Here is a 214,507-nt window from a genome sequence, read left to right as displayed (position 1 = left end):
GTCCCCGTGCCCCTTGGGGACAGCGGGGACGCGGCGGCCACCCCGCAGCAGCTCACGCAGCATTTGATGTGCAGCCGGCGCGGCGCTGGCAGCCGGTGAGCCGCGCGTGCCGCCCGGCGATTAGATCCTATCGCCTTATCAGCCGCAGCAGTGAGGAGGGCTCGGGGCGAGGGAGGAGGAAATAACAAGCAAAAACATAAAAAAAAAAATAAAAAAATAAAAAAAAAAAGAATGGAAGAAGTGATTTGTCTCTCCCCTCCTCCTTCCAGAGGTCTGATTTGAAGTCAAGCAGCCGCCGAGGATCCTCTGCCGCAGGCTCCCTCCGGCAGTGCCAGCTCGCCGCGCGTGCTGGGGAGCTGCTTGTGGCAGGGTGCTCCGTCAAAGCTGTGTTTACTCACACAAGGGCAGCCGTGTTTTTATTAGGCATAATTACGCCATCCTTAATGTAGCTGCAAACCATTTTTCCCGGAGCTGCTGTGCGGGTGGGGAGGGTGCCGCTTGGCGAGCCGTGGGGCTGTCCTGCCTGTGCCAATGCTCGCTGTGGCTCCGGGTGTCCCTGCAGCCACTCTTGGTGTCACTGCTGGTCCCCGGGGTCTGATTCTGTGTCCCCAGCTCCAAGCATCCCACTGGGAGCAGAACACCTTCTATTTTCACATCCCTGCTGCAGGGATGGGGGCACCCTGCCAGGGGGAGCTCGCTTTGTATCCAAAACCATACCCACATCTGCACCCACATCCATACCCACACCCACATCCACATCCACATCTACATCCACACCAACACCCACATCCACATCCTGCAGCTGCTGAGCCCCAGGGCACGGTGCCCTGGCTGCAGTTGGCCCAAGGGGAGCGTGCCAGAGGTGTGCACGGCTGAGATGTGCGAGCCCGAGGTGTGCTGTGCCGAGGTGCGCGTGGCCGAGACGTGCACGGTGAGATGCCCAAACTCAATGTGTGCACAGCTGAGACGTGCGAGGCTGGGATCTGGGATGTGCCTGGCTGGGGTCTGCAAGCTCCAGCCCCTGGATGTTGGTCACCGTGCCCCCCGTGTCCCCACGCAGCCGGGTGCGGAGCTCAGCCCTCTCCCACGCAGCCCCGGTTTTGTTCTTTGAGTCCTGGGCTCCGCTTTGCTGTGCAAACGTGTTTGTCCTGGCAGGCAGCGCCGTGGCTGAGGTGGGAGCCTGGCAGAGCTGATAGGAGACATGAAAGGAGAGGTTGGAGGGAGATTCCCCCATTCAGGGAACAAACTGCGGCAGAAATTGTTTTTTTCCCCCTGTTTACTCGAGTTTCCTCCCCCCGGTGCCGAGCAGAAAGGCCTTGCGTCACGATTACCTGCTCCGAAGTGAGAGTGCGATTTGCTGAATGCGTTTATTATTATCAGGGACTGAAAACTATTCCCAATCACCCGGTATTTTCTTCCCTTTTATTTTTTTTCTTCCCCTTCATTCTCATTCTTTCTCCCTTTCTTGTTTCTTGAAGCGCGGGGCCCTGGCAGCGCGCTGCTGAGCGCCGATCAATTCCGTCCTAATGGCAGCTCCCCTGCCCCATCATTCATCAGCCGGCTTCTTAAAGAGCATCTGAAGCTTCATGGACGACTTGGGGAAAAAAAAAAAAAAAGCAAAAAAAAAAAAAAAAAGCCCATTTGGAGGCGAGATCATATTTTCTCTGTCTCTTCCCCTTTTGTTCTTTATTTGCCGAGGACAAAGGCAGGCTCAGGCTCTAGGTGGGGAAGAGGCAGCAGAGGCAGATGAAAATCCGGAGAAACAAAAGAGGCCGTTTTCATGCAAATGACCTGAAAGAGAGAGAAAATTTGGGGAGGGAGAGAGGGGAGGACAAAAACTGCCCCAGTTTGTGTTCTCCAGCAAGTGTCACCGGAGCAGGAGCCTCTCCTCCGCGCGATAAAAGGCGAAGGAAGGCGGCTGCTGAAAGTTTTCCCGCAGGCATCGGGAGCTGTTTGAAGAGCTGGAATATTTTTCTGAATTAGGGCCAGGCGGGGGGCTGGATCCTGCCTGTGGCAGGCGATGCTCAGCCCACGCTGCGCCCTAGGCCGGCTGGTGCAGGGCCTGGGCATCAGTGTCACGAGCTGCTCCGGTCTCAGCAGGGCTGGGGGTGGCGAGCATGGAGCCTGGGGGTCCGCAGGGGTCCCTTGGAGAGAGGTGGGGGTGAGGTTTGGCCACGGTGGTGACGCAGGGATGGGTCCTGGTGTGAGCACAGAGGGGCAGGTGGCATTTTGGGGGTGATGCTGGGGTTGTGGGGGGGTCTCCGTCGTCCCCCTGCAGCACCGTGCCATGAATTTTGGCCACGCGGGTGCAGGAGGTGGCACTGCTGGTGCCTGGTGAGGGGAAATTGGGGAAGGGGAGATTGGGGAAGGGGAAATTGGGGAAGGGACAAGCAGGGAAAGTCCCATTGGCACTGCCCGGGGTGGTGGCAGCCCCACAAGTCCCAGGCTGGGCCCTCGGGGCGGGCTGGCACCGGGGGACACGGGCAGGTGGCACCGCTGGTGGCACCGTCGGGGCAAGGGCAGAGCAGCTGCGGCGCCCGCCTGGCTCCCCGCCACCCCGCGCAGCTCAAGTCAAATTTGGTGTCATCCTGCAGAGGAAGATTATGGTAATTTTCCTTCCCCCCCCCCCCTCCCCCAGCTCCCCCTTATGCATAATTTTCAGACTCGGCTGCAGCAGAGGCTGTGCGGAGAGATTGGGTGATGGGAATGTCATCTGCGATTCGATTATCTCCTCCTGCCTTCCCCCTTTTTTTTCCTTTTTTTTTTTTTTTTCTTGTGAAACCTTCATCAAAACGTGTAGATCTAATTAGGACAATTACAGCGCCAGGACAGCTGAGAACCTGCCCAGCCCCACGCCGTGCCCTCGGCTCAGCCGAGCTTTGGCTGCTCGGCGAGCCGGCACCGGGGGCTGCCCGTGGGGCTGCGGTGGGTGGTGGGGTCCTGGGGTCCTGCAGGGGATGGGGACGGCCCCAGGGTTGTCCCCACGGCCACGCCAGCATCACCGGAGGAGGATCCTGCTGGGGGGACCTGGGGTGCAGCTGCTGGTGACATCTCCATGTCACCCTGCTGTGACGAGCCGCGGGGGTGCCGGCACCTTGGTGACAGGGGGAGATGCCCCGGGTCCTGGCACGGGGTGCACGTTGTCCCCGTCCCTGGAGGTGCCACCACGCATCTCCACGAGGAGCCCCCCCCCCCGTGAGCCTCCCTCCGTGTCCCTCATTGGTATTCTGTCCCCGCTCGGTGGCAGCTGGCTGGGTGGCAGCGGAGTGACAGCGGTGACAGGTAACACCGCCGCGGGGACGGCACCGAGGGGCCCCAGCCAGCACCGGGGGGGTGCAGCAGGATCGGCCCCCTCCGTGCAGGATTGTGCATCGCTGCTGGTGCACACGAGCGTGCAGGGCCCTCGTGTCAGCCCTCGGCTGCACAATCCTGCCCCCGCAGCCTTGCACACACGCGTGTGCTGAGCGCTCTGCTCCCTGCCCTGCGCGGGGTACCCCCGGGGACCCGTCCTCCTGCTGCCTGCCGTGACCGTGCAACACCCGAGGCTGCCCGGGGACCCCAAACACGTCCCCGAGCGTGGCAGGGACGAGGGCTGGCGGCCGGGCAGAGCCGCTGCACGGACAATTAAGGGAAGTGCAAATTGTCAGAGCCCGTGATTAACACTGCCTCCAAATCCGCATGAATATTAAAAGCCGACATTGCCCAGGCTCCCTGCACAATGAATTCTGTATGAATCTTAAGATAAATCGTTTGGATAACTTAGCGGCAGCTGTACTCCCTCGCCACCAACTGCCTCCAAAAATCATTTCAAGTCAGGCGCGAGGAGCGAGAGCAGAGGCCAGGCGAGCGCGGGTGATTACGATTCCAGGCTCAGCGGCGGTGGGATCAAGGCCAGGGAGCGCAGGGCGCCCGGGGCTCTCCGGAGGGGAACGAGGAGCCTCCTCCTGCTCCGTTTGTTCCCGGGAAGTGGTGACAAGTCCCCGTGCCTGCCGTGGGTGTCTCCGTGCTGCCGTGTTCGGCTGTTGGGATCGGTGGCTTTGCATCTGGTGGCTCCAGACCGGAGGGGAGCGAGGTACCTCCTGGGGCAGGACCCCGTGGGCGCACCTGGGGACGGAGGGGACACAGTGGGGGACCCAGCACGGGTGTGCAGCCCCATCCCAGCCCCATCCCAGCCCCATCACCACCAGTCAGAGGTGCGGTGCCCCAGCCCCAGCCCCTTCCCCTCTCCCAGACCGGCTTCTGCGCTGCCTGTGCTGAGCCAACTGCTCTTGCAGAGCTTATCCACGTTAATATTTCAGCCCTAAACCCCCATCCCGGCCCCAAAACCACCCCCATTTATCAGCCAGGGCTGAGGGTGCCCACGCAGCCCCATAGCAGCTCGGGGACGGATTGGGTCCGTTGGTGAGGGACAGCATTTGTCACGGCCCCATTACGTTAAGGTGGCTCCGTGCGTCCTCCAGAGCCTTCCCAGCACCACGTCCCCCCCCCATGAACAGGCACACAGAGCAGAAACCCGGCCGTCCTCCCTGCCCGGACCCCACCGTGCCCTCTGCAGCATCCCCGTGTCCCCATGTCCTCACGTCCCCCTCCCCGTGTCCCCGTGTCCCCGTGTCCCCATCCCGCATTGGCATGCGGCCGCGCGCTCCCGGTCAGGATGCAGCGGAGGAGACGCGGCGTCATCCTCCTCCTCGGAGCCCGGGGCCTTGATTGCCTCCGTGCAGGGCCATAAATCAGCCCGGGGGAGGTCTGGCAGCGGGGGAGGAATGGCAATGTCACGGCGGGCGCCTCTCAGCCGGGACCAGCAGCACCCGGCACCGTATGGGGGGGGGGACGGGGACACCGGCCCTGCACTCCTGGCATAATCCAGGTCATGAAATGGAAATCAGAGGTGATGCAAAGCACCCAGAGAGCCCTAGCCGTGCACGAGGGGGCTGCTCTCCCGCTGCCGGGATGGGGTTGGGACCTTCCCAGTTTGTGCGCCCTGTCCCCATCCTTCTCCATGTCCCCATTTTGGGGCAGCCCCAGGGCTTTCCGCCAGGCAAAGACCCGGCTCCGGGCTGCTCCGTGCTCGCTGCTGCCTCCTCCTCTTCCCCATCACCCTTCCACCGCCCCAGCGCCGTGCCCGGAGCTCTGAACCTGACCCCGAGCTACCAAAAGGCGCGGATAAATCAGCAGGTTGGGCGCAAACGGCGAAAGGATGTCAAGGCAGAGAGGAGCAGATCCAATCAGGGGCCATTAACGGATTAAATCATCGCGCTGAATCAGATTAAGCACAAATAACATGAGGCTAATGTGGATCAGAAACACCGGCTCGTGCTCCCAATTTCTTGGCACCGGGAGGTGACGGCTGGAGGCTGCCACCACCCGCGGACGGAGCCGTGCGGGGCCGTGCAGGCAGCGTGGAGAGGTTTGGGGACAGCCACAGCACCTGGGCTGGCCTTTCTTAATTGGGAGCTGTAATTAGCGGGAACACTTGACCTGGGCAGAGCCAGCTACCCAAAGCATCGCCCTTCACAGCCACGTTTTCTCCTTGGCCGTGCCGTTTCTGTTCCCAGAGCAGGCAGCATCGCTGCGGCTCTGCTCTGCCCGGCTCCCTCTGCTCCAGCACCGCACGAGGCAGTGAAGACGTAGCAATAAATGGCTGCAAACAAAGGGAAAATATCTTTTTTCCCTCCAATTTATTGCCATACCTCCCTCCAGAGCCTCCAAGGCCTGGCAGTGGAGCAGCACCAGCCCTGAGCCCTCCTTGCCCATGCATTTCCCACCAGCTCCCGAGGAGCCATGGGGGTTAACTCGCACCCCGGTGCCTCCCCGCGCTCTTTCTGCCAGCAAATCTTTCCTTCCCTAAATTCCTGCTCGCCCAGGAAGGCAGGACAAAGCCTGAGCTGCTGCAACAACACCCGGGAACAAGTATTATTATGTGGTGTGACAATGTTTGATGAATTCATATGTGCCTAGGGGAAGGGACTAAGTAGGTGAATAAAGTGAGAATATTCTCTGTGACAATCAATACCCCTTCAATTGAACCGTCTCCACAGATGTGACATTTTGATTTTTCTCCTTTGGACATACTAACTGGATTTATGTCCTCTTAAAGTGGAAACAGCAGGGAGCGGAGCGCCGGCAGCGGGTTGGTGCGGCGTGGGCACGGCAGTGGGATGGGGAGGGCGGGGGGGGGTGATGGGGCTGGGGTTAGGGGGCTGGGGTGGTGGGGTTGGGATTATGGGGTTGGGGTGAGAGGGTTGGGATTATGGGGTTGGGGTGATAAGGTTGGGATTATGGGGTTGGGGTGATGGGCTGGGGTTATGGATGGAGTCAGGGTGCTGGGGCTGAGGTTATGGGGCTGGGGTGGTGGGGTTGGGATTATAGGGTTGGGGTGACGGATGGGGTCAGGGTGATGGGGTCAGGGTGATGGGGTCAGGGTGATGGGATTGGGGTGATGGATGGGGTCAGGGTGATGGGGCTGGCGTTATGGGGCTGGGATTATGGATGGGGTCATGGTTATGGGGCCGGGGTGATAGGGTAGATGGGTTGGGGAGATGGCTCCAGGGCAATCAGCTGGGATGATGGGGTTGGGGTGGTGGAACCAACACCACCGGGCACGCAGGCAGGTCCATACCAAGGCGAGGAGGCAACTGGGCACATCTCAGAGCTGCCCCACAGCTGGGACCTGAGGGAAGAGGAGTCAGCAGCAGAAAGGGGGGCACGTGGAGGAGGCGCCTCCTGCTCCCCGGTGCGCCGAGCCGCAGCACCCACCGGTGGCACCCGCGCGGCTCCGGGATTCCCGTCACATCCCGGGGCCCCCGGAGCTAATGACTCATCCCCGGCACGGCCATTTGTTTGTGCTGGTTTCAGACAGACTAATGTTTTTAATGGCACATAATCATTTTTCAGAAGTCATTTGATGCTACTAATCATCGCTGTGATATGCCACGACGGGATGCGTAATGACATGCTGAACAGGAAAAATGGCACTCGGATCCCCGGTTCTTCCCGGTGTAATCTATATTTTACCACATCTCGCTGCCTAATGATACTTATAGCTGTTAATAAATGAGTACTTAGGCACTTTCTTTTTTATTTTTTTCTTCGGTGGGTGATAAAATAATTTGGGGTTAAAATACAGGAATGGGAAAGGAAGGTGGTGGCTCGAGCGTGGTGTGGGTTTCCCCGCAGCAAGAGGGAGCAGCGCTGGGCTCACCAGGCGGGAAATTCATAGAAGATTACTTTCCCTGCTCATAACTTTTTAGTCTCTTTGTTAAATTAACAAGTGTTAAAAAAAAAAAATTTAAACATTTTTTAATGAAATTTTATCACTGCAGTAAGAGGATCCTCCTGGCCCGGTGCCCAATGTCTTCAGGATGAATTAGCGCGCAGCTCCTCACGCTCTAACTCATTTTATCGCTTAATTAAAGGGATGCTGGCAATTCTGGTAAAATATACTTTTTTCTTAAACAACTCTTTTCCTTCCCTGGGCTCCTAAGAGCCAGGAAAGGGAATGAACTCAGAGCACCGAGCGTGCCCTTTGCGCCAGGATCTTGCTTCTTTGGCTGCTCTCTGAAGCCTGCTCGGTGCCAGCATGGGGGGAGAGGGTCCGGTGGCTCTGAGCAGCAGAGGAAGAGGAGGCTGAGGATGGAGGCGAGCAGCCCCAGCACCCCTCTGTGGATGCCAGGGTGCAGGGCTGTGGGGTGCAGCCTGCACGCAGCACCCAAAGTTTTCCATTCTGCGTGCCAGCTACAAGCTTGGCTCCGTCATCTCCGTAAGCATCAGGTCGCACGTCTCTGCCCAGACTTGTGAGGAAGAAAAATTGCTTTCGCTTACATTTTTAATTTCTCTGTAATTACCTGCTGGGCTCCTCGGGAGAATGCTAACCAGCAGGGCAGCTCCCTGCTGGGCAGCTGGGTGGCTGCAGCCCTCCGGCACGGCACAGCATGGCACGGCACGGTACTGCATGGCGAGGTACAGCACGGTGAGGCATGGCACGGTGAGATATGGCACGGTGAGGCATGGCGTGGCATGGTGTGGCATGGCACAGGATGCCAGCTCTGCCAGGCAGGTCCAACATATCACCCCTGAGCAGCAGCAAATTTCGGAGTGCAGCCTTGCGTCTCCTGATAGGCGCCAGTTCAGAAAGGTCTCGTTAGCGTCTCCGTCATTACCCAATGCGCATGCAGGTGGTTTGCTCGCCTCTGGAATTTCAGAGTTAAATGACTCATCATTATCTTATTAATGAAGTCAGGGGTTCATTAATAAGCCCAGCCCACAGCCCTGCAGTTACTCCCTTCCCAAGGGCACTGGTTTGGAGCCACGGCATGGAGATGGGCGTCTGCTGGTGAGGAGCAGGAGGTTGTGAGAAAAATCCATGAGTTCCCAGCAAACGGAGCACTTTTAGTTAATTTTATTAACGTGCTTGTGTCTGAAGCTCAGCGGGATGTGGCTGATGTGGGGGTGTGTCACTGCATTACCACTCAACAGCGAAGCAGGGGGTGAAGAAAGCGGCTCCATGCCATCCGCCGCCGCCGCTGCCCCTTTCCTTTTGTCCCTCACCTTATTACCGGCTGCTTTTCTGCAGGGTCCTGCTTAATGCGTGAGTCAGGGTTTGCAGAGCTATTGTACACAATGACTTCTAATGTCCTGTGAAAGTAAATGGAGGACGAGACCTAGAGAAAGCTGCCAATTACTTAAAGAATATAGACACGGCAACGCCATTAACGTAATGGCGAGGAGCGATTCCGGAGCCACTCGTGCCGTGCCGCTCGATACCACAATTAATGTTGCAGAGTTGACTTGAGCTCCAGCTTCCTCGAGACAGGCTCGCGCCATTAACCTTCCCCTAGTCAAGGTGTTCCAGCTCTCAGATTCGGCTTAATTAGTCTCCAAGGCGATGTAACAATAGCCACTTCCCGCGGACGCCGTGCCGGCACCGCCGCCACCTCGGGATGGAGCAGCTCGGGAGCGGGACGAGCGGCGGGGAGGAGAGCGGGGCAGGCAGGGAAAAGCACGTGTGCGTGTGTTTGCACGTGTGTGCGTGTGTTTGCACGTGTACTTGCACACGCACACACAATTTGCAACGCGCAGAATGAGGAGGGTTGAGGCTGGTGACCCTGGAGCAGGGCAGAGCCACGGCCGGCGGCACGCCGACCTCTGCAACCCCCCGCAGAAGGAGTCACGTCGCCTCCCATCAGGAGCAGCGCGCGGGACTGAGTAGATAAAGGTGCTAATAAGACAGAGCACTAATTAATTGCAGCCCTGGCTTGCAGAAGAGCCCTCAGCCGAGCGCTGGCTGTCACGCTGAGCAGCAGCAGCGACGCTGGCAGCTCCGCGAGGCGCCGTGCCGGGGTCCAGATCATTAGGAGCTTGTGCGTGAGCTCGCAAACGAACCAGGGGGCTGAGGTTTGCAAAGCCAAATCCCTCTGCCCCCGAAGCAGCTGCGGCTGCGCGGCCACCCTGGCTCAATGTCACCGTGCACCCCGGCCCCTGCTGGGTGCTGGTGCAGGGCAGGGGTAAGCGCCCAGCCGGGATGTCCCGGTGGGCAGGGGACCTGCAGCGGCGTGGTGGCACTTCCAGGGCTGCAGACGTCCTAACGTTCAGCTCCTTTTCTCCTTCTTCCCCTTTTTTTCCTCCAAACCAGCAAATCAATTTGATGGTGGCAGGAGCACGGCCCTTTACAGCTTGTGCGATTTGCGTGGAGTCACCCGCTCCCCTCCATCCATCATCCTTAATTAATTAGAATGTAATTACTTATGGATTCCTCTTCCATTACTCGCAGCCCCCAGCACCGGGATCGTGCTTTCCTGCCCCTCGGTGCTCTCGCTCTGCAGCAGGTTGCTCAGGAGCACCGAGCTGGCCCCGGGGCACGTTTGTCCCTGGCGCTGGGCAGAGAAGGAAATAAACCCTGCTGCTCCAGCTGCTGCTTGCTGCTCGCTGCTCCTGGTGCTGGGACTTTGCACCGGCTGTGATTTGGCTGAAAGGACGGGGACAGGGCTGGGGACAAGGCTGGGGTGGCACGGTGAGGACGCAGAGCTCACGCGCCCGGCTCCGGCTTGGCAGCCTGCAGCAGCCGCACCGACGGTGCAGGTGGAGGCAGGGAAAGGAAATTCGGGATTAGCTGAGACCTCAAAATGCGGGGAGAGTGCTGGGAGCAGGAGGTCAGCGCCTGGAGGGCCGGCACACGGCGGTGTGCGTGATGGGGAGGCAGCAGCACAGCCCCGGTGCCACCCGCAGGCACCGTGGGGACACCCGGCCCCGTGTCCTTGCCTTGCCCCGTGCTCGCCATCCGTGGCCACCGAGGGATCCTCTTTGCCCTGGCTCCCTGCCCACCCCGACACCTTTGCTTCCTGCTCTTTCTTCTTCCTGCGGGCAGCAGAAGGAAAAGGACAGCGTTAGCTCGGGGTCCTCTCTGCGGGTCACTGGGGTTTGAGCTGTGCCATCAATCACAGGCTGGGCTGAGAAGGGAAGGGAGGAATCCTGCCTCCCTCTGCTGCTGGGGGAGGGCAGGATGCGGCCCCAGCCTCCCCGGCAGCACCCCACAAAGGGGCACATTGCAGCCCAGAGCTCTCATCTCGGGGGCTGTGCTGCAGCCCCTTGTCCCCTGTCCTGTCCCCATCACCAGCCCCAGCCCGTGGTGGCCAAGAGGCGCACGGCACCATCCCGTGCAGCCCCCTGCAAAGGCTGGGAGCCGGGAAGAGCAAAAGGGGCCGGGGTCCTGCCTCCCCCCCCTCTGTCTCCCACAGCCACGCAGGGGGTGCAATCATCCCTCAGCAGCTCGGCGCCCGCCTCTCCACAGGGAAAACACCGATTCCCGAGGCTTTGTTCAGAAATGTATTCCCCATTGTTAAAAATGTAGAGACAAAATCAATTCAGGTCTGCGGTTTTATTTTTTTTTTTCTCCCCCTTTTATGAAACTGTTTGTAGTGGTGTGGTGATTGCCAGCAGAGGAGCGTCTGCGCTCCCCAGAGAGGGGGCTCTGCTGGGGGGGCTGCGCCGCAGCGGGGAGGGGGACCCCAAGGGACTGCAGGGATGGGATGGGATGGGATGAATGGGAGAGGATGATGGGGATGGGATGGGGTGGGATGGGATGGGATGGGATGGGATGGGATGGGATGGGATGGGATGGGATGGGATGGGATGAATGGGATGGGATGGGATGGGATGAATGGGATGGGATGGATGGGATGGGATGGGCACAATGGGATGGGCATAATAGGATGGGATGGGACAGGGATGGGACAGGGGTGCCCCCACTTCCCGCTGTGCTCCCCCCCGAGATCCTCATGCTCTCAGGAGTGACCCAAACTGAACCCGGTGACGCAGAGGGTGGAGGGAGCAGCAGTAACTCCGTTGAAGGGCCCTAATAAATCACCGTGATGTGATTACACGGGGCCGTGCCACATCTCAGCAGCCACCTAATTAAAAACTGGACTAAAACAAGGGAAGAAAATAACTTAATTTGGGTGCTATTTGCCTTGCTAATGTGGTGGCAGTTTTCTGCGCCGGGTGAGTGTTTATAAAATCTTAATTAGGTTTCCCGTTTGGAGCAGAGACCGAAGCAAGGCTCTGCCTCAATGGACCGGCACCTCGGGGATGCTGTGGCTCTGCCCGTGCCCTGCGGCTGGATGAGGTTAGGTGGGGAAAAGGGATGGGGAATTGGGGTGGGCAGAGGGATGGGAAGCAGCTGCAGAAGGACGGCTGCTGGCTTCCCATTGGCTTTTATTTTCCCCTTCTTATTTATTTATTTATTTATTTTCCCTCTGTTCTTTTTAATCAAAACTTCAAATTGGGCTCAAAGCAGCTATTTATAAACCTGTCAGGGGAGGCTGGCATTTCTCTATCAGGTTGCTATTGAGTGGTTGCTAACGGCTCTTCAACCGAGGCAATGAGCGCGTGGAGGAGCTGGGGATGCTGAATCCCCCCCCCCGAGCCCCACAAACACGAGGGGCCGTGGTTTTGGGACCCCTGGGACCTGCGGGACCCCCGTGTCCGCCCATTTCTCTCAGTGGGGCTGACACCCCGCTGTTACTGTCAGCCCACCCCATCGGTATCAGGTTTGGGGCACGAGGGCTGCGGGTTGCTGCTGAACAGCAGGGACCTGGCTCTTCCTCCCCACCGAGGTTTCCACCTGGGAAATGCACGGGAGGGAAGGGAAAGGCTCAGCCTGGGCATGGGGTGAGCTCCAGCCACGTTCAAGCACCCTGGGGGGCAGTGGAGGGACCCCAACCCTCTCCCCTCGCCCCTCCCGGCCACCACCACGTGCCGCAGAGGTGGCTGAAGTGTCCTGTCCGGCCCTACGTGGGGAAATGATTTAGACAGTTGTATTAAAATGCAAATTCCTGCCTGGCTTGCTAGTTTATCATCTGACTTGTTATACAATTTGCCAGTTATAGAAGAAAAATTACCATAATGGGCCCCCGGGGAATGGTTGTAAAAAGGATACCAAACATTACTTATCATCCCATTCCGCTACAATTATCTGGTGCTTTTCTTCTTTCCCCCCCCAACCCCAAGGAAAATTAAACCATCAATAGGAGCCGGGGAGACGCGGGGAGCGAGCGTGGCAGCCAGGCAGACGGCTGCGTGCGCCCGCCCCGGAGCCTGCCCGCCACCTCTCGCCGTGTGCCCCAAATAAACCTCGTTAATTGTCCAGGAAAACGGAGGTTAAACGCTCCCAGACCTCAAAGCGAGAGCGCAGAGAGAAGGGCGAGAGCGCAGGAGAGAGACGGGGAAAAAGGACTGCGTTCCTTCAGCAAGGAGAACAAGAAACCCTTTAATGTGGCTCTGTGTGGAGGGGATTAAAGATGCCTCGGTTATTCCAGGGAGACAATTTAGCTCTGCCCTCTGGGCCCCGTTTTGCTGGGGGCGCGTTCGCGTCGCGGGGGCACCTTTGGAGAAGGGAGAGCTGGAGATGGAGGCAGGGACCAGTGCCCTTGCTGAGGGGCTGGGGGCATCTCCTGGCACATCTCTGCTCATCCCAGGTTCTCCAGGCTTCTCCAGGCATCATCTCCCAGCATTTCCCAGCATCTCCCAGTATTTCCCATAATCTCCCAGCATCTCTTGGCCCCTCGCAGCATCCCCTGGGGTGCCAGGGACAGCGTTCCCTGCAGCCCAGCAATGGGATGGCCCCAAGGCGCCTCCACTCCTCATTTTGGAGGCTGTTTAAACACACGGTGCAGGGAGGTGGCTGCTTTTTGGGTGGCCGATGCCCCCCCTGCCTTTAGCAGCTCTCAGAGGGGTCGGTGCCGACCCCAGCCCCGGCACCGCGAGGGCGATGCCTGCAGGTCCCGGCCAGCCGATCCCTAAACCCCCCCCAGGAATCATCCTCCAGCTCGGCTGCTTTTCCGCCGGCTTGGAGACGAGCCACCAGCGCGAGATTCCAGGCAGCCGAACGCAAAATTTTCCATGCAGATCATTTCCTAATTAAACGGCTTCTGAAGCAGCCGCGTGCGAGCTGGGAGCGCTGGCGAAGGCGCCGGCTCCCAGGGGACCAAACTGGCGGGGGCTCGCGTGGAGCAGCACGCACGGGCAGCTCCCCCCTGCCCCCCCAGCTCCTCGCAGCCCCCCTGTAAATCCTGGACCCATCCCAGGCTGCGAGGGGAATCCTCCCTGCACCTTCCCGAGCTCATGCGAGCTGCAGCAGGAGGACACAGCCATCCCCGAGCTCTCCAGGAGCTCCAAAATTCCCTTTCCTCCACGCAGCCCAGCCCAGCAGAGCCAGGGAGGAGCAGCTGAGCCTCTGCTTGCCCCTTGCTGCTGGTGGCATCCCCCAGATGCTTGGGGTAGGATCTGGGCTCCCCAAACCCCAGGGTGCTCTCTCCGGGCAGGCAGTGGCGTGCAAATTACACCAGGATGAGCCCAGCCATGGATTAGCCCCTGCCAACCCCCGTGGGAGGCTGATCAGCTCTGCTAACCCTCTTTCATGCTCGGGGGGCTGCACTGATCCCCCTGTCCCTGCGGTACCGGAGGCTCGTGCCTCGGCGGCTGCACCGAGCAGGTGAAGCAAAGCGGGGGCTGCAGGCGGGGGGAGCAGAGCGAGGGGGCTTTGCCGGGCTGTGTGGGGTGAATTTGGGGCATGGGGGGCATGGAGGAGGGGGTGCTGTGATCTCCTGAGCCCTCCGTGCCAACTCAGGGCTCGCTGGTGTGTTTTGGGGGCGGATTGGGGCTGGTGCCGGCGCGGCGAGGAGAGGCGAGCAGCCCTGCGTGATGACACGGTGAGCAGGAGCTAAACATCCGGGGAGCAACGAGCCTCCGAGTCCCAATTTGATGGACTAATTATGGCTCTGTTTATTGCACTTTTAAGTAGAAGTTGGTTGCAGTGGCCGGGGAGGCTCTGGCGTGCCAATAAATAAACTCTGTGTCTCCCCAGCAGCCTCCCTGTGCGCCGAGGTCACGCCAGGCAGCAGGGCCAGGGAAGGGGGAGCGGGTTTGGGACCCCTCAAGGGGACTTCTGGCTTCTGTCCCTGGTTCTCCTGAATGGGATGGAGCCAGGACCCTCTCCTGAGCCAGTGGGGGCCACTCTGTCCCCAGCCACACGTCCCTGTCCCCTGCGCCACACGTTGCCAAGCCGGGGCGCTCAGACCCACTGCCCCGCGCACCCCATGGGGTCTCACCCTTGCTCCCCATCCCTGCCCGAGGCTGCTTGGGGGCTGTGGTGTGGCCAGGCCACCAAAATGTCACATCCCTGTCACCAGAGCAAGCAAAGGGGCAGGTGGGGACACCACGTCCCCGGGCTGGGCAGTTTGGCCCCTGGAGGAGGCGGCTGCAGCGCTGCCACCCAGGCGCTACGGGGCTGGGGCTGCGCAGGAGGAGTATTTTTAGCTTTCTCATTAACCGAGTGCTTTCAAATTAGCCTTCTATTAACCTCAAAGTAAAAATGAAAGCGGTGGAAAGAAAGCATTTTTCTCCCCCCCCCCCTTCCCTCGCAGGGTTTATGTCTCCCGCAGAACATCGAGGTTTCTGTGACGATCGCCCCGTTTGCCCCGCAGCCCCGAGGCGGTGCCATCCTGCAGCACCCCACTTCTGGGGGACAGCGGGGCGCAGAGGGGCCACGCACGGCACGGCCCCTGCTGGGACCTTGCTAAAATTGATGACTTTGTCCCCTTCGTGTGGTGTGGGACAGACGGACAGACAGACGGATGGACGGACAGACAGCAGCAGCCCCAAGCCCTGAGGCTCTGCTCTGGCTCCATCCAGCTCCACCCGAGGTGCTCAGCACCCAGCGGTGTTGCAGGGGCTGCTCCTGGCTCTCTCCATCCCCTTGATTTTTATTTTTATTTTTGCTGGGTTCCTGTGGCCGTGGGGCTGCTCCCTGCACCCCAAACCCAACAGCCTTGTGGTGCAAGGGGTGCCGAGCCCTCAGGGTGCCCCCTTCCCCGCCACCCACCCTGGTTTCCCGAGGTGCCGTGGATGGAGACCCAGGGCCCTGGGGTGCCACAGCTCCTGCCCAGCCCCATGGGGCTCCCCAAAATCATCCTGCCCCAAGCACCAAGCACGTCCCTGCACCCGAGCCACCTCCGATCAAAGGAGGCAGCCCCGTGTGTGTGCAGACCCCCTAAAACCCTGCGTGCGCGCGCACGGGGGTGATTTCCATTAAGAGGAAAGCCGAAATAACAGGGACATCAAAGCGAAATTGGAAAGACAGAAGGAAAAAAAAAATAAATCCGGGCGGGGGAGAAGGGGTGGGGGCGAGGAGGGAGAAGAAAGGGAAGAAGCTGCACAGAGCCCGCGTCCATCCTGCAAATTGGAAGTGCTGCTCGGAGGTGTCCACGGGCGACCTGCCAAATCAATTGATTTCATCTGTGGGCAGAGATGCCTTTTTTTTTTTTTTTTTTTTTTTTTTATTTCACACCAATTTTCACGGCCGGCGTTAGATAAAAATGGCAGAAACGCGGGGAAGAGAGCGCGGCGGGGAGGGGTGCAGGGGGGGTGGATGGCGGATGACAAAAAGGGGATGGAGAGGGGATGGGAGGGGAGTGGGGGCCGTGCTGGAGTGGGGCTGATTTTGGGGATGCTGCCCCCACCACCCCACCACCCACCAGTGGGCGATGGGCACCCACAGCCCCGTGCCCCCCGCCTGCCCCCTGGGATGCTCTGACACTGGGACCCAGCTCCCCTCCCTCCCAGGACACAGAAATGAGGGGGAAACCCCAAATTCTGGCAGTTTTCGGGAGGCACAGTGGGGTCACCCCTCTGCCACAGGCACCCGTGCTGAGCTGGAGAGCTCAGGCAGAGAAAAATAGCTGGTGACATCAAGGTTATGCAGTCCTGGGCTGCCAGGAAGGATTATCTCCTGCAATCCATCACTGGCCTGGATCCTATTGCCTTTTTCCTTTTGCTCTTTTTCTTCCCTCCGTTCTTTGCTCTCCATTTTTTTTTTTTTTTTTTTGAATGGAAAACGTTTTTAGCAACCTTAATAGCCACCGAGAGCCGCTGCAAAGCTGGCACAGAAATCTATCATTTTTATTTGGCTGCGTCTGATAATAAGTAAGCTCGGGCCGTAAATCCCACGACCTTGAGAATTAAATAATAACAATAATAATAATAATAATAATGAATTCCCACGGAACTGCCCGCCCGGGGCAGGCCCCTTGGCGCAGGCAGGTGGAAAGGGCTCTGGTTGTCCTGGCACGTGGGAGCAGGCGCTGGGGACTTGTTCGTGAAGGGGAGAGGGCACCGAGCCGCTGCTGTCTGAGCACCCCGATGGATTTGGGATGGGATGGGGTCAGGGCAGCTCCCCCAGCCCCCGCTGTGACCCCCGTGGGCACAGGAAAAGGCCATGGGGCTGGGCGGTGATGGGGACGCTGAGCATCGGCGGTGACGCACGGGGCTCTGGTGCGTGCAGTGCCACTGATGGGTGGCACTGGGGCACGGCCAGGCTGTGGGACCCGCGGCACATTTTGGGGACCACTTCTGGGTCCTCCCCATGGGCTGGGGGGGGTCAACGGGGGGTGCAGGTGCTGTGTCCGGGAGCCCCGCGGTCCCCAGCGCAGCCTCGGGGCAGGGATTTGGCTGATGAGACATCTCGCTTTGGAAGTGTTTCGTTTTGACATTTCCCGAAGAAAAATCTCTGACTTTTTTTTTTGTCACACGATGGCATTTTTTCTTTTAGAGCCAATGTATCAGAACAGTGACAAAAGCCCAGCAACTGGAAGTCAAAACATTTTCTTTGCACCGAGCGACGCGCTCCGGGCTCCTTCCAGGAGGTGCCTCCCTCCTGCCCCTCGCTGCTGCTGCTGCTTCGCCCCAATTTCCCTCTCTGTGCCCTGCTGGTCCTTGTGGCTCCTGGTCCTTGTGGCTCGTGGCCCTCGGGTTTTGCTGGCCATGGCTCCGTGCCGTTTGGCTGGGGTTGTGCGTCTCCGCGGGTGAGATCTCTGCCCCTGCGCCCTAGATCCAAGCCCCCAGCCCCTGGTGTGGGTAAATGCGCCCGAGCTGCCCAGATTTTGGGGCTATGATGGGGACAGGAGGGTGGGTGGCATGGGGATGGTGTGGGAGATGAGCACCAGCCCGTGACTCTGTGAGGATGGAATGAATTTTGGGGGATTTTTGCAAACTTTGGGCACCCAGGAGTTGTCTTTCTGTCTGAGAGCGGCACAGTCCTGTGGTCCGGTCCTGTGCTTTAAATCTCACCCCCAACAAATTATTTGGCTGGAAGAGGGTCCCCAGGGCTGGATTGTGGGGTTTTCAGGGCCACATCAACCCCGAGTCCCCTCCGGGAGGGCTGGGGGGGACCCGAGCAGCCCAGGGACCAGCAGGAGTCGCCTGCGACGATTCCACTCGCTCCTCATTCCTGATGCTGCAGCTATTAAAAATCTAACAAATGCGTTAAATTAAGCAGTACTTCTGCACATATTAAATGAACCTCCCTGCAGCAGGCCAGGAGCTCGCTGAAGCCCTGTGATGGAGGAGGTTTTTGGGGCTGTGGGGAAGAAGTGCACCCCGTGGAGCAGCCACTTCGGGGCCAAGCAGCTCCCGAGCCTGGCTCCCGACTTGGCGAGGGGCACAGAGCCCCACACCGGTGCCTGGGACCCCAAGAGCAGCTCCTGGGTGCTGCTTTGGGGCTGCCAGGCTGGGGATCCCACAGCTCCATGCGCCTCTGCTCCCTGGTGCATGGGTGCATGGGGAGCAGAGGGGTTCCCTGCAGGCCTTGGGGTGCCCAGAGGAGCCACCGGTGCTCCCCATTAACAATTCCCAGCTTCTAATGAGCTCCAAACACGCGGAGGGTCACAATTAGAAGTGAACCCTCCCGCTGGAGGCACCCTGGGGTCACCCCGCTCACCCAGCCCGGCCGGGAGCACGCGGGCTGTCCTCTGCCAGGACCCCGACTTAATTAATCTTCTGTCGAGTGCAGGAGCGCTAACGGTCCCGGAGGAAGCAGGCAAGATGATTGTGCTGGAGTGAGACAAAAGAGAACAGTTAGACTGTGACAGCCGGTATTAAAATGCCTACAACTCACTTCATACCCCGCGTCAGCGCGTTATATTCCGAATAAATAATGGGTTACTCCAGGTTAACTGTCTGTTGCTGCGTTCCAACTGTTGATATTTAATTAGCTCTAAAATTAAAGTGTTCTTTTATTGCCCTGCCATTAGAATTGCTTTATTTCTAATTGATTGAGATTAAAGTGTCTCCTTGAGATCCCAGCTCCCCGGTGCCGGGGGAGGGCGTGGGGACAGGTTCGAGGCTGGGGCTGGCACCGGGGGGTGACAGGAGCCTGGTGGTGCTGAGCGTCCCGGGGTGGCAGCTCCTGGCCCCCAAGGTCTCATCACCAGCTCTTGTATCTCACCCTTTTTGGTTGCCTTTTTTTGAAAATCGCCCTGAAATGCTAACGCCATGGCGAGGCGAGGTGGGGGACGGAGCTGCAGGAGCCCCGGCGATGGCACCGTGCTGCAGCCCACGTGCCAGCCCGGGTGCCACTTCCCACGTCTCAATAACCACCGGAATTATTACCCTAAACCCGATCAGCCTGAGATGAAATTTAACAGCCCGAGGTGGACATCAGGCACTGATAAAAAAAATAAAAAATAATAAAAAAAAGCACATCTTGCTTCCAGCTTAAACGGCTCTTTAAAAAGCTAATGCATAATTTAACCGAGCAATTTACAGCCGGCGCACTCGTGGGGATGGGAGGGGGGGCGCAGAGGGGCCGAGGGCTCACGGGCAGCTGTGGGACACGCTGAACCCCATCACCACGGGGCGATCCCTGCTCCCCTCATCCCCTGCACCCCTCTGTCCCCCCTGCACCCCTCTGCCCCTCAGCACCCTGAGCCTCTCCCCTAAAAAACGCAGCAGAGCGGCGCCCTGCCTGTTGCTCCAGCGCACCCGTGATCGCCGCGGGAGGCCAGGTTTATTGGCGGGGCTGTATTCTGCGCCCGAGGTGAAAGCAGCACCGAGCTGCAGCAGCAGCAGATTTGATGTAGTGCTGCTGTCAGCGGGGACACGGCCCCGCGGCCGCCGCAGGAGCTGTGCGCCAGCGGCTGCCCCCAGCATGAATTCGTGGCAGGCTGTCAGGAGCGTGTGATGCAGGGGGTGTCGGGCACCGAAGCTTTTGGGAAGGAGGGATGGGTGCCGGGGTTTTGATGCCCCTTCCTGCACGGATTTCCCATGGGTGCTGGAGGAGGGCAGCGTGTGCCCGCGTGGCTCCACGGTGAGCGCCGGTTGTGCCAGGGGAGCGCTCTGCAGCTCCTGGTGCTGTGGTTCCAGCCTGAGCACCCACAGCTCCACGCTGCCCCGTGCCAGGATGCCCTGGGACAGCAGCACCAGGGCAGGATGAGGCCCTGCAGGCAGCCAGGAGAAGCGCTGAGCATCGCCGGCTGCGCATCCTCCTGCCACACATCCCTGCTCCGTGCCACGTCCCCGTCCTGGTCCTGGGGAGGTGCAGGGATCCAGCAGGTCACGGCCCCCAGCAGAAATGAGCCCAGCTCAGCAGAAAAGCGGTGGAGGTTCCTGACAGGCTTGGAGGGAGGGGAGAGGAGGGGATAAAACCTGCGCAAAATGTAAAGAGCTGCCGGACCTGCTAAACGAATTAACTTGTTGGTGGAATGCATCTGCATAAATCTGAATAAATGACAACTCGAAGTCCGGGCCAGGTGCTTGGCAACGCCCTCATCCAGGGAAACGTGAAAGAGGAATAAACGTGATGGAAGAGGAGATTTTGGCCTGGATCTGTTTGCCTCTCCGAGCCCCGTGCTGCTCCCGTGGCCGCGCTCGGTGCGAGCCGAGCTCCCGGCGCCCCAAATCGCCGCGGTGCCGGGGGCAGGCACGAAGCCACCCCTCGGCAGAGCAGCAGCGAGCAATCGGCGTGACATTTCGGTAAATGCTACAGCCATTTGTAAGTGTTCGTTTCCGTGGGTGCCCCATCTATTACATGACAGCTATTTGCTGAACATCCTGACGCGCCTTCCTCCGTTTACAGATAAGCTCCCGAGCAGGGGGAGGCTCGGGGCATGGCTCAGGCAGGGGCTTGGCGCGGCAAAACTTCATCTCCAAAAGCCTCCCCGTGTGCAGGATGGCACAGGCAGCCGGTGGCACACGGTGCTGTGCCAGGAGGAGGCGAGAGGCAGCATCCAGACGGCTGCTGGGGGTGAGACCTCGGGCGTGCAGGAGGCAGCCACATTACGTGCAGAGCTGGGCTTTAATTTAGCTAAAAGACTTGGAAAACCACTGAAACAGCTCCGTGGAAAACAGCAGTAATGCAAAATAAATAAGGCCCAGGTGGCACAGGTGGGTGCTCAGCTTAATCCAACCGTGCCATCACCCAGAAAATGCTCAGCCCTCATCCTCCTGCCTGCCTTCTCCTTAGGGTGCTCCGAGGTGCTCTCCCGTGCTCTTGTGCTTCCCTGGGGTTGTTCCTGCTCTTCCTTTTTGCTGCCAGCACCCCTCGGCGTGGCTGTGCAAGTGGTGGTGGCCCCGCTGGTGGTCCTGAGCTGCTGGAGCCCAGCCCAGGGTCAAGGCAATGCTCCCAGCACACAGCACTGCCCTGCCTCGACCTGCCCAGGGCTCTGTGGGGTGTATCCTGACCCCACACACCGGCTGTGCCCTGTCTGGGGCCATCAGTCCCACACCCACCCTGGTCACAGCACAGGGATCAAAGCGAAATCCTGCAGCACCTTTTATGCCAGAGCACCACCGAAGCACTTGGGAGAGGTAACAACAGAAGAGCGGCGAATTAAATAAGGAATAATGGAAATAATAGAAATAATCCACCGTGTATTTACACATTCATGGTCCTGGCTCTGCCGGCCCCGAGGCTGGTGCTGGCAGGGCCCCCGCTGCTGCACCTCGGGGACGTTTCCAAAGCCAGCCCTTGCTCAGGACCCAACACCCCGCGGTGTCCCCAGTGCCAGGCGCTGGTGAATGGCACGAGGACGGTGCTGGGCAGCAGCACCATGCGCGGCGTGCTGTGCTCCCAACCACCACAAATTGCTGCTCCTGCACGGGGCTCGCCGACAGAAAGCCTCTTGCTGAGCCGTCTTTTCATGCTCCCTGCCTCCTAAACAACTTGATCGCGCTTGAGTGTAATCCTAAAATGTTTTAATGCCGGTTTATTTTCCAAGCAGTACATAATAGCAACGCCTGCTTTCCCTCGCCCCGGATGGCTGGCACGGGCTCAGCGCGGGCGGAGCGAGCGGGGTCCCTGGGGGTCCCCTGGATGAGGAGGGGGCTCGGGGCGGTGTGGGGGGGTGGCGATGGCCCGGACCCGCTCCCCACCGTGCCCAGTGCGCTCCCAATCTGCTCCTGCCGGCCGCCAGCTGCTGCCAAATTGATGGTGCTCAGCCAGGCTGGGCGATCGCCATCGATCTGCGGGGAGGAGCGGGGCCGTGCTGCGGCTGTCGCTGCCGGCACCGCGCTCCTCTAGGACGCAGGAGGGGAGCGGGAGCTGCCACGGCTCGCGGGGCTCTCCGTGCACGGGGAACTTAATGAATGTTCCCAGGAAAACAGACGGGCTCCGTGGGGCTGGGCTCGGTGCTGATATGGGGTCTGGGCTGTGGGGTGGGGAGCAGGGCACGCTGGTGGCAGTGGGGCTCTGCGGGGACTGTGGGGTGGTGATGGATGGGATCAGCGCGGGTGAGGAGCTCTGCTGGGTTTCAGCATCCACAGGAGCAGGAGCAATCCACAGATTTATTGCTCGCTGGGGTGGGTCTGTAGGATCCACATCTGAATGGATTCCACGGGGAGAATTTTCCTGGGGGAGCGTTTGGGCATCCAGCACACACCTGGGGCGCCGCATGCACTCCACACTGGGCACCCTGAGCTACTGGGGTCCCTCTCACTGAGGGTTTCCTGGCTCCTGGGAGCACCAGAGCTGAAAATATCTGGAATTTTCACAGCCTGGACACTTGCTTTGACCCCACAAATATCCCCCTGGCACCCCCGGGGCTGGCTGTGCCACATCCCGCCCGTGCCAGGCGCTGCGCTCCCCATCGCACCGCCAGCACCGGCTCTGCTCCTGCAAGCCCTGCCTGCCCTTCCCGCTGCTGCGCCGTGTCATTAATATATCTGTCACAGGGCAAGTTGCAGGCGAGATAATATTGATACAGCCATTAGAGTGCGCAGGGAAGGAGGTGTGCTGCGGGGAGCTGCAGCGCCGGGCCCTGCTCGCATGCAGCTGACGTCGGTGACACCTGGACCAAAATTGTCCCCCCCCTGTCCCCGCTCCTCTGGATGCTGCAGGCGTTTGCTTGCTTCCCTGCATCACCCCCCAGGACCAGAGCAAGGTGCTGATGTCCTCATCTTCCACCCCAAAGCAGGGGCTGTGCCATGAGGACCCCCTCCTGTATGGCCCCCGCTTTTTTTTTGGGGGGGTTCTGACATCTCCGCTGCCTGCTCCTGCGCTACCTGCGGGAGGGAGCAACGCCGGGAGCCCTTAAAATAACACACAACTGTTTAAGGATGTGAGATCCGTATTAAATCTCGGGGAAAAGGAGCAATTATCCTGTCAGGGAAGGTGATATAATTTGGGAGGGCTGGTTCCGCAGCTGTAATTTTTCCCCCTCCGTTCGCTGCGGCGCGCAGAGCTCTGCCCTGGGGCTGCGGCCACAGCGGCCACCGTGGGAGCTGGTGGCCCTCGGGGACACCTCCCCGGGGTGGCTATGACCCTGGGACAGGGGAATTTTTCCCCAAATTCCCCATGGATGAGGGGTGCACGGGGTGGTCCCCTGGGTCCTTGTCCCCAGGGGGAGCAGGGCGCTGCGGTGGCGGGGTGCAGGGGGTTAAGGCTTGCACCCGTCGGGCTGCTGGGGAACGTAATTAAGTGCTAACTTGTCATTTTTTTTAATGAAGTACCGGAGCTGGAGATTTATAATTGCTAATGAGCCAGAATAATAATTAGTTGTTTTTTAATGAGGCCGATGATCACTCGGAGGGAGAGAGAGCGCCGGGCCTTGCTTTGCCCTAATTTTTCTTCCGCGGTGGTGCCGTGTGTCCAGCCATGGGGTCGGCCCTGTCCCCATGTCCCACCAGCTCCGTGCCCACCCATGGGGGCTGTCCCCATGTCCCTGGGCTCAGGACCAGTGTCCCAGCCTGCGGTGTCACCCCGAGGGCCGTGGCATCCACCGGGAGGACGGCAGCTTTCCTCCAGCAGGAAACCTCTCACGTTGCCACCCTGGTGGCACCTGGGGACCCTGGGGACAGATCCTGCAGCGGGGCAGGGCGCAGGTTTGGCACTCAGGCAGCGTCCCGTCCCCATGCACAGGATGGTACCACGAGCATCAGCTGCTAATTAGGCAATTGCAGGTGATTATCTTGCATCAGAGAAAGAGCAGGCCAAGGCGCAGGGAGCCGCCTGGGGAGCCAAGCTCCCCGTTAGCCCCACCGCCGAGCCCTGGGGTCGCCAGAGACCCCCGGTCGCCTTCTGGCTCTGCACACCTGCCTTCCCCACTCCTGAATCCCCCCCCCCCCCTAATTGCGGCAGAAGCCTGGAGAGCCTCCGGTGATTGCGTCTGGAGGATTCATAAATCAGGCAGCAAAATAACGGGGGATCTCTGCGATATTGTTTCAAAGAAAATTAAAAAAAATACAAAAAAAAAAAAAAAAAAAAAAAAGCAGAGATGGAAGCGACTACACCCAGCAGGGTGCCTTCATGCCCCCCCCCCTTTTTTTTTCCCTATTGAGATGGATAATCAAGCCATGCCAGGCAATCTTCAACTTCCTGAGGGTACCCAGCACGGATCCCAAAAGATTTTGGTGATGTTTCTGCCTCCAGGCGCTGCCAGAGCCCTTGGCAAAGCGGCTGGGCCGTGGGGAATAACAGAGACCATGGCAGGGGGGCTGGTGGTCCCGTGGGGCAGGACGAGGCGGCTGATATTCACGCTGCCCTGGTTTCTGCTACTTCACAGGAGCTGAAATGTGACCTTTTTGAATATACCAGGCTGCCACTGCGGGGCCGGGAGCGACTCTGGGAGGAAGAGGTGGGAGAGGACGAGGAAGGGGGGGAGGAAGGAGCCGCGCAGCCTCCCCGCGGCACCGGGGTTTGGCAAGCCAAGGCTGGGCTGAGCTGGGGATGTTTGGACATGATCTGTGCTCCTCTGGGGGACAAAGGGGAACCGACACCTCCAACCCCTGCTGGCGCTTGGAAATCCCCGAATTTCCCGCAGGAAAGGGGTCTGCAGGGTGCTGGCCGTGGCTGTGGTGCGGGGGGAGGCAGAGGGCTGGAGGACGGGGCAGAGATGGGCTGAAAAATAAATTAAATTTAAAAATAAATTCAAGCTGTCACGTGCATGGTGCCGGGAGTGAGAGCGGGGCTGGGCGCAACGAGCCCGGGTTGGAATTGCAGCCCTGTGCGCGCCGCAGACGAGGCCCCGATAATTGCGCTTTCTTTTCTTCTTTTCTTTCTTTTTCCCCCCGCTGAGCTGCAATAATTGGGTGCTGTCGCCCGGGCTCATCCGCTGCTGGCTGCCTGAAAGGAGCTCTGCAATTAGTGAGTGTCACCCTGTAATAAAGGCTTTAATATCCACTGTCACGGCTCATGCTGCAGCCGCTCAGCCCCGTCCTGCTCTGCGCAGCCTGGTGAGACTCCCGCATGGCACATGGCTCCCTTCCCATCCCGTTGCATCCCTTCCGTATGATTGCATCCCCTCTGATTGCATCCCATCCCGTCCGATTTCATCCTGTCCCATCCCAACCCCATCCCCATTGTCCCCATCCCATCCCATTATGTCCATCCCATCCAATCCCATCCCATCCCATTATGCCCATCCCATTATGCCCATCCCATCCCATTGTGCCCATCCCATTATGCCCATCCCATCCCATACCATTGTGCCTATCCCATCCCATCCTATCCCATCCATCCCATCCCATTGTGCCCATCCCATCCCCATCCCATATCCCCATCTCCATCCCCATCCCCATCCCATCCCATCCCATCCCATCCCATCCCATCCCATTGTGCCCATCCCATTGTGTCCATCCCATTGTGTCCATCCCATTGTGCCCATCCCATCCCATCCCATTGTGCCCATCCCATTGTGCCCATCCCATCCCATCCCATCCCATCCCATCCCATCCATCCCATTGTGCCCATCCCATTGTGTCCATCCCATTGTGCCCATCCCATCCCATTGTGCCCATCCCATTGTGTCCATCCCATTGTGCCCATCCCATCCCATCCCATTGTGCCTCTCCCATCCCATCCCATCCCATCCCACCCCACTATTCCCTTCCCATGGACGATGGGCTGTGCCCCCACCCTGGAGGCCGGGGTTCCCTCCCTGACCCACTTTCCCAAGCCGAGATCTCCCCAGCAGAGCTTCAAAGCCAGCCCCCACCTGGGAGCCCTGCACGGGGCTGAGCTTCCCAGGGCGCCTGATAACAAACGCTCACAATAAGGTAATTATGGCAGAGATAATAAATGTGCCCGTCCTCCAAGAAGTATTTTTACTGGGAGCGAAGGGGGAGCCCTGCCGTTGTGCCGTGTGCGTGCACATTACCGTACATATTAATTAACCGGGTAAAAAGCTTCCCAGCCCCGTGCCCCATCCATTATTTATGTGTCTCGAGGCAGTGCTAACTTATAGGCTCTCCTGCTCCGCTCGCTGCGGAGCTCTCATTTTCCCTCGGTTCTGTCCCTGTACCGTGTTGGTGCTCACCCCGTGGCACACCCAGGGTTAGGGGCTCCCTTCCCCTAACCCCGTGCACAGCACCATCCTTCCCGGGCACCTTGGTGCAGCTCCGTGGGGGCAGGATGTGCTCCTGCTGCCCTGCACGGTGCCCCCCCTGCTACCCAAACCCCCAGCCAGGGCTCCTCACGCTTGCTTGCCTGCTTTGGGAGCAGGATGAGAGCGATGACTGCGGCACATCCCAGAGCTGGCAGCTGCATCCAGCTGTTCCCATCCATCCCCTCCCCTGGGTGCAGGGGGATGCCGCATGTCCCCCAACCCTGGGGGGTCCTCTGGGGTCTGGTTTTCCCCTGCCCTGCATCCCCACAGGATAACCACACAGCAGAGCAGGGCCGTGATTTAAAAAAAAGCACATCACAGAGGTGAGGGGACAACCAAACAGCCCTGCCTGTTCAAAAAACATCTCCTGCAGCTGCGAGCCCCCAGCGGGAGGGCAGGGATGGGGGCTCCCCGCCGCGTGCTGCTTGCCAGGGGCAGCTCCGCTTGTGCCTGGGGGCTGAGATGGGCAGCATCTGGGGCTGGGGGCTTGGGGCTGAGGGCTGGGGTTTGGGGGCTGGAAGCTGGAGCCTCGACCACACTCTGGGTCCTTTCCCTTGCCCCAACCTCCAGGTTGGGCTCTGGGCATCGCCGTGCGCGGGGGCAGCCGGGTGCGAGCGGCCCCAGCGCTGGCAGGCAGCAGCCCAGAGCCCTCGCAGCAGGGAAGAGGAGTTGGCTGCCACTTTATAAATCATCAGGCTCCCTTTAAAGATGGAGTTTTAACCTTCCCGGCTCCTGCCTGGGGATTTATTAGCAGTTTCATTTCCTGCAGTAATAACTCATCGCGCTCGCCGGGGCGGGCGGCAGGGCTCCGCTTCCAGCTGTGCCGTGTCCCTGGGTCCGGCCCTTCCCTGCTCATGGGGTGCACCCTGCTTTGGGGTGGGGGTCCTGGGGATGGCCCCCAGCCCCATGCAGGGGTTCCCGTGCCCCATGCAGTATTTCTGGCTCTCTGGGGTGATGCCAATGAGCACCACGTCCCCCACCTGCCCTCTGCAAGGGCTCTGATGGGGTGGGGACGGAGCTGGGGACAGGTTTGGGGACAGCGGTGGCATCGCAGGGGCTGCTCGTGCTGGCTGCCAGCCCCCCGTCCCCAAGGTCCTTGGCTCTGGCTGCTCACGTTCCCACGCCAACCTGACAGCCGAGGGGTTTTTGTTCCCCGAAGGATTTTTTGTTCCCCGAAGGATTTCCTTAATTAGGAGCCTTCATAAATCAGCAGTGCGCGCGCACCCGCGCTTATCCCCAGCTCTCCAAAGGCTCTGCCCACCCACCCTGCTGGGGCTCCGGGGGCCAGGACGGATGGGGCACAGCGGGGGCACCACGGGGGAGCCGGGCACGGACCCTGTCCCCAGCCCGGGGCGGGGGTCCTGTCCTCGCCGTGGTGCTGAGCGAGACAAAGGGAGCGCAGGGCACATCTCTGGCCCCTGGAGTTCTCTCCCCCATAATTAGGTCTGCGCTAAGACGATTAAGAAGAACTTTAATGATGGATTTTATAATCATGCCTGAAAGAGAAACGAGCCTCCGCTTTCCATCCCCCTGTCCTCTGCCCTGTCCCCCGCGTGGTGACCCCGTGCCCACGTCCTCCCCGGCACCTCCAGACGGGTTCTGCTCCTTTGTTGGCTTTCCCCAAACCCGGCGCATCACACAGACCCCAGTGTTGGAGTTTTGGGGTCACTGCGTGCTGCAAGCCTCCCTTCATCCCATCCGGGTGGGATTTTTGGGGCCAAACTGAGCCGGATTGGGACAGCCTGGTGGCAGTGCCTGCACGGGGCCGTCGGCATCGGGCGAGCAGCACGGAGCTGCCAGAGCTGCAGCAGCAAATCATCGCAGCGTAAGTTTCCCGCAGCCTGTTGAGCACGTTGCGAGGAGGGAATTGATCCCTGCTGTTTCATTTATTAGACGGTGTAATGCCACAGAAACCGTTTCCACCAGATCCCAAACTAAATCATTTATTCTCGACAAAAATCCAATAAAGAGCTCAGTCCTTCTCCATAGGCAGATAAAGCCCAGATTAGCAGGGCTGCCTAGATCAAGAAAAAAAAAAAAAGGTAAAAAAAAAAAAAAAAAAAGAGGAAATGCTGGGAAAATGAGAGTGGGATGTAAAGGAGACTTCTTCCACCTTCTCGCTTTCCCAAATCTGCTGCAGCTCAGGGTTTTATTACAAAAAGCCACCTAAGTATTACAGGCTAATCCGTAAATCCCAGCCTAGTAAAATATGTGATGGATTTTGTAAATTGTGCCCTTTACAAATCTGATTGAACTTCTTTCTCCCTGCTAGTTCACTTTTCTTCTCCGTCCCCCTCTCTCCCCCAGGGTTGTTTTATTTTCTCCCTCCGGGCCCTGGTGCCTCTTGGTGCCCCCGTTTTGCCTCCGCTCCCTGGTCCCTGTTTGTGGCTGGGCTTTGGTGGGAGATGAGGACACAGCCTGGACCCTGGAGGAGCTGGTGGGGTTGGGGACGGGAATGGGGATACGGGATGGGATGGGATGGGATGGGATGGGAATTGGGATGGGAATGGGGATGGGGTGGATGGGGACAGGGATGGGGATGGGGATGGGATGGGATGGGATGGGGATGGGTATATGAGATGGGATGGGATGGATGGGATGGGATGGGATGGATGGGATGGGACGGGACAAGACAGGATGGGATGAGACAGGACCAGACGGGCTGGGATGGGACAGGGAGCCCTCCCACAGCCCTGGGGCCGGAGCCAGCCGCCTGCGTTATTAATATCTCCTCTCCCCGTCCGTCCCCCGCAGCCTGCTGGCAGCCGGCTGAGCGGAGGCAGGGAGGCGGCGGCGAGAGCCAAGACCCGTGGGCGAAGCCCCCGTCCTTGCCCCGTCCTGATTTTAGGGTTTGCTGCCTTCCCCAGGCTGCCCCGGGTGTTTGGGGGCTGGCAGGGCGCAGAGGGTTGCGTGTCCCCATGGGGACAGACATCCCCTGGGTGCTCCGGTGCCAGCGAGGGCAGGGACACTGGAAGCAGGGTTTCATGTAGCTAACCATTTTGGGGAAAAAAAAAAACCATCCCAGCATCGCTGTGGCTGTTGCAGATCCTCCTCGAACGGAGCAGATTTCTGCACAGGAGGGGGACAAACTTGGGCGCATCTCCTTCCCCCAGCAACATTTCCTGTTTCTTTTTTTTTGAATTTTATTATTAAAGCAAGATGTTGCTGGCGGATCTCGTGCTCCCTTCCCTGTTTTTCCATCACATAATTCCGCAGAGGAACATCTGGCTGCAGCGAGCCAGGGGGACACCCCCCGCTTGCCAAATTCCCTGTTGTGGCTGGGGGGCAGCCGGTAAATGCCACCTGCCAGCGCCGTGCCCGTCACCCTGTGCCACGCGGGGACACGGCCGGCTGCGGGGCCGGGGACCCAACAGCACCGCACCCCCGTGGAGCAAACCAGGAGGGGGAGAGAGGAGGAGCAGCTGCCACGTCTCCAGTTTGACTGCGTTCCACCCCGAGCTGCTTTCTGCTGCTGGTTTAGCGCTGCGGCCGGCGGGGAGCCGGGATCAGACCCAGCGGAGCCGAGCCCAGGTCTCTGCCAAGGGGCTCGGACCCGTCTGAGGAGGCTGAGCAGCCATGGATTTTGGGGGGTGAGGGGTACCCACGGCAACCGGCAGCCTGGCCAGGCTGGTGCCTTCCCCCACTGATTGTGCCCTGTGAAAATAAACATCAGAACGAGCTCACCCTGCAAATCCGGGGTGTCGTGCCTTCCCTCAAAGGGATGAGGGCAGGATTAGTGCCCACTCATTCAGCAAAAGGCACCCAGGCTCCAGCTGGCACTGATGGAGGGGACAGCAGGGCAGGGCCGTGCCTCATTTTCCCCACCACCATCGTCCGTGGTGACCGGGGCCGCTCGGAGCCCCCCGGCCCTTCCTTCCCCCTACAAACCACCCCGGCAGCAAAGGACGGGCTTCACACGTGCTCCGAGCCAGCGCCAGTGGATGCTCTGCTGGTAACCATGGCAACTGCCAGGTTTCTCTCTCCTTGCCCTTGCCACTCACCTTGAGGTGCCACCGGGTCCCGGCCACCAGCCAGGTGCCCCCACGCAGCCACCTCACCCTGCAGGGACGCGGCACCCAAGGGTCCACGCCGGGACCCCCAGCACCCCGGGACGGATCCTGGCATCAAGCAGCACCCGCAGGACCCTGCCCTGGGCCGGGTGCCCACGGGGAGGAGTGGGGAGCCCTGCGCCAGGCGCACGCAGCAACATCTGCAAGCGTTTACCCAGGCAGCCCGGGCCAGGTCCTGCCAGAAATAGCTCTCGGCGAGCGCTCCCGTGCCAGCGAGTGATGTCATTTGCTTTTATTTCCCTCCCGCCCGCTCCTTCCTGCTGGAGCCACCATACACTTGTCAGCCCTGAGCCATTCCGGGGTTTTTGCTGCCCGTGCTGACGCAGCCTGGGCGCTGCCAGGCGGTGCCGGACCCGCGTGTGGATGCGCACGGCCGGTGCTGCCCGCAGAGGGCAAATGGGGGAAAATAGGGAAAATCCAGGCTGACGCCTCCTCCGTGGGGTCAGGGAGCACTGGAGGGGGATCCTGGGACCCCACAGAGCCCTATGGGGTGGGGGTACCCCGATCCCTGCAGGGTTTGATGGGGGTCCCGATGCCTTTGCAGCCTGGCTTGGTCCCGCAGCCCCGGCTGCTCTCAGCCCGGGGTTCACTTGGCCACCTCTGCGCGAGCGCAGGCACAGCCCGGGCTCGGAGGCAGCCAGCTGGCTGCGGCCCCTCGGCTCGCTCCAGCACAAGCACATGCCTCCGGAGCGACGTCTCCGCGCCGTGGCCTCTCAGGGCTCGTCTCCAGCCCTTTTTTTTCTGCCTCCCCGCCAGCTCCGGGCCGCCAGCCAGCACCGGCGGGTCCCGGGGCCAGGAAGCAGCAGCCTCATCCCCTGGGCTGGGGGCCGCGGGGGTGCAGGCGTCCCGAGGTGCCTCTGCTCGTGGCAAAGCTCCTGCAGAAGGCTCAACCTGGCCCCGCTGCGTGTGCAGGGCTCCAGCACCAAGGGGAGCAGCGGGCACCGCATCTCTCCGCTGTTCCACCAGGACCTCGTCCTCGTGCACAGCCCGCTGATGCCAGGGAAGGTGGAGGTGCATCCAGAAGGGCTGGGGGCACAGCAGAGCGCAGGATGAGCTCTGGGGGGCTCTGCCAAAAGAGGAGTGAGCAGGGGCTGAGCTCGGTCTGAGCACGGCGCCGGGCGTCTGCCAGCACAGCCGCCCCCGCTGCCGCTCGGAAGCGGAGCTTGGTGCGGAGGTTTGCTGCCATTTCGTGGAAAAATGGGTGGAGAGAAAGGAATCCTCCTCGCGCAGCTCATCTGGGCAGACCTGACTGTCTTCTTTTTCCCCAATTTCCAGCTCCTTTTCTCAGTGCTTCTTCCCCCAGCAGACCGGGGGTGCTTGGAGGTGCTGCGCACCCACACCCGCAGGACTCGGTGCCAGCCCTGTGCCCTGGCACGGGGTGACACCAGGGCCTCGGTGACAGCAGGACGTGATCAGAGCCACGCCATCTGTGCCAGAGCAGGATTTCTGCCCCACAGTAGCACGGCGGGGGGGGGACACACCAGGGAGCATCTCCTTGGATGCAGCTCCCCCCGGGACGTGCTGGCTGCATCCACCTCTCCCCTTGTCCTCTTCCCCTGCAGGAGCACATGGCTTCACGTCCTCAAATAATTGCACAATTACGGGCTAATGAGTGCAATTAGATGAGCAGAGCTCCTGTGAGTGCGTGCCAGACCCATGCCCAGGGCCGTGTCCCCTCCAGCCCCTCGCAGCCCTGCCTGGATGGACACGGGGGTGCTCTGAGTGGCACGGGGGCTGAGCTCAGCACCCCGAAGGGCTCTCACTCCCATGGGGACCCCAAAAAGAGCACAGGGCTGGATGTTTGAGCTTTCCAGCCCCTTATAGCTGCCTTGGCCAGCACACACCTCCCTGTCCCCATCCCTGTCCCAGTCCTGCATGGTTCCTGCAGGTCACCGTGGGACGGATGCGTGCCCACAGCACTGCCTGGCTCTGCTCCCCCGGCTCTGCAGTGGCACTGGTGACATTCACAGAGGGGCTGCCGTTCTCCACTGACCTTTCACGCCTTTGCTCACACACTGTGGCTCCTGGCACCCCGGCAGCACCCCTGGCAGCTCCGTGAGCGGGGCTGGGGATGTGCCAGCCAGGAGCAGGGCTACCGGAGGGCTACCCAAGGGCTACCCAAGGGCTACTCGAGGGCTACCCAAGGGCTACCCAAGGGCTACCCAAGGGCTATCCGTTTCAATTAGTGCAAGTGGAGAAGCGGCTATTAAGCGCCTGGCTATTACGGTAATGGATCTGCTCTGCATGCACGGGGAAGCCCCGCGCCCTCCCGCCAGTGTCCAATTTTTTATCTTTAATTCCTCCCCTGGGTCTCCTCCCGGACGTGGCCTGAAAGAAGAGAGCTGCGGATGGCTGCAGCCCGAGGGGACAGGCAGCTCCTCTCCTGCGCCCTTCAGCGCTCCCAGCCCAGGGGCAGGGTGATGGGCGCCCGTACCCCGCGCCTTGGGGCTCCCCTCAAAGCACCGGGCAGGGGACCCTGGGTGCACGGAGGCAGGATGTGGCCCATCGGGCACACGGGGCTCCAATCTGTGCCACCAGCGGGGTGTTTTGGGGGGAGGCTGCGGAGCCGTGGGGTCCTTTCATCTGCTGCCACGTGCTGTCACGACGGGTGCGTAATTGGGAACGTGCTGCAGCGGGGAGGCGGCACGAATCCCTCCCGCCCCGGTGCGCCGCTGCGCTGGCGGGGAGCCGGACGGGTGACAGGATATTTTCCCGTAATTGCCTTATTTGCTTTCCTTTGTAACCGTGTTGTTGATACAGGAATCGCTTATGGTGACACGGCCGTGGGCGGTGTGTGGCTGCTGAACGAGCCCCCCCCCCTCCCCGCTGCAGGCAGACCCAGATTTGCTGCTGGGGGTGCGCGCGTCCCCAACTGTCCCCAGCACAGGCAGTGAGCAATGAGTTTGGGTGACACGGGGTGGCCCCCAGGTGCACCCATCTTCCTTGTCACCCCCGTGCCAGCACCGTGGCGGTGCTGCCGTGCGGGCAGGGAGCTCTGGGCACAGCGCGTCCCGTGCCAGCGATGGGCTCAGCGCCGCTGTCAGCGCCGCTGCCTGAGCCACGGCGACGCTTATGAATAAATGAAGTGAGAGCAAAGCGTCTGCCTAATGGAATGATGACAAATGTGCACCGAAACCGAAGGGAAAAGGGAACGATTTGAGGAATTCAATTATTTAACAGAAGCTTGTTACTGGTATGCACTGGAGAGCTTGTGCCAAGCGCAGCCCCGCGTGCCAGTGGTGGGAGGCAGGGGGTGTCCTGAGGCGCCCCACGGGACACTGGGGACAGCATCGGGGACCACAGGGGACGGGAGCACCCCAGGGTGGGGACCTGGGGGAGGCTGGTGGCCTGGCAAAGTGGGCAGAGCAGGGGCAGCGTGGGGACAGCATGATCAGCACGGGGAGCGTGAGGGATTCATTCGCACCTCGCCTGGGCTGGCGGGGCCGGGGCAGCCTCGCTAGGGAGGTGCAAATGGATTCAGCGGGAGGCCGGTGCACGCTGCAAACCCCCCTTTGCTCGGCTGAATTGCAGGCAGCTGAAAGTGGCTCGGGGCCTGATCCTGCTCAGCGGGGACCCTGCATGCTGCGGTGCCCGTGGATGCTGATCCTGCGGCGCGTGGTGACCAGCCCAGCCCCAGGGACGCCGGGGTTTAACGCCACATTGCTCAGCGCCAGACCTGGTGCAAGGGACCGTGCATTTCAGAGTGACTTCAGCCACCAGCACCCAGCGATCTTGCGTCCCCACAGCCAGGCTGGGGTCACTTCTGCACAGCACAGGGGATTAGGGGCACAGATGGGGGCTCAGACGGGTCCGTCCTTCCCTTGGGGGCTCGCAGCGGTGACGGGGACCACTTCTTCCACCCCGCACCATCACAGAGAGCTGTGGATCGGCGCCCGTCCCCCTCCCTCGTGCAGCTGGCGGTGACAAAACCTGGCAGGGGACGAGAGCGTGTCAACACGGGCAGGCTGCTGGCAGGGGCCGCGGGCTGGCTCTGGCAGCCAGCTCCCCGCGCACGCCCGGCTGCTCGCCGCGCTGCCTGGGGACCGCACGCTCCCGGCTCGCATATGCTGCTCGGCGACTCGCTTTGTTCCCCTCCAGCCTCCTCTGGCTGCCAGCCACCAGCGCCCAGGACCGAGCCAGGGCAAGGACATCGCAGCATGGCCCCACTCCTTCTGATCCTGCAGGGAGGGGGCACGCGGTGTTGCGTGGAGCAGACCCCGGGTGGGTTCTGGGGGACGCGCCCCCCGTCCTGCCTGTGCCAGCGGGTGCTGGCAGCTCGGTTGTTAATGAGGTGAATGTGAGGCTTGCACAGGTGGCTGAGCGGTGACAGCCGGTCACCTTCAGGGGGACAAGCAGTGCTGGAAGGAGGGCCTGTCCCCTGCTGATGGAAAGAAGGGAGCAGCAGGAATGTCCCCACTCAGGAGTTTCAGCAGGAGCCATTGGGTGTTCAGGTACTGGCATCTCCTCAGCACAAACCTGGCGCTTCCAGGTGCCCGTGCACAAGTGGGTGCCGCCACCAAGCCCCACGGTGTCCCCGTGTCCCCTCCCCAGGCCCCTCCAGCAGAGCCCAGGGGGCTGGGCTCCCGTCTGGAGAGCATCAATCAGAGCCGGGAGCGGGAGTGCAGCCGGGTGATTTAGGTGACTGGTCACTGCTGTAACCGATGATGAGCTGCGAGTCGAGGAGAGAGAAATAAGGAAGCGACACAGCCCGGCGTCTGTTTGCATAAACTATCTTATCCGCGCAGAGGATACGGCACTGGGGGAGGTGATAAATCCCCCTCTCCGCGGCTGTGCGCGGAGATTAGATGGCTTTTGAAGCAAGGCAGCAGCTCAGCCAGGAGTTATTGGCGGGGAGAGCGCTCATGCAGACAGCAGGGAGGGGGTCCTGGGCTGGGGGGGCCCCGAGGATGCCGGGTTGTGGAAGAATGGCTGTGACCGAGACGTGCAGGGGACCCCCAGCCCCTCAGGGCCACACTGTGACGCCTTGCAGACCCCACGGCGCACCAGGCGGGCCCCCCGCCCCCATCCCTCCCGGCCCTTCCATCTTCTTTAGCTCTCATTTGCAGCCAAGCGAAGGCACGAGGAGGAACCACGAGCCAGCTTCTCCGGAGCTGGGTGTTTCATTACCTGCACACCTGTTCCCCGGCGCCATATGGGCAGAGGTAAATGGGAGGTAATTGTTTATCCAGCAGCAGCTCCACCACGCGCCGAGAGCCCTCTCCCAAGGAGTCACCTTCCCCTGCAGCGCTGGGGCAGGAGCCTAAGCACGGGCTGTGCCCTCCTCCTGCTCCTCTGCCCCCCTCCTCGGTGCTGCCTCCGGCACGGCCCCCGTGGGGCACCCCCGGTGGTGCCGTGGGGTGTGCGATGGGTGCTGCTGCTCGCCCCGGCTTTGGCACCTCTGTCTGCTTCGTGCCAGCTCTGCGGGCTCCCTGTGGCACCCAGGGCTGTCTCCTCGCCGGGGGGAGGCTGTGCAATCGGATCCGTGTGCCCTTGGCTAGGTCTTGGTGGCACAGGGTGACCGCTCCTGGTGACCAAAGCCTGTCCCGGCTCTCGGAGGCGGTGAGGACACACGATGCTGAGCCAAATGCAGAGAGGGAGGACGGGTGTCCTGGTGCCTCAACCCCACGCTCTGCTCCCAGGGTGGCAAGGAGGCCGTGCTGCTTTTGGAAATGATCAATCATGGGCGAAATAAAAGCATTTATTCGCACCAAGCAGCCCTTGGGCAGGCGGGGGGGCCACGTGCTGCGCTCCGCCTGCCTCCTTGGTGCCGTGTCGGGGAGTTGCTCCCCCCGCCGCTCCGCGTTCGCATTTCTCTCCTCTCCTCTCCCTCAGCTGTGTAAATTTCCCCTCTTTTTATTTAGGCGCACGAGCCGCTCTCCATCCCCGGGCCCTGGTGCTCACGTAGCCGAGCTCGGCAGGCGATTTGCGCAGGGATGATGTACGACCTGCTCGCCCATCGAAGTCGGTGGCTGAGGCTGTGGCTGCGATTTCTCTGCGGGGAGAAGGGGTGGCTTTGAGGGGGGGGGAGCCTCCTCGCACGCTCTCTCTCCTGGTTTTTTTGATCGTGCTGTTTGAGGAGGGGCTGGGGCACATCCTGGCACCGCTCACCTGCTGGAGGTTTCGTTTTTTTCCCTTTCCATCAGCTTTTCAAACGGCTCCGCAAATCGATCCCCAGTCACCCGTTGCCTGCTTCTGCCTCGGGTTAATGGCAAGCAAACGGGTCCCCCGCTCGCAGCCAGGAGCACAGGCTCTGCCCTGAGGCTGGTGCTGGTAGGGGGGGGCTGTGCAGCCTCTTTTAACCCCGGGGGGCACAGATCTGCCCCGTGTGAGTGTGTGAGCAACGCGTGTGTGCACGTGTGCCGGGCCTTGCCGTGCATGTGTCTCCACATCCATATTTCTGAGCGCGCGTCCTCGCTCTCTCTCCCCCTCTCTCTCTCTCTCTATATGGGTGTGCATAGCTTTATGACATCTGAAATAGAAAAGACAATTGGATGTCAAAACCTATCCGAGGAGCCCATTTATACCCGCCGACTTTTATGGGATTCCCACTGATTGATTCGGGCCCCATAAAACTTCCCGCGGCAGCTCCCACCCCTCGCAGCCTCCCCGCACGGCGGCGGCGTGATTGACTCCCGGGATGGGATCGGGGGGAACCCGGGGGCTGATTTCCAGCTCCCCCCCCCCCACAGCCGTGCCAGATAAGGGATGCGGCGCATGTGCCGCGGTGGCAGGGGCTGCGCCGCCGCCATCCATCACGCTGTCAAAGCATCAATCAGGACGGCGGCCACGGCTGGGCCCCCGCAGCCCCCTCGGCGGGGGGCTGCGCCTTGCCGTTCCCAGCCACTTTTGTCTCAGACAGAGGTGAAGCTCGCGCTCCGCTGACGGCCTCCAAGCGCTGCCCGTGTGTTCGAGGCAGGAGCTGGGCCCCCTGGTGCTGTCCCAGCAGGATTGTGGCTCTTGTCCCATGCTGGTGGCGCAGGGTGCAGGCTCCACAGGGTCCCCGCAGCCCCCCGGAGACCCCTGGTGTCCGAGGTCCAGGCAGGAGCTGCCGTGGAGATGCTGGCAGCGGGTGCAGGAGGGATGGGGATGCTCTCGCCTGAGGCTCGCCAGCATCCATCACGGCAGCTGCTGTCGGGTAACGGGCAGCAGGCAGATTGGGGCAGGCACCGAGTGGCCGCGTTGGCACAGCGCATCACTGTCAAACTCCAGGAGAGAGGAGGGCAGGAATTGGGATGGGGACAGGGAGCTCTGCTCCCCGTGCACCTGCAGAGCCGGTCCCCAGCCTTTGGGACGCACCAGGCTGTGTCCCCCCCCACCCAGGACAGGAGAAAAATTTGGGGCTCAGCCCTCTCCTGAATTTATCTGCATGAAAACCCAGCAAACCTCTTTACAAACGAATGCGCAGCTGCCCAGGTCCCCGTTATCCGTGCAGACAGCACACCGACGAGGAGCACACGGGATCGGTGGCTGTCCCTGGGGCGGGCATGGCCGGGGGGCGGGTGCAGGTCCCCCTGTGTCACCGGGAATCACGCACGCTGTGCAAAATCCCTGCGCAGGTCGGCGCAAAGCTGGACGCATCCCGCTGGCCTTGTTTGCTGGGTGCTGGCCCCGTGCCATCGCTCCCCGCTGGCTGGGGGGGTGGCCGTGGTGGTGACAGACCCTCCCCAGGCTGCTGGCACTTGAGAGAGCCCGGCAGCACTCTCCTTCCCCTGGCTGAGCACGCTGACCTTTCCCTCTCCCAGCATTTCGCTCCTGCCGGCTGCAGCGAGGGGCGGAGGGCTTGGGGGGGCTGCTGCAGACGGGCAGCCCGATCCCTTCCTCCCCCCCTCGCTCTCCTCACAGCCTTCTCCTCCCCAGCACTCATCCGGCACCTATGAATATTTATTTATACCTCCCGGTGTGCAGCGAGAGCTTGGACACAATCAGGACACTGAAATCGGCACGCGGGGGCTGCCCGGTGAGGGGGGCACCTGTGGCACCTGGGCGGCAGATGAGGGTGAAAAGCAGAGCCTGATCTATCCGTGAAGAGGACAGAGGACACCAGCCCCCGGGATTCCTGAAATTTGGGCCGAAAAAAAGCTCAGTGCAGCCTCCTTTACCGTGCAGGCCACCGGATTTCAAGAGCATGGGAGCGCCGCTGCTGCGTCGCCATCGCATTGCCGCCGTGCTGCCGCTAATCTGCAGCAGCACAAAGTCCCGGAGAAATCCCCCTGCCCCCTGCAGCCCCGAGCCCTGAGCCCTGGCCACATCCTGACGCCTCCTGAGCCCCCCGGCAGCACGGCCCTGGGGCTGGCACAGAGCCCCCGGGTGCCGCGGGAAGGGCAGGCACACGTCGGCTCCGCCGTGCACCGCGCGGGGCGACATCTTCCCACCCCCTTTTATAAAAGGCAACGCTCCTGTAATAAAGAATTTAATAACCCGCTGTGCCTGTGTGGATAGAAAACTCATTTGTTTAATAGGCAGCAGTTTGGCTTTGTCATGTTCATTTAGTTTTTAATGACGCACAGTTGTGCCAATATTGATTTTAGCTTATAGGGACTCAAAAAATTTACTATCTGGAATTATCTGAAATGTAGCCGTTTTATCTGGCAGTCAGGAAGACGGATCGCTCCCCCGCCTCGCTGCCGGGGCCGGCACGGCTGCACGAGCTGCTTGCGATGGGCTCCACGTGGTCCTGAGCCTGGCCCTGCCTCGCCGGGGCGCTGGGAACACGGGGCAGGGCTGGGCTGCAGCCCCCGACCCCGCGGAGGCACCGGGTCACCCGGCTGAGCGCCACCAAAAGCTGGTGCTGGCCGGCTCCCCGCATGGGGAAACTGAGGCAGGGGGCAGGGGGGTGGCCCTAGGCCAGCCTCTGCCTCCGGGGAGAGGATTGGGTGCGCGTCGGGCTCTCCGCCTGCCTTTTGTGAGGCTGTTTGGGGAGGGAAGAAACGTTTTGGTGGATCCGGCACCGGAGTGCCTGCTGGCTCCTGGGGGCTGCAGGCGGTGAGCCCCCACATAAGCAGGGGGTGCTGGGGGCAGAAGCAGCCCCGTGGTTCCCCCCCGCCAGCCCTCGCAGCACAGTCCTGCCTCGGCTGCTCCGGCACGGAGCCGTCTCCATTTCCTCGGCTCATTTTTAATGAGTCAGCAGTCGGTGCGCAGCCCGTCCCCCGTCCCCCCCCCGCCTGCCCCCACTCGGCTGCAGGCTGCGCGGGGTGACAATTGGCAGCAGATCGCATCGACAGGCTCTTATCGAGCGTAATTACTCGGCAGGAACCGGCCACGATCCATTTCCCACATGTCTGCGCTCATCCCTGCGCCCGGCCCCCGGGGGGAGCGCGGCGATGGCTCGGGGCGCAGCCCCCTGCCCAAAACCCAGCGGAGGGGAGAGCCGGAGGGGTGCAGAGCCCACCCGGCCATCCTGCTGGGTGCTGGGCACGGGGAGGGGGCTGCGCAGAGCCCCCCGTGCTCGGGTTCCCTCAGGGTCCTGATCCCAACCTGACTTTTCGCCAGTGCGCGCGGAGTAATTCACTTTGAGGTTTTGCTGATGTTAACAGGATGGATTGAGGAGCCGGTAATTGCATCTCCCTTAAACGCCCCTGGGGCTTTGTGGGCACACAGGCAGGGGTGAGGAATGGCTGGTATTTGGGGTGGGGAGGCTTTGGGAGCCCCGCAAAGCAGCCTGCTCCCCTCCCCAGCTCCCCGCTTGTGCCCGGTCCCCTTTGCCGGTTCAGCGGCGCTGCGGCAGCCAGCTCCGCCAGGCACGGCGATTCACGCTCAGCATTATTCATTATGCAAGCCTGTAAATATATTATTTACTATTTCTACTATTATTATCCATTATTTATGACCTAATCCTGTAGTGCTGGAAATCAGTGCAGCACCTGAAGTGCCCTGTGCTGGGAAAGCACCCACCAGGTGACGGAGAGAGCCCCCCGCACCGCGCCGGGCTGGAGCAGCGAGGCTGGGGCACGGTGAGGTTGGGGGACCCAGCGACGTCCCCAAACTTTGCTACTGCCTGTGACCCTGTCGGCGAGGGGACAGGGCTTCCCCTCCCCTCCGTATGAGCCAGGGCAGGAGGCTGGCACAGGTGGATGCTGAGGGGCTGAGCACACAGGTGAGTTACGTTGCCCTGCTGAAGGCAGATGTGTTAAGTGAGCCTGAGCTGGGGGGCTTGGAGGTGTCTGCAAAGCTGGGGCCAGGAGCCTGGGAAGGAGCAGGAGGAGGCTGAGCTCTGTATGGAGCTCGGTAAGGACCGGTAAGAGGGGTTTTGGCCCTCGTTTCTCTCTTTGTGCTGTTTCTGTGAATTGGAGAGCCCAGGGTTGCGGTGGGTCTGTGTGGCTCTGCGCACGCTTCAGGGTGATGTGGCAGTTCCGAGGCGCAGGGGTGCTGTAGAGAGCTTGGGTGGCTTTGATGTGTGCCCCTAAACAGGGAGCTGGCATCCTACTGAGTGCTTTGCATTTGGGTATGGTGCGTCCATCAAAAATCCTTCCTCTGATTGAGGAGCTGGGGGTCAGAAGTGCGGTTACTGCAGGTGCCCTGCCCAAGGGCATGGAGCTGGTGGGGCTCGGACCTGGCCAGCTTGTGGGGCTGCCAGCACACGATGCTCAGCACTGAGCACCTCTAAAACCTCACCTTGTGGCTGCTGGCACGTGAGAGCCTTGGATCCAGCCCCCAGCAAACCCCGCCGGTGCCCAGCTGCTGTTACCGAGAAGCACTCAGGAAGGCGGCCTTTAAATGTTAAGCAACCATTTAAAATGAGCCAAAGCCCTCGTTTAAATTTTTAATCTCTTGATTTAAAAGTCAGCCTTGCGGCTGGGGCTGCTGGTGGAGCCCAGTGCTGGCTCTTGGGTATTTCTGTGGCTGTGGCGCGGGGCCGCGGTTTCACCTCCACCCTGCCCACACGGAGCTTTCCCCAAGCCCACCCTGGGGGCTCCTCTGGGCTCTTTGCAGCCTGCAGGAAAAGCACAGCTCAGCTTTGGGGTGGTGGAGGAGCTGTTGGCGTGTCCAAGCCTCAGCAGTGACTTCGGGGTGGGGAGCCAACCCCACAAAGCCCGTGCGCAGGGTGCTCGTTAGCCCTAATAACAGGGGAGGGCTGCGGGGCTCGTGGTCCCTGGGCTGTGGTTTGGGGCCGTTTGCTTTAACGTGGCCATGTTCCGAAATGCTTCTGCTCCCCGGGGGCTGCTCCAGAGGAGCCTGGAGCTGTCAGAGCAGCATTTCCCAGCCGTGGGGCTCGAGGAGCCCCCTGCGTGCCGCGGTTCTGGGGTCCTGCTGGGCTCCCGGCCCCCCTGCTGCCCTCCCCATGGGGAGAGGGGCTGGAGGCTGCCCCTTGAGCTGTGGGGGAGCTGATAAAAAGCTCAGAGCCAGAGCGAAGGCTCCTGTTTGTGCCTGTTTCCCAGCAGAGGATGGCAGTGGGGATGAACGCTGCCTCCTCTCACATCTTCCAGCACGGTGGGGGCTGATGGTGTGAGGGTGGAGCGGGGCTGTGGAAATGTTTCCCTGCTCTGGGGACTTTCTGGCTCTCCCTGGCTCGTTCCCAAACCACTGCTGGCTGTGGGGAGAGAAGGATCCTGCTCGGAAATGGGGCAGGAAGATGTCCCTGCGTTATTTTGCCAGCTCAGGAGCCCCTCAGCTCTGCACCCCCTGCACCGAGCGTGGGGACGCGCGGCTCAGGCTGGCGGAGGGTTTGAAGGAAGGTCTTAATTGGGCTGAGACACCCCGAGCAGCTGATGCTGGGAGAGAGCTCCCGGCTGGGAAAGGGAGCAGAGCTGGCAGGTAGAAGCCGTTCACTCCTCTCGCTGTTCCTTCTCCTGGTATTTTATTTTAAAGCCATCAAATATTAAAGATGTTTCTGCACTGAGCCGGTTTGGAGGCCCCTCGCGCAGCATCCGGGGGCAGCGTGGAGCCCCGTTTGATGCCCTTCAAGGGGAGAGGCAGCTTCGGTCCTGCTGAGAGCAGAGCATCTGCTGCGTGCAGCCCTGCCTGGGGGCTGGGAAACCATCCCGCAGCCCGAGGTGCGCGGTGGCTGCTTCGCCCCACGCTGCCCGGGCTCTCCCGGGGAGCAGGGAAGTGCCCGAAGCCCAGCTTTAAAGAGAGGAGCTGGCAGATCAGAGCCTGCTCGTGGTCTATTGAACCACCTTGAGCTCGCCCCTCCAGGAGAGCAGATGCTTCTGGAGAAAAAGTAGGAAAAAAAAATAATAAAACAAAACACAACTTCCAATCTTAATTACAAAGGAGAAGTATCGGGGAGCCTGGCTGCAGCCAGCCGCTTCTCCTGGCTGCTAGGAACGTGCACCTTATTGCTAGTCTGGGTATGTCTGGCTTCAGCTTCTGCCGGTGGGAGCTTGTTATGCCTCTATCTGCGAGACTGCAGAGCCTCCATTATCCAATTTCTCTTCCCTGCGCCGGTGCCGACAGCCTGTGGTTACATCTGCTGCCTCTCCCCTCGGATGGCAGGAGAGGGCTGAGGGGCTCCCAGCCCTTTCCTGGGGCTCTGGGGGCACTGGGTTCCCCGTGGCACGCTGCTTCCCTGCTCGGGGAGCTGTGCCGAGAGAGCTGGGGCCTCATCCAAGGCAGACAAGGGGTGCTGAGGACAGCTGAAGGAAGCTCTTGGCTGTTGTCCTGTAGCCTTTGGATAGTGCTGACTCCTGGTCCCCAAAGCGCCTGACATCTGAGCGAAGACTTCTACATTTCAAACAGCCTTGATCTTTTTTTGGAACTTGCCTTGGTTTCAGACAAGAGTTTTTTTTTTTTTTTTTTTTTTTTTTTTTTTTTAATTCAAGCCTAGCGACGTATTTTTGGGCTTGACTTTGATGCGCCCTCTTCAAGCAGGAGGCAAAATAACAGCTTTCAGTTCTGCAAATAGGCCTGAGGCTGCCTTCTGCTGCCTGCGGGGCTGCGCAGGGCAAACCCCTCATTAGCAGAGGCCCCGAGCAGCAGCCGGCGGCCGTGGGGCTTCTGTTGGGGGCTGGAGCCCCTCGGTCTGGGAGATTTTTGGAGGAGAGCTCAGAAACTCACCCCCCCGATGTGCCCTTGGAGACCTGCTCCTTCAAACCCCTTCCAGAGCAGTCTTGGAGAGGCGAGAGTCATGCAAGCGGCTCGCAGCTGGTCTGTGTGCGAGCCTCATGGTAATTACAAGTGACACTGCCCCGAATCGTAGCTGGGATGCTGCACAGGAGGCTGGAGGATGGGGCCAAAGCTGATGAGAGATGGGGCGGGGGTGCACAGACATCACCCAGTTTGTGCCAGGGTCACGGGGAGCGGGGCTGGGTGCCCTCTCGGCGGCGTACCAGCATCGCCCAGGGAAGGTGTCAGCTTTTCCAGCCACCCCTGGAAGCAGCTGCGTGCGGAGACTTGCTCCTGCTCGGATAAATCTGGGCAGAGGAGAGCTGGCACGGAGCAGGCAGGGCTGGGTGGGAGCCTTGCTGCGAGATCAAAACTCTTCCAGTCCGCCCGGGTGGCTGTGGGGAGCCAGGTACCTCTGAGAGGAAGGTAATAAAGGGCTCACACCTTGGCGAGATTAATTGCAATAACCATAAATCAGCGCTGGCAGCAGGGGCAGGTGCTGAATTTACGGCCCTGGAGACAGGAATTCCTGTTCTTTCAGGAACAAAGCCCTGACCCCTGCGGGGGGCTGGGAGCGTGCTGAGAGCTATCGCGGCTGCTCCCCTGCTGCAGCACGTGTTAGTGCTGCGGGACCCGGCTCCAAGCTCACCGCGGGGTGCTGCGCTCGCCCCTGGCAGGGCAGCCTTCCCCCCTGCTGGATCCAGCCCGTGCTGGGGAACACCTCCTCGAGGGGCGAGCCAGGCTCGCAGCCTCCCACAGCACATCGATCCCCGCCGTCTCGGTTGAGAATGCCAGCCACGGAGCTGATTAATGCCGGGGTGGGCAAGCGCTGGGTTATTGTTCAGTCTCGCCTCGAGAGGTCGATGGGAAATTTGGCAGCAGCTCTCCAAATACGCAGCGCGCGCACACGGGCATTGTCCCCCTGAGCCCTGTGCGTGATTTACATGGGAGCTTGTATCACGTAGTGGAAACGCATGCTGGTGACCACGCAGTTGTACAAGGCTCGTGTGGGAATGCTCCCCTTGCCCCTGCCCTGATTTGACCCCCTGGCTTCATCCGAATCTCCTCGTGCTCTCACCCTGATCCTCTACAGGTCCCTTGGCTCCAAGGTGCTGCCTGTGCTCTGGGGGCTGATCCAGCATTCAGGGTGGATGTTTCCTTCCGTGCAAACATTTTGGGTCCTTTGGGTGTTACTGCTTGGTATCAGCCCTGACTGAGCTGCTGCCCCCAACCAAACGCGAGGCGCTGTGCTGGCGTAAAGCAGTCACTTCTGAAGGATGTGTGACCCAGGCCTGATCCTGCTGGGAGATCTGGGCTTGAGGAGTTGCAGGATTGGGCCTGACGAGGTGGTATGTTATCTGGGAGGTGCCGCTGGCTCGCCTCTGGGGTTAGAGCTGCTGTTTTTTTCCAGAACCCTATAATATGAGCATTGATAATCTTGTGGCAGCCAGTTCTGCTGCTGTGCTGCCTCGGGGTGCCCCTTCCCTCAAAAAAGGGAACTGGGTGCTGATGCTGTGAGCCCTATCAAGGAGGGGGAAACCAGCTGGGAGGGTGGGGGGCGGCTCCAAGCGCTGGGCGAGGCAAAACCCACAGAGGGGCACCTCCTGCTGCATCCCCATCGGGGGGCAGCGAGCTCGGCTGGACATTTTGGGGACGGTTGTGGGGGGGTGGAGACACCCACTCCTCGGCAGCCGGAGGGGGACGCGCCCGCTTTTTTTTTATTATTTATTTTTTTAATTTTTTTTTCCCCATTCCTTCTCCATCCGCGGCTGCCGTGCGCGCCCGGCCGCGGCCGCTGGGTAGCGCTCGGAGCCTCTCCGCCTCCCCGCCTCCCCTTGCTCGGGCTGCCCCCGGCTCCGCCGAGCTCCACCGCGGCTCATTCGGTCCGGGCTCGGCTCAAGGAGGAGCCCCCGGAGCGCCCGAAGGGGTCGGCGCCGCGCCGCCTGCCCGCCCGCCGCGCCCCGCCGCCGGCTGCGAGCGGGACCCCGAGCCGCTGCCCTCCGCCGCAGCACTTCCCTCGTCTTCCCCCGCCTGACCGGGGGGGGGGGGGTGCGACGGGTTTGGGGGTGGTGGGGGGGGTGTTTTGGGGAGAGACACCCCCCCCTAAAGCCCCCCCCGGAGCCGCCGAAGCGGGGATGTCCCCAGCAGGGAGCTGAGCGCTGGGGAGGGGCCGGCTGCCGCCCCCGGACCCCAAACTTTGTGGGTTTTGTGATTTTTTTTTCTTGGTTTTCTCTCTTTTTTTTTTTTTTTTTTTTTTTTTTCCTTCCCTGCGGTGTGCTCGGCTCCGGGAGCTGCGGGCACGGGGAGGGGAGGGGAGGGGGGGGGGGCCCGGCCCCGATGGTGCTTGAGGACGCAGAAAGGGCCGGGGGCGCACAGCCCAGCGCTTCCCACCCCTTCCCCTGACGGGGAGGGGCTCGGCTGCGGGCTCCCCACCGGATTTTGGGGATCCCGGCTCTGCACGACCCCGGGGAACTTGGACACGGCGGGGAGCTGCCTGCGGACCCCCCCACACCCAGCCGGGAGCCTTGCACATCGCCTTCGCCTCCCCCCCATCCCCGAGCAGCGCTGCTGCGGGGGTCCCTGCGCCGGCTGGGGGGGGGGGCCGGATTATAAAGTCGGGGAAGTTGCCCCCCCCTCCACGTCTCGGCGGAGCCATGGCCAGGCTCGGGAGCTGGGCGCTGCTGCGCTTCGTGGTGCTCGCCCTGCTCGGCCCCCCGGGAGCCGGAGCCCAAGGTAAGGGGACGCGCGGGGGTCCCGGCGCGGGGGGGCAGCTTCTTCACCCCCCCCAGTTTCCTCTTTGATGCTGGAGGTGAAGCAGGAATGAGGGGTGAGGGGGACCCCTTCAGCTGAGCCCACTGAGGGGGGAGCTCCGGGGAGCCCCCAGGCTGCCCTGGGAAGTTTGGGTGTCAGCGGGGGGGGCGGGGACCGAGGTAGCCTCGGGGTGAGGAGGGGGCACAGCACCGGCCGTGTTTAAGGAGCCCCCCAGGAGCTGGTGGCCAGGGCTGAAGGGCGCAGGGCACAGCTCTGCTCTGCCTCCTCCTCCTCCCCCCTGCCCCATAACAGCCCCAGCTCTTGGGGTGCGAGGGAAATTTTGCCCTGAGCATGGGGTAGAGACTGCACCGGCCCGTTCTGGGGGGGCTGAGCACCCTCCAGGGACGGTGTGGGGTGAGGGCACCCGTTTTCCCCCCTCCTGGGGGACCCCATTTGCGTGGCAGGACCTGGGGCACAAGTTTGGGAGCTCCCAGGGAGCAGCTCTGGTGCTGGTGTTGGTCCCACTGACCTCCAGCCGGCTGGTTGGGCTGGGCAGGGTGCTGGGACTGGAGGGGGGGCTGCGTCCCCAAGCCCCCATGGGTGTCCTGGGGCTCCCTGTGCACCCAGCCGGTCCCTGGGGCGAGTTGGTGTCGCTGGGCAGGGCGAGCCCTGTCTGCTCGTCATCCCCAGGGCTCTGGCGTGGCACAGTCTGGTTTTGGCTGTTCCGTTACCCCAGAGCGAAGCAGAAATAGCTCCTGGACCTTTGGGGTATGACTCGGGTTCGGGGGTGCAAGGGGGGGCCCTCTTGGGGTCCTGCCCCTCCCTAGCAGAGAGGATCCCCACAAGGATGAGGAGGAGGCTCCTGTCTGGCGAGGCTGCAGCGTGGCTACCTCCGTCCACACAGCTTGGACAGAGTGGATCCAGGCTGCAAAATGGGGGGGGGGCACGGCGGGGGGCAGCACTGTGGCTCGGGGGGTCCCTGCCCGTGACATTTCTTGCCCTTGCTCGCAGCAGCAAGTGGAGCCAGAAGTCCCCGTGCGCTCCCGTCCTCCCGCTCCCCCTGAGCCTCCCCTAGCACTGCTATAATTTCTCAGTAATTAAGTTCAGAACATAACATCTAAAGCGGCAGTATATTATCCGGGCAGGCCCTGTGTGGGGAGCTGTGAAGGTCTCTTTGATTGATTCACTCCCTCGCTGAGTTTCTCTCCTCCTGGCTGGCGTCTCCAACCCGCGAGTCCCCCACGGTCCGTTTGTTCCCGGCTGCGGGGTGGGCTCCTGGCGGCACCCCTTCCCCTCCTGTTTCTCCGGGGGAGCTACAGGGGCTCCTCGGGGGTCTGTCCGTGCTTCAGCCGTGCCTGGAAGCGAGGGGAAGGAGCTTCTGTGCCTCGATCCTGGAGCACACGGTCTGGGCTTTGCCTCTTCTCTCCCCGCAGCGGGCAGCGTGACATTGCGCTGCGTGGCGGCCGCGGGCGAGCAGCCGCTGCCTGCGACGGAGCAGCACGGGGAGCAGCTCGTGCCATCAGATGGGGACACGCGGGTCACCTCCCCGGCTGCTGCTGCTCCCCGGTGCACGAGGGTTGAGGACGAGCATCGCTGCAGCCCGTCGTGGCCAACTGGACACCGGGGTGGAGGTGCCAAAGGAGGAGCAGCCCCGCTGAGGGCACCCCCCCGAGGGCTGGTGACCCCAGAGCCAGGCCGGGAGCGGAGGCAGACGCAAGATCTGTGCGGGTTCTGTCGATTCCAGCAGCCGAGGAAAAAACGGGATCAATAGTGATGGAGAGCAGCGGGGGAGGAGGGCGCGAGACCTTCCCAACCGGGGCGCCGAGCTCCCCAGGCACCGGGATGAAAGGCTTTTAATACCTGCAGTTACTAAAACAAAGGGCTCCGTACCGCTGGGGAGAGATGGGATGGAAGTTTAATTACAGCCTGGCTGCGCTGCGTAATTATTAATTACCCGTGGCAAAAAATAACTTATTGATTAGGGCCCTCGCGCTAATTACCCGGAGGCGAACGCGGTGCTGGTGGAAGGCTAATCAGTCAGCGCCGCCCGGGCGGGAGCTGTGTCGCAGTGCGACCCTCCTGGGGGGGGTTACGGGTGGGTTTTGTGCCCCCCAGGAGCAGTTTTCCCTCCCCTGGGGCTGGGGGCACAGCCCAGGACCCCCCGCACGGGCACAGCGGCTGTAATGGGATTGAGGAGGCTGCGGCCAGTCCCAGGAGGGATTTGGCAGGCTTAAGGTTCCAGACGGGATTTGGGGCAGGGGCCTGAGAAGGCAGCCAAAGAGGCTTATTAGGGGGCTGGAGCGGAGGTGCGGCTCCTTCTGGCACCCACGCGTGGATCCTGGGCACGTCTGCACGCACGGAGCCTGCGGAGCTGGAGGGGACAACCCCCTGCCCCTTCCCGGGGATGTGACAGCGGTGACGGGCTGGTGCCACGCGTGACAGGTCTCAGGGCTCGTGTGAAGGTGCCTTTATCCACAAAAGGGTCCCCGTGGGGTTGGAAACACCCGGCTACGGGGTGGCAGTCACCAACACAGGGCTGGCCAGGATGGGGCTGGCACCCGCCCACCACCCTGCAGCACCAGGAGCACCGGGTGGCTTTTTTGGGGGGGCTTTCCTCCGGCCAAGCCCCTTGCAGTGGGGCAGGTCGGGGTGCGTGGGGCAGGGATGTCCGAGCGTGGCCGCTCCTGCGCCACCTCCCCTTCCCCGTGAGCTCGGCTGCTGCTTTAGCCGCCGGCCTCGTGCAAAGCTCCGGCTCAGGAAGGAAAGTGGCTTTTAGGGGAGAGGAAAGGGAGATTAAAATTTGATGCTTCTTTGGAAGCCATTAGTGGCCGGGCGCGGAGATGAAATTTTGATGACCCGATAACCGCGCGCAGGAGGGATGCGATCCGCTCGCGGGCAGCCCACATCCCTGTAGGATCAGGACGCAGGCACGGCTGTGGGCTTGTAACCCCATTCCTTTTGCAGGGTGACCCCAGTGCTGGCACGTTTGGGTGCAATTCGGGGGGCTGAGCTGCCCCTGCCCAGTGGTGCTGGCTGCTTGTGCCCCATCGAGCGCTGCCCCCGTCCCTGGATATTGGGGACGAGGCTGCGGGGACGTTTCTGCTCAGCAGGAGCAAGGGAAGGAGCTGGAGGAGAGAGGGGGGGAGGCAGGCAGGCGGCTGCAGGCTGCTTGTGATCCTGGGAAAACGCTGATAATTAAACCTGGGAGGAGGCAGGCTGGCTCACGGGGGCGGGTGCGATGAGGAATGACCCCGCGTCCGCCTTTGTGGGTTTTTATGGACCGTGTCCTTGTCCCCAGCCCGGCTGCTGTGACACTGGGGTGTCCTGTGCTGTGGATCCGCAGGGAATGGGGCAGCTCCAGCAGCTTCTTTTTTTCGGGGCTGTGAAGCCCGAGGTGCTGCTTTACCCCAGAGGGACACCCCCTTCCTTACCCAATGCGGGAGGGGTGCACCCGTCTTCCCCTTCCCCTGTCTGGAGCTGGTTGTGGTTCCCACCTCGGGACCAGCTCCAGACACAGCACATTATGTAGGTCCTACATAAATAGTGGCCGTGCTGCTGTTTGCAAACAGCAAAAAAAAACCACACACACACAAAAAAAAAAAAAAAAAAAAAAAACCACAAAAAAAACCCTTCGTGGTGCTGGGTCCCAGCTGGGTGGGTGCGCAGCGGGTGGCCTTGCCCGTGAGCCCTCGTTACCTCCCCGAGCTCGTTAGCAGGTTGCGTGTCGTTGGGTGAAAAATGGTCAGTGCTGGGCCCGGAATAAATATGCTGCTGTCAGACGGGATGGGATCGCGCTAACCAAGGGCGAGCCCAGCCCCACTGCGGTTTTGGGGCAGGGCGGAGGGGTTGGTGGTGCCCTGCTGGTGCCACACAGCTCCTGTGCGTGGTGCTGAGCCGTGGCTGTCTGAAGTGGGGTCACCCGTGGGGGTCTGGCACCCTTGTGGGGATCAGAGGGGTTGGTGCAGGGGGCAAAGGGGTGTCCCGGGAGCTCCTGGGGAAGGACAGATGGGGTGGGGGCTGCCCTGTGCAGGGGAGCATCGTGTGGAGCTGCTGGAGGGGGCACGGTGTCACCCAGGGGTTGGAGAGGTGGTGGCAAAGCAAGGCACCTCCCCCCCGAAAAATCCCTAGGCATGCTGCTGTCTGTTCTGGGGGTCCCACCCTTTGCTTCCCCAGAGCTGTGGGTCTGGATTTGGGGCAGGATTTTGTCAGCTCGCCCTGCCAGCAGGCAGGAATGTGCCGGCAGCAGCTCCCTGCTGCTCTGGTCCCTCCTGGCATCCCTCATACCCCGGGCACGCCGGCGATGCCGCCTGCAAGGGCAGGGCCCCGAGCACCCCTCCGGCCAGCTGCTGGGAGTGCATCCCCTCCCCTTGCTCCCAGAAATGTTTTTGGGGCGCATCCATCCCCTCCCCTTCCTCCCAGACATGGTTTTAGGGTGCATCCATATCCCCCTTGCTCCTGGCAATGCTTTGGGATTCATCCACCCCTCGCTCCCAGCAATGCTTTGGGTTGCATCCATCCCCTCCTTGCTCCCAGGGGTATTTTGGGGCGCATCCTGCCCCCCCAAATTGCCCCCAGGGATGCATCCTGCTGCTGCCACCTCCCTCCCCAAGCCCCCGCAGACCACCTGCCCGCTCCCCCTCGGTGGCCCCCCTCCCTTTACCCCCAGCCCCGTGGGGCGCAGGAATGCCTGCGCCTGGAAAAGCTGCGCCGGGGCTCGGGTTGCCTGGGAACTGGGTAACCTGATCCTTGGGAACGGGGCCGAGGGCAGGGGACATTCCCTCTGCAGCTGGTCCCCGGCCCCCTTTGTCTCCCCTGCTCCCGTGGGGCCGGTTGCGCCCTCGGGGCCCCCCCCTAGGAATGGGGAATGTGGGTGCAGGGGGGCTCCCAGCCCGTGCTGTCCCCTGGGGATGCTGTGAGTGGCAGCCACCGCCTGCTCCCCGTGCGGATCGCTGTCACCTCCTGGCTGGTGGCCACCACGGGCTGGGGAAGGCCCTGGGCACGGTGGCCAGCTGCCTCCACGTGCCAGCAGCTGGGAGCGGGGACAGCACGCTGACAATCCCAGGAATGCCAGAACCCGTCCCCGTGCCAAAGCCACCCTCGCTTCCCTCCCCTTTTGTGCTGTCGCTGTCCCCATCTCCCAGCGCGACAGCCGCGCTCTGCTGGGGAAACTGAGGCAGGGGGAGAGGCTGGGCGAGGTGGGGAGGGGGAATAGGGGCTCTCTGACCCCTGGGGCTGCTGGCCAGGCCGGTGTCCCCCTTACCGTGCCCCCTGGGGATGAGCTTTGCTGCCCGGTGCGCACACACGTGAGCGGCTCTGTCGGCTCTCATCCATCACCGCCCGCCCGCGCGGAGACGCCGAGGCCCCTGGTGTAGGGAAACCTTGATGGGTTTGACCATTAGCAGGAAGAAACCAGGGAGCTAATTTTAGCTGCCGTCGCTAATTGCTTTGTGTGCTGCTGGGCGAGGCGACAACCCGCCAGTCCTCGGCTCTAACCTTGAGCCCTCCTGCCCGTGGGCCGGGGGTCCTGCGGGACGTGGGGGGTGGTTTTGGGGGGCACCGATCCCTGCAGGGGGGTTCGCCGGGGTGCTGCAGGGCTGGGGTGCCCTGATTTGTGTGGGTAGGTGTCCCCTGAGTCCCTTGGGGAGCGGGGATGTGTGTGGTGTGGGGGAGAGACCCCTGCGTGTGGTCTGGGGTCGGTGGGAGATGTGGGCTGCGTGCCCCAGCTCTGCGCCATCGCTGCGTTCATGGCTCACAACAAGGTGATGAAGGCAAATGCTATTTTTAGAGCCCTTTAATTGATCAGGGTGTGCGTGCCCACTGCCGGGCACGTGAATCGCCCAAGCCAGCAGGAATTTTTCCGGGGGGAGCGTGGGGCTGAAGTAGGCTTGGGGTCCTGTGCCGCATCCCCAAGGCTGGGCTGCGTGCGCCAGGGAGCCTGGCCCCAGCGTGTCCCCGGGGCCAGGTCCTGGTTCTCTGGGGGGGCTGCTGGGATTAAGAAATGGGGTGAATGTAGGCCAAATTCATGTAGGCATTAACTGGGGTTTGGTGTCATCGACATCTCGTTCGCTGCCCTCCTTTGGGGACTGATCTTCCCGGCGGGGAGCGCCGAGCACTGGGATGTGCCGGTGGTGTCCTGGGGGTGTCCCTGAAACTGTGGGGTCAGCGTGGGGGGGGCACAGGGCTTCCTCCTCCTCCTCTTCATCTTCCTCCTCCTCACCTGGGCTTGGAGCACAGGGTCCTGGGGGAAGGGGACACGGGGAGCAGCTCCCAAAGGTGCCGGGGTGGGAGCGGGTGCGGGAATGCTGCCGGGTGCCTGCTGGTGGAGGGGGCTGGGGTGGTGCGGCCACAATAGCTCTGGTTTCAGCAACCCGCCCCCTGCGTGCCTGCAAAAACAGCTGATGGCCGTGGAGGGGGATGAAATGGGATTAGCTGCCGATTCCAAAGGGAGCACGTCCTGCCCAGCCGCTGACAATGCGCCCGCTGTCCCCCTGCTTCACGCCTCGGCGCTCCGGCCCCAGCAGGGAGAGGGGCTCGGTGTGGGCTGCCCGGGGTGGGTGCCTCCTGCCCTGGCTGTCCCCGATGTCCTTGGGGGCTGCTTGTGGATCACGGGGTGCTTGTGGGGTGCAGCAGGCTTGGCACAGCCTGGAGGGATCATGGTTCATCTTCTGCCCCCGCAGCAGCACCGAGTGGGTCCTGGGGACCAGGGGACCCCATCCTGCCTATGCCAGGAGCTGGGGCCATCCTGTCCCAGCAACCAGGAATGCTTTGTCCCCCCTCTGGAGCCCCCCAGCCAGGATGGAGAAGCAAACCTGGTGGTGTGAGGCGCTCTGCATGGTGCCTGGCTGCAGCTCCTGTGTTTCCCTGGGGTGCAGAGCCCTTGGGGGGTGCAGGGAGATGGGCACGGGGGGGCACCCGGAGCAGGAGCTGCGCCCGGTCCCAGCTGCAGTGCCGCCGGGGCGCGCGTGTGCGGCGCGGCGCGCTCAGTGGAGTGAATTGATGTTTATTTTGATAACGAGTTCTCAATGCATTCGCAAACTAATAAAATCAACTCATTAGGGTGGTATGTTTAATTCAAAGCTCCGCTGTGGGGAGAGCCCTTCCCCGGGGGGGGCTGCCGGCAGGCGCGGAGCACCCAGCCTCTGCCCGCGTGCTGGGTGCCAGAGGAGGAAGGTGACGGGCGCCTTCGTCTCCCCGTGCTCCCAATTTTGCTGGCTTGCACCTGGGGGGGAGAAGGGCTGGGAGGGTGGCGGCGGGGAGCCGAGCTGTGCAGTGGAGGGTGGAAATAAAGCACGCGCTCTGAGCAGGGGAAATAAACCGCCGAGCCCTTCACCTGGGGCGCTGGCAGAGCCTCGCTCGCTTGGCTTCTCCCCCCATAAGCCGCGCGTCAGGCTGGGCAGCGGCGCTGGCTCTGCTGCTGGGAGCGCTGGCTGCAAAAGCCCCTCTGGCTGAGAGCGAGCCACAAGTGTGTAAATAAGTGCAATAACCGGAGCTCGCTTCTCTGCCCTGGAAAGCCCGGGGTAGGGGGGGGGCTGCCAGGCCACGAGCTGTTCCCGTCCCTTGCCTGCAAACGAGGGCGGCTGGAGAGGAAAGCTTTGGAAAAGGTTTTTTCCGAGGAAAAAGTCTGCTTGCGCTCATGCTACAGCTATTTACGTTTGAAGTGAGCAATGCAATGATTAATTAATAGTCTGAATAAACGATATCTGGACGCACCCCCCCCATAAATCCCTGCCTGCATGTCCCAGCTGTGCGGTGCCTGCCGGCTCAGGGGACGGGGACACGCGCAGGGGACCTGGGCCACCGGTGGCTTTGTCCCCCTCAGCGCTTTGGGGGGGGATGTGGGGAGCTGGTACAGCCTTTTCCATCCCGCGGGGCTGGCGACTTAATTGCGTCAGCGCCCTGGGAAAGGCTGAGTGGGGTTTTTCTTGTGGTTTCTGCCTTCTGTTTTTCTTTCCCTGGCGTGTTTTTTCCGTTGGGAAACGCTGCCTTGTTGAGACTTCGCGGTGAGCCTGGAGAGCGGCTGGCTGGCTGGCTGCGAGGGCGGTTGCGGGGCTGGGGCTGTGCTGAGCATCCTGCACGGCCAGGGGGTGCGGGGGGCTTTGGGAGGGGATCCTGGGGACTCATCCTGATGGCCCAGGCACTGCCGAGGAGCTCACAGCAGGGGCTTGGCGGTGCCTTTGCTTTCCTGCCCCTCACCAGCCGCGGTGACCCTGGGTCTGCAATCAGGTTTCTGGGGCCAGGAGCCGCTGCTGCCCACCAGGAACACCTGGAGGATGTGCTCCATGTGCCCCGTGGGGCCAAATCCAGCCTGCAGCCGTGCTGGGCTGCACCAGGCTCGTGTGCCCTCCATCCCACGATGACATCCCCATCCTCGCCCTCTCGCTGTGCCGGGATCACTCCCGGGGAGCCAGCGGCGCGTAACGGCCCCTCTCCGGCAGAGCCCCGGCGGCGTTGAGTCACCCCCGGTGTCCGTGACTCACAGCCCTGACCCAGATTCGGAGGAGCTGCAATCGCAGCAGCAGCAGCAGGGTTTGTGGCCTCGCAAGGAGTTTGCTGGGGAAGGAGTTTTGGCCGGAGCCCGGCAGCTTGTGGAGTGGCCCCAGCTGGGGACAGGGCTGTGCCACGCGTGGGGACGTGCTGTGCTCGGAGGGGACAGGCTCGCTCCGGCTTGTGGGGACACCCAGCTGTGCCCCCCATGGCTGGGCAGCCCCCGTCCCCGTGCTGAGCCCTGTTCCTGTGCGTTGTCCCCAGCCTGGTGCTGATGGATGCAGGGGGACGTGTGGCTGGAGCAGGGAGGGGACTCTGGAGGTGGCTCCCGTGCTGATGCGGGCTGACAGGGGAGCAGGACAGGAGTGCTGACATGGCCTTGGGGACACGGGGACGCTGGCATGTGCTGGGCACCTTGGTTTGGGGTGTGCGGGGCACGGAGCCAGCTTGGGCAGGGGATTTGGGGCAGCGGCTGATGGGGACCTGCTTGGCCCTGCTGCGTGTAGGGGAGCTGATATAGGGCTGGTTCCGGGGGGCACTGGGGTCAGGGCCGGGCACCAGGGTTCACATTTGGAACCGAGCGACAGGGTCTGTGCTTTTGGGGCCGGGGTTTGTGGATTTGGGGCTGGGATCGGGGCCAGGCACCGGGGTCTGTGCGCACGGAGCTGCGCGGCGTTTCGGAGCACAAAGCTCTGCTTGTTGGCCCCCCCCCACCCCCCCAAATGGGCTCAGGGGCTGGGAGCGCACAGCGGTGCCGTGTGTGCGCGCCTTGTTGGGGCTTCCCGCAGGGGGAAATGTTGTTTTTTCCAGCCGGAGCTGCCGGTCCGGGCGGGCAGAGGGGCTGGGTGTGCGAGGCCAGGCAGGGCTGGGCACGCACACAGCCCCGCTCTGTTCCCTCGATGAGGTGCTTGCTGGTCCCTGGCCAGGGCTGGCGCCTCTCCCTCCTCTCCGCGGGGGTCTCGGGCTTCACCCGGCCCCCGTGGGCACCCGTTGGGTCCCTGCTGCCTCTGGGGCTGGGTGCTGGGGGCTCTCCCAAGCCCCAATCCTTGGGCAGGGGGCTGGGGGCTAAGAGGGGGCGATGCTGGCACGGCCTCAGCTCCGCAGCTGGGGGCACAGGGGGGGAGCTCCCCCGGTCTGGGACGTGCTGGGAGCTGCGAGGTGCTTGGGGAAGGGTCCTGGGAGAGGCTGCAAAGGGAGGTGGCTTTGGGAAGGGAGGTCCTGAGCGAGCACCGTGGTGCTGCGGGGCTCAGCACCACTTTTGCAAGTGTCTTTCATCCTGGGGGAGCCGTGCTGGCCTCTCCCCGTGCGCCCTGTCCCCCGTGGGGCTTTGGCCGGGCACGGCGAGGCCGCCAGCACCCTGCAGCCGATGGCCTGCTGAGCCCTCCGAGAGCCGGGGCTGCGGAAGAGGAGCTTGTTATGGAGCCATCCTGCTTTTAATTAACAAATTAAAATCCTAGTTAACAATCCAGCCCCAGGGCTGTTGGAGTCTGGGAGAAGCTGGAGCGTTTGTTATGGAAACAGCAGTTAATTAACAAATAAATAAATAAGTGTGGGCCTGGAGACAGAGATGCGGGAGGAGGGAGCGGGGCTGGCAGCGGTCTGGGGGGGGGTCCTGCCGGTGTGGGGAGAGGCAGTGCAGGAGGAGGGCGTCCGTCTGTCCATCTGTCCCTCTGTCTGTCTGTCCTGGGGGGTGCCACAGCCCTGCTGGGTGCGGGGGGGGCTGGATCCTGGCGGTGCCACGACGTGCCGGGGATCCGGGCAGCTCCGCGGGGCTGGGCGCAGCCGGGGGGGTGCCGAGACCACAGCCCCCAGCCCTCCCCATCCGTGCCCTGCAGCTCCCAGCTGGCATTAACCACAGGGAGCCGGTGCTGGCTGCCAGCTGGGGTTGTCACCACGGGGGGCTGTGGGGTCACCGTGCCACCCCACGGGTGTCACGTCGCCCACCCTGCCACCTGAAGGGTGCTGGAGCCGAGCGCAGGGTGGCAGCGTGGGGAGGTGACCCCCATGCAGGGCCCTACAGGGTTTTTGTGTGGGGAGAGGAGGCAGCAGAGCCCCCGTCCCTCCCGCAGCTTCTCCTTTCTGAAGGCTTAAGGGAAGGAATCAGTTGAAAAGGCAGCTCTGCAAATCCTGCCGGCGTCACACGGGCTGCAGCGGTGCTCCGCTTCGCAGCCGCTCCAGGTCTGCCTCTCTCCAAGCCTCCCACCTAATCCAGTTAACACACCTCTGCAATCAGCTTACGGCGTGTAAGAAAACCCCAAATCCACGGCGAGGGAGGCGCAGGATGCTCCACCGGGTCCCTGGGGACAGCGCCCAGCCTTGGCTGAGCCGTGCTTGTGCCACGGCAGCCTCGGGGCACTTTGGAGATGGGGGGGACCCCTCCTGCCCCTCGATTCCTCTGCCTTTCCCCCACTCCCTCCCTTTGTATGCGGTGTGGATGTTTTGTGCACACTTTCAGGCTCGCCATGAGGTTGGCCACATCCCCCGAGCACCCTCCCAGCACCCAGACCTACCCCGGGGGGGTGTTTGCGCCCCTCCGTGCTCATGGCCCAGCTGACAGCGATTCCCCACTGCCTCTGGGGCTGGCTCAGGGCTGTGCAGGGGCGTTTATTTGTGGTCAGGGTGCATTGGGAGGAGGCACCCCATGCGTGCATCCCCCCAGCTGGGCAGGAGACGAGGTGTGAGCCCCAAGGACTTTGCTCCCAGCCCTGTGCTCCCCGCACCTCTCCACAGCGCCGAGGGGCTCAGTGCTGGGCACCAGCAGAGACGGTGCCATTTCCAGGGGTGCCCCTGCAGCACCAGGAGCCTCTCGCTGCTCCGGGACCAACTCTGCCCCCGAGGGAGGCACCGGGCACAGGCTCGGAGGAGTCTCAGCGTGGCACAGCTCTGGGACCCTCCCGCGTGCTCTGGATGCTCTTTCCGTGCAACAAAGGTGGTTTTCTTCCTTAAAAACCACTCAGATCTCTGCGTGGCTGTGGCTGAGCGAGGGAGGCTCTCCAGGTTGTGCTGCCTCTGCTAAAAACCCTCCCAGCTGCGCTCTGCAACGGCTTTAGGAGAAGCCGCCTCTTTTTGGCACGGCTCAGCCCCTCCGTGCCTGCCCCTGCCACGGCCCAGTTGGGCTCTCAGCGGGGATGGGACCGGGTTTGGTGGTGATGTTCGTGGGGCAGGGCCAGGACACGGGGTCCTCACCTTCATCCTGTGCTCCTCTGGGGTCCCGGAGCTGGAGCAGCACCTTGGGGTGCGGTGGGAGGGTGGGGAGAAGGGAAACCCTGTGGATAAGGTGCATGGGGTCGGGGGTTTGGGAAACCCTATGGAGAAAGTGTGTAGGATCGGGGGCTTGGGCAGTTTTGGGGGGAGCGGAGCCGCAGCCTCTGCTGGAGCATTGGAAATTGCATTTCACGGCTGGGCGGGCTGGGATACCGACTCCAGCACCGGGCGCTCGGAGAGGAGATAAGATTTGATTAAGAAGGCCGCTATTAATTTATGGCAAGTACACTCATGATAGCAGAGAGGTTGCTTTTAATTAATAGCCAGAAGGAGATTTATAAAGCTCTCGGTCTCAGCGGGGGGGGGGGAAGAAGGGGAGGGAGGGGAAAAGCAGGAAAGGAGAGGAGCAAAGTAAGTTGCGAGGATTAGCGGACACATCTGCAATTATAAGTCTTTTTATGAATAAAAAGCAAAAAAAATGTTAAAAACACACCGAGGAGCTGTGCTAGGAGGGGGCAGGGTCACGCCAGGTTGCTTTTGGCACCTCTCCATGTGCCAGCGGGGACCGGAGCTGCTCCGTGCCACTGCACGGCCACCAGCCAGGCCTGGGGGGGGACAGGGTGTCCCCGTTTTTTTGGGTGTCCCCGGGCGGGTTAATCCTGGCACCAACCCCTGGTGCCACTCACCACGGGGAGAGCGGGGCTGGCACCGCCTGAAACGCTTCTCCCAGCAGCAGGAGATGAAATTTGGGCTGTGCTGAGAGCCCCGTGCTGGGGATGCTGTGGGTGGTGATGCCGGGGAGCGGTGCTGCGTGGCGGTGGGGTGCAACCCGTGGTCCCCACTGCTGCCTCGAGGTGCCTCTCCACTGCTCCTGCCCCGTGTTGGGAGCTGGTGCCGAGTCACTGCGGGGAAGCCGATGATCAGGGGTGGTTTTGGGGGTGAGCAGGGCTCGGCGAGGGTGCCCACCCCATCCCCACCTTCCCTCACAGCCCCTCGGTGCCGTGGCACGGGCGCGCCGAGCTCGGCGTCTCCCCAGGTGCCGGCGGCGCTCGGCATTTCAATTCTGTTTGCTTTTTATTAAGGGGAAGAGGCCTCGTCTCAGGAATACTAATGGCCCCGGCAGCGGCGGAGAGCGCCGCTAATCCTCCAGCACCTGCCGGCCACCGCGTGGCCACCGGCACCGGCACGGCCAGGGGGGGACATGGGGGGCGAGCGAGGAGAAAATGGAGCTTAGCCAGCACGAGGCTCCCCGGGGACCTCTTGGGGCAGGTCCCTGGGCACGGGGACACCGCGCTGGGGTGGCTGCAGAGGGGACGAGGCTCGTCCCTGGGGATGGGTGCTCTTTGGGTGCACCCTTGGGTGCTCGCTCTTTGGAGAAGCGAAGGGGTGGCCGGTGCCAGGGGGATGGCACGGACCCATCCCACGGCCAGGGGAGCCGGGTGGCACCGTGTGCCCACCGAGCAGGGCCGTGACCCCACGGGGGTCTCCCATGGGTGCCATGCCGGGCGGTTTTAACCCCTTCCTTGCCACGCTGCTGCCTGCCCGCCCGCCGCCCCCTGTCCCCCGGCTGCGGAGCGGCTGCTGCGGCGCCAGGGAACTGCGCGGCGAATATGTTCCACAAATGAATAATAAAAACAAAGGAAAATTACCCTCTTTATTGAAACTCGTTTTATGAATAAAACAATTATTCTGGTAATTGAAAAAATGTGTCGTTAAATTAAATGCAGTGGTTCCTATTAAAATTTTAGTGGATTTCTTCTTCTCTGCTCCTTTTTCTTTCCCCCCCCCCTTCTCCTTTTCTCCCTCCCTCCCCTGCCTCTGCTGGCGGCTAAAGGCTGGTAATTATAGCGGAGGGTTTCGCTTTCTCTTTATTGTTTTTTAATCTCCTCGTGCTGCGTAGTCTGATGCAGAAGAGATTTAGCTCCATCTCCCCTTGCTGGGGGGGCTCTGGGGGGCTGCACAGCGGGGCTGCCAGGCAGGGACACCCCAGGAGGATCCTCGGGGGCTCTGCTGGTGCCAGGGCCGGTGCTTGCAGCCCTACAAACCCTGGGGGAGCGGGGCTGTGGCTCTGTCACCCCCGTTGCGCACTCGGGGTGTCCCCCGGGGTCTGGCTGCGTGATGAGCAGGGATGGGTTTGGCGCATCCAGCTGCTCCTCGCCCTGATTAATGGCAATTAGCAGGAAGCAGGCGCAGGGCTGATCAGCTTCCGATTAATGAGCTGGGGAGGGGAGTGGCTGGGTGTCACCTCCCTGTCCCAAGGGTGGTGGCCCTGTGCTTGCGGTGCTCCTGCTGCTGTCCCTGGGGTCCCCGTGCTGGGCAGGGGGGGGACCCAAAACCTCTCCGTGCTCGTGCAAGGCATCCCCAGCAAAGACAGGGGAAGGATTTGGGCATCTCGTGAGCTGCTGGCCCTGCACGGAGGGCTGGGGGCAGGTGAGGATGGTGGCGGAGCTGTGGGGACCCCGTGCTGCCTGTGGGGCCGTGCCTTGCGCCCCCAGCCCCATCTCGGCTCTTCTCACTGGGGTGCATTGGGCACGGGGGGGCTGAACTCAGCCCCCGCTGCCAGCAGAGCCGTGCCCTTGGCAGGGCTTCAGGCTGGATTCCTCCGGGCTTAAAACTCCCCGTCTCTTCCCATCAGGAGGGATTTGAAGCTGGGGGGGGAGATGCTTAGATCCCAGCTCGCCCATTACGCCCGGGTATTAGGATCCATTACCGTGAGGCCGGGCCCCCCTGCCCTATATCCTCACGCCCTCCCCAGTGCTAATGCACCGGCCACAAGCTCAGCCCCAGCTCCCAGTGCCCATTATGTAAATAAAGGGTAAGGACCAAAGATTTTGATCCCATTAGGCTGGATTAGTGCCTCGCGAGGCCTTGGCATTAAAATGTCAGAGGCGGGGGAGTGAGAGAGCAGAGAGAAGGGACCTGGGGTCACCCCCTTTCCCCTTCCCATCCTCCTTCCCCATTACCAGCGCTGGGCACCCCACTGATCCCCTCCGTCACCGTGGCCACGGGGTGCGCCGCCGTTCCCCCTCCTCTGCATGGCAGGCTGGGGACGGAGAGGTTTAGGGGCACCTCTTGGCGTGGAGGGGACTGTGATGGGGTGGTGTAGGTGGCACAGCTTGGCACGGCACGGCACGGCACGGCACCCATGCGCCCACCCCGGGGAGCCCAGCGCCGCCAGCAGCCGTGCAGCTGTTCCCGGGGCCGCCTCTCCCTCTCGCCGCCGCCGCCTGTGTTTGGAAAGTGATGAATTTCTGCACCAACTAATTAGGCTCTAATTAGCAAGTGGAGTGTAAACAGTCACAACAGATGGGGGAGAGGCGGAATTAGCGGTAATGACCCTCCGTTTTGGGGGGGTGGGAGAGGGGGGATGTGGTTGGCACGCCCCAGGAATTCTCCTGTCGGGCTCAGGACCGAGGGTGGCGGTGTTGATGTGGGCACCCACCTGCACCCGGCGCTGGGATCCTGCCATGGCCCGTCCTTCCCTGGGCAGAGGGAGATTTTTTGGGGAAGAAAACGTAAATTTCTTGCAGAGGAACCTCCCGGCTGCAGCTCTGTGCTGGGCGATGCGTCCGCGAGGCTGGTGGGCAGGTGAAGGTCAGGAACAGCCCTGCCCCTGCTCGGAGCACCCTCTGTGGGACACAGCAGTAAATCGGGTGCCCTCCTCTCCCCTGGTTCCTCTGCTCCTCCTGCCACCCCTGCTCCCCGTGCCCTTGTCACAGGTTGGGAGGGCAGCGAGGATTTCACAGCCGGAGCTGCTCCAGCGCAGCCACTGCGGGGGGATGAGGAGGGAGCCCGGAGCTGCCCCCACCCCGTGGGAGCCCCGGCCTGGCCGTGCCCTTCTGGGGGGGATTTTGGCTTCCAGTGGGGAACGGAGGAGCAGCTCCAGGCGGGTGGGGGGGGACAGGGGAGCTGCTGCCGTGACCTTGGTGGGCGGATAACGATCGCATGATCAATAGCGGAATTAGGATGCGCCTCTCCTCCTCCTCGGCACCGCTTTCCACCCGTTAATGCAGAACAGATGGCTGGGGCGCTTCAAAGCGAGCTGAGACTTAGCTGCTTAAAATCAAATTAGGATGTGTGCAAACAGCGAGCTGCCCCCCGGGGGGTGGGGGGCGTGCGGCGGGGACACCCTCTGCTCCCAAACGCCTCCTGTGCCAGTGCCACGCTCGGCGTGGGGACGTGCCCCGGGCACGCGGCTCTCTCGGGGCCACCGCGGTGCCACTGCAGCACCTGGGGGCAGCGGGGGGCTCGTGGCAGCCCCCAGCCGGGCGTCCCCATGGGTACTGTGCCCGGGGATGGCCTTGAGCTACCCAAGGTCCCCAGGCGCATCGGCAGCGTCCGTCCAGTTGGGCTCCAAACTGGTCCGTGGCTCTTTTACTGGTTTGGGTATGGGGTCGGCGTCTGGCTGTGCCTCAGCCCCAGCGGGGCGGGCTGTGGTAATCCTGGGGGTCTCCATCCCCAGCGGGAACTCATCTGGTGTTTGAGGTCAGGCTTCTGTCTGCTGCTGCCCCTGGCACGCGTGCAGAGCAGCAGTGGACACAGCTCCTGCACCTGGGTGCGCACCCAAGCACGGCTCTGTGACCCCCTGCAGCATTTGGGGTTTACAGGGGGGGGCAGGAACCAAGCTGCTGGGGGGGTTCAGCCCTGATACCCACACCCAGGGGGCAGCAGGAAGAGGGCAGCCCCCGACAGCCCGCGTGCTGCTGGGGGGCTGCAAGGAAGGAGCCGTGAGCTGCTGCTTCCCCAGGCACTGGGAAGGATGGGGCTGTGAATTGGTGCAGGAAGGAGGCTGCGGCACCCTGGGGCTTGCCGGCAAGGAGGAGAGGGAACAAACAGCCCCCCATGGAGGGACTGGTGGTGTCTGGGTGCCTCTGAAGCTCCTGCACACCCCCAGCATCCCTCCCGGCCCCGGGCAGCTCGCGGTGCGCAGCGCCGGGGCTGGAATTCAGCAGGCGCACAGAAGAAAGCGAAGCCCGACCCCAAAGAAAAAACCCGAAGCCGTGATTGAAAGCGCACTTGAAAGCTGCTGGGGAATATGAATGTGTCTTTGAAGTAAAAGGGCTTCCATTTGTTAAGCAGAAAATGGAGCTGTGTGTTTCGATTTATAGTTTTACTTAGCAAATAAAACAGGAGCCGAGTAAGTGTTTATGTCTCACTCGGCTCCCAGCCCCTCCGCCCCATTTCACCCCCCGAGTTAAAAGCTCCGTGCTTCTGAAACGCTACAAAGGCAGCCAGGAATAAAGCAAAGAAAGCGGCTTAGAGAAACCCTGGATGGGCTAAGCTCCCGCCGATACGCTCGGGAAACGGCTGGGCTGGGGGGCGGCCAGGTGGAGGGGTCCCCAAGCTGGGCTGGGGGCTGTGACAGGGGGGACGGGGGAGGCAGAAGCTGGGATCCCACATCCCCGAGCCCTGCAGGGATAAAACCAGGCCCCAAAATGAAGTGATCAGGGCCCTGCTGTGCTCTCACCCCTCTCACCCCTCTCCCTTCTCTCCCCCAGACGACGTCTCCCCGTACTTTAAGACGGAGCCGGTGCGGAGCCAGGTGCACCTGGAGGGGAACCGCCTGGTGCTGACCTGCATGGCCGAGGGCAGCTGGCCCCTGGAGTTCAAGTGGCTGCACAACAGCCGGGAGCTGACCAAATTCTCCCTGGAGTACCGGTGAGTGCCCTCCTGGGGATGCGCAGGGGGGACACACCAAGCCCTGCCCGGCGTGCCAGTCCCCTCCTGGGATGCCTCGCGGGCACCGTGGCCGTGCCCGAGCCCGGAGCCAGGATTTAGCATGCCGGGAGCTGCCTCGCCGTGTTTGGAGAGCAAACGGCAGCGGAGCAGTGGATTTAAGCGGGTCAGCGGCGAGAGGAGGCGTTTGCACAGCGCAGGATTAGCAGCGGGCCACAGATCACGGCCAGGTTTGGCCAGCACCGCTCCCAGCCCCATGCCCCGAATAATCCTGCCGGCTCCCATCACTTCCAGCTCGCCTTGAAACCCAGCCGGGCACCTCTCGCCGTCTCCTCCGTGCGCTCCTGTGTCATCCTCTCCGTTGTAATCAATAATTCAGCCCGAGACGCGCCGTTCCCTGTTTAAAAGGCATTGCATCCCAAGGCTTCGTGTTGCTGTAGCAACGCGGGGCTGCTCCGGGATGCCAGGAATGCAGACAGCGGGGCTGGGGGACGGCCCTGTCCCTTCCCCTGCGCCAAATGGGGTGCTGGTCCCCTCCCCAGCACCGTGCCGTGGTGGCTGCGGGTCCTGGGGACCCTTGGGGTGCCCCTCGCCAAGCCCAGAGGTGCCCCGTGGCTGCAGCTCTGCGATGCTCCAGGCTCGGTACCGGGGTGCTCATCCCGGTGCTGGGTGCCCGGTGGCCCTGTGGGACGAGTCCCTTGTCCCTAAACCTGGTGGCAAAGCTCGGATGCCCTACAGCCCTCATCCCCGTCCCAAGGTGACTGCCTTCCCCACGAGCCCCCTGCCTCCGGCTCCAGCTCGCAGCCAGGAAAGGATTAAGGCAGGAAGCGAGAAAACAAACAAACACATGGGGAAAAAAAAAAAAACAAACAAAGCTCGCTGCCGAGCTCATGGAGCAGGCAGGATCCCTGCAAATCTCTGCCCGGCTCCCCCCGGCCCCACAACCTGTTGGCAGCGTTGGCACAGCCCGGCACACGCTGCCCGGCCCCGGCTCCCCGCGGGGATTTGGCGCGGCGAGAGGTGACTTTGGGCACCTCGGCTGCAAGCGGTGGCTGCCGGAGAGGAAGGCGAAGGGCCCAAATTAGTTATGATGGGCATAAATTGAATTTTAATAGAGATGTAGGTGGCTGGGAGCCAGCCCGCTCAGGCAGCGGGAAGGTAGTAATTAAAAGTTAACGAGTTTAGAAACAGAGTAATCCTTGGGGGGGGCAGGGGGGAGGGAGGAGAGGGCTGGGGCTGCTGGCCGGGAGCGCACAGGGATGCTGGGGCTGGGGGTGCCTTGGTGGGGTGTGGGGGGGATGTGGGGTGCAGACACCCCCTGCTTGGGGCCAGCCCGTACCCCCTGGCGTGCCCCCACTTTGAGGACCCCCCCAGGACCCTGCTGTGCCCCCCGTGCTGCCCACATGCCGGGTCCGTGCCCAGGGAGCCGCGGTTCCTGACCAGGGCACTGTGCCACGGGAGCCTTCGGCCTCAGCATCCTCCTCGCTGCTCCGCCCTCCCCTCTGGCATCTCCCAGCCCCACTCTTTTCGCCCTTTTTCCTCGCGCCCCCTCGGCCCCCCGAGCAGCTCCAGCCCGCCTGCACGGCTTCGCTCCCCGCGTTCCGAGGCGAGGAGCCGCTCTCCCAATTTTCCAGCGGGTTTCCATGGCAACTGCCCTTTTCCTTCCCGCAGCAAGCCGGCTCGCGGCGGGAGCCCCTCGCTGGCACGCGGCGAAGGGCAGGCGGGGAGCGGGCTCGGCGGGACCCCGGTGCTCATCCAGCAAAGGGCAGGGACATCCCCAAGGGGGGACAGGGGGGAGCTGTCCCCACCAGGAGCATCCCTGGGGACCTTGGGGACCGGGCACCATCCCCTGGCCGCTTGTTTCCTTCATCACCAGCTGCTGGCGTGGGGGTGGCTCTCCTGGGGGACCCCAGCTCGCCCCATAGTGTGGCACCCCGCAGCCCCCTGATGCCTGGTGTCACCTTGGGTAAGAGCAAGGTGGTGAGGAAGGCGGCGGTGGAGGCTTGCCCGGTGTGCCCCGTGCCCTGGCACCGAGCTCCCCGGGGCCAGCTCTGTTTTTTCCATGCGTGATCTCGCCAGTGCCGGGCTCTCCGGCGAGCTCTCCGGGGTCTGAGTTCTCCCCGTCGGAGGGATCACCAGATGCAAATCAGGCAGCTTGCTGCCTTTAATGAAACCCTCCGAAGGAAAGCGCTTCTCCGGTGGATTGAGGATATTTATTTCTCATACAAGAAATTTAACATGCAGATTAGTTGGGGCTGGTAATTCATCACATGAGATTGTCCTATTAAGGGGCTGCATCGAGTCCTGCTGCCTTCGGAAATTGCCTTACACATAGATTACCTCTGGACAGCCTCCCATCCACGGGGACGCATCTTCCATCCCTGCAGCCAGCCCCCTCTCCTCTCCCCACGCCCTCCGCAGCTGCTGGGGGAGCCCAGCAGCCCCTCACGGAGCCCCCGGCGCTTCCCAAGAGCCCGGACCCCCCGTGCCAGGAGCTGGGAGCCCAGGAAAATAAACCCACAGCTCCAACGTGTGCTGGATTTGCTCCTTTTTTTTTTTTTTTCTGGGGCTCCTTGGCTCCCCTCGCTGGGCTGTTTTGCTGGATTGGGGTATTTTGGGGTGCACGTCCCCCGGGGATGCAGCGTGCCACAAACACCAAGCCTTTATGGCCCTCCGGGGATCCCAGGTGTTTGAAGCAGGTACTTCACCCCCAAATTTTGTAAAAGACGTGGCAGAACCCCCTGAAAAGCAGTCCGGGGGCACGCTGGGTGGCTCACCCCACGCTCCCTGGTCGCACCCCGAGCTGGGATGGTGCCAGCCAGGAGCAGAGCCCAGGGCTGCCTGCGTGAGCTCTCTGCCAACCCAGGTGTGAAGCACAGCCTGGGGAGCTAATTGCCATTCATTAATGTAATTAACAAGCGTTGATGAGCATAAAAAGGGGGCTGCAGCCAGGCTAAGTGGGTGCTGTGCTGTCTCTGTGCTCAGCACCGTGGCGCGCTGCCACCACGGAGGCTGCGCCCAGCGGGTAAGGGCAGCGTGGGGTGGGCTGTACTGGTGCTACGGGTGGCACTGGTGGCACAAAACCTCCCCCCTGTCCCCTGGGGGCTCGTTTGGCTCGGGCAGCAGTGGGAGAGAAGCTCCACGGGGAGCTGCTGAGCCCAAAGCTGCCGCTGCTGGCACCGTGGATGAGTTCTCAGGGAGCGAAGCGCTGGGGACCCTTTGGGTGCCACGTCCTGGGCTGAGCCTGGTGCCTGGCTGCAGCCCCTTGCTCCCCTCCCAGCTCCACAGGAGGGGCAGTAGATTGATTTTGGGGCATTAATTATTAAAAAGCTCGTTGTCCGAGCAGGGCCAAGGGAGGCAGTGACTCACGGGGCTGGCGGTGCCCTGGTGATTCCCCTGACCAAAGGAAAACCCCGCTGGCAAGCGGCGAGGCGACGGCTCCGGCCACGTGTGTCAAAGCAGAGCCCTTTCCAATCAGGAGCTAATTGAGATTCGATAATAGAGCTAATGGGCGCTGATGAAATCCCGGGGGGAGGATTTAAAAACATATTGAGCCGGAGCCCAGCGTGGCGGCGTGGTGTGGGTGAGGCGCTGGGGCACTCGGCTCAGATGCTGGGAGTCATTAAACCCTCGCTAAGTGTGTTTTAATGCTCACTTGACATTTCATTATCACACAGTAACTATTCAAATACATGTCCCCTCTAGAATTAATTAGTCGTTATACAGGATATTAATCAAAGGGGGCTGTGCCAGCGTGCTTATACCCAAAATCCGATCCAGCTGTTACCGGGCTGCATTGGAGGAACCGCTCAGATTTCTGCGCTCTCCTGGCTTGAAATTTGATGGATCGGATCCTTTGGCTGGTGCTTTTCCCGGCCCCTCTCCACCCCCTCAATCTAATAATAATTCGGCAACGTCAGCCCCACGCTTCTCAGCAACCCTACAATAACAAAGCCACCGGCATCAGCCAAGGTTGGGGCATTGCTCTGCTGAAGTGTGGGGGTCCCACGGTGTTGTGAGCGACCCTACAATAACAAGGCAGGGCGTGCTGGGTGCTGGATGTGCCGGGAATTGGAGCAGGAGGAGTTTGGGGACCCTGTGCCCGCGGTGTTGGTGCTGCCGGTGCCTTGCCAGGGTGGCACGGTGAGGGGGTGGTGGCTGGTCTGGGTGCTGTGCCATATGAACAGGGCGATGCTCCCCTGGCTGTGGGGTCCCTGCGCAGGCACCCATGGGAGAGGGGGGTCCTCGGGGCTGCTTTTTCCTTGGGGCACCCAGGAGCTTCCCCTCGCTGCCCCCCGGGCTGTGCCACAATCTCCCTGCCCCAGGGCGAAAGCAGCTGCTTGGGATCGGGTTGGGGTCGGGGCTGGGGGCTCTTCACCCCTTTTTTCCACGAGCACGGAGGGGAGCTGGGGCCGAGCTGTTAAGGGGAACGTGGCAGGTGCTTCCCTGGCGCAGTAGGCGGATGGAGAGGGCTCGGTTTGCAGCGGGAGCCCATCCTTCTGTCAAACCCAGCCAGTGCCAAAGCCGCCTCCTGCTCGCTGGATGCTTCTGCAAAGCCCCCGGTCCCCTGGCACGGGGATTCGGGACCCCCCCGGTGTGAGCACAGCACAGACGTGTCCTGAGCGAGCCTGGAGACGGCGGCTGCTTTCCGTCAGGGCTTTCTTCTGAAGCGCTGGCCACTTTGTGCCTTGGAAGCGCTTTTCCCCGTGGATTATGCCCTGTCAACCTCTGTCTGTAACAGCAAAACAAGCAAGCCCCTGAAACAGAGGAGTCAGCAGCACGGGATGCTCCCGGAGCCAGGCAAGATTTCCTTCCCAGCTTGAACTGGTGCAACACGTGCTTGTGGGATCGTGTCCTGGCAAAAAAAAACAACCTGTTCGGGTTGGATTTGGGGTGCTGCAGCCCCTACCTGCCCAAACCTAGGGGGCTGCGCCCTTTGCCTCTCCCCTTCCTCGCACCGAGCCCCCAGGCAGCGCTCACCCCCCCCGAGAAGCATGAATTTGGTCAATTTGGTCCCCATCCCCCTGCATCCCCGGCTGGGGAAGGGAATCGCATCCGAGCAATCTGGGATAAAAGCTTCTGCAGAAGCCAAGTGGCAGCGAACGGCGTCTCTGCTCGTGTTCGGTTAATAACTGCAGGCCAGACTGCGCCCGGTAATTGATTTCCTTTCTCTGGGCTATTTTCATCCGCTTAGGTGTGTGCGAAAGCTCGTCTCCTTAATAGCTCCTCCAGCTCCGGTGGCGCAGGGACGAGGCCCCGTTAATTGGGCTTTGCAGGGCTGTCTCCATCGGGGGGGTGCCCACGGGGGCGTCTCGGAGACGAGGTGCTGCAGAGGGAGCAGATCAGACAGTGGCGGGCGCCTCGTGCACGGAGGGGACGTGGCGAAGAGGAGAGGCACGGGGGGCTGCAGGGGGGCTCTGTGCGCCCCTCTGCTGCGGTGCGGGGGGCTGGCATGGGCCGGTGTCCGTCCGTCTGTCCGTCCATCCATCCGCACACGTGCAGGCGTCGCGGCGTGCCCGCGTGATTCATCAACGAGGACAACGCAAGGAGAGCGCGCCCATTATTTCTGGTGTCCGCCTCGGCTCCTGACAGCTCCCTGGAATTGAAATATCTTATTTAAAGCCCGGAGGGATCGTTTTAAATACCAGCCGTGGCATTCAAGGACTCGTTCCCAAAGGGCGCCCTCCCTTCTCCCGCGGGCGCTCACGGTCTCTGGCACACCGGGTGCCCTTTGCTGCCTCGGCGCACGGCCCCCCAGGGGAGCTGGGTGTCCCACCCTGGGCCCCCTTTGCAGGGGAAGTCGGGACCCCTCCAAATCCATCCCTTTGCTGTGGCCACGTCGGTGGCAGTGCTGTGGTGCCCTGCACGGTGCTGGGGCTCCGAATGCCACCACCACCATGCGGGGCAGCGGGACACGGCTCTTTCCCAGTGCGTTTTCCCTCTGGATGTGCACCCAGCTGGTCCCTAACGCCACTGCTGCCTTTGGAGCATCCCCGAGGCAGCTCAGGGCTGGACCTTGGAGCCTACAAAGTGCCCCTGAGGGTGGGTGCTGGCAGGGGTCCCTCCGAGGTGCCCAGCCTGGCTCGGGGGCAGCCCCGCGCCCCCAGCGCCGTCTCCCTCCCACCCCAGGAGATCCCCGCAGAGGGGACGCGCTCCTCGCATCTTATGAAAGTTTAATTGACTCTCTGCTAGCGAAAGAACAAACAAAGCTCTGCCGAAACAGCCCGCGGCGTGCTTTAATGCCAGATTGGATTTCGGGCGAGGAGGGCTGGGCTTGCTTCTTTCTTCCCCCTCTGTTTTATCTCGGAGCGCTCCCTGTGCGGGGAGGCAGCGGCGCGGAGCCTGCTCGGCCCCATGGGGATCAGCTGGGGGGGGGGCTCCACGAAGGGGACCTGTGGTGGTCCCAGGAGCTGGGAATGCACTGGGATGTGCTGAGCGGGGACTGGGTGATGCTGGGAGCCGAGCCGTGGTTATTTCCCCTATCTGTGGATCCGCCTGCGCGGCGCTGGCGCTGATAAGAGCGGCGACGAGGGCGCTGGGGCTGATAAGGCTCAGCCCTGGCTCATCAGAGCGGTGCTGGGCTCAGAGCTTTGGTGGATGTGGGGCTGGGGGGAGCACGAGGAAAGGGGCTCCTTGCTTATATCGGGCTGGGAAATGCTCCGGTCCCCACAGGGCAGCCCCAGTGCCCCACGTCCTAGGTCCGTGCCCTGCTGAGGCTGTCGGAGCCCCACGTGCCAGGGGCAGCAGCCCGGGCAGACCTCCCAGGCTTGGCTTTCTGGAGAAGGTGGCACCACCAGCAGGTCCCAGGTCGAATCCTGCTTCTGACAGCCCCAAAACCACTTACCCAGCACCTCCCACCCACAGCACCAGCACCTCGGGCAGGCAGGGGGGTGACGAGCAGGGGGGCTGCGGGCAGGGGTCACCTTGGCAGCTCCTTGGCAGCTCCGTGTCCGAACAGCAGCTGCGATTTGGGGAAGGAGCCCGGTGCTGCCCAGCCACCACGGTGCTGGCGTGGGCTCAGCGCTGCTCCCTCCTGCAGGTACATGATCACCTCGCTGGACCGCACGCACGCCGGCTTCTACCGCTGCATCGTCCGCAACCGGATGGGAGCCCTGCTGCAGCGCCAGACCGAGGTGCAGGTGGCCTGTAAGTGACAGCCCTGGGGACAGCAGGGACGGCAGGGACAGCCAGCATGCTGCGGCTACAGGGCTCTGAGCTGGTTTAGGTACAGCTCGGGGACACACGCAGCTGGTGTGGGAGCCTGGAGCATCCCCCGGGGTGATGCTGGCAGGGACAGGGCTGTCGCTGCCTCCCGGCTGCTCTGTCCCCTGCTCGGTGCCGCGGTGGCTCCCTGGGGGTGTGAAAGGCAGCACGGCGTGGAAGCAGCCCCGCTCCTCCCTGGCGTGCGTAAAGCAAACGCCGTTTGTAATCGTTAGGGAAAGCAAACAGGAGTGAGCCCGGGGCTGGCGCAGCATCCATCAGCGCCGAGCTGGGGGAGCAGCGGGCGGGAGGGCACCGAGCCTGCAAACGGGCACCCCACGGGGGCAAGGCAGGGATGTGTGGGGCCTCAGGGGCTGCACGGTGGTGGCAGGACCCGAGCTGGGGGCACGTTAAGGAGGACAGGAGGGTGCCGGTGCCCGGGCTTTTGGCTCCGTGTCCCGGGACCTTGCTGCTGTTTGCCACCCCCTTTCCTCCGGGGTGCCCCCAGTCCCGTCCCCATAAACCCCTTCCCGAGGAGCGATGACAAATCAGGAAGCTAATGAGAAATTAATAAGGCAGCTGTGCTAACAACTAATGATAATGGCAAAGTCGTTAAAAAAAGATTCTTTACATGTTTTTAATTACAGCAATTAAGGGAAGTCAATAAAAATCCCCCCCCCTTCCCCTTTCTCCACGCACCCTGCTTCGCTCTTTTCGCTGGTATAAATCTGCGGCCGCGGGCACCCCAACCTTGCCACAGGAGCCAAGGTCATCCCTCGGCTCTCCCTGCTCAGGGGGGGTCACCGGGGAGCCCCGGGGCTTGATCCCACCTCGCTGTCCCCATCCTCTTCTGGGTGATGGGGACGAGCTGCTGTGGGGTCTGCGGGGATGGCTCCTGGGACGAGGACAGCCCCGGGCACGTGGGAGCAGTTTGGGGGCTCGGGAGAGAAGAGCAGACCCCGCGGATCCTCCCCACCCCTTTGGGACCCCATCCCTGTGGCCTCCAGCCTGCTCCTGGGCCGGATCCTGCCTCGTCCCCATGCTGCTGTCCCCTCTGTCCCGCAGACATGGGGAGCTTCGAGGACAGCGAGGCGCAGCAGAGCGTGTCCCACGGCGAGGCGGCCGTCATCCGAGCGCCCCGCATCGCCAGCTTCCCCCAGCCCCAGGTCACTTGGTTCCGCGACGGGAGGAAGATTTCCCCCAGCAGCCGCATGTGAGTAGCCCCTGAGGAGCCCCCAAGCCCCGGTACCCCCTCCCCAGTATCTCCCAGTATCCCCCCAGTATCGGGGGGGGCTGCTCTTTCCGTGCTCAGCAGCCGTCCCGAGCGCCTTGCACTGAAACCCGGGGAGGGACTTGGCGACGGATGGCTCCGTTTGCCATCAGGGAAGTGGATGGAAAGAAAAATAAGAAAAATAAAGAAAAATGAGAAAATAAGAGGGAGGAGGGTGGGCAAAGGGGGCTCGGCACGTGCTGGGGCAGCAGCGGTGTGAGGGAGCTGGCACGGGACACGTGTGCCAGGGATCCCTGCGGGGCCAGGCTGGGTCCCAGCGCTGCCGGAGCGCAGAGCCCACTGCTGGCAGCCTCAGCCCATGGGAATTGAATTTGTAACCCACATTATGCAGGAATTGAACTGGGCTCCTTTCTATTTGCAGAGCAGGATTGAGGAGATAAAACTCCCTTATCTCATATTTAATGGTAAAATATATTCCCCAAACCATTTTATGTTTCCAGCAGATTAGATCGTTCCATAAAAAAAAAAAGAAAAAGGCGCAAAAAAAATAAAAAAAAGCCCTATTAATCTTGCACCACCCGATGCGCTTCGGCGGCTGCTTGGCGTGGGAGGTTTGTGGGGGGTGTGGGGCTGGGTCCTGGCATGGTCCTGGGGCCACCAGCTGAGCTCTGCTCCCTCCGAGGGACGGGGACGTGTCTGGGTGCCATCCGTCTGGGGGTCCCGTGGGGTGGGGACCGAGGGTCCTGGCACATCGCTGTCCCTGTTGGGCTCACGGCCCCTGTCCCACGCTCTCCCCGCAGAGCCATCACGCTGGAGAACACCCTCGTCATCCTCTCCACGGTGGCCCCGGACGCGGGGCGCTACTACGTGCAGGCGGTGAACGACAAGAACGGGGACAACAAGACGAGCCAGCCCATCACGCTCACCGTGGCCAGTGAGTGCGGGGGGCCCCGGGTCCCTCTCCCCAGCACCGCCTGGCTCGTGCCCAGATTTAATTTGCAGTAAATCTCCTCGGAGGCTTCTGCTGACTTAACAGTTTGGCTGCCTCAAAATTTACACGGGCACCGTGCTGCAGAAGCCGGCGCCGGGTGCTAATTGTGCGTCCAGCAGTGCCCTCCCCGCTGTCCTCGTCTCCGTCTCGGTGCTGCCAGGATGCCCACGGGTGCTGGGATGGGTCCGTGCCCCAGGATGGGATGCTGAGATTGGCCCCACGTGGGATCAGCTCAGCTGGGGGTCACCCTGGCCTGGCCACGGACCCCTCTTGGTCCCTATTTCTCTGGCTCAGCCCCTTTCTGGACATGACCCGAGTGGCCCCAAATGTCTGGACCCCTTGGGACCCACCCCAGGGTCCCCGCTCAGTGGTGACCCCAACCCAGGGAAACGTCCCAAAGTGGCCTCAGCCCTCCTGGAGCTCCCCCCCAGCTCTGTTTGCTCCGTGGCTGCTTTGACACCTCCGTGCCTGTCCCCCCCTCCCCTCCCACCTCATTAATCTGCTGCTCTGCACCTCGGGCATCCCGGTGCATAATAAACAACTTAGAGCCCGTGTTTATGGATTCAGCTATATCAGCAGCTTTCCAGCCGATCACATCTTTACAGCGTCTACATGAGGGTTTTTTATTGTCGCAATTATTTTGCTTTATATACTCCCTCCTCCCCGCCAGCCGGCGCTGCGCCGGGACCTGCTGCCTGCGACGGGTGCCGGGGGGGGGGTCCTGGGGGAATTGGGGGGCTTAGGGGGGAGTCGTGGAGGCACCCAGGGGCTAAGTGATGGGCTGGGACCCGCTGTGGGAGATCCGAGCCCTCAGCCCTCTGCTTCCTGCCCCCTTTGCCCCCTTCACACCATGTGGGTGCTGACGGCTGTCTCTCTGCCCCATTCCTCCCCAGACGTGGGTGGCCCGGCCGACCCCATTGCCCCCACCATCATCGTCCCACCCAGGAACACCAGCGTGGTGGCCGGCACCTCGGAGGTGACCATGGAGTGCGTGGCCAACGCCAGGCGAGTAGCGGAGAGGATGGGGATGGGGATGGGGATGGGGGACCCCCCCCAATCAGTTCTGCAAGCACCAGGGCGAAGCGTGAGCCCCAGGGCTGGGTGCCCCAGCTCCCCCGTGCCACTCCGGGTCCCTTCCCACTCTGGTTCCTGCAGAGCGGAGGGAGGTGGGGGGCTGTAGAGGGGGTCTAGAGCTGGCTCTTGACGCCCTCCTGCCCCCCCCCCAGGCCGCTGATCAAGCTGCACATCATCTGGAAGAAGGACGGGGTGCCTCTCTCCAGCGGCATCAGCGACTACAGCCGCCGCCTCACCATCCTCAACCCCGCGCTGGGCGACAGCGGCTACTACGAGTGCGAGGCCGTGCTGCGCAGCAGCAGCGTGCCCGCCGTGGCCGAGGGCGCCTACCTGTCCGTGCTGGGTGAGGCACACGTGCAACGAGCTTTGGGGGGTCTCAGAACCCGGGAAGAGGCGGTGGGAGAGGGTGGTGGCTGGGGTGGGAGCGGGGGATCCTGGCGCTAACGCCGCCCGTCCCGGTGCTTTCCCTTCGCAGAGCCCCCGCAGTTCGTCAAGGAGCCGGAGAGGCACATCACGGCCGAGATGGAGAAGGTGGTGGCCATCCCGTGCCAAGCCAAAGGTGAGGAGCGGCCCCCCCCCGCACCCCGTGCCCCCTCGCGGCCCCGTGCCCGCCGCGGCCCCGTCCGTGACGCAGCCCCGTGCCACGCAGGCGTGCCGCCCCCCGAAATGGCCTGGTACAAGGACGCGTCCCTCCTCCACCCCGAGCGGCTGCCCCGCTTCCAGCTGCTGGCGGACGGCAGCCTGCAGATCAGCGGGCTGCTCCCCGACGACACCGGCATGTTCCAGTGCTTCGCCCGCAACGCGGCCGGCGAGGTGCAGACCACCACGTACCTGGCCGTGACCAGTAGGTGCCAGCCCCCCCCTCGTCCCCCCAGAGCCCTGCGTGGGCTCTGGGTAGGGTGGGACCCCCCTCACCGGGCTCGATGGGGACCCCCTCCAAGCAGGGACGGATCCTCCGTGCCCAGGATGGGCACTGGGGAGGGCTTCACGGGTGGCTGTGAATCTTTTTGCCCCCCCCAGGCATCGCCCCCAACATCACCAGGGGCCCCCAGGACAGCACGGTGATCGATGGCATGTCCGTCATCCTCAACTGCGAGACCTCGGGGGCTCCGCGCCCGGCCATCACCTGGCAGAAAGGTAAAGGGGCTGGGGGCTACGGGGGTGCGGGCAGCCCCGGGTGGTCTCTGCAAACCCACAGCCCTCGGGTTTGGTCCCTGGGCATGCATCCAGTGGGTTTGGCTGATGGCTGGGTGCTGTGGGTGATGGGTCCCCCCCCTGTGCCACCCAGGGGAGCGGATCCTGGCCAGCGGCTCGGTGCAGCTCCCGCGCTTCACCCTGCTGGAGTCGGGCAGCCTGCTCGTCAGCCCCGCGCACCTCGCCGACGCCGGCACCTACGCCTGCCTGGCCACCAACTCCCGTGGCGTGGACGAAGCCTCCGCCGACCTGGTGGTCTGGGGTAAGGCACCCGTGGCACTGCGCTCCGCAGGACGGGCCCTGCTGGGTGCGAGCTCCTGGGATGCCCGGGATGGGCACTGGCACACTGCTGGGCTGCTCAGGGGGATGCTCAGACGTGCTGCCACGAGGCCACGTGTGGCACTGTCCCCACTGTCACTCCCCTGGTGGCTCTGTCCCCACGCTGATGCCCGGTGGCTCGCTTTGTCCCCCCCCCGCAGCACGGACACGCATCACCGACCCCCCGCAGGACCAGAGCGTCATCAAGGGGACCAAGGCGTCCATGAGCTGTGGGGTCACCCATGACCCCAGCGTGGATGTCAGGTGGGTTCCAGGGGCTGGGGACGGAGCCGGAGATGCTCGGTGGTCCTGCAGTGCCACCTGGTGCCCTGCGCACGGGGATCCCGGCGCTGGGTCCCCTGTGCTGCTTGGGGAGGGGGCTGCAGGGTGCCAGGACGCCCCCCCTGGGTTCCCACCCGGCACAGGTACGTCTGGGAGAAGGACGGGACCCCGCTGGGCACGGAGAGCGGCCCCCGGCTGCGTCTGGACGAGGCGGGCACCCTGCACATCTCCCAGACCTGGTCGGGGGACATCGGCACCTACACCTGCAAGGTGCTCTCGGCTGGCGGCAACGACTCGCGCAGCGCCCACCTCCGTGTCCGGTGAGACCCCCCCCTCTACCCCACAAGGCACCCCGTGCCCCCCTTACCCCTGTGCCCACACCCTAACCGCTGCGCCCCCCGCCCCGTCCAGGCAGCTCCCCCACGCCCCCGAGAGCCCTGTGGCCGCGCTGAGCCCCCTGGAGAAGCGAGCCATCAACCTGACCTGGGCCAAACCCTTCGATGGCAACAGCCCCCTGCTCCGCTACGTCGTGGAGGTCTCCGAGAACAGTAAGGGGCTGCCCCCACCTGCCTCGTCCCCGTGTTGTCCCCGTGCTGGCGGCTCTGCTGTCCCCACACGGTGCCACGGGGCGAAGTCCCATCCTCATCATCGCCCCGAGGCAGGCTGCGGTGAGGAGGGAGGGAAGGGGATGCTGCAGGGAGCCTGGGGACCCACAGGACCACGTAACCACCAGGCAGGGGATGCGGGTACCCTGCAGGCTGGGTCCTCTCCCCCCACAGACGCTCCCTGGACCGTGCTGCTGGCCAGCGTCGACCCCGAGCTGACGTCGGTGGTGGTGAGGGGCTTGGTCCCCGCTCGCTCCTACCAGTTCCGCCTGTGCGCCGTGAACGACGTGGGCAGGAGCCAGTTCAGCAAGGACACGGAGAGGTGAGCTGCAGCAGGGGAGCCGAGGTACCCCAAGGGGGACGCCGGGTGCTCACCCTTGCCTCGTGCCCCGTAGGGTTTCCCTGCCCGAGGAGCCGCCCTCTGCGCCCCCCCAGAACGTCATCGCCAGCGGGCGCACCAACCAGTCCATCATGATCCAGTGGCAGCCGCCCCCCGAGAGCCACCAGAACGGTGTCCTCAAGGGCTACATCATCCGGTAGGTGCCAGCAGAGGGGTGCGGGCACCCTGTCCCCAGCGTCCCCGGGGTGCTCGTGGGGGTGCTGGTGGCTCTGATGGCTCCTCGTGCCCAGGTACTGCCTGGCCGGGCTGCCCGTGGGCTACCAGTTCAAGAACATCACCAACGCCGACGTCAACAACCTGCTCCTGGAGGACCTCATCATCTGGACCAACTACGAGATCGAGGTGGCGGCGTACAACAGCGCCGGCCTGGGGGTGTACAGCATGAAGGTGACCGAGTGGACGCTGCAGGGAGGTAGGCAGGGACTTGGTGGTGGTCCCAGCGGGGCCAGGGCTTTGCTTTGGGGGTGTGGGGCTCCTGGGGGACAGGACACGATGGAGAGGATGAGCATGGGGACCACGCACAGGCTGCATAGCCATGGCGCGGCTGGGGAATGTCCTGGGACACCACCCTGGATGCCCGGGGTCCCTCTGCCAAGGGAGGGGACCCGGCAGAGCCGCCACCAGCCTCCCCTTTTGTCCCCGCAGTCCCCACCGTGCCCCCAGGGAACGTGCAGACCGAGGCCACCAACTCCACCACCATCCGCTTCACCTGGAACCCCCCCAGCCCCCAGTTCATCAACGGCATCAACCAGGGCTACAAGGTGAGGGGGGATTCCCCCCGAAATCCGGGCAGCCTGCAGGGGGGAGCTCCGGGACCACCCCTCACAAAGTGGCTCAACGTCCTCGCTGGCAACCCCGGCCGCTTGAATCGATTCCAGCCCGACTATTCAAACAATATTTACCCAGATTTAACACTTGCATGGGCTCGGAGTCTCCGTAATTAATTCCAATTTGCAATTAATTCAAATTTACATTAATTAAATTGAATTAAAACATTAAACTTGTTTCTTAATCCACTCAAAAGAAGTTCAGGAATTTAATTGCCGCTGAATGCGATAACCGGAGCAAGTAGGATATTTAACGTTCTTATTAAACGCCACTTAGTATTTTTGATTAGTATTTTTAGGGCCTAATTAGTGTTTAATTAAGTTGCTATAGGCTATCTTGCACAATAGCAATTAAATGCCCAAACATCCGTCCTAAACGGAGGCGAGCGGGCGATTACGCGCCGTTATCGCGGGGAGTTAATCACCGAGCGCGCGCTCGGAGTCGGCTCGTGCGGGTAAACACGCGCCTGGTAGGCAGCCCCGAGCGCTCCCCGCGCCCTGAATTGATATTTAATCCACTTCGAATAAACGTGGGGCTGCTTGGGGTGGTGCCGTGGGGACGGGGACGCCCGCCCCAGCGCCTTCTTCCCGCAGCTCATCGCCTGGGAGCCGGAGCACGAGGAGGAGGCGACGGTGGTGACGGTGCGGCCCAACTTCCAGGACAGCGTCCACGTGGGCTACGTGGCGGGGCTGAAGAAGTTCGCCGAGTACCTGACGTCGGTGCTGTGCTTCACCACGCCGGGGGACGGCCCGCGCAGCCCGCCCCAGCTGGTGCGCACCCACGAGGACGGTACGGGGAGGGAGCGAGCAGCCCCGTGGTGGGGTTGGTGACAGGGTGGGGGACGTGGCACGGGGTGCCCCCGAGCCCCCTCCGTGCTCGCCCCGCTCGGGGATCCCGTGGGCTCCGTCTGTGCTGTGTGCTGACTCTGGGTGTCTTTGGGCAGTGCCCGGCCCCGTGGGACACCTGAGCTTCAGCGAGATCCTGGACACGTCCCTGAAGGTCAGCTGGCAGGAGCCCCTGGAGAAGAACGGCATCCTGACGGGTGAGGGTGCAGAGCGCGGCCCCCTGAAGACCCCATAGCACCTCTCCGTGCACCCTGCTCGGTCCCAGGGGGTGGGTGACATGGGGGCTGACGGCTCGGGGTGCCCCCCAGGCTACCGCATCTCGTGGGAGGAGTACAACCGCACCAACACGCGGGTGACCCACTACCTGCCCAACGTCACGCTGGAGTACCGCGTCACCGGCCTCACCGCCCTCACCACCTACACCATCGAGGTGGCCGCCATGACCTCCAAGGGCCAGGGCCAGCTTTCCTCCTCCACCATCTCCTCGGGGGTGCCCCCAGGTGAGCGCGGCGGTGCGGGAGGGCTGCGGGATGTTACTGGGGTTTGGGGGCGAGCAGCCGGTGCCGACCGCCCTGCCCCGTCCCCCCCCGCAGAGCTCCCCGGTGCCCCCACCAACCTGGGCATCTCCAACATCGGTCCCCGCTCCGTCACCCTCCAGTTTCGCCCGGGTTATGATGGCAAAACCTCCATCTCCCGCTGGCAGGTGGAGGCACAGGTACCGGGGGTGGCTTTTTGGGGGTGGCACGGGGGTTTGCCGGGGGGGGGAGGGCGGCTCACCCCCACTGCCTCCCTGCAGGTGGGGCAGAGTGGCGAGGCCGAAGAGTGGAGGCTCGTCCACCAGCTGGCCAACGAGCCCGACGCCCGCTCCATGGAGGTGCCCAACCTCAGCCCCTACACCTACTACAGGCGAGTGGCCGGGGCTGCGCTGCGCCATCCTCCCCGGGGGGGGGGACCTGGAGCCCTCTCGCCCCCCGCCGTGACCCCCCCTCTTCTCCCCTCTCAGTTTCCGCATGCGGCAAGTGAACATCGTGGGCACCAGCCCCCCCAGTTTGCCCTCCCGGAGGATCCAGACCCTGCAGGCCCCCCCGGACGTGGCGCCCGCCAACGTCACCCTGCGGACAGCCAGCGAGACCAGCCTGTGGCTGCGCTGGATGGTGAGGGGGGCACCCTGGGGTGCTGCGCCCTTGGGGTGCGGTGCGCATTGGGGGGCTGGCTGGAGGCTGGGGGGCTGAGCTGGGTGGGCCTGGGGGGTTGAGGGGGGTGGAACTGGGGTGGCTGTGGGACACGGGGAGTGACGGTGCCTCTTTGTGCCCCCCCGGGCCAGCCCCTCCTGGAGCAGGAGTACAACGGGAACCCCGACTCGGTGGGCTACCGCATCCGCTACGCGCGCTCGGACGGGCGGGGGCGGGCGGCGCTGCACGTCGTCCACGACCGCGTGGAGCGGGAGTACACCATCGAGGACCTGGAGGAGTGGACCGAGTACCGGGTGCAGGTCCAAGCCTTCAACGCCATCGGCTCGGGGCCCTGGAGCCACCTGGTGCTGGGGCGCACGCGGGAGTCAGGTACCGCCGAGCCCCCGCGGCACCGGGTGCCCACCGTGGCTGGCCCTGATGCTGATCCCTGCTCCTGTCCCCAACCCCTGTCCCCCTCCAGTGCCTTCCTCTGGTCCCAGCAACGTGTCGGCGCTGGCCACCACCTCCAGCAGCATGCTGGTGCGATGGAGCGACATCCCCGAGGCCGACTGCAACGGCCTCATCCTGGGCTACAAGGTGAGCGGCTCCGGCAGCCCCGGCTCTGCCTGCCCCAGGAGCCACGGCTCGCCCGGGTTGTGCCACCTCCCGAGAGCCCGTGCCGGTCCGTGCCACGCTGCTCCAGCCTTGGAGCACTGAGGGGTGCGTTTTGTCCGTGTCACTTCGGTTTTTTTTGCAGGTGATGTACAAGGAGAAGGACTCGGAGGCGCGCGCTCAGTTCTGGCTGGCGGAGGGCAACGCGTCCCGCAGCGCCCAGCTGACGGGGCTGGGCAAGTTCATGCTGTACGAGATCCGCGTGCTGGCCTTCACCAGGATCGGCGACGGCGTGCCCAGCCGGCCCCCCGTCCTCGAGAGGACGCTGGATGACGGTGGGTGCCGGCACGTGGGCGAGCAGAAAGACACCGATGAGCTAAGGGGGTCCCTGGGGTGCCAAAAGCCATCCCGTCCCGTCCCCTGGGGCAATCCCTTTTCCCAGGGATGCCGTTCCCAGCGGTGGGGGACGGGCCCCGTTTGTGCTGTGCCCCTCACGGTGGTCCCCATCTGTCCCCCTTCCAGTGCCCGGCCCCCCCGTGGGGATCCTGTTCCCCGAAGTGAGGACGACCTCGGTGCAGCTCATCTGGCAGCCGCCCGCAGCACCCAACGGCATCATCCTGGGTAGGTGGGGAGCCGTCCCGTCTGCGCTGCTCTGCACGGGGTGCAGACGTCCCGTGGGAGCAGGGATCAACGTCACAGGGCAGGGACCAACTCCTGGCCACCCCCAGAGCACCTCAGAGCCACCCATTGCCCCCAGGGTTGGGACGAACCCCCCCCTACTGTCCCTAGGGAGGGAGGAGGGATGCTCTGAGTGCTGTTCCCTTCCCCGCAGCCTACCAGCTCACCCACCGCCTCAACACCACGGCGGCCAACGCGGCGGCCGTCGAGGTGCTGAGCCCCAGCACCCGGCAGTACACGGCCACGGGCCTGCAGCCCGAGTCCACCTACCTGTTCCGCATCGCCGCGCAGACCCGCAAGGGCTGGGGCGAGGCGGCCGAAGCCCTGGTGGTGACCACGGAGAAGAGAGGTACGAGGGGCGCAGCTCTCCGTGGTGGTGGTGGGGGGTGCCCAAGGGGGGTGCCCGCAGTGATCCCAGCCCCGTTGCCTCTCGCAGATCGCCCGCAGCCCCCCAGCAAGCCCCTGGCACGGCAGGAGGACGTGCGTGCCCGCAGCGTGCTGCTGTCCTGGGAGCCGGGCAGCGACGGGCTGTCCCCTGTCCGCTTCTACACGGTGCAGACCCGCGAGCTGCCCGACGGCGAGTGGGCGCCACACCCCGCCGCCGTCAGCCACAACGCCACCGCCTTCGTCGTGGATAGGTGAGGCACGGGCCGGCCCCGAGTGAGGCCGTGCCCCGATGGGGATCCCGAGGGATGGGCGCTGCTTCGGGTACCCGCCCCGTGCCTCGGTTTTCCCCATCTGATGGGAAGAAGTTGCCCCTGGGTTGTGGTGTCCCCTGCTGCACCCCTGCTCTGGCAGGAGGGATCCGTGGGGCTGCCCCCCGCCACCTCACTGTCCCCGTCCTGCAGGCTGAAGCCCTTCACCTCCTACAAGTTCCGCGTGAAGGCGACGAATGACATCGGGGACAGCGAGTACAGCGAGGAGTCAGAGTCGCTCACCACCCTGCAGGCGGGTCCGTGCCCAGAGGGGCCGGGGACGGTGCCCTGGGCATCTCCGGAGCCTCACCACCCGCTTCTACCCCGCAGCCCCCGAGGAGGCCCCCACCATCCTCTCCGTCACCCCGCACACCACCACGTCGGTGCTCATCCGTTGGCAGGTACTGTCCCCTCTGCCCCCCTTTGGGGACCCGCCGGGAGGTGGCACCGAGGGGTGGCCGTGCCAGCCAGGTCCCTGGGGGCTCTCCAAGGCTGGGGATCGGGGCTGCGCTGACCCAAACCACCCTGAGGGAGCTGGGGACAGCTTCTAGGGGTGCCCCAGCTCAGAGAACCCCCTCCCCACCCTCTTTTGCAGCCCCCAGCCGAGGACAAGATCAATGGGATCCTGCTGGGCTTCCGCCTCCGCTACCGCGAGCTGCTCTACGACAGCCTGCGCGGCTTCACCCTGCGCGGCATCGGCAACCCCGGCGCCACGTGGGCAGAGCTCACCCGTGAGTCCTCGTGGCCCCAGGGGGGACGTGGGGACACCGGGCTGGGGGGTGGCACGGCGGGGGGAGTGCGGGGCAGGGCAGCGTCCTGCGTCCTGCGCTCCTCTGCCGGGTGCCAGCCCGGAGCTGTCAAGGTTGAGTTGTGCCCCGTGGAGTTGGCGCTGTCCCCTTTGTGTCACTGTCCCCTTTTGTGTCACCGAGTCTGTCGGTCCCTAACGCACTCGTCTGTGCTGGTCCCGCTGTGCTCAGCTCGCTCTGTGCCTGCAGCACGGGTGTCCCCGTGTGCGCACCTAACACGGGGGGGCTCCGATGTCCCTGCTGTGTCTGTGCGTGCTGCTGTCCTCAAACCCTGAAGGGGATGGGGGTGACACCCACTCTGGGGACAGCAGGGATGCCAGGGACCCAAGACCAGACCTTGCCCTGCTGCTGCGCTCAGCAGCAGTCACTTGGTCCCATGTGGAGACCCCGCAGCCCAGACCCCGCTTGTGCCACTCACAGCAGGGGGACAGGGGACAAAAAGGCTCCTCAGTGCCGCGACAGCCCTGTTGGCACCCAAGGGACCTTGTGGGGTCCCCCGACTCACCCCAGGGTGGGCAGCTGTGCTGGGGGGGGTGCTATGAGGAGGGAGCCCCCCCTTTGCTGTGCCAGACTAACGCTGCCTGCTCTCCCCGCGCTGTGCCGTGCCGCCAGCCGTCTACGCCGTGCACAACCTCAGCGAGGTGTCCCTCACCCAGTACGAGCTGGACAGTAAGTCACCGCTCCTCCTGCCTGTCCCCCCCCCCCGCTGCCACCCCCCTGTGTCACCCCCAGCCTTCACCATGGGCTGAATCCTGCCCTGCGCCCAGGGGACGCCTCCGTTGGCTCCTGCTGCTCCCCGGGGACACCCTCAACAAGGGGCCCCCCCGGGGGTGGTGGGACCCCGCTGATCCCTTCCCTTCTCCCTCCCCCAGACCTGAGCAAGCACCGGCGCTACGAGATCCGCATGAGCGTGTACAATGCCGTGGGCGAGGGCCCCCCCAGCCCCCCCCAGGAGGTTTTTGTGGGTGAAGCGGGTGAGTCTGACTTCCTGGGGCGCTCAAACGCCCTGGTACCCCGTCCTCCCCCGTGTCACCACGCGGCAGCCCCGTGGCCCCCATCCCCTCTGCACGCCCCCGAGGTGCCCGTGCATCCCCCGCACCTTTTAGGGGGGGTCTCTCCCCCTCCCTGGCCGCAGCCAGGCGGTGATGCTGTCCCCCTCCCTCGGCGCAGTGCCCACCGGCGCGCCGCAGAACGTGGCGGTGAAGGCGGCCACGGCCACCCAGCTGGATGTCACCTGGGAGCCACCACCCCCCGAGAGCCAAAACGGGGACATCCAGGGCTACAAGGTACCGAGCCCTGGCCACCGGGCAGCTGGCACTGAGCTGGGGGGCACTGGGAAGGTGCTGGGGGGCACTGGGAAGGTGCTGGGGGCCCTGGAAAGGTGCAGGGTGCCACGGGGTTGTGCTGGGCTCCCTGGGGAGATGCTGCGTGGGTGCTGTTGGGGGGAGCCCTGGGAGGCACTGGGTGTACTGGGAGGTGCTGGGTGCCCCGGGAGATGTCAGGAGCGCCACCAAAAAGGGACGCGGGGCGCAGCGGGGCACCAGAGGGCGCCGTCGGCCCTCGGATGCGCTCGGTGCGGGGCTGTGGCTGCGCGCTGCAGCCCTGGGCGCATCCAGCGCGGATCTCCGGGGTCCGTCCTGTGCCAGAAGCGCAGCATCACGAAATATCCGAGCTGGGAGGGACCCCCAGGGATCATCGCCTCCAACTCCGGGTCCCCAAAGGCGCACCCAAAAAAATCAGCGCGTGTGTGAGCTGCGGGCAGGGCGCACGGCCGGGGTCCAGCCCGGTCTGGAGCCGGCCTCGAGGGGAGGCTGCTGCTTTCCCTCCTGCACACCCAGAGCCCCCAGGGGTTTAGGACGGGGGTTTAGGAGCCTGGGCAGGACTTCAGGGGGTGTCTGAGCACCACGAAGGGCCCGGAAGGGTGGAAGGGGGGACGGATTGGGCACGAAGGGGGTCGCCTCGCCGTCCTCCTGCAGATCCACTTCTGGGAGGCTCAGAGGCACAACGAGAGCGCGCGGGTGAAGACGCTGTTCCTGCCCGAGACCGGGGTGAAGCTGAAGAACCTGACGGGGTACACCTCCTACTGGGTCAGCATTGCTGCCTTCAACGCCGCTGGAGACGGGCCCCGCAGCCCCCCCGTCAAGGGACAGACACAGCAGGCAGGTGGGGACGCGGCACGGCCACCCCCGGCGGGGAGAGGGGCCGGCACGGTGCCGGGGGGGGGGGGCATCCCCGTGAGCGCTGAGCTCTCCCCGTGTCCCCCCCACCTTGCCCCGTTCCCTTGCAGCCCCCAGCGCCCCCGGCTCCATCCGTTTCAGCGAGCTGACCACCACCTCGGTGAACGTGTCCTGGGAGCCGCCGCCGCTGCCCAACGGCGTCCTGGAGGGCTACAGGCTGGTCTACGAGCCCTGCATGCCCGTGGACGGTGAGGGCACGGCGGGGGCTGCTGGGGGAGCGCGGGGGGGGCCCGGCTCAGCCTCGGTCCCTGCAGGTGTCAGTAAGATCGTGACGGTGGACGTGAAGGGGAACAGCCCGCTGTGGATGAAGGTGAAGGACCTGGCGGAGGGCGTCACGTATCGATTCCGGATCCGGGCTAAAACCTTCGCCTACGGGCCCGACATCGAGGCCAACATCACCACGGGGCCTGGGGAAGGTAAGGGGGGGGTGTGAGGGATGCAGAAGGAGATGTGTTTGGGGACAGCCCCCCCCGGTGCTGCTCCTGATCACTAGGACCATGTGGGTCCCGTGGGGATGTGTCCCCGTGCCACCAGCTCTGCTCTGGGTCCCCAGGTGCCCCCGGCCCCCCCGGTGAGCCCTTCATCTCCCGCTACGGCTCGGCCATCACCATCCACTGGTCGAGCGGGGACCCAGGACAGGGACCCATCACCAGATACGTCATCGAGGCTCGGCCTTCAGGTACCGCAGCTCCGTGCGCCCGCCGGGGGTGTGACGTTTTTTTGGGGAAACCGAGGCAGGGAACATCGGCTGAGTGGGGGGGGGCTGCGTGAGGGATTAGGACCCGGCGCTGGCCACGTGCCTGCCCCAAGGGTGCTGATAAAAACCCAAGGGTGCTGATAAAAGGACTGATGGAAAGGGTCCAGCAAGCTGCTGATCTCACGGTTACAGAGGCGCTGACGTCCCCTGGGCCAAGCAAGGGGGCTCCGAGGTGTCCCACAGAATGGGGGGGGACAGGAGCCCCTGTCCCCAAGCAGGAACCAGTGGGCACAGCCGTGCTTTCTCCTGCAAGCTGCTTTAATGCCTTCTCCTGCTGCACCGACAGCCCAACTGATGGCTAACGGGGCGCCGCCTGGCCCTGGGTCACGAGCAGGGAGGTGATAAATCAGCCCCGCGCCTCGCTCTGGCTTTTTAATGATGCTGCAGCGAGAGCTCGGCGCCTGGTGGAGCCGGGCAGATGGCAGAGGGCACGATCCCAGCAGGGAGAAAAATGGGAGAGGGGCTGGGAAGGGGCACGTCCCCCAAATGGCTCGAAGGGGAGAGCAGCCCCTCGCGCCGGGGAGCCCCCCGCAGGGCTGCTGCCACCCCCCCCCCTCAGCCCCTTCCCTCCTGCAGACGAGGGGCTCTGGGACATCCTCATCAAGGACATTCCCAAGGAAGTGACCTCCTACACCTTCAGCATGGACATCCTCAAGCAGGGGGTCAGCTACGACTTCCGTGTCATCGCCGTGAACGACTACGGCTACGGGACCCCCAGCACGCCGTCCCCCTCGGTCTCAGGTAGCTGCTGGGGGGACACCGAGGGGTGTCCCAGGGGGGTGCCATCTCCTCCTGCCGTCCCCACCTAAGCAGCTCCCTCGCACGGACCCAGTTCCCACAAAATCCCTCGGGGTCTCCCCATCCGTACTGCTTTGCCCCCCCCTCTCCTCTGATCCTTCCTGCTGTGTGCCCCAGCCCAGAAAACCAACCCCTTCTACGAGGAGTGGTGGTTCCTGGTGGTCATCGCCCTGGTGGGGCTCATCTTCATCCTCCTGCTCGTCTTCGTGCTCATCATCCGCGGGCAGAGCAAGAAGTACGCCAAGAAGTCGGACTCGGGTGAGCGCCGGGGTGGGCACCCATTTGGGGACCTAGGGGGGGGGGCTGCCTGGGATGCAGGAGGAGCAAAATGCGCATGGGATGGGGAGGGAGCACGCTGGGCATCCTTGGATCTGTGGGGTGCCAGCTGAGGAGGTGTGGGGGGAGCCTCTCCAGGGCACCCCTGCCTGCTTTTGGGGTCCAAATGGGTCAGTGAGAGCCCCGAGCAGTGCCCAACCCTCCTGCCTTGGGGCTGCCCCCTCCCGAGACCTGGTGGATCCAGGAGGATGCAGCAGGCTTCGCGGAGAGGGCTGGAAGCTCGAGGGATTAAATAAAGGGCTTGTCCCGCTGTCAGCTGCGGAGGCAGGGCAGCACAGGGGCTCGGCGGAGGTCAGCGGGATTAGCCAAACACGGCTCTGTTTTCTTAGCTGTGTCAAGGGCTCAAATTGTGGGGAAAATCCAGGGCTCCTCGTTAAGCAAACAGAGCGGGGAGCTGGCGGCGACGCTGGTGGCACCGGGCACGGGGCCGCGGAGGGACCCCACGGCTCGTGGGGGTCCCCAGGCTGTGCCACCCCCAGCTCCAGGGCTGGCACTGCCCCTCCTGCTGCCCCCCAAGGTGTTGGGGCAGGGGCTGGGGTCACAGCACCCTCACTGGGGAGTCTCGGGGAGGAGGTGAGAGGCTGAGCCCCTGCCCCGCAGGGAACGGCTCCAAGGCGAACGCCCTGAGCCACGGCGAGATGGTGAGCCTGGACGAAGGCAGCTTCCCCGCCCTGGAGCTCAACAACCGGCGCCTCTCGGTCAAAAACTCCTTCTGCAGGAAGAACGGCATCTACACCCGGTAGGGACCCCCTCCCCGCAGCCCCCTCCCCGGGCACGAGGCCGTTTTCCAGCCCTTGTGCCCATCCCGGTGGCGCGCAGCGTCCCGGAGGGGGTCTCGGAGTGGCCGGGGGCACCCCGCGGTGGTGGCCCTGGGGGGTCCCGGGGTCTGGCAGGACCCCGAGGTGGTCCTGCCCTGAGCACCCCCCTCCTGTCCCCGAGGTCCCCGCCACGGCCCAGCCCTGGCAGCCTGCACTACTCGGACGAGGACGTCACCAAATACAACGACCTGATCCCCGCCGAGAGCAGCAGCCTGACCGAGAAGCCCTCCGAGGTCTCCGACTCTCAGGTACCCCCCCGGGGGCTGCGCACGGGGACGGGGAAACGGGGAGCAGAGGGGCTGGGGGACAGGAGGGACGCTTCTGGGGTCCCCCCAGTGCCTCACCACACTCTCTGCCCGGCCCCACGCGGGTCCCGCTGTGCGTTTGGGGTCGGCACTGCCAGTCCCGTGCCCCCTCCCGCATTGAAGCATCCCCGAGGCCTCGTGGCACGGCTCCAGCAGGAAGCTGGCACAGCCCCCGGCCCGTGGGCACCGCAGGGGACGGCACGGGGACGGTCCCCCCAGCAAGAGGACAGAGGGTTGGGGACTGTCCCGCTGCCCGGTCGCTGGTGGCAACGGCGGTGGCTCTGCCAACCCCACAAAATGCCACTTTTGTGTCCTCCCCCGGGCAGGAGCCAGCCTCTGGGGGAGCCCACGGAGCATCGCCCCCGGGGCCGGATGCTGGGAAGCAGCTGAAAAGACGAGGCTGAAACCAGGGGCAAGGTCCTGGAGGTCCCCGCGGCACAGCCCCGTCCCCGAGCAGGAGGGAGATTGGCCCCCAGCCCCCCCTTTTCTCCTCCCGCGCCAGCTTTTTTTCGCCGTGGCGCAGCAGATCCCCGCTCCCCTCCTGCCTGAGCGGGGATCGAGTGTCTTTTGAGGAGCCGAGAGGAGCGGAGAGAGCTGAAAGCTGGCGCGGCGCTGCCTCCCCGCAGCCCCTCAATGGGCCCTTTGTGCGCGCCCAGGAGAAGCTGAATCCAATTACCCAGAGCTGGAGGCAGGGGGGGGCCGCCCGCCAGCACCCTCCTCCCCACCACCCTCACATCCCTAACCCTAAAAACCCTAAAAAAGCCCTAACCCTACAACCCCTTACACCCCCACCACCCCCGGTCCCCGCCACCCTGGGGGCCCCAGGGCCACGCAACACTTTTGTGGGGAGGTTTTGTTTTGCTTTATTTTTTGGGAGGTTTTGTTTTGCTTTATTTTCTGGGGAGGTTTTGTTTTCCTTTAGTTTTGGGGGAGGTTTTATTTTCCTTTATTTTTGGGGCAGGTTTTATTCTGCTTTATTTTTTGGGGAGGTTTTATTTTACTTTATTTTTTTGGGGAGGTTTTATCCTGCTTTATTTTTTGGAGAGGTTTTATTCTGCTTTATTCTTGGGGCAGGTTCTGTTTCCCTTTATTTTCATGGGAGGTTTTTACTTTGCTTTAACAAAAAGGCAGCAACACCCCGGCACCTATCACATCCCCCAACCCCCCTCCTTTTTGGGGCTGCTGGTGCCGGGAGCCCTCTCCCCTCTTCTGGGGCCGGCGAGCTGTGCCCCTTACCCCACTCTCCCCCTGTCCCCGTCCCTTTAGGGCAGCGACAGCGAGTACGAGGTGGACCCGGGCCACCAGAAAGCCCACTCCTTCGTCAACCACTACATCAGCGACCCCACCTACTACAACTCGTGGCGGCGGCAGCAGAAGGGCATCTCGCGGGCGCAGGCGTACAGCTACACCGAGAGCGACTCCGGGGAGCCCGACCACGCGCCCCTCTCCACCAGCACCTCCACCCAGCAGGGCAGCCTCTTCCGCCCCAAAACCAGCAGGACTCCCACCCCCCAGACCCCCGGCAACCCCCCCACCAGCCAGCCCGGCACCCTCTACCGCCCGCCCAGCAGCCTGGCCCCCGGCTCCAGAGCCCCCATCGCCGGATTTTCCTCTTTCGTTTGATTTTTTTTTTTTTTTTTTGGAAGAGAAGCGGAAAGAAAGGAGCGAGAAAAAATACAGGAACAAAAAATACAAAAAAAAAAAAAAAAAAAAGCCCCAAGGAATCAAGAAAAAAAGCGACGAGGGGGGGAAGAGGAGGAGGATGCTGAGGGTCCCAGGGCTCCTGGCTGCCGTGGGCACAGGCTGGAGCTTGGGCTTTTTCCTTTTCTTGGCAGAATTCGGAGCAGGACGCCGGGTGACTGTGCTGGGCTGGGGAGCAAAGCCCCAGCTCGTCTTTTGGCCAAAGCTTTCTGCGTTCCAGCCTCCTCGGCAGGACTCGGGGCCGGCAGCTCCGCGCCCTGGGGGCTCTGGGGGCCCCTCGCCGTGCCAAACCCCGGCCCCTCTGCTCGGGGGGGCCACGGGGCCGGGTGGTGACACAGAGGATGACTGTGGGGGGCGAGGGGCTTGAAAGCCTCTGGAGGGGGAACCCCCAACCCGGACCCTTTGGGGAAGGGGCCAGGACCCGTGTGGATAATTAATTCCTCTCGTCAACACGCCACCCCCCCCCAGGAGAGCCCCGAGAGGTGCAAGTGGTGCTGACGTCCCCTCGGATTTGCACCCAGGGGCTCTGGAGAGGACTCGCTGGGGGTGGCACGGTGACCGTGGCCACCCCCCCGCCTTCCTGGGGCTTTGGGGCTGGTTTTATTTCAATTCCCTTTGGAGCCAGGGGCACGCAGGGGGGAGCGATGCCCGGGGGGGCTCCAGGGACGTGAAGAGGGGGGGGGTTTCTGGGGTCTCTGCACAGCAAAACACCCGCAGTGCCTACCGGAGAGCCGGGCACCAGCCGGCGGGGCTGCGGCGCCCGGGGCGAGCCGAGGGAGATGCCAATAAAGAGCCTGAGGATGAGCCCAGTCCCTCTGCCCTCTGTCACCTGTGGGGACGTGTCCGTCTGTCCTGCAGCGGCCGGACCGCTGTAGGGTGCCAGCCCAGAGCAGTGGGGTTGGTGCCTGGGGTAAAAAGGGGTCGCTGGAGGGAGGGGACCCCGTGTTTCTTGCAGCCAGCCCCTGCCACCAGGCTGACCGAGGGCCTGGGGGCGAAATTGGGGTGAAACAATGGGGTTTCAGTGCCTGTCACCCCCCTGGGTGTCAGGGGATGAGGGAGGAGCTGCGCAGGGGGCAAAGCACAGTGCGGGCACTGCAGATTTGGGCTGGGTGTGGGTGCCAGTGGCGTTAGCACCTCGCATCCCCCTGCCCTGCCTCAGTTTCCCCGTGGCACAGACACGACCCAGCCGGCTGCTGCAGCCAGGACGAGCTCTTGGCACCACGCTGGCCTTGATAAAATCCCCAGATGGGGCCTGTGGGCTGCCAAGGGCGAGCACCACCAGCTTATCAGGGCTGGGCCAGCCAAAGGGGGACAGAGGGCAGAAGCCAAAACCCCAAAATTTGGCCGTGCGGCTCCGGGGTGGCACCCGCTCTCTACACCCCAGGGCAGGGAGGCGATGGGGAGGTGTTCGTGTGCCAGAAACGGGGCTGTGACCCGTAAGCCGAGGCTGAGCCTTTGTGATTCACTTTTATTTCTTTCTTTTAGCTGGCGTGACGTCGCTGTAGCCAAGCGGTAACGTTTTATTCTCCGGGTTAAGCCGAAGGGAGGTGTAATTAGAGCTCGGAGAAATGCTCGGCGAGGTGGAAGAGAAACCGCCCGCAGCCTGGGCTCTCCTTTTCCTCCCCGATTCCCCCAGTTCCCTGCCAGCTCCCGGGGCCGAGCTGGGGCTCTCCACCTTTCCCTTGTGGGCTGTGGGGACAGGGCCAGCCCCTCCTGGTGATGGCACGGGGGCTCAGCGCATCCTCAGAGCCCCACCACCCCCTGCTCAGCACCACCGCGCCGTGCACCCCCTGAGGCTCCCCAGCGCACGGGGCTGTGCCGGCTGCGGTGCCACCGGGGTTCCCGGGAGGGCATTGGGGTTGTGTGAGCTCAATCCCAGCACATTGGGGCCGTGCTTTCTGGGAACAGAGGAGAAATCCTGCCCGTGGCAGGCTCCGACCTGCACGCACCCTGCCCCGGCGCTCGCCCGGGTACCTGCGGGTGCCGAGGCGCCGGCGGTGAGCGGGCGGTGCGGGTGTGCCGGGGGGGTGGATAACCACACAACCCCAGCTGAACGGCACGGGGAAGGGGTGAAATCCCATATTTCTAGCACGAGCTGCTGTCTGTGGGGTGCTGGGGGCTGTTGGGGAGGCTTCTGGACACGGCCAGCGCCAACACAAGCCCTGGGGCTGGGGGGATTTGGGGATCTGGGGGGCTGTGCCCCACTCCCAGCACCCTGGCTGCCTGCCCGGTGATCCCCACACCCCACTGCAGCTCCTGGGCTTGGGGGAAAGTGCCCGGCGTTCCCAGAAGCATCTCCTAAGTGGCCAAGCCAGCAGCAGCAGCAGCAGTAGCCAAAGCTGGCAGGAGCTGGCTGGGGAGGAGGGGACCGGGCTGCTGGGAAACCCGGGCACGTTTTCCCTGGCTTTTCAAAGTGCTTCACAATTTATTTATTTCTATTAACTCTGCTTTCAAAAGCTGCTGAGATGAGCGAAAAAAAAAAACAGCGGCGGGGTTCGGGGAGGGTCGTAACCACCCAACCAACCCTGCTCCCCAGCCTCCGAGCACCTCCCTGGGGGGACCTCATTCAGCCCCTGGGGCTCTGCGGGGCCGGAGCCGGTGCGCAGAGGAGCAGGGCCCAGCTCTGGCAGGCAGTTTTTCGGGTTGAGTGGGTGCCTGCTCTTCCCAGCCCACGGGAGCCGTCCCCGGCAGCGCTGTCTCCCCGCCAGGCGGCTGATTTTAATTCCTCCCGACTGCGCTGTCTCACCCGGCGCGCTGCTCCCGTGACAGCATCAGGTGAGGTGCGCAGCACCCGGCCATGCAAGGCCTCCCCCTCCGATCTGAGCTGGGCTGGTAGCGCTGAGCTGTCAGATAACGAGGCGTGGGGTGGCTCGGGGCAAAGGGGGAGAGCTCCGGGATGGAGCCTCCCCTCTTACATCTACCCCTGACCCCGAAAAAAAGCGCATCCAGGGGTGGTGGTTCAGCCCAGCGCTTTGCGCCCTGCCTCAGTTTCCCCTATGCAAAGCAGGGCAAGGAAAATTTGGCAACCAAACCGGCTATGGAAATGGCAGCGATGTGAACCGAGGCTGCAGCACGGCCCAGGACCTTCCTGGGAGCAGGAGGGGGCTCAGGAGGTGGCGCTGGGCACCCGGGGGGCTGTGCCCAGATGTGGGGTTGGTGCCACCAAGCCCATGCAGCGGGGTGGCAGGGCACAGAGGCACCCTGCACACGGGTTTCTCCTCGCACTGGTGGCACCAGCAGCTTCTGCGCCCTGGTACCAGAGCCCCCAGGCATGTAGGGCCACGGCATTTGGGGCCAAGGTTCCCACTCGCCACCCCTTTACGCAGCAGCCCGGCTGCACCCAGAGGCGCCAGACGCTTGGGAATATGCAAGGAACGCTGCATTAGGCAGATGTGGGATAACCTCGTGCCTCCCGCCCCTCCTCGCCCACAGAGCTCTCACCTCAGCCTCCCCCCGGGGGCCCTGCAGCCCCCAGCCCCTGCTCTCGGCTCTCCAGGGTGCCCCCACCCACCCCTCGCACCCCCAAGCCTTCCCCCTCCAGCCTGGGGGTCCCCATGGTCCCCCCCCCTGCACCAGGCCTGGGATCACCGAGGGGGGCTGGGGCTACCCAGGGACAGGGGGGAGCTGGGGGCAATGGGGGCGAGGGGGGGGGGGTCACAGCTGCTCCCCAACGCTGAGCCCCTTGGCCGCTCAGTCCGGCTTAATTAATTCCCCTAATTAATTGCGGCTGCCCACACGAGCTCCTCAACCCCAGTCCCTCTGCGGGGGGGGGGTGCAGGCAGCCCCCACCCACTGCCAGGTCTGGGGGCGCCGACCCTTCAGCCCCCCCCCTCGTGGGGATGCGCCCCGTGCACCCTGGAGCTCCCCATCATTGGGGTGCGCAACGGGGGCCCCCGGTTATCCATCACCCCCCAAAAAAACGGGGCGCGCCCGGCCCCGGGACTGCCCCCCCCCGGCCCCCTCGGGTTTGAATGGAGGGGGGGGGAGCTGCCCCGTGACGTGGCGCCCCCCTATTGGCTCGGGCGGGGCGATGACATCATGTTCGTGGCGGCGGTAGTGGAGCGGGGGGGGGCTCGGTTTCGCTCCGGGGCTGGCTCGGCACGGCTGGGAACGGCACCGGGGGGCTCGGCACGGCACGGCCATGGGCTGGGAGAGGGGCGCCACCGCGTAGGTAAGGGAGGGGGGGGGCTCGGCACGGTTTGGCACGGCTCGGGAGGAGCTCGTCGGGCCCTGGCTATTGTCCGGGGTGGGGACGAGGCGCGGCGGGACCGGGGTTGGCACCGGGAGGGACCGTTCCGGGCTAAGGTTGGGGTAGTTGGGGAGCTCCCGGGACCGGTCCCGGTTTGGGGAGGGGGCTCGAGGGGGGGGCGCAGCGCTCACGGGGCTCCGTGAACGGCTGGGGACGAGGGGGGCGCGGCGCAGGCAGCGCCCCGGTGCCCCCGGTTCCCGGTGCAGACAGCAACCCACCGAGGGGGGCGAGGAGCTGGGGGGCGCGGGTGGGGTCCCCGGGGTTGCCCCTAGCCCCAGGTCCGGCACCGGGCCGGGATCGGTGCTGCTGAAGGAGTTAACAGGATGCGGCACCTCCGGGCCGTGTTTGCCCAGCCCGGGGCACCGGCTCGCCCCACCCGGGGTGCCCGGTGCCAGCCCCGGGGTGCGCGGTGCCAACCCCGGGGTGCCCGGGTGTTGGGGTCCCGAGCGCATCCCCGCGGCCCATCCCAGTCGGGTCGATCCTCCCCCAACTGGAGCGGCTCCAGCAGCACCCCTCGGGCTCGCCAGGACCGGGAGAAGGCGGGTGCTGAGTCAGAGCTGCCCAAAATCCCCGTCCAGCCCTTCCTGGGATGGGGACACGGCTTCCCCGAAATCCCGGCCTGCCCTCCACCATGCTCCGCACCCCCCAGGGGACACGTGCGGGCACCTCGGGGCTTCGAGGACACGGGGTTTGTGAGCCCGTCGTGGTGTGGCACCAGTGGCACCGGGCTGGGCAGGTTGGTGGAGCTGCTGGCCACGAGCCCGCGCTGCCCTGGCGTGACCCCAGCAGTGGCAGCACGCCCTACGGATGTTTCCGAGCGCCGAACCTATAGATTGGGGAGGGTGTTAGAGGGGGGCCGGGCTCATTAGGTGCCGGGGAGCGAGCAGAGCGTGGGTCTCAGCACCCCGAGCCAGGGCTGGCTCCCCAGCGGGACGCATGGTAAACAGATCCGTGTTGGCCGCCGCTCCCTCGGAGACCGTGGAGCGAATCCAGCTGAGGCTGAGCCACGAGTTCGGCCACTTTGGGTGCTGCTGGGTGGGGACAGCGAGGCTGGCCCCAACCCCGGGAGCACGGGGCAGCTGTCACCTCTGTGCCCTGGCACGAGGTGACGGTGGCAGGGCTCCCCCCCTCCCCGTGGCACCGCCGAGCAGCCCGGGTGCCGGCAGCGTTGTGCTGACCGCGGCCGCCTCTCCCTCCCTTTGTTCCCTGGGTTTTTGTCTGAGCGCAGGCAGCGGCCGTGGGGCCCCGAGCTGGCCAGCTTGCGGGGTGCCTGCCAGCAGGTAGGGTGCCGGGGCGAGCCGTGGGAAGCCCTGCCTGTTTACTTCCCGTCCAGCCCAGCGAAACCGCAGGAATTCGGAGCCTGGAGGAGGCCGGGAGGGCTGCGCAAGCCCCGGTATCCTGTCGGACCCCGCCAGCCCCCGCTGCGAGACGGAGCGAGGCCAGCGAGGAGAGATAACCTCTCCCCCCGGAAACGTCCCCTCCGTGCCCTCGGCCGCCCCACGGCAGGAGGATTTATGATCCTCTCTGCGTGTTCTGGCGCGTCCTGCCAATAGTTAGAGCTGAACTCTGGATAGCTCTCGGTCGGCAGCGCTCCCCCGGGGGAATCACTGCTCCGCTTTTGGCGCTGGGGCAGCGCCTTCCCCGGGTCAGCTCTGATCTGCGTGCTGATAGCTCTCCGGCCAGAGCCCAGCTTCTCCTCCCAGGCTCTGCTTCTTGCTGCCGGCTGTTTTTCCTCTTCCAGTGGCACCGGGGCCTCCTCCGTGCATCCCACGGTGCCGGCGGACGGGACCGGAGCGGAGGCGCTCACCGGGCGCCACCACGACCGTCTGCCCCCAGGCTCCCCGGAGAGCCCCGACGCCAGGGTGTGACATCGGGCTGGTCCCCTCCTGGGATCCTGGGACCGGAGGTGGCAGGGCGTGAGCTGCGAAACGTCTCTGGCAGCCGCCTGCCAGGCAGCGACATCAAAGGGCTGCGCAAGACGAACGCCCGGGGCGGGGGGCCGGAGCCCTGGGGAGCTGGGCTGAGCGTTTCCTCCCTGCCCTGGGGCTTCTCGGGGGGGCCCGGACCGGTCTGGGGCTGCCCCAGCTCGCGGCAGGCCGGGGAGCATCCTCTGATCTCTGGGCTGCAGGGTGCTGCCCGTGGCGTCGGCACAGCCAAGGCTCGTTTGGAGCCGGCCGGGCCGGCCGGGAGGGCTCTCCCAGCTCGTGAGCGGGCTGAGCCGGAGGCAGGGGGTGTGGGAGCAGGGCTGGAGCGGTGTTTCCCCAACGTGTGCCCACGCACCGTCCTCTTTTTTTGCCCCCTGTGGTCCCCAGGAGGTGACTGATGCTGAGTGGGGTGAGATGGGGCTGGGGTGCTGCTGGAAGCCGCCCGTTTGTAGGGAAAATCGGGGACCTGAGGCTCTCGCCCTTTGCAGCTCGTAATCCCAAAAGGGTGAGGAGGCAGGCATGAAGCAGGGTGCGACCTATCGCTTCGCTTTATCCCTTTTCCCCTCCAACTTGCAGGTTTGAAGGCAAAACCTTCAAACCATCCCCCCTCCCTGCCGCCCCGCTAGGGCTCGCGCCCATCCCTGGTGCCCAGCCGCGGGTGAAGCTGCTCCGGTTTCCTTTGTGAGAGCTTCTGCAGCGTGGATGTCACAGGATCTGCTCCTCGCCCCGAGCGGGAGCAGGAGAAAAGGGCTCTGTGTGCCGCCCCCCCTGGGCTGCACGGGGCCGGCGGGGGCATCTGCTCCCCCGTCACCTTTTGGGGAACCTTTTGGGGAGGCCGGGAGCGAAGAGCCAAGGGAGATTTTGTCCATCACGAGGAGGTTTCGTGGGCAGGAAGCTCGAGGGGGGACGCAGCTTGTTTGGAGGCTGATGGAGAGCTCCTGGCCCGCACCGGTAACGCTCGAACCTCCCGGTGGCCCCTTCACCGAGGCTTGCAAAGTATCTCACAAATGCTGAACTTGGCCCCGAAATCTAAATACAAGGGGAGGGACAGTCCCCAGATGGCCTAAATCAGCAGCGCAGTTGCCTGGCCCAGCTGGGGAGCTTGCCGGGAGTGTTTGTTTTATGTAAAACCAAAAGGCTGCAGGAATGCTGGCCTGGAAGGAGACCGTGCCGAGGGAAAACGCCGGTGCCACGCACACGCGCCCGGCCTGTGCCAGCCGCTGGCAGCCCCGCGAGCTGCCTCCGCATACAAATTTGGGCAGGGAAGGGGAGGAAGGAGCTCACCGGTGCTTCTTTTGGGGTGGTTGCACGATGAGAAGGCGATGGGATGCGGCAGAGCGGCTGCTGCGCCCTGCTTGCGCCCTGCCGTGCTCCGGGGGTGTCTCCTTCAAGCTCCCCCCCGGATCGTCGTGGCCCCACAGCCCCCAGGAGGTGCCGTGGAGCGTGGTGGCCCCGAGCAGGGGCTGGGCGCAATGGGGCTGGGCGAGAAAGGGGCTGGGCGCTGGGACTTTGCACCCGCGTGGGGTCAGAGTCCGTCCTGCCCACACGGGACCGGCTCGGCTGCGTGGCAGGGGAAATCCGTGCGTGGCGGGGGCAGCTCCTGGGGGGCAGATGCTGTGGCCGTGGGGGCGTCTGGCTGAGCGGGTACGTAGCTGCCTGGTGCAGGGACCACGCTTCCAGACGCTGTCCCCTTCCCCGTGAGCGTCACGGGGCCGTGGTGTCACCGGCGGTGCCCGAAGGGGGGGAGGAAGCAGGAGGCTGCGAGCTCTTCCTCCCCGAGCTCTTCCTCCCCGGCAGCCCCTCCCCGGACCACATGGGGCTGCCTGACGCCACGGGGGGACGTGGTGACACCGTCCTTGTCCCCTCCTGTGGGGCCACTGGGGCTGGGCTGGTGGCACTGGGGGCTGGAGGTGGCCGTCGTGCCGCCGGGCTGTGGGAAAGAGGAACGAAGGGGGGGGCCCTTTGTCATCTCTGCTGTGAATTGTCACCCCTGAGTCACGGCGGTGACGATGAGGTGGCCGTGCATGGGACAGCGCAGCGAGGGTGGGCGCAGGAACCCGGCACGCGTGGGCTCAGCGCTGTGGGAGGGGGCTTTGGGGTGCTCGGGGGCAGCACCAAGGCTGTGTCCCCGTGTCCCCATGTCCCCGTGTCCCCATGTCCCCGTGTCCCCATGTCCCTGTGTCCCAGGTGTGTGAGGACGCAGGAGCCGTCCCCGCTCCCCGTGCTGCTCCCCTCGGCTCGCCGCTGGCCCGGCGGTGCCTCCCGGGGGCTCTACGCCCTCCTCACACACTTCCTGCCGTCTGTTTCCAATTCCTCCTGGCGGCTGCTCCTCCCCACTTTCTTTCAATTAAAAAAAAAAAAGAAAAAAAAAGAAATCCCAGGCATCTTCTCGGCCTGCGGCTCCAAGCGCTGCCGTGCCCCTCTCCGGGGGGCTGGGGCTGTGTGGGGAGGGGGCAGGGGGTGCCCTCGGTGCCCCTCTTTGTGTCCGCCCCCGAGGCGCAGCGGGATCGCTCGGCGTGCCACCGCGGATCCGGCTGCTGTGAGGGTCAGCTCGTGCTTTTTGGGGAGCAGGAGGGGTTTGGGGGGGGTCCACGGTGCAGGGTGAGATGTGGCACTGCTGTCCCCGTCCCTGCTGCGATGCAGAGCCCTGGCAGATCCCCGTGGCCGGGCCACGTTTGCTGTCCCAGCTCTGTCCCCGAAGCAGCCACAAAGCGCTTTTGTTCCTTCCAGGAGGGGAAGGGAGACCTGGGTGCGAGTGAGGCCGCAGCACTGGGTGTCCCCACTCGTGGGTCACCATGGGACAGGGCGAGGGGACGCTGTGGGGCTGCAGTGTCATGCTCATGTGGCTCGGGGACCGTCCTGCTGCAGCCCTTCTGCCTCTGCTCTGTGGTCGGGGACTTGGCACTTGGGGACCGAGCGGGATGTGGGGACTCATGGAGGGGTCTGGGGACCTGTCTCCGTTGTGGCACCGCCCCATATGGAGCAGCAGATGCTTTTCCCCAGGGCACCAAGCCGTTTGCAGGCACGGGGTTGTGTTTTTCAGCCTGGCAGGGTGAGGGCTGGTATCAGTAGCTCCGTGCCCATCGCCGTCCTCGAGGCCTGACCGCATGCCTCTCTCGTCCCCTAGCAGTGACCCGTCCGTGACACCTCCTGGGAGCCTGGACACGGAGCAGGAGACCTGAGCACCGTGAGCACCGTGAGCACGGGCCCGCAGGACGCCTGCCATCCCCTCGGCCACCCCGCCGGGACCATGCCCATCCTCAAGCAGCTCGTCTCCAACTCGGCCCACTCCAAGCGGCGCTCGCGGGCCGACCTGACGGCCGAGATGATCAGCGCGCCGCTGGGGGACTTTCGGCACACCATGCACGTGGGCCGGGCCGGGGACGCCTTCGGGGACACCTCCTTCCTCACCAGCAAAGCCGGGGAGCCCGGGCCGGAGGCGGGCGAGGAGCAGGGAGCCTCCAAACCCAGCCTCTTGTCCCGCCGCTTCCGCAGCAGCAAGCGCTCGCAGTCGGTGACGCGGGGTGACCGGCGCGACATGCTGGGCTCGCTGCGGGACTCGGCGCTCTTCGTGAAGAACGCCGTGTCCCTGCCCCAGCTCAACGAGAAGGAGGTGGACAGGAGCGCGGGGCAGCTGCCCAAAAGCCTCTCCTCCAGCCCCGTCAAGAAGCTGCCGGAGGAGATGAGCCCCGAAGAGCAGCAGCGCCTCAACGGGGCGGCCGCCGGGCCGCTGAGCCCCAGCTTGGACGAGCGCGACTTCGGGGACATCACGGAGCTGCCCGTCGTGGTGGCCAAGAGCGGGGCGGGCATGAAGCACGCCGAGTCCATCATGTCCTTCCACATCGACCTGGGGCCCTCCATGCTGGGCGACGTCCTGAGCATCATGGATAAGGAGCAGTGGGAGCAGGACGAAGACCCCGAGGCGGAGGAGAGCCGCGAGGAGGTGGCGGCCGCCCTGCCCGGCTCCCCGGCGGCCTCGCAGAGCCAGAGCCCGTCCCGCAGCGTGTCCCGCGGCCCCAGGGACAGCAGCTCGGCGTCCAGCTGCGCCTCGGGGCCGGAGGAGCGCAGCCCCCTCCCGGGAGCACAGAGCCAGCGGGGCCCCCCGAAGCGCCCCGACAAGGAGTTCTCGTTCGCCGACGAAGACGACGACGAGATCAGGGTATAAGGCGGGCGGCCGAGCCAAGGGGTCTGGTTCTCATTTACGGTTGCTTGGACACGGGGACGGAGAACCCGATGCTGGAATCGACGGCACCGGGGGTGGACTGAGCTCCTCGCCCCTTCCCTTTCCCCTCCCGGTGTCCCGGTGCCCGTCCCGGGGTGGCCGTGCGGCAGCAGGACAGCGCTCGCTCCCGGGGCTCCCCGCTGGCTCCCCACCCCTAGGAAAACTCCAGCACGGCCCCGGAGAGGGAAGCAGACTCGATCTTGGTTCTTTCTGTTGGACTTTGGATGCTAGCGCTTTTTCCTCCCCCCACCCCACTATGTAAAGCAATAGGATCAAACAAGACGAGGCTTCGAAGTTGTAGCCCCTCTAGTAATATATGTATATTTTTTTTTCCTGCCGTACAGTTTTTACTGCTCTCTGATTTGTACCTAACTTTCTTTACTCCTGCTTTTGTTGTTTTGTTTTTGTTTTTTTTAACGGAGGGGAAATTTCCTGCGGGGAAGGACTTGGCTCTGGAGCTCGGAGCTCTGCAGCGTGCGGAGGGCTCCAGGACCGCAGGCAGCTCCAGCTCCCGGGTTTTTTTGGGACTTTGGGCAGTCCGAGAGCCTCCAGCCTCGTGCTGCCGTGGGGGTTTGCTCCCCATCTGTCTGGTGGATGGATCCATCCCAGCATTTTTGTGGCCAGCCACCCTCCACGCTCCCAGTTGTGCTGGGGCCACCGGTGCCTGTCCCTACAGGAGGGGTGCCAGGGACCCCCCCGGGCTGGGCTGAGCCCCCGAGCTGGTGGCTGCAGCCTTGGGGCCGGTCTGGCTGCTGCAGGCGGGTGGAAGAGGAGGGTTTTATACCGTGTATGTAAAAATGCAGAGAATAAAAGGAAATTGTAGTGACAGCAGTGGCCTGAGTCCCTTGGAGGAGGGTGGTAGTGGGGATGCGTTCGGCACGAGGTTTGGTGCAGGGATGGGGTTTCTCCGTGCCGTTGCCACCCCCGGCCCCTGTCCTGCTGCCACCCCCAGCCCCTGTCTTGCTTTTTCTGTCCTCACTGCAGCCCTGGCCCCGCGGGAGCTGTGCCAGCCCGGCCTCCTCTCAGTGCCCGTGGCCGTGCTTTATCTGCCCGTCGCAGCGGGGGAAGCGGCGAGCTCCTGCTGCCCGGATCTGGCTGCGGGCTGTGCCCCTCCGGCCAGGCCGGCTCCTGCCAAGGGCCGGCAGTGCCAAGCTGCCTCTCTCCTCCTGCAGCCTGCACGATTCGAGCCAGGGAAAGCGGGGGAAAGGTGGTGGGAGGGAAAGTTTGCTGCTCATGCAGGCTGCGGGGGTCCTCGGTGCCCTGCTCCGAGCCCCGTGGAGTTGCCGCGGTCCTTGCCAGCCCTCGTGTGGGTGGATGGAGGGGCTGAACCCAGCTTGTGGGGTGTCCCCATCCCACAGCAGGATTTCTGGGGGTGAGCAGGGCTCTGCCAGCACCAGGGCTGCCTTCCCTGCCCGGTCCCACTGGTACGGATGGGGACAGCAGCCCCGGAGCACTTGGGCTCCCCGGGACCTGCCCAAAGGATCGCCCTGCGGGGACAGGCGGGCGCTGCTCTATGGGGACACAATGGGGTCCTGTGCGTGAGCCAGGGCCGATACAATGCCCCGCGGCGTGGGACATTGGGCTATTGTCCGGGCTGGGGAGAACAACAGCAGCTGCAGCTGGCTGCTCTGAGCTCACCGGGGTGCCTCTGCCCCACTCCCCGTGCCTTTGTGGCCCCCCCATCCTGCTCCGTGGTGCTGGGGTCACTGCGCCCTGCCCTGAGCATCCCAACCGAGCTGATGGGTGCTGGTCCCTGCTTGCTGGGGGGTCAGGGGCCGTGCCAGCAAGCGTCTGGCCGCTGGGGATGGAGATGGCACAACCGGGGGGGTGCACGGGGCGAGGTGGTGGCCCCGCCGGCAGCGCTCGGCAGGCGGGAGGTGCTGGTCCAGTGCGTTTATTGCTGGTGACAGAATGGGAGCAGGTCTCCGTCCCCGATGTGTCAGGCCCTGTCGCTCCGGGCGTGTGATGGGGAGGACGGGGACGTGCGTGGTGGAGGAGGGCTGGGGTGAGGGGTGATGCTTGGGGCTGTGGGGGCTGCTCGGGGTGCCCCCAGTGCGTGGCCCGGCACTGGGGCCGTGTCCCACACGTGCTGCTGCAGCCTGGTCCCTGTGAAAGCCTCCTGGGGGGGGCTGAAGGGGGTGCGAGGTGCGAGCTGGGTGTCCCCACTGGGAGCCTGGGGACGTGGCCGTGTCCTGATGACAAAGGGGTGCTGGGGCTGGAGCCGTTCAGCATCACCCAGCAACGCTCAGAGCACTCGGGGGGCAACAAAAAAAAAACAACGTAGGGTCCATCCCTCGCTCTCATGACAGCGTTGAGCTCTGGTTTGGGGCTCCCTGCTGAGCAGAAAGCCCCGGGCGAGGGGTTAGCCCCCTGGGATGAGGGGTTAGCCCCCATAGTGAGGGTTTAGCCCCCATGGTCGGCCCCAGCAGACCCCGCTGAGGGCCGGGGGCCACCAGCCAGCTGCTCTCAGCACAGATCGGGGTGGAGGAGCAGCAGCTGCCAGCATTTATGGGCAATTACGGGCTCGGGGCTGAGCACCCCGCAGCTGGGCTGCGGCACCAGGCAATCCCAGCTGCAAACTGGGAGCAGCTGCGGGCGGCTTCTGCCTCTAAATGGGAGAAGCCTGGGCTGGGTTTGCTCTGCTCTGGGGAGGAGGAAGAAAAAGGGGGGATTCTGAGCGCTGTTTGGGCTCAGTTTGGGTGCTGTGACCGTGCTGCTTTGGGGGGGGGCTCCTTTGTGGGGGGGGCTCTGTCTGCAGCTGGGGCCATGCAGGAGCTGGTGGTGGGCATGGAGAGGCTGAGGGTTGCTTTGGAGGCTGATGTGGAGCAGTAGAGGGGAGCCCAGCCCCTGCCCTTCCCGGGTATGTGCAGTGAGATGGGGGCCAGGGCCCTGGGGCTGCCTTGGGGGGGGTGGCGGGGCTGCAGGAGGGGGAAGGTAGAGCTCCATCCCTGCTCTGCTGCACCCTTGGGTGCCCCTTGGGTGGCTCCAGCCCTGTGAAGGAGCTGGGGTGCCCTCCTCACCCCAATATCATGGGGGGCCCGGTGCTGGAGCCCCTCCTGCTCTGTCACCTCCCCAGCAGCCATCTCCATGGCCCTATACCCACCATGGGGGGGGGGGGGGGGCAGTTTGGGGCATGAAGGCCTAACTAAACTCAAAGCCTACCACCCAAAAACCCTTTTGGGGAGGGCTGGGGAGGCTCTGGGTGGTCGGTGACCCCCATATCGGTGTCGGGGGGGCCGCAGGAACGTGGCAGGCGGGCACGGAGCGGGCGGTGGTGTGCAAGCACTGGCTGCGGGGGCTGTGCAAGAAGGGGGATGGCTGCGGCTTCCTGCACGGCCACGACGTGACCAAGAGGCCTGAGTGCTACTTCCACACCAAGTTCGGTAAGTGCCAGACCAGGGGTCCCAGGGTTTTAGCCCCCCGTGGCCTTCGGGCCTGGCCTCGAGCTGTCACCCCGATGCCACCCCCTGTCTGTGGGGAAAAGCGCCTCTGCCATTTCGCTGGGGACACGAGCCCCCAGGCCCAGCCTGTGTGCCCCACAACACCTGAATCACCCAAACTGTGATTTTTTTGTGCTTTTTTTTGCTGTGTTTGGCTCAGGGGAGCCTCGTCCCACTGTCTGCCCCCCCCCCCCCCCCCTTGATCCTACAGGTGAGCGCAGCATCAAGGACTGTCCCTTCCTGCATGTTGACGCCACGGTGGATAACAGCAGGGCCTGCCCCTGGTACGACCGAGGCTTTTGCAGGAACGGTGAGGGCCCCAATACTGGGACAAACTGGTGTGAGTGGGAGCTGCCCGTGTGCCCCGCTGCTGGGATGGATGGGGCCAGAACTGGGTGAACTGGGAGGGGTGGGCTGGGGGTGGCACCCACCAAGGGGTGGGTGGGCTGTCCTGGGGGGGGGAAAGTGGGTGCCCCAGAGGAGATTTGGGTGCTGTGCCCCATTCCCTGCTGATGGGGGGCTCTCCCGTGTGTGGCAGGACCCTTGTGCAAGTACAAGCACAGGCGGAGGGTGATGTGTGCCAACTACCTCGTCGGCTTCTGCCCAGAAGGACCCAACTGCAAATTCATGCAGTGAGTACGGCGTGGGGCGGAGGGGGGGCTCCGTGGGGACGGCCCCCTCCCCGAGGCTGTGGCCTTTGTGGTGTTTGGGTCAAGGATGAGGATGCACTGAGACATCATCCAAATTAAATGAAGCTCTCTAGACTCCTTGCTTCCAACCTGAGCTGGTGACATCCCCAGACTCTTGGGGACACCTGCACCCAGCTCTCTGGGCCACTGGGACAGCACTGGGAGGCTGTGGGGGGGGGTTCAGGGGGTGCCTCTCCCCGTGTCCTGGGGGTAACCGCCTCTCCTTGTGCCCCCCTCCAGCCTCAAGGCCGGGCTGCCGACTCGCAGCGTGGATCCAGCCAAGGTGATGCAGGGGGGGTCCCGTGCGGATCCCCCTCGAGCTGAAGCCCCCTCACCTGTGTCCCTGCTCCAGGGCTCTCGTGGGAGCCAGGGAATTGGGGTGGCTGACTGCCTCGTGTCCCCCCAGGGAGCCCGGTGTCCTCGGTGGCTGGCACACACTGCTGGGGGGGAGAGCAGCCCTGAGGACGTGCTGGCTGCTGGCACCGCACAGCACGGGGCAGCGCAGCCCAGGGACAGCAGCAGCGTCCCCCGCAAACCTGCAGTGGCTGCTGGAGCCAGGCACCTGCTTCAAGGTGGGTGGTTTTGGGGCCGGGAGCCCTGGGCATGGTGATCCCACACCTCCGGGGGAAGGTGGGCAGCAGCAGGAGGTGTGGGGGCTTTGAAAGGGGCTTTTAGAATCAGGATGTGTTCTTGCTCTGGGCTCTGAGCTTGTCCCCAGAGAGGGGATCCCCTCATCTACAGTGGCTGACAGCAAACTCAGGCAGCTGGGGTTCCAATAATCTGGAATAATCTGGGCTGGAATAATCAAACCCCAAGCAATGCCGGGGAGAAAAAACTTCTTCAAGTGCCCTGCACACAGCGGAATAGCCCTGGAGAGCAGTGACCCCGTCTCTGTGGGGCAGGGCTTTTATACAGCGAGAGGTCTTGGGCTGCTTCTTGCCCACAAGAGCTGTGCCATTTGAGGCTCCGTTAACCCCCTCCCTTGGAAATGCTGGGACCAAAGCACGTGGTAAAGCAGCCCGGAGTTGATCTAGCACAAACTTGATGGCTGTCTTCTCCCCTGTTCCCTCCCCAGTGCGGACAGAAAGGTCACTACGCTGGCAAGTGTAGGAAGAATCAGCTGGAAATCCTGCTGGGAAAATGACTTGAGTGCTCCTGCGAGGAGAGGGGAAGGAGGACGCGGTATGGCACGATGGAGCCAGAGAGACTCCCCCCAGGACAGCTGCTGGACTAGAAAAGCCAGTTGGTTTTGCTCAGCACTCGCTCACAGCTCTGCAGAAGGAGCAAAGGGATCACAGCGTCCTTAATGCAGCTGCAATTGCACTCTTTACCATTCCCCTGGTGGTCACTGCCCGCTCCCTCCTGTGCTGCTGCTGCCTTTGGGAGGGGGCACGAGGAAATTACCAACCCACAGGTTTGAGGGGTGTGGGAACAGCTGGTGCCAGAGTCCTGGGCGGAGGAGGGTGTGGGTGTGCTGATCCCCTGCGCTGGGGGGTGAGGAACACCAGGTTTGAGGCCACACGGGGCTGAGCAGGGAAGGAAAACGCACAAAGGCTTTTATTGCTGGGAAGGGGGGGGATCTTGGTGAAACACCTCTGACACAACACTGCTGCACCTCACCTGGAATAAAGAGTTCCTATTTTTGTTGCCTTTTTTTTTTTTACCCTTCATGCCTGCAACATGACCAACGCTGCTTTTCCAGACATGTTGGGTGACGGCAGGCTGCAACTAGCACTCTCATAACTGTCCTCGTTTGTCTGATGTCAGTTTGCCCTTTGGGCACGACAGCTAATCCAATGGATTTTCTTCCTCCAGAAATAGGGCACTGCGTTCGCAGTGCTGCTGCTTTAAAGCCTTCCCAGGGCTCCTTCCTGGGGCTGTTTTGGTGTCCAGGCAGTCCCAGGGGTGCTGTGCTGTGCTGGGGCCCCTCTGTGGAGCAGCTCTGCAGGGCCCACCCTTCTCCTGGGGGTGGTAGCAAAGCAAACACTTTTGGAGGGGGGTAAGTAAAAGCTGGGCAGTGCTGGGCACAGCTCTGCTAACTTCAGGGACTGATTATCCCTCTGTGCCACAATCAATCATATAATTTATTGCCAAATACACTCTAGCATGTGTAGATCAATCTATACTAACCGCCTGTGTCAGGAAACTGTCCTGTCCCTGCCCTATCTAGCAAGAGATCCGAGCTGCTGCAAACCACAGGAGCTCTCTCCTGCACGAAGCTCTGAGGAGCTGCCCTCACGCTCTGTCTTTCAGTACTGACCACTGCCTGACCCGCAGGGCAGTGGCTGCAGGCTGTCAGCGTCGCCCCTCTGCCTGCAGGAGGGCAGCTGGAAAGCGCCCCCCCAGCAGCAAGGATTTACGAGCTGTCTCTGACAGGAAGGGGCCTCTGCTGGGTTCAATCCCTGGTGGGATGCTGGTCTGGGGAGCTTGTGCTGACTCCATCAAATAGCTGTGATTGTTCCCTGCTTGCTGTCCCAGCTTCTTCAGTGGTACTTGCGCCAGCGATTACACTCTAGCAAAAAAACAGGGGGGGAAGGGAAAAGAGGGAAAAAAAAAAAAAAAAAAAGAAAAAGTGTTAGTGCTGTGCTCAGGGATGGCGTGACACAGTGCTTTGCCCAGCAGGGATGAGCAGGAGTCTGACTGCAGCTGTCTGTGTTTATGGGAGCGAGTCCTGGTGGGGAAACTGCCCAACCAGCACTAAATCCCTCGTGTCATTTCTGAGTAAAGCCAGGGAACGGGCTGTGTCCAGGGCTGGAACATCTCCCTCTGCTCTGTTCAGGTTTAAAGAGCGCTCCTGACTGTTTCTGGCTCTCTCCAGGGAGAAGCTGTAAATCAGTAACTGTTACCACCTCCTTGGCTAACTACATTCCTCTGCCTACCTAAGCCAACTCAGAACGCTGCTCCCGGAGCTCCGGTATTAACTTTAACTGCAAAGTATTTAAATGACTTCAGAGCTTGAAACAACACGGGTAGCAAACAGACTTATCACCCGCTGCAAGAGGGGAAGGAGTGAAATAAGACATCAAGAAGGAAATCTTACTGATGTGCTGATAGCTCCAGCCGTAGCTGAGGATGCAGTACCCAGCCAGGAGCATGGAGACCCCGGCTGCTCCGCCCTTCCTCACGTTGATGTATTTGTTGCAGTAACCGTTCCATGCTGCGGGAATAAAAATGCAGGGGTCAAACCTCGTAGGGGTCACATAAATTTCACTGGCTTCCACGGAAAGCCAGATGGTTGGATTGATTGATTTATTTCTTTATAGACCGGCCCCCTGGACCAGCACGCTAGCAGATAAAGCAGGGAAGGGGAACGATTCTGCCCCACGAGCCGGGAGTTCAGCCTCACCTTTCTGCACTCCTCCGAGCAGCCCCCGGGGCGAGAAGTCACGGGTGGCCAGCCACGTGGGCAGCTCGCCCAGCCTGACGTCCAGCAGGCGCCTTTCTGCCAGGGGCTCTGTGATAAACGAGAGGGCAGAGCAGTCACAGGGAGGGAAACGAGGCCAATGCACGACGTGAGTGTTTGCTGACCGGGTGCTGAGGCTGAGCCGTACACCGGGGATTCTCTCCCCCAAAGCGAGCTGGCTCCGCCAACCCAAATACGCAAAAAACAATCTTAAAATGCTGGTTTTTTGTCCAGGATGGTTGCACAGCTTGCTCCTTGGACTCTTCCAGCTCTGAGCCCAGCAGCTCAGCGTTCCCTACCCCTCTCCCCTTCACGCTGACGGTTTAGCCTAACGACACAGCGGCAGCACCGTGCGTTTCCTCCGTTACCTTGCCGTCCTGCTGCCAAATCGCCCCTCGGTGCCTTCGGCGGGCCCCCGACTTCTCCCCGCCGAGGCCTCTCCGCAAACACACCCAGCTCCCGGTAATGGGGAGCCAGCTCTGGGAACCACTCCAAGCCCACGGCCGCTGCCCGTGAGCTCCAACCGGAGCCCCGGGGCTCGGTACCACCGGGCCCCGCTGTGTCTGTGCCGGTTTGCTCCTTTTTAACCGTCCTTTCCCCGTCACCTCCGGGCTCCTCCGCTGGCAGCCGGTGGCTGTCGGTGCACGAAGCAGCCCCGGGGGCTCCGTGCCCCGCTCCCCGCTGCGGGAGGAGTCCCCCGGGGCTCGGTCTGCGGCCGGTTCCGGGCACCGGGGGTATTTCAGCCTCTGGGCCTGCGGCTCGCTGCGGGCCGGGGCCCGGTGTGGGCCTCGCCCCAGTACCGGGACCGGGCGGCTCCCGGAGCACCACGGCTCGGTGCTTCTCGATCGCGACTTTCGGCCCCCGGCGCAGTTTGGCGGCGGCGGCCGCGGCCTCGTCAGGGCGGAGGTCGAGGCTCCGGGCCAGCTCCGCCTCGGGCCCGGTTATCCCGGTCGCTGCTTCCCCCCGCCGGCCCGGCGCGGCCTTGCAGTGCGGGAGGTGCGAGCGGAGCCTCCGGAAGTTCCTGTGGCAGTACGGGCAGCGCTGCGGCCCGCCCGGCCCTTCCGCCATTCCCGGTAACCGGGCCGCTTTTCCGTCAGGCACCTCCGCGGCCACCCTTAACGGCGGCTCACCGGGGAGGGGGGGGGTCCTCGGCGGTGCGCGGCGCGCATGCGCAGTGCCGCCCAGCGGGGGGCAAGGGCGGGGGCGGTGCGGGCGGCGCGCATGCGCAGAGGGGCGGGGAGGCCGGAAGTGGGAGCGGGGCCGGGCGGCGGGGCAGGCACCGGGTGCTGCCCGCCATGAGCTGCCGCCAGCCGCTGCCCAGCGAGCGAGGGGCGAGGCAGAGGTGGGACGGGAGGGGGGCTGGGAAGGCTCGGAGGGGGTTAACGGGGGGTGAACGGGGGTGATCGGGGGGGTTCCGGGGCTCGCTGCGGCCTGGGTGGGGGCTGGGGCCTGGGTGGGGGCGGCGGGGGCTGGGCCCGGTGTAGGCCGCGGGGGGGGAGGGGAACGGGGAGGGGGGAGGGTGAAGGCTGAGCCCGGGGCTGGAGGGTCCCGGGGGTCCCAGGCCCGGTTGTGCCCGGGCATAATAATAATAACATAATAATAATATAATAATAATAGAAATTATTAAATTAGGATAATAATAATAAAAAACGGGTTCTGCCGCCGGGGGATGGCGGCCCCGGGGGTTCTGTGGTGCGAGGCGGGGCTGATGTCACAAGGCCCGGGGGGTTCTGTGGTGGTTTAGGAGTGAAATTTGCTCTGGGTGTTGGAAATCGCCGGGATTTGGGGCTGAACGACGCCGATTTGGGGCACTCAAGAAAGTTGTCGCGGGCGTTAATTGTGGATGAGTGTGAAGAAGATGAGTGTAACGGGGTATTTTGTGGAAACGGGGTCACTGCTGCGCCTCCCCGCTGCTCTGCCCTGTCGGAGGGTGGGCCCGGTCCCCCGGGTTATTTTTAGATTTGTAGGGAGACCGGGAGCGCTGCAAGGCTGAGAATTGTCAATTTATGTCATTTATTTAGAAAGATAAATTTAGAAAGGTCTTAATGGCAGGTCCTTGGTCCAGAAGCTGATGTGAAAGCAGCAGGCTGGCTGCTTTGTGAGAGGAGCGATAATTTCCTCTCTTCTCCATCCACAACACCTACAAAGGGGACATCAGCTCACACCAGACCAGAGGTTTAAACATAACCCTCGCTAAATTACCAAATTTTCTTGCTTTTACATAGGAATAGAGGCCAAAATGTGTGGTAGACCAGTAGACTGCTAATGTGTTTTTGTTCTTTTTCCCCGACCTTTCCTCAGGAAGAGGAGGCGCAACGGCAACGAAGATGACAGCCACGTGCCCCAGACAAAACGTAACACCAGGAACACCGTCCTCCAGGACTCGTGGGACACTGAGGTGAGAGCCTTCTCGGGCAGGTTTGGGTTCCTTTCACGCTGAATTTACAGAATTTACATCGTGGTTGCAATATTCTTTGAAATTGCTTTCAGGGAGAGCAGTTAATGAAAACCCATTTTTTGCTTTGTGTACGAGGCCAACTCTGTTAGGTATTCAGAGACTGAAATCTGTAAAATGTGGTTTGGAAACTGGCACGTTTTCCACTGAAACTACCCCAGAAAGTTTCTGTTGGTGTATTTCAAATACCTGTGTGTAAATCCCAAAGGAAGATACCAAAAAAAAATAGAATTTGCTGCCTGAAATGAGGCGCAGCGCATCCAGAACCACGCAGGTGACTGGGGGGGGGTTACAAGTGCCTGTGGTCGCTTTGCCTGGCTGCCTGCCCTTCCCACTCTGCATTTTTAGTAGTGTGTTTATTTGTGGTAGAAAGGCAAAAAGCATTTCAACGGGCGTGATGCACAAAGTGCCCCTTGCAAGCAGTGGTGCTCGCGTGATTTTTTTATTTTTAAAATGCTCTGGAAGAGCCTGGCAGCTGACGTGCTCCTCTGCCACTGAAATGCTTGACCTCAGACTCTCTGTTCCTACTCGGATTTGCTCTGATTTCTTTCTGGACGTGGGATGAACTGTCTCCTGTTATCTCCTCGCTCACATGGCAGGTGTTGTAGGGTGGTGTGACTTGCTAGCATCTGAGCTTTCTTTTTTTTTTAAAAAAAAAAAAAGCTGATTTCCAAACTGCCACCAGATTTCCTGAGCCGTTGCCTGTATTAATCATCCGAAAATTCACTCTGTGCATTTCTAATTAGCAACGTAGCTCCGTTGCAGAACCTTCCCAGAGAAGGGCCTGCGGCGCGGGGGCCGCCTCCTCGTTTGTGTCTCTGGAAGTTAACAAAATTGCTGTGATTTTTGTTTAAAATAGCCTTGTTTTTCGTGCAGCCCTCTCTCTCTGAAGGCTGCAGTGAGTAATTCCACGGCGCTGCCGTTGCGTTGAGCCACCGGCCGTGCTTTGACTGCACCAAACGTGTTGTGTAACCGAGCAACACTTCTTTTACCAGATGGCAAATGCCTTCAAATGTATATTTTAAAGGGCTACAAGGCTCTGTGTACCCCCCCTGTTCCTTTTTTGAGGGAGGTTTTTACCCAGTGCCCCCTTTACAAGTGGTGCTGTGATGGTGACGCTGTCTGGGAACGCTCTGGCAGCCTCTGGGGTGATTATCCCAAAGCAAATCCCTGCTGAGAGGTGTTCCTGTTACCTGCATTGCTGTTTTTCCAGCAGTGAGGCTTGCTGGGACGAGGTTCTCTCTGCTCCCTGGGTATAACGGGTAGAGCCGTGGGTAGCTGCCTGCCTCCTGACGCTGCATCACTTGTCCAACAGGTTGCACGCCCCCGGTGTAGAGTAGTTAATGGCTAAAAGCAGCTTTGTGGCGGGGAGGAGGAAGAATTTAGTGTGGAACCAGGGAATGAAGTGGGAGGAATGAAATTAAGACTCTGAGGAAAACCCCTGATGGTGAGTGGCAGAAGCACCTGCGCTTGGTGTGAGCACTTGGACGTTTGACTGGGCAGAGGCTGCTCCCATTTTGGTGTTTTTTAGCAGCTTGTGTTGGCCACGTGGGAGCGGGGGCACCTTGTTTCTGTCCTGAACTCCCGTTTGGTTTGGGGTGCTGCAAGCAAACAGCATGGTGTGAGCTGCCCGCCCCGCCACCGACAGCGCAGAGCAGTTCAGCTGCTGCAGCTAACATCAGGACCCCTGCTTCGTGCATGCCCTGGCGCTGGCAAAGTGTGTCTTAACACATTAAACCCCGACGTGCAGGCAAGGAGAACCCTGTGCTCTTGCTGCTGGCGTGGAGGAATGCACCTGCTGGGCGGTTTTACCAAAATCAGCGTTCCCTTCCTCGAGGGAACAACATTCACAGCATCATCCACTGATGAACAGAGCTTTTTTTTTGTATTTTGCTTGTTTTCTTGCTTTGTGGAGCCACTGAACGGAGCATGGCCAGAAATTGGAGCTGTGGGATCTGCCTGGTGTTGTTCCAGTGCTTCTCTGAGGACTTCCTGTGCCGAGCAGAGAAATTCTTGTGCTTACAGTGCTCAAGTGCTTCCGACTGGTGGCACTTTGAAGCTGTTGGCCATTTGTAACCCTTGGACGTGGTTTCCTATTGCTTTGCAACCTACAAAGGGAGCTCTTGCCCATTAAAAATCCCAACTAGCTGTAGGAGAGAAAGCAGGAGAGAGAGAGAGAGTGTGTCGGGGGAGAGCAACTTGTAACTTCAAAGGATGTGTGCGGGGAGAGTTGCTTCCCTCTGAGGGCACACGCACACCTGCTTTTTGTTAAACATTGGCTAAAAGTACCCATTCCTTTGCCTCCCTTCAGCTGAAAGTTGACTGTTTTCTTCTTCCAGAGCGTGGTTTACTTGGGAACATAACCTCGGTAGGACAATCAGGCAGACAGACCACTGAGACTGACCTTGGCTTGTGGCAGGATCTTTTTGTTTTTGTCTCGCTCCTCGTAGCCGGCAGCAACGTGTAAGGTGAAGGGAAATGATTTGTTTTAGTGGCAGTTCCTATTCAGGTTGTCCCTCAGTCCCTCACTTTCAGCCGTACTGTGCATTTAAGCTAGACCTGAAGGAAAAGGAAAAGGCCAGCTGACTCTGACAGGATCAAAGCTGAGATTCTCTCTGATACCCATCAGCACGACTTCTTGGGAAATTGTTGTGCTGACGTGCAGTTCCTGCCGGTCCTGGCACAAACCACTCCTAGCTGACAGCCACGGGAAAGCTCTGCAGTCCAGTCCGTGAACTTCCACACGACTGCAGTGGCTGTTAACCATTAGCCAAGCGTTCGCTGCTGCGTTTCATTCCCTGTCAGCTTCTCCATCTCCCAGGAGGGCAGCTTTCTGGTCCCTGCAGGTACTCACCTGTAAATTTAGTGCAAGCTTTTGCTGCTCCTGCCACCTGCCAGCCTGTCCCTAAGCTGGGCAGAGCTGGGGGTCCTCAGAGGTGCTGCACTGGGGAATCACCAGTGGAAAGGAGCCTGTGGTGTTCTGGCTAACTCTTTTTTCCTTCCTGGATAACTTTCCTCTGCAAAACCTCGTTTCTTGTGATTCCTCTTCGTTAGCCTGCCTGATGGCAGGATTCTGCAGAGCCTCCAAGTGCTGCTCTTCCCCCTGTGGAGGCGGCTGACACAGAGCAGCAGTTTTTGTGTAGCTCTGCAGCTGTGCCTCTCCACAGACATCACCACAGTGAGGAAGGGCTGCTCTAAATTCTGATTAAACCCAGATCGTTTCTTTGTTAAACTCATCTCGAGAGCAGCAGGACCTGAGCTGCTGCTTAACCTCCTGTCACTAGTGATCGAGACGCTACATCACAGCTCAGCAGGTGAATACAATTAAATAATTTTCCCACAAATGTCCAGGTAAAACTTCTGTAGCTACAGTGCTAAGAGGGGCTGGCGAGTCAGGTAAACCCTGAGAGGCCCTTTTGCTACTTACAGTGCTCATAAACTTTCCCAGGGCTGCTTTCTTTATCCCTTTTGCTTAAAGCTTTGTTTCATTGTGTAGATGCTTGTCGTTGCTGACATGATGACTTTAAGGCTTCTTTTTTTGTCTAATTGTAGTCCAAATGCGTAACAGAATGTGCACCACAGCCGGGGGAAATGGTAGGTCCATGACGTGGTTTGGGCAATAACTGGGCTTCACGTGCTAGTGAATTTTTGCATTAGAGAAATGGAAATAAAGAGGGTCTGACGGATCTACCAACAGCCTTAGATGTAGGAAGCACGTCCCAGGACACAATCTCTGCTTAAAAAAAAATCAAAATAAAACTAGACATGCGTAAAATAATCATTACTAACAGCTCTAAAAAATGTTTGTTCTGTTAAGATGTGATGCTTTGGCAGTAAGTAGTAAATACCAGCTTCTCATTTTGATCTTTACCTTGATTTGCAGAAGGTGGCTGTAACGAAAAACAGTAAGGAACACAGACTAAAAGGAAACAAAGTGTCCTGTGCGGTGGGTTTCTCTCCAAGGCTGCTGTGACTGGTTAAGCGTAACAGCATTGCATTTCAGTATCTGTGCTTCTGTGCGAAATGAGGTGGGCTAGCAAGCACCATTTCGCAGCTCCTCTCTGTCCTTCTGGTGTGCTCTCCCTCTCGAGCGTTAGCAGCAGCAGACAGAGGAGCTCGTTGCTCGCCTGGTTACATCTGCTGCTTCCTTAAGAATGACTTTTATATATATTTTTTTTAATTGTTTTCTCCTCGCTGGAACCTACCATGCCAGCACAGGTGCGGCCTCGGTGCTGATGCCTCACTTGCTCCAACTGCGGAGGCAGTGCCACGGGGCTTCCAGGTGGCGTTGTGGTCTCCCAAATATTTGTACGGTGGCTTCCCGGGCCTTGCACCGGTCTTTACATCTCCTCCTCCAAAGCGAGGCCTCCTGGATGTGGTGCTGACTGTTAAATTGCCGTTGACTTCTTAAAATTTGTCTTCCTCTGCTGTGGCCACCGAGCTTTGGCTTCTGTGGTTTTAACTTACTACTTTAAAAGTGGGCTTTTTTAGCTGCTGTCACTTATGCTGGCTGCTTGTTTGAATTTCCATCTTACGGGATGGCAAAGTGGTCATTCTCTGACTCATAAGTACCTAAATCTTTGCATTTTTTTTCCCTGAGTAGCCTATCACATAGTATTAAACTATTTCAGCTCTAACTAACAGAAACCTTTCATTATCAGCCCTTAAAACGGTGTAAAACAAACAGTTTTATGTCTTTGAAACACCAAAAATGATGGCTAATGCTCTTACTCATTACCATAAAGCGTGCTTATCCTAATGCTAACAAACCAGCCCTGTCCTCTCTGTTAGCTGAAGTTCTCTGTGTGTGGAAGTATTTAATGACTGTCATTTTTCCACTGTTTTGTCAAGTAAATTGTTCCGGAAAGCTAACAGCTAACATCCCAGTCCCAGTGCTTAACTGGGAGAAGAGGACAGATGCATGTGGAGGTGTTCAAAGACCTAAAATGGGAATCGTGTTGCATCTGTTCCTAACAGCCTGTTGCTTTGGATGCTTCGGATCACTTTTTAGAAAAACTGACCTGTAGAAAAACGCTTTGCATGGTGCTTACCTAAAACATCTGCTAAGCCAGAAGGGATAAATGCGAAGGTGGTCCAGCTTTTTTATTTTTTTTTTCCCCTTACGCCCTGCCTGCCTTTACTGACCCGTGCAGCTCAGTAGGAATATTCTTTATTTTCCAGTTCTCGGATGAATTTGGCAAACTTCACTAGTGCTAAAATGTGGGTCATGGGGGCAGAGCTGATGGGCCTAAAACGGAAAGTTTGCGATCCAGCGGGGAGGTCAGCGACCCTCCGGGTGGAAGCTCGCTCAGCCCTTCAGCTCCGGGACACTTTCCGTGCGGGGCAATAACCGCAGCGCTGAATGCCAAGAAAGCACTTGGTGGAATTTTCTTTTGTCCATCGGGCTGAATATAAGCCCGGAAATCTGGAAGGGAGGGGCTTACTGTAAAGAGTATTTGCTTGACGAAGGTGTTTTGTCGTGGACGGGAGAGAGAAATGTTGTTTTGCTGTTAATGTTCTCTTTGTCTCAGTCCTCCAGCAGCGATAGCGGCAGCAGCAGCAGCAGCAGCTGTAGTAGCAGTAGCATCAACAGCCCTGACAGAGCAAGCGGTCCAGAAACCAGCCTAAACCCGATAATTGCAGGATCCAGTCCTGTCTCCTCTCAGTCCTTCCATGAGCAGTCTGCACTAAGTCAAGGTCCTTACTTCCACATCAACCAGATCCTGAAGGAGGCACACTTTCACAGCTTACAGAGCCGGGGACGCCCTCCTACATGATGAACCAGCAGTTCCTTGCCTTCTGTGAAGGGACAGCACTGTGTAGATTTGATATTTCAACTTCAAGTTTGTTAAAATGGAATTGCACAAAACGCCTGTTGCCTTTTCAGTCTATATTTGAAATAACAGGTTAACAGGAAATTGTTTACTTGTGGTTTGCTGCACTATTGCAATGCAAAAGGGGCTTTGAAGCAATTTTTATAGGATTCTTTTTGGGGTGGTTGTAAATTACATGTCCAGAGGAGACCGAGGAATCCACATCTGTGTTATAGGATTGCATAATGTCCAATTCCATTGACTGCCTAATCTGTTTGTTAGCAGTTTGTTGCTTTATGTAAAACTCTTTCAAACATTCATCTTCAGTTTTATAAGTCTTTTTTTTTTTTTTAATTTCAATAAACTAGTAAAAAAAAGATTTGGCAAAATATTTTTTGAGCATTTAGAAGTAACAGAACAGCAGTAGGTGCTGTCACTGGAATCCGTTAGGACTGATCCAGCTGATCTCAGCCCAGTTCGGCGCGTGATGAGCTCTATTTTGCCTGATCTTTACTGTTGCAGTATTGAAAAGAAATTGTGAAACTAGAACCAGGAAAGCTTAGGCAGCTGTAGCCAAAATACCAGGTGCCTGCAGGGTTTGTATAGAGGTATCTGCTGAGAATAGCCTGGGGAGGAGCTTCTGAAGGAAAGAGGAAACTTACATTGCTTTGATACCGATTTCTAGCTGTGAATTTTTTTTTTTTATTACATTGTGTAGTTTTATTTCTTAATTTGACTTTAACTCCTAAGGAATAGAAAGTGCAGGAGTAGCTAGCGCGCCGTTTCAGCATGTGAAGTACAAGGACTTGCCTGACCCGTGCCTGGTTCAAGCAGCATCTGGCTAAAATGGCAAAGCACTTCTCTTCTGGCAGCACCAGCGGAGGTGCCACCAGTCCCCGCGGAGGGCAGAGTGTTCCCAGTGAAGACAAACACACAGACAAACTTCTTATATTTTATTGAATCACTTGGTCATGCCAGAAAGCCATCCCAGCTTGAAGAGAGAAGGTGCAGCTGTGTCTTCCTCCTCGGTTACAAGCTGCCTGAACAAAGAGCCAGGGCGCGCTGCCTCCTCTTCTGCTCTTGTGAGTGCGGGAGGTGGAACCTGTTTGTTTTAAAAACCAGAGTCAGAACCTATTACAGCACACCTTTGACTTGTTCCCTACCCTCATCTACAGTAGCTGCAAGGAGGCGCAGACTGCAGCAGGACAGCTGTTCCCAGACAACTTGAGCCTGAACCACAACGTAACTGCTTCCACTCCTGGTGGTTAGTGACAAGCAGAGGCAGGGCTGAGGGGCAGATGCGCAGCTTTTTGGTGTTGTTAGCGAGTTAACTTCTCAGCTGTCGGCCAGTGCTCCGAGATAATCATCTGTACAGCAGAGAGAGGGCTGCTGCTCTTGGAGCAATGGGATAAGAATGGTGAATTTACAGCTGTTGCCTGTGCAGAGTTGTTCTTGAGTAACTGGACTTCAACCTCTGTTTTATCATAAAAGGAACAAGCAATTCTGTGACGTGGGGCTAATGCAAATACACACGTGCCACCACAGCCAGTGCTGCTGCCCCAGCAGGGGAGTGGTAGAAGCAAGACAAACACCACTGCACGCTACTCCAGCTGAGGTGTAAGAGGTAAAGAATACCTTGACTGGGAAGCTTTGGGCTTTTAAACAACTCTGACACTGTGTCTGGTTCTTAATGCTTCTGAATAATGGAGAATGAGAGTTGCAGAGCAAAGGCTGGCATTTCAAGTAACGCTCTGCTCTGGTAAGAACATCTTTACTCTTCCATCCCAGTTGAAGACACATTATCAGCGATGGATTATTGGATTGTGGCTAAAGGAAACGTCACCAATTCCTGCTTCCTGGAGCAGTGAGGTATTCCTTGGCTCTCAGTCCTCAGCACAGGGACTTCCAGCTAAGCAAATGCTTTAAACTGGAGGAAACGTAGCAACGTCATTGTCGTCAACTAATAAAACTCAGAAGCAAGACAATGCAGAGCCTTTGCAAGAGAAGCAAGCCACTCTGGTCACACAGGCTTCAATACCCAAGCCAGACTTCGTCAGGAGTTAAAGGTCAGCATCGCACTGGAAGGGAGTTCAAATAATTAGATAGTATCCTTCAATGTTTCTTGCAGCTATCCTTAAATGAATTAAGTTGTTTATGAATTGATCTCAAAATGACTCATCTGTGCAAGTCTTCACTGCATTTTCATGGTAGTTACTGCCTATGTTTTACCACAGAGCAGCAAGCCCCCAAATATCCAGGGGCTGTCAGGGTTTTTTTTTTTGTGAGGGTCAAGGGGAAATCCAAACCGTCTCATGCTGTGTTGCCGTAATGGTCCTCATTTTACAGAAAATAAAAATCAGGTTAAATATTAACTGTTTGGTTACTTTCTTCTTTCTCTGCAAGCTGTAGCTGTGGTGCACTGGCAAAAAGTTAAGGTGGCTCTGGTTTACCAACCTGAACTCTTTCTGCGTTCCTGGTGGCAGACTTGGCCTTTCGTGAGCTTGACATACTCAGCGGCAGAAGTCCAAATCTTAAAAGAGGTGGAAGAAATGCAGTTGGTCCCAGGGAAGCAGCAATTCCAGACTTGCTTCCTGAAGAGATGTGGGAACGCACAGAAGGGAGCTGAGCGACTTACCTGATCTGGCTGGATGCTAAGGGCAGGATATTGTGGAGCTCCTGGGAGCTGAGCGCGCCGCTTCTGCTCGTGTACTGGTTCTCCGTCCCGGTCAGCAAGCCGAAAAGAACCTAAAAAGCACAAAGGAACTGTTTGAATTTGGGGGCATCTGCAGAGCTGACCCCAACCATACACTGCTGCTGAGTACTGGCGCTGCATAACACTCGGGGTTGAAGTTTTAATATGAAATGTCTCCCCTTCTCCCCCTTCTAGCTCCTGCTTTTAATTGGCACTGCTCACTGTTACCACAGCCGAGCTCTAGGCCTGTTTCAGCGCTGCTTAACCCAATTAGCATTGCCCAGGCTCCAGTGAATCCTGTGAGATAAAGTTCAGCCAACTCTGCGCCTGATTATGTGCTGCTCAGCCAGCTCAGCAAGCTCCTCTTATCATCGGCTGGCGTTAAGCACCCTTCCCCTTCCTGAGCGAGTGCCAGCAGTTATCTTTGGACATTAAGCAGTTCACAGTTGCCACCACAGCTGCCCTTCAGAGCGTTTTGCAGCGCTGCTTCCTGAGGCGTGCGTTCCCTTTCCTGCACACTTACAGACGTTCGCTGCACCAGGCGATTCAGGTTGCCGTTTAAGTGGGGAGTGAAAACGTCCAAGTCGAAGGGATCGATGTGTCCCTCCAGGAAGTCGGTCACCTTCTCAATCCTACGAGCAGAGATCTGTCACCGCTCCCATCTTAGCAAGGGGTGGGACACAAGGACGCAAGGACGGCTGCCAGCATCAACGGGGTGGGCAACCTACTGCTAATATCTGAACCCCAAAATCGCGCTGCACCTGGAGTCATGCTTGCTCCTGCTGGCCTTTGCCTCCTCGCTCCTGGCTGTCAGGATGATATTGAGGTAGCGCAGATCGTAGAGCAGCTGCAGAGCCCTGTTCTGGGTCATGGGGAAGGCGCCTGCTTTCTGCAAAAAGAAGGGCTCCGCTCGCACCGCAACACAGCTGACAACGGATTCCATCAGGGTGAACATCTCAAATCATCAGCCCCAAGCAGCAACCAGCACAACCAAACTGCTCTGAGCACACTCTGGTGTCAGATCCCTTTTTGCCTCATTTTTGGGAGGTGCGGTCACCCCCCCAGCTCTCCCAGGTGTTTCCTTTTCCAAGGGACCGGAGCACCCACGTTGCTGACTGCCCAGCGACCCCCACATCCCACACCAGCTGGGGCAAGGACCCATCCCGCTCACGTACCTTCTCCTGCTTCTCCTCCACGAGCTTTTCGTAGGCAGCAAGCACTGCAGCCATGCAGGTCTTCAGCAGCTCCTGCAAGGTGACTTTGGGCAGAGTGTGGCCCCCGACCCGGTTCACCTCTTGGCACAGGCTGAAGAGGAGGCTCTGGACGTACCAGGACGGCTGCGTAACAGAACATTTCTGTGTTATTGGGCACGGGGGCTGGCAACTTCGTTAGCTCTACCAGCAGCACAACGTCAGTTCAGTTCTTAGGAGCTTCCTCAGCAACCACAGAGCTCTGCCATTCAGCCTGACCTCCCCCCGTAGCAGGATTTAAACTTTCATGGGCTTTAAATCTCCTGCCGCAGCAGGCTTTCGGTTATCACAGCCCTGAAAGTCTCCCAGCGACCTTACCAGAGGGATTGACCTGAGCCCTCAGGCTTTGCAGCCCCATCCTTCAGTGCAACCAATTTCCAAGGAATCTCTCTCTTGTGGGCCCTTATGTATAAACCAGGCAGAACTCCTCCTTTCACTCAGCTTTATAGGATCTGGGCCAATCTGAATCATTTCAACATGCAGCAACTACCTAATTTCCTTCCTCCGACCTCTGTCCTTAGGAGGTGAGTATTGCAGAGCAAACAACAGCACCAGAGGGTCACTGCCTGGTGCTCAGAGCACCAGGGAAACTCTGGGGCAGGTCAGCACCATTTGATAAAGCAGTGGTTTTGGAAACCAACAGTTTTCTCCTCCCAAGCAGATCATTTCTCTGCATCTACCAAGAGGATGCTCCTCGTACCTGCATAGGCAGCCGGATCTTTGACGTTACGCTGTTTCCAGCCTCGGTCTCCTCCTGAATTTCAATCTCATCCCAGTTGGTGGCCGTAGCCAAGACGGAGCCAGCTGTATCCAGCAGCAACGCGTGGGTAAAGCCCTGAACCAGAGCCTACAGCACAAAACACAAAAGCACCACGGAGCCCGGAGTGAGCTGAGCAGCCAGCCCCAGGGAGCTGAGCGAGCAAAACCCCCGCAGAAAGCGGTGGTGATGAGCAGCAGCTCCTTACTTTGGTGACAGCGGAGCTCCAGATCTGGTAAGCAGCCAGGCTCTGCTGCAGGAGCTCTGCCTTCACCTCCTGCCACTTGGCCTGCACAGGATTCACTTCTTGGGCTTTCCCCTTCCCCAGCTTCTTGGCGGAGCGCGTTTCCTTCAGCACCATCTCCGCGCCCCCCGACTGGCCCAGGATACACTGCTTGAGGTGAGGGCAGAGCTCGCTCAGGGACTGGCACAGCCTGGCCATGAAGAGGACAGCATCGAGCCTGCTATCGCTGCCAGCCCCTGCCTGTCCCCCCAGCTGGCTCTGGGCGTTTTGGAGCTCTTCTCGCACGCAGCCCAGCAGGTGGTGGACGCAGGCGACGCAGCGCTCGCGCAGCAAGCCCTCCACCAGCCCCGTGTCAGCGTAGCGGTCGAAGGCCGAGCGAGGCTGCGGGGTGGGAGCAGCCTCCTTGGAAGGCTCCGCGGGGAGGTAGGAGAGGAGGTCGTCCAACCTGGCTTTCAGCTTCAAATCCAGGGCCGAGCAGAAGCTCTGCACGCACGGGGTGAGCGCCTGGGCCTTCATGGACAGCCCGCTCTTGGCGAAGTGGCTGCGGTTCGCCACGTTGACCCAGGCGGCGTCGGAAGGGAGATCGCTGGAGCTCTCCGACCACAGGAACAAAGCCACGTTGTGCTCGAACTGGACGGGCTTGCTCAGGGCGGAGGAGGCGGGTTTGACTTCAAGCTCCTGCAGGGCTGCGACGAGAAGCTGCTTGGAGCTGCTCGAGATGGATTCGAAGCCCTCTTTGGTCAGCGTCTGGAAAATGAAGGGGAAAAAAAAAAAAACAGCTTTTCCACGTGCCTCTTGTCATGCAGCACTTAGTGCTAACAGCACCCGCAGCCTGTTTGAGGCAAGAAGAGAGGGAACAGAGCAAGGCTGCTCGAAGTGCTGCAGCAAAGCACTCACCTCCAGCCTGTCGAGGAAGAGCTGCCGCAGCAGCTCCTCCCAGAAGGAAGCGGGCTTGTCCAAAAGGCGCCGGCACACCACGTCCCAGTGCTGGCTGACGGACTCGCTCGTGAGCAGCTCCCACACCGCATCGCGGATCCCCGCGAGGCCTTTCAGGCTCTTCACGTAGACCAGCAGGCTGCTGACCCCGGCCCTGATATCATCACTGCACCTGCAGGCAACGCTGAGCTTCAGATTCGCTCAGACGCAGCCCCACAGAACCCAGGAGAAAATCATCGAGGCGGGGGAATTCTTGATCTGTCAGCAAGAGGCTCAGCCTGCAGAAGCACTTGCAGGGCTGAGGGGATTTCTAATTCGCAGCAAGGCAGCTGCACCCTGGATCCCAGCAGGGAAAACCACGTGCCCTGCGTTGGGAATCCAGGGCTGCAGTGGGTGTCAAAGCCAGGAGCACCCCAGGAACACCCCAGCCATGCTAACTGCCCCCCGCTGCCAGCCTCTGGTTGCTGGAGAAATATCCCCCGGCCAGCGTGCTTCCCGTGGGGGGCTGCAGCTGATGGCAGGGGCCAGCTGGCCAGCCCAGCAGCAGCTGCACGGGATAACGAGGTGGGACTGATTGCAATGGATGAGTAACGAGGCTGCTGAGGGGCCGCACGGGCTGTCTGCATCCTCAGGGGGGAGCTGAGAACTCCATAAAGGGGGCCTGGGGGCAGCCAGGCAGTCTGGGCAAGGACAGCAAGAAGGAAGGACGTGCTGGAGCGAGAGCCAACAGAAGCAGGTGAGGGATTTCCTTCTTGTTTGCTCTTGATGTTTGTTTTGCTGGTGGTTGTGGCAGCATAAAGTAGCTCGAGACAAATATTGCCGTGCAGCCCTGAGTTAGCCTGCGTGGCTTACTGCATCTGAGTGCCACAGCCTGGGTATTAGGGCTGCGCTGTGCTGCTTTGGGCTTTTTAATTGTAAAGGAGAGGGAGTGCTGAGCGAGGAGCCAGCAGAAGGTGCAGCCTGGCAGGAGGTGGTTTTGCTCTGTGGGTTATCCAGGTTTTGCTTTGTGCTGCTGCCTTGACAAAGAGACCTTGTGGTGTCTGGGAGAGCCCTGTGCAGGGGGGACGGTGTCACACTCACATGGCAATCCACTGCTGCAGCGCGTCCCTGAGGTATTCCTGGCTGATGGGGTGGGCCAGGGTCCGCAGGGTTGGCTGGAACTCCACTACAGACTCCGGGAGGTACCTGAACCAGCTGCTCAGCTTCACCTCATCCTCCAGGACCCCCCCTTTCCCTAAAAACACACGGGATGGGGGAGTCAGCCCAGCACGGGGGGCCTCCTGCCTGCAAACTGAGCTGGCCGGGTGCTCACCTGCTGGGTGCTGGCCCGTGGTGCTCTCCAGGGTGGAGAAGAGCAAGCCGCAGGGCAGGGCCGGGTCTGGGGGCATCCCTTCTGGCATCATGTAGAAGAGGGCATAAGCCTGGTACAGAGTGGTGGTTAGCAGCTCCATCAGTGAGCACACCTGAGCTTTTATTCCTGCACCTGCAAATAAAAAAAAAAAAAAAAAGCCTTTTAATAGAGGTAACGCCTTCAACATAAGTGACCAGCCCCGTGTTTCAAGGCCTGTGGGTCTGGTGAAACCTTCCAGAGATGGGCTGGAGGGCACAGGGCTCAGCCCCTGCTTCTTGGTTAAAAATTGACTGTAAAATTGGCTTGGTTAAAAGCTTGACTGTAGGTCCTGAGTGCTGTTAGTTCAGCACCGTGGCAAAATGCTCATCCCCAGCATCGGGAGCTCTACAAAACTAAGCCACCCACTCTTCTGTTTAGGTTATAGAGAGAGAGGGAGTTCCCTTTTTGACTGCAAAAAGGAGGCAGCCCCCTTGTACCGACCGTGGTGCGGCTGGTTGAGGAGCTGCTGGATCGCCAGCTTCCTGGCCAGCAGGAAATCCGCGAGGGCCTGGCGGGGAGAGCTGTCCTCCAGCAGCATGATGGCACACAGGGCTTCTGCCACCGCCTGGTCCGACACGCTCTGACACCTCAGCAGGGACTTGCTCTCCTGCAGGATGGTGGATCTGGCAAGGAGAGAGGAGGCAGGCAGTCACCACGGGCCTTGGGGAGGAGGTTTGGTGTGGGACAGACACATTTGGGCTTGGTTAAGCAGGAGGAGCACGAGGTGCTCACAGCAAACATCTGCTGGCCCTCCACAAACCCGTGAGGACACCGATTGCTTGTTTTTCAGAGCAGAGCTCTCCGGCTGCTCCACAGCCAGCTGAGAAGCTCCTGCTTGGCAGAAAGCAAGCGGAAAAACTTCCCAGGCTTTGCACCAAGGACGGTGACTGCCGGGGAGCACCTCCTGCACCCCACCGAGGCGTGGGGGGGGACCCTTCCCGTGGCGTTGCCCACCTGAAGTGGCTGGCGGCGGCCACCTGGCGCAGGAGGATGGGGAAACGGGCAAGGACGGGGCTGTAGCGGGCGCGGGGGGCGTCGAGCTGCAGCAATCCATGGAGGTGGCGGCACAGGAGGTAGAGGCGGGCGGCGGGGAGGTAGCGGCCGGCCTCCATGGCGCCCCAAGCCCGCTCGGGGATGTCCAGCAGCAGCTTCAGCTGCGCCGCCGCCCGGTACAGCTTCTCCGGTAGCCGCGGCGGAGCCTGGGGAGGGGGAGAAAAAAGGGGGTGAGGAGGGGGGGAGAGGAGCTGGGGGGCTGAGAAGGGGGTGAAATGGGACCTGGGAGGGGTGATGGGGGTCTGGGGGGCTGAGGATGAGGGGGCTGGGAAGGGAGGACTGGGGGAGGCTGAGGATGGGGGAGGCTGATGGGGGAGAGGCTGGGGGGGCTGAGGGGGGATTGTGGGGAGGTTGGGGCTGGGGAGGGGGAAAATGGGACCTTGGGGGGGTTATGGGGGACTGGGGGGGGAGGCAGAACTGAGGGGGCGAATTGGGGGCTGTGGGAGGAGAATGGGGGGAGAGAACTGGGGGCCTGGGGAGGTAGAGGATGGGGGGCTGAGGGGGGGAGGATGATGGGGGAGACTGGGGGGGTTGACGGGGGGAATAGGGAGGTTGGGGGGGACTGGGGGGGAGACTGGGGGGCTGAGGGGAGGACAGGGGAAAGGGTGGGGGGCTGGGGAGGAGGAGGATGGGACCGGAGGGGAGCGACAGGGGGCTGGGGGGGGGGAGAGGACGGGGGGAGAGGACAGGGGCTGGGGGGGCTTTGGGGGACTGGGAGGACAGCGGGGGGAAGGACACCGGGGCTGGGGGGGGGTCCGGACCCGGCTCCCTCACGGTCCCCCCCCCTTTGCCCTCACCGGCGGAGCGGGCCCGGGCCTTGCCGCGCCTCCCCTCTGCAGCCCCCTGACGGCCCCCAGCAGGCGCTCGGCGCTCAGCCGCATCTCGGCGATGGTGTCGGCCGCCTCGATGAGGTCGCGGTAGCGCTCGCCCACCATCTGCCGCAGCTCCTCCCGCTTCTGCTCGATGCCGGCCCGCAGCCGCCGCTCCGCCGCCCGCAGCTCGGCCGCCGTGTGGGCCTCGAACAGGGCCTCGGCCTCCGCCGCCATGGCCGCCATTACCGGGTTCCCCCCCCTCCCTCCCGGCGGCAGTGACGCCACGGCCGCCATCTTGGAGCCGGGCAGGGCCCGCTTCCGTCAGCGGCCGCCGCCATCTTTGTGCAGGGCACCGGTCGCCATGGCAACGCGGCCTGGCCCCGTTTGTGGGGAGGGGGGTACGGGGAGTGTAGAACCGCAGCGTTTTGCCCGTTTTTTCCGGTTTTCGCACCAAACCAGCTCGCCTCCGCGGCCTGCGGGTGTCAGTCCCGCTCTGCAAACCCAGAACTCGGGGCTGGGGTCGGTTCGCTCAGCCCAGGGGTGCGCTACGGGCCTGGCCCCGCTGCCCTGGGGGGGTCTCACGGGCAGGCCCGGCCCGGGCCCGGGGCTCTCCCGGGAACCGGGCTCGGTCCCGGTCCCGGCCCCAGCCCCGAGCTCGGGGCTCCCGAGCAGCGCTAGGTGGAGCCCGCGGCACGGCACGGCCCGGGTTGAGCTCCAGGGCCCCTCCCGAGCAGCTGTGAGGGCAGAGCTGCTTGCTGGGGGGGGTGGGTCTGAGGCCCTGCTGGGCGCACCGGGCTTTCCAATAAAAGTGTTTTTAATAAATAAACGTGTTTTAATAAATAAATGTGTTTGCGTTTTAATAAGCGTCGCTTACAGGTCTGGCAAAATCACGCTGTGTCAAACTGTGTTTGTGTGGAGGTGGCACACCTGCCGCATACCGCTCAGAAGCACAAAGGCCCCCTCTGATCAGACTCTTTTTTTCCATTTTTTTCCCTTTTTTTCCTCCCCCTGCCTCTCTTCTTTACATAGCTGCGAGCTGAAGCACGTGCGCTTCCCGTCCCCAGCCTGTGGAGGCAGAACGAAATCAGCGCACGCTTTAATTTTTTATTTTTGGGTTTGTGAAATCTTCCCAGGGCAGTTGTTGGCTTTCTCGTACCAGCACTCTCGTGAAGATTTAATGTTTTCTGACGGTAACCTAGATACGTCTCTGAGCACGTCCTGCCTGCGTATCTATAGTTATACATAAATCTGACCAGAAAAACTCCCCGCAGCCAACATTTGGCGCCTGACACTGACTCAGTCAGCTCTAATGCAGGAGGCACAGCAACAGCTTGCTTAGAAATCCTCGTTTGTGGAGGAAAATCCTGCCCCAGCCACCTGCAGGAAACAGATCTCGAGGGGCAGGGCAGCGGCACGGTGCTGCTTGCCCACACCGGGCTCGTCAGAAGCCCTAACCCTAACCCTAGGGTCCCCAGGAAACCCTAACCCTAACCCCAGCTGCACGGGTGCTGCCCATGTCCTGGAATGAGAGTGCGTGGTGTTGGCAGAGATGCTGTTGGTGCTGATAATTTTGCTTTTTTTTTTTTTTTTTTTTTTTTTTTTTTTTTTTTTAACCCAAACCTTGTGAAACAGCATTTGTGTTGCAAATGGTGTGCGTGCGTAACTCATGGTTGTTTTGATATTTTTGTTTTTTGATGATAAATGTTGATAGCAAAGCTGGCCTGTGCTGCTGGCTGCAGCGATCTGGACTTCCACAGTTTATCGTGGAGCCAATTTCTATAGGTCTGCAGTAAAGGCCCTGTGTTTCCCTGGTAATACACCTTGTCTCCAAGCACACCCGCTAATGCGCTCGCACCCCCTCCCGGTGCTGTTTGCTCCAGTAGATTAACTCTCTGGTGGTGGCGATTTGCTCTCTGATCTCTCCAGAAGCAGCACGGGGGCTGCTGCCACCTCGCAGACCAGTTTTTGCCTTTCAGCCGTTCACAGCGAGCTGCTGCCACCCGCTGCCCTCGCAGCTCTTTGTCCTCACTCTCCGCCTGTGACCCGTCGGGTTTAGTGGCTGGTGCTGGCACAGACGTGTCTGCACCTCAGGTGCTCTGAGTTTGTGCTGACCTGGAGCGATCCTGAGCTTTTGGGGCAAACCCAGCTCTCCTGCTGGGGGTGTTGGAGCACAACGGGTGTGGGGGGCAGCTGGAGGGGTCTGCAGGCGCACAGTCCCTTGGTGAGGCTCCAGGTTTGGTGCCTTTCGTCCTCCAGGGAGGATTCCAAGCCCCCCTATACCTACACGGCTCCCACCCAGCTCTGACACACGCACAGAAATTCAGAAACCGTAGGAAAACCTTTACTTCCCTCCCACCCCCCTCAGCGTCTCCTTCCCCGTGAGACTGACAGCGCGAAGGCTCAGCTCCAAGCACATTACTGGGAAGAAAAAGGCTCAAAGCAGCCCCGCTCTCCATCATGTTCCAGTCGCAATGTCTTACACCAGACCCACGCACACCACACAGAGCACAGATATAGGTAGGGGGGGGATTATGTACACGATGTGGGCAGCACAGCGCTGTGGGGGGACGCTCCCCATCGCTGGAGCCCCAGCTTGGCAGGGAAAGGCCCCGCATTTAGCAAGGGGTGAAGCTCTTTTCCTTGCTGGCGTCGCCTCTCAGCACGGCAGCAGCTTCCACGGGCCCTTCTGCTTGGTGCAGGCTGAAGGAAGCTCACCGAGGAGCCAGGGAACCCCAAAGGGCTCGGTCTGACTCTCTGCTGGATGCTGGTGGTGGCACACACAGCAGAAGGGGGGTGCGGAGCGTCTCTACAGCATCAGTGATGCCAAAACGCTCTGCTGGCGTGTCTGCTATATACACATATGTACAGTCACCCGGCCCTTCCCTCCCGACTGCGCAGCGTGGGCTGGGTGTCCAGGCTTTGTGTCCCTCATGGTCAGACCGAGGCAGGTTCCCCTGATCCCAGCCATGTCCTCCTGCTCGTCCTTTTTGCAGTCCCGGAGCCAGCAGGGGGAAATCCAGCAGGAGGCACGAGCTGGGGACCGCAGGCAGGCAGAGAAGGGCAGAGATGTCTCAGGACCACGAGCAGCAGCTTGCTTTTCAGACCTAGGGCTGGAGGGGGGGGGTCACGGTTGGGGTCTGCAGTGCCCCTTTGCTGTAGCCTTGCCGGTGATCTCCCTGTGCGTAGCCCGGGGCAGGGATTGCGGTCGGGGGGCAGGATGCAGGCTCCCCCTGAGCAGTCTGAAGTCAGCTTGTTCACAGCGAGAGCTGAAACGACCTCGGGAGCAAAGCACGAGCTGCGTCTCAGGCCTGTGCAGGGGCCATCAGCGCTGCAGGACCCCCCAGTGCCCCCCTCCCACAGCCCCAGGGGCTGCAGACGGCCTCTTGCGGTGAACCCCGTGTCCTTCTGGCACAAGTTTGGGGAGCAAGTGCTGTTGGTGTTCCCAGCAAAGAAGTCCAGGGCAGCTTTGGTGCTGGTGTCAGGAGCTGTAGCGATGCCAAAGGAAGGCTGCAGGTCTGCAGGCAGCCTCTCCCTGCCCATCGGAGCAGGAGCTGGCTGGAAAGCAGCGGGGAGAACTGCCCATCGTGGTGCAAGGAGCCAGGATCTGTCCCAGCGAGCACCCTGAGCGATGCTGGGCACAACCACAGCACTGAGATTTTGGTCCCCTGGGTGCACTACAGGACACTAGGACACACAGAGGCACTACAGGACACAGGGGACTCTGTTTCCCAACGCCTCCAGTCTGGGATAAAGCTCAGAGCCATAATTAATCTTGCTTGCCTGGGGGCAATCTGCATGTGAAGGGGCAGCGGGGCTGCTCCAGCACTCACAGGAGCAACCTCTCCGCTCCGAAACTGAACCAGCAGAGACCTCTCCCCACGCCGCTGGCAGCCCTGCGAGGCTGTTCTCAACAGATCCGATACGAGGTCAAGTTCCCACTAAATTCAAGTGGCTGAGAAGGAAAACTTCGATAGCGGTGCTGCTGGTGATTAGCCAGTGAGGACCCGGCAGCAGCTTTTATTCACCTGCTTTTACTGTGAGTGCTGGGCAGCGCCTGCGGCTCCCTCTCCTGCTCTCCCTGCCAACACGGGCTTGTTTTGCTTTGTGTTTTCCCCTGCTCGAGCCCTGGGGCCCCAGCAGTGCCCGGGAGGTTCCTCGTGCTCTGCCCCACGCAGCCCACCTGGGGTGACCTCTGGGGAGCCCACGGCAGTGTCCCGTGTCCCTTACTCCTCGCCTGCTGCCCCATTATCCCCATCCCACGAGGTCCCCTGGGTGCCAAGGAGGGAACTGGGGTATTTCAGCTCCCAGCCCCCTCGTGCAGGGCAGACCTGAGCACAAGCAGCAGCTCAAGCCCCATTTCCACAGCTCCAAGGTGTTGCTGGGGTGGGTGTGCGCCAGGGCAGAGCTGCCCTGGGCACAAAGCATCCTCTCCACGTCTCACCTGGGGACGATGCTCTGCCACTAAAGCCTCATCCTGCCAGCGGCTGCACCCAGCCCCGGAGATCCCGATCCCGTATTTTCTGATGCCATGCTGCTGGTTTTAATCCCACAGGGGCAGCCTGGCTCTCGCTGTGGCTTTCCACACGCCCTAAGGGAGCCGTGGCAGGGACGGGAGCGGCTGCCAGCAGCCCAGCGCCGGCGCCTGCTCAGCGCCGAGCCCACGCAGAGCCTCTGCGTGTCCCTGGGAGCAGGAGGTGAAGGGTTAGGAGCAAATAAATGCTGACGAGGCGCTGCTTTGTGCCCTGCAGAGCACGGAGCTCCTGGGGGGTTTTGGGGGGATGCTGAAGGGCGGCGGGGTGGCCCTGCAGGATGGGGGCGATGCTCCATGGGGGGGGACTCGCTGCAGGGGGAAAGAAAGAGGAAAATTTGGAGCTGGCACTGCTGGAGCATGGCCTGGGGGTGTGCACCGAGCAAGGTGGCACCCCAAAACAGGCGGCACCTGGTGGGAATGCTCCTCCTTGCCCCCTGTCCCCCTGCCCTGCTCGTCTGTAGCACGAGGTGGGGGCTCCTGGGTCCCACGGGCAGGGGAAGGGGTGTGGGACTGGAGGGCTCCTTCCTCCTAAATGGCTGCGTTCCCAGGTGCTGAGGTTACCCCAGCGCCTTCCCTCCTGCTGGGGCTCTGCAGGGCTCTGCGTGCTGACCCCAGGCGTGGGCAGGGGCAGAGCGGCTGCTCCGGGACATTCCTGAGCAGCTAAACTCAGCAGGCGCTGGGCTCTAATTGCTGCTTCGGTGCCTGAGCGGAGCCTTTGGGACCCCCGGGTCCCCCTGCCACGGGGGGGGGACACGTGGTGGTGGGCTGGGGCTGGCTCTGCCCCGAGCACCCAGCCCAGACCCGCCACCCCCTCACCCTGCGCCCTGCTCCTCCTCAGGGCTTTGTGCTGGAAGCCCCCCCGGGGAAGCTGCTGTCCCCCTCCCCGTGCAGTTACCTGCAGGACGTGCACCCGGCAGCGACGTGGGTCCTTGCTGTCACCCCTGGGGCACGGGGACAGGAGCAGCCACCCCGTGTTTGGAGGGGACAGGCTGGGGGCTCTCCTCCAGGGCTTTCTCCTTCAGCTCCGTGTCACCTGCTCTGCCGCTCCCTTCGGCTCGGCTGAAGGTTTGGGTTGAGTCCCCAGCGCCCCCTGACCTGTCGCCCGTCTTCTCCATCAGTCTCCATCACCCCCTCCTCCTTCCTGATGTGCCTGGGAGGAGCAGGGGCGGTGTCCCCAGCCCCCGGAGCCACGGCAGCAGCAGGACAAGCCCCAGAAGCCATCAGCAGCGGGATGGGGACGAACAGCAGCCTGCAGCAGGGCTCTCCAACCCCCTTGGTGCTTCGCCGAGGATTTCCTACCCAGCCACCCTGCCCAGGGCGCACCGGGGACAGCGGTGGTTTTGGGCCGGTGGTGCAGGAAGAAGCTGATGCGAACGGCTCCAGGTGAAATGAGGGAAAAAAGGGGAAATCCTCCATCCCAGGAGAAAACCTGCGGGAAGGTGACGTCACGGCAGGAAGGAGGGCAGGGGCTGTCCTGCAGCGGGGGGCACAGGGCGGCTGCGTCCCTCGGGGCGGCTGCGTCCCTCGGGGCGGCTGCCTCCGTCCTGCAGGACCCCTTCTGCAAAAGACGCAGTCAAACGGCAGCAGGGAGGCTTCGGGGGACGCGGCTGAGTGAGTGATAAGCTGGGCAAAGTGCAACCCCAAACATCCTCCTCTCCTCAGGGACTGCAGGAGCGCAGCACGCCCACGCAGCTCCCGCCGGGTCTCGGCGCATCCACGCGGTGGCACCTCCTCGGGTCACCCCCCGTTGTGCACGCAGGGCTCAGCCCGGGCAGGCTGCAGGGTGTGTGTCCACGTGCAAGCACCCGTCCCGGGGCACAGCACCCAGAGGTGGCTTCAGCCCCGAGGGTCACGCCAGAGGAGGAGCCGGCGGAGCCACCCCCGCGATGGCTGCGGCCCCGCGGTGGCACTTCGGTGTTGAAACGCGCGCTGCCCCGTGGGGATTGCTGCGAGTTGTCTTTGTGCTCCTGGCGAGGCAGCTCCTCAGAACCGAATCCTTCCCAGCGCCGACGAGCCAGCCCGCCAGCAGCTCGGGAGGACGCCCGGCCCTCCGGCGTGCGCGCTGCCACCCCCTGACTCCCTGCGTGCCGCTGCCCTGCTGCAGCTGGGAGCAAGTGGGGAGAGGAGAGCGAGCAGGGGACAACGCCGCCGGCCCCTCAGATGCTCGTCTGCAGGTCACCGTTGAGCAGGGTCCTTTGGGTTTCCGTGGTCTCGTTGAGCCTGGACTTGTCCTGCTTGCTGTCGCTGCGGTCGGCGTCGTCCATGCCGCTGACCTTCACCAGGCAGAGGACGTTCTGAAAGCTCTTCTTGAAGTTGTCGGAGAGGAAGGCGTAAAGGATGGGGTTGGCGCAGCTGTTGGCATAGCTGAGGACCACGACGAAGTCGAACATGCCCTTGAGGACGGGCGTGGGCACGATGAGGACGGAGACGGAGGAGACGTTGAAGATGTAGAAGGGGAGCCAGCAGAAGATGAAGACGGCGACCACGATGGAGACCATCCTGGTGACTTTCTTCTCGGACTTTTTCCTCTTGGAGGAGCCCACTCTGATGCCCGAGGACTTGACTTTGATGATGATGAACAAGTAGCAAAGGCAGATGATGGTGAGAGGCACCAGGAAGCCCAGGATGAAGGCGTAGATGATGAAGCCCGTGTACCAGGCGCCCGACTCCCCCGGCCAGATGATGGTGCAGCTACTCCGGCCGTGGTTGTGCTGCACCCCGGCATAAATCATGATGGGCATGATCACCAGCAGGGACACACCCCAGACGGCCACGTTGATCATTTTGGCTGTCCTGGGCCGCCTCCACTTGGCCGATTTAATGGGATGGACGACGGCCAGGTACCGGTCGACGCTCATCACCGTCAGGCAGAAGATACTGGTGAACTGGTTGATCCCGTCCACCGTCATGACCACCCTGCAGATGGCTTTGCCAAAGGGCCAGTGCACCAGGGCCACCTGCATGGCCAGGAAGGGCAGCCCCAGCATGAAGAGCTCGTCGGCGATGGCCAGGTTGAGGATGTAGATGTTGGTGATGGTCTTCATCTTGGCGTAGCGGAGGATGACGTATATCACCAGCGTGTTGCCGCACAGCCCCACGATGCAGACCACGAAGTAGATGAAGGTGAGGATGGCGTTGCTGGTCAGGTCGAAGTGCTGGCCGGTGGCGTTCTGCGAGGCGTTGGCGGGCGCCTCCACCGAGAAGTTGTCGAACGGGGAGGCCGGGGAGAACCAGAAGGCGGTGGCGTTGGGCAGCTCGAATTCCAGCTCCATGGCTCCGCCGGGCGCGGGTGGCTCAGAGGAGCCCAGATGGCATCTCCCCTTCCCTTTGGGGATTAAGGAGAAGATTCTAGAAAGGAGGGAAGAAGTGCAAATGAAGGGATTCCTGGGGAGGATGCGCCCATCCCGATGCCGAGAGATGCTCCCCGGAGGAGCTTTCCCCAGCCGGGCTCCCCCACCTCTCCTCCCCCCCGGCGCCCGTGCGGCACCGAGGGCTCTGCCCGGGGCACACCGCGGCTCCTCCTCACCCCAGCGGCTCCGGACTCCTCCCGACCCCTAAAATACGGCTGCTGCGCCCCGGGGGCGTGGAGCCGCTGCCCAACGCGGGGCGACGGGGGGGATAAAAAAAAACCTTCCTCTTAGGCAAGAGCCGAGGAGGATCCAGCCCCACCACAACCCGGGGAGGGGGAACCGAGCCCCGGCAGCCCCCGGGGAGGCTGCGCTCGGGGGTGCGGGGATGCCCCAACCGCAGCCCCAGCCCCGCACCGCGCTCCCTCCGCTCCCAGCCGCGGCTCCGCGCATCGCCCGCCGGCTCCCTGCCTCTGCAGCCACCCAGGGGGGGTGCTGAGCCTCGGGGTGCTGAGCCGGGGGGCGACCACCTCCCCGGTACCGTGCCAGGGGGTACCCGGTGGAGGGGGCGGCGAGGCTCTCCCCTCTCCTCTCACCTCCTCCCCGTCGCCCTGCCCCGGCCCGGGGGGGCACCGGGGAGGCACCGGCAGCGCCCTCCGCTCCGCAGCGCTCCGCAGCGCTCCGCACCCCGATGGGCTCCGCTCCGCTCCGCAGCGCTCGGCTCCGCGCAGCCTTTCCCGGTGCGGCTCCGCCGCCGGACCCAGCGCACCGGCTGCGCCCCGCCCCGCGTGGGGCGGCTCCGTGGGGCCGGGGCGGGGACAGCCCTGCCCGGTGCTGCCCGGGGATGCTCGAGGATGCTCGGTGCTACCCGGGGATGCTCACCCTGCCCACGCTTCCCGGTGTTACCCGGTGCTGCTCGGGTGCTGCCCGGTGATGTTCGAGGATGCCCGGTGCTGCGCCCACCCTGCTGCGCCCCCCCTGCCCTACCAGCCCCGCGATGCCACCGCAGCTTTTCACGGCTCTGGGTGCTGCAGCCCCCTCCCAGAAATGCTCCCGGCCGGGCCGGGCCGGGTTTTGCTCCTCTGATCGCTGCTGGCACGGTGAAGGGTGCCCAAAGCTGGCGAGCTCCGTGCCCCGCGTCTGCTCCAGGAGCTGGTTCTTGATGGTGGTGCAGGGGGCTCAGCACCTCCAGGGGCACTGGGAGGGAGGGACAGGGTGACAACCACGCTGTCACCTCGCTGGAACTCGTGCCACACCAAGTGCATGAGGTCCCCACGTCTCTCGGGGTGCCAGGAGTGTCTTTGCCCCACGATTTTGCACCTTGCGACCAAAGGGGAGGGGAGACAGCTCCCTGCTGGCCTGGGAGAGGTGGGCGAGGACCAGCCACGGCTCTGGGGGCTCCGCATGGAAGCTGGGGCTCGTGCAGTGCAGGTGGTGGCTGCCACAGCCTGCCCCGCTGCAGTTACCCAGTAATGACGGCTGGAGGAGGAAGGCCAACGAGAGAGCTCGGGGTGAGATAACCCCTGCTCTGGTTTGTTTGAGGTTTGAAAGCAATTAAATAATAGCGATTCCTTCCCCCCTCCGCATCTTTCCATCATTTATCACAGGGAAAATAGAGAGCAGGAAATTAAGAGTGACTTAAAACAAAGAGCCGGGAGCAAGGCTGCTGATTGCGGCACGAGGGGCTGGGGGGGTCTCACTTGCACTTAGCCACCCGCTTCCAGAGGTGGATCCGAAGGCACAGGGTCTTGGAGCAAGAGCAAGAATCATTATCGGCCTCATAAATCTTTCGGAGGCTGGAAAGAGCTCCCACCAGAATAAATAACGTGGAAATTAATGTCCCAGTGAAAGCGTGGAAGGAGGGAGGATGTGGAGAGACGGCCCGGCGGGTGCGATGGGCAGGGGGGTCTCCGTGGGGTGCTCCCCTTGGGGTTTTGGGGTCCCGGTGTGCCACCGAGGGCAGCTCCCTGGGGGTTGCCAGCCCCTCGTTGCCCCCTGATGAGTGTCCCTGTGTGCCCCCAGCCGTGCCCTTCCCCAGGAGAGGTGCAGGCAGAGCAGGGATGCTCCCCAGCACCCAGGAGCAGGGAGCGCAGAGCCCTGGCGTGGCACAGGAGAGGGCTTTGACGCCTCGTGACCTTTTCAGGGTTGTTTTCTCCCCGCTGCTTTGCGTGCCCAGGAGGGATGTCCTGGCCGTGCCCTTCCCTCCGTGCCCAGGTGGGAGGGCTGGGGCTGAGCGAGGGGGCAGATTTTGGGGTTGCCTCCGAGCGGGGTTGTCCCCGGGGTTCCTCCAAGCACCACGGCCTCAGCACCCTCGCCCCATGTCCCCGTGGCTCCTTTCTGCTTCCCGACCCCTCTGCTCTGGCGCTGGAGGCAGGAGCCGGGCAGTTGCGTGAATTATAATCCACCCAGCTCCCTCGGCTAAAAACCAGACCTGATCATTAAGAAAAAAAAAAAAAAAGGCAAAACAAACAGCAAAAAACCACCGACTAATGAAGTGAAGGGCCAGTCTGCACCGAGGAGCTGCCCGGAGCTGGGATCTGTCTAGCGAGGCGTGTGGCAGCAGCTAACTGAATCAGGAAGCCGTGCTGGGGGCTGCTGGAGGTCTTATTTTTTTTTGAATCCGCCTCGATTTAGCCTTGAGGTTGAGCCTGGCGTAGGGTCTGTGCTGTACCTCTGGGTGGTCCCCGGTTTGGAGAGACGCTGCCTTAGCCCGGCAGCTGGTTCGGGGCTGGCAGATCAACTCCTCTTTGTCCCTCGGTTTGGGAAGCATCCACGGTGCTGAAAAGCCATTTAGTGGCAGGGGCGGGCTGGGGAGAGACGCACGGCCCCTTCCCACACCACCCCGAGTGCCTCGGGACGGGGCCACGGGGATTAGGTGACCACAAAGTGGCTCCTAAAACCCCTCCGAGCCTCCTGCCACCCATTCCCAGCTGTTCTGTAAAAAAAACAAAAAAACAAAAAAACCCCACAGTGCTCTCAACCCCTGGCCTGGAAACGAGCGTGGAGAGGCACCGAGGGTTTGGCTGCCAACGGAGGGAGAGGGCGAAGCGACCTCTCGCCCCGATCCGCAGGGAGGGCAGCGGGGACCCCCCCCCAGGGCATGGGGCAGGGGGGCAGAGGTTGTGCCGAGCCCCCGGGATGGGAGGCAGCAGCGGTGCCAGCAGTCGGCGTGCCCCTTCCCGGAGCCCTCCTGGGGTTTTCTCCTTTTTTTTTTTTTTTCTTGTTAATCGAGGGCAAAAATGCTGGGGCAGCTCGCCAAACCCTTTTTCTGAACGGGTCCCTGGGGGTGCAAACCTCGTCCTTCTCCTCCCCAGCTGGCACGTCCCGTGCTGTGGAGGGAAGGACCCTGCTCGCGTACCCAAAATGAGGCCGTTTGTAGGGTGTGCAGTGGTGCCAAGCAGCCCCACTGCCCTCGCCCTTCCTCCTCTTCCTCCTCCTCCCCGCAGCCGGCTCCTCGCCTCCCTCCTCCTCTCCCCTTTTCCCCTTCCATTTTTTCTCTCCGTAATGACTTTATCGATCCCTGCCGAGGGGCTCGGGTCCGGGCTGCAGATGTTTATTGTGAATCCTAATGAGAAACCCCGAGCCTTTGGCAGCCAGGGGCTGAAATCTCTCCTCTCCCCGGTGTCTCTCCCTGGTGTGAGCGGCTTTTCGGAGGGCTGGGCGCATTAAATCCACACGGTTGGCACCGAGGGTTTGGCGTGGGGTTGGCGCCCCTTTTGGTGCCATAAAACGGGTTTTAGGGTCTCTGGGTAATGCGCAATGAGTGGGGTGCCCGGCTGGTCCCAACCCAAGGGACCCCTCGGGGCAGGCAGGGCAGGAGGGGGGCTGCTGGGGGTCACCCTTTGGGAAGGGACCTCCTGGTGTCCCCTCATTAAGTGGGTCGTTAATGAGCAGGATGTTAATGAGCTGGTAATTAATAAGCAAACTGCTAATAACCGGGTCATTGATCTGCAATATGTTAATAACTGGGTCATTAATACACACTATGTTAATAAGCAGGTCATTAATATGTATGATGTTGATAAGTGGGTCATTAATAAGCAGGCTGATAATAATAAAGTGATTAATATGCAGGGTAATCATTCATTATTCATTATCAAGCAGGGCATTATTAAGCAGGATGTCAACAAGCTGATAATTAATAAGCAGAATATTAACAAGTGGGTCATTGATATGCAATATGTTAGCAAATGGCTCATTAATATGTAAAATGTTAATGAGTAGGTCATTAATATGCAAAGTGACGATGAACGGTCGGCTGATATGCACGTAACTAATATGCATGTAATTAATAGGCATGATATTAATAAGCAAGATAATAATAAGCCGGCAATTAATAAGCAGCCTATTAATAGCAGGGTCATTAATATGCAGGCTGTTAATAAGCGGGTCATTAACAAGCAGGACGGGAGGACCTCCGTGCTGGGGACACGAGAGGACTCTTTTTAATTAATTAATTAAATAATTATTTTTAATTTTTAAATTTTATTTTCGTGCCCTTCATTTTGCCATCCCTTTCCCTTGCCGCGCCCGCCCGCCCCGCGCCGCCCGTTTCCGCCCGCCCGCGCCGCTCCCACCCCCCCGCCTCCTCCCGAACCGCAGAGCCGCAGGGGCGGCCCGCCCCCTTGCCTCCCTCCCATTGGCTGCGGCCGCCGGGTGGGCGGGGCGGCGGCGGCGCCACGTGTGGCCGCACCCGGAAGTGGCGGCGGGGCCGGGGCGGCCGGGACCAGGTGCGGGGGGGGGCCGGGCCCGGGGGGGGGCTCCGGGCCCAGGGGTGCGGGGGGAGGGGGGGATGGGGGCTGAGGGGGGGGGTTGGGGGGATGGGGGGCCGGGTTTGGGGCCTGGGAGACTCCATTGGGGGGGCTGGGGGCGTTTCGGGGGGGGTTGGGGCCGGGTTTAGGGGCTGGGGGTCCCAGTTTGGGGCCTGGGGGACCCAATTTGGGGTCTGGGGGCTGTTTGGGGGGTTGGGGGATCCAATTTGGGGGGTTAGGGGCTGTTTGGGGGGGTCTGGGGGTCTGTTTGGGGGGCTGGGGGCGTTTGGGGCCGGGTTTGGGGGGCTGGGGACACAATTTGGGGTCTGGGGGCTGTTTGGGGGGATCTGCGGGGTCCAATTTGGGGGGTTAGGGGCTGTTTTGGGGGCTGGGGGGCATTTGGGTGGGGGTTGGGGCTGGGTTTGGGGGGCTGGGGAACCCAATTTGGCGGGTTAGGGGCTGTTTAGGGGGGTCTGGGGGCCTGTTTGGGGGCTGGGGGCCATTTGGGGCCGGGTTTGGGGGGCTGGGGACCCAATTTGGGCCTGAGGGCTGTTTGGGGGGCTGGGAGGATCTGGGTTGGCGACCCAATTTAGGGGCTGGGGGCTGTCTGGGTGGGCTGGGGGACCCAGTTTGGGGGCTGGGGGCTGTATGGGGCGGCTGGGAGGCCATGGGTTTTGGGGGAGTTGGTTGGGGCCGCTTTAGGGGGCTGAGGGACTCAATTTTGGGGGTCTGGAGACTCTTTGGGGAGTTGGGGAATTTTTGGGGGGACCAGGATGCCTTGGCTTTGGGGGGCTGTTTGGGGGACCTACCCACGGCCCCCTCCTGCGCTGAGCAGCCCCTAAATCCCCCAAATTTAAGGGAAAAAACCCCAAATGCGATGATCTCCTCGTGACGAGCCTCCTCTCTCCTTAGGCTGCGGCTCCCGCTGCGCTCAGCATGCTCCCGGGGCAGGGCCCGGTGCTGCAGTCGGTGCTGGGGACCCTCCTCACCTGGGGGCTGACGGCGGCTGGCTCAGCGCTCGTCTTCGTCTTCTCCAGCGGGCAGGTGGGTTTTGGGTCCTGGGGGCTTGATTTTGGCCCCTGGAGGCTTGATTTTGGCCCCCAGGGCAGGGAGAGGAAAGAATCCCGCTCCTCTCCCGTGCAGGATTAAGTCAAACCCCCCAGGTCAGCCCCCGCTGGGGATCTTCAGCTCCTCTCCCGTTCCAAAATTGAGCCCCCCCCTCTCCCCGCCTCGCTGGGTTTATTATTTCTGGCTGCCTTGTGATGATTTATTCAGCAGCTCGCCGCTTTTCCTCCTTGGGGGGGGAGGGTGAAGTGCTGAAAGAAATAAAAAAAACACAAAACCCACGGGGGTGAGGCTGGGCAGGCTGCGTGCGGGGACAAAATCCTCGAGGGGGGGATGTGGGGCCGTGGGGTGCAGCTGGCCGGGAGTCTCAGCACCCTGTGGGGGTGTTTTGGGGCGAGCAGGGGTGGTTTTGGGGTGGTTGATGTGTTATGGGGCAGCCGGGACACCCCGCAGGTGACTCTGGAGAGAGGGAATTTCCCCCCCGATGGGATCCCAGCACGATTTTGGGGTGCCCCCACCCGTTGTGCCCTCGCTAAGCGCTGCTCTCTGCCTTCCTTCTCGTTCCAGAGGCGGATCCTAGATGGGAGCCTGGGCTTTGCTGCGGGGGTGAGTACGGCGCCTCTCCTGCTCCTCCGTGCTCCCTCGGGGTCCCTCCTTGGGTTTTCATTTCGTGGTGACCAAACGAGCTGGAGGCAGAGGGGGGGCACGGGGCTGGCCACGTCCTGCCATGTTTTGGAGCCTCTCGTGGGCGAGGGTGGAGGTGGAGAGAGCCACGAAGGTGCTGAGCTGTCCCAGACGGGTTTGGCTCCGGGGTTTATCTCTTGTCACCTCCTTCGGCTCCTGAAACGTCTCTCTTGGTGTGATTGGGACGGGCAGGAGGCCCCGAGGAGGGCTTTTTGGCCTCGTGCATGGGCAGTGATGAGCTGCAGGAGGCTTTGTAGGGGAGCTGGCCCCAAAGATGGGTTCTGGAGCGCGTTGGCTGCGGCTCTCCGGACTTCTCAGCGTGCCAGCCCTCTCCTGCCTGCTGTGAGATCCCGAGCAGAGGTCGGAGGCAGCTCCAGGTTTGTTTTCCAGCCTGGCATCTCCTCCCTCTGACCCGCACCTTCCCGGTGCCCCTGGCCCCAAGGGCTCTGCCAGATCCTGCGGGGTCCTGGCTCTGCAACCAGCACCTGGAGCAGGGGAAACTCAGCCGGGCTCCAGGCTGAGACCAAGAGCCCCTTGGTCTGGGAGCAGGAAAATCCATCCTGCAGAGCCCTAACCGCCGGCATCAGGGCTGTGTGCAGGCAGGGCTCCTTGCTGCCTGCTCCCAAACACCAAAACCCCAACACTGATCTCCTGGAGCCTGGCTGTCACCTGCTGAAGACACGAATAATTCAGTCAGGCAGCAGCAGCAGCAGCTCCTCAGCTCATCTCTGAGAAATCCATCGCTCGTTTTAGGAGTTTCCCATTCTGGACCTTTACGGTTTCCCTTCTGAGCTGTCTTCCAGAGGCACACTTGTCCCTACGAGCAGGTCAGAGCCACCTCTGCGAGGTCAGGGAGGCGCTGCCAAGCACAGCACGGGCTGTGGGCTTCCTCTGTCCCCTCGCCCAGGCTGTGGCACCGCTGTCCCCATGGCTGTGGGGTGCTGGACCACGGTGTGGGGCTGTCACCTTCCTGCAGCCCCGTGGGGACCCTGACTCATCCCCACGTGGCAGAGGTGTGGCCCGCAGCTGTCCCACAAACATTTTATTTGCTTTCCTTCCTCGTATTCACCGTGCTGGGGAAGGGAAGGGAGAGCTCTGGGGGATCGCTGCGGTGTCTGGAGGGGAAAACCTCCGCCAGGACCTCCCCGGGCTGTGACTTGGGGCTGTTCCTCGGTCACGTTCGCAGCCCTGAGCTGCTGAAGCTGGTCGGGGGGAGCTGCCTGTGCCCAGCACGGGCTCTGAAAATCCTCTTTGATGCCAGGACCCTCGCAGAGGGAGGTGGCAGTGCCACTGCCCCTGGGGGCACGGGGCTGGGGCTGAGTGCTGGGGTAGCAGCGACGTGGCAAAGGCACTGGAGGGTGGAACAGAAAGAATTGCCTTCTTTTTTTTTTTTTTTTTTGCTAGATTTGTTCCAGATGTGCCCGTGGCGCTCTGCCTGTTGGCTGATAAGGGACTGGAGTCCCAAAAGCTGCGCTCGGCCCCCCGGTGCCGCTGCGCTCTGCGTCTCCAGCTTGTCCTTGCCCGAAAGGTTTAATAACAAGCATTTTCCTGCCTCTGGCGTGTTTGGTGCCTTTGCAAAGAGCCCCGTGGAGGAGCTGGAGCCTTCCCCAACCGAGCAAAGCTCAGCGGGGCCGTGCTGGACTCCAAAATCCTGGCAGGGAGCAGCAGGAGCCGTGCAGTTCCGCGCCCCTCCGGTGCTGGGGGGCTGCGGGCACCCGGCGTGCTGCGTGGACGGGGGCAGGATGTGGAGCAGCCTCTTTTGAAAGCTCTTTGTACTGTTTTCTCTCTTTTCTGTCTCGTAAAAAGCGTTTCCTCGGCCGGTGGAAGTGCTCTGATCAGGGGCTGCTTCTCCTGCTGTAAGGGATTTCTGTTCAACGCGGACGCTTCTGTTCAAGTCTCTTTGATGTGGGTTTCTCGCACATCAATGCAGGCTGCTTCTCCGAGCCCTGGGGTAGGGGGCATAGAACTGAACCTCCTCTTTATCTGCGAGATGTGAGCTCCGAAATCTGCCCTGTGGAGTTTCTTTAAACTTCTCCTGGAGCCAGCAAACCTCCGGGCGCGTCGGGGACCCGCGGTCTCTCCGCTGTCGGTGCTCAGCTCAGGGTCCCCGCGAGCCCCTGGTCCCAGGGCTGTGTGTGATGCTCTCCTAGGTCAGGTTCACATGTGAAATGGGTCCATTTACTGCTGGTAACGATTCCCTGCTTGTATTTCGGGAGCTTTCACAGCAAGATATCGCCCGACTGAACCAAAAACTTCTGCACCACCAAGAGGAGGGAAGGGACGGGGACACCAGCGACCTCGAGGCGGGCGGTGCAGCGTGCTGGGGATTTGGGGAGCCACAGCTCGGCTCTGCAGGCATGCTGACAGCTCTGGGTGAGCCACTTGGAACCACGGTTGAATTGCAGCAGTGCCCCGATTTGGGGTGTAGCTGCACTTTTCTTCTTTTCTGTGATCCCTCCGGCACGGCTGGTGGCACGGTGCCTCGGGTGGAGGGGATGCTCGGCTCCTTCCCCCCTAACTCTGCCCGGGGGTGTGAGCCCCGAGCCCCCTCTGCCTGGGTTCCCTCCCTGGAAGTGGCGGGTTTGGCACGTGGGAGCCTCCGAGGTGACGTTTCCATGGAGACGAGCCTTTACTTGGGCATCTGATGTGCAATTCTGTTTTTTTTTTTTCTCTTAAATCTCGATATTCTTAAATGAGATTTTTTTTTTTAAATGTTCCCCGTTAGCTCCGCATCGTCCTATGGGTGCTGTGCTCCCCTCCAAACATCCAGGGGCTGCAGCCTGCCTGCCGCCTCGCCCGGCTGGTCCTTGTCTTGGGTCACGCTTTGATTTCTTCCTCTGTCCCAGGTGAAGCAGAAAATCATAAAGACACGCTCCTCGCGCCGCGCCACGCAAGTCTGCCTCGAATATTCCCTTTTCAGGGCCGCTTAAAAGAGCATCGGTAATTTCCAGGGGTCTGCCGAGGCCGTCTCTCGTTGTTGGAGGCTTAATGAAGTCAAGCTAAGGAGTTGGGCAGGGGGAGCAGCATCTTCTTTTAATTCCTGTCTGCATCGAGTCCTCGCCTGGAAGGAGACGCTGGTGTGCAGGGGAGGTGGATGGAGACCCGGGCGGTGCTGCCTGGTGCCTCTTGGAGGGTTCCCCACCAGGTTCCCCATCGGCGTGGGGACACAGCCCTGGGTTTGGTCATTTTTGGTGGTGTGAGGCTGTGCTGGCATGAGGCAGTTGGGTTTTGAGCCCGTGCTTCTCTGCGCTCAGCCTCATGAATCTCGGCTAGGGTGGAGCCAGGAAATTAAAACAAATCCGCTCCCTGTCTGTGGGCTGCTGGGCGCAAGAAGCGGCCGTCTCTGGTTATGCTGAGGTGTCCCAGGGAAGGGTTTGGGCTCCCTGCAGCCCAGGGATGCTTTCCATCCCCAGCTGCCTCCTCCTCTCCCTCCTCAACCGCGGTTTGTTTTCCCAGAGCTGGTGGATTTACGGTGTGGTGCATCTCGGCTCTGGAGCGCGGAGGCTCTTTGCTGAGCCGCCCGGATGGGATTTGGCAGGAGGAGCCCAGCCCCGTGCCAGCCGGGGCTCTGCAGGTCCCTGCTCCTGGCTGATGGGAGCAGAGCGTGGGCGCTGCTGTGCGATGGGAAGGCTTGGTGCAGGAGATCGTGTCCTCTGCTGGAAGGGCTTCGTGTCTTATTGATCTGGGGAGGACCCAGGCAGGCTTTTTCTGCAGGGAGGAAGGGGAAATGGAGCTCACCTGCACATCCCTTGCACCAAAACCCTTTTACTGCCATCTCCGGGGTGGCTGTAGGTGCCCTGTGACCTCCTAGCACGTGTGGAACAACCACAGCGGGGTGAGGAGTGGTGGCAAAGCTCAGCACAAATAAGGATTTGGTAATTAAAGTGTGGTTCTGTCACTCGGTCAGCTCGCTGGCAGGAATCCCAGCCCTCTGGGTACGTCGGGAACATCGTCTGCTGAGGGATGCTGCTGGACCAGGGGTTCACCGTGCTGGCTCTGCCACGGGGCAGGAGCTCCAGAACAGCAGGGTCAGGATGCTCCCTTCCAAACCAAGGTGTGCAGGAATAAATTTCTCCTTCCCCAGCAAACCAAGCTGCTGGAGATGTCTGCTCCTTCAGCTGGCGAGGCTCGGGGGGGGCCCGGAGCTGTGTCATCCTCTGGGGGCTGTGAGCAGCGGAGCCGGTGGGGGCTTTGGTGCTGACTTAATGGCAACGGGAGCTGGTGCCAGGTCTCTGCTTTCCGTGGGGAAATGATCTCTTAACGTGAGGTGACGGTGTAATCCTGCAGATTCTGTAATTCTCCCTGTTGCTCGTGTTTCCACACCGGGGCGTGTGTTTTTTTGGTGTTTTTTTTTTTTTTTTCCAGAGGAGGTGGCATCTGAAATACGGAGCTTGACAGCTGTGGTTAAGTTTAACTTGACAGCCTGCTTTTCTTCTTACTCACAGCGAGCTGAGAGTTACGCAGCCCCTCGGGGACTGGTGTCTCCAGCAGTCGGCATCTGGCTCCTCTGACAGCGATTTAAAGCGAGCTGGTTCATTACGCTCCTCTCCTGCGGGCACTGTGGGGTGAGAGCAGCCTCCCTCAGCACCCCTCCTGCTGCCAGCTATGGGCTCGCACCCCCAGAGCTGATCTCACACCCTCCTGCACCCCAAAAGTTGACGTTGGGACTGGTCCTGGAGCTGGTCCCGGTGAGCTCCCGCAGCTGCAGGGACACCCGGCTGTACCGAAACCTGCCCTGCTCCGAGCTGGGGCTGGCTTGGAAAGCCCCACAGATCCCATGTCCTGTTTCTCCTGTGTTTTTTTTTGGGATAGTTCCTTCTCCCTTCCAGCTGTCAGCGATGTACAAAGCTGTGTCTGGCTCCCTGGAGGTCTGGCAGGGTTGCTGTGACCGCAGCAGGCAGTGCCCAGGCGCTGGATGTGCCCCGGGGCTGTGCAGGGGCAGAGGATTCACTGCGCCCCTCTGCTGTGGTTGCCTCGATTTTGGGTAGGGGGGCGGGGGACGCTGGCAGCTGAGCTGCTGCAGGCTGAGATCTTCACGGCAAAGCCCCAGCCTGGCTTTATCTAACTTGGAAAAGGCTCTTTGGCTCTGCACATCACCTGATTTATTTTTTCTTTTCCTTCATGAGCTGAAGCCTGCGTGTGTTCCTGCTCCGCGGAGGAGCCTGGAGCTGGGCACAGGGTGGGAGGATTTGCTTCACCCCCAACAGGTGGGGGTCACAGACCCAGTCCTGCAGCTGAGGATGGGAGGAGAAACAAAAAAAAAAAGCAACCAAATAGGGAAAAATACAAAACAAGACAGGGTGAGGGAGGTTTTCCAGCTGTCCTTCGGAAGGACGCTTGTGGCTGCGCTCACTCCACAGAAATTCACCCCACCGAGCTCGTGTGCTCTGCCAGCTCCTTCGGGCTGGAGCCAAGAAAAATGCTCTTGGTGCAAAAAACTGATGGAAAACCATCGCTTCTCCATCCTTCAGTGCCTCTTTTGGTCGGGGAGCTGCTGTGAGTGGCCCCGCTGGGTGGCAGAGGCCATGCAGGCAGCACGCCGGTGAGCGCGGGGATTTTCGGCACCCGGTGGCTGCGGTCCCCGGGCTCTCACCTCTCGCCTTTTGTCTCCTAGGTCATGCTGGCCGCTTCCTACTGGTCCCTGCTGGCCCCGGCTATCGAGATGGCTGAGGAGTCCGGCACTTTTGGAGCCTTTGCCTTCCTCCCCGTGGCCGTGGGCTTTGTTCTGGGAGCAGCTTTTGTGTACGGGGCCGACCTGCTCATCCCGGTGCTGGTAAGTGCGCGCGGGTCTCAGCCTGCTCTGTGCCCACTGGAGGTGACCCACCCCATAAAATGTCCTCGTTTTCCTGCAGGGGTGGGATTTGGGGAACTCGGGGCATTCCCAGGAGCCCAGGACCCTTTGGGGTGAGGCTCAGGGCAGCGGTGCTGGCCCCGGTGCTGCTCTGCTGGCTCCTGGGCACCGATGTCCCTGCTGGTGGCCCCGAGCAGCCAAACCTCAACCTTGGCCCTCTGGAAAGCTGCCTCTTCTCTGCTTCCTTCAGCTTCTGCCGTAACAGGAGCCAGATACAGATTGGTTTCTATCAGAGACTTAATGAAACTGTTTTTTTCCCCCAAGACCCCGTGGCTCTGCCTGTGCCGAAGGCAGCTTCAGGCTCTGCGCTGTTTTTTTTTTTTTCCTCTCTTTTTTTTTTTTTTTTTTTCCACACTTCTGCTTTTGTTCTTTTCACTGGCAACGCTTTGCAAACAGTTCAGGTGTGACCTTCTGTTTCAGCCCAGAGGTTTAATTTGCGGAGCTGCCAGCCCTTTAAGTGTCTCAGAATCGAATGAACCATCCCACCGTCGAAGAGTATTATTAAAAAATAAAAACCTGGAGCTGTTGGGCTGCCACGGCTGAGAGCGTCGGAACAGCTTGGTCTGCAGGGATGTTTTCCCAAACTTCCAAAGGACTTTTTAAAATTTCCTGATTGATTTTAGTGGCGGGTGGGATTACGAGCAAGGGGGGGGCTGAGGCTTTTTGTTTGAGGAGGGGCTGGCGACCCCCGTTCCCGGGGGAGCCGCCGTGTTAATTTTCCCTGCTCCCTGCCTTTCTGAGCCTCTGCGAAGAGGCGTAGCCCAACGTGTCCTCGGTTAGGAAGAAAATGGCCTGATATTGCCGTGTGTCAGCGCCGGTGTAAATGGATGCATTAAAGCAAAGAACAAATAAATGAAACGCCGGCGGTGTCAGGCTGCTAAAAGCCTGCGCCCCCTCCGCGGGCTGCTGGTGGCTCCCTGCCTGTTCCCTCGCTCCTCTCAGGGCTCCCAAAGCTTTCACCGAGCTGTGGGGCTCAGCACCTCTCAGCAGCAGCTTTGGGGATGCTCGCAGCCTCTGGTGGCTGCTCCCCACAGCCCCGAGGTCTCGTGCTGGCTGTGGCAACGCTTGTCCTCGTCCCGAGGTGCTGGATGGGGCCGTGTGTTTGATCAGCTGCCCCCACGCCGCCGTTTCCCAACAGGAGGGACAAAGAGTTGCACCACACAGCCCGCTTCTTCCTCCTGCTGCCTGCCTCTGGTGCATTTGGAAATCGTGCCGGGTGGGGAGTGAAATTCTTGGGTTGCAAAGAGCAGGACGGAGCGAGGAGGGATGGCAGCGGAGAGGATTCACGCCCTGTGCCTAATGCCTGTGCCTTAGGAGCGCTTCCTAAATCTGCTCGTAAGCCTGCAGGCGGTGAGGGGGCTGTCCCCGAGCTGGGGCTGCTGTCCCCGAGCTGGGCAGGAGCTGCTTTGAAGGAGTTTGTGCGAATGCAAAGGGTCCTGCCCCACGTAACTCGTGCCGGGCTGGTGGCGTGTCCTTGGTCAGAGCGGGGGACCCTGCGCCCCCAGCCCGGTGCAGCTCCTGGAGTTTGAGGATAAAGCCACTGCAGTTCACTTCCAACCAGTCTCGCTCCTTTCTAAATCAGTTAAAAATCTCACCTTTTCATTTTATTTCTTCCCCCACTTAAAATCAGGTGAGGTGAGGGGATGCCGGGGAGCCCCCAGAGCACGCTGACACCCGGGCGGGCAGGAGGAAGGGATCTGCTCCCACAGGCTGCTCTTGCTCCCCGTGTTAGCGCTCCTCTGTAATTGTTTTGCGATATAGCAACAGGTAGTAAAAGCTTTTAATGAGCCCTTATCTCCCCGGGGCTGCTCCTGGGGCTGGAGCAAGGCTTCGCTCCCCTGCTCCCACGGCAGCAGGGGCAGGAGCCGAGTGGCTCTGCTGGTACCCAAATGTTTGCTGAGCGGCAGAGCGGGGCCGGTGGGAGGGTTAAACCTCCAAGACAAAGTGGGTAATGACGCCGAACAGCTGTAGTCATTAAATTCCTTACAAAAGACAGATTTAATCTATTACATCTTTATCTTTCCGCGGCTTCCCTGCTGGAAGCCTTTAGCGTGTTTGCTCATCCTTTTTGGAGTTTATAGAGTGTGAGACATCCCCAGCGCTGCTGGCGGAGGGCTGTTCTCCTGTCCTCTACCTAAATGCTAAAATTGTCCTCGGCCCCAGGCTAAAAAAAAAAAAAGGAATCGGGCATTTGGGTGTGCTTGGAGAGCAAGAAATAAGCGTCAGGAGCTTTAAAAGTGGGTGTCTCCTGCCTTTTGCAGGCCATCTCCTTTCTGTTCAGCCAAGCTTTTATCAGCTGTGCTGGATTTGGTGGTTTGGGAGCTGGGGGCAGGTCTGGGTCTGCTGGAGGATGTTGCTGTAGTCTCAGGGAACACCTTAAACCACTAACGAACCGCTAACAAATGACCTGTCTGCCTCTTCCCTCCCCTGGCCCTGCTGATGCTGCAGCATCATCTCCTTCCTGCGCTGATTTTTAGCGATAGAGCGAATTTTTGATATTTCCAGGAGGATTCTGGATGGAGAAGGGCGGCTGATGGGGGGCTGCGTGTGGGAGCTGGGTCTGAGGGTCTCCGATGCTACCAAGGTAGAGGGCTTTGGGTGGGGTGCGGGGATCTGGGCACAGCACAGCACCGGTGCCGAAGCTGTGGCTCGCAGGAACTCCTTAATTTGTGCCTTTTCTGGATCCCTGCCCTTTCAATGCTCCTTGGAGCAAGCAGGAATTCCAAGACTTGATGCTGGTGGAACAGGGAAGGTGGCAAGGATAGGGGAGAGAAGCAAGCTGGCCCCAGCAGGAGATAAATCCCACAGGGATGAAACCCTCACCATAGCCGTGTGCCCACGTGCACACCCGTTCCCAATAACCACGTTACTCCTTGTGCACAACCATTCCCCATAACCACATTATTCCTTCCGTCCCCGTCTGCCTGACGTCCTCTCTGCTTTGGGATCGTTGTGCTAAATAGGATAAAGAGGCTTAATTGCCTTCATCTCCTCTACCTCAAGGCTTTGTCGGGCTTGGAAACATCTGCTCTGCTCTGGGACCAGGCTGCGGGGGGGGGGGTTCCTGCCCTATGGGGGGGATCTGGGCAGTTTTTGGGGGTCTGGGCAAGTGCTGCAGGATGGCCAGCAGCTAACGGGTGACCGAGCCAGGAGCCTGCTGCTGCCTCCAGGGCAAAGGATGATCGGAGAAAAGGGTCTGGAGAGCCAGGGCTGTAAATCTGTCCTGGAAATCCCATCTCCATCCAATTTTTTTTTATTTCCCTGTCAGCTAGATGCAGGGTTTGTTTTTCCTGGCTGCGGAGTGACGGGGGGGACTGCTCCTTTCGTACCTGTTTTGAGGCTTTCCAGGCTCTTGTTTGCAGCTGCATTCATGGTTTTAACAGCAGTGAGGGCTGAGGAGCCTGATGTGGAGCAGGTGGCGGCGGTGCGTGGCTGCAGTAAGGGCCAGATCCTGCTCACCCTCTCGAAACGTGGCTGTGCTGCGCTCCTGCCCCTCATCCGTGTATTCACTGGAGGCCACGGCGGGGTCTGGGCGTGCTGCTGGCCTCCTGGGCAGACACAGCGAAGCAGAGAGATGGTCACAAGTTTTTTTTGGAATGCGGGCTGGGATCGGGCACTTTGCACAGAATTTGAAGCTATTTTTGGCGAGCGCTCTTGGAAAGGACTTGGGAGCTCAGCTATCCACGGGACGTGGACGTGGTGGCAAAGACCTCTGTGCGTGCTCGAGGCGTGCGTGCACGTTACTTAAAATGGCCATTTTTTGGGCTGAAAGTCAGCTGGATCGGGTCTTTCTGGGCCAGTGGGTACATGTGTGGCACATACACGGAGAGGAAGCAGCTGTGAGGGTGGGGGGGCCCAGCTGTGGGTGCTGGGGACCCCAGACCCAGCGGCTGCAGCACGCTGAAAGCACAGCTTGTAGCACAGCTCTCAGCACAGCTCTCCCCTCTGATTTACCCAGACCGAATTTAGCGGGTTAATTGTCTCACGAGGCAGTGGAAACGTGCTGGGGCTTATTGCCGGTGCTAATTTATAATCAGGATAAAAGTTCCTCTTATGCAATTTGATTTCTCCGAGACATGCCCAGTGCAAGTTCCCCTTCCTAATGCGCCTTTTCCTGTTCATTTGCGACTCCTAGAAAGCTAATTAGCTGCACATCCTCACTGCTGTAGTAGGGAGAGGTTTTTCGTTTCGATTATTAACCAAAGGACGTGCTCGTATGTGTGTGTGTGTTTTGGGGCATGGGACTGAGGTGCTGTGGCTGTCCTGTGGCCACTGCTTTATGGCACTGGTGTCAGAGGGTGCTGCTGTGCTGGGGCGGTTTGCAGTTCAGCCAAAAGACTTGTGCAGAAAGAGGGGTTTGGGGGCTGCTGATGGAGCTTTCCAGGCTCTGAAAGGTGCTGGGGATGCTGGAGAAATTTCAAGCTCCTTTCCTTGCTGTGACAAAGCCGTCCCTCCGCACCCTGCTTGCCATCAGACTGGGTCTGGAAGGCTCAGGGAAGGTGGCTGGAACCCTCCGTGCCCCTTTTTTTGGGGACCATGGGGAGAAGCATCATCTCCATCACCTGCACGACTTGCTCCTGTCCCCTTCATGTGCTTGTTCCAGACACCTGAACGAGGCCCCGTTCATCTGCGGGCACGGCGAGCGCCACGGGCTGCTCCTCGGCTGTTCCTCGATCTTCAAACCTGCCTTTGAACGTGCTCCTGGCAGAACCCAAATTAATGCCTCTGCTGTGAAATGTAAACCTGCCATTAAAAACGACAGAGAAGAGGAGAAGAAGGTTACAATCGGTTGGGTGGCGAGCTGTCAGGGAGAGGAAGGCTGCTTTCATGCAGCTCGTGGAAAAGATCTGTGCATACGTCTATAAATGCAGCGCCGTGTCAGCTTGCTATCAGAGTAAACTGTGACTCACCCAGATTTACTTGACGTGCTGCCTGCTTTGGAGACGAGCTGCCAGGAGTCGATTTTGTGCCTCTTCTGCCTGTGCCTCCCCCGAGAGGCCGCCGGGGCGATGCCCGCGGGTGCCGGTGTGCCGCGTGCTCCTGCTTTGGGGCTGCATCCAGCTCAGGTGGGGGCCTGGAAGCTGCAGGATGAGAGGTGCAGCCAGGCACCACGCACTCCTCCTGGCTTCCAGCTGCCGTGTGTGGGTGGCTGCTGTCTGCAAGCTGCTGCCCGGAGCTCGGTGCAGTAAAACAGGCGTCCAAACAGGCGTCCGTGGCTAATCCGGCGGCGCATCGTGCCTTGTTAATAACCTGATGGCCCCACTGGGAAGAGGGGAGAACTGGGGGGGGGAAAACGGCTTGGTTATTTCTGCTCAGCCAGTCCGAGGCTCCTCTCGTGGTGTTTTGACCACTTGGATGTCTCTCCTCTCCTCTCCAGGCTGTGGAGGGCTGTGAGGCTGCTGGGGCCGTGCGCCCTGTCCCCCGGCTGTGCCACTCGGGGAGCGCACGTGGTGGTGCCTTGGGATGTTACTGCTGGGGTGTGGAAATCTGCGTGATGTTTTCCTGTCTCCTGTCACGCTCTAATTATCAACGAGATGGTGACAGTGACGTGATGTTAATCTGGTGTCCTCGGGCCTCACAGCTAATGCAAACTGAAGAACTGACCGGAGGAGTCTGCTCCTGGTTTGCAGGCTCGCGAAGGCCCCTTGCTGCTGGTTCACATTCTGCCTGCTTTTCTTTATGGCCTGCCACGGCTTTATAGGTGAGGTAAATGCTAGACGTATAAATAAATGATATTTAATGAACGTTTGGATTGCAGGGAACAAGATGCAGCCAGGAGGGGGGCAGCGCTGCAGGGATTTCCAGCCGGGTGTGGCTGCCGATGGAGCGCAGTGCTGGAAGTGCGCTGCCTTCTGCTGAGGTGCTGCCTCCTGCCAGGCTCGGTGACACCCTGCACAAGGGCTCTGACCTGTGCCAGCCCTCCTGGAAGCCGTCCCTGGCCTTTGGTGTGAGCACAGGAGGTGGCTCAGCCTTGACAAGTGGTGCAGCGTTGCACCCACGTGTGCCGGATCGTCCCCGCGGGACCGCGCGTGCTGGGGATGGCGAAGGAGCGACCGACGGCTGGCAGAGCCCGGGGTGATGAGCAGCCTCCAGGTTCAGAGCGTCCTCGTGGTTTTGGCTGCTGCTCTGGGCTACTTTTGTCTGGCTTTGCCCGGAATTGGGTTTAGAAAAACAAGCCTGGCTCACACAGTCGCGCTGTGCCTGTTTTGGTTTCCCTCCTCAAAATGCGGAGCTGGCGTTTCTCTGTTTTGGACAGCCCAGGGGTGGGCGAGGTGGCCTGAGGAGTGGGTCCTGGGGGTTTTGGCAGAATAAATAGAGGAAGGAAGATGGGGATGGTGTCCCTACTGCTGCTAGCATGGATTCTGCCCTGATTTATCCGCAGGGAGCGCAGAGGGAAGAGATGCTGGGCACCAGCCTCGCTGTGTGAGCTCTGTGCTGGCAGCAGCGCCTTGGAGGGGAGAGGGCTGGCTTCAGAGCTTGGTGTCTGGGCTGAAAGTTGTCTTGGTTGGAATCCAGCGCCTGAACGCCTTACCCTTGAACAGAGAGGATGAGAGCTGCTCGTGTGGCAAGTTTAAAGGGATCAGTGGGGATCAGAACTCAGCTGTGCCCCCCGGGAGCAGCCCTGGGGCTCAGCGCTGGGCCAGCCTTGTCCTGAGCTCCGAGAAAGGGAAATTGGTTAGCTCCTCGGTGCTGGCAATTAGGAAGTGCCTTGTCCCTCATTACGCCTCTCTTCTGTAATGAATTAACAAATTAATTGGACTAGCTGAAGGGAATGAAGGGCCTCTCCTGTGGGCTTATTGCGCTGTGCTTCAGGAAGGTGTGTCGGGCTCCCCCGGCGCTGCCCGGCCTCCCGCAGGCACTTGGAGCGGTTTGCAGCGAAGCCCAGGAGACACACAATGCTGGTAATTGTTTTATGCAGTGTGCGAGACCCGTGGAAGGAAAAACAGAGCAGAAAGCCTGGCCTTGGAAATGAGCCTGCTGCGGGCTCGGTCCCTGGAGGCTGCGCCGGTGCCGCTGGGCTCGGGCGCGACGGTGCGGGGAGAAAAGGGGCACGTCGGAGGGGTGACACTTCCCCATCCCTGTACCGGGGATTTCTGCTGGTAATTGAGAGCCTAAAGGAGGTCGGGTTTGAGCCTGGCGTAACTGAGCAGTGCTGCACAGCCTCTCCTTGTCGGGGAGGTGATCGATAGCGAGTTGAGCCGCGCTCCCTCCCCGTTTCTCCTGGGCTCTGCCGGCTGCATCTGATGCGCATCCAGCGTTAACAGGCTGTGGACGTGGCACCTCTCGGTCCCTAAAGGATCCCAATTCCTTCATTCTTCACCTGTGGGTTTCTCTGTGGGCAGAACTGCCCTGCAGGGCTCGGCTGATGGCTGGCACCCCACAATTTGTGTTGGTTGGGGGGAGTGGGGCTGGCTTTTCCTTCCCCCCTCCCAGGGCTCCTGGCCTCGCAGGCGCAGCAGCAGCAGCAGCCTCTCCCCCTCTTTGTTCGCTTTTCCCCCCATTAATTCAATCTGCACTGTTAGCAAATCACTCCTGAGAAGTATATTGTGTAAAAAATGAGCTGTTAATTGAAGTTTTGTTTGCTTTTTCTCTTACTGTTGCAAAAAGCCTTGCATAATAAGGGCTGCGAAAATCCGTGTTGCCACGTTACAGATAGCGAGGTGGGGAGGGGGCAGGGAGGGAGAAGGGATGCGAAGCTGCTCTCCATTAGACTTTAATAAGCATGTGGAGAAAAAGCTCTTGTTAATCCCCTCGGAGGCATAGAGGTTTATTGCCAACAATTAAAATCTCATATTGTAGCGCTGACTCGGTGCCACGAACCTCGCTGCTGTGTCCTGCCGAGCGCGTCCGCGTGGTGCTGGTGGGCAGAGCTGTCCGGGGGGAGATTCCTGCTCCTGGGGGAATTTCCTGGTCCCGAGGGAAATTCCTGCTCCCGAGGGGAGATTCCTTCTCCTGGGGGAGATTCCTGCTCGGGCTGGCTGCGAGGCTCCCTCTGCCTGGCGAGATTCCTCCCAGCAAGGGACTGGAAACGCGGGCTCGTCCCAACTGGTTTTGGTGGGCAGCGCTCACCCAGTTGGAGCTGAAGGAGTTTAAGGACAGATCGTTGTAGTTTTATTTTTATTTTTTTGGTTCCAAGTGTCTGTTTGGGAAGAGAGAGGAGATGCCATCCCCTACCAAAGCTGTCCCCTCCACTGTCCCAAGGCAGGAGGTGAGCGTGCAGCGCCTGAGGCTTGCGTGCTCGTGCAGCCGGTCCTCTGCTAGGTGAATTTACTGGGGGGGGGTTCAAGGTTTTTCTAAGCTCCTCGGTGGACAGGGAATTGGTGACCTGAATCCTTTCTTTTCCTGCCGCAGAGGTGGGCCTCGCTTGTTTAGCGAGCTATTTTCTGCTAGATCGCCGGGAAAAAAGCAAAAATATTTGCGCGCCTTTTGGTTTTGTAACGACAGAGGTTACCCAAACCGCCTCCCTTCGGCCAAGCACAACATCCCTCTTACAAAACGAGAAGTTTCGTAACGAACCTCCAGGGTTTCCTCGGTGGCTTGGGAATGGTGTGCACGTCCCCGCTCCCCGGCCGGGTGCCAGCAACATTCCTGCCTCCTCCCGCAAAGCCTGAAGCCCCAGACGTGCCGACGGGGAAAATATCTGTCCGCTTGGCTTTATACAAACGTCTCTTTGGCCAAAGAGATCAGTTTTACTGATTTTTTTACTGCTGGCAGCCCACCTGGCTGCGGTGCTGCGGGGCCACCCCATGGGATGTGCTGGCCGTCGCCACCTTCCCGCTGACACAGGAGGAAGAGGAGGAAGAGGAGGAGGAGGATGGATTCTCGCGGCGCACCAGCGGAGGCCGGTGATTAAAGCTGCTGTTTGCAACCGAGAAGAACGATGAGATATCAAAGCAGCTGATAATTAGCAGCGAATAAAATGTTCTTGCAGTGATATTCCATCGGTTCCAGATAAACCCATACCCTCAGGGTTCACTTTGGCTTCCTGGCTCCCAGTTTTTAGGGGAAAGTTCGGGTGTCGCGCTGCTGCCGGCTGCTCCGTGAGAGCAGCACCTTGCAGCTCGGTGTTACCAGCCCACGAGGCGCTCCCGGAGCCAACCTGATGTGAAAACGTTGATTTTTTTTTTATTTTTTTTGTGTGTGTGTGCCTGTGGACAAACCTCTCCCTTCCAATTCCCGCAGCAGCGCTGCCATAGCTACGGGCTGCCGGGCCGTGGGAGGACGCAGTGCCGGAGGAGCCAGATGGAAGATGCTCTGCGTGGGAAGAGGGAGCCCCGGGCCTCCCCCCGCGCCGGCTGCCGCGGCTCCAGGAGGTGTTTTGGTGAGCCTGGCACGAGGCAGAGGGGATGGGGTCGGAGCTGATCCCACAGCCCAGCTCCCAAATTGGCCCCGGTGTGAGTTTTTTTCTGGGGAAAGCCGTTCCCTCCCAGCCCTGGTGGCGAGGCGAGGAAGGGGATCCCTGCCAGGATCCTTTTGGGAAGGGGGCTTTGGGCTGCGTTTGTAGACCCCAAGCTCCTCCTGTGCCTGCCAGGAGCACACGAGCACGTGCCCTGCATTATTTTTTTCCCTTGCATTTATCTCCTCTAGTGCAGTCCTATTCTCCTGGCGCTGTATTTGGCACCTCCTGGAGGCTTACGAGGACGGTTCTGATTCCTGCCCCTGATTGCTCATGCTCTGGTTTAGTTTTTACGAGGTTTTGTTGAACTCTGGGGAGAAGTGGAAGAAATCCTGCGGCACCTGACTGCTTTGCAGCCTGGCTGGCAGCGCTGGCCAGGCTCTCGTTAGCAACCTGAGAAGAATTGGCTAAGAAATGCCTTCCGTCCGTCCCGTTATGGCTGGTCCCTTGTTAGCAGTCTCCGAATTAAAATGCAAAGCGAGACGTACCTGAGACGCTCAGAGCCCCTTTATCTTGTGTAAGGAAGTAAATTTGCCTTGAAGATGTCTTCATTACGCAGGGCTTTGTGGGTGTGGGGTTACCGGGGGGATTTCTTTCATGCCCTGGCCCCTGTTAAACTCCTTCCTCCGATGTGCCCTGGACAAGGGGTGCCAGGCAGGGTGAAGGGCTTGGGGGGGGGGGAAAATAATGTCTGTAGTGAGCAGCTGGTGATTTGAGGTGTAACACAGGGGCTTTTGTGGCAGAGAACGGCAGCATCGACTCGTTTGGGGCTGCCAGGCGATGAAGGCGAGCTGTTTGCTTATGTCCCGAAGCTGCACGTCAGCTGCTACCAAAGATAAATACGGTTGCACCCACTTCAGGGTCGAGAAAGGCTTTTTATTTATTTATTTTTTAATTTTTTTTCACGGCAGGGAGTATTTAAGGCTGCGCTTGGGGTTGTTGGTTTCAGTGTTTTTGGTGGTGGATTGCCAGCGGTCCCTGGCTTGGGAAGGAGCTCCCCGTGTCCCTGCCAGCAGCTCCCCTCGCCCCGTCCCCTTGTGCCAGCTCAGTGCTGACTGTGATAACTCCATTTCCCTCAAGAAGGGGCTCGTCTGGGTTGGTTTTTGGGATGCTGTGCTCCGTCCGAGGCTGTGCTGGGGACCTCGGAGCCATCTGACTGCATTTTGGGGCCGTTCCTGGAAGCAGGCAGGCTCCTGGCAGCACCAAATCCCAGCCCCAGGCACGTCCCCAGCTGCAGGCAGTGCCCGTCCCCAATAACTTGAGGTCCACACGGGGCACGTCGTGCTTTGCAAGGAGCCCTGGCTCAGTGTTTGTTCTGGAATGACGTTCTGGGATCGATACAGCCAGGTGGCCGTCAGCTTATTTATTTTTTTTAATGCATTTTTAAGTGAGCAGGGCTCTGCAGAGCATGGGCGGTGAGCCGCACTGCCGCAGGTGCTGCGCCCCGAGGTGGCACACACCGGGGACACCTCGGGGTGACTTTGGGAGCAGTGTGAGCAGCCCATTTCCCATCGGATGAGCACCGATGGGTGCCAGGGGAGGGCTGGGGGTGCAGCCACCCCTGGCAATTCACCCTGTGTTAGCTTTCAGTGGGCTGCAAGCACTTTTTTTTTTTTATTCTTTCAGGTGCTGCTGGCACGGGGCAGGGAGCAGCAAAGCTGAGCGAGCACGAGGCGTGGGCAGGATGCGACCACGCTGTGTCCGTGGTGGCTGCAGATGTACCAGGTCTCCCCGTGCCCTCCTGGCTCCCCGCCCCGCTTTGTTCTTCTCCTTTAATCGCTTTCTGCTCTCCGCTCTGTTACCACTTTCTCTCTTTTAATAAGCGTGAAATGAGAGCCTCCGGGCACCATCACGGCGTGGCTCGTTGCTGCCTCTCATTTCCCTCTCCGTGCTAGCTCCTGGACGAGTTGGGAGCGTTATTTATTTGCTAAATAAGGCAGTGCAATTCATTCCATTTCCCTTTCCCCTTGAAACTCTTTCTGCTGCTAGCCGACGGGCTGTGGGCTTTGTCTCTTGGTGGAGCCTGCTGCGGGCCTGCCAGGATGCTTGCTGGGCAGAAATCCAGGACGAAAGCAAAGCAGAAGCCCCGTGGCTCCGACCTTCCCCGAGCTGTGGGTCCAGGCAGCACCTTCACGTCGGGCACTCAGCGATGCGCACACAGCCGGAGCATCCGAGCTTGTGGTCCTGAGCTCCTTATCCATTTATTCTCACTCGGTGGGTGGGGAAGAACAGATTATTTCTGAAAGCTGCCACTCACTTGTCATTCCTCCTTGGGTTTAAATTTTGGAGGCTGGCGTGGCAGCGAGGGGAATCCAAGGAGGGCCTGACCCCGCTGAGGGTCTCCTCTCCTCTCCAGCCACCGCTGTGTCCTTGGAGAAGGACTTGTCTGATAGGGCTGGGGTTTTCTTGCTTCATCTAAAAGCAAGCTGATGCCTCCTCCTTTTGGATTTATTCCTTAGCCCTGCAGAAAGCAGAACATGAAAAAAGGGAGAAGCCAGTCCCATACAGCAGGGATTGGGATGGGGATTTACATGTCCTTGGCACGGGTTTGCTTTGCGGAGAGCCTGCTTCCAGGAGAATGAGGAGTCCTGCGCTCAGGTCTCCAGCTGGAGGGGCTTTTTGGCCCTGGGGGCCAGCAGCTGAAGGCACTCAAATAAATGGGATTTGCTGTGCTCCATCCCGAGCCCCTACGTGCAGCCCCGCAGGAGCGCCGGCCCGGCCCTAGCAGCGATAGATGCGCACACGCCTGTTTCTTGTCTTTCAGAGGGAGGCACTTGCCCAAATATCTCAGTTTTACAGCTGGCTGCTTTGCTCCTGCTTTGAAGTGCATCCCTTTTTAGTGCTGCTGTCCATATAAGTAGAGATACGTGCTGGGTTTTGATCAAGGCGAGGCGCAGGGGTAGGGCTGCGGCACGGCGAGGGCAGCGGCACCGCTTTGTTCTCTGCCGCCTCCACCTCGCTCGGGGATCCCTGCACCCACCGACTGCTCCCCCAGGGGAAAAAACCTTCTGATTTAAACCCAGAGGGGTCAAAGCACCCCGTCTGTGCGAGGGACAGTAAATAATCCTGGTACAGTGGTAGGGTTGGGGCTGGGGAACAGGACGAGGCACCCTTTGGATTTGCCGTTTGAGGCACGGCGCTGCCTTGCGGGACCTCGAGCACCTCCTGGGCTGGGCATCGTGTGCCAAGGTGGAAATGGACGCCCCAATTGATTTATTGGGTATTTATCACGGCACAGCTCACCGAGAGCAGGGCGGAGGCAGCGTGGGAGGAGCGGGCAGGGCCGTGAAAGCTCCGGGTGAGCAATCCTTGCCGTGTGCCGGGGCGGTGCGCCATCGATAACAGCAGCTCCGGGATGTTTGACCAGAGAAAATCAATTCCCCGGTGACTGCTGCGTCACCCGGGGTGCTAACAGGAACGGGGCATGTCTCCATACAAATTAATTCAGGATTGCTCTGGCTTTCTGATAACAAAAGCACGTTCTGCCTATTTAGACAAGTGCTGCGTGGGGCGGGGTTTTCTTTGCCGTCTACAAGGATGCTTTTTTAGAAAAAGAGCTTATTTATTTATTTTTTCCTTTAAAAGGGGCTATGAAAATCTAACGACCTTCCTGCTGTATCTCCGCAAACAGAAGCAAGCGCGGTGGGGACTCCCCTGTCCCAGAATAGTTTTCCTCCAAGCTCCCCAAGTCTTCCTGTCCAAGTCTCTCGTTGCATCAGGCTTTCCGAAATAATCAGCCCCCGTGGTTATTTCAGTTAATACTAATTAGTGGCACGAACTAATTAATGCGGGTTGACTTTCCTCTTCTCTTCCTAATGCGTTTTTAACCCACTGACACATTCCAATTAAGGGCCTCATGCAGGGACCGGACTGGGATGACTCAGAGCAATCACGGTTGGAACAGATCGCGTGCCTCGCTGAAGGTCACTAATATTTTTTCCAAATTGATGGAGCTGCGTGTCTGTGCCCGCCAACGGGGAGGTGACTTAACCTGGCAATAGAAATCCGAAATATCTTCGAGTTTGCCTCCGTGTCGGTGTAAGCACATCCTTGGGGATCATATTGGTGACCGTGTGGTGCGCCGAGAGCGTGGCACGGAGCTGGGGGAGGAGAAACACGAATCTGGTGGGGATGGAGTGTGCAAAGCTGCTGCCATGGTGCCTGCAGCTTCTTTAATAAGGTGCCCGTCCTTGTTTCTCCTCGGGTTGATGTGCTGTTGGTAATTCCTCAGGAGCGAGGAGACCAAGCTGCAGGGGTGCCAGCAGCAGGACATGCCCATGAGCTTGCGTTCTTGGTCTCTTCCTGTCTTACCCCAGTTGGGTCGTGCTGCTGAAATTCCCATCTTTTCTCTCGGTGACAAGCCATCCAGGTTGTGCAGGATAAAGCCCGTATTTCTCTATTTCAGCTCCTCCACGAGCTGTGTGCAGTTCCTCCCCGGGCAGTCTCTGCCTTCTGCCAGCGGGTTCAACCTCGAGCACCCCGCGCAGCTGCTGGGTTAAAGGAGGTGAAAGCACCCTGATTAAACTGCAGGAGAGAGCAGGCAGCGGATCCGTCATGAGTATTAATAGCGCTGGTCAGACGATATTATGCAAATGATGGGAGAAGAGACGGTTTAGTTATTCATCTTTAACCTTTATTTTTGTTTAATGTGACCTTACCCGACGAGTCTCCCGTTACTGCCGCTGGCTGTTCGGGGCACGTCCGTTTGTTCTGTTGCCAGCTGAGCCAATGTTCCCGGCTGCTAACACCGAGCACAATCCAAACATCCATCCTGTGCATGCTGCTGGTGCTGCTCCAAAAGCCCCAGCCCTTCCAGGGGTCGGGAATTTTGGGCTCCATTTGGGTTGAGCAGCCTTGGGGGCACCCAGCGCCTCGGATTTTACCTCTGCGTGTCGCAGCGCCGTGGGGAGGGCAGAGCTGGTGTCCTCCAGGTTTCCTTTGGCCGATGCAGTTGGAGGCTCTGGCACGTCCTGGAGTCACAGCAGGTTCTCACGAGCTGTGTCCAAGCTGGCCGGGATTGCTCACGGGATGCCTCTCGCTGTGGGGTGCTGCTCGGTTCCCTGCAGACGTTACACATAGCTGGGCAGTGTTGGTTTTGGCCGTTCTGCTCCGTTTTCTTGGGATTACGATGGGTACAGGAACGTATTCCAAACAAGACTGAAGTTCACGGGCCCCTCTGGCCAAGTTCCACCGAAATAACACGGTGGTTGTGCACGTAACATCTGCTCGTGGTGCTCCCTGAGGATGGGGCTGGGAAGACGTGGGGAAAGCCTGAATTTGTCTCTTGCCTTGCAGGGTTTCAGCGGACCCCCCCACGCGGCATTTGCCTTGAGCTACGACCCGCGAGCGGCGAAAGAGAAATACGAGCAGGAGCCTGCCTCTCGCCTGGACTACGAGAGCGAGTTGTCCATCCGGATAGGTAGAGCTGGGCACCATCCAGGCAAGCATCCTGTCATATACCAACCGCAGAGCGCGCGGGGAAAATCCCCCCGCTAAGCTGGCACCTAGATGTAACGTATGTGATTGAAATTGGATTGGCTTTGACACGTGCATGCGGAGTGCACCTCCTCTCCCCTCTCTGGAGCTGTCTCTGCGCTGGCTCTCGTTCCAGGAATCGTTGCTTCTGTTTCTCCTCCGGTTCTCAAAACCACTTGCACGTCTGTCTGTGCCTGTGAATTATTGATAATTAGATATCTCGTTCACCAGGGAAATGAAATCATCAGCTTATCTTGAAATAAGCTGATTTGGAGCGTGGGTGCAGCGAGCTCTAACCGTGCCCTCTCCGAGTGGTGCCACCTTGAAGGTGCCCCGTAACGCTGACCCATGGTGGCCCTCCCCACTTGTAGATGAGGACTGGCCATCGTGTCATCACTCCTTATTTTTGGAGGTTAATAGAACTGTAGCTGCCAAAGCGTGGAATATAAAATATCTCATTGGCAGCTATCTCCTCTTCACGTAGCTTTTAAAGAGGGAACTTCTTGCTCGAGGTGGTGGCACCTTGTTGGGTGTCCCAGCTCCAGGGTGCGCACTGGGGATGGTGGCAGCCCCCTTTGTGCCCAGCTGCCTGCCTCTCGTCCTGCTGCTTAACAGTAGGCAAAGAAAACATAATTTGGTGAATTAATCTTATTGCTCCTCTGCTTTTTCTTGGCTGGAGAAAAGCTAAACTAGCAGTTTACAATATCTTGATTATGATTGGGAGCAGATTGAGATGAGGAAATGATCCTTCTTACAAAGAATGGTGCAACCAGGCTGTTATTTAACTGCATTGCTTAATTGCGTGCTTCATGAAGTGTTTCAAATCCTCAGGATTCTTCAGGATCTGAAATATCAGCTTGGAGTTTTCCAAAGGGATGGAAGGAAGTTTTGTGCTAGACTCAGCGGGCTTCAGGTCCGTGATGTCTCGTAGCTCCTGGGAGAAGCTCAAGCTTGGAGACTGCTCTAGCCCTGCAGTCTGTGAGGCTGTTGCAGGTTATTTGTGATTTTGTAAGGTGGAGCTTTACATCCCAGATGCAATTTAATTTTATTCTTCGAGAAAAAAAAGTAGATAGCCCTGCGATTTTTCAGAAAGTTAAACTGCTGGGTTTTATGTTTTCTTCTTCTCTCATCGTTGCAAACAACAACAGTGCAAATGGTTTTGAGAACAGAAAATTTCCATTAGGCTCGCTTGTTTTTCCTCTCTCCGGGGAAATGGCATTAAGAATCTACAATATGTTAATTCTTTTATTGTCTCTTGTTATTCTTTTGCTTACCGAAATGAAGTCGGTGTTTCACAAGGCACATCAGGCCTTCCAAGAAGGCAGCTTTCCCCAGCGCTGGGCTCTGCTTGGCTGCGCTCTTGGGAATGCTTTGGGAACATAATGGGTATCTTCCAAGCCTAATGGGCACTAACTGGAATGTTTCATACTTAATCACTGTTGAATCATTGACCCTTGCTTCGTATTTACATGTTTTAAAGTCGCTAAAGCTGCGAAAACAAAACAGGGGAAAAAAAAATCCCAAAGCTGCATTGTTTTGTGGTTGTCTTCTGGGGATGGCGGCGAGGAGAGGAGCAGGGGGACTGCTGTCGAAGTGAGGGGAGGAAGCGTAAAAACGCAGCTCCCCAGAGCCCTGCGTGTCTCTGCTGCTGGAGGTTTGGATGGATTGAACTTGGCTGCGTGAGAGCAAAAACAACTGCGTGGTCATGGCTGGTTAGTGGGAGCCTTGCAGCTGCTGAGGGTAACCAACAGGCGAGGAGGTTTGGGTTAGACCTGCAGAAAGGGAGATGGAGGAAACCCGATGGCTAGATCTACCCCTCACCCATTCTTTTGGGAGAAAAGAAAAATAAAATCCTGCTGCTTTTCTTCTCAGCAGCGTGTCTGGGGTGGCTCTGTGCCTCCCCATCACTCGAGTCCCTCGGTTTGCCATCGTGTGCAGGCTGCAGGCAGCGGGGAAGCCCGGCACCACCCAGGCACCACGCGTGCCCGGGGCTGTTCTGCTCCTCCTGCCCATTTCCGTGGGCTCTCTGGGGATGCTGTCCTGCAGTGGTGCAGAGCAGGGCATCCTTCCCACCCCATTGCAGGCACTGATGTGGCTCCAAACAGGATTTTAGGGGAGGTGCTGAGGTGTATGGAGTAATGGACGTGTCTCTGCGTGTCCATGTGAAATAGAGTATGGCCAGATTTGGCATGAATTGCAGTGAAAATGTGTGCCTAGAGTCAGTGTTTAGTGACTGGGGTCACTGCTAGGCTTTAGCTACTACAAAACCAAAGAGATTCCAGCCTTGTCTTTGCTATACCTGCCTAGGAAGCAGATGCAATCTGCGTTTCTGTCTCCCACCCTTGGAACAGATTGCGATAAAGGTGAGGAGGGTTTGTTTGCGTGCTTCTTTTGTGGCTGGTGCGCAGAGAGGGAACGGGGCCGTGCTGCCTGCAGTGGGGTGCTGCGAGCTGCCCCCACCCCACAGCCTCACCCAGGGCTCGGCACGCTTGGGTCTGCAAAATCAGGGGGGAAAATCTTTTTGAGCAGGGTCACCAAAAGTTGCAGTTTCTCAGCATTTCTGCAGGGCTGGGAGTCTGCGCCTGGCCCCTTAAATCGCAGCTTACGTGCGTGGTGTGCTGGGGTTAGTTCTCAGAAAGGATTTACATACGGCATCGCACCTCGCAATCCGAGCCGTGACTCATGCTTCTTCCACAAGCTGGATATTGAACAGCGAGGCGCGCTGCTTCTCCGGCGTCCTGGTGCGGAATGATTCACGGCGCTCCAAATCAGATTACGGAGCCGAGTGGGAGGGCGGCGATGTTCCCAGCCAGCCTCCTTTGCTTTGCTTCAATATCCCTGCTGCTGTGCTGCAGGTGAGAGATCTCCTGTGTCCAAAAAAATGCTTTCTAGGTGCGTTGTGGCAGAGGAGGTTACAGCAAAGTGGCCGCCGAGTGCTAAATCTCATGGCACCGAGGGGCTGGGACCGGCCTCAGCCGTCGCCCGCTCCGGGGCACGGACGTGGTGCACATCTGGTTCTAAACACAGCTCAGTCCCAAATATTCAGGGGTAGCAGGGTTTGTTTTAATGACTTGGCTGACTTTCGGAAGGGTGAGATTTGGGAAATGGCACTGTGGTGCTCCTGCCCAGATGTGCAGTAAGTAACTCCAGATGGGAATAGTAGTCGGGGAAAAAAAAAGCTGGTGTTGGAAATCGTGTGCTTAAGCAATGAAATTTCATTAAACTCCTCACTTTAATGAGCTGTGCTGTTTGGGGACAGCACGGACAAGCCCTGCTACGTATAATTTGTATTTTTTTTCCTTAAATTTGAGCTGTGCAGGCCCCTCTGGCTAAGGCTCCTGTGATGTTTTGGCTGGGGAGGCTCTCGGGTAGGACAGGCGGGTGTGCTGCTGGCACCACCAGTGCCAGCCCCAGCACTGCCCCCAGACCCCCCTCCTGGGCCCGTTTCAGTAGCATCACACAGTCTCTACTCTTAATTTTCTGCCTCCTTTCTGAGGCTCTCATTTTGCCCACTTCTGTTTCATTTTTTTCCCCTACAAAGGGAATTATTGTGTACCGGGGCTGCTGCCGCCTGTACGAGAGAAGAAGCAGACCTTGTCCGTGCCGTGTCTCTTTCATCAGGGCACAGGCAGTTAAAATCCCGTAATGATGTAATAAACTCCTGATGAAAGGAAGGAGAGGAGCTGTTGAGATAAAAGAAGAGCCAAAACCTCTTAGAGAGCAATAAAAAGAGAGGACATGAGTTGAATTGTTGAATTGTACGATGCAGCAGGCAGCAGTGCGGCTATTGCTTGCCTCTGTCATCTCATTGCGTCCCTCCAGCCAGAAAATCCCCTCTTTGCCCTGTTCCTTCTGAAATTGTGGCAGGTTTGTGCACCACTTGCTCGGGGAGCAGCAGCTGGTGCGATTTGCACTGCCTTTAGGGGCTGTTCTGGGCTGCGCAGCCGGCGGGGAAGCCTCCATGTACCCCTTTGGGATGTGGCGAGGTATTTCTGAACGCTGAAGCTCCAGCCCTGGCACCGAGGGGCAGAACTCCTCCCTGTACCCCTTGTGGGGCGGTTTGCTGCTGTAAATTCCCCGTAATTTTCCTCCTTGTCCCCTCTCCCAGAGCAGGAGCCGTGAAGGAGCGCAGCCGTATAAACCTCTCCGGCCGCGGAGCCCGTCGTGATTCATGGCAGCAATATTCAGCCGGAGTCTCATGTGTGCCGTCGAGAGGTTCATGGAGCCGTTACAACTTCTCCTACACGGGGACCCTTCTGCAAAATGGGATGGCCACCGGTTTTAGGCAATCCCCCTGCATTTGTAATAGCGTTGACACGCTCACACCGTGCCTGGCCTGGAGAGCGGCGGCGCTCCGAAGGCATCAATTAATTCTGCATGTTAATAGCCGGCCTTGATGAGGAATGCCTCTGGCTATGTCTGTATCGATCTGAAAACCTCCTAATGCCCCTTTCTGGAGCATTTCGAGCGGTTATTGGCCATCCTTGTCAGGCTGGGCTCTGTGCTTGGGTTTTATGGTCGTGGCTAAATGTGGATTTATACGCGCAGAGCTTCGAAACTATAAAAATGCGGAGCACGCAGTGCCTCGACCTGATAAAAAGCCTCCTTCAAACGTGGGCTCGTGCCCCTATTATCCTGGTCAGAACCTTGCTCTCCTTTATGGAGGAGCAGAGCCTGTTTTTACCCATTAGTTATCAGTGATTATTATCAGTTACTAATAGGGAGGAGGAAAACCAGCCTGCAGCAGCACCAGCAAAGCAGCTTTCAGATTCCCTTGGTGGTTTCCTTTTTTATATTTTTTTTTGGGTTCTCTTGGGTTTGGTGCTGGATCTTTAAAGAGCTCAGCTGCCCTTCCAAGCGGAGAAGTCTTTAGCTGGAGCTGGAAGGTTGTCAAAGGGTTTTGGGCCCTTGAGGAACAGCTGCTTGGAGTAAGGCTGGGGTGGCGCTTGGGAGCTTTGTCCTGCGCTTTGCTCCCAGTGCACAGAGCTGTAACGTGCGTGAGAGATGCTGGCAGGCACGGACAGCTGCTTTATCCTCCCGCCGAGGCACAAACTGCCTCCGCACTCGCTGCCTTCACGGCTGCTTGGCAAGCCAGGAGCGCCGAGCTGAGGGGAAGCAGCCGGCCCTCTCCGCGGAGGAGACATCTGCGTGTGCCGTGCTCCTGGCACCTCGCACCGCTGCCTGCGCTCCTCGCGCACGGAGCCTTTCCTGGCTCCTCGTTGGCACGTCCTCATTTCCTGGGTTGCAGCCAACGTTTTCCCAAGTGAAGCATGTCCAGAAGGGCTCAGCCTCGCTCCCAGCTTCTGCTCCAGTCTGCTCAGCTCCCAGAGTTGCTGGAGAACTACGGCGTTATCTCCGTCATCTCTGTTACCGCCTCCTCAGTGAGACTTTGGGGTAGCGCTCACCCCTCCTTGAGCTTTCCAGGGTGGTGCTGCAGGTGGATGAGGATGGCACAAATTGAGCTTGCCGGGCATCAGGTTTGGGCTGGCTCTGTTGGTATTTGTGCCCCGCAGGTACCTCTGCAGCTTGTGCTGTGCCGCAATGCCTCGTGCATCCCACGCTGCCTCGGAAGGGGCCAGCTGCTACCTGAGGATGGAAAAGCTTTTGTCAGTGAAGTGCCTTTTCCTGTCAACCTCTCCTCCCGCCTGTGTCAACACAGGCACAGATTGAATAGTGCGAGGATGTGGCTTTCCTGCTCGGCTGTTTGCTCTGCAGTCCAGCTGTCTCAGCTCTGAAGGTGAGGAGTTTTCAGGCACTGCAGCGTGCGCAGCCCCGCTCGGGCTTCAGGTAGTGCTGGGGACCGCACAGCCTCTGCTCCGTGCTTGCTGCTCTGCTCTTGTTCCGTTTGAACACGATCTGTTAACCCAGGAGACTTACTGAAGCCTGCTGAGTGATGTGCTGGGTAGGACCCGTGCTCTGAGATCAGCCCAGTCAGCAAGCAGAGGCGCTTCTGTGGTGCTTAGGGCTCGTAATCGCAGGACTCATTTCCCAAATTGAGCCTCGTTACCTCCATGCGGTGTTATCAAGGAGCTTTAATTTCCTGGCCACACCTGACAATCTGTTACCTCTTTTCACTCGATTTTTAATGCTGCATCCCTATAAAATAGGCTATTCAGCCTCATCTCCATCCTCAGCCTGGTGATTCAGCTCTGGCAGCTCGGACCAGCGTGCGCACACGTGCGTGAGCGCGGTGCTGGCAGGGGCTCTGGTGCTGTAACTGGTCCTCCAGCTGTAAATCTCCTGACCTAGCGAGGTACCAGGGCACTGGGACATCCCTCCAGGAACGTCTCCAGCACTGGTTTGGGCTGGACGGGGGTTGGCACAAGTGAGGCTTGGGAGAGCACCACCGCTCCCCTGCAGCTGCCTCGAAGAAACCCTTAAATCTCAAGCTTTATTAAACTGAACTGAACCAGCAATCAGCATCAGTGCCTCTGGAGTGGATGTTTTGTGTTGTTTTTTTTTGTCTTCATTCAATAAGCACAATAATTCATTTATTTTCTTGATATGGTTCTTCAGTTGAGTGGGGACAGGCGTGATTCTCATTCACCCTAAGGATGCTTTTGGGGAGTGGAATGAAAATCAGGATCCCCAGCAGTGGCTGCGTGTTGCAGCAGCAATATGCAGGGAGAAAAGAAATAGCAGGGCACGTACCATGGAGCGTATGAAGGGAAGGGAATAAATTACATCAGGAAATGGGTTGTTCCCTGCATTAAAACTTAATGATTTTAAGGATAAGTGTGTAAAAACAGCACGGCTGCGTCACCAGGGATGATGTGTCTTCAAGGGAGTAAAAGCGAGTGTCGTGGGGTCTGTAACTGGGGGGGGTGGGAATTTGGACAATCCCAAACCTGCCTGAGAGGAGCTGAGGCAGTCCCCAGCCCCTTGTGTGTGTATTTATAGACAGTGTGCTGATCTGTGGTTCTTACACCTCCGGGTGACCTGCGTGCCTCGCGGTGTGACCACGGAGGGGTCTATTTATAGGAGAGCCTGTGCTGCTTTGGGATTTTTAATTCTTGTGCCTGCTGCTTGGTGCTGGGCGCTTCCACTCTCTGCTTTGCTTCAAGCCGGCTCTGAGCAAACTCAGCCCTCTCCGAAATCAGGGGGATGATTCTCTGGGTGCACAAAGGGGCACGGGGGAACCACGAGGAATTTTTATCGCATAAAAGCTCGTGGCACTCGTGCAGGGCTTTTTGTCTCTGCAGGGCTGCACAAGCGTGTCCTGATCCTCCAAGAGATGCCCAGAGGTCCAGCAGGCACCCCGCGTGCTGGCTGAGACTGGGGATTGGGTTCTGGGATGCCTTCGTGGGGCTGAACCCGTGACCCTAAAACATGGGGATTTAAGGTTTTGGCCCCATTTCTGATTTGCAGCTGGCAGGCTGCAGCCAGGAGCTCTTGGCGAGATGTCCCCACCATGGAGCAGACGGGGAGGCTCTGGTGCATTTCTTTGGAGGGCAGCGGGTTTGGTTTCCTAATCGTGGCAGTCCTCGTGTGATTTGTGGTGCTGATTTTTTTTTTTCCATCCCATCTGATTTCAATTCCAGCACGTTTCCATTTCAGGTGAGGGTGGCCTGAGACAGTCGTTCACATCCAGGCTCTCTCCGTGCAGCCGTCTCCGCGTGGTATATGGCACAGGATGACAGAACATGCCTTTTCGCTAAAAATCGATGTCTTGTTTCCTCCCCCCCAGGAAGCTTTCCCAGCTACGAGCATCGATTGCTCTGATAAACACCACGCTTATGCCGTAATTGCTCTTTGGGGTGGTGGAATCAGCCCTCTGCTTGCTGGCACCTCGTGGGGTTGGCTCCCTGGGTTTTATTTTTTGCAGCCTTGCAGGGGAGGGCGCAGCAGAGAAGTCATCCTGCACCTCGGAGCACTCAGCTCGTAAGAAACAGCAAAAGAAAGCCAAAAAAAAATAAAAAAAAAAGAAGTTTTTTTGTCCAGGTAGAGTTGTCTCACCCGATGGCCTTGTGCAGAGATGCGACTGCGCTGCCCTGGATCTCCGGTGTCTTTTGGGGGCACCCTGCAGCTCCTGGGGCGTGGGGATGGTGGGGATGGGGCTGTGGGGATGGGGCTGCAGGCACTGGGATCCTGCCAAGCCATGCTCCTGAGGAGGATCAGGGGTGTCCTTTGTGCACGTGGTGGCACCGTGTGATCCCCGGGCACAGCCGTGCGCCCTGTGAGCGCAGCGCCCTGGTGCAGGGCACCGTACAATTACTGCAATTTCCTCCTTTTTTTTTTGTGAATCTAGGGGAGGAGTTTTAACAGCCACCGCAGGCGCACGTGGGAATTGGGAAATGAAGGTGACCAAAGAGGTTTGGTGGTGAAGCAGGGCAGACGGTGGGATCTTAAACGTGTGCTGGAATTTTTTATGGGTACATCTGTTTGCGTAGCTGTGACATGCAGCGTGTGCTGCATGCAAACACACAGCGTGGGCACCGTGCGGACCTGGCTGGCTTCCTTATTTTTAGCTTGCAGCCCTGGGAAAAACAGCTTCAAAGCCATTGTAATGGAACTTCATCTTGAACCTGTCCGTATCTGTTTTCATGTACTTGATACTTAAATGTTAATTACTACTTGCGCTATGCAACAACTGCATGAATATATTAGACGGGGGTTTAATTATTAATGTGCTTTTACAAGCATAATTTTTGGGACTAAAAAGCCTCCGTGGCTGTTCAGCCGAGCAGTGCCAGACGTGCTTGGATCTTCAGACTGTTCAGCGCCTCGGAGGGTTTTGGATTTCTTCAGGCAGAGCAGCTCGTGGCAGGGACCCCTCTGCCCCACGCGCCCTAACAGGGGAAGGTCACCCTCTGCAGGGAGACGAGCAGGGCAGGAGGAGAGCAGTAGTAATGCAGCTTTTGGAGATATTTGGAGGTGACAGCGGCCAAGTTTTGCCTGTGGTGATGCATTTAGGGGCTTGCAGAGCCTGGGCAGGGCCAGCCCCACTGCTGGGCACCGGTTCCAGGCCAACCCAGCCACACGACCTGCGCGATGCCCGCTGACCCTGCTTCAGTCTGTACCTGTTTGTCTGTTTTCATAGCTCAAGGGCAGGTGGGACGTGATGGCCAGGCTGCTTTCAAGAGTTTGGTGTGAGGAAGAATTCTTCAAGACTTCTGGCAGCTGCTCTGCCCTCCTGGGGCCGGCCACGTGAGCTCCGCTTTCCTGCCGCCTGGCAGCGGGTCGGGGTGACCGCGGGGGTGGGCCAGCATTTACCAGGGGCTTTCACAGCCTCCTGTTGGACAAAGATGCTTGGAGACAAGCTGAATGCATGTCAGCTGAAGGATTAGAGCGCTCGAACAATGTTCTTTTTGCAGAAGACTCTGATGTTAGTCATGCTATGCAAATCCCAAAGCTGCTGCAGCGCAGCCATCACCTTGCGCACGCCTGTCTTCAGTGACATCAGGGTGACTTCAGCACTATCAATATTTTCGATGTTATTTTTAGTGCCTGTGCATCCCGACAGGCTGGCGAGGAGACAGCTGGCTCCGCGGGCTACCCTGGGAAGCGACGTTGCAAGCAGCTCCTCCTGGGGGGACCCGCACCCGGAGCGACCCCCGGCGTGCTGGGGGCTCCCCTGCGCCACGGGAGGATGCTGGTTCTGGGGTGGTGCTGGGCTGTGGAGCCGTGCAGGAAGGAGATATTTGGGTCTTTGCATGTCATAGTTTTTACCATTAAAATCCTGGGCTGCTGGTTTGCAGCTGTTTTGCCCCTGCCCTTGAGAAAGGAGTGACTTGTGCAGCCGGGTGCGTGCCCACCCCAGCTGCGTTTCCCTGATCCCAGGGGTGCCTGGCGAGGGGCTGGAGCAGGGGCTGCAGCACCACAATGAGGTGATTTTTAAGTATTCAAAAAGTTCTGCGAGGGGCAGAGGTAGCAGGGGCTGTGCTCCTGTGGGTCCTGCACTGTGCTGAGCCCCGGCTGCCTGGCAAGGTGTGCGCTGTGGCTGAGGTTTTGTCAGCACCCGGACCTCTGCCCTGACTCTGTTTCGCTTGAATTTGCCGGTGGCTGAAGGGAGCGAGCTCCTGCTGGTGCTTTGCCAAGGAGGAGCCCTAACAGCAGAGCTTCCCCTCTCATCTTGCCCCTTTTCAAAGGCAGAATGGCTCTGAAGCAGCCGCCCTGCCTCGGATCTCTCTGACACCTCCTGAGCCATCCCGGAGCCGCTCGGTGATGCCCAGGGGACCTGGGCGACCTCGTGCCCGGTGGCCGTGGCCCCGTCCCCGTCCTCGCCCAGCCTGGAGCAGGTCTGTGTGGGAGTTCTGTTGTGCCGGGAGAGCTGCCGAATAAATAACCCCAATTAGAGAGCGTCTCTCTGCTTTTAAATGGGCTCTGCTGGGCTGAAATGACTTCGAGTTTCAAGCTGTGCCTGTCTAATGGGTTGGCTGCTCAGCCACCCTGCCCGTCGCCTAATGTCCTTCTCAGCGGTCTCTTTTAAATGAGGGCTTCATTTCATCCCCGTGCGGGGTGCAAGCGGCGTTCAGCCCGGCTGGGCAGGTGATTGTTGGCCTCCTGGTTGTTTTTCTTTGTCTCCTCTGCTGCTTGGTGCTGGAAGGGGCAGCTAGAGCAAGAGCAGAGGGGGCTGTGCTGTCCTCGCGTCGCAGCCCCCCTGTTTGGAGACTGCGCCCTGAACTTCTCCATCTCTGCTCCCATGCTAAAGAGCTGCAGCAGAGAGCTCCAGCGATGCTATTCCTGTTTTTATTTCTTTATTATTTTTTTATTCAGTGGGCCACGGAAGCAGGAGGGAAGCTGGAACAGCCCCAGCACCTCGAGCAGAAGCCCCTGCCTGCGAGGGATGCACGGCGCTGCTCGGGCAGGTGCAGGATGCGGCCCCTCCTGCTGCCTCCAAGCCCCCTGCACCCCCAGCTCCTCCCCTCTTTGCTGGATAATCCCATGGATAATTTGGGTGCTGAATCCCATGGCTTAAGTGTTCGTCCTACAAAACAGATTAAAAAAAAAGTTGATGTTCTTACTTCTGGCTGCTTGTACCCCGCTGCTTTCCAGGCTTGGTGCAGCGCAGCAGAGCTGTGCCCCGCGCGATGTTTTCAGCCAGTTTCCTGCCATGGGTTGGTGCTCGCCCCTTCTGTGGATGTTCTGCACTCCGTGTACCTCCCCCTTGCTGCCGCAGGGCTTTGGCACTCAGCTTCTGGAGAGCTCCGGATGAAAAAAAAAAAAAATAAATCTTTTCCCCCCCTTTTTTTCTTAAAGCTTGGTGGTTTCTCACCGCTTTTTCTTACAAGCCCAAAAGAAACTTATTTTTTTTTTTTATTTTTTTTATTTTTTGAACCGTCTTTCTCTGCGAGTCCTGGAGCTGCAGCCTGGTGGTTGCCATCTGTGCCTCGGCACGGCAGCAGGCTTGCTTGCCCCCGGCCCCGGTGCGCCCTGCTCGGCCCCGGGGCGGCTGCGGCGACGGAGCCAAGCGGCTGCTGCTCCCCTTCAGAGCCCCGGCACGGATCTGCCGCAGCAGATGGTGCGAACCGCCCCGGAGTCATTACGGAATCGCACTGAATCTGCAATTACGTGTAATTAAAGTGCTGCTTATTTATTGATTTTGCTGCCAACGGGTGGCTCCTCTTTGTTAGCGAGGGGATCCGGCCGGGCGCTGCGGAGGGGTGGTTTCGCTGCAAGCAGAAGGCGGCACTTCGTGGCATCTATGCAGGCAGAGTTTGGGTTTAAAAGCAGTCATTGAGGCACTTTCTGGGCTCTTTCTGCCCAGGCGTGTCTCTTGGGTGCACGTGGGGACTGTCCCCTGTGCCACATCCTGAGTTTTACAGTCCTGGAGGTGGTGGCCCGCTGCTGCTCCAGCCTTGGCTCTGCCGTGGGTGGGAAAAGAGCTGGGAAAACGCAGCCTGTAGGGTGAAATTCTTGAAAGTTGTGCTTCGTTCTCCAGGTGGACCTCAGCAGCTTTGCGAGAGCGTGGCGGGGTGTGTGAGAAATTTGGCTTTTAAATTTCAATAGCGACGGAGTCCTCTTCATGCAGGAATCAGCAGTACCTTCGACTTGAAACAGGAGTTGGCTGCTTAGTGCTGGTTTTTCTTTTATAGAAATGCAGATAAAAGCTGCTGAAAATGGTCCTTTATGGAAATACTAGAGGGAAATGTAAGGATTTTTTTTTGCCAATGTGTGCCTCCCAGCTACATTCCTGCACTGCAGCAGAGGAAGGAAGGAAGGAAGGAAGGAAGGAAGGAAGGAAGGAAGGAAGGGGGGCTGATGTGGGTCTGCAGTCATCCTCAGCTTCCTCACCCCAGGCTGGGACACGTCAACTTGCTTTGGATTCGAGGGTAAAAGGAAAAGTAGCCTCGCTAATCCCCATAATATATGGTGGTGGTGGTTCAGAGCCTTTTTAATACAAGATTTGGAGAGGGCTTTGCTGCCGTTGCCCACCTGACATGAGCTGCAGGTCAAGCCCTGGTTTTGCTTTCCTGGTTTCACCCTAGGGGCTGCCTAAAATAGGCATATCAGGAAGATAACAGGCTGGGAAAGAAGGAAAAGCCTAGGATCCATCTGTCAGCATAGAAAGATGTCTCCTGCTCTCTGGACAAAGCTGTTTGATGCATTTTCTTTCCTGTGGGTATTGCCACCCGCAAGGAGCGATTTCTTCAGAGTTGGAGGAAGGGGGTCCCATGCGCCATGCCCGTTTTGCTTCTTTTTTTGCACAAACATTGTTCTTCTGGGAGGTGTTCCTGTGGACCAGGGGGTGCCCGGCTCGTCTGCGACCCCCTCGTGATGTGGCCCTCCGAAATTCATCCCCGTGCGCCGGGGGGGTCGCGTCCCGCCAGCAGCCCGATGGGTTGGTGTTGCTGGAGAGGGGGGCAAAAACCTTTCATCCCTGGAAGTCTTTAAAAGAAGTTTAGATGTAGAGCTTAGGGATATGGTTTAGTGGGGACTGCTAGCGTTAGGTCAGAGGTTGGACTCGATGATCTTGAGGTCTCTTCCAACCTAGAAATTCTCTGATTCTGTGATGCCAAAGCTCCCCCAGCAAGGGCTGTTGTGCCGCGCTGCTGGCGAGCCCGTGGCTGCAGATGCGCCTCTGGGGCTCGCTGGTGGAGCTCAGCCTCAGCCCCATCCTGCTGCCACCTCCACAGCTCTGTGATCACCATCTGAGCCCGCTGCAGGGTGGTCTGGTCCCGTCTCATTTCCTGATAAGAGCCCGGTGTCCTTTTAAGCAGGTACCGGGGTTCCTTCCCTTCTAACTTCAGAAATTTGGCGCGCCTGAGCCTGCTAAGATCAGAAGCTGTTCCCTGCCAGAGATCGGAGATCTGAACGTAGCTCAGCCCTCTGAAATGGAGTGATTAAATTAACTTGAATGTGTAAAAATTCAGCATAAAATGATTCAGCAATACGCTTTATCTACTGGGAACTCTTTAAAGAGCTCTTGGAAGTTAGCATGAATTAGTTTGCTTAAAAGGACCTGGTGCATGTAATTACATCGAACGTCGTGCCGCTGCTCTTCCCCACGAAATTAATCTTTAAACACCGCAGACCTCGAGTGGCGAGGCTTTTGGCACTCCTCCTCCTCTATTTTGACACGAAGTCAGCTGTGCCACCCTGAGGGGCGAGCGACACCTCGGCCTCGTTCTTACTGCAGGTTTCCACCCCGTGCTTGGCTGGTGCCGTGTCACCTCGGGGCTCGGTGCTTCGCCAGGACACGGCTCCGGTGGCAGCAGGGTCACCGTGATGAGCTCAGCCACGTCGCTGCATCTCGTCCCGGTGAGATACCTGCTGGTTTTTGGGGACATGGCCAGGCTGATCCCACACCAGGCGCTCTCTGCTGCTCCCCCTGCTCTGGGGACCCTGCTCCAAACTTGGGCACCTCCATCGTCCTCCACCTCCTCGTGGAAGCAGCTGCTGAGGCATCACCTCTGCCACGGACAGGGGCTTGAGGGTGGTGGGAGTGAAATTTTGCAGCTGTGGAGGAGCAAAGTGCTGTCTGTATGCTTCTGGTTGAGATTTCCAGAGGCTTGGTTTGTCCAGGACAAACTTGGGACGAGCTCTGCCATTTCATCCCTTTTCTTTTTTTTTTTTTTTTAATTGCATTTCTCAAGTGCCTCTTTGTCTGAATTAAGAGCCGCATTATGGATTCATTTTCCCGTCCTCAAGCGTGCCCGAGTGCACAGCAGCAGCTCCCTGGGACCAGCGCAGGCAGCACGTGGCAGCTTGAAGGATCACCGGCGGTGGGAGATGAAGTGGGGCGGCACGGAAGGTCCGTGTAGCGCCTGGCTGCTCTAGATAAAGGATGGCACGGAGGGCTAGAGCAGTAATTTCATCCAATTTCACCCATCCCCGGTGATGGATTGCAGGGAGGAGAAGTTTCTGTGTCAGGATCAGGGCTGCGGGGATGGAGGTGGCACTGGTAAAGTGGGGGAGGCTGGGGAGGGAGGGAGACGGGTGGCACGGCTGCGGGCACCAGGTTGCCACTTGTGCCACGGGTCCCCAGGGAGCAGTGGGAGCACGCTGTGATTTTGGGCCTGGAAAGGGAATTGGGGAAGGTGTGGGGATGACATTGGTTGCGGCTCCAGCCAGCATCTCCTCTGCTCTTGCTTCCCTTCTCCCCCATTACTCTGGGCTCTGTTTTCAGGTTGTTCCCTGTGCGCTTTTTCTTTTTTTTTTGTGGGTTCAGGCTCCAGGCTCTCCTTTTCCTGGGCAGCTGCAGCCCTTCGGAGGTGTGGGACCGGGGGCTGGTGCCAGCACAGGGCAGGCTGGCGTGCTCCAGCATCCTCCTGACTCCAAACTTGAGACGGATCCCGGCAATAATCGTGTGTCTGAGAGCAAGTGGTAGTCAGTCATGCTGAATTAAACAACCTTTTATGAAAGCTCCTGTGCACGCTTGGATAAATGAAGGCTCCTAATAGACAGTGAGTCATGACACTCTCTATTTATCTTCCATGCTGAAAGCCTGAGCAGATGCAGGGACCTCTTTTATCTGCCAGAAACATTGGAAATGAATTTGTTATGTGAGGGGGGGGACCAGAGGGGTGAGATCCTGCCAGCAGCCTGGGCTCGCAGTCACCACAGCGTGTGGATGAGTGTCACAGGTGGCCCTCTTTGTCCCCAGCACGATGGTGGGGCTGATGGCACTGGTTTGTGCTGGGGAATGTGGGGCAGTGAGCCCACGCTGCCAGCTCTGAGCACTTGGGGTGTTTTCTTCTCACCGAGCTGAAGCACGGTGGCAGGGGGAGCATCGCGCTCCTGTAGCCTCTCCCCTGCCTGCTTTGTGGGTTTGATCCCTGCGCTTCTCTGCTACTTTTGCTAGTGGTAAATTAATGATATTTTTAACAGGCGCCCTTATTCTGAGCACGGGCAACTGCAGGGAGCTCCTCGTGCAGCGGCTTTGTTCTGCGTGCAGCCTTCCCAGCAGCTGGGCTTTCCTGGCGTTTGGGGACTTGTTCCTTAAACGAGAGCCTTCTCCCTCTGCACTTCCATTCCCAGCTCCTCTGCTCCGTGCTGCCGGCTCTGATCAGAGCAGACACACAGCTCAGCTCCCTGCCTGCTCCCCTCTGCCTCTCGGGGAGCCTGCGGCACGCGGTGCCCTCCCCGTACCTGCCTACGAGGGAGAGCAGCCCTCCCAGCAGAGGTGCGGTGCTTAATTACTCACAGTAATTAAAACCTCTTATGGAGGTGCCAGATAAGAGCAGCGTGGAGCAGCTGTTCGCTGCCACCCATCTGCTCCTTCTGGGCTCCCCGAAATTCCTGCAGAAGGAGCCTGAGAGGGGAACAGGAGCGGAGAGGTGCGGGGCGAGCGAGGAAGGCTCCGGGTCCCGGTGTTCCCCATCAGCTGGGCGCTCTGTGCCGGGGAGAACAGCTGGGCTGACAGCTCCCAAGCCAGGTGCTGGCAGCAATCCTCGAAAAGAGCCTGAAACAATGGGGAAAAAAAAAAAAAAAGATGCAAAAAGATTGATGGTGGTGTCCTCGAAAGGCAGAGCGTGCCGCCGCTGTACCGCGAGCGATGCGTGGGTGCTGCTCCGAGCGTGCGTCTGGCTCGGCTTCCCGAGGGCTGTGGCTGTTAATTTTGATGCGGTTTCTCTTCTGGGGCTCCCTCGTGGCCAGAAATTGAAGGAAGGCAGGCGGGAGGGTGGCAGCAGGGGCTGGCACCCGGCGGCTCGGTGCGGAGGGCTGCGCCACCCGCCTCCTGTGCTGCGGTGCTCCCCCCGCTGCAGGTCTCCGTGGTCCTGGGACCCCTCAGAGCCGCTCCTGCTGCTGTTGGCCCTCACTCAGTTTCTCTTTGTTGCACAAGAGGTGGGATCCGGGGTTGATTTTGCAGCGTGGTTTCATCCCTGTGCCCTTCTCCACCCTGGTGGAGCTCCCTGTGCCAAGTCCCTGGTGTCGTGTGGGTGTGTGTAGGTGTGTGCCACCTTGTCTCAGCTGCCCTCCTGCCTGCAGGGCAGCAGCTCCGAGGACTGAAGGGAGATGCCAGGTTGAAACCAGCCACCGAGGGCTTCCCGGAGCAGGCAGTCGGAGGAAGGAAGGGTTGTGCTGGCTGGCATCGCCTCGAGCAAGAGCTGAGCCCGACCTGCTTCTGCTAATTGCTAACGAGCTGCTGACACCTCATGGGCAGCCTCGGGAAGCACTGCCTGGCTCTGCGCTCCCCGTCCTCGCCCGTGGGGTGCGAGCTGAGGGTGCTGAGCAGCCCTGGGTGCCTTCTTGGGGTGCCCACGGTGCCACGGGCAGCCTGCTCCCCCGTGTGCCACCCTCGGGGACCCTCCGCTGGGTGCAGGTCACGGGCACAGCCCTGGTGCCTCGCAGCCCTGCTCCCAGCACCCCGGGAATTTTTCCCATTTCTGCCCGAGCAAACCAGGGCTGAACCTGCTCGGTGTGGGAGGAAGCGTCGATGGAGCCCATATGGCACAGAATTAAACACAACTGCTGCCAGGCGTTCGTTACAAGTGCTTGAAGTTAATGGAGCAGCCAGGGCTTGTGGAGACGAGGGGAGGGCGCAAAGGGGAGCGCTTGGGCTTCGGGGAGTGAGAGATGTTAATGGCTCCACGGGCAAACGTTCATGTGAGGGGCTCGGATTGGCTACCGGGCCTTTGGGAATCTCCGAAATTTCCAAGTAATTCTGATTTATCTCAGCCATTAGGGGAGAGAATTGAACGTGCCGTTATTTCCTGCACCTCGGGAAGGGATGGCAGCTGCTTGTGTTATCGTTTCCTTTAGCAAATTGTTCTCTCTTTCCCAGCCCACCCCCAGACGAAGGGTCAGAACAAGCTTGCTCATATCTCCTGGTTTTAGCAGAGCTGCTCTAGCACATAATGCCCGTTTCCAGCTCATGCAGCAGAACAAGAGCTGGAAGTGATGAGAGGTGCGCGGTGTCGGGCTGGGCTGATGTGTGCTGCTCGTGCAGGTGTGGCTGTGCTGGGCTTCGTAGGAGTAGATGAGACAGCAAGAGAGATGTGGCAGGGTAAAGGCTTCTGAAATGAGTGTTTCCTCTGGTGCTTTTCTCCCTTCACCCTGTTCCTGTGCAGGTTAACATGAAACAACTCGTGTGAACAGCCTGCGAGTGGCACTTCGTCACGGCTTTAATGAGTCTGCGGCTCTCCTGGGCTTGGCTCTGCCTCTCCATCCTTTCTCCCAAGGTTTTGAGATGGGAGCTAGCAGATCTTTGTAAAGAGCCGTGCTGAGGGTGCCGATTTATCTCATCCAAGTTTAATCCGAAGGCAGAAGCCCCTGGAGCCCCCAGCGAGGGACGTGCCGGTGCCGTGGAAGCGCAGCCGTCCCTCCTTTGTCTGCAGCACTCCGGCTGCTGACAGCTATAGATCCCTGCCCGGCCAAGCAGAGAGTCTCCTTGCAAGAATTTGATGGGGAAATCGATGGGAAAAAGATTGAAGAGGGTTTTGGTGCTCTAAATGATCTGGCTTCTGGCATCTGCAGCCAAGGGAGGCTCTGAGTGCTCTGGGTTCCCCCAGGACATCAGCTCGTGCTGGGAGCAGGAAGGCAGCACTGATACGCTGCCCGGGGGTGCTGCTCCCTGGGGCCACTCTGCCTCTCACCCAGGGCCATCCAGGGGCCTGGCTTCAGGTTCATTTTCAGCTGAATCGAGACCAAAATGGGTTTTCCTCGCCCAGAAACCTCATGGGGCAGAGGGGGGCTCTGGGCAGCCGCCCTCGTTCAGGCGCGCTGAACTTTGCGCAGAGCGTTTGAGAGCTGCGGCAGGAGAGCAGCACGGCTACATCCAGGCCTAATTGGAGAGGAGGAAGAAGGGGAGGTCTCCAAAGCAGATGTGAAAAGCTAGAGGAATCTGTTGCCTCCGTGGGCTCTGATTTTAATTCAGGAGCTGAAGTAGTGCAGTGAAGAGATTTCTGAGTGCGGCGAGCGAGTCTTGCGCTCGTCTGGGTGCGCGCCGCTCGCAAGAGCAACAAAGCTGAGCTCGCCGCTAATGCGAGCAGTTTTCATTAAGAAATAATCAAAGCTAAAAATCCGTTTCACACGTTGATAAGGAGTCCGTTGGATTTTGTATTTTGCCAGCAGTTTAAGCCGTCCTCAAAGCCATTTATCTTGCTCCGGTGCTGGCTGCAGAGGATATGAAAAATGCACCAGGCTGCACATACGTAATTAAACTTCTGGCAGAGTCTTTGCCCTGTGGCTTTACAAAGAAATTCAATAATGATAAATGGAGTAGAATATATAGAGGGTTTTTTGTGAACAAGATTTAGAATGGACGTGGCACAGATAATTATTTGCCTTATAATTGTCTTGGCGCCGTCCTTGCGAGGACCCCGATCTGATAGTGTCAGCTTTGTGTCTCTTTGAACCCCCCACCTTGGTCCACTCTTATCGCTACTCCAGTGTGCTGCTGAGGCTTTCCTGACTTCCAGCCAAGCCCACGCTTAGCCACGATTCCTGTTTTGTTCCCCTTCCCCGGAGCTTGCCCAAGCTGCAGCGTTTCAGGCTGGCAGCCCTTGGGGTGCCGTATTTTGCCTCCCCGACCCGTGGGCGCAGAGCTGGCACCGCGCTCTGAGCATCGCTCCTCTGTAATTAGCCCTTTTTCCCTGCTGCAATTGGACACAAAACACGGTTTCTGCCATATGCAGCCTGCGGTCCTGCTGTTACACATCAGCAGGGAAAATTGTGCTCAGGTCGTCTCCCTGATGGCGGCGTCGCTGCCTTTTCCTGGGCTAATGCACGGATAATTTGCATGGAGTCGTTTTGCTGCTCAGATGGCGAATGCAAACTGGCCCCTGTGCTTCTCCTGCAGGAGCTGGGTCTGGTTTGTTTATTTCCCATTAACTTCCCCTTTTTTTCTACTGCATCCCGTTGGGCACCGTGGCTTTGCGGAGCCCTTTGGGGCCACGTTCCCTTTGCAGGTGTGATTTTTGTCACGCTTTGGTGCGAGGAAGGGGCCGGATGCTTGGTCAGAGCCTTTCTCTGCTGGCTGGAGGGAAGGGGCTGGGGTCCTCGCCCATTTTGCAGCCAACTCCAAACGTGCATGTACGAAATCTGCTTTCCATCAACTTTTTATTTTATTTTTCTTTCAATAATATCACGCCGGCTGCTTCCAAGTGGGGGAAAAAAAAAAAGCCTAATGCAAGTAATAGCTCTGTGCTGGGAATGAATTAGTATCTTAGCAGGTGGCAGGCTCGTGGTAAGCGAAGGAGCTGGCCCAGGCGTTGGCTTTCATTAGCGAGAGCCGTGAAATGAATCTCCTCTGGCAACTCGATAATGGTGAGAAAGGAACTCGACGGGAACTGTCAGCGGAGAGGGAATAGCTGAAACCTTATCAGGGATGCTACACGAGGAGCCTCGTGCTGGCCATGTGCTCCCTGCCCTGCTCCTCTGTGGATGTGGGGGCAGCTGCAGCATCCTGGGGTCGGTGTTCCCAAAGCTCTGGGTCCCCTGTGGCCCCTGGGGATATGGGATGAAACCGTCTGCTCTCGCTGCTGGGGGTCCCAGCCCACCAAAGCCCAGCAGAGCTGACTTCTGGCTTTCTTGCTGACTTCTCTCCAGTTCTCCTGGCCACGTGTTGAGCAAAACCTGCTTTTTTCTCTGTGAAAATTCACCCAGGGAGCGGAGATCAAAGCCTGGAAGAGGGGACTGGAAAGCCTTTGCTGTGATGGTGAAGCACCAGCAGTTCCCCTGCTCTGCCTTGCTGCGGGTGTCCTTGGGGACAGCTTGGTTTAGTGGTGAACCCATCAAATCCGGGGATGAGGAAAGGCAGCACAAAGCCCCATAAACCGCCAGCTGCAGGCACTGGGGATTTCGGTGGTGGCGCACATCATTTCTGTGTGCTGCAGGGCTCGGTTTTGACGCCTGTGGCAGCAGCACCAGGCAGCTGTGCCCCAGCTCGGGGCTTTGCGTGCTGCTTGGGGACACGGAGCACTTCTGGGCACCCAGACCAGTGCTGGCTGCCTCCTCTTCCCGTGCAGAGAAAACCCTGCAAAAGGTGGCATTTCGGTGTTTGGATGTAAGCGCTCTTCTCCAAACATCACCCAAAGCATTCTGCCTCCTCCCTGGAAAGTCCTTCACCCCAGGGGCTCTGCTGTGGATTAGGCTCCTTGCGGGATCCAGGGGACGTGTGCCGAGCTATGCAAGTACCCGTGGTCTGGCAGAAGAAGGAAATTTCCTCTGTGAGGGGCTTTAGCCTTGCTTGTCCCCTTGCTGCGGGTCTGTTGTGCCGTGGCGCAGCCACGCCAGCTCCTGCTGCCATAACCCAGGGTTTTTCAGCCTTTGCTCTGCTTCCTCAGTGCCAAAAAGTGATAAACACTCGGATGCTTGAAGCTTGGCATTTCGTTTTCTGCGTTTTGAAGACCGCTTCAGAACGCCTTCAGGTGTCCGTTTCTCTGTTTCAGGTTGCGAGCCGCGAGTTGCTGCCGCCACCCCTGCTCCCCCAAGGTGACCCCGCGCGTCAATTTGCATGAGTGCTCGTACGCTAAGGTTTTAATTGGCACTGCAAAGCACGCTCTGCACAGCGCGAGGTGACAGCGGGGCGTTCTGCTGCCTGCAAATGGCACGGGAAGGGGTTGGCGCTCAGTCAAAACGCTTTCAGACAGCTCCTTGCACCGTGCCTGCGAGAAGAGGCTCGGGGTGGGTGAGTCAAGGGACAGGAGGGGAGCAGTCGGGGAAGGGAATTACATAAATCCGCAGAGAGGGAATTACATTGTCTGAGTGTCAAACCTTCTTTACCACGGAGCTGTGCTGAGTAAGGTTCAGGAACCCGTGCGCGTCGTTCCGCGGCTCCCTTTGCCTCTCCAAGCCGCAGGTGAGCGGTGAGGGTCTCGTTCTCCATGAGCTTCACTGCAGTGCTCCCCGGGGCTGCTTCCACCCTTCCTAGCCCTGGCTGGGGCTCGGATTTAAGGGTCTGGTTTAAATACCTGGTTGAAACAGAGCTGATGGTAATTGTCCTGCTGGGAGCAGAGGTCTGGGGGAGCCTGGCAGCCCGTGGTGACATGTCCCCGAACAGCAGCGACAGAGCGTTTGGTAGCAGTATAAATAGTCCTGGATGTGGCTCAGTGCTCCCTTCTGCGAGCAGGGTGAAATCAGAACGAAGGAACGGGGCTCTCCTTTGTCCGTGGAGGAAATGGAGGTGTCAGCCTGTGCGGGGTGGCAGGGCAGGGGGACGGTGTGACTGTGGTCTGACCGCGGGTCCCCCAGCTGCTGCCCGCTGGCTCCGTCCCCATCGTCCTTGTCCCTGTGAGATGGGGGCCGCTGGTTTTGCAGGTGGGTGTGAGCCCTTTGGGTGATGCTGGGGAGCTGTAGGAAGAGGAGAAATTTGTGCTCCATCTCAAAATGCCCCCTTCCCGTGAGCTCTGCAGTCTGCATGGGGGGAACCCCCCTGCCCTAAGCTGACACAGAGCCGGGGGGACACCTTGCGCGCTCCTTCGGCCCTGCTGCGGTGGGTGTTTTTCCTTCTGTGTGCTTTTTCCTTTTGGGCGGGGAGGCAGGAGGCGTCCATCTGTCACCCTCTCGGCTGACCCAGCTCTGTCTCTCTGTACCCTCAGACAAAGGTGAAAACGGGGAGCCGTACCAGAGGAGGAAGGGCGCAGGGACCAGCCCACCCGACGGCCCCCCGCCGTTCCCCGTGCCCAAGGACAGCTCCCCGATGGGCAGCAGCAGCAGCTGGAGGCGAATTCTGCTGATGATCCTCGCTATAACCATCCACAACATCCCAGGTGAGGCCCAGCTGTCTGTCTGTCCATCCATCTGTCCCTGCAGCCCCTTCCTAGAGGGGGCACTGAGCTGGTGCCACCCCAGGAGGATGCCACGGTGCCACTCGCTTTCCTCTCTCCTCCTCCTCGCTGCTTGCAGATGGCACCGGGGTGCCTCGGGTGCCTTTTGCCGAGATCTCTCACATCGAGCTGTGCTATTTGCAGGGGGCTGGAGCGATGTAGGGTCTTGGCAGCAAAACCCCGTGCGAGGAGGGGCTTCGGGAAGGGTTTGCGGGCTTGCTGGTGCGTCCCGAACATCTGCAGCCTCGCTCTCCGCTGCCAGCCCGGGGTGGGCAGGAACTGTAAATCTGAGAGCATTTGGAGAAAGATGACGCCGAAAGACAATAAAATTCTGGTCTGTTATTTCTCTTCTGGTTTGTGTACCAGCAAGAGATGCATTTTAAAGCACTCCTGCTCTGCGGGAACACGCACAGTCGCAGCTTTCGTATTCAAGGGACGGAGTGTGCCAGTAGGTGGAAAACTGCAGAGCCAGGAGTCTCGGGCTGCTGGGCTCCGAGGCTACAAAAAACAGTGCAAGATGAGATAAATTTATAACAGCTGAGAACACTCAGCTGCTTTCTAGCTCTTGGTGATGCTGAAAGCAATATCAGGCAGCCTGTTCAAATGCTTTTGCGGGTTTGTCTCCCGTCCCTCCTGCTCTCCTTCCCTTTCATCCCCTCTCCTTTCTTTCTCCCCTCTCAGCTCTGTCTCTCTCAGGTTGTAGCCTGAATGGAGGGGAAGGGGCTTTGGTCCGTAACTGGGGTCTGTAAATTTGGGGAAGGATGGTGAGGGCCTTCCAAAAAGCCATGGTTTCCTAGCTGGCGTGAACGTGTGGCTTGTTGGCCAAGAGGCTGCTGTCGCGATCAGCTCAAGCTGCTCGGGAACAGGGCTGGCTCCTCCGTCAGCGCAGGGAAGGTGGCAGCTGCCTCGTGTTTTCTGATTTCGAGCGTGACTTTTATTCAGTGCCAGGGCACCGGCTTTAAATTCCACCAGAGGCTCAGCTCCCCTGCTCCAGCCGCGGTGGGAAAGCTCAGCTCCCGCTCTGCGCTCCCAGCTCCGCGTTTCCCTTCGCAAGGGCACCCCCGGCTCGGAGTGACAGCAGGGAATCAAAACAAAGACGCAGCAGGCAGCCTGCTCTGTAGGGCTGGGAGAAACGTGGGCGTTCGTTCTCCTTGAGCATTCAGGAGCTGCCGTCCCTTCCAGCCTGGCTGTGCCTCGCTCGGCTCTTGGCAATAATTGCTTCGTTCCAGCCGGCGATCGCTTCCCGGAGCTTTTGGTGCTGTCTCGGGGCGCCCGCGTGGCTTTCAGTGCCTGGATGTTGTGGGAGAGATTTCGGGGTACACCTGTACCTCCAGGCTTAACCTCTTGTAATTATTTTTGGATAGCTCAGCTGCCTTAATTCAGCTCCAGTATTGCCAGGGGAGGCAGGGGCACGGCAGAGGAGAACCTCAGCCATCTGTGGACACGGGGCAGCCCCTCGGCCCCTGCCCACAGCAGGGCTCACCCCTTCCCATGCAAGCAGCAGAGCAGAGTGGCCCTGTTCTCATTTTCACGGCGTGATGAGATCCTGGGGCCGGGTGTGAGGCTGGAGGAGATGAGGTGGGTGCCCGGGGAGCTCACCAGTGGCTGCCACTGCTGGGGGCTCGGCAGCAGAGCTGAGCACCCAGAGGAGCCCCATGCTGAGCTGTGTCCCTGTCCCCAAGCCCTCTGGCTGCTCCTGCTCCTCCTTCATTTAGCCCAGGTGCTGCCCAGGCTCTTACAGGAGTTACAGCCCCGCGGTGCACTTGCTGCAGACAACTCGGGAGCTTTCAATTAACCGCACACAAACACAGAAAAGGGGGAAAGCGCCCGCACCGAGGGAGCGGTAATTGGATTTCATCCTGCAAATGAAGTGCCAGGCAGCCCGGGGTGAGGAGCCGGGCTGCGTGTGCGTCGCGCCGCCTGGGGCTGTGTTGGCTGGGGATTCCTTTCGCTGTCGCAGGAAAAAGCAAGTTTTGAGGAGGAGCGAGCAAAAAGTGTCACCCGCGGCAGGCAGCTAACGACAGCGCGCTCCCGCTGGCTGCAGCGGCACCACGCTGACCTTTCGTCTCCAGCAGGAGCACAAAGCCACCCTCGGACTCTCGCAGAGCCTCAGAAATTCTCCTGCATCTGAAAGGTCACGGCGTTAAAAATTTATGTGCTGAGTGAGCACCGGGTCCTGAGCCCTGTCCTTCACCTGCTGCGTCCCGCGGGGGGCTCGGCACAGCGGGGTCAGGGGCGCAGCGGGGTCTGGGGCACAGCAGGGCTGCCTTGCATGCAGCACCAGACGCTGGTCTCAGCCTCGGGGTGGTCTGTGGGGTCCTGTGGGACAGAACCAGCCCCTTGCTTAACGCCCTTTTGCTCTGCCAGCACGGTGCCACCAGCTCCTGGCAGCACTCCCCGGCTCCGCTGAGGCCCCTGCCTGCGGCGCGGGGTTTGGAAACACTGTAATGCTCTCCCTCAATTACCATCCTCAGCAGCGGGGAGGCTGACACTATAATTAGTGCAGGCTCCCACAGCGTAATGGCACCGTGCTTAACGTGTCGGGCTGTGCAACACGAGGAGCCGGGAGGGCGCGGGCTGAGCTGCTCCGTGCGAGCCCAGGATTTGGGATGCTCGGTGCCTCCCGGCCAGGCTCACGCTGCCACCTCTGCCCCCCCTCGAGGGCTCCCAGGGTTTTCTGCTCTCCCCAGTTCTTTGCAGAGCAAATCCCCGGGGCTGAGCGATGGTCTGGTTGCTGCAGTGAGGAGGACACAGATGGAAGGGGGATGCTGCTCCCCTGCAGCATTTTACCCCTGAGCCTGAGCCCTGCCACGTCCCCGTTTGTGGTTTAAGTTCCCGCAGGGACAAGGGCTGGCCCTGGGAAGGCGCCAGCACTTCGGGGTGCTAAAAGCAAGGCACGCAGCTCCTTGTGGCGCTGTGGGGTTAGCTGGGAAACCAAAGCCCTGAGCGCTTTGTCGTGGTCCCCCCAGCATCTCCCCCTGCTCCCCAGCACCGCGGGGAGCCCCGGGACGTCTCACTGCCCGCTGCAGTGCAGCGTGGAGACGGCTCAGCACCAGCACCAGCACCACGGCCATGGCTGTGCCCACGAGGTGAGACCTGTGCCGTGGCTGCCAGCTCTGGGCATCAGCTGCTCTCCTTCAGCACGGGCAGGGGGTGTTGGAGGGGGGACTGGGCAGGTCTGGGAGCACATCCGAGCCTGCTGGAGCCCAGCCTTGAGCTCTGACTGCTGGGCGCGCTCCCCCTTGCCACGGCCAGCAGAGTGCTGTTTTTATTTACTCCGAGCCCCAGTTAGGGGTGAACACGTTTTGCTTTTTGGCAGTGCTCTGTCTTTCATTTCAGGCAAACTGGATGCCAGTTACTGTGCGGGCGAGGTAATTGAACGGAGGGAGCAGCCTCCTGCGTTCGGTTTGTGTTTGCTGGGTTCCGCAGGCAAGCAAAAGGTTTGCTAATTCACTCCAAAGCTGGGGCTGGCGATGTAAAGAATAAATTGATAATGACAAGAGATGCCAAACTGCAGAACATTGCTGCTAATTAATATTCATATATGCCAGCTTTAGTGGAACATTAATTATGTATTTAATCAAGCCCTGTTTATTCTGGTTCATCTTTGTACTTTAGGTGCTTGTTATGCCGAAGACTCGAAATTAATTGAAATGTTACTGGTGTATCGCAAATAACAATTAGCGAGGTGTGAGTTTAAACTCTTTTCTCTGTGCTCTCGCTCCCAAGGGAGGAGGGAAGGCTGCAGGATGGAGCCTCAGGGGTGTCCCGAGTGCAGGGCAGGCTCCTCACTTCGCTCTGCATCACTCAGAGGCACGGTGGCTGTTTCGGCTGGCTCTGCCCGTTGTGTGCCCTGCTCTCCACCTCCACAGGGACCCCAGGAAGCTCTGCTGTGTGTGCAGGTGCTAAGAAAAGCACGTGCTGGTGTTCACGCTTTGCTCCTCTGCCAGGAAATGCATCCTTCATGTGCCCTGCAGATTCCTGAGGACTCACCGAGCGCTCAGTCGGGTGGGGACCTGGCGAATGCAGTCCTACAGCAGGGGCTCAGCGCTGCCCCTGGGCTTCCTACAGCTCTGCTCGGAGCTGGCCATGGCAGCGTGCAGAAAGGGATGTCCTGGGTGCGTGGGGTTGGAGGGATTCTCAGCGTGGAAGCGCCACAGGAGCCCACGTGCCTGCCCCTGACGTTGGAGATGGATGGGACCGAGCCAGGCTCTGCAGCCGGATTCCATGAATCCATGTTGCTCGCGGGGGTCTCTGGTGCATGGTGCCCCTGGTGCCTTCAGCTGCAGCCCGAGGCATTTTCCATCGGGCATCTGAAAGTTTGCAGCAGGCACGTGTGGGCAGCAAGGGGAAGAAGGGGAAGCCGCAGGTGTTTGCTCTGCCAGCTGGTGGAAACGCAGCGGTGCTCCGCCTCGCTTTGCGCCGACGTTTTGGGAAATGGGCATCGGCACGCACAAGGGGAGGCTTCCAGCCAGGGTGACGTTGCTAAGGAAACCCAGCCTGAATTTCCTTTTTTTCTTTTCTTTCTTTCTTTTTTCTTTTTTTTTTTTGGTGATGCTGTGGGGCCAGAGCAGCAGGCAGGCACCGTGCGGGCACCCAGTCCCTCCCCAAGGAGCTGCGCGCGGAGCCAGAGGAGCCAGTTCAGTTTTGCCCCAGCCCCGTCCTTTTTGCCCTAAAATACCTTGCGTTTCTGCATGCAGTCCCTTCACCCCGTGTTTGCTCCCTAATTCGATTTCAGCAATGATTCTGCCTCAAGTGTCAAAGTTAAGCAGAGGTGTCTGGGAGGAAGCAAATTGGAGGTGGCAGTGGGAGCAGCCCCGCAGTGACGGCGTCCCCTGCTCGCCCTCCCGGTGCCCAAACCTCACGTGGAGCCACCTGAAGGTTTTTCTCCACTTCCCAGTACCAGAAACCAATTAACTGGCTGGATTTCTTTTTTTTTTTTTTCTCGTATTTGATGGGAAGGAAAAAAGCAAGCACAGAAGTGTAAGGAGCAGTGAAGTGTGGGAGCTAAATATGGAACAAATGTGAAGGCACCGAGGAGAGGAGGGAGGAATTATTTCAGGGGCACAGCGGGGCACTGCTGCGGGTGAGAGAGGAGAGATTTTAAATGGAAAAAAAAAACTTTCAGGTGGTGACATCTAGAAGGACAAATGAGCCTGCCAGGAAGCTGCACTGGGTCGGGGGGGCTCCTTACACCCCCAGGAGGTGGTGTTCAGGTTGGTCCCCATCTGGGACTGCGCGTGGTGAGGGGCTGCGCACAGACAGACAGCAGTCCTTGGGCAGTGGCTCCTGGGGTCCCTCTCTCCCTGCCTGCCCAGGAGGGGAGATTTAGCCCCAAAACTTGTAGATCAGTGCTTGGGGTGGGGGTGAGATGATGACGGAGGGAAGGTGCAGCCAGGGCAGAGCAGAGGACGCGGCTTTGGAGCTCTCTGCTCTGCGTCATCGCCTGTCCCCGAGGGAGGCGCAGGGGCTGGCAGTGAGATGTTTTGTCCTGAGGAAACCGGGGAAGGAGGGAAGTCTGCAAAAAGGCCTGGTAAACGTCAAAATGATTTGAAACATCCTCGTTTGCAGCTTCACCTGGGAAGGAGAATGGTGCAGCTGAAGGCCTGCAGGCCAGACAGTGTGAAACCCTCCCACTGCCCTCTGCAAGGTGGGCTTTGGCTGGGGAGAGCTCTGCTGGCGAGAGCTGCCCGCTTTGCCTCAGGGCGCTGTCTTTTCTTTACTGCTTCCCACAGCTTGAGCCGTTTTTATCCCGTCCTTTTATGTGTCTCCTGCTTTATGACCGTCTGGGGGAAGAGGAGCAGACGGCGCCCTTCGGTTCTGGTACTTGGCTGCTGGGCGTTTGTGCGCCTGCTGTGCCGCTAGCACCGCACATGGCAGCTTCATCCCCGAGCACAGGCAGAGCTGCTGTCATCCCGCTTAGTGGCAGCACGGCCACGGGCAGCTTCACGGTGAGCTTTGTCCCCGTGTCCCCCTGGGGTGGCGTGACACATCCTGGGTGTCCCTGCGCGAGATGCTGCCTTGCTTGCGGTGGCCGGGTCTGATGCGGTCCACAGGAGGGTGCCAGGTAGGGTGCTGGGGGCTGCAGCTTTAAAAACAACCCAGCAAAATCCACCTGGAGCTCATCAGACCCAAACCAGCGCCGGGGTTTTCTGTCGGGGCGCACGCAGATGTTGGGTGGGTGCAAGGACGCAAATTGCCCTTGGCTGAAGGGGAGGGTATGGAGAGGGTGTGTGGGTGGCTGTGGCTGCACAGAGGTTGTGTGCTGGGCTGTCAGAAGGGTGTCAGAGGGCTGGGACAATTGGATTTCCTGGCTGGTTACACTGTCATTAACAAACCTGATTGAATTCACCCTCCTGGGACAGGAGCTTATCCTCTGGAGAGGAGGCTGGGGCAGTGAGTGTGGTACCGCAGCTCAATTATTAAACCAGCAAAAAACGCGGTTATCTATATGGATAATTCTGAGATACATTAAGAGTTTGCAACCTTCGTTTTGCGTTAGGGCTTTTTGGTGGTCTGTTGGCATTATGAATGTGTCGTGGTTGCTGAATTTAGCGTGCGTGCAGCTCTCCCTGCTTCAGCAGAACGTGAGGCTGGGAGGAAGCCTCTGCGCACGCTTCCCTCCGAACCGTGGGCTGCCTCCCAGTGTCCCTTCTACTTCTCATGTTCCTCCTGATGATTATTCTCTGAGCACCTCGGTTTTGTGTTGAGCAAGGAAAAGGAGAAGGGGGAGATTGGCTCAGAGCTTGAATTTCTGAGAACGGGGTGGAAGGGAGGCCGAGGGAAGGTGCCCGTGCGCACGGCTGGCACCTCGTGCATGCTCTGCGCCTGCAGCAGCTCGGGGGAGCTCAGCTCTGCCGAGGGGAGTAGAGCAGAGGCAGGACCCAGAGCAGGGACAGCCACGTGCCGGGGGCACCCGCGGCGTTGTACGGCCATGACTCAGCTGTGATCCCGCACAGCTCGCTCCGGTAAAGGTTGCTTGAACCTTTCATTAACCCCCCGGTAATTGCAGCTTCACCAAGACGTGCTTTGACACTGGCAGGGATTAAGCACCTCGATGAGTGGGAAGCACTTGCTCGGGGTTGTTACGCTTCTTCGTGGGCTGCAGGGTGCCGGGGGTGCCCCGCTGTGCCCCGCGTGGTGACGTGCCACCAGCACGGTGCCGTGGGGAAGCAGCGTGTGGATAAGAGCCCAAATTCCCTGGAATTCCCTGCATTACACGGACACACTCGGAGAGACTTGATGTGCAGCCTGCGAGGCAGCTCGTCACCCCGTGGGGATCAGGGGGGCTCTGGCCCCAAAGGCTGGGGACGTGTGGGCACGGTGGCAGCGAGCCGCAGGTCTCTGGTGCCCCGCTGGCTGCGGCTCATATTTCCAAAACTCATTTGTAGGCAGACACCTGGAAAGCCAGCGGAGAATGATAATGTACATTTATCTCTGCGGCATCGTTTTCAGTCGACGATCAGCGTTTTGTAAAAGGTAACAGCCACAAAGGTGACAAAAGCCAATTAAATACAGCGCTTTCACCAGCTGCGATGAAAATGTGCAGAAATATGCATGTGGAAGCTCTTTTTTTTTTCCTTTCTTATCCCCATCAGATCTTTCAGGGCTGTTGCATTAAATATCCGTGAGCAGCGGCCCGAGAAATCGTTTGCGTGCTAGCAAATGAAACATTAAATACCAGTGATGGATTCGGGTTGGTGGTGCCAGGCAGGGCGTGTGGTCGGTCCCTGCTTTTGGGGTAGTTCTGGGTTATTAGCTCGGGAAGGGGTTCGTTCACCCAGAGCCACGTCTTTGTGCTGGAGCTTTAGGACGCCGGGCAGTTAATTCTTTCCAACGAGGTCCCTCATTTGTAAGCCCTGGGCTGCGGGTGGCACATTTTTGGCTGTTGCTGCTCGGTGCTTTGCAGTCAGGATTTGTTCCGAGTCTTTCTGCTTTGGGGAAAGGGGGGAGAAAAGAGGAGCACGATGGGATGTGGATGGTTTGGCTCCTGTGGGGTAACTCAGCAGGGGGCATGGGGGAATTGCCTCATCCTACCTGAATTTCACCCTGTTTAATGACCCTATTTAATGCTATCTCGGGCTGCTTTTTCCAGTATCTGTTGTCATCAGGCACCCGTGGCTGTCCCGTGTCGCATCCCACCAGGTTTTCACTGAGCTCAGCCTCCCGGGTCCCTTCTGGTTCTGCTGCTTTAAACCCAAACACATCACCCAGAGCGGTTCGACACGGGCGGGTGCAGCTACACTCTACAAAACCCAATTCTGCTTTTTTTTTTTCCACGCAAAACTCCTGTGAAATTGCCTGGCATCCCCCAGATAAGGCGCTGGGATGGGATTGCAGCTTACAACCCCCTTTTAATGACGGGTGGCTCCGCGGCGTCGCGCGCAGCAGCGGCTTTTATTTCCTTGGTGTCAGCCCTGGTGCCGAGCACCTGAGCAGCGGGGATTTGGGCTGTTTGTTTTTCCAGGTGAGGGGAGGCTCAGTCCTGCCACCCATCTGCTGCTTGCCAGCGATGTGCAGCTGGGATCAGACCTCTCCACGGATCCCTGGAGGCAAAGCCGTGCCGCTGGGCTTTGTCCTGTGCCGTGCACGTGGTGGAACCGAGCTCTCCGGGTGCGTTTCAGCTCCTTGCAGCTCACGCAAAACGTGGGGGGCTTCGCTCCTGGGGGTCCAGCTCCTTGTTTGCCAAAGGCAGCAGTCCCTGCTCCCACAGCTGGGAGGTGTCACAAGGATGTTAACGAGAGCAGAAGAGGAGCAAGAGGAGAGTTGGCTTCCCAAAAAGTCTGAGCAGCTCCTGGGGTGGTACCGAGTCGCTGCTCCCCCACATCCACATCCTCCTCTCCTGCTGAGGACCAGCTCCATCCCCTTCTGCACCACGCCACCCTTTTTTTTACCCCTTTTATTTCACCCTCCCCTGTCCATTCCCGCTTTGGAGGGTGGCTGTGTGCATCCCGGGCTCCTGCAATGCTGATTTCATTATTTCCTGCTGGAGATCCGGGCTGTGGTCTTTTGGGGAGCCTTAACATCCCCGTGCTCCCGGGGCACGGAGAGGTGTTTTGCACGCATGGATTTTCCTGCTGCACTTTTCAGACAGCCATGTTAGGACCCTGGGGTCTGTGCTAGATATGCCCTCTGTGACAGCCCAGGCTTTGGGGGAAAAACACGGCTTTTGAGGAGTGACGGTGATGGGAAGCAGCGCTGTGCGCGCGTGGGGGGTTGGAGAGGCTGCCTCCCAGCAGCTGCAGGCTTGGTGTCTCAAATGCAAAGGGAGATTCACTGCTCTCGAGCTCAAGTTCAAAAAGGAAGGAAGTCTCTCTAAAACTGCTTTAACCTCCTGCTCACTGCTCTGAGGATGGGGAATGTGTGGAGATGTGAAAATGACTGAAATGTGGTAATGCCCGCGCTTTCCTTCGCAGTAATGGCAAAAAGATGTTCTCTAGTGGGAACGGGAGGAAAAACTGAGAGTTGGAGTAGTGGAGACGGGGACACACTTAAACTCTCTTAGAAATACAAACCTCATTACAGCAGGATTAATTTTCCATGAGGAGCTTCCAGTTCTTCAAAGGCCGGATGAATAATTGACGACGTGCTGGCACCCGTGGCACCTTCCGAAGGGAAGCGCCTTCGTTCGCCCACCCGGGAGGATTTTCTTTGCCGGCCCTGGCAGGAGGAGAGGTCTGAGAGCTCTCACAGCTCCCTGCGTGCTCCTTTCCTGGGGGGGCCGTGCTGCATCCCGGCAGTTTTCTGCACTCCATCCCTGGCAGTTTCCTGCAGGTGTGTTTTTCGGAAGGCGCCGTGCCGAGCGCATCCTCCCGGGGAGCGGAAGGCACGGGAGGAGCGAGCAGAAAGCAGGTGCCAGCACGAAACGACGAGTGGAAAAGGCAGCGATGTTAATACGCAGCCCGTGCTTTGTGTTTCCTTGTGAAAAAAAAAAGAAATTTCAGTCTTTTAGGCGGTGTTTGTCCTGCAGAGACCTGGCAGAGGAGCAGCTCCCGTCCCGAGCAGCAGCGGGCTGGGGGCTGGAGCAGTCGCAAGGCTCAGGTTTGGCTTCGTGAAAACCATCCCCGTCCCCGTCCCCTCCTGTCCCTCGGCTGGTGCCCTCTGGGAGACAAAGATGAACCAGGAATGTCCTTCAGTCCGCTGGAGGTTTTTAATTTTTAAACATTGCAACAGGATATTGCTCCCTACCTCCAGCCTGTGCTTGTTTTTCTGCTCTTTAAGGCGTGTAAGAATAACAAATAACCGGGGTTAATTTGCTTGCTGCTGTGATTCGTGGAGGCTCTGTGAGAGATGCTCGCTGTTCTGTAGTTTGGGTTTTGGGGGGATCCGGAGGGCTTTTACCTTTTGGTTGCTCTTTGTGAGCTGGCCTTCCCCTGGGGATTACACCTGGCATCCTGTGGTGCTGTGAAGCTCATTTCATGCTTGGAAACGAAGCTGGAAACGGCAGGAGCCGAGTGAGATCCCGAGGTGGCCCTGGGCTGTCAGCGGGCTCGGGGCTGCCCTGGCTCGTGTGCCACCACGGGGCTGCTCCGGGGAACAGCGAGGAGAGGTCCAGGTCCCGGTTTCACCTCATAAGCCGCAGTGAATAGGATTTAAAGCAGCACTTGGTTTCATTTCCCCCGGTTCTTTCAGCTCGCCGAGCTCGTAGGGGCTTGTGCAATGCATGATAAGGGAGAGGTCTGAGGGATGCAGTAAGCCATCCCGCTTTCAAGCTAATCCTTTGAACTTTAAAGCTGCCGTGGCTTTTTCCTCCTACAGGCATCAGCAAGCGGCCGTGCCGGCGCCCTGCTGAGGAAGAGTGGGGGCTCTGATCCCCGCGAGATGCCTTATCAGGTTAAAACGCCTTGAATGGTAAAGCCGAGGAAGTCCAAGAGAGGCAAAATCCCCTCGTTTAGCTGAAACGGGAGCATTTTCCTGCTGGGCTGGGATCGGTCATAATTCTGGTTCTGCTTTCTGCAACCCCACGAAGGGGCTTCTGCCTCGCCCTGCGGGGAGCAGCGGTCCCTCAGTAGCGGTCCCTTCCGTCCCTTGGTCATTGGGGATTGTCTGGGATCTGTTTCCTTTGGGAACTCTGCCCCAGCAGTCGGACAGGCAATATTTAAAGCCTGATGAAGCCCCAAAGCAGGGCTCAGGGCTGAATTCCCAGCAGGTAACGAGAAGGCTCTCCCCCAGCCACATCAGCGCCCCGATGTCCCCCCAACCGTTCGCACAACCACCACGTGCTGGTTGATTCAGAATCATGACCTCCCTTTTTGTGCCTTTACCACCCCGAGGAAGCCTCTCAGGCTGTTTATAATTTGGGGACGTGCAAAACACCCGAGAGAGGGGCTGCAGCCGGGGGCTGAGCCTGCTGCGAGCTCCGAGCGTGGGCAGGCTGGCAGCGAGCCTCGCGGCGGCTTCCCCCAATTCTTTTGTGAGCAGGTTGGCTGCTCCGCGAGGCTTTGGGGCTGACGTCTTCTTTTTGGAGAGCCCAGCCCCGTGGCTCCGAAGCCTCCGAGTTAGGGTGTGATGCTGGCAGGCTGCGCCAAGTGCCGTGGCTGAAACAAGCGGCTGCGGCACGGGCCCCGTGGCACCTGCTGGGTGCACCCGGAGCCTTCCCGAGCCTCATCAGCTCCCACACCACGTGCGGGGTCCCTGCTGGATCCGTACGGAGCTGCTGAGCTCCCCTCTGTGCTGCCTCTTGGCTAGGGTAAAGCGAATTTCTCCACCGTAGCCTGGATGGTGCCGTGTCTGCGGCTTGTGCCGGCATGGGGTCACCATCCCCTAGGTGATTCCTGGCTGTATTTGTCCTACCCCGGCTCTTTCCCCTCTCCTGGGAAACAGGAGCTGGATGAGCCCGGGACCTGACACAGCTCTGTCACCTTTCCCGACCGTGCTGCAGCTCCCACCATCGCTGCCTCTCCCTCCCCGAGCAGGCGGCTCCCCACGCGCCATCTGTTGATTTTCCCCGCCCGTCATTTGTTTCCGTATAGATGGGATTTGTGCTTCCATTCATCGTGCTGCTGAGCTGCCTATTCCACGAGGTTCGCCGTACAGCAGGGCGAACCGCTGTGGTTTTTCCGCTCCGTCTAAGCTTTTCTCGTTATTTACCCAAATTAGCGCTCTCGGCCTTTTTTGAATTTTGCTCTCTGGGCGAGTCTCACTTCAGAAGAAATGTTGCGGGGGAGCCGTGCCAGCTCCCTTCGTGCGGAGCTTCTTTGTGTCCTCACCGCAGCCATTAAGTGTCCTGAAAAAGCTCTTCCCCTTCTCCCCTCCTGCAGGTCGCCGCGTGAACGCCGAGCGTGCAAAACCATCACCAGCTGCAGGTGCAAAGCTTTTGGCACTCGCTGCCTGCCCCTGGCTCTGGGGCTGCTCCTGCATCCTCCAGGAGGGTGCTGTGGGGGAGCACGAGGGCTTTGCACGAGCACTTTGTGCTTTGCACGAGCACTTTGCGTTTGTGCTTTGTGTTTGTGCTTTGCACGAGCACTTTGCACAAGCACACATCTCCCCTGGCACCACCACGTGCCTGGGCTGCCCTGGCTGTTTTACTGGTGGAGTTATCGTCCAGCCGTGGTGTTTTAGGGACGCTCAGGGTTTAGGGACCCGCACTCAGGGTTTTGGTTCTCGGGGCCGTGTTCCCCGTCTCCATCCTAAGCCTCGGCACCGAGCTCGGATCCGGGCTCCGGGGGCTTGTGGCGCGTTGTGACTCCTGGAGCAGAGGATGCAAATGCTGATAAGGAGAGTCGGTGCTGCCTTTTGTGGGGTGTTTCCAAGGCAACTGGAAATCCAGAAGACCACAAACATTACACGGGCCTGTTCCTCTGAGACCTCGTCCTGGAGCGCACAGGCACGCGCCGTGGGACTTCTCAGCCTGTCTGAAGGTGCCTCCGAGCAGTCCCTGCTGCCCCCTGGGTGGCTGTCGGAGCAGGTAATCGCCTCCTGGAAGGCTGGCGAGCCCTCTCCAGCATCCAGCCACGCGAACGGGTTCGTTTTTCATCCTGGATTGGTTCCCCCCCGCCTGACTGGGAGGGGAGCGATGCCAGAAAAGCTGCAGGAACAAAGCCTGAATTTCCAACAGAGGCAGACGTGGCAGCGTTTGGACACCTCCTTCGAAGGAGGGGTTCTCTGGGAGGCTCAAGGGAGCTGTTCCAGCACCAGGAGGGTCAGAAAAGTTTCAGAGGGGGAGCAGAAAGGGCAGGGAGGGAGCGGGGAGGATGGGGAGGATTTGCCGTGCCCCGTGCCCTGGTTCCACCTCTGGCTCTTTCCTCTGGGGCTGGCTGTGATGTCTTGCAGAGTTTGGGTTTCCTCCTGCCTTTTGGACCGTCTGTAAAGGCGGCGTGCCCAAATTCCGGCACAGGACACAGAAATCTCTTGCTGGGAGCCTGCTCCCAGCTGAGCGTGGCCCCTGGGGCTGTAAGGAGAAGTTTTTTTCTCTCCTGCAAAGCTCCCCCATGGCACCGCGTTGTGCACGGCTCTGCGGAGAGCTTTGCCCAGCCTCAGCCTTTATGTGGGTGTTTTGCTCTGCTCTGCTCCTTATCAAAATGGCATTTTAGCTGCTGGGGATTGTGTTTTTTTCCTGTCCCATGCAAATACAGAAATCTCTTCTCTGTGTGAGCTCCCCAAGAGACCCCTGCGCTGTGTCGGGTTCACAGTGGGAGCACGAATCTGCGTGCCCAGAGCTTCCCATCACCGTGCTGGGGTCTGTGGCACCCCCTTGGCGTGGTGCAGATCCACCCTCATCGCTCAGACAGCAATCGGGTGGATCTGCAAAGAACTTGGATTAAAATGAGAGGGGTGATGAGCTGACCCGGGGCTCTGCTCCCCTGCCTGTGCTGCTTTGCTCTCCGTTTGAGGGCAGGAGGAGGGACGGCCTCGGGGCTGCTGCAGGATCTGACCGTGGTGTTTTTTCTCCTTCCCTTTTCAGAGGGCCTGGCCGTGGGCGTTGGATTCGGGGCTGTTGGAAAATCAGCATCTGCCACCTTCCAGAGCGCCAGGTAAGGCACAACGCCGCTCCTGCACCACGTGTCAGAGGTTTTGTGCCCGTCTTCGTCTCCTGGAGGTTGTCTCCTGTCTGATGCACACGTGTGGGCAGAGGGGGCAGGAGGAGTTCCCGTTGCAGATGAATTTTTGAAGCCTCTGTGCTTGTCAGGTGGGGAAAAACCCTTCTGTCAGTGATGCCTGGTGTCTGAAATGGTTTTGTTTCTGCATTGCTGGGCGGATAAACGGTGCTGGAAAAAGGGATGGAAAGGAGGCAGGTTATAGCAGCTCCGTTCCTGCTGCTTCTGGGGGCTGAACCAGCACGAGGGGGCAGGGAAACGTTTGCTGGGCAAGTGCCTTAGGGCCAGCAGTGAGAGTTTAAAGGTGACAGCGAGCAAGGACGAGCGGTGGTGGTGCAGGTAAGGATGAAATGAGGACTTCTGGTGAGAATTGGAGCCGCAGGAGCTGCTTGGCTCTGGAATTGCTGCTGGCACCCCATGGGTTGGATGCAGCACCCTCCTGTGGATGCCTCTCTGTGAGTTTGGGGCTGCTGAGGGGCTGCTGGCCTCACAAAGAGAGGCAGGGAGGTGCGCACAGCGCTCCGTGCGCTCTCACCGAGTGCTTTTGTTTTTCTCTTTGGATTTTATCTCTGAGGCTTGTTTCCTAGACCCGCATTATAATGTATTTAGGGCGGGGGGGGGGATGCGGTGTGTTCAGCCTGATCAATGCCCTTCCCAGCCCCTCTGGCAGGCGATGGAAGCACAGATGTGTGTCAGCCACCTCCGTGCTGCCAGGTGAGATCTGAGGGACCCCAGGGCTGCGTGGGGAGCCTCAGACACCCCCCCAGGCTGTCAGCATCCCCTGCCGTGTTCACAAAGACCAAGCAAAGAGGCAGAGCCTGGAAGGGACAGGAGCAAAGAGAGCATGTGGCTGATGCCCCTGGCACCTCTGCAGTGGATGGGGACCCCACTGAGGGCACGGGCTGGTGCTGGCCGTGCTGCCCCGGGCGAGCACCCAGATCTGCGCTGAGCACGGCACAATATGCCAGCCCCAGCAGCCACATTTCCCTAACCTTTCGCAATAAAAGGCTGCTCAGAAAGTCTGCAGAGGCTCCAGAGATGCTGGAACAAAAGGACGCTTTTTCTCAGCTGCTCGGCGAAAGCTCAGCAGGCAGAAGCAGCTGGCTCTTTCTCTGTCTTTCCAGCGGCATTAATCATGTCAGATGAAAGGTGGGGTCTGGACCGGGAAAATACCAGCGCAAATTTTGTCAGCTGCGAGAGGAGACAAAATAACTTGCTTGCCATCAATCTGTCTATCATTGTCAGCTGCGGGCAGAACAAAAGTCGCTTCGCATGGCTTCTCCTCCGGGAAGCTGCTTGCGAATATCCAGGAATAAAGAGTTGTTGTCGCCAGCTCTCGGAGAGGCGAGCGGTGTGGGGTCCCCGGGGTGCCAGGGACAAAAGGGGACAAAGCCCCAGGGTCTGTGGGGCCATTAGATATATGATGGGGATGTGAGCACCCCAAAACTGCCCAGCCCAGCTTTGCCCCTCTCTGCCCAGCACTTGGGTTGTTCCAGTTTGAGCACCAAGCGCGTGGGATCGCGGCTTGGAAACCTGCTGAGATGGCCCCGCTGCGTTACAGGGCTTAAAAACCAGCTCAAACCCAACACGATTCCACCTCTAACGTGAGAAACGGAGGGAAATCTGACACATTTGAAGAGGAAATTGCCCAAGGTCAGCCCCGGCGCTGTGGGGACGTGACAGCAACGCCCTCCCTCGTGTCCATTACGTTAAAAATAGCGTCGCGATGAGACAGATGCGTGACTCAGTTTCCCTCCTCCCTTCTGCCATCGTTTCTCCCCTCCTTGGCTGTGACTAACTGCGTTACTGCCGCCCTGAGCTGCAGCTGATGCGAGCTGCCTTTCAGGAAGGTTTATTACTTCCAACCTTGGGTCGTGCGAGAGTGTTTTGGAAGGCTCTGACGCGTTCGGAGCCCACCAGGACGGAAGCGCCTGGGGACGCAGTGGCGGGTGGATGTTCCCCGGGCTCCCTGTGGCTTCCCGTGCTGCCAGAGGACTTTCCTTGCTGGATGGAGAGATGCTGGCTGGCTCTGGGAAGCGCTGCCGGCACCGATGGATGCTGACTGATTGCATCTCCCCCAGCGGGGCGAAACCTCGCGGGGAGCTTGGGCTCTCTCCAGCTCGCCGTAGGGCTCGGGGGATGTGCGTCCCCGCAGCATCCCCAAGGGCTGTTCCCAGAGCTGTTAGCTTTGCGTTTAAGAAGCGTGTGTGCAGAGAGGGAATTATGAAAAAGGGGAGGGTGCCAGCTGTTCTGCAAAGCACAGCGGGAAGAAAACCAGGCTGTAGGTGCTGTGCCACTCCTCTGCGCTCTTGGGCATCTCATGAGCGAGATCTGCGTGGGAGCAGCGTGCTCGGAGCTGCGGCTGGTAAAGCAGGGTGCCTGCCTCGGCCACCAGGCTCCATTGGGGTCCTGCCCCGTCCCTGCAGGAGCACTCTTGGGGCTCCTGCACGCCCCGCAGCTCCTCGGGGGGCTCGGGAGCATCCCGGTGCCGCGGCTCCGCGCTGCTCTGCTGCCCCCGGGCGTGCGCAGCCCGTTCCTGCTCCGCTCCTTGGGCTCAGCTGCTTGGAAAGGGGCTGCAGAACAAGGGGCTGTGCAGGAATCTCAGACATCTCTGCAGCAAAGCCCCTTTTTTTTTTGCATCAGTGTGCGAGGATCTGCGCTCCTGTGGTTGGGCAGGGGTTGCCTGTCCCCGCTGCGTCCCCACGGGTGGCGCGCCGAGGGCTTTTATCAGAGCATGTTTAAGCTGCTGGTAGGGTGTAAGGCGCCTGGAGCAACATCTGAGTGCTGCTGGCCTGCCAGGACTGGGCAGATTTTCAGTGATACTGGTCTGGGGATGCCAGGAGAAGCTCAGGGTGAAGGAGCCTCCGGGTGCTGCGGGGCCAGGACCCGTTTTGGTCCTCAGCATGCACAGGGTCGCTCCGTGTCCCGTCCCTTTGAGCCCTGCAGAGCATCCCCAGGCTGGTCGGCCCCATTCCCTGCGGTTATAAGCACGCTGTGAATGATCCCAGGGCTGGACACAGCCACTCAGGACGAAGCAGGGTCTGTGCAGGAGGAGCTGTGCCTGTTTTGGGTGGCCGGGGAGCGCAGCAAGCCCTGGGCAGGGGACCCGACCCCTCCAGATGTGCGCAGGGAGGAGCGAGCTGCTCCTGGCTGCCCTCCAGGCAGGAAGGTAAAGAGGAGGGCAGCCGGGGCTTAAAAAACCTCTGTTCCCCCCCTCCCTCTTCTCTTTGCATGAAGCAGAGGGAGGGGAAAAAAAATCGTAACCAAACCTCCCCGCCTCGTGTGGCTGATTTAAAAGGAACCAGCTGGGGCTGGAGCCACCCAGAGCAAAATGGGCCGAGTCCTTGTGTCCCCACGGGCACGCTGCAGGACACGGGGCTGTGCCAGCTGGTATCAGGGTCACAGCCAGGGGGTCCGGGGCTGCTCCTGGCATCTCCATCCACTGGCATCATGGTGCAGGGTGGTCTCCCTCACTCCAAGCCCCTGGCGTGCATTTTAGAGGACAAAACCTCCTGCTTTAGTGACCATCGTTTATTTTTTTTAAGCCAAAGGATGCTGGGGGTCCCTCAGCCCCCCGTCCCATGAGGGTTTTGCCTGCAGCAATGGCTGGGGCTGGCAGGGAGGGGAATTCCTTGGGGAATGGGCACCAGGAGCTGGTTTTCCTCCACCCCATCCCCGGGGGAGAAAATCCCTCGGGATGCTGCGTGCCCTGACGGGCGGTGTCGCTGCTCCCACCTCAATGCGGGTGCCGGGGGCTCCCCCTCCCCGTCTCCTGTTCTGCGGGGGCGTAGCTTCTGGGCGTTTCATCTCACAGCCCCGGTGCTGTTTGATTGTCGTCGGCGTGTAGGATTTTAAACATAGGCTGAAAGGTGGTTATTAAGGCTGGAAAACCTCGGAGATGCTGAAAGATGACGGCGGCGAGCTTTGTGCTGGGATCTTTGCAGGCACACGTTGCGCACTGCGCTCCTTACCTGGCTGCCTTCTCTCCCTGCCCTCAACATCCATCTCTTTGGCCCTCTGTGGTTTTCCCCGGGCTCCCTCTGCCCCCTGCACGCAGCAGGATGGTGCTGAGTGCCCGGCACCACGGCTTCTTCCCATTTCCACGGGCTGCAACATGGGAGCCCCGGGGCCACGGTGCCCTGCAGCCCTCAAACTCGGTAAGAAAGCTGCCTTTGTCGTGGCCCGGGGCTAAGTCCAGTCACAAGGGACAGTTCGTGCCAGAAAATATTATTTTTTTTAATAAAAGGGAAGAGAAGTTGAACCACAGCAGCGTTTTCCAGCCCCTGTTCCTGCTGGGTGCCCGCGGGCAGAGCGAGGGGGTCTTGGGTTTGCCCCGTGGGACCCCAGGGAAGAGCCGTGGCCGAGCTGCCCCCGTCTGTGTGCGGTTGCTGCTCCTCTCCTGCTGGGCACTAGGTGGTAACAGCCGAGCTCCTGCAGGTTTGTGCGTACATAAAGGACTAAAAACGTGAAAAATAGGTTGAAATATTTTGTTATTATCATGTGCGGTGCGGACACCAGGTCCTGACGTGGTGCTGGGGATGCAAAGAAGTCAGAGAGGTTAAAAATGGTGTAGGGGTAAAATGTTTTGGGGTAAAACTGCCCTAGGACGAGGCCGGGTACCTCCAGGAACCAGGGAGATGCTTTCTGCTGTGGGTTTGCATCTCTCAGCTGAACCTCAGCCCCCTTGTTTTGGACTTGTGCCCTGAGCTTAGTGCTGGGAGAGGGCTCGGGGTGCCCCACCTCGTGTCCCCTGGGCATTGCCGGGGCTGGGACCCACCTGGGGACAAGGCACCCGTGGCCACATCACCTGGGGAGCGCATCTCGGTTAGAGCCCAAGCGCCTTGGGAAGGTCCCGATCCCTCCTTTTCGGCAGCACCAGAGCCCACAAATCCCACGGGGTTCACCGTAAGGAGAGGGAGCAGTGCCTGGTGGTGCTGCTGAAACACCGTGCCACCGAGCTGCTCCGGGAGCTCTCCCGTGCAGCTGCAGGACGCCCGTGTGTGCGTGTGCAGGCGCTGCAGACAGCTGCAGTTTTCCCCCGATGCCGACGGGGATGTTCCCTCCCCTGCAGCACAATGGTTCCCATTCATCGGCTCCGTGCTGGGAACGCCGGCCGGGTTTCGATCTGTTGTGCCCGCGGATTGTTTCCTGTCCAGCTCTGGTAAAGCAGCCAGAAAGGAGGCTTCGGGTTTGACGGGCAGGCTTTGAGCGCGGCTTGGAAAATATTATTTCATGGGACAGCCCCGTGCCTCCCACGCTGCGTCTCTCAGGCTGGGAAGAAAAAAAGAGAAAAAAAAAAAAAAGGAAAAGAGAAAAAAAAAAAGCTGAGGCTTGATTAATGTACGGAGATTGAAACCAGGCAAAAATTTAATACTGTGTTTTCTTGGGATGAATGGGGATCATTGTGGGCTGGGGCAGCAGAAGACACGCTGGGTGTTTCTCTGCCCTTCGCACACGCACGATCTCTGGCTCCTGCTCATGAACAGATCGGCGGTGGAGCTCAGAAAGCTCGGGTGGGATCGAAATGTGGGGTCGGCTCCTCGCTGCTGGCCTCTTTATCAGATGGAGGATGTGCACGGGAACACCTAAAGGGGAAAAAAAACACCTTTGGTAGCGCGAGGTGGGGCTGGGTGGGGAATTCCACGGCCCCCCAGCTCCGAGACAAATGCGCATTCTCCAGCCGGGCTGCTCCTTCCCCAGGCACCGCGTTGGGGCCTCTGGTTACAAAACAAAATTGTTGCGAGATGCTCATTAAGCACCTTTTAATGAACCTGTCCTGAAGGGATATGGTTATTATTGAGCGGTGGTTACCTACCCGGGGTGGTGTCCCGAGGGAGCTTGTCTTTCCCGACTTGGCCGGAGACGTAACGGGGTGAGCTTTCTGTCGCTCTGGGGAAGAAGAAAGCCTGGAAGGTGCTGGTGACCCCCAAAATGTTTGCTGCAGCCTCTCAGTCTACACAGGACGCCTGTTCCTGCGTCCCTGGAGCAGGCACGGGTGCCTTGTGGCTCCTCGGGCACAATTCTCATCGCCGCTAATTAACCGCGAGGGCTCGGGAGCTGCTGCCCCGTGCTGTGAGTGGCAGCAGGGAGGTGCTCAGTGTGCTGGTGGTGAGGTTGTCCCAACCTCTGTGAAGGTGCAGAGAGGCTTTGGGAGCACAAATGTATGGTTTTTGCAGCAAAGCAGATCTCAGCTTAATTAAATGAGGTGGCATGGGTGTCCGGAAAGGGCGCTCCCCTTGCTCGTGGGGTTGTGCCGGGACAGATGCCCCACGCTCACCTGCCCAAGCAGCAGAGCAGATAAAGAAATGACCTCCTGCAAAATCCTCCTAGCTCTCTGCCCTTCAGAAAACAGCATTTTGTTGTAAACAGATATTAAGGAGCTTCTTGGTCATGAGAAGAAGGAAGCGGCTGGCTGGGAAGCGAGCTCTGGCTGGAAAGCAAGACAAGGCAGGCTCCAGTCGCTTTCCCCAAGGGTGATCTGTTTACAAATATGTGTGAAACGTGTCAGGCAGTGTCTCGCCCTTCTCTTGCTCCTCTCGATGCCTTTCACAGGAGCTTTTGTCCTTTGGGATGGAGTTTCCCGGTTGCTGTTTGGAGGCACTGCAGGACTTCGAGGCGCTGGGTTTGCGGCACAGCGAGGTCTTGCGGTGATAGGCAGAAGCCAGACTGACCGTGGTGTTCTGGATTAATCCTACGTCCAAGAAAAATTGTTCCTGGGAAGTGAAATCTGCACGAATAATGCAGATTATTCCCAACATGCTCAGCCTCTCTCAGAGCAGCTCCTCGGCAGCGGAGAGGCGCAGGGATGGAGCAGAGACCTCATTTTCCAGTCCTTGCATCAGGAGCAAAGCGCAAACATTTTCCTGGTCCTTCAAAAGCCCGGAGCCTGGGTTTGCTTGTGAAGGATGCTCGTGGGGCCGGGTGCCTTCTGCAACCCGTATTTGTTGGTCTGTGCAGTGGCTGCCTGCCTCTCCTCCCCTGGTGGGCACTGTAGGAGCAAATCCTGAGGGATGACATGGACCTTTGTGTCCTTTGCTATCATCCTTGCTATCTCTGGAGACCTGGGGGCTCCTTTGTATCTGCTCCCTTTCCCGGCAGCTTCCTCCCTTCCTCCTCTTCCCCGCAGCCTCCCGGTGCTTTTTGTCCCTGCCCTCCAGGTGTTCATACCTCACCACTTTGAGTCATCCTCTCTTGCATAAGCTGTGCCTGGAGGGCTTGTTTGATGCCTGGACTCACTCCCCAAAAATTCGCCCCAGGGAGGAGTCGGGGGCTCCTGACAGAGCAAATCCCCAGCGCCACCGGGGAGCCTCGCCGCCTGCTCCGCTGCGCTTCCCGGCCCCGCTTTGGGACCGAGGGGGTGCCCTCTCCTGTGGGGTGCCCCTCGGAGGATGCTCGGCTTTGGGGCCATGCCAGGAGCTGCTGCCTGCTCCCAGGGGGGCCCTGGGTGGGTGTCAGGGCCCCGCTCCCACCCCAAACCCAGGTTCAAGCCTGGAAACCTGGTGCTCTCCTGCCCCTTCCCGTGAAGGGCTCTGCCCAGCTTTGATCTGCAAAGCGCTCTGGTTCAGTTCCTGCTCACGTTAAAATACACGAGAGAGGGCAAAGAAAAATGCAGAGGAAGAAAAAGCCATTATCCCTGTTTATCTTATCAAGATAATGCCAAACAAGGCTCACTTTGAGCGAGAGGCTCGCGCTTTGCCTCCGCAGTGGCCTGCTCCTCTCTTTAGCAGCACGGTTTAAAAATAAACCCTCAGAGGAGGGGAAGCGACTTGAATGAAGACATTGTTACTGTACAAGATGCGATAATGGGGCCTTTTATGGCTACATCTGTTAGTAAATTGTTTAGTTCCAGGTTTTGGGGCTGCGTAAAGGAGCCGCGCTGGGGCTTTTCCACACTCTCCCCCCCCCCCGGTGCATTTTAGCGGCGATGTTGCAGGGGAGGGGAGAGGAGAAAACGTGCTCCTGCTTTTAATTTTGCTCTTAGCTTCTGGTGCTGATCCTCAGCAGCATGGAAGCACGGACACACGATGCTCATCCATTCCCCTGGTGCTCATCCATCCCCTGCTGCTCATCCATCCCCCGGTGCTCATCCATCCCCCGGCCATCCCCCATTTCCCCCACAGCCCCACCGGGGCAGCCAGCAGCCGAGGAGCCTCCTGCAGTGGGTGGCAGCACCCTTGGGGTCCCGTTACCCCCAGCCCAGCTCATCCATTGATCCGTCTGTCCGTCTGTCATCCCTTTGCCTGTTCCCAGCCGCATCCAGGGACCGAGCTCCGTCCCGGCGCCGCTTCAGATGGCCAGGAGACGAGGAGCGAGATACAAACCCAGCTCCGTGCCTACCTCTGCAGAGCTGGGCTTTGGCATCTCTCAGCGGGGAAGAATCGGGTCTTTATTCACCCAATTTGTCCGCCCTCCCTCGCCGTGCTCGAGGCTTTTGTTCCCTGTAAGCGATCGGGGCCGTGCGTGCCGCTGGCTGCCGAGCCTGTTGTGCACGGGAACTGGAGGACAGAGCAAAGATAAAAATTAAATAATTCCCCCAAATGCTTCTGCCACCCCAGCTGTTGCTCTGTGCTGAGATTTCTACACCATGTCACATTTTTGATGTGCTGATGGTTTAGGGAATTGTACAAAAGGGAGAGGGTTGGTGGGTTTGTATGAAGCTGTAAATGTTAACTGGCAGGTGTTATGGGGAATTTTTATAGGTGGGCCCTAATCCCAGCCCTGCTTTTGGACCACCCGGCTTCTGCGTGTTCAATTTTTAAAAATATTTTAAGAGCCTTTATAAGGGTCTGTATCTCCCTCCAGCTCTAGCCCTACCCGCGATCAGTGCAGCCACATCATTAAATTCGCTTTATTTATGGGCGTGCTTATACGAATATTTAAAAAAAAAATCAAATTTGGGTGGGCATTTCTGCAGCTCTGAGCTATGTGAAACAGAGTTAATGAGGTCTTGTGTTGGGGTCTTCTTAGGGGATTTAAAAATAGCCCCAAACCAAACATTTTGAGGTGGAGGAAGGGGCCCTGGCTCACGTTGCAGTCAGCTGGGGGTCAGATTCAAGCAAAATTCCCGTCCTTAGGGTGCTGTGGAGCTGGATGGGTGCATGTGGGTGCTGGGTGCTGGCTGTGGGGTGGCAGCAGGGACACGGGGATGGGAAGAGCAATGAGGATTTTTGCCCCAAGGTGATGGTTTTTCAACTTTTGGGGCCAAACGGCTCCGTGAGGCTGCTAACGGGGTGCAGCCGGGGCATGGCCAGGACCCTGCAGAGCCCTAACCCAGGTGGGGACGAGCTCTGGGTGAGCCAGGATGCCCCAAGCCCTGTCCCTGCTCTGCTCTGCCCCAGGCTGTCCTCACCACCCACCCCCAGAGCACCCCCTGCTTGCAGGCACCGTCCCTAGGCTGCAGGACGGTGATCCCATGGGTGCTGCATCCTCTGGTGCTCTGCAGCCCTTCCCAAACTGACACACGGACACATCTGGCTGGACACCATCTGGTAACTGGTGACGTTTGGCTAAAACACCCAGCAGGGTGAGCTGGGTGCCACACGATGAGCTGGGTGCCACAGGGTGCTGATGGCAAGGAGCATGGATTTAGGGAGCCAGGGCAGCTGCGGTGCCCCAAGGCGGCCGATGCTGCACTGTCCTGCACAGCCCAGCCTGCCCCAAGCCTCCTTCTGCCATTCCTGGGGCTGAATTTCTTTTTCTTTATGCTTTTCCTTCAATCTTGAAGGGAGATTTTGGAAAAGAACATATTTGAGAACAGATTGCTCACTTTGAAGCGAGCATTTGGTGATCTTAAGCGTTTATTTATTTGCTCAGAGCACCCAGCATGTGAAAGGGCAACCGTAAAACGCTCCAAATTTTGCTTTTCCCAAAGCACAGCGGAGCAGGGAGCCGAGCTCGGGTTATTTCTGGCATTTTCCTGTGTGAAGGTGTAACATCATTGCGTGCACACGAGAGCACCTCAGGGTGAAAGGAGCCAACGCTGCGCCCGGCAGCGCCGCGGTGTCGTTCCGGGGAGTTACGCTCTGAGCTGCTCACAAACATCCTTTAACTTTTTATCTAGGTAGATCCCAACTGTGCAAATGGAGATTTGTCCGTGGTGCAGGCTGTGCTGGGTCCTGAGTTTCATTACACGCCGCCAGGATGAGCAGAATTAGTGCAATTGTGAGCCCAGGTCCATCTCCTGCTCGCTTTGCCAGCACGCAGCCGCAGCCGGGTCAGGTTTGGTGCTGCGGGCAGGATCCTGAGCGAGCAGGTGGGGTTTACAGGGGCTCTGAGGGGAGCTGGGTGCGGGTTGATCCTCCCTGAGCTGTTTTCACTCCCTGCTGGGGTCAAAACCCAGCGAAAGAGAGGAGAGCAGGAAAGCACGGAGCTGTGAGACACGGTTTTGTGCGCCGCGGGTAGGGGGAGACGTGAACTTTTACCCCGTGCGTGAGGCTGACTCATAAATCAAACAGGGACGTAAATAAGCGGGCAGATAAGAGCACAGATTCTCAACCCCCAGGGGAATAAACGGCCCCGAGACAACGGGACCCCCCTGCTGCGATCGGGCTGTGGATGCGAGCCGACCATAACCAAGCAGAAAAAGCTTTGGGCTGGCTCTGAGCTCTTTGCTGCGGCCTCGAACATCCCAGGTCTGCAGGATACGGCCACGTGGGGGGCACGGGGGGTCCCCGAGCCTGCTGTGAACAGGCATTTTGGAAGAGGGGATGGTGGTGGCATCCGTGTCCCCTCCCTGCAGCCCTGCTCCTTCGCCTGCCTCCCCTTTTCTGCCTGACACCAGGGATTTGCCCTGTGGAAGCCGAGGAATTTCGTGCTCTTCAGCTCAAGTTCACGTCCCGGTTGGCGCGCTCGGAGGAGAGCGAGCGGGTTTTACGGCTTTGAACTTGGCGTGCGTGCCTTGGGGATGAATTAAGGGTAAAAATTTCCTAAAATTGTAAATGTTTGCCGGGTATTGAAGCCCTGGGTATTGAAGGCTGGCCGGGGGCCAGGCGAGCAGATGGGACGCAGCCCGTGCGGCACAGCCCCGGCTGGGGGCTTGGAAGAGGGGCGAGAAGTGGCACGGGGGGGTCACAAACCCAGCAGGGCCGGGGCTGTGCCCGTCACTGCCCTGGGTGCACGCACGGGGTGGTGAAAGCCCTTCCTTGGCCCTCCGAGGAGGGAAATTATCTTGCAGGTGTTTGTGCAGAGGTGTCTGCGAGCAGCCCCGGGAGCCCCGTGGGTGTTGGAGCAGAGCCCCACGATGAGCTTGGCAGGGTGGTTTGCACAAAACCTCCGTAACCCATCAAAATCAGGCCTGTTTTCTTGTGCTTTTGTGGTTTTAGTTTGAGATATTCGTCTGTGCGCCCGTCCTGCCCTTTCCTGCCTCCTGAGCTCTGCGCCTCTTCCACTGGTTTGTGCCCCAAATTATTCCCTGCCACTTCTCCCTTCCCTTCGCTTCCTTTCAGCTTCGCTGCCCGTCCTCGGTGCCATTTGGGAGGCTCCTTGCACGGGTCGGCCGAGAGCTCTGCTGATGACTTCCAAATTAAAACCAGGGCACTTATTTTTTCCACCTTTCACCCCCGTATAACTCCCAACCTTCCCGTATCTCTGCGCAACCGGCAAATTACGCAGCGGCTGCCAGCCCGACCGTCTCCGTGCTGCCCAGGAGGACAGCTCAGGGCTCCCGGGTTCCCGGTGTCGGATGGGTTCAGCGCCGCATCCCTGCCTCGCGTGAGAGGCGCCAGGAAAGCCCAGGCAGAGCTTGCGTGCCGAGGCAGCTGCGTTGAACAGGTAGGGCAGGTATGGGGAAACGCTCAGGGCCCCGCGCTCACCGCAGGCTCCTTCCCACCTGCGAGCCCTGATCAAACACCTCGACGGGCAGCCCGAGTGGGAAGCCGTGATGTAATCTCGGGAACCCAAAACAATCGGCCCTTTCATGGCAAGACGATAACAATCAAAACAGTATGTAAGGGCCTGCCATGCAAGAATACACATGCACATTATACACTGGAGGGAATTGAAAGCCGGAGTGAAAAGGGGCTTGTTAAGAATATGTAGCCTGCTTTCATAATCAGTTTGTAAAAGAATAGGCCCTTGAAAACAAGGGTTTAGGCTTATAGAAGGCTTTCTGTGCCTTGACCTTGCAAATATGTGGAGATGCCAACTTTTTTTTTTTTTTTTTTTTTTTTTTTTTGAAAGTGAACTTGGAGCCTCCCAGCGTGGTGCCGCGGCGCTTGGCAGCCAGCGGGGGTACGGCCCCGGGGGGCGCGGGTGCTCCCCTCCTGCCACGAGGAGCTGGTCCTCACTGACACTCAGCTTGGTGCCCGAGATTTCACCTTTTCTTCCTTAAAATTACCCTGCTGGGTTCTGCTGGCATCTGCAGAGGTGTGAGGTGTGCGTGGGACCGGCACTCCTGCTCCCAGGTGGAGGGGGTAGGGGGCACGTCGCTGGGCTCGCCCCGTTTCACAGCTGGGGAACCCGGGGCAGAGTGCTGGGAAAGGGAGCGTTCCCAACACGTTTTGGCTCCTTGCTCCTTGGTATTTCGAAGGACAACTGAGGCCCTGGTGCCCTAGGTGGCAGAGACACCCGAGCGACTTCCCTGCGTTGGCCAGGGGGCTGGTGGTGGAGCTGCAGAAGGAGCACACACATCCCCAGCGTCTGGTGTGGTTTCCTCTATTTTCAGATCAATGCGCTTTGTACATTAAAGGTTATCCTCCCCATCTGCACAACGTCTTTTAGCTGGCCACGGGCAACCCATCAGACAAAATAGGGTCAGCTTCACGCACCCCAGTGCCAGTTATTCCCCCCTGCCCCACTTTTAGACACCCCAATGTCCCTAAACATTTTGTGCCTGCCCCCTGGGCTAAAGCACCTCGTCTCCTCGCCACCTCCTCTGCGTCCTGCTGCCCCGTGGGCACCCGGAGGCACGGCCCCCGGCCCTCCTGCTGCAGGCTGCCTTTGTGCATCTGTTTTACAATGTGTTTCTTTGCAGCAGGGGGAAGCCTTCCAAGAATCCCCACCTATTTCCGTCATAAGGACGCCTTTGTTTTCCCCGCGCACAATGCAGCTTTATGCGACTCCCTCGCTTTCTTCCCCAGCGCGTAGCCGGGAGCTGCCGAGGTGTGAGGTGTGTGCGGATCGGCGGCCGAGGGCCAGAGGAACGTCTCCTGGGATGGGTTTTGTTCGCAGCTTGAGGCATCAGAGCTGGGTTTCTTCGCCCGAGCACCCGGACATCTCCGAGCCGCCGCGCTGCGCAAACAGAGGTGGCCCCGGAGCGGCGAGCGGAGGTGCCCTTGGTGCAGCGAACCGAGGCAGAGCAAATAGGAAGGGTTGTGTGTTCCTGGCCCCCGTGTTGTCACGGAGCCCTTCTCATCCTGATGGGATTAGTGTCTCTGGGAAAGGCTCAGGGAGCCTGAAAATCCATGAAGTGCTCAGGCAGAGCTGCGGTGCTATGAAGCGCTGGAGGAACGCGGGGCTGGGACACGTGGGGAGCGTGGGTTGGGGGAGCAGGAGCCCTTCTGAGGGGCTCGGTGCCATCATGGGGACAGTGTCACCCTGAAGCTGAGCCCAGAAGGTCCTCTCTGCCCCGTGGATGTCCCAGGGCAAGGTGCTGGGGCTCCGGTGGCCTTTGCCTCCTGCAGTGCCTCGTGCTTGAGCTGTGTCTGCGCCCGACGGCTGGCACCCTTGTGGCACGATGCCTGCACCCCCTGTTCCTTGGGTTTTTGCACCTGTATTCCTTGGGAAAACCCATGTTCTTTGGGAAAACAGGTTAAAACCTGGCCTGGAGCAGGGGACACGTGGCTGCTTCCCGCAGAGGGGTGGTGGAAGGGGGTGAACTCGCCCTGGCATGTCCCTTTTGGGGTCGGAGCACCCGCGGTGCGTGACCATCACTCCCCGTGGGTGCAGCACCTCTCTCCCCGAGCCTTCCTCCCTGCCAGCACCTCTACCTCCCCCAGGCAGGCCTGTGACCCCCAAGCCCACTCCCCCAGGATGCCCCAGACCCCGTGGGCATCGGTGCTGCCATGGGCTGGGGCTGGCTCCTGCTTTCAGGGAGCCCCCATGGGTTCACCAAGGGGTGTGCATGGCAGAGAGGGGAGGAGGAGGGCAGGGGCGAGCCCACCCGGCTGCGTTTCTCCTGCTGGGTCTCCCCCTGGGTTAAATTCCCTCCCTCGTGCCCCTGGGGGCTGCCTCTCTGCCCGGGCAGCCCCACAGCAAAGGGGTCAGCGAGGGGGGAGCTCGGGGCTGCTTCCCGTACAGACCCCTCCATTCACACTTCCCTCTCCCACCCCATTAATTTGTTGTGGTTGGGGCTGGTAATAGCTGCTTTGTGTGAAGGCGAGGGAAGGAGGAGGGAAAAAAAAAAAAAAAAGAAAAAAAAAAAAAAGCACACCAGCACACAGACAGCGGCCCCAGTGTTTTCTAAAAGGGATGTTTTTCCCCCTCCGTTCCCTCTCTCTTTGCCTTGAATAATGTTTTTGATTGTAGTAGCCTGTCCTGCTTAGGGAAACCCACAGCCTCTCCCCCCCCCCGCCTTCCCCTCCCCTCTTCTGTAAACCGTGGTAGAAGTTTAAACAACCCGGAGAGCTTTTTCTCACCAGTCTTATTTTACTAATGGGAAACAAGTGTTTGGGGCAGCAAAGGGAGCTCTCAGCTGCTGGATGAGGAATCGCCGACCTCGCAGGGCGCCGCTGGGGCTGGGTAGGGGCCGGGGGCTCCTTGAGGCTCCCAGCCCGAGCCCCCCCGGGGTGGTCGAGTTCGGGGTCCCCAGGGACAAATCCTCATCCAACATCCAAACCTCTCCTGGCTGCCCTTGGCTTTCAAACCCTCCAAGACCCGTGTTTTCTGCCCCTGGGGCTGCAGGGCTCTAATTGCAGCAGTTCAAGTTTGCCGTGCCTCCCCGTGTAAGCCCCTTTATCGGGCTTTTTTATCTTTTGTGCCTTAGGACTGGTCCTCACAGCAGCCTGGGTTACGTTACGGACGGACAGACCTCTCCCCTCTCCCTTTCCCAACCGTGTTGGGGTCTGGCTGCTGTTGGGGTGCCTCCCTGCTGCCCCCAACCCCTCCAGCATCGTTTGGAGAGCTCGCCTTATTTCAGCAGTCCGCTCCGCACCCAGAATCGGCCCCGTGCGTTGCTGTGCTCACCTTAAATATTCACCCGAGCAGCCCCAGGGCGAGCTGTGCTTGCATTAGAGAGGCACATCTTTCACCACACCTTTCTCTTTCCAGTTCCCAGCCCGTCCTTTCCACCCGAGGGGGCTGCGGGTCCCCACGCGTGCTCTTTTGTTTGGCAGGAACCTGGCGATCGGGATCGGCATCCAGAACTTCCCCGAAGGCCTCGCCGTCAGCCTGCCTTTACGTGGCGCGGGATTTTCCACCTGGAAGGCGTTCTGGTAGGCAGAGTTGCCCCCAGCCCACGGGACCAGCACCCTGCGAGCAGCTCCCCCTCATCATCTGCCTGGGGGTGCCCTCGGGATGGGTTTGTGTCGGCCAAGAGCCTCTTCCCATGGTCTTTGTGGGGCAAATGCTCAACGTGGAGGGTTTTCTGGGGCTGATGTTGAGCTGCAGACCTGCCAGCAGCCTGGGAGGGGAGCAGGGGGTGCTGCCTGGTGCCCCCCAGCTCAGCCCCAAGCCCCCAGCTCGCCCTGGTCCCCGTGGTTTTGCTCCAGCCCAGCTCAGCCGGCTGAGCAGTGCCTGCGCTCAGCTCCCAGATCCTGCCCCCAAAAGTCTTTATTTTTATTTTTATTTTTATTTTTTGGGTTTTGTTTTGGTTTGGGTTTTTCTCTCACTTCGCTCTGGGCTGCGTTTCAAACCCACTTTGTTTTTCTCCTTTTCCCCCGAGGTGAAAAAGCCGAGGGCATGAACTCTGCAGGCGCAGGGCCGCGTTCCTGCCCGTGCACGTGTGCTCGGCCGGGTGATGGATGGGAGGGCAGGGGGGGGGCTTTGTTTTCTTTCCCTCCCACCCCCCTCCATTTCGGCCAACGCAGCCAGGACTGGGACTTGCACCAGGGCTGCTGCTGGAAGGGAGCTCCCCTGGGCTGGGGGAGCTTCGTTCATTAAAACAGCCCCAGAAGGAGAGAAAACGAGGAGGGGGGAGAGCAGTGAGGCTGTGGCCAGGTGTCCTTCTGGGGACTGAGCTGTGCTGGTTGCAAATTTTTCCTCGCTGACCCAGCCCTGCTTGCGACCTGGATCCCCAAACCCCGCAGAGATGTTTTGGGGGGGAAGGAACCGGATGGTGCCTCAATTCCCAGCCTGGAAAAATCAGCGGGGTTTGCTCAAATCACTCTCATCATCCCCTGTCGAGAGTGACCCAGGGGGCTTGGTCTGTGCAGGACAGGGTCTGACCTCCTCCTGGACACGGTGGCACCGGGGAGGACCCCGTGCCCCCTGCTGCAACCCCTCCGTGCCCCCCGCGGGGGGCTTCCCGGGGTGCGTGGCACCTTTCAGGCTCGTTGCCTTGCAGGTACGGGCAGCTGAGCGGCATGGTGGAGCCCTTGGCTGGTGTCTTCGGTGCCTTCGCCGTGGTGGTGGCAGAGCCTCTCCTCCCCTACGCCCTGGGCTTCGCTGCCGGAGCAATGGTCTACGTGGTGATGGACGATATCATCCCCGAGGCGCAGACCAGGTGAGTCCCCAATCGGCACGGGGAGGTACCGAGGGCTCCGGGAGACCCCTTCCCTTCCCCGACGAGGCTCCGAGCTGTGCTTTACCCACCCTACAAGCACCCCAGGAGCTCACCCCTTCGTTTTTTTCCCTGCAGTGGCAACGGGAAGCTGGCTTCCTGGACCTCCGTGCTCGGCTTCGTGGTGATGATGTCCCTGGACGTCGGCCTGGGGTAGGGCAGCTCGCTGCTCCCCGCGGGAAGGCTTCTCACCAGCGGCCGTGGTGGCATTGGGGACTGGGCACGCCTTAGCCTCTTCGATTTTTTATTATTTTTTTTTTTTTGTACATGACTATTTTTTTTTGGATCCGGTTTGGTGTTAATTCCCTCTGATTTGGTCTGTCTGCTCCCCCCAGCGTCACGTCGATGGTTTTCAAAGCACAAACGTGGGGGGTTCGGTGCGGGTCCTGCTTTCCTTTCGCCACCAGATTTTCTGTTTCCCCCAGAGGGCTGAGACACATGGGCCGGGCTGCAAGTCCTGCTTGACTTTTCCTTCAGCTCTGGGGTGTTTTCTCTGAGTCAGGTGGGTTTTGATCATCCTTGGTCTGCAGAAGGGCAGGAATTCACCATCGCATGCTTAAGCTGCTCTAGGGTTGCGTCCCAAGGCGTTTAATGAGGTAAACTCCTCAATTTCCACCCCTGGTCCTGGAAGGCAGGGGGAAGAATTAGGGCTAGGACAACACGTGCAGCACCCTGTGGGGCAGCAGGTCTGACACATCCCGCTGGTCCTGGGCAATGTTTTAGGGCTTTAGTTGTTCTGACGGATACAAGTAGTCCAAGCAAATAAAAATGAATTTTCTTGGTATCTCTGCTAGAGGAAAATAGTGATTTTTCCTAAATTTATTTCCTAAGCAGGGCTTTGTTCCAGTGCATTGTGGCTTGTCCGATACCAAGAGGGTTTTCTGGGGAAAAAAAAAAAAATAAGGAGAGGAGAACCTCTGTGTTTTCTAGCAGGCACTCAGTGACAAGGCAAGGTGTGGGTCCCCGTGGTGTGCTCCGTGCCTGTCGTGCAGCAGGACGCATTTCCACGCGGGCCCACGGCCGTGGGGCATTACTGAATTTGCTTTTTTCTGGCTGCTCTTTCAAATCGGTGACAGCTCCCCGACAATCTCCTGCAGCCCCCGGAGGTGGCCCTGGGGGCTCTTCAGCCCCCTCTGCCCAGCTCGGTGCTGAGTTAACCTCCCCGAGGGCCCCGGGGTGCCAGAAACTCTCGTCCTCCCGAGCAGCATCGGGATGCGATAGCTCATCAGTGGGAGCTAATTACCCTAATTAAACACTCATTAATGTGGCTGCCTCTTTGCTGTCTTCCTTTGGAGCATCTCCTGTCCCCTCCCCGTGCCGTGCCATGGCTGAACCTGCTTCATGCTCAAGTAGAGAGCGAAATGCAGGAGTGGGGCGGTGCAAGGCACGCCTCGCCCTCCACCAAGGCTGCTTCATTTTTCGGGAAATTTTCAGGAAAAAGGGGTTAATGAGATTTTTCAGCAGCATAACTGGATCTCTTGGCTGCTGCTTGCATCTCAGCCCCTCTGCGGCCGTACCTGTGGGCACAGGGGGTGCCAGCCAGCGCGGGTCCTGCTGGAGAGGCTGCACGAGGGCAGCCGGGGGAAGAGGCTGGAGTAAACTCGGTCAGAGCCATGCATTTCTGTTCAGTTCGTCGTTTCGGTTGGGTTTCATTTGTACTTCGTTTGTATGTCACTCTGAATGATACAAAACTACTGTTTGCCAATGGATTTGACCTTTTTACTGTGATTGGTTTCAATAAATGGGAAATTCTGAGTTTGCACTGATTTATTTCAACGCAGTAAATCCCTGCTTTGTCTTCTCCTCCCTGCGTTCTGCTGCTTTTCTTTTCTTCTTTAATGGTTCTCAGCTTCTCAAAGTTCCTGCTTCTCGACCAGAAGGCAAGCATGGAGAAGGGAAAAAAAGAAGAAAAATATGAAGAAAGGCATCTGTGCCATGCCTCACCCAGGCACCCACGGGTGTGTTTCGCTGGGGTTTTG

The 214,507-nt window shown here is 60.1% G+C and overlaps 8 protein-coding genes across 20 annotated transcripts; 5 read left to right on the top strand and 3 right to left on the bottom strand.

Annotated features, from left to right (window-relative positions):
• The first annotated feature begins 45,541 nt into the window (after positions 1 to 45,541).
• Positions 45,542 to 90,049, top strand: SDK2 (sidekick cell adhesion molecule 2). The gene is made up of 45 exons (XM_084492638.1): positions 45,542 to 45,991; positions 63,196 to 63,355; positions 70,413 to 70,519; positions 71,639 to 71,786; positions 72,605 to 72,738; positions 73,689 to 73,800; positions 74,022 to 74,212; positions 74,345 to 74,428; positions 74,519 to 74,713; positions 74,890 to 75,006; positions 75,158 to 75,325; positions 75,543 to 75,645; positions 75,807 to 75,983; positions 76,075 to 76,211; positions 76,443 to 76,590; positions 76,664 to 76,804; positions 76,899 to 77,080; positions 77,314 to 77,429; positions 78,090 to 78,285; positions 78,440 to 78,538; positions 78,650 to 78,841; positions 78,935 to 79,056; positions 79,138 to 79,247; positions 79,345 to 79,495; positions 79,666 to 79,903; positions 79,995 to 80,110; positions 80,271 to 80,460; positions 80,648 to 80,746; positions 80,958 to 81,152; positions 81,240 to 81,441; positions 81,652 to 81,755; positions 81,829 to 81,899; positions 82,094 to 82,229; positions 82,917 to 82,973; positions 83,177 to 83,278; positions 83,475 to 83,590; positions 84,281 to 84,467; positions 84,592 to 84,729; positions 84,796 to 84,957; positions 85,095 to 85,220; positions 85,875 to 86,039; positions 86,214 to 86,354; positions 87,033 to 87,171; positions 87,372 to 87,498; positions 88,822 to 90,049. The coding sequence occupies exons 1-45, from the start codon at positions 45,913 to 45,915 to the stop codon at positions 89,176 to 89,178; spliced, it is 6,537 nt and encodes a 2,178-aa protein (XP_084348764.1). The 5' UTR covers positions 45,542 to 45,912; the 3' UTR covers positions 89,179 to 90,049.
• A 3,279-nt stretch (positions 90,050 to 93,328) lies between these two features.
• On the top strand, positions 93,329 to 100,480 carry CDC42EP4 (CDC42 effector protein 4). 5 transcript variants are annotated; one of them, XM_084492576.1, is made up of 2 exons: positions 93,329 to 93,427; positions 98,561 to 100,480. In XM_084492576.1, the coding sequence occupies exon 2, from the start codon at positions 98,681 to 98,683 to the stop codon at positions 99,593 to 99,595; it is 915 nt and encodes a 304-aa protein (XP_084348702.1). In that variant the 5' UTR covers positions 93,329 to 93,427; positions 98,561 to 98,680; the 3' UTR covers positions 99,596 to 100,480. The 5 variants fall into 5 exon arrangements, with proteins under 5 accessions (XP_084348702.1, XP_084348700.1, XP_084348703.1 ...); XM_084492574.1 differs by having other exon boundaries at positions 98,558 to 100,480; XM_084492577.1 differs by having other exon boundaries at positions 93,393 to 93,423; positions 98,558 to 100,480.
• A 1,137-nt stretch (positions 100,481 to 101,617) lies between these two features.
• Positions 101,618 to 105,424, top strand: CPSF4L (cleavage and polyadenylation specific factor 4 like; the record flags this gene model as incomplete). The annotated part of the gene is made up of 6 exons (XM_084492592.1): positions 101,618 to 101,657; positions 102,895 to 103,035; positions 103,304 to 103,402; positions 103,631 to 103,724; positions 104,022 to 104,353; positions 104,857 to 105,424. 6 exons carry the CDS (start codon positions 101,618 to 101,620, stop codon positions 104,889 to 104,891), a joined length of 741 nt encoding a protein of 246 aa, XP_084348718.1. The 3' UTR covers positions 104,892 to 105,424.
• On the bottom strand, positions 105,309 to 108,331 carry MTNAP1 (mitochondrial nucleoid associated protein 1). The gene is made up of 4 exons (XM_084492652.1): positions 107,553 to 108,331; positions 107,128 to 107,235; positions 106,822 to 106,938; positions 105,309 to 106,293 (listed from the first exon to the last, which is right to left on the bottom strand). The coding sequence occupies exons 1-4, from the start codon at positions 108,250 to 108,252 to the stop codon at positions 106,265 to 106,267; spliced, it is 954 nt and encodes a 317-aa protein (XP_084348778.1). The 5' UTR covers positions 108,253 to 108,331; the 3' UTR covers positions 105,309 to 106,264.
• A 93-nt stretch (positions 108,332 to 108,424) lies between these two features.
• On the top strand, positions 108,425 to 117,824 carry VCF1 (VCP nuclear cofactor family member 1). Of its 4 annotated transcripts, XM_084492656.1 has the most exons (5): positions 108,425 to 108,526; positions 109,486 to 109,582; positions 113,192 to 113,233; positions 113,523 to 113,585; positions 115,171 to 117,824. In XM_084492656.1, exons 1-5 carry the CDS (start codon positions 108,480 to 108,482, stop codon positions 115,414 to 115,416), a joined length of 495 nt encoding a protein of 164 aa, XP_084348782.1. In that variant the 5' UTR covers positions 108,425 to 108,479; the 3' UTR covers positions 115,417 to 117,824. The 4 variants fall into 4 exon arrangements, 3 of the variants coding, with proteins under 3 accessions (XP_084348782.1, XP_084348780.1, XP_084348781.1); XM_084492654.1 differs by lacking the exon at positions 113,192 to 113,233; XM_084492655.1 differs by lacking the exon at positions 113,523 to 113,585.
• Positions 116,393 to 125,339, bottom strand: COG1 (component of oligomeric golgi complex 1). Of its 4 annotated transcripts, none has more exons than XM_084492642.1 (14): positions 124,572 to 125,339; positions 123,676 to 123,920; positions 123,163 to 123,344; positions 122,412 to 122,814; positions 121,293 to 121,503; positions 120,360 to 121,142; positions 120,095 to 120,241; positions 119,320 to 119,481; positions 118,906 to 119,033; positions 118,668 to 118,776; positions 118,088 to 118,197; positions 117,907 to 117,982; positions 117,491 to 117,530; positions 116,393 to 116,554 (listed from the first exon to the last, which is right to left on the bottom strand). In XM_084492642.1, exons 1-13 carry the CDS (start codon positions 124,878 to 124,880, stop codon positions 117,513 to 117,515), a joined length of 2,883 nt encoding a protein of 960 aa, XP_084348768.1. In that variant the 5' UTR covers positions 124,881 to 125,339; the 3' UTR covers positions 116,393 to 116,554; positions 117,491 to 117,512. The 4 variants fall into 4 exon arrangements, with proteins under 4 accessions (XP_084348768.1, XP_084348766.1, XP_084348767.1 ...); XM_084492640.1 differs by lacking the exon at positions 117,491 to 117,530 and having other exon boundaries at positions 122,412 to 122,565; positions 122,644 to 122,814; positions 124,572 to 125,334; XM_084492641.1 differs by having other exon boundaries at positions 116,393 to 117,530.
• Positions 125,340 to 126,720: 1,381 nt separating this feature from the next.
• SSTR2 (somatostatin receptor 2) lies at positions 126,721 to 133,236 on the bottom strand. Of its 2 annotated transcripts, XR_014684694.1 has the most exons (3): positions 133,061 to 133,236; positions 130,013 to 132,465; positions 129,414 to 129,426 (listed from the first exon to the last, which is right to left on the bottom strand). XR_014684694.1 is itself a non-coding variant. In XM_084492651.1 (2 exons), the coding sequence occupies exon 2, from the start codon at positions 132,387 to 132,389 to the stop codon at positions 131,274 to 131,276; it is 1,116 nt and encodes a 371-aa protein (XP_084348777.1). In that variant the 5' UTR covers positions 132,390 to 132,465; positions 133,061 to 133,236; the 3' UTR covers positions 126,721 to 131,273. The 2 variants fall into 2 exon arrangements, 1 of the variants encoding a protein (XP_084348777.1); XM_084492651.1 differs by having other exon boundaries at positions 126,721 to 132,465.
• A 3,912-nt stretch (positions 133,237 to 137,148) lies between these two features.
• SLC39A11 (solute carrier family 39 member 11) lies at positions 137,149 to 214,283 on the top strand. Of its 2 annotated transcripts, none has more exons than XM_084491850.1 (10): positions 137,149 to 137,194; positions 138,128 to 138,259; positions 138,848 to 138,886; positions 144,579 to 144,737; positions 159,508 to 159,631; positions 181,611 to 181,781; positions 195,742 to 195,811; positions 211,144 to 211,242; positions 212,313 to 212,471; positions 212,607 to 214,283. In XM_084491850.1, the coding sequence occupies exons 2-10, from the start codon at positions 138,152 to 138,154 to the stop codon at positions 212,683 to 212,685; spliced, it is 1,008 nt and encodes a 335-aa protein (XP_084347976.1). In that variant the 5' UTR covers positions 137,149 to 137,194; positions 138,128 to 138,151; the 3' UTR covers positions 212,686 to 214,283. The 2 variants fall into 2 exon arrangements, with proteins under 2 accessions (XP_084347976.1, XP_084347975.1); XM_084491849.1 differs by having other exon boundaries at positions 159,508 to 159,652.
• Positions 214,284 to 214,507: the final 224 nt, after the last annotated feature.

The sequence above is a fragment of the Aythya ferina genome (assembly GCF_964211825.1).
Source record: "Aythya ferina genome assembly, chromosome: 18".
In the NCBI taxonomy this organism is placed as follows: domain Eukaryota; kingdom Metazoa; phylum Chordata; class Aves; order Anseriformes; family Anatidae; genus Aythya; species Aythya ferina.
The sequence above is the reverse complement of the archived record's forward strand: the minus strand, read 5'-3'. Positions and strand labels throughout refer to the sequence as shown.

What these genes read in the sequence shown, in the direction of transcription:
- SDK2 (XM_084492638.1), top strand. Translation starts at nt 45,913, where the DNA reads ATGGCCAGGCTCGGGAGCTGGGCGCTGCTGCGCTTCGTGGTGCTCGCC. An exon ending in GAAGAACGGCATCCTGACGG is followed by an intron (nt 78,539 to 78,649) that starts GTGAGGGTGCAG and finishes GGTGCCCCCCAG; the next exon opens with GCTACCGCATCTCGTGGGAG. An exon ending in GCCTGTGGCTGCGCTGGATG is followed by an intron (nt 79,496 to 79,665) that starts GTGAGGGGGGCA and finishes CCCCCGGGCCAG; the next exon opens with CCCCTCCTGGAGCAGGAGTA.
- CDC42EP4 (XM_084492576.1), top strand. Translation starts at nt 98,681, where the DNA reads ATGCCCATCCTCAAGCAGCTCGTCTCCAACTCGGCCCACTCCAAGCGG.
- MTNAP1 (XM_084492652.1), bottom strand. Translation starts at nt 108,252, where the DNA reads ATGGCGGAAGGGCCGGGCGGGCCGCAGCGCTGCCCGTACTGCCACAGG. An exon ending in TTTGGCAGCAGGACGGCAAG is followed by an intron (nt 107,236 to 107,552) that starts GTAACGGAGGAA and finishes CGTTTATCACAG; the next exon opens with AGCCCCTGGCAGAAAGGCGC. An exon ending in CTGGAGCTATCAGCACATCA is followed by an intron (nt 106,294 to 106,821) that starts GTAAGATTTCCT and finishes TTTTTTTGCTAG; the next exon opens with AGTGTAATCGCTGGCGCAAG.
- VCF1 (XM_084492656.1), top strand. Translation starts at nt 108,480, where the DNA reads ATGAGCTGCCGCCAGCCGCTGCCCAGCGAGCGAGGGGCGAGGCAGAG. An exon ending in GAGCGAGGGGCGAGGCAGAG is followed by an intron (nt 108,527 to 109,485) that starts GTGGGACGGGAG and finishes ACCTTTCCTCAG; the next exon opens with GAAGAGGAGGCGCAACGGCA. An exon ending in AGGACTCGTGGGACACTGAG is followed by an intron (nt 109,583 to 113,191) that starts GTGAGAGCCTTC and finishes GTCTAATTGTAG; the next exon opens with TCCAAATGCGTAACAGAATG.
- COG1 (XM_084492639.1), bottom strand. Translation starts at nt 124,880, where the DNA reads ATGGCGGCCGTGGCGTCACTGCCGCCGGGAGGGAGGGGGGGGAACCCG. An exon ending in TCTTCCTCGACAGGCTGGAG is followed by an intron (nt 121,143 to 121,292) that starts GTGAGTGCTTTG and finishes TTCATTTTCCAG; the next exon opens with ACGCTGACCAAAGAGGGCTT. An exon ending in GCCTGGTGCAGCGAACGTCT is followed by an intron (nt 118,198 to 118,667) that starts GTAAGTGTGCAG and finishes TGTGCTTTTTAG; the next exon opens with GTTCTTTTCGGCTTGCTGAC.
- SSTR2 (XM_084492651.1), bottom strand. Translation starts at nt 132,389, where the DNA reads ATGGAGCTGGAATTCGAGCTGCCCAACGCCACCGCCTTCTGGTTCTCC.
- SLC39A11 (XM_084491849.1), top strand. Translation starts at nt 138,152, where the DNA reads ATGCTCCCGGGGCAGGGCCCGGTGCTGCAGTCGGTGCTGGGGACCCTC. An exon ending in TCGTCTTCTCCAGCGGGCAG is followed by an intron (nt 138,260 to 138,847) that starts GTGGGTTTTGGG and finishes TTCTCGTTCCAG; the next exon opens with AGGCGGATCCTAGATGGGAG. An exon ending in GCCACCTTCCAGAGCGCCAG is followed by an intron (nt 195,812 to 211,143) that starts GTAAGGCACAAC and finishes TTTGTTTGGCAG; the next exon opens with GAACCTGGCGATCGGGATCG.